Raw genomic sequence first — 288358 nt, forward strand, 5'->3', positions numbered from 1 at the left:
GGGGTAGGGTTAGGGTTAGACCACTAGGAGGCGCCTTCTGGCCCATATATATCTGCGTCTCATATTGATGCTAAAGGGTGCCATGTGCGTTGGATTTAGACGAAATGTCAAAAGCGTCAGTTTATGACGCCTTGGGATGAGAACGGGCTCAGCGTTCGTGTTACATGTGTGTCCTGTGTTTCCCCCTGCATTGTGTTTTGGTTCAGTCCTGTATCTCAGTTTTCCCGCTCCTCGTTTGTGTTCAGTTCCTTCACCTGTTTCTAGTTAATTTGCCCCAGCTGTGTCTTGTTCCCATGATCCGTTCTCTGTGTATGTAAACCCTGTGTTCTCCCTCACTCCTGGTCGGTTCTCGTTTATGTAAGATGTGTGTATCCTCTGTCTGTTTTCCTGCCTGTACCAGTTTGATTTATTAGTAAAGTATATTGTTTTTGGAAATCCTGATCTCCTCGTGCTTCCTGCCTACACACACCGTAACAGAAGAACCGACCCAAAGACAAGCGTGATGGCTGAAGACAGACTCTTCAACTTGCAGCAGAATGGCCGTTCGTTGGAGAGGTATGTAGAGGAGTTCCTGGAGGTTTCCCATCTAGTGAACTGGGGTGATTCCACTATTAACGGCTGCTTCCGGTTGGGACTGGACGATGATAATTTATTCCATTTCATCTCCGTGGAGAATTGTTATAAATCCGTCCCGGACTTTATTAAATTATGTCCTAGAATTTCATGGTTCTGATTTCCTCGTTGACTATGCAGAGGATAGTCAAAATCATCGTCCAGTCCCCATCCGGAAGTATGTAGACGCCCCAGTTCACCTCGATCCGGAACCCGCTGCATACCTCTCCAAGAACTCCGTGTCCCTTGCTGCACCCGAGATGCCCGAGCCAGAGCTTCCGCCGCTGGTCCCGTCCAGCACCGATCCCGAGCCTTCACTGCTGGTCCAGCCTGAGTCTCGTCCCGCCGAGACCGTTCAGCCTGAGTCTCGTCCCGCCGAGACCGTCCAGCCTGAGTCTCGTCCCGCCGAGACCGTTCAGCCTGAGTCTCGTCCCGCCGAGACCGTCCAGCCTGAGTCTCGTCCCGCCGAGACCGTCCAGCCTGAGTCTCGTCTCGCCGAGACCATCCAGCCTGAGACCGTCCAATCTGAGTCTCATCCTCCCGAGCCCTTTTCGTCGCTGGTTCCGACCAGCTCAAAGTCCTCTTCGCTGCTGGTCCTGTCCAGCTCAGAGCCGTCTTCGCCGCTGGTCCTGTCCAGCTCAGAGCCCTCTTCGCCGCTGGTCCTGTCCAGCTCAAAGCCCTCTTCGCCGCTGGTCCTGTCCAGCCCAGAGCCGTCTTCGCCGCTGGTCCTGTCCACCCCAGAGCAGCCTGCACCACTGGTTCTGTCCAGCCCAGCCAAGCCTGCACCGCAGCTTCACGTCGCCTGCCCGCCAGAGCCTGAGCCCGTCGCCTGCCCGCCAGAGCCTGAGCCCGTCGCCTGCCCGCCAGAGCCTGAGCCCGTCACCTGCCCGCCAGAGCCTGAGCCCGTCGCCTGCCCGCCAGAGCCCGAGCCCGTCGCCTGCCCGTTAGAGACTGAGCACACCGTACGTGAGTACATCCAAGAGGACACTGCGCTGATTGTAATGTCTGCGGCGATCTTGTATGTGTGGGCTACACGAACATCAGCTACAGCCCATGAACTCAGCCCCGAGTTTCCCAAACCACTGGTTCCGTCCAGCCCAGCCAAGCCCTCACTGCTGGTTCAGTCCAGCCCAGCCGAACCTTCTCCGCTGGTCCCGTCCAGCACTGCCGATCCTGAGCTTCCCTGCAGCCCTGCCGAGCCTGAGCTTCCCTGCACGCCTGCCGAGCCTGAGCTTCCCTGCACGCCTGCCGAGCCTGAGCTTCCCTGCACGCCTGCCGAGCCTGGGCTTACCTGCACGCCTGCCGAGCCTGGGCTTACCTGCTCGCCTGCCAAGCCAGAGTTTCGCGTCACGCCTGCCGGGCCGGAGCTTCGCGTCACGCCGGCCGAGCCAGAGCCTTCTCCGCTGGTCCCGTCCAGCCCTTCAGAGCCTTCTCCGCTGGTCCCGTCCAGCCCTTCAGAGCCTTCTCCGCTGGTCCCGTCCAGCCCTTCTGAGCCTTCACCGCTGGTTCCATCCAGCATAGCCGGGCCTTCACTGCTAGCCCAGCCAGAGACTTTCCACGTCCCGTCTGCCCACCCAGAGACTGTCCACGTCCCAGAGCCTGTCCCAGAGCCTGTGATTCCCCCCAAGAAAGTTTTGGGGGGGGGATATAGGCCACCTGAAGGTGCGTCTCCGCCATGGCCGCCCGAAGGTGCGTCTCCGCCATGGCCGCCCGAAGGTGCGTCTCCGCCATGGCCACCCGAAGGTGCGTCTCCGCCATGGCTGCCCGAAGGTGCGTCTCCGCCATGGCCGCCCGAAGGTGCGTCTCCGCCATGGCCGCCCGAAGGGGATTCTCCGCCATGGCCCCCCGAAGGGGATTCTCCGCCATGGCCGCCCGAAGGGGATTCTCCGCCATGGCCGCCCGAAGGGGATTCTCCGCCAGGACCGCCCGAGGGGTGGTCACCTACTCCGCCATGGCCCCCTGACCAGCCTGCTCCGCCCTGGAGGCTTCCTGCTCAGGGTAGGCCACGCCCTCGTCAGCCTCCAGGGCGCCCGCCCCCCCACCCCTATTGAAGTTATACGGCACGAGGACGCGCCTTTTTGGAGGGGGCGTTATGTTACATGTGTTTCCTGTGTTTCCCCCTGCATTGTGTTTTGGTTCAGTCCTGTATCTCAGTTTTCCCGCTCCTCGTTTGTGTTCAGTTCCTTCACCTGTTTCTAGTTAATTTGCCCCAGCTGTGTCTTGTTCCCATGATCCGTTCTCTGTATATGTAAACCCTGTGTTCTCCCTCACTCCTGGTCGGTTCTCGTTTATGTAAGATGTGTGTATCCTCTGTCTGTTTTCCTGCCTGTACCAGTTTGATTTATTAGTAAAGTATATTGTTTTTGGAAATCCTGATCTCCTCGTGCTTCCTGCCTACACACACCGTAACAGTTCGGGTGTCTGTCAAACTCAAGTCCTAATATAAGCGCTCAGAGTCTTGTAGAGGCAGGTGAAGTGGCACGGTGGTTTAAGCAAATGCATTTTACCGCACATTTCCTTCTGTTAACACTATCGGTCAGGTTTAGTGCAGGTGGTGTGTTATATTTAAATGCAATAGATCATCACTGATCTTTTAGCGCTACTCGCTGGATATTTCATTTCTGAACTGACATGTTTAAGTCATTCATATAAGATAAACGCAGTCCCGCAGACTAGTCGACTTCTTTTTTTGATGTCAAAATGAATAGTTTGACACAGCATAAGCTAGCGGTTTCAACTAATCTAAAAGGCAATGAAGAAATGTTGAATTTACCAATTGAATTTAGCCTTTTTCCCCTCAGGAGGTGCTCCATCATGGCATTCACTCACATGAGTGTTTGTTTCTGAGCAGCTGTTTGGGGTTATTGATGACCACATTACAATTCTGCCTGAAGCACACGCTGTGCAACGGCTAAACTTGCCCATATGCAACAGCACTAACCGTCACCCGACCCAGTCCAACACCTCTCCTGCCAGACACAGTCTCAGCTGCAAACTGATTCTACAGGGAAAGAGATGGAGGAGTTAGCAAGGGTCAGCTGTCCCACAATCCTTAAACAGAGGCTTCCCGGTGTGTGTGTGCTAAACGTTTAATTACCTTTCCCAGACACTCTTTCACTTACACACTGCCAAATAAATCCTCTTGTTTGAGGACCTCCTGACACAGAGCGGTTTTAACTGAGGATGTTAATTGCACCCGATATGTTCACTCATATTACAGAAATTGTTTTATTTACTGTATAAAGATATTTCCACATTATCTCCAGGGCATGGAATTTAAAGACAGTATGAAATCAAAATCGATTTTTGTTGTTCCTCACTGATAAAATTTATTTTGTGGTGAAGTAAATACTGCAGAAAAAAACCCAATGTAATTTACATGAAAAAAGTTAGTTCAGGCAATCATTTAAAAAAATAAGTAAATTATATAGTAGTACTCAATTCAATCGTGTAGAAATGAAAGCGTAAATATCAACATTATAAACTTAATTACTCAACTTTTCTGATACTGGTGTTCCCATCATGCACTGGGCCATGAATAATTAATGAGGTATATTTTTCACTGTTTCCAAATGTATTTACACTATTTTATCATTGCTTTTGTTGTTAGGATTAGTAACCTGCCATTTTGTGACATTTGGAGTTCATTTTCTACTTAAAATGACACATTCAAACACAAAAATGATCCATCAAATGTAACCGTCATTGTGTATTGTCTACCAAGTATTGAGGTCTGCGTTCACACATTAAACTTTAGAAATGAAGATATGGTGACACACACTATATGTATTGATTACTTAAACATTTCTAAGTAAATCATATACTTAAAAGGTGTAGTCTAATTCAATATTATATTGTTTGAGTGAAATGTTGTACAAAGAAACATTTTATTAAATAGATATTACTTAACCTTTAATTAGCTAAATATATATTACTTAATTTCTTATGTTACTTTCACTTAACTTAGTTAAGTATAGTTTACTTAATTCTATGTGTGAAATTTACTCAAAAAATATCAGTGCAAAAACTTAAGTAAATTTTACTCATTGTTTTTTACAGTGATGATTGATATTAATAAAATGTTAAAGGGTTAGTTCACCCAAAAATGAAAATGATGTCATTAATGACTCCCCCTCATGTCGCTCCAAGCCCGTAAGACCTTCGTTCATCTTCAGGACACAGTTTAAGATATTTTAGATTTAGTCCGAGAGCTTTCTGTCCCTCCATTGTAAATGTATGTACGGTATACTGTCCTTGTCCAGAAATGAAATAAAGACATCATCAAAGTAGTCCATGCAGCGCCGCCGCTCCCACCACGCGCATCACGCGCTGTGCGTAGGGCACCAAGTGCTGAGGGGGCACCAACAATAGCCTAATGAAAAACCAATCATCAAACTTCTTGTTATAATCAGATTCAGCGCGTTCTTCCTCTTCAATCCGCAGCGGCGCCGAGCAGAGACAGAGAGCACGTCAGAAACAGAGGACAGGGTGTGTGTGTGTGTGTGTGTGTGTGTGCGTGTGTGGGTTCATCTGAGCCTCATTGGTCTGTCATTGCTCGTCAATGTCAGAATATTTGAGATGACCAATCAAATCAAAGTAGGCGGGCTTTATGTTCACAGACGCTGAGCGCGAATTTTACGACGCTTCAGTGTACGGTCAAGTGCGAGAGTAATGCCGCGTTCCAGGCAACCTGTAACCCGTGTTTTTTCAACTCGTAACTGGGAGTACATCGATCTAGTACGAATTCACGGGTGGGAAGTCACGGGTTTGACTGCCGTTCCAGTGCACTTTCACGGGTATAAGGTTGGGAAAACACGGGTTACAGGTTGCCTGGAACGGTGTTCTCCCAGTTACGAGTTGGAAAAACACGGGTTACAGGTTGCCTGGAACGCGGCATAAGTAGCTAAACTTAACTTTATTTGACAGTTTTTTTTAGGTCATAAATGTTAAACGAATGACAAAAAATAATTAGGCAAACTAATATAGTTTTGTCTAATTTCGCTATTTTGAACTGAAAATAGGCCTATGTAACATGTAGCCTAGTGTAATAGTTTAGGCTACTGTCGTGAGGGGACAAGAAACATGAACAAAGCCGTTTTCATCATGTTAGGCACAGGATTAATAATGAATGTGTAGCCTACATATTGAGAATAAAGTACAAATGGTAACCTTTAGTAAATTAAAAAAGCCAACTTTAGGAGGGGAAGAGACAGGGCAAGATAAAAACAAAGAGAAAAAGAGTGTGATGCTGATGAGGAGAGAAAAATAATCAGCTGCCCACTGACATGGTTTTAAAGCTGTTGTTATCGAATTTTTTATTTATTTTTTTTGCCTTCACAACATCTTAAAATGCACATCTCTAGTTCAGAAAAATCCAATATTTCCCCCGAACACCCCTAACTAACCTGCCTCAAATTCGGGACCCCAGTGATTATAAAACCATGCCATTGCATGGTAATGAAACTAGTTAATAGTAAGCATTAGACCCTAAAGTGTTACTTTTGAATTTTTGCATTTTTTTTATAAATCATACCCTCATTGGGGGCTTAGCCCCCCTAAATGAAAATCCTAAATGAAAATGTTTTTTTTTTTTTTTTGGGGGGGGGGGGGGGGGGGCATCATAAAGGAATTATGCTTAGGGCACCAAAATGGCTAGCAGCGGCACTGAGTCCATGTGACATCAGTGGGTTAGTTAGAGTGTGTTGAAGCATCAAAAATACATTTTGGTCCAAAAATAACACAAACTAGGACTTTATTCAGCATTGTATTGTCTTCCGGTTCTGTTGTGGATCCGCGTTCAGTGCCGCCGCTGACGTAAGACGCTGCTGACGTGTGTCTGGTGTGTGTGTGTGTGTGTATTCTGGTTCTGTTGTGGATCCGCGTTCAGTGCCGCTGCTGACGTAAGACTTACGGGTCTGACGGGCTTGGGACGACATGAGGGGGAGTCATTAATGACATCATTTTCATTTTTGGGTGAACTAACCCTTTAAGTTTGACTTTTTTTTCTTTCTTTTTTTCTGTGAATTTTTTAATCCATAATATAGTGCTAAAAAGAACAGTATACTTATGTTTTGTTATTGTATGATCAAGCGAACAAAACTTTTGTTCACAAGCAACTATTTAGTGTCAGAAAAAAAGAGTTGTTTATTGTTGTAGTGTATCCATTACATGCCATGCTATTTATGTTTCTGAACTGTAAAGTTACTTTAATACAAACATAAAACAAAAGAAACATGATCACAGTAGTGCTAAATGAAGACATATAAAAAAATAGTTACAAACAAGCCAGATTTCATCGCCTCATTGTAATATAAGCTTTATAAGTTGTGCATGTATAATGAAATCAAATAAATGTGGTGTCTATCGTGTTTATGGCGTCATCTGTTTTTTGATGGATTCCCACGTTAGGATGCCATATGGAGAATATAAATTATACAGCTAGCTATTTCTTACAGAAGACAAGGTATATGGGTTGATCATTACTTTTTAATTGGCGACAGTAAAACAGTTCGGCGGTGATAATGACAGCAGTGCACTTTTCATTGGACATTTATAGGCCTTGACATAAAACACTGAAATTTGAATACCACTGACACGTTCATAATATGAGTTGACGTCTATATTAGCCGAATCGCAACCGGTCCTATAATCAAGTATAACTGCATCTTTTTGGTGTGTGAGCCTGATAAAACTGGAAAAACAATCCAATTTTGCAAGCAATCTTTCAGGGGATGCTTTTATCTAAAGTGACTTCCAGTACACTTGTTATAGGGTCAGTCCGTCTGGAGTTACCTAGGGTTAAGTGTCTTTCTCAAATTAAAGGGCACGTGGATAATAGCTAATGGCTCACTTCTTAAAGAGAACAAACCTGCAAGCTTCTGGGTTTCCAGCCCTGAGCTTTATGCGCGACGCCACAACATTATTAGTTTTTGTCACTTTTTTGACATCATTTGACAAAGATAAATATGAATGTTTTGTAAGAGGTGTTTAAAGATGTATCCTCATTGAGCTTCCTATAATAGACATTATTGTAAGACATCCTGTAGGATTAGGCAACACAATTATACTTTCTTGAAGGATAAATAATGTTTGACAGTTTTTAAGTCAGCACTGCATACATCTCAAAATGCTTTGCATTTACACATTTATTACACCTTTATTACAACAAGCACGCTAAAACAAAATCCATTCAAGATGTAAGACGAGTTAAAAAATGTTGATTGTAAAGTAATTCCTGACTAGTTTAATCAGTATTTTGTCTAGAACTGAGCAATGTTAATGTCAGACTTACATTTCACTGCTTGTTGTATCACCTATAACTGGTATGTGACAAATAAACTTTGAATTGAATTGAGTTGAATTGAATTGAATTGAATGTCAAACCATTTTGGAATCAACAGTGTGTCTCTCATGCACTTCTCACGAGGAGCGCTAAGATCTTGTCTATCATGAATGTTTCAAATCCGTCACTAATGAGGTTAATTTAGGTTAGTATGCAGCCTTAAACCGGTTCACACTGTAAGATTTATAATAGTCCTTTACGACTGTTGCTTGTCAGACTGTACAAACATGATCCGCGCTGTAAGCCGTGTAGGATCGCAGGCGTCATTTATACGAGTTAAAAATGGACACACGCAAGAAGACTCATCCGTAGTTTGACATCATCAATCCGTGGCACATTCGGTGACTGTGAGTTGCATTACATGTGGGATAGAAATGGTGGCTAGCAGACAAAAACAATCTCTAGCGTTAATTTTGATCACGGCTTTTGTTGAAAAGACAACGATGATGTGCCAGAATTTCATTGGAGGGAAAAATTTGATCACAATGGTCATTAATCAACTGTCAAAGAACATGTCAAACTAGCAATCAAAAACTTCAGATTTTGGCCTATAGGTTCAGAGGAATCTTTTAGGATTCACACAATTTGTCTCAGACGGACCAATCGTGGGTAAAATCTAGGGGTTGAACAGACTAGTCGACTTTAATTCTCTGCCATGACACTTTAAGCTTGACGTCGAGTCGCTGATCATTCATGTCCTATAGAGGGCGCAACAGGATAATACATCTTTGAAGTCCACTTTTACACTCCGATTCAGTTAAAATGACAAATAAATACAATGTTTGTCATTTTAAATGCAAAAGATATGCAAAAGATATATGTTTGATTATACCCCGTGTTGTGTGTAACGCGTTACAGTAACGTAACTACTTTTTCGGGTAAAAAGTAGTGTAACGCGCTACTACTGAAAATTTGGTAACGAAACGTAGTTCCTTTTTCAATTCGGCGCAACGTTACTTTCCCCAGGGACAGATTATCTGTCCCTGGGATTTGACAGCGATCTCCGTCATTTGATAGATTTGACCGCGATCGCCATCTCCGTAGTGAACGCCCCAGAGAGAAATGGAGTAGCCTATTTCTTTTCGTTTTGAATTGTTTCGTTTAAAGACATTTCAAGCTTAAATTCTATACGTTGAGTTTCGGTGAATTTATGATGAGATGCTCCAGTTCACGTGCAATGCAAGTGACCACGCCGGCGCTTCCATGATTATATTGTCTCCTATATTTGCTTCTTACTTGCAGGCATTTGGTTGATAAAAAATTTATTAAAATTAAGATACAATTTATACAAAACGAAATTCGCTTTAAAGAAAGGCTTTCTTCAAAACAAAACTTAAAGGGTCACTCCACCCATTTCAACATTAATCTTTATTGAAAGTGGGTTATATATGTAGTCGAAATGTAAAAGAAATTTTGAATTTGGTGCCCTCTTGACCGAGAAAAGACACAAAATAACTTTAGGGCACATTTGTATGTAAGACAACAACTCCCACAATGCACCACATTGCACAGCTCCGCAAGCCACTCCCACTAATCCAGAACAGCGCAAACAGAGAAATCACTCTCTGTTTGAAAATCCGAAACTAGAAATCCATCTACAAGGCTAGCTGCCAAAAGAGTTTGAAATTCATTTCACACAAAATGTCTAGTTAGTTGGCTGTGGCGAGCAGGACGAGGGCAAGGGACGTGAGAGGACGGCGCGAGTGATAATGAATGACACCTGTGAGACGCAGCGGTCTCATATCGCTCACGGAGGAGCGGAAGCACAAAAGGAACAGGCCTGATTTTATGTTGTGTTTCTGTTGTGTGTGGCCAGCTGGCTTATACTTTTGTTTTGTATTTGTTTATTTTACTATTAAAATGTTTAAATGTTCGCCGGTTCCCGCCTCCTTCTTCCCACAACAACGAACCCCGTTACATTGGCAAACTCATTAGCGAATTATTCCTCGTTTGTATTCCTTTCTATATGGTGAATTATTGCATGATACCTGGTTCAGTCAGAACATATGCGGTGCGAAACTAGGATGGTTCACATCCCAACACAAACGTCCGTGTGCTCGTCTGATTCAGAGATTTCGTCCAGGAGAAATTGCCATCGTTGATATTCTCTGCAGCAGACGGACTCTATCTGTGTCCGTAGCGCACAGCGAGAGCACAGGCACCAGCAGTCCGCCCAGCTCGAGCCAGTCCGGGCTCCTCGTCCGCCTCCTGTTCCTCCATCAGCCTCAGCTGCTCTTCACTATATTGCGGCTCGTAAAGATAGCCACGAACAGCGGATTCGAGCAGCAGAATTTCAAAATCCTCTTCTTCCATATCATGTTTAGTTTCTTCCGTCATTGTCGTAACTTCCTATCTCCACAGCGCTTGTTAGCTTAGCTTATAAACAAGATGGCTGATATTGATTTCAGTATCTACAAGTGAAGTCCCACCCACTGATCTGTAATAGCTCTGTTAGCGCATCAGGTCCAACCCCCTATAGGCGGGTTTGAAAGGGTGGGATCTAGTGCTTGTAGTCTTTACAGAAATCCCCCCCTCTTACACTTCCTCCTACAATGACGTAAAATGACGTTTTTTGCGTCATTGTAGGAGGAAGTGAAAAAGGTAAATAGCACATTTCTCTCGTCTCAGGGGAAAATGAGAGAGTGTTGCACGACCATTCAATAGTATGACTGGGTTTCTTACAATGGAAAGCTTAATGCAAATGGGTGGAGTGTCCCTTTAATGAAGTGGTCAAAATCATGTCTGATTGACTCAATGTCTCCCGATATATTGCGCATCCATCTTACTCGCGCTGTTCACTTTTCATAATCAGCATAGATGGAAAAAAAATAACATTATAATATTTTAACAAATATGAAACTAAATGCGCTTATTTAATGGCTACAACACGTAAGCTATAGTAGGCCTACAGACTCTCTATTTGTATATTGCTGCACATTTATTTAATTCTGAATTTTGCACACATAAGTTGAAAGGCATTCGTTTACGTGCATAGTAAAACATATCTGCAACATTTATCAAGTTCACGGATAATTGTGCGTGCATTTATTAATCATTATGATACTAAAATCATAATAAAGTCTATACTATGTACAAAAAATCAGATGAGCCCAGAATATGAACGCAACGTGTTTACTTACACGTTAAGCATTTTCCTCCCATAGAAAACCATTATAAGAACGCTTAATTTGGCTTAATGCAGATTAGAATGTCCCCTTATTATGTCTAAATAACAAGATAAGTTTAATTTTTTTTCTTCACCATGCGGTTCAGGACTTCCATAGAATACAGCCTGAATATAATTACTTCCAGAAATGATTTTTGGGGGTGCTAACGGGGTGCTTTGGTCTTTCTTGGGGGCTTTCTTTCTAGCCCCTCCCTAGCGCTGCCCATGCATATGCCTATCCATTAACCGGCATTTCTTCATAAATATATAAAAAAAATAATAATAAATGCATTATGCATTTATGGCATTATGCATAGTAGAACTTTATGTAGGCCTACACATTTAGGAACAGATATTGGGTTCTGCCGAAAGTCAAGCAACATAAAAGTAACGTAAAAGTAACGAGTAACGTAAAAAGTTACTTTCTATATGGGGTAACTAAGTAAAGTAACGGATTACTTTTTAAAAGTAACTTCCCCAACACTGATTATACCATATAAATGCTCAAAATTGATCGAGTGAATGCACGTTTTAGATAGCTTTTTGTACAGGTCAGTAAATCATCGTTCTAAGAGCTGCTGCATTGTAACGCACACACACACACTGTCTCATGTCACTCATATCACGTGAAGATCACGCGCACACAGAATCATTCAGTAGTGCAGAAATGTATTGTAAACTGTTCTGTGATTTATCAATAAAATAGCTTAGACACTGAACATTTCTAGCATATATTTCTTTGTAACTAAAACCCACAGCTTCACTAGAGAGGAGCTACCAGGTGCAATTCACACGCAATCACTCTCACTTATGCATATTAAAGTCATCTTTACTGTGCTACTTTATCTATATCTGATTTAGAACGAGCAGAAATATAACGACCCACAGACAAAAGTACTGATAAAAATAAGCTGTTATATAGAAGCGTTGTGTCATATGCCATAGCTGTAAACGCAATGTGTTCGAGTCTCAGCTCGAGGTTCAGGCTTATTTGTTCATCAATGACGTCATAAGTGACTAGTCGACACAATCATACAGTGTGAACCCGGCTTTGGAAGGCGGCTTCTTATGACAGTAAACAGCAAGACCGGCTTTTTTAGCAGAGCTTTACAATCTGACTGTCAGGTTGAGTGAAGGTAGTGAGGACTCAAGTGCAGGAAACAATAATGGGCTTTATTTAATAAAAACAAGAACAAAAAACAAACAAAAACTACTTCGAGGGGGAAAACAAGAGACTTGACTTGGCTTTAACTTGACTTGGCTTTAACTTGACTTGGCTTTAACTTGACTTTAAGGCCCTGTTTACACGAGAACGATTCCGGGTGAAAACGTACAAATATTTTATCGGATGTGCCTTTCGTTTACACGGCGACGGCGTTTTGGGGACTTAAAAAACGCAAAAAAGTGAAACCACCCTCCAGAGTGGAAATCTTAAAAACGCTCCACCGCCACGTTCCCGTCTAAACGGTAAAAACGCAAATCTGCTCACGGCGGCTCTCGTCGCGTCCGCGTTTACGTCACATGCATGCACCAGTACAGGAAAATAACAACCAACATGTCAGATTATTTCCATACGTCAGACCTTTAAGTTGCCCTAGCAGCTCTGAAAAACGTACAAGAGTCTTTTCAGCAGTTGTACAAAATATTCTCAGATATTGGTGTTGTTGTGTGGCAGTGCTTCACATCGCCACCTAGCCGCCTGGAGTGCACACTACATCGAATTTCACACACTTTAGCGTCACCATATGCACGCGGATTCCCCAACCATAACGCTCGTCTAAACGCAGAATAAAAAGTGATAACGCAACGCCACTTTTGCGTTTTCTCTTCAGATCGTTTCCGTGTAAACATAGCCTTACTTGACTTGGCACGACACACAAGATAAATTCAACATGAATCCAGCACTGGGGTGCGTTTCCCGAAAGCATCGTTAGCCAACTATGGTCGCAAGTTCCGTCGTTACCAATAGAGTTCAATGGGATTTGCGACCAACTTGCGACCATAGTTGGCCAACGATGCTTTCGGGAAACGCACCCCAGGACTGCAAACCCAGGGAGAATGAATAGGGAGAGCAAACAAGGCAGGTAACAAGGGAGGACAGGTGGGGAAAATTAATCAATAATAGGATGGGAAGGGCTAGACAATCAACAGGAGAGCACATGGCACAAGGAAACATGGATGACAAGCCATGTGCTCACACCAAACATGACTAGAACACGCAGCCAATGAGAACACTCATGAACCACGTGTTCACACAAAACATGACAACATGAAAGTACACAGCTAGTGAAAAACACAAGCTGCGTGCTAAACACTACAAGACGAAACATGACAAGAAAGCATGCGGCCGATGTAAACACGAACCGCATGCTACACAAAACAAAACACATGTGGACAGGGACGGACTGGGACTAAAAAACGGCCCTGGACTTTGACTAGGCCCGGCCCAAAGCAATCGGTGCGCGGAAACTCGACAACAACAACAATAACGCCTGCCATGAGTGTCACTTTAACTGTGGCTCATGATACTATACCATCCAAATGATAGCTAACAGCATATTATACAATCTATTCCATGCTGTCTTAAAATGAATTTATTACTTAATAATCTTAATTAGTTTATGCAGTAATTAATCTTAGCTACTGCACAAATAATAATACCACATCTAAATGAAAATACACCATTACATGTAACTTCTGTATTCAAAATCTTCAAAGTTTGTAAGCATTAACTGTAACATTACCAACATATTTAAAAGTAAAAGCACAACATATTTCTTAATATTAGCAACTGCATGTGGCATTTTACAGCTAAAATGTTGAAGTTTAGCTGTTTTAACTACTGTAATCATTAAAAATGTAGCAAGCTGAATATCACTTCCTGACATCATCCCTAGCAAGTAACTTGCAAAGTAATTTCTGATTAATTCGGTTCGGGAGTAGTAGAGATAAAAGCCCGCCCGCACTGACAATTGATTGGTTGGGTCCTTACATGCGCTTCGTGAGGCACACGCGCACACTAGCACACACGCGCACACACGCAATCTCTCGCTCCCTCTCTCTCTGCCGTGCACGCGCTACGCATGCGCGCTCTTGCTCGCTCTAGATTCCGGAAGATTTTAACTAATTTGCGGACATCAGGGAGCCGCTATCAATATGCGGGAGACTTGGGATGTGTGTGGCGGCTGGTGGGCCGGCCCGCCGGCCGTCCTGGAGTACCGGGCGTTCTGTGATTCTCCAGATCACACAGATGGCCAGTCCGCCCCTGCATGTGGACAGAAGAGCGTACGGCCCGAGCAAACTTGAAACCGCAAGCTCACACACAGACAAGACTATACAGTAGTGTCAGGGCTCTGTCACAAAACCAAGAAATAAACTAGAGCGAAGTGACAGAACCCTGACACTGACATGCCCTCAAAACACTCTCTATAAGTGAAGAGGATAAAACTAAAGCTTTTCATGAGGCAAATTGATTACATATACAATTAAGGAAGACCTGAAAAATCATTCCTTTTTGTTCATAGTAAATCTCTAATCAAACACTGTCAGGAAATTGCTCTTACAACATGAAACCACCTTGAAATCACTTTAATTCCAGTACCTTTTAAAGTTAACTTACTTTTTGGGACGTTGAAGTAAAATGTTTTGACATATTCAGCAACATGTACAGGCAGAGAACATTGCTCCCAAACGGTGGTTTGAAGGCAGAACTAATTGATCTAAACTACTACAGTCTTGGTGAGATAGCAGCCATCACCTTCCGACTGTCACTTCCTTATTGAATATTTATGAGGGCTTCACACGACAAAACATTAGCCTTGTTGTATTTGCCATTTCAGAATGCTTTGTCACACTCTTTCCGGTTTGTAAGTGTGACATTTTTTATTTTCAAGGAGCTTGTAGGAAGTGATGGAAAACTTGAGTCAGCAGATAAGAGCTGTGTTTTGTACAGCTCAAATTGGCCTTCACACCTTATAAAGTCTCTTCGTATACTACAAGTCCTTCTGAAAAGTAGCGAGGACTGTAACATCCCCATTTTTTTGTGAGGGGAGGGATTCAGTTGTTGGTGCTGTTCTAGCTGGTTGACCAGTATGGTCAAGTGGTCAAGTTTGGCGAATGAGCAAAGCCTTGTGAAGTGGAAACGTAGTGAAGCTGGTGGACCTAAGACAAGGGTTTCAAATCCAGCTCCTGATGGGCCACCATCCTGCTAAATTTAGTCCCAACCTAATTAAACACACCTGATCCAGCTAGTTAAGGTCTTCCAGGTTTATGTGTTAGGGATTGGACACCCCTGACCAAGGACATTTGTAAAGTCTACATGAAATAGTTTTCACAACCCATTTTATTATTTGTAATTGAATGCATTGCAGAACATGATATTCAAGAAGCCAAAATGTAGGCAGGGAGTTGATTTTATCCACCGGGAACTGATAGGAAAGGTTATGAGTTTTTTTAATGATGGACCTAAGACAAGAGTGTCCAATCCAGCAAGATTAAGGCCACATTTACACATAGCCGGTTATTTAGAGAAACGAATACCCCCCCATGAGTCATTCATGAGTGATTCATGCAAGCCAATCAGAATCCTCAGAATGTGACGTTTGAGAACCTAAAACCCTGTTTCTCCCAGTCGACACGGCAACACATAACCAGCATTATCAGAAATCTCTACTTTGGCCTGAGTTTTTAGAAATAATCGTTTTCTGTGATGATAACTCTGTTTTCGTGTAAATGAGAGGCCAAACCGCAGGGAAATATCTGCGTCTTCCCTTCGTTTAAACGAGGCTTTAGTCCCCAACCCTAATTGAACACACTTGAACTAGCTAATTAAGGTCTAACAAACTACAACTACTTCTAGGCAGGTCTATTGGGGCAGGTTGGAGTTAAATTGTGGAAAACGTGGTCCTCGAGGAGCAGGATTTACATTTGTAAAGTCAACATAAAATAGTTTTCACAACCCATTTTATTTTTGTAATTGGATGCATTACAGAACATGATATTCAAGGAGCCAAAATCTAAGCAGGGGCTTGATTTTATCTATCGGAAAAGTTATGAGGTTTGTTATGGGTTTGGAATGAAAGAAGGGGGAGTACAGCAATTGATAAAATAATTCTAATTTTTGGGTGAAGCAAACCTTTAAGCCACTTAAGAAGTCTTTATGTGAAACCAGCATTCAAAACAACATCCAATGATGACCAGCAGATCTGATGTTTCAGAGTGAAACCACTGATCAAAAATGCTGGTTCTTGTATGAAGCTGCCATTACCATGCAAAAAACAGTTACACTAGTACCAAAACAAATATGCATAGACATAAACGAATCAGCAGCGACCATGATGTTTGAAAAGAGCTGAAGGGTTATTTAATAACACATATATGAGTGTTTTAAAAATCAATTTGGATTGTCAATGAGGTTTTGGTAGGTTGAAAGCAGACTGGTCCCTCGGGTCCATCGCTGGAGTATTTATACAGTGGCCATTGGCATAGTTCATCACATTAAATATGGACATATTTCAGAAATTCATTCATGTTTGTCAGCCACATACATTTTCACAATACATTTTATCTTCATTTTTCAGCACTATTTCTATTTCTTTCTATTTTTTCTATTTCTTATCATTTAAAACCCAACAAATTCTATTTTTGAGAAATATTATGATCGAAGAGTGTGCATTTGCTGTACTCGTTTAAATTAAATGCCATTTGGTTTGATATTTTAACCCAGGAATTGGCATTGACACATTTTGAAGTATGACTCAAGTGTCCAGGTGTCCAAATTGTTTTTTAAAGTTCATATTAGATTGAATTACAAAAGTCAAATTGGCTTTCTTACCTAAAATGACTTCTTCCAGGTTTCTTGGACATCAAAAGACTAGCTGTAGGCATTCAGTAACCTTGGAAAAGAGACACAAGCACATTTTCTCCTCTAAAGAAGGAAGGAGGGAGGGAGATTTCAGTTTGCATTTGATGAAGAGCATCTTCATAAACCGGCAGCTTGTCATCTGACATAAACCTCTGTGAATCAAGGCTGGATCTGTTTTTAAATAAGCATAGACGGATGTGTTGTTATACTGTTTTGGTTCCAATTCCATAACTTTGAGCTGCAGTAAAGAAATATAACTTTTCCTCATGATTTTTAAAACACTGCAGATAAAACTGTTTGGAAAGAGGCTGCGTTAAATCTCATCATAAGGTGCTGCATGTTCTGCGGTTTGACTCAGACCTCCACTGATTTGAAGATGCTACACGCTCATGATCTGGAAGTGTATAAATAAAATCCACAACGAATTAACAGCATTCCTGCTGACTGATGGATAATGTTCCTAATGGTCTCAAAAATGAATCAAATAAATTAATGGTCTCAAGAAGCGCATGCTTTGCATTACTTACCCATCGCTCAAATCTGAATTTACAGTCATAAAATCTGACCTCATGATTTATTTTGCACAGATTGGGTAGGATTGAGTATTCAGTGGAATAAGAAAACGGACTGAAACTCAAAATAAAATATAAGCAATCCAAATTGTATGAGTGGTAGGATAGCCAGAAACTGACCATATATGGACTTGTTATTCAAAGTATCGTATTCCTATTTGATGTAATGTATGCATCTTATTGGTTAACCCGGTGTAACTCCCCTCATATTCCTGCTATATCTTCGGTCTCCCTCAGCGCTGATTCATTGTTCATTCAAACTGCTAATTCTGAAGGACTGGAATGAGGCACGTGACATGGGACCGCTAATCTAACTAGCAAACAACTGTTTATCCCATTAGATTAAAACAAAAATCTGCAAAGAATGTACTAGGATTCTCCAGGAATCAGCCTTCTTCAAAAATTTGGCCCTGGAAATCAGGATGCAGTTTCATGCAATTTGCCAACAGGCTTTTTCATACAGACATGACACATACTGCGTGGAAATGGAAACGTGTAACACGTGTGATCATCCTTTGTAAATTTTGGATAATCAGGAGCCATGCACCAAATGTGCAAACACACCAACTCTATAAAGCCTCTTTATGGAGTCAAATTCATGCCACATTTATTTGCAGAACAAAGTATTGCAAATGAAAATAAGCAGAGGCATGCCGGCAGATCGTTTCCTTTTATTCACTATCCTTAAAACATGCACATTTGCTTAAAGGGTATCTCTTGCCAAAATTGAATCTAGGCTCTTTTTTGTTAATCTACCCGAGTCAAACTTTCGTGTAAAAGCATAATTAGAATGGAAATGCCACATTTAAGATTGACCTTATTTTCGTTTTAGGTCAAATAGCCTTTTGAATGGGAGTGCATGGGGCACTTCTATGATAGCATCAAAATCGGCCACCGACATTTTGTCAGTTAAAAATAGTCGATCTGTATCACTGAATGATTTCATTATTATATGACGATCTTTTTCCAAATACAAGGTCAATATTGATTTTCACTAACGACAACACAACAAATGATCTGTGAATTTATATGGAACTAAGCTTTAGAAGCTTTCCATCTTTACTCTCCTCCCTATTTTTTTTGCAGTCGGAGATCGACTATTTTTGACTGACAAAATTCCGGCGGCCGGAAACACTAACTGATAAAGTGAGTCGTACAAAACCTTTCTTTTTAGTAAACTTTGTGTACACAAACAAGTCTCACTTGTGGACTTTCTGCACGAGCGCACCCTCCGGCTTCTAGTATGAGTGAAACAGACCTTACATGAAAGTGTTTAGTGCTCCATATTGCTCACATCGCCTCATTTCAGTAAAAATGGAATAAATAGTTCTCCTCTTTATAGAAATTTGAAGTAAATGTATGAGCATCAATCAAAATGTGTACACTTTTGAACTAAAAGCCCTAAGGGATGTTGTTTAGTCAAGTGCTTTCATGACAACTGTTGTTACAATATGTTCGGCTCCTGAAATATTTGGTTCCAATGGGTGCTGCTAATATGAATATTCATGAGTATAGCCTATCATGGGCAACTACTACAGGCGAATTGAACAAATGAAAAGCCGGACCGCCTCAGGTTATTTCTAAAAGGTAATAAAGTCGAACAAAGTTAAACTTAAACTAACTACTCTCGCTCACATTTTGTAAATAATTCTTTGTTTGTGTAACGTGTTTCTGATTAGTCTGCATTTATACCGAGAATGTACAGTGGCCCAGTAGTGCACAACACAAAGAAATTCAAAAAGCAAACAAGTTCACAACACAAAGAAATAAAGCCACAACCCAACAAAATTAAGCCATAACACAACGGAAATAAGCCACAACACAACGGAAATGCTCCTGACCACTAGAGGGCTCTCGGAGCACGGTCAAGTTAATTGTGTTGTGGCTTATTTCCGTTGTGTTATGGTTTAATTTTGTTGGGTTGTGGCTTTATTTCTTTGTGTTGTGAACTTGTTTGCTTTTTGAATTTCTTTGTGTTGTGCACTACTGGGCCACAGTACTGCCGTGCAAAGGCAAAAGACCGTAACTTCGTGTTTGGTCGAAAATTTGTTTTTTATATTTTTGGCACATTCAAGACCCCCTTTATCATGTGGATAAGTATCTTGACTCAATTCCGTCGTTTTTTCGAGAAAATAATGGGTTGTCTTAACAGTAACTTCCAAAAGCCCGTGAGAAACCAAGGCAGAACACCGTAACACCAGTTACCGCTCTTTGGCTTTGTTTTGGAACGCTCATTTTGAGTTACGGTACTCAGCCTTTGTTTAGCCGCGCGTCAATATGAAGTTACGGTGCTGGCGTTCTATCAAATAATGCTACCTTTCAGATTGTACGGTGTTCTGCCTTTGTTTTGCTCTCCATTAAAATTGAAATTACGATGTAGCCTGTGTACTTTGTACAGCTGCCATCAGTCCCTGTAACTTCTGATGTCCTCAGAGCTTTGTCCAGCACAAATGCGGTCAGAACATTTAGTATGGTCTGAACCCGCTCCATATGCAAAACGTGCGATAGGCTATCCATCGCGAATGATATATGCAGAGTTGACAGAAAAAATGTTACACACGCCGTAGCAGGTGAATACAACAAAGAACTAAAGCCCCGCCTCACCCAGATCGGGTACCGGACCTGGTTGAAACAATCATGCATCTAGCTGGCAGAGTGCCAAAACTTCGCCGGCGCCTTCAGCTCCGCCCTGAACACAGTCGGGCCGACGCGGGACTAATATGCCACAGGGAGTGATAATAATGAAGCAACAACGGTATATTGGTGCATACAACATAATGCAGCAAGAATTGCTGGTGCATACAACATCAGACAAGCTGTTACAAGCGGGTTGTACCTACAATCACACTGTCCGGAATAAATCCGCGGGACGAGCGAAGTGCACTGCACAATAATAGGGCAGACAGCTGAAACCACCGCTACTGAAAAGACGCAGAACACAGAAGGTTGTGCTATAAATGCATTAGTCGTCTAGGTAGTCCAGAGCGCGCTCCCCACCGAGTCTCAAGATTGAAAGCACTGCGTTCGTACTTCGTACTTTTCGTGAACGTACGAGGAGCATGACACCTTCGAACACGAATATACTATAAACGAGTCCCCTGGTCGAATGTGTGCGAGGACCTGTTTTATCGTGATCATTTTGAACGCGCGTTTATCAAGTCTTATGCCACTCGGTACCAATTGAAGATCTTACCGCTATGGAGGTATTTTGCCATGTCTCATGTATTAATAATGCCACCAGAATGCAACCAAAGCACAGGGTAGCAATAAGTAGATATCTATAAGTCTAAATCATACAAAATAAATGCCATGATCACTAGATTTTATACAGGTGTTACTATAATGATTTTGTTAATGGTGATCAGCAACCAAATATTGATAATGTGGAAGTTACTGCCTTTTGCCTTGGCATAACTTCTCACTTTTTGCTGACAATGCAAAGGCAGAGTGTACAGTAACTTTAAAATAGTGGTCAAAAGTCAAGTTTGAGCTCAAGATTTTTTATGTAGATACTTTTCATTACTAAAACATCTAATTGCCAGATTTGCAGTGTCCTACCTATAATTAATTTGGAGGGACAACTGAAAATCTTTAAAGTCATTTTTCTCAGTTCCACACTCCAGCGAGTTAAGGTCTTTCTCATAATTTTTTTATTTTGTAATATTTTGTAACTATTGATGTAATATTAACCCTTACTAGACAGAACTTACTAAATGTTATTTTAAGGCTATCGTTGTTATCATAGAAATGTTTGTATAGAGTGATAAAAGCCAAAATGGTCAATAAATTAGAAGTTAAGGTATTTTGCCTTTGTATGACCCATTATTGTTTTGCAGCTAATGCAAAGGCAGAAAAAAAGTAACTTCCGAATAAGGGTCAAAGGTCAAGTTTGAGCTAAAAAAAATTTAATGTAGATAAATATATTCATTGTGACAACTACTTGGCAAATTTTCATTGTCCTACCTATCATACAGTTGGCTGGACAACAAAAAAACTTTAAAGTCATTTTTCTCAGTTTCACACTCTGGTGAGTTAAGGTCTTTTGCCTTTGTAGGGCAGAGTACATTCTCGGTATAAATGCAGACTAATCAGAAACACGTTGCACGGTCAAGTTAGTTTTCCTTACCACTGTTCTATAGAGACGGCAATCTTACAAAGATATCAATACCACGATTACCAATGGGAGGAAGCCATCTCACGCCAAACAGAATCAGTTTTAAGCTCCCGTACACGGTGGCCTCACTAGAGATTTCTCTATGAAATGAAGCCAACCTGTACACCACTGGGTGACCAAGATTGGCACCACCTACTACATAAACCTGACAACTCTAACACAAGAGGAGGCCTATGACAAGGTATGCAAGCCTACCTATATAAAAGGGAACTTCAGGGCCCTAATTCCTATTTTTACCTAACTTTCTATCAAACAGATCCCTCTTCTTCCTTGAGTCGCGCCTCCTCTGCAAGAGGCGACACTGAACCTCTGGCCCTGTCTCTGATCCTCAAACCGGGATGGGCCAGGACCCCCTGGCTGTCTGGGCGTGGTTTCGGACCGCAGTGGAATGCATGATTTAAATGCGGCCGAGAGCGCCTTCGCCTCTCTGAAATTTTCCACCACCGTCTCAAAGGAGGCGCCGAAAAGTTCAGATGGCAAAACCGGGGCATCGAGGAGAAAACCCTTTTCTTTCTCTCCGAGATTTAACACAGACATCGTGTGTAAAGCAGCCCCAGCCTGAACTGCTGCGTATGCCCTGCCACTCAAGACATATTCTTGAATGGCTTGGAAGGCAGGGCCGGAGCTTTCAGTGCGCATGCCTCTCCAGCGGCGAGATAGTTCGCAAAACGTCTCGCCGATTGGGGGCATCGACACGTATCCATGTTCAAACATCCCCTCAACATCGGCATAGTTTGCTCGCTGTTGGCGATGGATGCGTGCAGAATATGGGTACTTCCATGCCTTCTTGATATCAGTATGCAGATCCGGACTGGAAGGCTCACGGGAGCTGGGGAATTATGGCCAGAAAGGAACCGTTCATCCAGCCTGCCGCGAGCGGCTCCTTCCTTCACGAGCTCCCACGGCAGCTGAAGCCTCGCTGAAGCGCGCTCCAAAACACCGAACAGCTCATCATACGTGGGGCAGGGAGGCTGTGAGGGTTCAGGTTGTACCTCTTCTTCACCCTCATCAGCCATCTCCTGCTCTCTTGGGCTAGGTGCCAGCAGAGCACTTGCTGCTCGATCAGAGGACGTAAGAGATAACACATTCTCGTCCAGCAGCTCACCCTCGCGAGCTTCTGACGGGCGTGAGAGAGAAAAACCTCTCTCAAACTCATCAGCGAGCTCCATTTGGGAACCCCATGATCCGAGTCTCTCCTGTGCCTCAGCACGAGCGGGACCCGAACCACTGAGCCCAGATGCTTGTCCCTCTTCCCTCGAGTGCAATGGGGAATGTGGAGGGCGTTCCCCATAGCGTCATCGACGCAGTGCGAGTTCCCGTTCGAAAGGGAAATTGTATGCTTTTTAAATTTCGTTGTGTTGTGCACTACTGGGCCACCGTGAGAATGACTGAAATTAAGCTTTTTAAATGTGTATGATTGCTTGTTTAAATAAATATTTACAATTATATTATTGAATTGTTTTTCTGTATCTTCCCAAGTCATCTGCATATTATGAAAATAGCCTTTAAATTATAGGCAAATGGCTCAAGACAACAAAAGAATTTAGAGTTGCATGTGATTTGAATGTTGTTTTGTTCTTCCAAATGAAAATCATTTTGATACACAACCCACCTTTGTTATCAAAGGTTGTCATAAATGTTATTTAAGATCAGTTTGCATCAACAGTTGTTTTATATAGCAATGCTTTAGAATGTTGGTCAAATTAAGTGATCATTATGACAATTGTATTAATGTCTAACCGTTAATCATTAAAATTACATCTACAGTAATTAGTTTAGCAATGTGATCCTTATATCTAATCTTTTTATAATTGCTGGGTAAACAAGTGAACACAAAAACACATGGGTGTACAAGACACATATGCACAAAAATGAAGGGAAGGTATAGTTATAAATACATATTTGAATAATATAATATAGTACATATTTATTATTAGGGTTTCTTGCTGTAATAATTTTCTCCTTGATCCCATGTTTTTCTCTTGTCTAACATTCTAATTTTTACAGATGAATATGAATAAAATGTGTACTTTTAAGACATTTGACCTTACTGTTAATGTAATTTCCAGTTAATGAATAAATGTTTTTTTACCCAGAAATATGAGGGTGATGCTTTTTCTTATCAAGTTTAAACAGTCTAGGTAGTATTAAGATTTTTGTTTTATTATCTGTCCTTGACCCACCACACCTGGAGATTTGCATTTCTATTCAATTTGGTTTTGTACACAGCTCTGGACAATAAATAATTGTTCATACAATTTGTGAAACATTCAACATCCAGTGAGCTGGTCATGTGTTAAATGAATAAGTCTCTTGGCCCCAAATCCATATAAATAAACATACACATCTTTTTAAACTTGTTATTATGGCTGTCAATATGGATACAGAAATGTTCAAAACATTGCATCACTTGAAAGAAATCTGGACAGGTTCCTCATGGTCCCTCATCAAAAAATGAAAAATGTGTCCTTAGAAGGGCAAAGAATTCACAATCAAAGGTGAGTTAAGTCACATTCAGTGATTTCTCTGATAGTCTCTTTAACCTGTTAAGCTTCAAGCCCACTTTTGAAAAATCCCCAGAAATCACATACCCAAACTGAAACAGATACAGTTCATGAACCCTTTGCACTAAAAGCACAAGTATGATCTCATTTGAAAGCTGACACCTGGTTGTTTATTGTAAATGTAGAATGAATTATTGTCATAATGAAAAAAACAATTTTAAATAGCTTCAAAGTTTTGTAAAGTTATTAGAAATTTATTTTTATGAAACATCTTTATGAAAATAAAATGGAAGTTGGCCCTGGAGCAATCTAGAAATGCACTGCAGCTAAAGCCACATGTCTGACCATTTTATATTTAAAATCTGAAAATGATAAGTATAAAACTCTGTATTTAGTTAAATGTTTTTCAAGATCATGTCAAATTACTTTATTTTGATTAGACTCTATTAGCAAACTGATGTTTAGTCATCCTCTGAGTCATCTATTCAGTCTATTGTCTCTATTGTTTTGTGGTGCCCCATTCAGTGTCAGTCTCCCCTGTACACATTCACACCTCTCCAGACTGGTTATTATGGATCTAAATATGCATTTCTTTTGTCTGCATTATAGCTACTAACGACTGGCTATTCACAGGCTATTCATAGGGTTTCAAACCCTAATTTCTTTTATCAAAATTCTCACTAAATATTTGAAACTGGTATCAAATGCACTGAAACATTTCAGTAAGCATTCCTATTTAGAAAAAAATCATAAAACAATAACTGCTCGTGGCAGGTGCGCCTGGGCTCGCTAGCATGTTAGCTTAGCACACCATCAATACACGACCATTTATGAGATTAAAATTATGTTTGTGCTCCAAACTTACTATATAACGCAAGTCTAGTGTTTTAAATAATCTTCTGTGATCTAACTTGGCTTCATATTAAAAAAAAATCCGACAGAAAATGTATTATTTAGTGTTCTGAACGATGATGAAATCTATATCGATTAGCATTACATTATAAATATAATCTATTATTATGAAATACCTGGCATGGCTTGAAGAACACAGGTAACTCAAATATCATTGCAATCATGTTTATTGTTTTCAAAACATCTTTATCTGCATGTTACAGCGATCTCTGTCAGCTACTTTCTGTATCACTCAGTGACGTCCTGGAATGTCACATGACTATGGGTCTTCTTCTTCATGATCCATATATGGACTTTTATTGGACACATATAGCGCCCCCATGCCATTGGTATGAATGGAAAACACAGCACATCTCAGTAAGAAGCGATCATAACTTACATCGACGCATTTGGGTATAAATTCAATAAATATTATTCCTGTCTATAGAAATATGATGTGAATCTATGAGAATATATCAATATTTCTCCACATCTGCACATTGTTGAGCTAAAAGCCCTCAGGGACGTTGTTTTGTGAATCGCTGTCATGACGACAGCACGGAGTGTTTTTTATGAATGGACCAGCTGACGCTCATAATTCATATTAAAGGTATCGACTCATTGTTTTCATTTCATAACTCCTGACACAAATTAAGACATAACTGTCACTATAAGTTTCTCAGAATACAATAGTGGTCAAATACTGAATCTTGAGGCTTATATCTTTTTAATGATGTATAGTTTGTCAAGGTATAACATTAAATCTGATAGTATATTTGAACTAAATAAAAAAAAAAACGCTTCAGTGCGCCGACGCTCTGGAGACGGTTAAGAGGTTAATGACCACAACATATTACTTTTAGATGGTTTATAAGACGAAGAGGAGAGGGTGTATCAACAGAGGAGGCCAAATAGTTGTTTGATGTGTTCCACAGCAGTCCAGTTAGTGCACACTGTGGCATTCAGAAAACAACTGATGCCATTAGTAAACGGTTTTATTGGCCTGCCATGATTGTGGATATTACAGCCTGGCTGAGTGCAATTAAATGAGATCTAATTCATGTCTTAACACTTACCTAGCATTATCAAACATAAATTAAACTACAAAATGTTTTAGGTTATGCACTGTGCAGCATGCCAGAAAAAATCAAGTCAAAATTAAGGCCAAAGCAGAAAGCTCACACCAAGAGGGCCACGTTTGTGTAATTATAGACTATATCACAAAGTGGTGTGAAGCTTTCCCACTAAAACTAAGAGTTCAGATGAGGTAACAGCCTTCATTGTGAAGCTGTTCTACACATTTGGTGCATCAAAATGGCTGATCAAGGCACATAAAGACAAATCCGGAAAGACAATCCAGAAAGACAATCCAGCGCTCTGGGCAAAATAGGAATATGCCGCCCCCTATGTTTTTAAGAGAAAAAAATGTGACCCCTACTGTTGACTTAAGACAGGTGTAATGAATTAATACAGTTGACTCACCATTTAAAAGAGGACATTTCTTGCTTTGGCTTCTGCGAACTCTTCAATTATCTTGGAATAATCCAATTTGCGACAGATTTGGTGATCAATTGAAATTTTGGCCAATCCATTCAAACGATCTTGTGACACTGGCTATGTTTGCCTTTTGGTTTCAATCGGACTGAATTCATTCCGATTGATGATTGATGAATCTGAATGTAGTGTTTACATTAGTAACACTTTCCATAAAGTGACCGGGTTGATGTGCGCCTTTTATGTCACAAGCTTCAAATCGGAAATTGATTTTTTGGGGGGTTTATGACCTGTACTGGGACAAGCCACCTGGGGGCGATTGGGGGCCACCATTTTTCAGGACTTGTTCGGCACGCTTGATCACAGATAGCTCTTCACAAGTTTGAGATGCTCATGTTTGTCATAGTCCGGCGCCCTCTAGTGTCTGGAATCCTGGGCAATCGTCCAGTGCTTCCGCCGGCCCTTTGTGTGTCTGCCGACTATGCATGTGCCCTATACCATCCGCAGACCAATGGACTGGTTGAACGAATAAATGGCACAATTCAGACCTTTCAACTATGATAACAATATAAGTGCATAAATGGCAAATGAAGGATGCCTCTTCTCTTGTCTGTTGTACATTGTATAATAACTAATTTAGCAGGTATTTAATTGAAAGTCTCACACATATTGTTTCACTATAAGCGATTAACCATAAGACTTCTTTTTCAGGTCTTTGAGCAAGCTGGTGGGAAAAAGGCCAGAGATACGGGCAGATTATTTGGAGGCTAAAATTTTTGGTCTCTGAACTAAAGAACAAGTAACCACCAAATGCTCTCCCTAGTTTTTTATGTTTGGCCGTGAGGCAAGGTTTCCAAGTGAGGTACCAGACAATTCAGCCCGTTCTCATCCCAAGGCGTCATATACTGACGCTTTTGACATTTCGTCTACATCCAACGCACATGGCACCCTTTAGCGTCAATATGAGACACAGATATATATGCCAGAAGGCGCCTCCAAGCGGTCTAACCCTAACCCTACCCCAGACCTAACCCTACCCCAGACCTAAACCTACCCATATCTATCTGCGTCTCATATTGACGCTAAAGGGTGCCATGTGCGTTGGATGTAGACGAAATGTCAAAATATGTCAAATATGACGCCCTAGGATGAGAATGCGTTGGACAATTATAAGGTAAGCACAATACATTTAACTGTTATTTGCAATTTTTTTGTGCAATTGCCAATAAAATCTAATTACTTTATATAGAACAATGAAAGTGTGGAGGACATAGTGACAGAGGAGTGCATTGTGGAATGCATCAGAAGGTAGGACAGTATTTTTAAAACCGTGCAGAATAACATGAGCAATGTGCAAGGTAAAGTTAAAAAAGCACATTGGAGAAAGGAATGGCCATTGACATTCAGGTTAGAGACAGAGTCCTGCGGCAGAATGGCAGAAGCAGGGGGGCAAACTGGACCCGGATTATTTGGGTGCATATACAGTTATAAAAGTGGAGGGAAAATTCATTGATGTGGTGGATGACAAATAAACATAGATCATTTAAAGCCACACTAAAGTGCCTTGAAACACATAGCTTTATTTGATGCGTTGACGTAATTTCCACTGAAACAGGAAGCTAAGGCGGGACATATTTAATGGCTCCTCCCCCTTTTTCAAATAGCCAATAGCGTTTAGTTTACCTCACAGACTGCAATCGTACTTGACAGCACCATGGAAGCGAATCCGAGCGCTGATGATATGCTGGATTCAATAGTAGATGTGTGAATAAATTCTAGCCATTTCATTCTTAACCAACGTACAGTTGGAGACGGGAATAAAACTAAAGCGTTTGAGCAACCGAACACACATCTCCAACACATATTGCTCTATGACGTGTCAACGCAACGGTCCCTTTGGCCAGGTGGTATTCATAGCATAGGAGCGGAGCTTTAGATTCACATTTGATTGTACAGAAGATGTGATGAGAAGCTGAAGTCCGCGGTGATGTCATAAAAAAGTGAGAGACTGTAAGTTTTGAATACATATATCTCCTAAATGCGAATTTTGTCCAAGCACCCTGTTTTGCAGAGATGTGTTGTATGTAAGGAATTTATATCTCCTACATGAAAATAACTTTTTGTTTGAAGTTTCAATAAATGAAACCAAGTGTTGTTTATCTATCTCTCTGAAGTGTTGCGAGACATATGGGCAAGGAAAATGGGTGGGAGACTTTGCAGTAAAAAGTCGGCCCATACAGGATCTTTACATGGGATTTGGAAAGCCTCAAATCTGGGGAGAAACTTGAAAGTGAGTTTCGTGATGCAGTTAATATGCATGTTCATGTTCAAGATTTCCTATAACATTGGCATGTTTTTGCTTTTAGAATTTTATACTGTCTATATTCTGTTCAATATTCTGTAGGCATACAGTTCTACCTTGCAAGTAGGGATGGCTGACGCGAAATGGACGTTCCGAAGCTTTTCGAGATCCCGAAGCGCAGATGTTTCGAAACACTGATCCGAAGCGTGATTCAAAACACCCATGTCACGTGACTACGGCTAAATGAAGCTTCGAAGTGTTTCACAAGTGTTTCGACAGGTGGCATGGTCCGCCGAATCAGCGTTTGATTGACAGGGTCGGGAACAGACCACACAATCGCACATCTGTATAAAAGTGAAGTCAACGCATCTTGACCCCGTGGGTTTTTTGTGAGAGGATTTTTGGTGATATAGTGACATTTATAGTGCGATTTGTTTAGTTATATTTAGGCTTACATTTAAATTTACACATTGACTGATAGGCTAGAGAGACAGACAGAGTTTACATATAGTGACACATTAGATGGATAGACATATAGACATATAGACAGATAGATAGATAGATAGATAGATAGATAGATAGATAGATAGATAGATAGATAGATAGATAGATAGATAGATAGATAGATAGATAGATAGATAGATAGATAGATAGATAAAAATGGAGGCTCCACAGAAGAGATGCCGTACATCTGTGGTGTGGGAGCATTTCCATTTGGAAACCCCAAATAAAGTGAGATATTGTGATTGGCAGCTAGCCACTGCAACAATACATCATCCATGATGCGCCATTTGAGGAGCACTCATACTGCCATTTTGCAGGGTGCGGAGGATGGTGGCATCCCCCCTGTTCCTAGGCCTGCTACTGACACAACTGGGCCATCTAAGCAAGGTGCATTGTTTGAAATATAATTATAATTGAAATATAATAACAAACTGTTGGGACACTGTTTAGAAAGTCCATAGGCCTGTGTCAACCTAAGCCCTACAACCTAACGTCCCAATCATAACTGCCAATCATGTTAAAAACAATCATGTTAAAAACATTCACTGTGAATATAATATAATATGTTGTCAATATAATATAATATTTTGTGAATATACATTTTCTAGGTCAACATATGAGTACCCAATCTACAGCCAAGACATCATTTTGGTTTTCCTAATAGATTTATGGTTCAAAAATATCTTTTCATGCCAGCAACAAGTGTCCCCTGTGAGAGGATTTTTTCAAAGGCTGGAGAAATTATCTGTAAAAAAGAAGTAGGCTAAATCCTTCGACAACAGAGAAATTAATATTTTTGAATAAAAATCTATACAAAAAGTGAGACATTGTGGCTTGATTTATTTTATTAATATTAACTTTTCATGACCAAAATAACATTATGCACAGTGAGGAGCCTACAGGTTACAAGCTTCACATATTGGAAAAATACAATAATAAAAAAACAACACATTTTTTAATGGCTCGTTGTCAAGGTTGTTTCAGATCAACACCTGCAAGTGACCACTAGGTGTCACCGTGGAGACGGGTGTCGGATTGTTTCGAAGCCTCGACACAATATGGCACATTTGCTTCAACTGCTTCATTGTTTCACGAAGCCTCGATCTGCCCACCACTACTTGCAAGTATGTAATCGTTCTTTTTGACCACATCATGTACACATTAATGACCTGTGGTCAAAAAGAATAATTTCTGCCTTGTCAGAAATTATGCTAGCAGGGCGTTTGTCCTGGATTCATATTAAAGGGCACCTATTATGCAAAATTCACTTTTAGGGCATACATATGTGTTGGCAGTGTGTGTACACAATCACGCTATAATGATAAAAATCCATCAAGTGCTTTTTTTTTTTAAATCCCCATAAATCATAAGCACTGTCATAGAACAAGCCATTCGCAGATTCTCAGCAAAGTAACGTCACTTTGCCCAGGCCCCGCCCACGACTGTTGACTGACACTGCCGTATTAGCATAGACCCGCCCTGAGTGAGCTGTACACAGTCCGCCATTGTTTCGACGCCGGAGCAGCTGTAGACAAGAATGTCTCCTACAAAACATTGCTTTCTTTTGATCTCATTCTTTTCTATTTATCAAGGACATTTTTGCCACTTTATAGGTACAATGGCATCGTCGCTGGGGTGGTACCCCTAACGAGAACAAATTGGTACCATCTAATGGGGTACCTTTTTGTACCAGTGGATTAAGGTACAAATGTATTGCTAAGGTACCAAATTGTCTCTCAAAGGTACAGTATAAAAGGGCACAACTCTGTACCTATGGTAAGGGTACCATTTCTGTACCTCGGGGGTACCACCCCAGCGACGAGCCATTTGTACCCTTGAAGGAACATATTTGTACCTAAAAGGCACAAACTGTAGTGGTACTTCTTTGTACCCATTAATATGGTACAAGTTTGTTCCCCTTGGGGGTACTGCCCCAGCGACGAGCATTTGTACCTTTTTTTTTACTTTTCTGTACCTTTATTTCTGAGAGTGTAAGCGATTGAGGTGTTTTGTTGTTGGATGTAAGAATGAACATGGCAGTCTTTATTTACTCCCGACATTAGAGCCGCTGAAGACGCAGTGGATTACTTATATTTTTGAAGGAAATGCGCCCCCATATACCTAAATGCGTTTATGGTTACGTGAATCATTTTACACCAGATTGCTTTGTGAACGAGGGTCAATACAAAGGGACAATACAAAACAGGTTTTGCTACAAAGTTGTTACTCAAGGATGGATCTGTACAAAATGTTTGTGATCCAGCTTACAGTCTCGGTAATGAAAGGAAGAGTGCGCACTTTTTCACAGGTCATCGGAGTTGTTTTACGTATATAAAGGTTACCAGTTTATTAAGCACCCCCCAAAAGGCATAAAGTCTCTATATACAGTAGTTGTTTACTGTTATATATTACTGTTAGTTGTAATGAGTGTTTTTGTGTAATTCACTGTGTATGTTGATGATAATGAAAGGGAGAGCGAGAGCTTAATGCGCACTTCTTATACTGTGTTACTTCAGCTCTTACTGTGATTTTCTGGAGTGAAAACGGACGCCTCATCTTTTGTGTGAAGTACAATAAACTTCATAAAACTAATCAGTAAATTTTTGGCCATTATTCGGACGGGGTCCGCTACAGCAGGCTTGTACTAATAGTGGATAAAAGCAAGATGAAAACATAAGTTATAACCATAATTAAGCTAAACTATCTCCATGCAGCACATATTCTCTGGCTCTGTGGGCATTATTTTCCAACTCCGGTTCGAACTGAACCCCGCTGACATTTCAGTGCATGAGATTGTCCTGTTTGTTTGTTGCATGAGCTCTTGAAGTTCTGCCCTCTTCTTGAAATGTGACCGGGAGCACCAGCTCATTTGCATTTAAAGACACACACACACAAATTGTGTGTTTATGATCACCCCCCAAAAGTGGCATTTTTAAAGGACAAGTCCAGGATTTTACACTTAAAGCCCTGTTTTAAGATCGTTTCTGATGAAATAGAACGGTTAAGATTGAAATTTGGACACATGCTGCTGGCCTGAGAATTTTCGGTTTCTGTGGTTGCACATACAAACTCTGGGGAAATCAGAGACTTATTTTACATATTGTAAAAAGGGGCATAATAGGTGCCCTTTATACGCTATAAACATTTGGAACAGTTCAATGAAAAATGTAAAAGAAAATACAAATCCTGATGCCACAATGTCATTTAAGTCAATTTCATGTTCTCAGATAATTTGGTAATCTTTTATTGGAATACCATATTTATATCCCTGCATGCTGTAGATGGATACAGAGACACATGATGTGCTGATGAGGTCAGTTAAAGAGACTGACCACTGGACACTCCTTTTTTCATCCTCCTCTGTAAACTACAAAGGCTTAAATCAAGACCCTCATTAATTCATGATCCTATCTTGAAAGATGATATATCCCAAGGAAAGATGAATTGTGTATTTGAACTCCCTGGGTGAAAGCAAAAATGAACTGCTTCACTGCAGAAAGGTTGTAAGGTGAGGAAAAATGTATAAAGACTTTTAGAAAGTTACTTTTATAAAAAAAAAAAGTATGGTCAACCAACTGCCAAGTGGCAATGTGACAATTTCTACTAGTAAATAAAATGTGGATTCATGCATTGTCAATGCTCTTTGTAGTTTGCGGAATCGGTTCTAAATGGGGGAAGTTTGAAATTCCAATTGTTGTGAGGTTTGTGACACGTGTAAAACGTCACAATCAGTCTTGATTCTTCAGTGATGAGATTCTTTCCAGTTGCCATCCAGACTCCAAATGCACTTAAGGCAAAGTATGTCAATGTGAAATATCATCACGTGAATTCTGTATATACTTGTAAAATTGTAAGTGTCTTATTTATTGTTGGTGGTTATATGTTTGTCTTGTAAACGCGAGTCAGGAGTAGTGTTCCTAATTTCATTGTATGCAAATAAAGGCTTTCAATTCAATGAGTGGCCAATGAGCTATTGCTCCGCTACAGTATATAACCCTGTTGTTTATGCCTCTTGAGCCCCTTTCAGACAACGCATTGATCTCGGGAAATTGCCTGAACGCCTTCTGTGTGAACACAAACACGACCCGGGATTGATGCCGGGTTGGGGACCTAGTAACATTTCCGGGATCAGTCCCGGAACGAGCGCTGTGTGAACAAAAGCCGTAATCAATGCCGTGTCGTAATGATGACGCTGAAGCCGGGATCGTTCGCCAGCTAGTGAAACGGTAGGCCTACGTAATGCGCTAGTTTATGATCGCATCAGAAAAAAAAATGCGCAAGAGAGAGAAATCGCAACTCATAAGCTAACTTAAGTCGCTGCTGCACATCAATGTCACGTGTCTTTACGGGATTTTTACGGGTTGTGTGTGAACGCACTCTCTGATTCCGGAAAACCACTGGCAGTGTGAATGAACAAAAATCAAACGAACCTGGGTCAAATCTTGGGTCACTTTATCCGTGTATTTTCCGGAATATCTGTGTGAAAGGGGCTTTGGAGTGCATCATGGTGGAAAGCCCATCCCTTCCATTCATGGCTTCGTACTATGGAGGTATGTGTTTTTAGCGTTTAACTTAACTGTTTGATCTCAGTGTTATTTAGTGACATTATACGATTTTACTTGTTTAGTGTGGCGTTGGGCTACCAAGGCTGGCGGTGTGTGATGTGCTGTTTGGTCTCGGTGTGTCTTCAGGGTCTCCATCTGTGTGACTTAGCCAGGTCGGAGCACCAGCTGTTGTGTTATAGCCACTAAAGAACCTACTATATTATCTCTGTATGTGCCGTCATGAGTATTACGTCATTGGATCACGGTAGGTAAATTGTTTGTGAGCACTAAATAACCTCATATGCCTTTTAACGTGATATTTTAATAGATGTTTGTTGTGTTTTAAGGTCCTCTGTGCATGCGTTAAGGCAGGCTGAGTGAGAGCGGTCACCTTAACACACCTTAAGGTCATCTTAACCCTAACCTAACCCTTGCTTTTTGAGCCCCGCTGCTGCTTTGGGTCCAGTCACATTCTGGTGTAATGCCCAAGTGGGCTTGAAGATTCTTTTTGGTTGTGTTTGTATTATTTCTTGTTTATTTGTTTAATATTACTGCCACCAACCTCAGTCTCGTGACTCGTACTGTTTCGCAACAGTCTCCAATTGTATCGATTACCGCCATGCAGTAGTAGTGGTTTCGGCCATTTTGCAGTATTATGACTAGGGGTGGTTAATCTGTCTGATTTTCCCGATTCGATTCGATTACGATTATTGAAGTCCCGATTCGATTATAGTCGATTTTCGATTATTAACGATTCTCGATTAGCGATTATTGATTTTCCATTTCACAACAGTAAACGAAAATACACTACAAAGTGTTTGCAGTATTAAAAAAAGTCAGCTGCTGAATTACTTAACTCTTTTATTGAGTAACAACAACTCAAAGCACTTTCTGTGTCGTGTAGTTATAACTTCAGAATTATTTGTATGTAGCTTATGTTCTGTAGAACACAGAAATGAATACATCACATTGTGTTGTGACTCATCAAGTTGAACTAAACAATAACAAATAAATGAAAGGCTTATTTCCTTTAGGAAGTGGATCAGAACCAACATACTGTAGAAATTGGACAATTTTCTTCTAGAAAGACAAGGTGTTGTAGCAAGCAACGCTCATTAGGCCGGAGACACACTGGCTGCGTGGCGTGAGCGTGGCGTTTCTGTTGCGTGTCAGCTGCGTCGCGTTTTCTGTGTCTTTGCACACCAGAAACGTGTCTGACGTGGCGCCGCTGCTGCTAGGTGACATAGAGGGACAGTCTACATTTGGGTTAGCGGTGTGTTAATCCTTACTACAACAATTTCAACTCTTACCTCTTGCCTTTACGACAACAATTTCAACTGTTATCACACATCTTCCAAAATCCGAAAAATAGGGAAGTGGGCTGTCTGTTTATTTCAATAACATTTACAAATTTTGTGTAGCTTTAAAGAGCCTATATTTAGCCTGATGGTGGACCGTCACTCAGAAGACACACTATGTTGTTATTGTAGCTTATTATCATTATATCCTCCTGAGGCCCAGAACGTTTTTTTCAAAAGTTTTTTTTCTTCTTCATGTAATCACATTGTTAAGAGCATAAGAAACAAATGAAAAAAAAAGAGATATTTTATTCATATGTTATGCTATGACCTCTGTAGTGAACACCAGGACTCGATTGTTTAAAAAATAAAAATGACATAAATTTGTATATAGGCAAAAATAATGGCAATATTTGAAAATCGATCATTATTATTATTATTTGTTTAAATTACATTGATATCTGAATTTATATCAAAACCTAGACTTTCAAACATCAAAATGTAATTTATTAATATGTATTCGTGTACAAAATGACATATAAACATTGTTTCCTATTCTATTTTGCCTGGAAACGCTTCCAACACGCTTGCGTGTCGCGTGAAAAATAGGCGTCGGTTCTATTTCTAGCATGCACGCGTTTTCCGCGCGGCTCATGCATGCAGTGTGCAAGCTCTAACCTGTTAACATGGGAGCCGAAATAAAAACGGACACACCACGCAGCTGAGACGCCGCCACGCAGCCAGTGTGTCTCCGGCACACCTGCTCTCACTCGCTCTGGCTGCCGTTACACGCGCTTGCTAACTGGAACTGGGCGCGTTCGTGACGTTCAACTTCCGGTATAACATTTTTTACAAAATAAAATAATGCAATTTTTTTTTTTTTTTTTTTTTTATATATTAAAAAAAATAGATTTTTGAAAATGTAATAATCGATTCATACTCGTCCATAACATACTCGCGATTAATCAATAATCGATTTTTTTCACCACCCCTAATTATGACCTGTAATTAGCTCTGAGTTTGATGTGATCTTTATACTTTTGTGAAAGTATAATTCTTTGTTTTTGTCTTTAAAGTGTATGGTTCTGTATTATTTTGTTTATTTTGATTATATTGTAATTTGTGTTCTTGGTTTTTGTTTTGTTATATTTGATTTCTTTTCTTTCTAATGTGACTTCTCTTTGTTTCTTCTATTTGTGTAGGAGCTGAGTGCTTCCTGAAGTGGGCTGGTTCTTTGCTGCACAGGCTTTACTTCAGCGAGGGTTGTCATTATTGTTGTGTCACTATTTGCAGTGAACTTTGTGTGTGTGAATCTGATTGGCCTTTTGTGTACCTGATACTGCCGAACTCGCCCGCTCTCACATCAGTCTCTGCAACGATTGTTCATTTTTTTCCGTTTCATTCGACCAATGACTGATTTGATTGTTCACTTCCCGTTTTAAATGATTGTTGGCCAACAATTTTAGCTTTAATAAAAGATTATTACATAATATTGGTGATATGCATTACACTAATACCTTGATGCCTTTGTTTCCACAGAAGAGCTGTTAGAGTTATGCTTTTCGCCTTCTAATTCACATTTTCGTAATTTTCTCAATGTCTCTTTCAGAATGAATGTGAAAGCTGCGATGGCTGGTACCACTGGGAATGCGTGAACCGGTCAAATATGAAAGCGGTTTACATTTGCCATGAGTGCCAAGGCCTTGTTTCATTTATTATTATTATTATTTATAATTATTTTTATTATTTGGAACTCCCATGTACACTATTCTTTAAGTAAATTCACTGTCAGAAATTTGACTGTCTTAAAACACTCTTGAAAACAGACTCAGCATGTAGTTTTGTTTTTATTTGGCACACAATTTAGTGCACTTATCTTTAAATTAAGGACATTCAATTAAGTTCCTATATTTGGGAAAATATTTAAAGCTCAGTTTGAATTGTATAACTTGCAGAGTTACATTTATGGAGCAACTCCATTCTTTTAATTTAGTAACTATTGTGTCACCAAATTTGGCTGCTACCAATGAGGTAAAAAATCACTATAGCAGAAATTTCACATACTAAACTACTATTTAAACTACGTATTGTACATGGTGTATTTTTGAGTTCACTTAACGAGAATGACAACTGAGCTTTAATTTATGTTGAGGTTAGACATAAATCGCCTACATTTGTCATAATGATCACTTAATTTGACAAACATTCTGAAGCATTTATACAGAAAACAACTGTTAAATAAATCTTAAATAACATTAATGATAACCTTTAATAAAGAAAGGATCAAGTGTGCCGGCGTCCTCTTGCGGGTTAACAGAATTTAACATATATTTAGTTAAGAAAACAAAACCATTCATATTTGAATGGTATAGAAGAGTGTACATTAAGAGAAATAAACACCAGATGCTGCCTATTTCAGATGGTTCATGTTAGGAGTAGCCAACAGCTAATAATAAACACCACTTTAAATGATCACTAATTTCTTCAACTTAAGCAAACGTGCATGTTTTAATGCTAGTGAATAAAAGGAAACGACCCACCACCGCATGCCTCTCAGACATGGTGCCTTGATCTGTGGTGATCTTCGTCTCCTGCTGATGATGTCACGCCGAGAGAGGCGTGGCCAGGCCCATTGTACACACCCCAGTCCCTTGACTCCGCCCCCATGTCAAAACAATGCCATAAAGTGAAACACAGAGAAGGGAGAACAGTAACGCGAGCTTACACTCGACTGAAATGTTGCAAATGAATTGGTAAGTTTATGGCCATGGAAAATGTGTTGCAAAATCATTGCTGCTAAAATCTGCTGCAGAGATCAAATAGGACTAAAGTTCTTGAGCTTCTTTTACGGCTGTCATTGATTTTTGCAATTAATTATTTCTTAATTTCTGCTCTTTATTTAATTTGCAAAATAAAAAAATGTTTTGCTCAAAACTTAATTTTTCTTTTGAACACCTTTTTCTTTAGCAATAGTTTATTGTTATGCAAATAAATATGGCATGAATTTGACCGGTGTGTTAAAATGTGAAATTTGAGGCACCGATTGAAGGCGGTCTGAACAGTCATAGAGCCAGCTTTGTGTCTTTTATCAAGACACTTTACCACCACCAGTTACAATATTCTGTGGAACACACACACACACAAATATTTATATATATATATATATTTTTTTTCATTGATACAATGAAAATAAATGGTATAAAAAAAAAATCCTTTTTTTTTTTTTTTTTGTCCCCCATTGACTTTTATTTTATGTACAAAAACATTTTCACATTCCGTTTTGTGTTTTGCAGAAAAATGACATAAATTGCAGGTTCTTTAACTGCTGATTGCAGATGTATGAAACTTTACTTCTGGACTTTTGCCGCATTTTATTATTTGAGGACACCATATAATTGACAAGAAATGATAGGTCGAAGAAGGGGGACGGGATCTGGAAATGACTCAAAAGGTGATGAAGTGTGAAGGCTAACACTCACTAACATACATTTTACAGTGAGAAAAAACTGCACTATTGGGTCCAGAAGAGTTATTGTTGCCGGCTCTGAGGAGGCTTACAGTGAGGATAGCATCTGCAGTCCTGCTGGGAACAATATCTTGGGTTCAGTCACCTCCTGCGCCAAGGTGAACACCTCTATCAGAGCACAGCTCCTGCTCCGCTTCAGTGCAACGCTACCTTTCACCCACGATCCCTCAGAGATGCAGAGAGCGCTGGATTTGCCTCATAACCGGTCAGTGATGCATGACTGCATCGTTCTGCAGAGACACGGCCAGACCAAGGTCACGCGCATGTTAAGGTCGTGTGGAGAAACTGCTGGTCTTTCTTAAAATATGATACGCTTCCCAGAAACGTCCTGTTCGTATAGATGTAGATCAAATTATTAGGGGATTTAGAAAAATAATAGCTTCAACCTTTAATTGAATAGATTTAAAGGCACACTATGAAAGATATTTGGATCAAAATATAACCACTAGAACAATGTTATATATTTACTTACATTATCCCAAATGTTTCTACGAATGTTTCAATCCAGAGAAATAAGCAGTTTTAACCAGGACAGGGACCTATCAATGACATCATACCCGCGTTACTCTCGATTTCTGTTTTTACTCTGTAGAAACTATGGAAATTATGTGTTTTATTAGACAGGCGAGCAACTGTTTGGATACATTCATCGACAGAAAACGAATCATAGTTATACAGCTCAACACAGTTAGTCTTTTTGTTTAAATCTAATTTTCTTGATTTACCGCGAATACCACGTTTTACCACGTCTAATATCGATCCAGCTCCCTTCAGTGTGCAACAAGTGTCTCATTTAGTCGCCGCCGAGCGAACGCACAGCATTGTGACAACTTTCAACACACTCAAATGTGTCTGATATGATAAAACAGCGCTGTGTTTACTCCACATACTCATGACCGGAAGAAGCAGAAGAATAAAAGCTCAACTGTTCTCGATCTGTGTCTCGCGCTCGTCTCTCATTAGCAATCACTCCAGCGGCTCGTTACCCTCCAGCGGCTTTCGGAACGTTAATTAATCTTTAATGCATTACCGGTCATCCATGAATATGGTTTCTGTCATATTCTCCACCGGCTGTAAAGGTGAAGACGACAACTTCCATTATTCAGCGAAATCAAGCCGTCATCAAAGCTACGCCTTCGTTTTGAATAAACGACCTCTAGTGGCGGAAAATTACATAGTGTGCCTTTAATGTGAATTATAGAGGTATAGTTGCATCAAAATTATCTATCTATCTATCTATCTATCTATCTATCTATCTATCTATCTATCTATCTATCTATCTATCTATCTATCTATCTATCTCTATCATCTATCTGTCTGTCATTCTCTTTCTCTCTCTCTCTCTCTCTCTCTCTCTCTCTCTCTCTCTCTCTCTCTCTCTCTCTCTCTCTCTCTCTCTCTCTCTCTCTCTCTCTCTCCTCTTGTGGTCTTTTCTTCCCCTCAGGGATTAATTGATGGTGAGAGTTCATAAATCTTGCCATTATGAGGGAGTTTCTCTTCACTCATTATTCACTCACAGACCCGGCGCTGCAAGTCCCCGAGCTCCTTGGAATGTTTGGAGAGACGTCTGAAACCTCCTCACTGTCAAGGTTAAATTCACTCCAACTGTCTATCGGATGCCCCGTTTTATTACTGGCTACTTGAAGGTAATTTAACATGGGTAAATCTTCATCCGTGCTCATGTAAGACAGAACAGCCTTCATGCCAGGATTACTGACGCATGCAGAACGGCAGGCTACGGTACGGTGTATAAGAGGATTAAAGGGATACTTCAACCAAAAATTACAATTCTGTTATCATGTACTAACTTGAACTTGTTGTTCCAAACCTGTATGACATTTTCTTCCATGGAAAATATAGTAGTTTTGCCACAGAGAAACCGTGTTTCAGTTCTGTCTGTATAGCGCTATTCGAAAGTTAAGATTAGGGTTTTGTTTCAGCATTGTAAAGGCAATCTTTGAAGGCTTGTTTCCACCACAGAATAAGAAATAAAAAAGGTAATTCTGACTTTTTGCCGCACAATTGCGAGTTTACATCTTGCAATTCTGACTTTATAACACACAATTTCAACTTTATATCACGCGATTCTGACTTTTTTCTTCACAATTGTGTGATATAAAGTCACAATTGTGAAATAAAAAGTCGGAATTATCTTTTAAAATGGTTTATTCTGTAGCAGGAACAAGCTTCCATAGCAATCACCACATGGGTTGAAATGACCAATGAAATCTTCCATAGCAATCAGCGCAGGGATTGAAATGACCAATGAAACCTTTAGTCTGTGTTCACACTTGGCATGTTTGGTTGGATTAAAACGAACCCTGATGCGATTGCTCTGTTAGTGTGGTTCATGTGAATAAGTGTGAACGCTGCAATCTGAACCGAACAAGCGGACCGAGACGCTGAAAAGATGCTCTCAATCCGCTTCCAAACGAACTCGACTGAAGTATGAACAGAACATGGACCAAAGACATCTAAACCAACCTAAAAACAGGACATGATGTCTTGAGATGGGACGCTGTAAATGCTCAAACACACCTGCTTCTTCTCGTCACAGTCTTGATGTTTCCATCACAGTTCAGTACAGGCATCAGATCCGCGTCTCCAAATCTTCATTTGTGTGTGACGGAGGGATTCCTGCCACTGTTTTTACTCCTTTACTCATTTTATAAGCCCTTCACGAGTTCTCAGCAGATAAAAATACCATCATATGAACACACATACTACAAACTCAGCATTGTTTTGGAAGTCCGGTAAGTTCAGTCTCAAAATATGCATTATAAAAGTCGGTTTGTTTCTATAGGTTCGGTGTGAGTGCTAAGCGAACAAGGACTAAATGTATAATTTTCTGGTTTGGTCCGGACCAAAAGAACCAAACTACAAGTGTGAACACCCTAGAAGTGGCTGCGGGGAAACTGGTTGTGGGAAAAAAACATGCTTTAGAGCTCAATAGTGGCATGTTTGATTTCATTAAATGGAAAAGACATAGCCTGGGAAAACCCAGACAACTTCCGGCAAATTTAGATTTGCTCTGAAAGTTAGTCTGGCAAAGAGCTCATTCAAGCCCATTTCCAATCCGCCGAAATCGAGGCACCAATCAGAAGCGTTGGGGCGGGCTTTACACGATGACGACAGCGCTGGGATTTTGAAGCAGATTTTGTAGCCTACATTACAAAGATGGATGCCGGCGTCGAACATCACTCGTTCCAATCAGCTATCGCATCTGTTTTAAGCCATTTGAACGTTTCCTTTTTGTTAAAAACCGAGCAAAGAACAACACCGCTCTGCATACGTCATCTCCTTCATCGCTCTGATTGGGTTTAGGTCTATCCGAGACTCCGTTGGTGACGCCCCTCTGGAAATGATTTGTCTATGACGCTTTGCCAGACCATAACTCAGTTACAACTGAGAATGGTCTGGTTTTAACCAGGCTAGAAAAGACAATTATTGCATTGCTCATTTCAAGTTGCTTTGGATAAAAGCATGTGCTGATGCATAAATGTAGAAGAGAAACCAGTGTATTTCAGAGGACAAAGTCATACCGATTTGGCACATTTTGGTGAGTAAATAATGCTAAAATCTGCATTTTTGAGTGAAACATATAACTAAATATTCTTGTGGTCATAAATATATGCATGCGATCTTCCTTTTTCACATTTTCATACGAAGCCCAAGAACACGGTGTCTTTCCTGGAACACTGTAAACGTGGGCTTTAGCTGATCTGTTGTTCTTTGAAGTGAGAATGCAATGCTCTCCTAGCATGAGTCTCTTTATCTGAGAGCTGCTGAGCTCAGGTGGACGCTCACTTCAAAGAGCGCTTCTGCTACAGGCAAACGAAAACACGCCGCACAAGCCAATGTTCTGCAGGACACACTGCGCTCGCTAAAACACAGCACACTGACCTCAGCATTCGACTGGAAGCAGAGGCGAATACATGGACGGATGTCAGTAAACATGATGCACCAAAGGCAAACAAAACACAAGATTTGTAAAAGTTGATTTCATTTTATTTTATTTTTGTCTCATACAATTTTGTAAAACAGCAATGTTCACATTGTTTCTTCATTCTTTTTATAAAATAGATGTTTATGCTCCGTAAATAGGATTGATTGATCCAATAGCCAAAGTAAATGTCCAATGTGATGCATTTCATACAGAAATGAATACGTCATGGTTTTTCTTCAGTTTGATATGAAGGCATGTGTGATAAATATGGTCTTCACTCAGGAAACGATACTAAGTCATTAGTTACAATTAATGCGTCACAGTGTAAATTGAATGATTAATCCGATTCAATATTAATTTCGCAGTCTATCACGTATTTTCCAACACCCTCAAAGTGCTACACAAGGTGACGTCGCCTGAAAGTATAGGAGTAGTTCACCCAGAAATGAATATTCTGTCATTATTTAATAACCATATAATGGTTTGAAAAGTCCATATACAACAAAAGCTTCCAATGACCAAAATCCCAAAAGAACAAAATGTTTCATAAGTAGTCCAGAGGCCAGTTACACAACGGTGTAGTAGAACAATAATTTCAGTGTGACTCTTCAGTGAACATTCAGTCACATGACACACGGAGAGAAGAAGATGAAGAGATCGTTATGAAATATATATAAAAAAAATGACACAGGCAGGAAGAAACGCTGCTGTTGTTGAGAAAGCAGCTGAAAGATGATATCAACGCTATATGAATATATTAAAATCAATCAACTGAATTTATGTTAATAATTTAAATGCATTCACAAAAAAATGTCAAATAAAACATGCAAGCATGGTAATTTTATATTAACACTAAAGGTTTTAACTTGTAAATAATTTATCTTCATTAATTGTTAATTAAATATTTTACATGACAAGTGTTATATTCAATGTGCAATGCATTAAGGATATAATAAAAATAATATATAATTCATATAAAATAAATAGCAGCAAAATCCAGGCATCAACATCGTTAAAACGGCTTTAATTTGGAGCAAGAGATGTTTGATTGCATCAGATATCTCACTTTTCTCATCGCCTTCTTTTGTCCTTTTAGCCTTCTTGACACCAAAAAAACTACAAAACAAAAGAAAAAAACTGAGTTTGCTCAAACTTACCAGTGTGGGGTTGGTGCAACAGGCCTCAAATGACTCTATGTACAAATATATGTCAAGTCTAACAATAATGTATTCATGTATAAGTTCAAATGACATGTGTGCGATGTTCCAAGTGCTCTGAAGTCTTATGATAAATGTGTATGAGGGCTGAAACTTGAGCCGTTATTGTGCCCACGTTGCAAGAACGTTGTGGGGAAAAGCAGAGTAAACATTTTGTGTTCCACCAAAAACAAGAGGATGAGTAAATAATGACACGTTTCATTTGTGGTGAACTATCCTTTTCACTTTTCAACATTTGATTTGATTCCTTTTTCCTCTAGGGGTCTGTTTTGTCACATTTGTATTTAGACAACTTGTAAAAGGAAACATGATATATACTGTATGCATTGAAGAGTAAGCAAGTGATTAGACATAGATTTGCCAATGTAGAAATCCTACAGAATCTATCAAGCCGTTTGAACGTAGTGGGAGGAATAAAGGAAAAATAAATAAGCTAAATATCCATGATGAGTGTTCATGGAAAGCGACAGAAATGACACCATATTCTTCTCTGTTATACGTCTTATTTATATACATCTGATATGAGTACATTATGTTGCAGAATATCTGGAGGATCTCACACACATCACTCAGTTTTACTATCGACTCCTTCCATCAATGGAACAGAATGTGCTGGAATTCGGGCCTGGGATTTTAAATGATCGTTCCATTTTAATTGTTTCTTGAGAGTAGATTCTATATTACAATATGCATGTATCACACTCGATACAGCATCGCACAAATTATCAAGAAGAGAAGAGCTGAGGAAAAAAATACAGGTAAAAATCATCGGTATTTAGCAAAATACAGTAATTTTCTCTTCATCTAATATATACCCTACTTTGCAAGAGAGTGTTAAAATTACACAGAATTTGAATAACACATATACAATGAGCTTTCACCAAAGAAACATCGAGTCACATGAAGTTATTCTGGTCGATACATAATTCACCATAAAAACACAAAAATGCTTCTTTTTTTTTTTTCTCTTGTTTTTGCTTTTGTTTTCGACACTGTTAGGTTGACCTCACGGAGGCCTGTGATTGGTCGAGCTGCCGCGGGGGGGTTGGGCAGCGGGTGAAGACTTTTAGCACCTACACCTCATCATGGGAACGTTTATAGGGTTTCCCACATGGAAAACCGTCACGGATGTATCTCAACTGCCTGTGAACTGTCAGTAAATGCCACGTTCAGAGATGAGAGGGTCCAGTACCGCACATCTGTATTGCAGTTTTGATGTTTAACATGCTTGTATTGCAATTTACTGTAGCCGTCTTTGTTGACTCTCTTTATTGGATGAAGACTTAAATATGCACATGTGAAAGTCTCCTGCTCATCTGGGATCGTAACGTCAAGTTCAGATACATAAAGAGAAAGGTGAATATGAGCATGTTTTGAAATGAAGGTGTTGAAATATTACCCACATTATCAGTTGAATCACTTTCAGCTTCTGACGATCACGTGGATCACAAGATTTCTGCATGATACTATGGGTAAAAAAAAAATATATATTCAAAATATTCAAACATTAACTTTCCATTCGGTCGATTCGACCACAAATGAACATTTGGTAACACTTTATTTTGATGGTCCATTACATGTCAACTTATTCTATTTACCTGAACCCTATCAGGCTACTAATACTCTAATGGCTGCTAGTTCACATGTAGTTGCAAAGTTACTAGACTTTCTAAAGTGGACTAGCAAAATAAAGTGTAACCGAACATTTTGTCAGCGCTTACTAACCCTCATGTTGTTCCAAACTGGTATAATTATAATTTTCTTTCTTCTGTGAAAAAAACCTAAATAACATTTTAGCCAGAATAGCTGAGCTACTCTTTTCCATGCAACAAAAGCGGGTGGAGATTTATATTTCCAAACACAGATTTTTTTCAAATAAAGGCACTATAAAAGTAGTCCATATGACTAGTACATTATACTGAGTTGTCTGAATCTACACGATAGCTACAGTATCTGTGAGACAAGGTTTTGACATCTAATCTTGGACTACTTTTATGGTGCTTTTTATCCTTTTTTTTTTAATAAAGCTCTCATCAGCTTTCATCATATGGAAAACAAAGTGCAGCTTGGACATTCTGCCTAACATCGGATTTTGTGTGTCAGGGAAGACAAAATATCACAGGTTTTGAAACTATATGTGGGTGATTTTCAGTTTGGGTAAATAAACCTGACAACAACAAGAGTGGAAGATGAAATGATAATAATAAATAAATAAAACACAGAGATGTTTTCTGATTTAATGTTTTGACGAAGGCCACACCATCTAAACTCTGTACTTCCACAAGTTGACATAGCAGATGCTGATGGCAAAAGCCAATATAGTCGTAGCTGAATAGATACACGGCGAGAGACATTCTCACTCATGTATGTCTTAAAACGGTTTCCTTCATAAGCTCTTCATATATGGTAAGCTGTGCATTTAGTGTTGAATCCTCTGTACGTATCATGTGAAGTGAGTATTCTTGATACGAAGGCTGTGGTTCTCAGGAATAACTCATTTAACAAATGTGTCACTCGCTCTCTTGTCTGTAGGGCAAGCTGCGTTTCAAGTGTCGAAATCCATTTGGACGACAGATCTTTGGCAACTCTTGTGTTTATCCGTCATTACCATTAGATCTCGCTGTGTAAAAAAAGACAAAAAAACATCTGCCGGCAATGAATGAAGCACAAATAAATCAAAATGGCCACAAGTCTTGCTCAAAACTGCCGTGCAGTTGTTACTCATTTGTCAATTCGTTTCGGTGACTTGAATGAAATCAACCCTGTTTGTTTATGCATTTCCGTGAGCAAAGGATGTTCGTCTGCACTCTCTAAACTCGCAGTCTAAGGGTTTCTACTAGTCTAGCAGGTCACATGACTGCTGCGGTATTAAACTAAACCGGTCCTACAGTCTGACGCATACCTGTATTGTACATCGCATTCACAGAGACGTTTGTTTTGCACCCCCACAGAAACTCTTTGAAATTAACTTGATGTGCTATAAATGATACTCTACGAAAACGACTCCCATTCGCGTCTGTTCGTTTATTGCCATGCTCAAAAAAAGCCTCGTTTCCACATTTTCACTCGTTTCCAGGTTTTCACTCGTTTCCACGTTTTCACTCGTTTCCACGTTTTCGTTTGATCGGGGGAGGGTGGGGGGAGGGGGGCTTCTCCTTCGGGTCCTTCGAGTGCCGTTTGTAAACATCAGACTCGGTTAGTTTGGCTAGACGTGGTTCGTTCTCACAGGAAGGATACGGATCGGCCTCCCTCTCGCAATGGCATTGTGGGATACATTGGTTTGAGGATGTGGTCACTAACTGGTTTGCTGCTACTGCCACCGTTCTGACTGGCCATGTGGTGTCGGATGTCTCTGCGGTTGATGGTGAATGCCGTGATCATCTCGGAGCCGTAGTCCCTGCTCTCCGGCACGGCTCCGGGGACGTGCCTCAGTTGGCCGTCGCCCAGGCAAGTCATGGAAACACGGGCGTCGTTGCGGTGCTGCGGCTCATGTTGTCCTGTCCTGGCAGGCGACGGGCGTTGAAGGAGTGCATGTTGATCACCGCGTCTGTCTTCAGCGAGGCTGGTGGCGGGTGCTGGCGGGGGGGCTTGAGTTTCACCCGTCTCTCGCACGTGAACGACAGTCTGATCTCGTCCGTCACCGCACTGCAGAAAGACCTCTTGATCAAAAAAAAGGGACATGGTGGGGTGGGAGGGATAACAAGAAAAGAGGAAGTAAGTACTTTCACGTTCATTAGCTGAGGAAGACATTTTGGTGCTAACTGTAGGGACGGAAGCTAGGAGTGTGTCAGCAAATTAAAAATATTCAAAGTCTCACGCCACCAAGGTTTCACCAAGGCTGCGTTTTCCCCCAGAAATACAGTATAAACTGGAATATTCTGAACTATTATTACAATTTAAAGGGGTCCTATAATGCCCTTTTCACAAGATGTAAAATACGTCTCTGATGTCCCCAGAGTGTGTAAGTGAAGGTTTAGCTGAAAATACCTCACAGATATATATTTTTATAGCATGTTAAAATTGTCACTTTTTGAGGGTGAGCGAAAATGCTCTGTTTTTGTGTGTGTCCCTTTAAATGCAAATGAGCTGCTGCTCCCAGCACAGAGAGCGGAGCATAAAGAGCTTGTGTGTGTGTTGAAAGTTTTAGAAATGTTCAGTGCGCGTGTGTGTGTGTGTGTGTGTGTGTGTGTGGTGATCAGACACACACACACACACACACGCACGCACTGAAAATTTCTACAACTTGTAGCCTTTTATGTTCAAACCCGAGTCGGACAAAGATGGAGAGACTCAAGAAGAAGTGACAACGTAGAATAGAACAGGACATTTCTGAAAGGTTAGTTGATGAATTGATGTAGCTGATGTGGAGTTAACGATCTTCAAGTCATTGATTAGCATATTGTGCCATGATAATCTATAAATCATAGATTACCCCGAGGGTATGTAAATTTTAGGGTTTGTGATGTCACTAACCCGTGAAGAAGCTCATTGTAGTTCCTACCAGCCGTTTGTTGTAGTCCTTAAAAAGCGGTTTCTGTAAAAGCAAATATCTCCCTTTGCTTTGAGCGTCATAACTGTGCAGATGTTGTTTATGCTCAAACAGCAACATTACACACTGATTATGATTTCACTTTATTTCACTCTAGTTAACCACCCCTTTAAATGAACTGTTTTCTATGTGAATATATTTTAAAATGTTATTTATTCCTGTGATGAAAGCTGAATTTTCGGCATCATTACTACCATCTTCAGTGTCACGTGATCCATCAGAAATATAGGTTTTTTTCCCCCCCAAAAAAAAGCCCCGCAAACTTTACAACTGTAGTGTATATGCAATAAAACAGATCTTAGCAAAGCAATAGTTTGATATTGTTGCCTTTTTACGTCTTTCAGTGTTCAATGTGTTTTCTTTTTTTGACAAGCAAAATTATATGATAGCTACTTCTAAACGAGACCAAAAACAATCCTTAAAATAACTTCCAACATGTGTGGAAAAATAACACATTGTTCCAGTTCAGTAAGGAACATAATGCATTTTGAGGTGGGATGTGATAAAAATATTCTCATTTTAGAGCGTGCTTTTACACTCAAATACATGATCAAAGTGGTTTAAATGTCAACCTCCAGCACTGGCATCTTATCAGCGAGATGTGTCTACATAAAAAGGAAGTGATTTGCGATTTGCTTGCTATGCTTTTTGATGTTCGATCGGTTATTCATCTCTTCTCTCATTTAGCAGATCCATTCTGTGATGTTATCAGGTGTGAATGAACGCTCAGCTTTAGTCAGCGTGCTGAACGTCTTCATCTCAGCATGTCTAAAATCTGTTACTCTGTACGTGTAACGGTACAAGGCCTCGCTAGGCATTCGCTAGGGTCTTCTGGGTGATTGCTCTGGCGTTTTAGCAGTTGCTGGGCTAATGTGGGAGGTTTTATAGGACATCGCATGATGTTCAGTCCTGCGTGATTGATAGAGCATTGCAGTTTCAAGTCTGATGTCTTAACCCTCTCATCGCATTCGGGTCTGTTTTGACGGTAGTGAATGCCGGTAGTGAAAAGGTAGACAAAAAATAAATAAAAAATCCATAGTTTATATTGGTAATTCTCAAATTATATGTTCTTATAACTATTCAGATAAAATGTCTCATAAATATTTATAAAACATATATATATATTTGTCTTGCATCACTCTTGTAATTTTTTTTTAATTTAAAGAAATTCTACATTTTTAATAATAAAAAGTTAGTAAATTTAATAATAGCATTATAAAAACACAGTAACATTCTCAACTTTAAAAATTTCCAAAGAAAATTCACATTCATTCATTAATGAAAAGATTTGATCAGATACAATGTGGTTTATTTGAAAAATATATGGGCTGGCCCTGACTAAAGATTATTCTGGTCAACTAGTAGTCGTTTATTTAAGCCATTATTCGACTAATCGCAAGTTTAAAATATAGCTGCGAGCAGCGATTACGGGCCCAAGCCGGTGGCACCGCAATATGTGTTCAAACCCCGTTCCAGGGGGGCGCTGTCGAGCCCCCCTGCCACGCCCGGGTACCAGCTTCAGCTCGGCCCTGATATAATGATATAAATAAATATAAATATAAATCATTTAATGGCCCAGGACCCAAATACATTGCAGATATGCTCACTGAATATAAACCTAACAGATCACTCAGATCATTAGGATCACATCAGCTAGAAATACCAAGGGTTCGCTCTAAGCAAGGAGAGTCTGCTTTTAGCTATTATGCCAGCCGCAGCTGGAACCAGCTTCCAGAAGAGATCAGATGTGCTCCTACAGTAGTCACTTTCAAATCCAGACTCAAAACACATCTGTTTAGCTATGCATTTACTGAATGAACACTGTGCCACTGTTCGTCCGACTGTTTGTACTGTATTATATATAGTTTTTTTTTTATTTTATTTTTTTTTATTATTCTTATTTCTTTTGATTATTTTAATTTCTTTTTTCTAAACTGTTTTAATTATTGTTATTTCTTTTGATTTTTTAATTTCTTCTATGTAAAGCACTTGTGTATGAAATGTGCTATATAAATAAACTTGCCTTGCCTTGCCTTGCCTTACTAAAGGCCCGAATTTGTAGCGATCATTTTAGATCAGACGACTTTGTACAAAGTGATTGAAACGATAACAAGTCACTGAGTTGGAATGCAGTTCCAGCCGTCTTTCCGGATTCACCAACAGCTACAGATGAACAGGTAATAACTTTTGTTAGGCTACTCTAACGTTAGCTAGCTAATGAAGGTACTCGTTCATAACTGATAGATCGACACCGTGTATTCCGGCTCATACATGTATGGTTAGTTGAATAACACATATTCCTCATCTTCATCGTCTTCAAAGTCCGAAACATTGTCATGGCTTTCAAACGTGGCCATAATCATATGTCTTGTTGCTTTATTCTTGAAATAAACTCTGTTTCTGTAGTGATGACATGTGTCAGCGGCAGGTAAATACACTTGCGAGATTGTCATGTGGACCGGCTCTCTCGGTTGCCTAGGTAACTTAATATCACTCCGCCGCTGCTGTAGACTATGCTGATAAATACAGGGAACAGAGTATAACTATTGCAATGCGATGAACGGGTAGTTTGATTTCTAACATTATTCTCTCAACAGACATTTACATTGATAGTCTGGCATTATAATTGATGTGCTTTTGGTGAACTGTGGAGTGGGTAAAACTGTTTTAATGGTAGGCTAACCGATACCATTGACTCGCGCTAGCCTAGCACCGGCGAACTATGCAACTGGAAGGACTGGGTGAACATTTTCGAAAACTGTCTCCACTGATAAATAACACACAAGCTAACTTGTAAATGAGGCCCGATGTCCAAAATTCCGAACCACCCCTTTAAGGAAAACAATAGGGCCTTCGCCTTTTCAAGGCTTGGGCCCTAATTAATCTAGTTACTTAAATATATAGTATGTGTGTAATAGAGCCTATTCCGCACTCGAGCGCACGTATAAAGCTTGCCTCAAATCACTGGCAAAAGTTATGAATTTGTTGAAAAAATATATTTTTAATATTTTTAATATGTATTAATAAACTAGTGTTTTCTGAGTCAGTGTTGGCTGCAAAGATGAAGTTGACGATGCTGACTCGGCATCTCCACAGTATAGTGAAATATTATGTCATGACTGTTTTAAAAGCTTACGTTCCACCAGGTTCAAACGGACCCAGGAATACAAAAAGTATATACGTTACAAGGGTCATCCTAAAAATTCATCACGCACAAAAACCTTGCACACTGAGTCTGATGCGTATTAATTAATCTGTTGCAACCCCCCCCCCCCCCCCTCAAATCAATGCAAAATGGAGTCTTCAAGCAGTGAGGATGATTTAGTTGTCCTCTCTCTCTTCTTAAAAAGAGAAAAAGAAAGAGGAAATATTGGGTACTGATATTGGGTAGAGAGGAAGGAGAGTTCCCGAGAGAGATTCAAAGTTTACTTCAGGATGTCAGCGGCTCAGTTTGATGCTTTGCTAGCGATACTGGAGCCACATATTAAAAACAAGACCAGCAATTTCTATGAACCAGTTGATCCTGAACAGTTCTGGATTTTGGCGTTCGCTTGTACGGTGGCTCTGAAATGTCAAAACACCTCCTAAAATGCTTGATACGGATAAGAAAATTGATGCAGAAAATTGAACCCGATCCCCCAAAAAAATTAAGACGGACAAAAGTTTCGGAGGCAGTGTGTCAACATAATTGGCACGACGCAAGGTCGTATTTATTTATTAACGTGCGAAGATTTCGGACTCAGCGTGCAAGGACCTTTAGTGTTCAATTTCTTTTCCCCTTTATTAGTCAATGACATTACAGTTTCCACTTCCAGTCCATCTCACCTGTTCGCGCTCTGTAGTTTTCCTCAGTTTGTAGATGAACTCTCCTATCGCCACGAACACGGACAGCACCAGCCCAGATGCCAGCACGATGAAGATGCCGCCCAGGTTCTGGATGCCCATGGGACCGGTCTCATAGCGCTCGTCCTCCAGACAGTTGCTGTCGCTCCACCACTTCTCCTTCAGCATGTGCAGACGCCCATCTTCCAGGATACCCAGGATAGCGATCGTGATTTTATCCCTGTACGGCGAGCCTGGAATAAAGTCATTCATGAACCAATCTCTTCATTGGAATATCAAGTACTGAGAAAACTGCAATTAAACAAGAATGCTTTAACATTCTGACACCAACTCCATGCTTGAAAGGAGAGGCGTTTCAACAATGCGTTTAACACACACACACACACTGTGTAATCTACTCTATTTCACGCTCAGTTTTTTATGAATTCTGTACAGTTCCTGTCACACTAGGCTTTAGCCATATAACATTACTTCAACACTGCAAACTATGCAGCTTTTAAGTCTTATGAATTCAGCTAAGAGGTCAGTATAGGATATTTACATCATCTATTGATCAAATGTCGTGCTTTGCATATTCACAGGTCAGATCCACCAAACTTCAACATTCACATGCATATCAATGAAGGTGGATAGAACTTCACTTAAACAATGTGAAAGACATGGAAACTATCCAGTCATTTATAACAAACTTGAATGAAGTTCAATCCTGAAATGAAATGTCATTAGGTTCAGAAACATAAGGATGTCCCTTAGAGGTTCTGTCATATTAAGCTCACTTCTGGGTTCAAATTTGTCCCCAAAATATGTCTATATATAGGTATATTTCTCCTTACATATAAATCAAACTACAGACAATAATTCTTCCACCAAGAGATATATTCCTAATCGTGTAGGCTAGAAAGTAGAGGTCAGCATGCATTAGCATATTACAACTGTTTATCTTGTGGCTCGTCCGCGTCCAGGATCAGAACAGTTGGTGCATTAACGGTGGTTCTACCTTTCGGGGTGCCGATGCCGTAACCTTTGCTGTCGATGATGCCGCCGACCTGCGTGAGGTTGCAGTTTCTGCGCGTCACGTACTCAATGGTGGTCGACTCCATAAGCAGAGCGTAGTCGGACTTTAACACTCTCTGAATCCCGTCTTCAATGGACTTGACGAACGATGTGCTCTGTCTGCTGCTCATGAAAGCCCACATCTTCTCAAATGTAGACACTCTGGATTTCTGAAAGAGAGAAGCAGCATTTTTTCAGTAATCTGAAGTAGCATTTTTGGAAATCACTCTGGTTTGCTGGTCCGTACAATATACTGTATATACACACAACACTATTGTCTTCAATAGTGATGCTTATAGCTGAATTACACAACTTTAGACAGTTATTAAACTGAACTGAATCAACACTGAACTGAATTGAGCTGAATAAAGACACTATTGAGCTGCTTTAGAGCAAGCAGGGGTAACACTTTACTTGAAGGGGTGTGCATAAGACTAACATGACACCTTCATAATCATGACATGACACATGTTATGAATATGAAGGAAGTTTTATGCATGTTTATGACAACTGTCATTAAGTGTCATTCGCTCAATTATGACATTTTTAATGCAAATATGACATTGTTTGAGATGTCTTTGTTATGACACCTTGACATAAACCAATACATCATAACCTGTCAGTGTCTTTGTCATGACAACTTGACATTACTACAACACAACCTGTCATAAACATGACATAGCAGATTAATTATCAAACTTAAGAAACCACTTAGCTTTATTGGTTAACATTACATTAAATGTCATGTGGTTGGTTTTGACATTGGCTGTCATGAGGCCATTATAACTGTTGAATGACAAATTCAATTTGTACCACTGTAGTTGAGGTCACGAAAAATATTCATGACACAGTTATAATGGCCTTATGACAGCCAATGTCAAAACCAACCACATGACAGTTTAACTTAATTTAATGTCAAGTTGTCATGACAAAGACACTGACAGGTTATGATGTTATGGTTTATGTCAAGGTGTCATAACAAAGACATCTTAAACAATGTCATATTTGCATTCAAAATGTCATAATTGAGCGAAAGACACTTAATGACAGTTGTCATAAACATGCATAAACCCTATTTCATATTCATGACATATGTCATGTCATGGTTATGAAGGTGTCATGTCAGTCTTATGTACACCCCTTCAAGTAAAGTGTTACCCAAACATTTAATTATTTGATGACGTTTGTACTGATTTGTCACTGTGAAGCTGCTTTGAATCAAATCTGTTTTGTTTAAAGCATTGTATTTTCCCCTTGGGAAGCTTGTTGTTGCCACAGAATTTAAACATATTAAAAGATTAATTTCACAATTACGAGTTATAAAGTCAACTCACAATTCGGACTTTTATTCTCGCAATTCTGACTTTATAACACAATTCACAGTTTCACCGTTTAATTTTTTCATTCTGTGGTGAAAGCAAGAATGAACCCCACCTAAACCTAACCAATTATGTTAACAAAAGCAAACATGATAATAATACATTTGCTGAAGCAACCATGTCATTTAAGTCTTTTAATCGTTTTATCGAGTGTCGTGACTCCCTTTGCATCACGAGTGCACTGCTCTATCATGTGAGCGACTGAGCAAGTTAACTACATCAGAAAAGCCACACATATGAGCTGATTATGAGATGCAAACATCAAAGTGTATTAGTTTACAAATCATGTACTATGGTAAAAGTGTTTTGAGGTCAGAACATAATATTGTGCAAAAAAAAGTATTTCATTATTGATAATTTGCTAGTTAATCGAATACAATTTGCTATTTGTTTACTGTCACAAGTGTTTATTTCAGCTGTAAACTGCTGATAATTGAATGTATAAGTATGTATTTGGAGTTGATGTTGATGAATAGTGTGGTGTGACAGCAGTTTAAGATCCAGGCTAATATCTGAAAGGATGACGCTACACAACGAGATAGATTCACAAGCTTCATGCCCTTGATCAAGACATTTAACCTCAGGATACTCCAGGACTGAACTTTCAATACATGTACTACGTGTTGCTTCGGATAAAAATGCTCACTGATCAAGCAGAAACAATTGTCCCTGTGCTTATTTTGTGCAAAATAACCTTTGCAAAACTGAATCTGCGTGCTAATTTGAATCCAAAAATGTATACAATCGCATACTATGTCATTTCATAAGACTAACTGAAATGTTTTTATTCAACCTCCCTACTTCTTTTGAACAAAATGACAAATTTACACAAATGTGTTTTGCTGTAACCGCATTAGTAGAGCAGAAACTGCTGTAGGTCCAGTTGACAGCAACACTAGACATCCCGGAGATTTTGCTCGTCTCCATTACAGTGACACTCTCCAGCGTCACACTACGGTGTGCTGGCGCTGGCGCTCTTCTCTTAACCTTGAGCACCTGTTATTGTTCCTCCCCCTTCAAACGCTATTTTCCCTGGTGTCTCTCAATATAATTGAAAGTGGCTGGGAATTGGCTTCAACGTTGGACTGCACAAGAATGAATAAGCGACTGGAGTGATACAGCTGACACTTCCTAGATTAAACAGTCACTGTGTACACTGGATTATGGCAGTTATTATCCTGCTTTCTCCACAGCTGTGCTCGTTTTACTGTACGTGAACGCTAGCCTACTTCCTGCTGGATACTTTTCAGTACAAACTGACAATTATATCTTTGTATGTTTTCAGTGGTGTGTAAAGACCTTACATAATGAACCGTTATGTTTGTATTAGCTTAGAATGAGGCATTTCTACGGTGGCCCTAAACGGACAAACGCGCTTCGTCACTATGTTGAAGCTGCTAAAGTCAGCGAATAAAACACTGACACACTGATGAACAAGTAATAATAATATTTGCATATCATTTTACTTAATAATTAAGTAAATATAATTTCTTAATTTATCCTTGTAAAGAAACCTCATTGCTTAACTTGCTACTCTCTACAGTCTCAGACGACGACATCATTTCCTGTCGGCCACCGTAACTTTTGTTGGTTGCAATTCGTAACCTCACCACTAGAAATGAACCAGACACATTTTTTTCAACACATTTTCTAGACTCATTATTTAAAGGTGCAGTGTGTAATGTACATTACACACTGCACCTTTACATAATAAGTCTAGAAAATGTGTTGAAAAAAATGTGTCTGGTTCATTTCTTTACACGGGTCAAGTTGAGCACATTGCATTGTGGGATACGAGGTTGCAAAAGAGGCTCTTTGGAGATATGTGACTCTGCCTACATTTCTGCAAAACCTAAAATACGTTGTTCCAGGCACATTTCACTGCACTCTTCATGTGGCATGTGCACTAGAGGAGTTATAAATAGCTGCGTTTCCATTACAGACGTCCACAAAACTTTTGCGCTATTTTCTTAATGACGGTAAAAAACTATCGTGAAATGGTGGCGTTCCCGTTAACCGATGTTATGTGAGTAAAACATCATTTTTTCCTCCAAAAGTCCAAAACTCATGGTGAGATTAAGATGAGCGACTGAGCAAGTTTACTACACTAGAAAAGTCAAATATATGAAGCTGATTATGTGATACAAATGTCAGAATGTATTATTTTATAAATCATGCACTATGATAAAAGTGTAAATTAGTATTGTGCAAAAATAAAAAAGTGTTTTATTCGGTCTTGATTATTTGCCCCTGTATTCATAATTTGAAACAGAACAGTAGTGTTCATTTCAGCTGAAACCTCACCTGAAATATGTATAGCTATATTTGTGCAGTTTGGCAGAAATGTAGGCAAAGCCATGTATTTCAAATGAGCCTGGGTTGGGTTTCCTCCGTAGAAACTCGCGAAGCACACTACAAATTTCTGTAGGTCATTATTCTACTGATACAGACATATCTGCACAGTTTACTATATCTGCAGAAATTACAGTAAAGAAATATATTCTGATTTAGAAGTGGAACCAATTGTGTGTGTGTGTGTGCGTGTGTGTGTATGTGTATGTCAGGGTTCTCAAGTTTTATCAAAAGCTTGGAGTGAGATCACATGCGGTTAGGGGAGGAGCCCTAATGGAGCCCCGCCCCCGCCCATCCCTGCCCCCCAATTTTACCCATTGTTCATAATTAACCAGCACAAATTGAAATTATAACAATTGGTAAATCTGATAAATGACAGAGCAATTCATCACATCAAATATAGCCTGCTCTTTAATGTTATATTTCAAAATTACAAAAATTACAAAAATATAACAAATTGCTCCAAACAGTTTGGAAAAACAAATCTTTTTGCATTTTGAATGTGTCTAGTTGAAATGGTAAAATGATTTATTGTGTGGGACATTGTGAACAAATGGACATATTAGAGTAGTAAGGTGTGTGTGTGCGTCTATCGCGTCTAATTAGACGCTTGAACATTCGCTCGAGTTCAAATTTTTCAACTTGCGCGGAAGACATTCGCGGCAAACGCGTCGCACAATACGCGTCATTCGCAACGCCCGGCGCGAATGATGCGTCTATTCGCGTCTTTGCATTGACTTTGTAATCTACTCGCGCAAATAATAAAATTCGTGTTCGGTGTGAACACACCATAACGAACGCAATCTGGCCGAGAGATACGTGCTGGCGGCAGGAAACTTAACTTTGTGTGCCTGCGCCTCGTATACAGTGGTGGAATGTAACGAAGTACAAATACTTTGTTACTTTACTTAAGTACATTTTTCAGGTATCTTTACTTTACTTAAGTAGAATCAATAGTGCATACTTATTACTTTTACTTCGTTACATTTTGCAGCAATAATTGTACTTTCTACTCCACTACATTTCTACAACGTTCTGTTACATTTTCGTTACATTTTCTGATCAGTTTTCCCTGCCAAAACGTCATCCTGACCGTCCGTTCGTCGCACGTTTGTCTCACCAGTGAAGTTTGGTTGCCATATCAACCCGGTCACACTAAATGCGTCTTTATAGCACGCAGTGTGTTTATCGTGCAATTTATACGCGGAAATTTGTTTTTACGTGTATAGGATACGCAGGGGTAGGTTAGGGTAGGTTTAGTAGTGATGTGGGGTGCGTGTGTATTCTACGATTGGTTAGGATTAGTATGGCAAGCCAAGAGGTTCAGAATTACGCCATAAATGAATCGCGTTTACAGCCAAACCAGGTCACATTAAGCTTGATGTGATGTATATTGCCTAATTGCAAGCTTGTTCAGAAATGGTGACAGAAATCATATTGAACATCATAATAGGAGTATTAGGTTGAATGAGTTAGGATTAACTGTTTTATTATTCATTAGAATATAGACATTAAGAGAATAAATTGTTATGCAAGTACTTTTACTTTTAATACTTAAAGTACATTTAAAATCAGGTACTTTTTACTTAAGTAGGGTTGTCATTGTGGTACTTCTACTTTCACTAAAGTAAATATGTCTCTGGTTATATGTACTTTTACTTAAGTACTGAGATTCAGTACTTCCTCCACCACTGCTCGTATAGCTACAACGTTATATATAAAGCTGGCAGGACAACTTGGTTGGCATTGCCTTTTCAGCGTGAGAAATACACGGTGTGGCGTGTGAGCGTGTGAACTGGTTGAATTGCGTGTGTCTCACGGCCAATGCGTGAGACTTGAGAACCCTGGTGTATGTGTATGTGTGTGTGTGTGTGTGTGTGTGTGTGTGTGAGTGTAGTTAGCAGTCTCAAGATAATGAAACTTTAACATCACGATTAGCACTCGGTTTAAATGGCATTTCATGGTTTTTTAAAGGAGGTCACGTAAGAAACCGTAGCTAATCACGGATAATTGTTGGCTCAATTCCATGAAACATTTAAAGTGACCCAAGAAAATGACCAAGTGTGTGCGCTCTTGATCACATGTTAAATGAAGATTTGTGGCTCCAGGTCCACAGCTGAAGTCTCAGAAAACAAGCAGAGCTGAAGGTGTTCAGCGACAGCTTGCTATTGTAATTGCAAACACCTGTTTATGTAATCTTCATTCTAATGCTGAAATCATATCCTTCAGGAGACAAAAAGGACATAATCAAAGGAACTGTGCACACTAAATGTCAAAGCAAGGCTTTGGAAGTGTAAAAATAGTAGCTACTGATAGACATTTGAGATAGAGATTTTGAACTCAAACATAAATCAAAACAAAAAATGCTAATGTATGTTTTGGAACACGGTTATTTATAGAAATCGAAGATATTACGACATCAGCAGAAACCACGAAAGCAGCCTATATTTTGAAAGAAGATATGAATATGCAATCACTGGTTTAAAGACAGCTTGATTTCGTGTCGCTCAGAAACCTGGTGTATTTTCTGTGCTCGGCACGGCAGCGTCTCAGAGCCAAAACTCAAAGCTGTGAAGAAGCAAAACCCTGCAGGCAAAAGTTGAAACTTTTGGAATAATAATACAATATAAAAAAAAATCATTATGAAGGAACACTTCAAACATGGTAGAGAAGTGACAGCACAGGAGAATTTGCTTTTACAGTGGGAATTAAGATCTAACTGGAAGAGCTTAAAAAATGCTTTTGTGAATTTGTATTGATTTTCTCTCTCTCTCTCTCTCTCTCTCTCTCTCTCTCTCTCTCTCTCTCTCTCTCTCTCTCTCTCTCTCTCTCTCTCTCTCTCTCTCTTGCTCAAGAATAGAAAAGTTCTTCCTTTTTTTGAAAAGTTCTTTCAAACACATCTTCTGTTAACATTCAGCAGTGGTTCTCAACGAAGAATAAACAGCATGTCTTGTGATTGCTAAACAATGATGGTTTCGGGGGGGTTACCTTGAAGAAGGACATGGTGGCTCCATCTTTGACGACGCCGAACTCTATTTTGGTCTGTTTGGCCAGATCATCGGCCGAGTCCACGGGCGAGTCCATCCGCTCCACGGTGAGGAACGCTGCCAGGTTTGCTGTGTAGGAGGAGATGATGATGAGGGTGAAGAACCACCAGATTCCTCCGATGATTCGAGTCGAGAGAGCTTTAGGCATCAGTTCTGAACCTGCACACAGAGTAAATGCAGCATCCACTGACTACATACAAACACAGCAAGAGTTTGTGCTTACATTTTATGCTAATATGTGTTTATAAGAATTGGGAATGTGGAGCCAATGCGTCAAAGGTCCTGCACATACTGTCCATTCCATGTGGTCTCTCAATTAATCAGGTGATAAAGCCTTTTTTTCAGAGAAATTAATACCTTGCAATGACGCACTAAATTAATCAAAAGTTAAAGTAAAGACTTTTGCACTGTTGCAAACAACAACTACAAAATAAATCAAATAAATGCTGTTCTGATGAATTTATATTTAAAGGATTAGTTCACTTTTAAAAAAACTTTTGCTGATAATTTACTCACCCCCATGTCATCCAAGATGTCCATGTCTTTCTTTCTTCAGTCGAAAAGAAATTAAGGTTTTTGATGAAAACATTCCAGGATTTTTCTCCATATAATGCACTTTGCTGGGCAGCAAACGGTTCAAGGTCCAAAAGACAGTTTCAGTGCAAACTGCAAACTGTTCAAATGGCTTTAAACGATTCCAGACGATGAATAAGGGTCTTATCAAGCGAAACGATCGCTCATTTAAAAAAGAAATAACAAAGTTTAAGTTTTATAAGCTCAATTGCTCTGTTCTGTGTAACTCTCCTGTTCGAACTCGTTCATCAAAATTAACGAATCTTTTTCCGAGTCAATTCGTTCGTTAAATGAACCAAATGACTCGAAAAAAGATTTGTTCATTTTGATAATAATAATAACTTTATTTTGTATAGCGCTTTTAAAGTTAATTCTCAGAGCGCTTTACATAAGCGGAAATAAGAAAACACATAAAAAAAATACATGGTCGCAAAATACAAACAAGTATTTCGCACAAAATTACAAACCTAAAAACAAATTTAAAAATAAATGAACGAGTTCGAATAGGAGAGTCACACAGAACAGAGAAAGGCGAGCATTTGAGCTTATAAAACTTAAACTTTGTTATTTCTTTTTTAAATGAGCGATCGTTTCGCTTGATAAGACCCTTATTCATCGACTGGTGTCGTTTAAAGCCCTTTGAACAGTTTGCAGTTTGCACTGAAACTGTCTTTTGGACCTTGAACCGTTTGGTGCCCAGCAAAGTGCATTATATGGAGAAAAATCCTGGAATGTTTTCATCAAAAACCTTAATTTCTTTTCGACTGAAGAAAGAAAGACATGGACATTTTGGATGACATGGGGGTGAGTAAATTATCAGCAAAAGTTTTTTTTTAAAGTGAACTAATCCTTTAACCTTAAAATATATATATATATATATATAACTGTTTCAAATCCTCATATTAGAGTGATTTCTGAAGGATCATGTGACACTGAAGACTGGAGTAATGATGCTGAAAACTCAGCTTTGATCACAGGAATAAATTACACTTTACTATAGATTCACATAGAAAACAGTTATTTTAAATTGTAATAATTTTCACAATATTAATTTTTTATCAGCTTTGGTGAGCATAAGAGGATTATTTAAAAGTAAAAGAATCGTATCAACCCCAAAATGTGGAACAGTAGTAAGTAATTAAATACATTGTTTCTATTAAAACAAAGATATATTATAAAGATTTAGAAAAATACTGTTCAAAATGGTACAACAATATACTATTTCTTTTATTTTCTTGGACAAACCTTTATTCCTCTAAACTATCAGTTCATCCTGTAACTCATCTCAAATACACAGAGACTCAAACCAAACAAACACAGAAATGATGGACAAACAGAGAGTTCCTTCAGGATGGGAGCCAGTGAACAGTGCAACGAGAAGCTGGAAAACTGCACACACACACACACACTCAATCACACGTACAAACGCTCAATCACACGTACGCACGCACGAGAGAACACACACACTCTTGTACTTCTATGTTTCTGAGGAGTGGACAAAATGTCCTCACTTTACTCTCTTTGCCTCTACTCTGATGGTCTAAAACTCAAACCGGTCCTCATAAAGATAGTTGTACAAGTACACACACACACACACACACACACACAGGTCACCTTCACTAAGCTCTGTATTGGCTAAAATACAAATTTAGTTGACAAGCTTTTTTTTATTATTATTTAAATAAAATCATTTTTCCACGACACACAGACTCAAACCGGCTCTAGCGGGTCTTTGCTTTGTGGCCTTGCTTTTTCAGATGTTCCTTTATCATGTTTCAGTGTGAAGCTATTAAAGAAATGCTGATGTCCCGGCAAACAACCAGCCGACAGATTCCCAGCATTACGCTGAAGCTCAACATCTGCTTATCGCCGTGTAAAAGTAGCGAAGGCAAAGTGTGTTGGTCTGTGGGCTATTCTCCGCGGGTTTGCTTCAGAGTCACATTAATTACGGTGACCTGCTTTTCCCTGTCCTGCTATTTCCTTCACAAGCACTGAAACACACCGGCCCGGTCGAACTCAAAGCGGCTCCCGATGAGAATAATTATCTGCACTTAACATTCCCACCTCCTCCTGGAGAAGAGCAGAAGAGGAGAGTCACGAGCGGCGCAGCGCCAGCGGCGAGTGCTCAGTATTCAGCCTCATACTCTTCGCTGAAGCAATAATGTTTTAAACAATCGCATGGAGAAGAAATAAAGATGTGTGCGAGATTAGGACTGAGCAAAACTGATAAAGCACAGCGGTCTCCAAATGAACATGTGTGCAGTCAGTCAGAGGTAAAGAGAGAAGCCTGTGTTTAGCTGGTCGTCCGTAACTAGCCGAACGCTCAGGACTCGCACAAACAGAACATTTTTCATGTAATAATCTGCATTTTGCACAATGAAACATCCGCTTTTGTTGAGCGGGCCATGTGTAACCTGAATCAGTCTTGGACAGACATGAAAAATGTGCTTTTCTGCTGAGCGCGAGCGTGAAGGAGCTTCCCGTCGTCTGAACTGATGTTTGACAGAAAATGACAACGGAGAAGAGAATTAAGACAAACACTGTCTGGTATTTTCTGACATGTGGAAACATTTATTTTGTACGCATGCCAATTGTTTAGTGTCTGGTTTTATTAGTTCTCATGTATTATCTGTTGTCTTACTCTAGATACAATAATATTGGATTTCCTTTTTGGATTATCCTTCCCAGATGAATATTTTATTGATGTTACTGTGCGTTTCATTATGAATCTCAAATGTTTTTTCCTAAACAAACTTTAGGATAGACCACTGACAGACCATATGGATAAGAAAACCACCTTAGGACAGTTTCAGATGTCTTGAGTTTAATTCAGTCTCTGTTTTCTTTTCATGTAATCTCATTGCTGTCTAGAAAAAAGTTATAAGAAAATAAAATAAAAATTTGGATAAATGTTAGGAAGTAAACTCTCACATGTGAAATATTAGGCTATGTTTACACGGAAACGATCTGAAGAGAAAACGCAAAAGTGGCGTTGCGTTATCACTTTTTATTCTGCGTTTAGACGAGCGTTATGGTTGGGGAATCCGCGTGCATATGGTGACGCTAAAGTGTGTGAAATTCGATGTAGTGTGCACTCCAGGCGGCTAGGTGGCGATGTGAAGCACTGCCACACAACAACACCAATATCTGAGAATATTTTGTACAACTGCTGAAAAGACTCTTGTACGTTTTTCAGAGCTGCTAGGGCAACTTAAAGGTCTGACGTATATGGAAATAATCTGACATGTTGGTTGTTATTTTCCTGTACTGGTGCATGCATGTGACGTAAACGCGGACGCGACGAGAGCCGCCGTGAGCAGATTTGCGTTTTTACCGTTTAGACGGGAGCGTTTTTAAGATTTCCACTCTGGAGGGTGGTTTCACTTTTTTGCGTTTTAAGCCCCCAAAACGCCGTTGCCGTGTAAACGAAAGGCACATCCGATAAAATATTTTTACGCTTTCACCCGGAATCGTTCTCGTGTAAACGGGGCCTTAAATACTGATTTCGTAGATTGTCTTTACTGATCAGTTTTATTTTGTCCCTAGTGAAAAAAAACCTACACCAAAATGTATTTAAAATACATTTATTTCATACTAAGCATTCTACAAATCCATTATATTTACTAGAATATTGCTTGAGACTTAAATATTATAATTACACTTTATTTGGAGTACTTCTTTGTTGCACAATGCACATTTATTAATATTAAGCCTAAATGTGTTTTAATATCACTATTAGTAAGACTATTATGATCTTTGTATAATATCAGTCTTTAAATGCAAGCTATTTAAGTATACCTGCAATAGTTCCACTTTAGTACAATCAAATATAATTGAGTATATCTTTAGTTAAGCCTCAGCACTATTTCTGGACAACTAAAGTGCATTATGTACAAAATGTGTTGTTCTAAGACTTTAATTATATCAGTTTAGCACAACTGTACAGTATTTACATCAAGTACATACATATCTGGTAACACTTTATTTTAAGGTGCTTGTAATAAGCAGTAATTAACAGTTAATAAGACACTTATAAGACCTTATAAGATGCATATAAGCATTAACTAATGATAATAAATAAATTAAATTAAATAATACATTTCTCAAGTATCAATACATTGCACTTTTAGAACAGCCGAACAAACATAAATGGTAACACAAACTCCCAGTCCCTTAAAAATTGACCTTCCCAAGAGGGAGTAGTTTCCCTGATCTCTTCAGGGCCTGGACCTTTAATTAACCCTTATATGAAGTAGTTAATGCTTATATGCATCTTATATGCATCTTATAAGGTCTTATTAACTGTTAATTACTGCTTATTACAAGCACCTTAAAATAAAGTGTTACCACACATTAGTTTAGGGTCCAATCACACTAAGAAGTTGTTCATTATCATGCATATTTTTGGCTGTTTTTTAGTACTTATAAAGCCCATATTAATGCCTTATTCAGTATGAACATATTCTACATCCCTTAATCCTATAATACCTAAACTTAACAACTACCTTACTGACTATTAATAAGCAGTAATTAGGAGTTTATTGAGGCACAATTATTAGTTTATAGTTAGTTAATGAGAATTGTGATCTTGTGTTTCACTAGCTGTGCCTGCTGTCTTAGTTGGCTGCAATAAAACTGAATTTCTATCTTCGGCAATAAAGTTTTATCTTATTTGTAACACCATTTTTAAAAAACAGTTTTTAGACTCTAAATTGCAGCTAAAGTGTAAATCCTCAATCATTCATGCAACCCTAGTGAGTAAACAAACACACATGGTACGTCACATGACTTAGAGAGAACTTCTATTGGCTCCGGACACCAATACATGAAGTGTGTGTTTGAAACCGACAGGTATCGCATGCCTATCATCTCAGTGGAGATTGCATGCGTAATGAAAAGTGCAGCAGATTTGCACTCCCCGTGAGTAAAGAACCGCCGTGGGCACAGGACGAGTCTTTTCTATTCGTCTCCTTACATGAGGTAAAACATTTCATTGCTCCCTGGCATGCTTTATTATGCCGTTTGGTTTTGAGGGTATCATTTGCTAATGTGTGCCTGTGAGGGGTGTGAAAACAGCTTCAACCCCTGCGTGTCTTTAATAGCTTCCTCCATCTAATTCTGTGAGGTGGCGCTCAGCACAGAGCCAAAGACAATATTTAAAATGGCATTAAGGAGAGAGAGAGAGAGAGAGAGAGAGAGAGAGAGAGAGTCATTCCCGTTGGTGTTGTGTTGAGATATAAAATCTCAGATTACTTCTTATTCAAAAGTTGACCATTAAAAGACTAAAATACTGGAACCACATGATTTTGGTTTTGTTGGCAATTCTTGAAAGTTTTCCGTCTCAATGTATATCCAACAGCGAACTGAAATACTTTGAGTGAATTTCAGTCTTAACTGAACGTGATGAGACAGAAAAACTCAAAGTAAATGCAATTAAGACCATAAAAAGATGCAGTTGGATTATGCTTGCGTCCAATAAATAGAAGAAATGAGACAGAAAACAATAAGAAAATAAATCATTGTTGTATATTAAGTTTGCTTTCTTAATGTAGGTACTGTGGCTGGCATACTGAAATACTTTCTGAATTTCAGTCTTAACCGAACGTGATGAGAGAGAAAAAGTAGATGCAGTTGGCTTATGCGGTAACACTTTATAATAACTACACGCTAATAATCATCAGTTAAGCATGAGTAAACAGTTAATTCATCATTCATAAAGCATTAATAGACATTAATAAGCAGTTTATAAATACAGCCATAAATGCTTTCTTCTTGATTTACAAGCATATCTATAATTTTTTTAATAATTGTATTTTCATCCTTTATTAATGATCAATTTATTATTTCTAAATGATTAATTGCATTTTTTATAAACCAGTTATTTAAGAGTTTTCAGTGGTTCACAAGATTACTTAGAACGTGTAAGTAAATGATTAATAAACTATTTAAATGTACATTCATACATCTTATTATTCAGACATATAGTGACGGTTACTTAGTGTGTTAATAAATGCTTTATCAACATGTATTTATGCTGTAATTCAGGGTTAATTCAGGTAGTTATAAAGCATTTAGTAGTGGTCAGTTAACTATGTTTGTGAGCTCATCTAAAGTGAGGACTATTCATGCCTTGTAAAGCATTTATAAAGGAGATTTAAAGGCTGTTAAATATTTCTATGTTCTGTATCACTGTGTTGTGTTTGTTACATTTTACTGTTTACAAGATTGATGCGCCTTTAAATCTCCTTTATAAATCCTTTACAAGGCATGAATAGTCCTCACTTTAGATTAGCTCACAAAATAGTTGACCACTACTAAATGCTTTATTACTACCTGTATTTACTACATTTACTTACACTTTCTAAGTGATCTTATGAATGACTGACAACTCTTAAATAACTGGTTTATATATAATGCTATACTTCATTTAGAAATTATTAATTGATCATTAACAAAGTATGAAAATACAATTATTAAACGCATTATAGATATGCTTATAAATCAAGAAAAAAAGTGTTTATAGCTGTATTTATAAACTGCTTATTAATGTCTATTAATGCTTTATAAATGATGAATTAACTGTTTACTCATGCTTAACAAATGATTAATAGCATGCAGTTATTATAAAGTGTTACCGATTATGCTTGTGTCAAAGAAATAACACATAAATAGAAGAAATAAGCAAGAGAAACATGAGAAGATAAATCTCTTAAATACCCTTGATAATAAATATGTACAGTTATTTTCATCTTCATCATTAGTGTCCAAAAGAGATGTCACAAGGGCATATTTGTTATTAGTGACCCTACAAGTATGATTAAACCATCAAAATATGAGGATAATATTAAAATGTTTAAAACATGAGGGAAGAACATAATAGTAAACTTGGTTTAGGTATTTATCTGACAATTTGGCTAAAAAAAAGAAGGCAAATCACAGTTACAGTTTTATTTTACTAAGCAAAAAATGCATAAAAACAAAAAGCTGAAAAAGCAAACATTGACTACAACGTAATTATTCATTCATATTTCGTTCTCTCTTGTTTTTGCATGCTTTCATAATTTCTTTGTATGATAGCCTGGACAAAAATTATGTCACACAATTTGTTTGGATTTTTATCACAAATAAAACAATCGACTCCAAGCACAACTACACAATATGCCTACACAATCTTTAACACAAGTGTATTCATATTTGAATAAAGTGAAGATGTAAATTTTTCCTAGATCAGACTTTTGGCCAATACTGTATCATACAGTCTGTTTGTGACCCAATGGCTTAAACATGGTCAACACATCTATTCAGTTCCCCAGTATCAAGTATCCTGGTTATTTACTCGCTCTTTTTCAAGTACAGAAAGACTGTAAGTCTGTGATTGTAATTAAAAATATGGTTATTCATCTTCTTTTATGGACACTGTTGAACTACATAAAGCCCCAACTCCTGGAAAATGTAAACCTGTATAATGTTTCAGGCTGTTAAAACAGATGAGACCCGAACGCTGGTGGAAAGAAGGCCTGATGTTACACACTTACTGGCACAGGAGCGCTGAGGTGTGTGTGAGGTGTGTGACTGTAGTTCGGCTGGTTGCAAACAACAACGAATCATAGATTGCGAACAAATACGAATGATTCTTTAGACTCGGTAAAACTTTACTTAAAGCCTTTATGTATAATGCATTATAAAAGTATTTAATTGGGCCTTGTAATGCATCTTATAATGCATTGTATGGTCTCATAAATATAATTGTAACCACAGTTATGGTCTATTATAATTCACCTTTAGAAAGTATGATGCATTAAAACTCGACAAACAACCAGTTTCAGTTGTAACAAGGAATCTGTGAATATTATAATGCATTTTAACTTTGGTTACAATTATTTATGAACATATATAATGCATTATGATGTACATTATGAATACCTTGATAATGCATTATAGATAAAGGCTTTAAGGAAAGTGTTACTGTCGATTCTATTAATGAATCAGGTTCAATCGAGTTTGAATCAGTCTAAAGATTCACTGAATCTGCTGATCGGTACAACGCGTCCAACAGAAAATAATCAGAGAACTGTTACCGTCTTCTATTAACATTACCCTCGTTTTGTTTTAATTTGATTTATTTTAGAGTTTGCTGTAGTCGATTGCCGTTCCACTGTGAGAAGTGGATGTTGTCCAATTCAACGTCTCTTTTCTTCCTCTTCCCCTGACAGTAACGGCCTACTCTCGTCTACGTTCAAGGCAAAGTCATTGGCATCTCAAAAAAGCCTATATTAATTTCCCAATGATTCTGGTGTCCCTCTGAAGCTGCACGTCAGCCCCGGTGAACGACTGAAACAGGCAATAAACAAGAACCAGACGAACCACAGAGACGTCCCACTGTGCCTGTGCAACCGTTGAAACAGTCTTCTGTCGACTGTCATCCCGACCTCAAACTCACACTCCTGAAGGTCTCTGAGTGTCAGCAAACAAACGCTGCTGTTATCCCTCTAACCTGCCAGTGTGTGTGACAGATGTTTGACACCCCTCATCCCCGCCTCGCTGACAAGCAAGACGAATACTCCCTCCTCCTGTCAGAAGAGACTGAACTCCGTGGTTTTGACAGGTAAAGGGGTGGAAGACAGTCATATCACTCTGTTGTCAGGTTTTCTGGCTTGTTTGGAAAGTGTGTTGAGTTTGCAGTAGAAGCGTACCTTGCTGCATGAGGGAGCCCACGCCAAACCAGAAGCTGTTGAGGAGCGTGAAGTTGTTCTCCACCACGTCGGAGCCTGGGTTACACGGATGGGCGTCATACCACTCGTACGGGCTGAACCTGAAGCAAGAGCCAGAGAGAGTCACAAACATGACACATTTAAAGTGTCTATGTGGTGTTTCTAATATGCTTTAAGACAAACCATGTGCAAATTCATAAGTCGACAGCATTGCTGAGTATTTTCTGCTTGAAACTGCGGTGAACCAAAGACAGTCTCTTTGTTTTATCTTAAATACGTCATGTTGCTGATCAAAGATGAGTTTTAAGGGATACAATTATTGACTTTAAGAAATTCAACTGTAAAATCTTCAAATAATTTGCACTACAAACCATTGTGTTTATAATTATGATAATAAATGCAATTATTTTGATATAACAGTCTGCAATATCAAGCAGCATAACAGACCGTTAAAGTCCCCCTATGGTGAAAATCAAGCGTTTCATGTTGTTTATGTGTCTGTGTGGTGTTTTTAATATGCTTTAAGACAAACCATGTGCAAATTCATAAGTCGACAGCATTGCTGAGTATTTTCTGCTTAAAACTGCAAGTGAACCAAAGACAGTCTCAAAAACACGGTTTGAAATCGCTGGTGTTTCTGACGTCACAAACGATCTTGTAACCAATCAGATCAACGTGTGATCGTCAACCAGTGGATCTCTGAGCTGAGTGAGTGAGTGGAGGCGGGGCTCATTTGAATATTCATAGAACCGCAAATACTAAATGAGGCGAGGGTGTCGAGTTACATTCAAGATATTTTAAGACATGAAGATTGTTTTTCAAGGGAAAAAAAACATTTAAATATGTCATTTTGGTGATCAAAGATGAGTGTTAAGGAATAAAATTGAGAACAGGGTGACTTTAAAACTGTAGTTCTGGACCACAAATGACACCAAATTGATCTGTAATCAAAGTGATTTCCCAAACTGTGAAACTTTGTGACATTGTGAAAATTACTGGAGCAAGAGCCAGATTTGCATGAGCAAACACCACTTACCGGTATATTTCTGTAATATAGTCATTAATGTTTCATATAGTGAGATCTGCTAATTTACTCTCTCATGTTACTTGCACAAAGTGCACGGTGTCCTTTAAAGCAGACGGGTTAGACTGTATAAATGACTTTTGATTTCTAATCATGAACTCTTAGTATGAGAGTAGCACTTTACTTTCAACTTTAAACTAGACTTACAATCGTTCCAAAGGCGTTTATAACCCCAGGGAAATGTATCACAGATTGGCCACTTCAGGTGGTCATTTTGTTCAAATCATGGCAAGTATCTCACTTTCTGTGACAAGAGTGCAGTGTCTCAGCTCTTCTCAACAGCTCGTTAAACTATAACATAATTAAATCTGGACACTCCCAGCAACTGCAGATGTGTGTAATTTCCCTTTTAACACCTGTCCTTTATCATCGTCAGTCTGGAAGCAGATGCTTGAGAAGATGAGAGACGCAGGTATCGTCAGGGGACTTGTTAGCAGAGCTCAAGCATCGTTGCAGGATTACACTGGTCTGTGTGCATGTTTTCACTCATTACCAGGGGGGAAAAAGAATAGGAAAAGTCTGCATGTCTGGTAATACATCACTGTGTATTACTTTTTCACTGTCTTACGTTAAAGATGATATGTTATGTAATTGTTTTCTAATATTCTTATTATACAGAGACATCAATAAATATGCATTTCTCGGGCTGATTTCCCTGAAGAGTGCAAAAAATATGCTTGAAAACATTGCTCTGTTTGTTTTAACATCCCGACCAGCTGATATAGCAACACTGGCTCGACCAATGGCGTGAGTTTGGGGCTGGGCCATCTGTTTATTCGACCAATGGCAGACAGGGAGTGTTTGGAAACATGTTTGACATTTTATTTTATTTTTTTAATTCAGTTTGGATATGCTTGCGTCACAGAAAATACACGTTTCGCTTTTAAATAGAAGAAATAAGCAAGTAAAAAAATATAAATAAATCATGTAAAATGCCCTTGATAATAAATACATACTGTACATACGGTAGTTTCCCTCTTCTATGTGGAACAAGCACATTTCTTAAGCTAAAGTTTTCCGAAAAAAACTGTCAGTATGGTCATATTGTCTGATTTAAGGACATCCTCAAACCCCAGTAATTTATTAAAACAGCACCTCAGACTAAAATGCTCCAGGTTTCATGAAAAACAATGTCAGTTTTCAGGTCCCAGGTCTCATACAATGAAGCATTGGACGGAACAACTAAGACATAAAGGCTTCAGACAAAGGGCTTCTAGACATAGTACATTATTATCACAAAAAGCACCTTCAAAAATCCATGTGTCCCTTAGTAATACAATGCACAGTTTCATGAGCTGCCTGTGCCAATTGACAAAAGTTCAAAGTGCATCTAATTATGGCAATATAATATATACTGTACGTTGCAGTTTGGTCGGATGCCTTTATGCCTGAAGCTGTTTCGCCTGATGGCTAATTGTACGAGACCTGAGAGCTGAAACCTGGTGTGTTTTTAATGAGACCTGAAGCCTTTTAGTCTCAGGCATGAAGCAGCTTCACCGAATGGCCAAGGATCTCCTACATGTACTGACTTCTGTAACGCCTCAAGTGTCTGAACTCTTCATTAATGGTCACTCTGAAAGGCCCTTCAGTGAGAGCTGCTAAACACTTCTGGTGCTCCTCGCCACTCAAAGGACCCTCAAACGGGGTGTTAAAAACCTGTTTGGAAAGCAGTCTTTGTATGATTGACTGGACTGCAAATTGTGTGATATGAACTTTTAATAGCAGTTTGATCTGTGGCAGATTGTATGCCAAGCCGTCCTCACACTCGCAATACAGACTCCAGACGTCTCCTACCAACTGCTTTCAATGAGGAACCATTGGTGTAAACAGACTGACGTGAACGGGTAAGGGACTTCACCATGATGAATTATATGATATGATATATGTATACTGACATAATTTGACATTAATAGGCAAAGAAAAGCACAGTCACAACACGCTCTGTATAAGTCCTCCAAACTGCACCATTCCAAGTCTTCAGAGGCCGAAGATGTCTTTGTTACAAACCTAAAATGTGTTCAATGTTCCCATCTGCTATAACGCTCAAATTCAATTCAAAAATTGCCGCCTGCCATTGGCTTCCGTGGGTCTCATGAACGATTGAGACATGCTCGAGTTCAGAGGGGAAAATGTAGACATTCTATTAACTATGAGTAACTTTGCAACTAATGTCAACTAACTCTCAGTAGAGTATTAGTAGACTTTCTGCTTTATATCTGCTAACTCTTTATTTTGATGCTCCTCAACAGACATTCACTGACTATAAGCAGCTTTGCAAATTCATTTCAACTTATTCTAGCAACCCTAACCCTAACCTATAAGTCTACCAATACTGTAATGAGAGTTAGTTGACATGTAGTTGCAAAGTTACTTGTAGTCAGGGAATGTCATCAAAATTAAGAGTAACCACATTCTCAGTTTCACTCTCTCACACTTTGACAGGTCTTAGTATTCAGCAGGAATACTTCTATAGAGCGTTTTTGTCATTTTGTGAAGAAAATAATTTTGACTGTACTTTCATCTGCCTGTTACATGTTTAATATTGTTAAAAAGTTGGTAGGTTTAAAGCATCTGTCTTCAAAGATATCTACACTGTAAATAAAAATATAATCTTTCTTACCCAAAAATATCAGAATGTTTTAAGAAACTTCATGATGGTAAAAAATTGACAGCAATGTTACTCATTAAAAGCAATGGGCTTTGCGGGTATGTCAGTAAACAGACGTCTTTGCTGTCGTTATAACACACATGTAACTCTTGGACAAGCGGCAGTATCCGAGTGAGAATGGGTTACAACCAGGGCTTGACATTAACTTTTTTGCTCACCAGCCACTGTGGCTAGTGGTTTTTCAAAGTTACTAGCCACTCAGCATTTTCACTGGCCACAATTTGGACACTGATACCATAGGGAATAACTACCATATAGATATTTCTAATAGCATCTCATAATTTGGCAGCCGGTATATTAGGCTACTGTCACTTTAAGACCCATTATACTGTTTTATATAGCCAATATACTTTATGTGCAGGCACTTTGGGTGTGAGCAGAAAATCTGCGGGAATAAGTAAAATTGTGGTCAATACGCGCAATCCCTCGCCAGAATTCAGCCCTGTACCACCAACAACATTCATCCGGAGCAAATAAAACGAGTGAGTCGACTCGCTGTCGGAGAGATTAGAGAGCGAGAGCTGGTATCTTTTGTATCTATTCTGCGGAAGAGTTTCAGATATTTCAGTATCAATATGTATCGAAAAATCAATATTACTGCCAACATTGCACTTAGTTTATTATTTCAGATGCCTTTTTAAAAGACTACAATTGAAAAATGTATATTATATAAAATTCAACCCGCCAAAGTGGCTAGTAGGAGCGACTGCGTTACACGCCAACGCTGAAATCCACACGCATAGGGTGTTAATGTCAAGCCCTGGTTACAAAATACAGTATTCCTGTAGCTCTAACAATAAAGCATGGTACTAACAATGCCAAGTTCATGGGTTTGATTCTCAGGGAATGCATACAGTACATTGATTAAATACCTGAAATTAAATGTAAATTGCCAAAACGCCAAATGTATGAATATCTATAAGTAAAGTCAACATTTGTCTGTGTATAGTGGCCCTTAAAAGCATTTGGACAAGCTACACATAAAGTGCATTTCAAATCAAGAGTCATCTGGAAGCAATTGATGCTACAGCTTTTGTCAGGTTCAAATAAATGTATCTAAGCCCTTTTTTTTGCAAGATGACAAAATGGAATATGGGCTATTTGAAAATATGATTTAAAAAAAAAAAAAATCTGATGTTGCTATGCAGGTGTTACACTCTTCTGAATATTTTCCATTTGCATGTAGCACTTAAGTACAGTTGCTAGGCAGTTGTCAAGCAGGTTTTTAATGTCCACAGAAGCAATCCCACCAGCAAACCTCTTTGATATTCTAATCCCCAGGTAAGGTTTGGTCTCTTAGCCTTCGCAAACACCACTAATAATGCATAACTGCTTGCCCTTTGATGCTTTACGGAGTGAATTCAAAGCAAATATCTCAAGGTGCCATGAAGGTTAATAGTCACAGTGTGTTGTCGCTCACCTGGCGATGACGAAGAGTACACAGCTGACTCCCAGGTAGGCCAACAGAATGTAGACCCAGATGTCAGGGGTCATGGGGTTCAGGAACGAGAAGAAGCCGGAGTTGGTGTTGTTGGGTCTACGGTACAGGATACTGATGCCGGTGTTCAGGAAAGGCTTGGAGAAGTCGATAGCTTTCTCCCGCATAAAGGTGATTGTGAGAGGAGCCACGGCAAGGTCAGCCCTCTAGGGGACAAACAAACAAATCCAAATGAATCGAAGACGTGTTTGGAAACAAACAACATAGACTTGACAGTCTAGTCAATGCTATTCTTTGAAATGCAACATGAAACCAAACCCTAACGTGACACATTTCCAAATGAAACAGGATATCTTGAACTTGACTATACATCACGAATGAACTGTATCATGAAAAGTGCAACATATTTTCTGAAAAATGATACTAGTTTGCTTCTTGCTTGTTTCACTGCACTTTCAAAATGAAATGCGTTCAGTTTGATCCAAAACAGAATCTGGCAACAAACAAAAAAAACATATTGCAGCAGTTTGGAAATGAAATGTCCAGTGAGTGGCTTTAAAGGCGTTTGAAAATAACGTAGCATCTACACTAAACTCTACACTACACCTAACCGATAGTGTTAACTAGAGCTACATGGTTCTGGATAAAATGAGAATCATGTTTTTTTTTGTTTCAAATATAAATCATGATTCCCCAACGATTCTGAACAGACAACTGTACATTACTAGAGGTTCTGACAAAATATTAATTGTTGCAGTCTATTTAATTTAATACAAATTTTAATTATTTAAAATTATTTTATTAAACGGTTGAGTGAATGATTCAATGACTCACTCATAAAGACTTCACTTGTTTTATTACTGGATGAACAAGTATTTTTGAACAAATCTCGATTCAAGGACAAATATACATTTTTAACAGTTACTTGTAATCGATGTAATCGATGCAATTGTTATTTGAAGCACCAAGTTACTTTCAAAAGGTGATTTGCTCTATTCTGATCACTATTGTAGACATCAGTGTTTATATCTGGACTTATATATATCAACTTTTATCCCAGTACTTTTGTGATAATCTGAATTATTGTAGGACAGAAATACGATACTGTGTGTTTGAAAAGACTGTTTGTGAAGCTGTTTAATACCTAAACATGACGACTGCTCTCTCTGGTCAGCAGCGCAAACGATTTTGTCAATGGTTTAATAGACAGAGTTGAATTGTTGTCATTTAGGAATAAGATCTGTGGGTGTTTGAATCGAGATAGCAATCTTTTAACAAATAATCATGCAAGCCTTTGCAGTCATTTCTACAAGATTAGGGTAACACTTTACAATAAGGTGCATTAGTTAACATTGGTTAACTACCTTATAGTTAGCATTGAAAAATACTTCAGCATGTATTAATCATATTAATTTCAACGTTTACTAATACGTTACTAAAATCAAAGGTTGTATTTGTAAACATTAGTTAATGGACTGTGAACTAACATGAACAAACAATGAACAGCTGTATTTTTATAAACTAACATTAATAAAGATTAATAAATACTGTAACGAATGAATCGCTCATTGTTAGTTCTTGTTGGTTACTGTAATACATTAACTAATGTTAACTAATGAACCTTATTGTAGAGTGTTACCAAGATTATTCCTTTCCTAAAATACAACAAAGATTACAAACGTTTTGTTTTGTTTCCTAATAATGTGCACAGATGAAACCACTCACAATAACACTCGGGATGTGTATTAAGAAAGTAAATAGAGGCCATTTTGATTTCATGATTTTCTGAAGAAAACAAAAGAACTATTACAATTGATGAAGTCCTTTGTTTGAAAAACAATTGTTCATTTTTAATGAAAGTATCTATAGGCTCTGTACTGATGTTGATGCAATTACAGGCTGTATGACAAAACAGAGCAATATATACTTGTTACCAGACCAGAAATGATGTGAAAAGGTCTTTCTTGTGAGACACATAGATATGACAGCACACAAACCATCATATCACACTCCGAAACACGGGCGAATTCACACCCCAGAGGCTCAAAGTCAGGATTGCCAAGGTGACTCGACTGTTGAAACAAGTGGCCTAGTTTCCTCGCTGTCTGCTGTTGCCTTCCCTCCCTCTCGATGAAGCGCGAGAGCAGGCAGGCGTTCGCTCGCTGATATCTGGATGCATATTTAGAAGGTCACCATTTACATCGCCTTACCCTGCTTCCTTCTCTCCAGGGTTGGACAGGAGGTTAATGAAACCAGCTGCTCGGTGCACGCTTCACTGACTCCTTCCCCAGAACATGATGAAACTCGCAAAGGGGTTCAGACTGGTTTTACAAAATACTGCAATCCAACCACCATGAACTGAAGCATTTTCATCACAACGTGATGTCCTTGCTTTCTTCTACCACACTTTCTGTGACATTTCATTGCTGTGACCCGTCCTGGTTGAATTGTATTGCCTTTCTTTGTATTGTTCTGTCTTTCCTGCAGGCTTTGGTCTCTTTCTTCTGGACAGTGGTTGTGAAAAGAGCCTGATTGACAGACCTGAGTGCCTAAAAATATAGTGCTGTGTGTGGCTAACAAGGAGAAAGGAAGAAAACCAAGAGAAAGGAAACCTCCAGTGTGTCCACTGTCTGCAATCTCATTAAATATTTAGATTTTAACAAACCCACGTTTTTTTTCTTTTGTCCTCTCGCAGTGACCATTCAAGACACGGACTCTCACGGAGGACAAGGACATCCCTGCAGAAAACAGTTTCAGATGATGGTGCCTCAGTCAACCTTCTTAACTAGTTTAACCAGCAAGACGGTCTTGGTTGCAAGCTGGAAGTTGAAAAACATGCCGCTGACCCATTGTGGTAACATTAATTTTACACTATTAGATAATGCTATATGTTGCTAAGGAATTAATAAATGATGACACATTTAATTAATTGCAGTTCATATATTACTTAATCTATAAATCAGATGGACTCTTTATTCGTTGCTGATGCAGTAATCATTAATGAATGGTTTAGTTCTTCACGAGTCATTCATTAACTCATGATTATCTGTGCATTAGTTAAAGGCACACTATGTAATTTTCCGCCACTAGAGGTCGTTTATTCAAAACGAAGGCGTAGCTTTGATGACGGCTTGATTTCGCTGAATCGTGGAAGTTGTCGTCTTCACCTCTACAGCCGGTGGAGAATATGACAGAAACCATTTTCCTGGATGACCGGTAATGCATTAAAGATTTATTAACATTACGAAAGCCTTTAGCAATTAGCAAATGCGAATGAGAGACGAGCACGACACACTCAACACACAGTTGCTCATTATAATTTAAAGAGACATGCACTGAAACGGGTCGCTGAGGACAGAGCTGTTTTTGAGGAGGTAAAAAGGGTGTTGTTTTATACGGAGCCCGGGAAGTCGCCTGTGGGGGGGAAAAAAACAATCCGTGGCGACGGTTTTGCAATCCGTCCCCTCAGTTTATAAACTGTACTCACGAATTCTTAAACTGTTCCCTCGGTTTAACAATTCGTACCCATGGATTAATAAACCATACCCACGAGTTCCTAATCCGTGCTCTCAGATTTGTAAACCGTGCCTTCAGTTTTTGCAATCTGTACCCACAAATTCATAACCGTGCCCACGCTTTCGCAATCCGTACTCACGGGTTTGTAATCCGTACTCGCGGGTTTGTGGCCCCTCCCCCAGTCTGTGCCGCATGATTCAACCAGGCCTCCTGTTTAGGTGCGGGACGCGGGATGCATTACATTGTTTAAACCTCATTTTTAAAAATGGATAATTTCTTAGATTTTCTTAAAAAAACTACATTTAGGCTACTTGTATCTTTAAAGTCCATTTTTGGGAGGAAAAATCTCAGTATAGAATAAGCAAAAAAAGACTTCACATGTGAAAAAAGAAACAGGCCTATTACACAAACACATTTCCAAAACTGTAAAAGGTTAGGTTATATAAAAATAAAACATTCATAAATGATTTTATGATAAACATATTACTGTCTTTAGTGAACTCATTTATAGTAATAAACGCAAATAATAATAATTATCATTACATTTAGGCTACATAGGCCTATTTAGAAGACGCTTTTATCCCCCCCCAAAAAAATGAACAAAGCAATTCGTCAAATGTCAGTCATAATACAAGTTAGATAATAATAAAACAGGGCTAAGATGATCACAAATAAACAAGTTTTTGATGCATCCAAGTGTTTGTGCGGAAAGCCCACTGCATGGCAGGGAGGCGCGGGCGCAAACACTTGCATTTCCCTATCAACAGTGGAAACAACTTAAAATAATTGATCATTTCTGGTCATACAGAAAATAATAATACATTATTCGCAACTACTTTTATTTGTGTAAACTCACAATAACAAGAAAACGTTGTGCTTTTGTAAAATAAAATAAAACAATCAGGCGCGCTTTCATGATCTCCGGAGCGTGTCTCGTAAATGAACTGAAACAAAAGCCTATCTAAAGCTTGAAATGTCCACTTTTAAACGAACAAATTCGAATCGAAAGCAAACACCGTCTGATTATATAATACGAAAGGTGCATTTCTCGGTGCATCCGCTTTACAGCAGAGATGGAGATATGTTTAGCCGCCACTAATTTAGAAAATAGTTTATTTAAACAATAAAAATCGTTTAAATAAACTCGTTATTTTTCAGACACTTTTATTATGATTAGCCTATAAATCACCTATAAATCATCTCTCTGTATGGTTCCAGAGACATGGCTCTGGAAAAATATCATTTCCAGGTTCTAATTTGATCTTAGAAACTAAAATCGATTATTTTTCCATATTAATTTGCGAATATTTTAAATGTTTAATAAAGGGGCAAAAAGTCATAAACAAAAATCTGAAAATACGTCAATGTTATTATTATTATTTTTTTCGCACAAACACTTGGATATGCGTCAAAATCTTGTGTTTATTTGTGATCATCTTAGCCCTGTATTATTATTGTCTAACCTGTATTATGACTGATCCTTTTTTGGATAAAAGCGTCTGATATGGAGATCTAAATATGTAGCCTAAATGTAATAATAATAATGATTATTATTATTATTTGCGTTTATAACTATAAATGAGTTCACTTAAGACAGTAATATGTTAATCATAAAATAATTTAGGAATCTTTTATTTTATAGTCCTAACCTAACCTTGTGTTTGTGTTATATTTCTTTTTTATATGTGAAGTATTTTTTTGCTTATTCCATACTGAGCTTTTTCCTCCCAAAAATGGACTTTAAATATACAAGTAGCCTAAATGTAGTTTTTTTTAAGAAAATCCAAGAAATTATCCATTTTAAAAAATGAGGTTTAAACACAATGCAATGCATCCCGCGTCCCGCACCTAAACAGGAGGCCTGGTTGAATCATGCGGCACAGACTGGGGGAGGGGCCACAAACCCGCGAGTACGGATTACAAACCCGTGAGTACGGATTGCGTAAGCGTGGGCACGGTTATGAATTTGTGGGTACAGATTGCAAAAACTGAAGGCACGGTTTACAAATCTGAGAGCACGGATTAGGAACTCGTGGGTACGGTTTATTAATCCGTGGGTACGAAGAGTTAAACCGAGGGAACAGTTTAAGAATTCGTGAGTACAGTTTATAAACTGAGGGGACGGATTGCAAAACCGTCGCCACGGATTGTTTTTTTTTTCCCCCACAGGTGACTTCCCGGGCTCCGTAGTTTTACACAACCATTGAGGAATTTTAATCAAAGTATGTTACAAACTTTACATGAAGACCCTAAAGAATCATCCCGACTTGTGGAAAATGGGCATCCGATGACCCCTTTAATAATGTTGATTATTTAGAAGCGTGACTTGCCTTTAAATGATCAACATGATCAAAGCTTTGCTGATTTGCGAATCAAATACAGTACGCTTTATAGGGTTAACGTCATGGATATAATCCCCCATCATGGTAACTCATGCTGTATTAGAGTAGGTAAACCGCTTTAGCTAATATCATACAGCAATGGTCTCCTTTAACAAGGAGGTTACCACATTTTATAGCGGGACTGTCATTTTATAAAAAACAAATGCATTTGGATAGGAGAGAGATAATTACGCCAAAGCCACAGCCAGGTTTGAGACACAATATCAATATTCGCTCATGGACAATGGACATGTCAATATCTTCTGTGATAATCCTTTAAGGACTCTGTCTTTGCTTGTCAGGTCGTAACGAGAATGATTTCGCTTGGCAAAGTGCTCAGGACTGTGAAATGTATTAAAAGGTCCTACATAGTCCAAGTCAAAGTTAGTACAGCGAGACAATGAGCCAGCGCTGGTACATAACCTTCCGGCTTATCCACCGGAGCAAAGATTAATTACTATAACAGGAAGAAATGACATGCTAAGGCAGCCATTAATACTGGTGTGACACCCTGAATGTATTGTCACAGGAATAATTATATTTTTTCTGTATGTATTTTATTTTATTTTATTGTGTTTATGATATTGTTTCAGTTACTTTTGCTTCAATTATTATGGTGAATTTGTGATGAGTGATACTCACAGTGGACAGTAGGTGGAGACAGTGTGCTGATCGGGGACTATGTGAGTAACTGAGTCGCGGGGAAGAAGCCGCCATTACAGAGCGACTCAGACTGCAGATAACAGCACAACTTTGTCTGTCTCCTTGTTTTATTAAACAGGTGGGTGAAATCAATCACCAAGGACATAAAAAAACATGATGTAATATGTTGAGACCGTGTATTCATTGTTTTGAGAGGGTTATATATTTCCTGGGTAAAGATAAGATGTTAATTAGAGACCGTGTTTTGTTTATGAAAGTTAAGTTTCACTCGCGGCCGTCCCGCGTTAGGCCTGGTATTAATATTGTCTAATATAAATGGTTAAAGGCTCCAGCACACTGAAAACCCAAACTAATGGGATGTTTATGTTGTTTAGAGCATTAAAAGAGATGTGTAAAGAAATCGCCAAGGGTTATAAGACAGAAGTATGTATTTGTAGATACATATATTTGTAATATTAACTGTTGAATGTTATATATCTTTGCATACTATATTATAGGGTTTACTGTTGATATTTGAATGTTTAATGATCTTTCAATTTAGTTTATCTGCTGTACTCTACTGTAATTCAGTACTGTAATTCAGTTTAAATGTTTTGCTCATCTATCTTAGTTACACAGTATTTAGTAGGACATATTTGCACAGACAACAGAGACTGTAACATGGTGTTGTATGTTTTAAGGGAGAGAGTATTGAGTTATTGGGGGAAAATTACTATTTGAGTATAAAAAGAAAGACACTACAAGTGTGATGCAACCTGTTTATTGGTATATTGTTTGATATAGTCACATGTAAGGTGACAAGACATTGTGACATATATATTTGTACAAGATTTAGACATTACTTTGTCATTATTGTAATAAAGCGATTACAGAGCGACTCAGACTGCAGATAACAGCACAACTTTGTCTGTCTCCTTGTTTTATTAAACAGAAATAATTTACTGCAGCAACGCCAGTCGGACGACGGGCGTGCTACAGATTTTGGGGGCTCGTCCGGGATCTAGCGCCACCTGCTGGTATGCGGATCCAATTCAAATGAACCAGAGAAGGGCTGAGTGACGGGTGATCAGCGTGAGGACCACAAAGGGCAGCTCAACGGCGGCAGGAGAACCAAAGCACGGTGGTGAAAGGCTTTCCTGGCTGAGGAGTAGTGCAGTGTGGTACAAGTCAAGCGTGAACCCATCAGCAGCTGGATCGTCGACAAGATGACTTCGAGCGAGAGAAAAGCAACAGTTTGGGAAATCAAGAAAAGACTGCATCAACTCACCCATGATGAACTGATCAGCCTGATGGATTGTCTGGAGCCAACTGCAGCACCAGGAAAGCACAGGTTGGATATAACTGATGAGGAGTGTTGCTTTGAGTATATTGTTGAGTACATGAACAGTGATTGTCTGCTGGAATTAGAAGATGGAGGGTTGTCTCAGTTGTTACTGTTAAAAGACAATGTTGATGTGATAATTCAGAAACAGAATGTAAAACCAGTTTTGCATGACACTGTCCCACTTACACCACTACAACAACTTACACCCCCCACTGACACGCAGGCACAGCCGATGGAGTATAACCGGTTGGTAGACTGCTATGAAGAATTAGGGCGAAAATTAGCACAGTACAAGATTGAAGCTAATCCAAGTAAAGCAGAATCTCTTAAAAGTAGCGGTAGCTTACCTGTGAATGTAGCTGGTGAGCCCACCAGTGGAAAAAGGGAAAGTATGATCTCCCTCCGTGACCTTCAGTTACTGCCATTTCAGCACAGAGAGTTCAAAGTTCAGGGGGGGCAGATTGGTGACAGTACTTCTGATATAAGCTATACAAGTGTAACCAAGCAAATAGATGAGGGACTTGCGGCTAACCACAGTGAAAATGACATCATCAGAGGGGTCTTGAGAGTCATTAAGCCAGGAAACTTTAAGGACATGTTAGTAAACAAGGAGGGACTAACAATCCTAGAGTTAAAGAGTTTCCTCCAGTCGCATCTGAATGAGAGAAGTAGCTCTGAGCTCTTCCAGGAGTTAATGTGCGGTAAACAGAATGACAATGAAACTCCTCAACAATTCCTGTATAGACTGATTGGACTGAAACAGAAACTAATTTTCCTGTCCAAACAAGCTGTCACAGACCTGGAGTATGATGAACAAACAATACAAAATGTATTTCTGAGGACGATTTATCAGGGCATGGGTGCAAAGTACAACCAATTACGCACTGAATTGAAACCTCTGCTTACGAATCGCCTGGTGACAGATGAGGCACTCCTGCGCCAAGTAACCCAGATAGCCAGTGACGAAAGTGAAAGACAACGTCGGTTGGGACAAGCTGCACGGCAGAGAGCGTCGAATGCTCTCAGCGCCCAGTGGGAGTCCAGCCGAGGTAAAGACTCAGATTGCAGTAGACAAAACGACCAAACCGAGACGATTCGCCGATTAAGTGCACAAATTGAAGCCCTTACCAAGACCGTTGAATCACTTGCAAAGGCGAGAACGACAGAAGGTCAGTGCAAAGTCATCGACTCCCAGCTGCAGCGAAGGCAACGTCGACGAATGTGTCCCAAATGTAGTAGCAAGGATGCTACCTCTTGCAGTCATTGCTTTGTGTGTGGTGAGGAAGGACATCGTGCGGTGGGCTGTCTAAGAAGGGAAAAGGGGTCGGGAAACGACCAGCGGCCACTGATGAGGGGCGAACAGTGACCGAGCAACCACAGCTCCAGCCTAAGGAAAGAGAAGCTTGGATGGGTAGGACACTTGATTCGCCAAATCAAAGACAAAGTTCCTGTGACCGAGTAGCCCAGCTCATTGGAAAGAAAGCCACCCTCAAGTGCCACATTCATGGATTTGCAGTGACTGCTCTACTGGACACAGGAGCGCAAGTTAGTATAATCGACTGCAACTGGAAGAGTAAATACTTACCAGATCAAGCTCTACGACCACTGTCAGAAATAGTCGATGGGGGCGACTTCAGTGTCTCAGCTGTTAATGGAGAACCATTGCCATTCGAGGGATGGGTAGAATTGACAGTGAACCTGCCCGGGAATGATGATCCAAGTTTGGCTATTCAAGTGCCTTTCCTCGTGGGGAAGATGCCATTAGAACGGCCATTGCTGGGTTTTAATGTGGTCGAGGAGATAATAAGAGGAAAAAAGAACACAGAGCAGGGTCTATGTGCTTTTGCCGAACTCCTAACGATGGCCCTGGACATCAAAGGTGAACAAGCCAACGCGATAGTGAGCTTCATTCAGGAACAACCCAATGTGAACCGCGGGGCTATTGTCACAGTCGGCCCTAGAGATGTGGTCGTACCACCCGGTCAGGTGACCCATATTAAGTGTGAAGTTTCAGTTAGCTTGGAATGCTCTGAGCCAGTAGTACTGTTTGAGTCCAGTGAGGGGGGTACATTGTTAACTGAACTAGACGTTGGAGAAGGTCTAATGGAGTTAGAGGGAACAGACCGGCGGCCCTATGTTAGGATACCCCTGGGAAACCCTACTGCTTGTGAAGTCACTATCAGACGGCATACACCTCTAGGAAGTATTCAGCCAATATCAAGCATCATTGAAACGGAGCAGCAAGACCTGGTAAACAGAGGTGACTTACCAGTGAGCCGTGTAGAGGAAACAGGTTCCCAAGAACATGAGGACGTCCACAGGGCAGACAGCTTGTGGCATCCACCGGTCGATGTAAGCCATCTCGAAGAAGAACAGCAAAAATTAGTCAAAGACATGCTTTACCAAGAATCCAATGTGTTTGCTCGTGGAGATGATGATATTGGGTGCATCCCAAGCTTACAGATGACGATTAACCTGAAGGACGACATCCCTGTTCAGCGAGCTTATGCCTCCATCCCTAAACCTCTATATAAGGAGGTGAAGGAATACGTTCAGGACTTACTAGCTCGTGGTTGGGTGGTCAAGTCGAAGTCTCCATATGCAGCCCCGGTGGTGTGCGTTCGGAAGAAAGATGGCACGCTGAGACTGTGCATAGACTACAGATTGTTAAACCAGAAGACAGTCCCAGACCGACATCCACTTCCTCGGATCCAGGACCTCATTGACACCCTGGGAGGCTACCGATGGTTTTCAATCCTGGATCAGGGAAAGGCCTACCATCAGGGATTCATGGCGGAGGGATATCGGCACCTTACGGCATTCACAACCCCTTGGGGGTTATATGAGTGGGTGCGCATACCCTTCGGATTGGCTAATGCACCAGCGGCATTCCAGAGGAGTATGGAGGGGATGCTGGACTCGCTGAGAGACGAATTATGTATCCCGTATCTCGACGACATCCTTTGCTATGGAAAAACGTTCAGTGACCATGTTCAGGGGCTAAGGAGAGTTCTCAGAGTGCTGCGGCATCATGGAGTAAAGTTGAGGCCGGCAAAATGCGAGCTCTTCAAGAGAGAAGTCAGGTATGTGGGGAGACTAGTTTCGGAGGATGGTGTCCGCATCGACCCAAAAGATCTAGAAGCTGTCCTCTCCCTGAAGGATCAGAAGCCCACTACTGTCGGGGAGTTGCGGCGATTGTTGGGGTTCCTTAGTTACTACCGCACCTTCATCCAGGACTTTTCACGTATCGCCAAGCCACTGTACGAACTCCTCCAGTCTCAGGGATCAGTAGAATCTGAGGGGCAGAATAAGTCTGGTAAAACCGAGAAAAGAGGAAACCAGTTACCATCCCGTGCGAAAGTAGAGTGGTTGAGTGTGCACCAAGGTGTGTTGGAGAGACTCATTGGGGCTCTAACAACCCCCCCTGTACTTGCTTATCCGAACTTTGAACTCCCGTTTGTGCTCCATACAGACGCGTCCGAACAGGGACTCGGGGCTGTGCTGTACCAGCAGCAAGAGGGCAGACTCAGAGTTATTGGCTATGGCTCCAGAACGCTGACTCCTGCAGAGAGAGGTTATAGACTCCACTCCGGAAAGCTTGAGTTCCTGGCACTTAAATGGGCTATCTGTGAGAAGTTCCGCGATTATTTGTTCTATGCGCCCTACTTTACGGTCTTCACAGACAACAACCCGTTGACGTATGTCCTCAGAACGGCCAAGCTCAACGCTGTTGGACATAGGTGGGTTGGAGAATTAGCGGACTTCAGATTTGACATTCACTACAGACCAGGCAAAATGAATGCGGATGCAGACATGCTCTCTCGTTGTCCCCTCGATATCAATGAGTTTATGACCGCCTGTACCGAAGTTCTCGCAGAGGAGGTGGTCCGGGCTACATGGGAAGGAAGTCGGGCTGACCAAGAGAATGAAGTTGCCTGGGTTGCGGCCCTCAATGCACGTCAAGAGGATGCAGAGTGTCAGTTTGGAGAGAATCTCACTACACTTGACCGCTCCGAGTTGAAAGCTGCCCAGAGGGAAGATCCTGTTGTTGGGAAGGTGATAGAGTTAAAGGAGAGTGGTGGAGAACTGACATCTGAAATGACGAAAACTGCAAAAGGAGGCCTGAAGAGACTGCTGTATGAGTGGAGAAAACTGGATCTTGAAGAGGACCTGCTCTATCGTAAGACCAATCACAGATCTCAGCTTGTTCTTCCTTCTAAGTTTAAGCAGTCGGCCTTGAAACAGTTACACAACGACATGGGTCATGTAGGGACGGAGCGAGTTCTAGACTTGGCAAGGAGTAGATTTTACTGGCCTTTTATGAAAAAGGAGATCGAGCACTATGTCACCCAGCAGTGCCGATGTGTGAAGCAGAAAAAACCTGTGGTGAAGATCAGAGCACCCATGGGAAGTCTTACCTCAAGTTGTCCACTGGATTTGGTGTCCATCGATTATCTGCACCTGGAGCGGAGTCGGGGCGGATATGAATATATTCTGGTGGTGGTGGACCATTTCACCAGATTTGCCCAGGCGTATCCAACAAGAGACAAGTCTGGAAGGACGGCGGCTGAGAGGATATTTAATGATTATATCCCAAGATTTGGCTATCCTTGCCGGCTCCATCACGACCAAGGTCGTGAATTCGAGAACCATCTCTTTGCGACCTTGCAGCGGTTAACAGGTGTCAGTAACTCCAGAACGACACCTTATCACCCCCAAGCAAACCCAGCGGAACGTTTCAATCGTACTTTGTTACAAATGTTGAGGACGCTGGAAGAGAAGGAAAAGGATAGATGGAAAGACCACCTCCCGAAGGTAGTGCACGCTTATAATTGCACTAAGCATGAAGCGACGGGGTTCTCTCCATTCTTCCTCCTGTATGGACGTCATCCTCGCTTGCCCGTTGACTTGTTGTTTGGTCTAAGATCGGAGGATGACCAATACTCACCACGAGATTATGCAGAGAAGTGGGCACAACGGATGGCTGATGCATATAAAGTAGCTTCAGACAACAGTAAACAAGCGAGCGCACGGAACAAGAAATACTATGACCAGCACCTTCGGGGTGTCGTGCTGCAACCAGGAGATCGGGTTCTGGTTCGTAACCTAAGTGAACGGGGCGGGCCTGGAAAGTTAAGATCATACTGGGAGAGAACAGTGCACGTGGTCAAAGAAAGAATAGGGGACGGACCGGTCTATCAAGTGTACCCGGAGTCCAGTGGAGGCCAAAATCCAGCCATGACACGTACCTTGCATCGGAACCTGCTTCACCTGGTTAATGACCTACCAGTAGAGCCGCCACCTCCAGGAGCTGATGAGTCAGGTAGACCTAAGGGAAGGAAACCAAGGTTGTCAAAATCAGCAAGAGAGCCTGAAGAAGCTAATTCGAGTGATTCATGTTCGGATGACAGTGATGCACCGAGAGCTTACTACTGGTTGCGCTCCTCTGAGCAGCAGAGATCTAAGCAGGGAAGGACTGTCCCTGACACTCACGAAAGGAGAGATTGGAGACGGAGAAATAGTGAGGATGGACCTGCGAGGCATGGAGAGATTACTCTAGGAGTAGAGGAAGAATACTTACCTGAAACAGTGGTAACTCACTTATTGACTGACTTAACTGCTGCACCAGAATTTGAGAGGATGAATCCTGAGCTGGGAGAGATAATACCTGTGGAGAAAGAAAGACAAAGGGTTAGTCCAATGGGAAAAGACGCAGGAGATGGATATGTGAGGAGATCAAGCAGAGAGAGAAAACCCACACGGGTCTTTACTTACCCCTCATTGGGTCAGCCCAATTATGAACTGCCTACGGAGATAGGGGCTGCACAGTTAATCCAGACACAGCAGTTACCGTATTACTCTGGGGTACAGGGGCCAGTATGTGCGACTTGTGCTCAGGTCCCACCTACATTTGCTTATCAGATAGGATCCTATCCTACCTTATTACCTTATGCTGCCTTTAGTGGATACTAGATAATTAGTACTTAAAAGAAAACAGGGTTAAGATTCACACACATGAATGTAAACAATGAACACATATATACTACACAATCTTGAAACTGGTTACAATGTTAGAAGGTTTGTGTTATAGAGTTAACGGTTTATAAGAGTGAAAGGGTCAGTGTTGTTTGGAGCCATTTCTTTTGTCGGGGAGAGTGTGACACCCTGAATGTATTGTCACAGGAATAATTATATTTTTTCTGTATGTATTTTATTTTATTTTATTGTGTTTATGATATTGTTTCAGTTACTTTTGCTTCAATTATTATGGTGAATTTGTGATGAGTGATACTCACAGTGGACAGTAGGTGGAGACAGTGTGCTGATCGGGGACTATGTGAGTAACTGAGTCGCGGGGAAGAAGCCGCCATTACAGAGCGACTCAGACTGCAGATAACAGCACAACTTTGTCTGTCTCCTTGTTTTATTAAACAGGTGGGTGAAATCAATCACCAAGGACATAAAAAAACATGATGTAATATGTTGAGACCGTGTATTCATTGTTTTGAGAGGGTTATATATTTCCTGGGTAAAGATAAGATGTTAATTAGAGACCGTGTTTTGTTTATGAAAGTTAAGTTTCACTCGCGGCCGTCCCGCGTTAGGCCTGGTATTAATATTGTCTAATATAAATGGTTAAAGGCTCCAGCACACTGAAAACCCAAACTAATGGGATGTTTATGTTGTTTAGAGCATTAAAAGAGATGTGTAAAGAAATCGCCAAGGGTTATAAGACAGAAGTATGTATTTGTAGATACATATATTTGTAATATTAACTGTTGAATGTTATATATCTTTGCATACTATATTATAGGGTTTACTGTTGATATTTGAATGTTTAATGATCTTTCAATTTAGTTTATCTGCTGTACTCTACTGTAATTCAGTACTGTAATTCAGTTTAAATGTTTTGCTCATCTATCTTAGTTACACAGTATTTAGTAGGACATATTTGCACAGACAACAGAGACTGTAACATGGTGTTGTATGTTTTAAGGGAGAGAGTATTGAGTTATTGGGGGAAAATTACTATTTGAGTATAAAAAGAAAGACACTACAAGTGTGATGCAACCTGTTTATTGGTATATTGTTTGATATAGTCACATGTAAGGTGACAAGACATTGTGACATATATATTTGTACAAGATTTAGACATTACTTTGTCATTATTGTAATAAAGCGATTACAGAGCGACTCAGACTGCAGATAACAGCACAACTTTGTCTGTCTCCTTGTTTTATTAAACAGAAATAATTTACTGCAGCAACGCCAGTCGGACGACGGGCGTGCTACACTGGCATGGCCGGATGATTAATGAGATCATCAATTATAACTAAATCAAGTATAATAAGCCTGTTGCATCATTTTGCGCTTCCCCACCGTGACCTTTAGCTCTGGAGTGGGAATGGTGGCCACTTTTAGAAAAAAGAGAAAAATAAACTGTGATGTCCTACTTGACACAGCAGTCCTTATGACTTTAATTAATATCCAGTTGAGTATTTAAGCAGCACTCGTTGTCTTTGGCATTACAGCTATCGGATGCTGCTCTCCACTATAAAATAAACACAACGTAAATATTTAAAGCACTTGTCTTTATTTGGACATTATATATTCCTGGAGTCTCCTGGAAAGCGTCTCCTATCTAACTCCCGCGAGTGATCCATAATCTCCCAGAAATCTGTACCTGTCACTGCAGCAGTCATAACTGTCACAGTCATCGTCTGCACCATTCTGTCTTCGTCTTCACTACACTTCCCAGAATCCTCCTTGTCTCCACACCTGAACTCACTCCCTCAATCACCCACCTGTTCTTCGTCATCATCATCTGTGTCACCTGTCCTCACCTCGTTAGTGTTCATTTGTATCTGTATTTAGTCTCCTTCTGTTCAGTTAGTCTTTGTTGGTTCTCGTCTATGTTATGTAGTGTTTTTGTTACCTAGGTGTGTTTGTTGTTTTGTTTATAAGTAAAATTTATTGAATTGGAAATCTGGACTCTTGTCTTCATCTATCTTCACCACACCCGTGACAATAACACTTTCTCCATTTTCGTGTAACAAGAAAAGAGAATATGTATTGTAAATCTATTATTGATTACTGTTGATAAATGTATTGCTGATTATTATATAGATTATTATGATATATCCTGTGTGGCGAGCAGGACGAGGCAGAGGGCCGTGAGAGAATGGCGCGAGGCCGGTGTCGTAATTAATAATGAGTGACTCCTGCGCGACGCACCGGTCTCGTATCTCTCACGGAGGAGCGACATCGGATAAGAGCGAGAGAGGAACAGGCCTAGACTAGATCTAACTACGTTACATCCTGGTTGAAAAAAATGGTCGCATTCACCAAGCAATAGCCGTACATACACAATAAGTGTGGAATGTGCAGACTAATGTTTTCATGAACAAATCAGGATTCATCAGTAATGTTCATACTAATATTTATTTCAAATTTACCAAAACCAATCAAATTATGAAAAAATGTATTAACAACTAAAACGTGTGAAGTATTATATATAGAGAGTGTATTGTGTTTACTGAGAGTAACAAAGGCTGCCAATGCCCTTTTATGGATATAGATGGGCGTGTTTTATGCGAATGACTAACCCTGTGCATTCGTTTTCATTCTTGATTTTGTTTTTGGGCTCTTGTAGAGCAGGTATTAATTCTTGAATGTTCAAAAACACATTATTTCCCCATATTCTCCATTGTTGCGGCTCCTCTCTTCCCAGTCTGTCAGTAACGCTCTGTTTAGTTCCTGTCTCTATGAAGCCCCTCCTTCTGGAAAGCACACTGTGCTCTGATTGGTCGGCTGGATCAGTGTGTTGTGATTGGTCGAGCGCTTCGAGTGTGTTTGGGAAATGTCCCGCCCCTTACCATAACCACCAGTTTAACACACTACTAACTAGTGTTGCACGGTGCACCGATACTTCAAAAGTATCGCGATACTCGGAAATTAAAAACTTCACGATACCTAAATTTATTAGTATCGATACTTCTAAGAATGACCGCGTTCCAGATTTGTAAGAGAGTATTGCATGTTGGTGTGTGCAACGCACGCTTCCAGTACCTCCCTATGGACGTCTGTGTTTTTCTCCTCATGCGCGTGTGACAGGGCGCGTGAACTGAACGAGCGCAGAGAGAGAGAGAGAGAGAGAGAGCGAGAGAGCCCCGTAAAATACGTTGCCTTATCTTCTCTGAAAAGCGTTCCGCACATTCAGCTGACATAAACCACACTTTAAATAAACGAAAAAAACTATCCAGTCATGAAATGTTTTCTGTGATGACACAAATCTTGTGGGATGTCCTAACCGCCGGGATAATCACACAACGCGCACACGTCCGATAATGACACATCCAATTCGCGAACTAATGACTCAATTGAACCGATTCGTTTTAATGAATGGTTAAAACAACTGATCTGTCTGAATCGGTGTATAACTAATCGCTAACACTTTGTAATAAGGTTTCATAAATTACATAAAAAGTAGGCTACAGTTTGCTTACTCAAGTGTAAGTTTTTAAAACAAATAACCCCCCCATTGGCATTGATATTGATAAAATCTTATGTTTCTTATGATAACTGAGATAATGCTGCTATATTTATTTATTTTTTTACCTTGAATGTCATTGCTCTAATTTATTTTTTATATTTTTCATATTTCATATTTTGTTCAAATGGTTAATATATATATGCTGTGCATATGTTCATTTATTAGTGTGTTATATGATTAGAATGTTGTCCCAGTTTTAAAATAAAGCACAGCAATGATATTTGAGTGTTTCTCCCTTTTCAGGAAAAGTATCGAAAAAGTATCGAAATCGCAATTCTTGACTTGGTATTGGTATCGAAACAATAATTTTGGTATCGTGACAACGATTATCCTTTATTCTGCGTATGAATTATGTAAATGAGGAATATTGTGACGTGTTCGTTCCCGGAAGAAACTCAAGACTACAATGGAGGCGTTTCAGGAGTTCAGAAACACTGACACTGATATAGAGAATAACTGGGATTTTTCGGAGCTTTTGCTGCTCAAACAGCAACATTACACACTAAAGACTGATGGACATGGGAAAAGCTGATAGTGATTTAGTCATGTGTACGTGAAATTTGTTTTTGATGAGATGATCTCCTGTGCGTATAAGAATGAATACTCAATTATTGGTGAATGTGACCCAGTTGGACGCCTCTCTCTGACATTTTGTTTTTTGATTTTGTTTTCATTTCTACCGCATTTCTGTTTATCCTTCATTATACGGTGCTTGTTGACCTACAAAGACGAATGAAGACGTCTGACTTATTTTGATAAACCTACAAGAGCACCGTGCCGTTAAATAGATGTACTAGGGCAAAGGCGTTTGGTAATTCAGTTATGAAACCATGATTTATGAGAACACGCAGGGTGACAGCTAAAATGTATCACCCTATGATTTAATGGCACTTTATCAGCCGAAAACAACCCCGTACTAATCCGTTGTTGCTTGTTGTCTTCTTAAAATCTACGAGCCCTCGATGGATGACCCTACACACGCATGTCACGGGCAGCAATAACACACACTCATCGTGTAAAGAACAATACCGAAGTAATGAAAATTCTGTAAGAGCTAATAAAAATACTGATGAAAATAAATTGAGCTGATAAATAACTTTGACAGGAGCCATTAATAACAGCCTCTCAGTTCCCCGTTCTCTCTCAACACGGCCTCTCGAGCAACCGAGTCCTTGTCTATAACTGAACATAGTCCGTGTTTCATGCAGCTTATTTTGACATAGGCAATCAGAAGTTCATCGAAATAGCTTCGGAAAGCTCATTCCATTAAAAATTTTTCCTTCTGCGCTCAGGTCTTAAATTGTTTCCATGAAAGGCTCAAGCTGCAACATTTGGTGAGAATCGGTTGAGAAATCACCGAGTCCATAAATCCGTCTTCAGAGATAAGGCTTTGAGTTTACTCACATGAAAACACTCTATCTAGCTCAGCCTCGTGTGGCAGGCCGAGGTCAGGTCCCAGAGCTTGTTTCTTAGTTTGCTTTTCAGGTCTGCTGATTCCAGATCAGCTTATCTATATAGACAGCAGCAAGAAGGGCACTCATCCGCAAAATGAGTGCTCCTAAAAATACACACGCACCTTCGATACGGCGCAGGCCATCTGATAAGGCTCAAGTATACTACACACCCATTGAGCCTGAGGCTTAAAACATGCGATGGGAAACTAAAACTGGCCGAATTGTCTAGAGGGATATTTATAGAAAAGCAATGATTAAAAACGCCATGAGATCACAGGCAGGCGAAGCTGAGAGTTGGAGTTTGGCTGTGGTAACTATTGCAAGTGAGCTTGTTTATTCATTTTGACACGTTCATAAGCGACCGCCAAGCCCATTCATATTCACTGGTTTAGTGTGTGACCTGTCATCAGTAAATGAAGATCCAGCAGCCCCGGTGCCAAAACAAATTCGGCGTATCTGGTATTACCTCTGATTGTGGGCGATGAGATCCTCGTTCACACGGATCTGCGGAAACGAGTAAAAACGCTGTATTCTGCTTCCATGCCAGTAGATGGCGATGTCACTTTGTAAAGAAACACCACGTATACAGATGAACACGTAACACGCATGTGCATGACGTCACCGTTTTCACAGATTCACGTTTTTGTATCGTTTTGAAACCCCCTCTCAAAAATTTTCAGGCCCCAAAATGCAGTTTTTGCATCGCTTTGAAACCCATTTTTAAAATGTTTAATTTTCAGGCTCCAAAATGCAGTTTTCGTGTAAATTAACGAGCAAAACGCATACAAAGTTTTCCATTTTTTGTTGAAAACGGTGTCGCTTAAACAGCGCCATATCGTCTTGTTTGTCTCTTCTTAAATTAGACTATACCTTAAAGTATCTCACATAATATTGAGCTACTCTAGATTCTGTTTAGTTATACTGGAAGAATTATTACCATATTATTATTATTATTATCATTATTAATCCAGCTAAACAAAGGTTACTCCTTCAACTACAGACTCATTGGTAACACCTCACAATAAAGTCCCATTAGTTAACATTAATTAATGCATTAATTAACAATAAGCAATACATTTGTTGCGGTTACATTTGTTACAAGGCCATAATATTAACAGATCTTTATTTGAATTATGTATTACTAAATGTTGCAATTAACATTAGATTAATACATGCTTTAGAAGTATTTTTCATTTTTAGTTCATGTTATCCAATGTAGTTAATGTTAACTAATAGAGCCGTATTGTAAACTGTTGCCGATTTATTTGCTCTTAGCGATAGTTTTCTTTAACCATGTCATTTTTATAAAACGAAAACTCTATATCAAAACTGTAAACACTATTGTTTGTTTCACTCAAGCTGCAAATCTATTAATAACCCTTTGAAACCCGTAGGATGTGCTCATGTAGAATATAACACTAGCATTGGAAACCCCTCAGGATGTCATCACACCCAGTTATCACCACAACACAGTTAACACGGTTATCACTATCCCAACTCTACTATGAAAAACAGTTCACACACTAGTCAGAACCTCACAATGTATAACAACACAACAGACGGGTCCATTGGCTTCCAAAAAGGGCTTAAATTAGGGAAAAGGTGCATAAGCGTGGAAGTAAGGAGAATATTTATCTGTGGTGAGTCTTATGCTACTGTAGTTAATCGTGTCCTTTCTAGGGCCCTAGGACTTCCGGGAAATGTGGACGGAATCACAGAATCCAGTCATAAAAATGGAATTTACAGTGTTATGCGGAATTTGTAAATCCATGAAAGTTAAAACACTTAATCAAATCACGATTTGAACGAGTATGCATGTGAAAATTAAAGTGCATATATATATATACACTCACCTAAAGGATTATTAGGAACACCATACTAATACTGTGTTTGACCCCCTTTCGCCTTCAGAACTGCCTTAATTCTACGTGGCATTGATTCAACAAGGTGCTGAAAGCATTCTTTAGAAATGTTGGCCCACATTGATAGGATAGCATCTTGCAGTTGATGGAGATTTGTGGGATGCACATCCAGGGCACGAAGCTCCCGTTCCACCACATCCCAAAGATGCTCTATTGGGTTGAGATCTGGTGACTGTGGGGGCCATTTTAGTACAGTGAACTCATTGCCATGTTCAAGAAACCAATTTGAAATAATTCGAGCTTTGTGACATGGTGCATTATCCTGCTGGAAGTAGCCATCAGAGGATGGGTACATGGTGGCCATAAAGGGATGGACATGGTCAGAAACAATGCTCAGGTAGGCCGTGGCATTTAAATGATGCCCAATTGGCACTAAGGGGCCTAAAGTGTGCCAAGAAAACATCCCCCACACCATTACACCACCACCACCAGCCTGCACAGTGGTAACAAGGCATGATGGATCCATGTTCTCATTCTGTTTACGCCAAATTCTGACTCTACCATCTGAATGTCTCAACAGAAATCGAGACTCATCAGACCAGGCAAAATTTTTCCAGTCTTCAACTGTCCAATTTTGGTGAGCTCTTGCAAATTGTAGCCTCTTTTTCCTATTTGTAGTGGAGATGAGTGGTACCCGGTGGGGTCTTCTGCTGTTGTAGCCCATCCGCCTCAAGGTTGTGCGTGTTGTGGCTTCACAAATGCGTTGCTGCATACCTCGGTTGTAACGAGTGGTTATTTCAGTCAAAGTTGCTCTTCTATCAGCTTGAATCAGTCGGCCCATTCTCCTCTGACCTCTAGCATCAACAAGGCATTTTCGCCCACAGGACTGCCACATACTGGATGTTTTTCCCTTTTCACACCATTCTTTGTAAACCCTAGAAATGGTTGTGCGGGAAAATCCCAGTAACTGAGCAGATTGTGAAATACTCAGACCAGCCCTTCTGGCACCAACAACCATGCCACGCTCAAAATTGCTTAAATCACCTTTCTTTCCCATTCTGACATTCAGTTTGGAGTTCAGGAGATTGTCTTGACCAGGACCACACACCTAAATGCATTGAAGCAACTGCCATGTGATTGGTTGATTAGATAATTGCATTAATGAGAAATTGAACAGGTGTTCCTAATAATCCTTTAGGTGAGTGTATATAGGCCTACCGTATTTTCTGGACTATAAGTCGCTCCGGAGTATAAGTCACATCAGTCAAAAAAATGCGTCATGAAGAGGAAAAAACATATATAAGTCGCATTTATTTAGAAATTTATTTCAAAAAATCCAAGACCAAGAACAGACATTTAATCTGGAAAGGCAAGTTATTCAGCTCCACAACAGCACGCAGAACAACAGGCTGAATAGGTGTCCGGGGTGTGTTAACGTAACACATTGACAGTTATTCAGCTACACGATAGCATAAAGCACACCTGGGAGGCTGAATAGGCTAAATTAACATAAACCAGCGAGTCCAACAAGCAAGTTACCGGTGAGCAAGTTCACCAAGCTCTCGATCTCATTCCACGTCACTGAATCCTTTGAGTTCTTCATCCTCGGTGTCGCTTCTGAACAACTCCGTCAACTAGAGCGCCCTCTCGCGGCTGCAGACGCTAATGCTTTCTCTTGCTTCATCTCAGTCTGAATTCATTTTCATTTATAAGTCGCCCCTGACTATAAGTCGCAGGACCAGCCAAACTATGAAAAAAAGTGTGACTTACAGTCCGGAAAATACGGTATATATAATTTTATTTAATTTTTTTTAAAGGTTGTGAATTTCACATCTGATTTTGTTCGTCGACCATCCGCCGAATCCGCCATTTCGACCAACAAAGCAGTCAGGAGCGTTAGTAGATTAACATCGGTGGATCTGAACTTGAAAAGCGGTGTGTACTGCCGTCTGTCCGCGGTTAAAACAACATTCCTTCTGATGTTCATTCATGTTTATTGGATGGTATAAATGAACTAGAAGGAAGAGATGATCGGTTCACGAGCAGCTTTAACTGAGGCTCTACAGCGATCAGTCACGACACATTAAAGAGCCACAAAACGCTATTTAAAGGCACACTATGCAAGAATTGTACCTTAATATAACAGCAAAGTCATTTCGGTGGTAAACAAACTCATAGTAGGGCGAATCATCCTGGTAGTAAAGCTTGGGGGGGACGCCGCTGGAAAAACCAGCAATGCAAGTTTGAGAGGAGCGCCCCCGACAAATCTCGCGAGAATCACGACATGCTTTACGGCAACGACGTCACACACATCAACAACGACGTCACACACATCAACAACGACGTCACACACATCAACAACGACGTCACACACACCAACAACAACATTTGAAGCACGAAGACACTTGCGCGCATTTCAGACGTGATACTCGACGATGGAAAAAGTAAAGAAAAGGCTGTCGGAAGAGACTAGGAAAAGGAAAAGAGAATCTGACCGCGTGAGGAACCGGACAAGAGTCCCACTCGGTCGGGCTTTCACTCGTTGGCGCTAGCTAAAAAGCAGCACTGGATGCAACAGCGATGCTGACCTGGCGATCTTGTTGATGGACTAGTAAATCTCTTATTTCTAAACTTGTTTTGCGTTCTATGTTGTATGTTGTTGCGCTTGCTTGTAGTATGTCATTTTTTTACGATGCTGTTTATTCATCCATTGTTGATAATTAGACCAGTCCAATAATTTCCACATATGTTCAGCTAGCTATTTAGGACAGTGCAAGTATTCCACAGCGACTATAGGGGTCGCTGTTTGACAAAAACACAATTTCTACATAGTGTGCCTTTAATGTTTAAATTTCTTTTAAAAATGTGACTTAGTTTCATATCAAAAGTCGCCTGCTCTCCGCTGTCTGTCAGCGTGTTGTCAGTGTCCTCTCTGCTTCGCGATGTATTTTTCACTGCGTGAGAACATGGTGTGTGTGAGAGAGGCGTGGCGTGTCGGTCATAGCAACAGTAACTAAAGGGGGCGGGTCTTTGCAAACGGTCAATTTAGGAAAAACTGTGCTTTCTTCAAGCCACATGTGCATCTCCTTTCCTTTCTGCTCAGTCAGACGTTTACATGTATCTATCGCCAGTGTTTGTTTAGTTTAGCTGACTCTGCTGAACTCAGACGATTCACTGTTGCCACATGTTTTTCTCAGTGCAATTCTCTGCTGTGCTTTTTTTTGATGAAAAACACTGGATGTCCATATTGTCTCACTGCTCGCTCTACACTCATTAGTTGGCTCTGTCTGCCCGTGTCAGTGTGTCGGCAGCTCTCCTCTCGAATCATGCGGGGGTGAACACACGTTATTGCTGTGAGGGAGTGAAGGGTTCGAGACTACAGTCCTGAAGCACAGGCCCTGTTTGGACTGAATCATTGCCTCATGTATACGACACTGGCTCAGTAAGATGTCCCTCCAATCCCTGCAGTGTGCAGGTATACACCAAATCATAGATCATTTGACATACAATTGTATTTGGATATTTTAAACAAGATTTACAGTAAGGTTAATAGACAAACTACCATTCAAAAGTGTGGGGTCGGTAAGATAATAAGTTTTAATGAAAGATACGTTCAATTTCAATGTTTTTGAATTAAATCACTTATGCTCACCAAGGCTGCCTTAAACAGTAAATACAGCAATATTGTGAAATATTATAACTATTATGTAAATATATTTTAAAATGTAATTTATTCATGTGATCCAAGCTGAATTTTCAGCATCGTTCCTCCAGTCATCAGTGTCACATGATCATTCAGATTTGCTGTAATATTTCTTAGGATTATCCCAGATGTGCTGCTTCATAATTTTTCCTTGATGAACTAAAAGTTCAAAATCAACATATTTTTTGTTCAATTTAAGGTATCCTTGCAGAAAACAAATATACTCTTCAAAAAAAAAAAAAAAAAAAGTAGTGCATGTCATTAGTACATCAGTGGATTATATGGTGAAAAGCATTATTTTCCCAGTCACCCTAATCGTGTAACACGGTCGGTGATATATTGTACTGACATTTGAAAACACTGAAATATGCTTTTAAGCCTAATAGCACCTGGCACCCCATGTGTTGACTTCATTTGCAGGGTTTAAGCCTGGGATTGCCTTAACTCTCCATTAACTCAACTTAACTCAACCTTACAGTATCTCATATGGAAGCTTGTTTCTCCCACAGAATAAAACATAAAAAGGTATTGTGAGTTTTTATCTCGCAATTCTGACTTTTTATCTCAGAATTTGGTGATATAAAGTCGTAATTGAGAGTTATAAAGTCAGAATTGCGTGATATAAAGTTGCAATGGTGTGTTATAAAGTCAGAATTGTGTGATATAAACTCGCAATCGCGTGTTATAAAGTCAGAGTTGGGAGATATCAACTTTTTTTCTCATAATTGCATGTTGATATCTCTCATTTCTGACTTTGTAAGACGCATTTGTGAGATATAAAGTCAGAATTGCATGATATAAAGTCCCAATTGTGTTGTATAAGTCAGAATTGGACATTATAACCTGAGAGTTTATATCTCACAATTCTGAGAAAAGATGTCAGAATTATGAGTTTAAATCATTATTTTATACAATTTCATCATACTTTTTCACCTTCAGCAATACACGCATACACACACCCATCTCCATTTTTGACTCCTCCGGCTATAATCCGTTTGTTCCCCTGAAGGTGACTGCAGTCGGGCCGGATCTGGCCGAAGCACTGGGAAGATTAAGTGGCGCTGCAGTAAGTCACCTCTCCCAACCCTTCCAGCACCTCACCATTGACTCCCACCATCTGACTTCCTCCACTAAATGCCACTTAAGCTATTACAGCTCTGCAGCCGCGGGCTTCTGGTGACCTGAGAGGGTGAGGACAGCGAAAGGGCGATGGGATGAGAAGCCCGCTCCTGAGACAGGAGCCTGACAGCACTGAGACTGGAGAGAATGGGCTCGGGAACATCGAGGGGAATCAGCTTTCAGAATTGTCTAGTTCTGCTGACTCGGTAGAGGCGTTTAAACGTGTATTCGCTGTGGCAGCACTTGCCGCTGTGTCTTCGCGGCACGTCAATGTGATCCAGGTGTGTTCTGTCACCTTCGCAGTGTTTTGTGAGCAGAAGCAGTATTGGAGCGAACAACACGTTTAGTTAATTGCATTATTGTGTCATCTTGGCATTTTGTTTAGACATCAGAAAACAAGAAGAAAGGCTTTATTAAAGTGAAAGGCAAAATTAGGGATGCAGGTACTAGTGAGTCTGAATCAGCAGAAAGAGCATATTCGTTATTTAAAATGCTCTTCAGGCATTTTTGGCCCAAAAAAATTTGCGTTTGTTTTTTTTGGAATTTTTTACTACATTGGAATGGTACGAAACTTGGTAAAGGTTTTGGCACTTGCTATGTGAACACATACACACACACACACACACACAAAAACCATGGACATGATTTGAAAAGGTTAAATGGTCCTGTAAAAAATGGTCCCACTTGTGCTCCTCGCGGTAAAAAATGAGCGCATTGAAAATTAATGGGAGACGAATTTGATCTAGTGGAAGCATTGGGTACAGCGGAGATATCGAGATCAAATTTGGAACACAACTTGTTTAGATCTATGGCTTCTTTTTTTCAGTTTTAGTGTAAAGAGAGATTTTGAAAATATATATTTCATATACAAACTGAAAATAGTAATTTTCAAAACAATACATTACTTTTTTTTTAGTTCACTTTTTTTAACATTTTTGCACTCCAGCAATAATCTGCCAAGTGTCGTCTTTGGAAAGAGATCAAATTTAAGACTGTTTCTCTAAAGCATTCAAGATTTATGATTGGAAATGAGATTTTCAGGTCTATGCTCAAATGTGAATAAATGGATTATAAATACAGCGTAAATAACAAGTATTATAAAAAAATACCCTAAAAATAGATAATCTTAAATATCAAATTAAAATATAGTACATTCATTTCATTAAAAAAAATATATAATTCATTCAACATTTTTGACCTACACGTGAAGAGCACCACAGAGGGTTACTGCTATGATGCTGAATACTTACGTGTTCCATGAGTTCCTTAATCATCCCATTCCACTGGCCTTTATCATCTTGAAACCCATACTTCCCATCCTGCACCAGGTGGATCTCGTAGGAGAAACCCAAAATGCTGGCCAACTCCTTAAGCAGGTCAATACAGAAGCCCTCAAAGCGGTCATTGCCGACGAGTGCCTTGTCAGACTTCTTAAGCATGACATATGGCTCCTCCTGTACAAATACAAAATATCGAATGAGAAGCAGCTTCAGTGTTGAGATTTCTCACACTATTCACAACACACACACACCTAATCGGGTATATACAAGTGAATACCTCTGACAGCTGGCTCTGTGGGTAAAATGAGATGTTCTTGACATTATTCATACCACAAAATGTAATGCTTTTACAAAGTTCATGTTAAAATTGAAGTGAGCAATTTCTATGCCACTAGTGGCACCAAAAAAAAAAAAAAATGCAATTTGTTTGTGAATAGTCTGAATAGTCTGAGAAAGCAACATTGACTCACCAAATTATGTGCTTGTGGGGCTGGACCACCTCAAACCAGTTTGAAGCTGGTTTGAAAACAGTCATTATTTTTGCAAACCCCAAGTGGCAATGAATTTATAGCTTAAATTACAGTGTAAAGTAGTTTTATGATCCCAAAATTACCCTACTAATATGTACTCTTTAGGTACTAATCTGCACCCTTTATGGGTAAATAAGGTACAAAGATGTAGCTTTTGAGAGGGTTCCGCCCAAGTGACAACATTTGTACTTTTTTTATCTGAGAGTGTATAAGAATATCAGGTTTCACTTTATTTGGATGGTCCCTTTAACACGTTCTGTTGACTATATGTAACGTTGCACCTACATATCTACTATCTCTCATTAGAGTGTTAGTAGAGTATTCGTAGACTGCTAGGGTTAAGGGTAGAATAAGTTGACATGTAGTTGCAAAGTTACCATTATATATTTCTAATAAATTATCGGCATTTTAAGTCATGATTTGTTGCGAAATTCGCTTTTTTTATGTTATTTTTCCGAAAACCTAGACATCATTTTACTCCGATGGCCCCTGACAATTTGTATAGGTAATTATTTTGTCCTGCCTCCTGCATTGCCTCACAGTGAAGAAAGCTCTGTTATACATGAAAGACCCCGAGATGTTGCTGGGATTGGCTCATGCAGGAGAGCTGGCATAAGGTACTCAAATGTTGGCGAGAGAGAGAGAGAGAGAGAGAGAGAGAGAGAGAGAGAGAGAGAGAGAGAGAGAGAGAGAGAGCACAGCCACGAGCATAGAGACATTGGTCCTGAGGGGCTCTCAAAACTGAAGCACTGTCCTGTTCTGCTGAGCCACAGAGATAAGCCCTTTCTACCCTGGGATGTTTACGAATAAAACATGTGGGCTGGTGATGTGATGTACATAGAAACACCTTCCATGAGCCAGACATTCCAAACATCCCGAATCCACCATGTAAGGCTTGATGGGAAGGCAGTTCCAGGAAGAGCGGAAACATTGGCCAAACCAGTTTTCACCATCACCAGCACTACTCACAAGAGCCATTCCCATCATCTCTATCCATGGATATCTTTGCTAAATCCTGGCTGTAATAATCCCAATGGCAGAAGGTTACGGAAGTGCATACTTGTACAAGATCTGTCTGTCTCCTTGCAGTTGGGCCTGGACCGGATTCGGCAACATCTGCAATGATGTTAAGCGCAATTCCTCACTGCAGAGATCCCTACCGAGTCCTCTTATACAACATGTGATTGAGATGCCCTTCAAGAGAATTGGAAAAGCATCTGATGGGGACGCTGCCAAAATCGTCCAGAATATATCTTTTAAATTGCTAATTATACCACCTAATCTATGGAGGCGTTCCCATTATAACACTGAAATACTGTTATTATGGAAACCCAGCATGTGCAAGTTGCTGTACTTCAGTTTCATCTGTACTTTCAGCAGTTTAATCAGACATAACAACTAAGGCAAGCAGAGTCTTAAAGTGGGTACAACTGGGATTCTTCTGCAATATTATTTATGTACCTTGACATTGAAGAGTTACCCAAGCCAACAAAGGGCTTTGTATCTATCGAATAACTCTTTGGATACCAGCCTTGCAACTGTCAAGACATTCCCAAGGAGCGATGGGACAAGGTAGGACTTTGTCATTTTATATTCAGTCAAGAAGGAGCAGAAGGACTGAATAATGTTGCTGATTGACATATGATAAATATTGAGCGTGGCAAGCAGCACACATCATCAAACTGTTCATTTTTGGTTTCTTGCTATCGTCCATACACATTTTCTGAGAGTTGGGACTCATAAACTACTGTATCTACCAATCAGGGGTGTGTTTCCCAAAAGCATCGTTAGTCAACTATGGTCGCAAGTTCTGTCGTTATCAGCATAGTTCAAAGTTGTGTGTTTAGCACGACAGCTCTCGACCTGCGGTTAGAAGCAGAGTTTCTTGTTTGCATGGCATTTGGACTCAATAAATCCTTAATTTTTGCCAAATAAGCAAGCTGGCGTTCAGTACAATCTATATCATTTATTTAGAATACATACACATGCCATTTATGTCTTTTAGTTAGTGCTTAGAGTGCTTTAGTTAGTCATGCTCTAGTATGTAAGATCGAGCCTATGATTGAATCTGGAAATAAAGCAAAATAACTGCGAAAAATGAGAATTAGTCCTCAGATGCCATATAGATGTAATTTATAGAAAAAACATGTAGCATTTATTCGAGCTCGAACATATTCATTAAAAGAAGTTATTACATCATTAACCAACTTGGTTGAACGACCAATTTGCGACACTATGGTTTCGGGAAACAGTCGTGTCTAGCTAGTTGATTTTTTAAACGAAGAAGTTAAGCAGCGAGTTATGTTGTTATACGGGAAATGAAAGTGGAACAAGAGGAACCAGCAATGTTCTGAGATGACATTCATTTGGACACACAACTTTGTTTTTAGCAACAAAAAAGACGAACGTAAAATTGTGATATGTCCCACCACAAGTTTCATTCTGTGTTGAGAATGGTTCTGCTTAATGTTGACGGGTTACTGAGAAGGAAATTTGTCCTTGAAGAATCAGATACATTGACCTTTGCCGTTTTCCGTAATGGATACAGATAAAGATGTTTTAATGAGGCATTATGTCAGTTATTTCAGGATTGCTCTATTTATTGCTTGCAGTGTTTCTGATCAAACTCACTCAAGGTGACCTTCACTCTCTGGGTTTCATCAAACATAATGTGACACCTTTCTAGCCCTGCCATCATTTTTCATTTTAGTCAGAAAAGACAGAACAAATGACACTATACAGACAGGACAGAAAATGCAAGGTATTCGGCTGGCAGCAGAAAAGAGGACGAAAACTCCTGCACGTTCATCCTCGGATTGAATTTGAGAATCGGTTTCATTGTAATTCTCTGCCCTGCCCAGACTCCTTGATGATAACAGATGCTTTACAGTGTTGTGAACAATCTTTCAAGTGGGATTTTGTCCAGACCTGGGATGTGTGGATTTTGAACAGACATGGGTTTTTCCATGCCAATACATTTGAGACCAGTTCTAGTTGTCACACTGGAAAGTTTTCCGAAGTACTATTTCAGAACTCTCAGAAACTAAGTAGGAACATTTTGATTGAGTCAGTCACAGAAATAGTCCAATTACACAAATTCTTGCAATAGCTGGCATTCATTCAGACACGGTTCATCTATATAATGACGGTACAATTTAAACAAAAACTGAACTGTGTTCTTGGGACAAGAATATTTGGACAAAACATCAGGTTGTTACACATGACATACTGCAAGTTGTCATGTTTTGTAATCTAAATTATAAGTTGTTTCTAAAGTTCACTGATGAGCCAAAAAATGATGACCAGTCACAGATATATTGTTGATCATCTCCTAATAAGGCCACATATTAAGGTCTGAGTAGATTAAAGGGTAAGAAAACGATCAGTTCTCGTAATCAACGTGTTGAATAAAGGAGAAATGGGCAGGAATAAAGATCTGAGCAACTTTGACAAGAGCCAAATTGTTATGGCAAGGCCACTGGGTCAGAGTATCTCTGAAACGCCAAGGCTTGACCAATCCGAGTGCCTATGAAGACCCCTGTCCACTATCAAAAGTGCCTACAATTGCCATGCGAGCGTCCGAACTGGACCTTGGAGCATCGGAAGAAGGTCGCCTGGTACGATGAGTCCCATATTCTTTAACATCACTTGGATGGCCGTGTGCGCCATTTACCTGGAAAAGATGGCACCAGGATTACTGTGGGACGAAGACAAGCCGGTGGAGGGAGTGAGAAGCTCTGAACAATGTTCTGCTGGGAAACCCTGGGAATGTGAATGTCAATATGAATCGTTAACTTCGTCCTAAAGACTGTTGCAGACCAGGCATCCCCCTTCATGACACTGGTGTTCCCTGGTAGAAGTGGCCTCTCTCAGCAGGATAATTAACCCTGTCACACTGCACACATTGACCGGGAATGGTTTTAGGAACATGATGAAGAGTTCAGGGAGTTTCCACGGGCTCTAAATTCCCCAGATCTCAATCCAATTGGGCATCTGTGGGATTTGCTGGACCAGCAAGTTCGATCCATGGATAACTCCTCCTCGCAACTAACAGGACTTGAAGGATCTCCTGCTAATGTCTTGGTGCCAGAGACCCAGTGTTGTGCCTGAACGTGTTCATTGAACGATAGTTCATGAACTCGTTCATATTTTGGGCGAACGTGAACTGAACGTACTGAATTACTGCCTGATGAACGTTACTGTGAACGCGTTCATTCTGGTGTCTGTGAACGCACGCTCTCTAAGTTTAACTGTGCTCAATAGGGTGCCAGATTTCTATAGAGCCTTCCAGGCTAAAACCCGGCTAAAACACACGTAAACAGGCCTTAATATGTAGCTAAAAAAACACCCAATCTGGCAACACCAGCCACCAGTGTCGCACCGCGGCCGCCGCATGCGTCATTAAGACAAGAAGCAGCATGTAGTCGACAAAGCATCGAGGAGGCGTCGCATCGTATGATCAGTTTTAAGACAAGGTCGGTGAGGATGGGAAAAATCTTACATTTCTGTGCAAACTTTGCCCGCCGATAAAATAATTGCTGTAGTGGTTGTATATGGGTTGTGGCAATAATTAAAAAAAAAAATAGCTCGCAGCAACATATGGAAAAAAATAACTATGAACTAGTTTATTTTTTGGAACCGTGAACTTAGTTCAAAATTGTGAAGTATGAGCTATGAACTGAACTAGTTCATTTTAAAATTTGTGAACTGAACTTTGAACTAGTTCATGTAGAAAGTGAACTTTCCCAACACTGCAGAGACCACAGGACACATTCAGGGCTCTTTTTTAGTCCAGGCCTCGGCTGGTCGGCGCTGTTTTGGCAGCACGCAACAACAAACTGTCACCCTAAAACAAACAGAGGTACTATGTGGTACCCCAGGGTGTTCTTTTCAAAAGAGTAAGGGTGTTACCCTAGCATCCTGGCCAAATTTTCCCATTGACCCCTCCTAATCATCCCTATGTATATATATATATGTGTGTGTGTGTGTGGCTTCATCACTCTGTCTCCTCTCCACCAGTAAGCTGGTGTGTGGTGGGCGTTCTGACGCAATATGGCTGCCGTCGCATCATCCAGGTGGTGCTGCACATTGGTGGTGGTTGAGGAGATTCCCCCCACTTTGAGTGCTTAGAAAAGCACTACATAATTGTAACAAATTATTATTATTAGGCAGGTGGTCATAATGTTTTGGCTCGTCTGTGTATATGCTTATACTTTGGACCATTGCTTTTTTCTATCTTTACGAATGATCTCTCACTGGTCTGTAAAAGAGCTTCTGTGTCTAAGTATGCGGATGATGTAACACTTTATATGCCTGCACCAGCTTTAGAAAACATTACTGAAGCTCTCAATAATGAGTTGCAGATGGTATTTAATTGGGTCACTGATAATAAACTTGTCTTAAATATAGCCAAGACTAAAAGTATTTTATTTGGAACTAAATGTTCATTAAAAACAAGGCCAATGTTGGATTTAGTACTAAATAATGTTGCTGTCGAGCAGGTAAATGAAACAAAGCTTCTTGGGGTAACCTTAGACTGTACTTTGTCGTGGTCAAGACATATAGAAGAAGTGGTGAAAAAGATGGGGAGAAATATATCTGTAGTTAAAAGGTGTTATTCGTTTTTAACTCCATATTTAACTAAACATGTTTTGCAGACCCTAGTGTTATCACACTTAGATTATTGCTCTGTGGTTTGGTCAGGAACTACAAAGAAGAATTTAGGGAAACTACAGAGGGTTCAGAATAGAGCTGCTCGTTTAGCCCTTTGCTGTACAATAAGGGCTAATGTTAACAAAATGCATGGCAAACTCTTCTGGTTACCGGTTGATAGGAGGTTAAAGGCATCCCTTCTTGGCTTTATAAACAAAATTAATGTATGGAAAACTCCTGACTGTCTGTATAGGCAACTTACTCTGAGTTCTAATGTTCATACATATCTCACGAGGCATGCCGTCATTGGTAAATATATTATTCCAAAATCCAGAACAAACTCAAAACAACGTACAGTGCTGTATAGAGCTATGGTTGAATGGAACTCTCTTCCAGGTCATATTTTTAAAACTCAAAATAATATTGGTTTTAAAAAACAAGTTAAGGAATTTTTTATGTTAGCTTATAGTAGTGGATAAAGCATAGTGTGTGTGTGTGTGTGTGTGTGTGTGTGTGTGTGTGTGTGTATATGTGTGTGTGTGTGTATATGTGTGTGTGTGTATATATGAGTGTGTGTACGTATTTACATATATATATATATGTCTATATATATGTATATTTGTATTCCACGAGAATTTGTTTTAGTGTATGATTGTGCATTGGTTGTGTACATTTTGTAATATGTTAATATTGTATTGATTGTGTAGTGCATTTTATTCGTGTTATGTATTTTTGTGTGGACCCCAGGAAGAGTAGCGGATGCATCTTGTTGCATCAGCTAATGGGGATCCTAATAAATAAATAAATAAATACAGAAACTCCGTTTTTAAACTATATTACACTGGAGATAAAAGTGTGACAACTAGCCCCAGTTTCTCCTATTAATACAATATAAGAAAATATAAAGCTACATTTTGTTTGTTGACATGAGATCTCATTTAAAGGATATTTATAATTAAATTTTAATATAATACTGTATATAATTTAATATGAAAAATATATGACTTTTTTATGATAGAAATGAAGGTATTTTAGGTGTCAGTGTGCTTTAAATAAAACCATGGATAATGGGTTGAAATGATACAGAATGAAACAGAAAGCAAAACTTTGTAGAAGCTGTCCAATTATCTTGATCAAAAATAAATAAATAATAATAATACATAAAATAAAAACAAAAAAACTATAACAGTTGTTACCATCTGTTTTAAGCCCCCAGTCTGTAATATTCCCTGAGGTTTTGTAGCAAATCCAATGTCTTTAATAATCTCTCCCTTTTTTTCTACATGAGCAGTAAGAGACAGGAATCAGTTACATGGAGTAAGTATGAAACTGAAGAAGTTTAATAAAAGCATGGAAATGTTAAATGATTCCTTCATCATTTTAGCAATGACAACAGACAACAGTCTACAAGTTTCTGGATGTTTATTTGCAAATTATATTTTCACCAGGTCCAGAATATTAGATTAGGGTGAAGGTCAAGCTTTGGCTATCTCAGCACCTGTTTGTGATATTTCTGAAGGACGTTTTGGGATGTTGACACACTATAATTTATATCTGTCATGATTGTTATGTGTCCTAGGTTATTATTCATTCGTATTCATAGTTTGTTTTTTGTTTTTTTCACTTTTGGCTGACCATTATTCAATACCCTTGTTTAATGCTTAAAAAGGGAGAGAAAAGAATCTTAATATAACAAAACCCATCGCCCACTAGAAACCCACTAGAAAATCACTGATTATATCCTATCAAGACCTTAACTCATAATGATAGCCTTGCAGCTCAATCCACATTTAATAACAGTGTTTATCCCTGTTGATAACTCATATGCTTGTCCAAAATAAGTCCACAGAGGCTGTTGTCAGTACCAAAAATAATCCCAAAACAATTCTGCAACATACATAAATACAGCACTCGGGACATCTGTGAGAATGCTGTGTTGAATGTAACACACATTTATTTTAAGATTTGTCATGTGTGCTATTATCTGGCAAATGACACATTGGGCAAAGCAGAATTTCACCCAGCATGCATCTGCATGTAACAGCAATAAATTAAGGCTACATGTCTATGAGAAATCTCTGAAAATATCTTATGGAGGGAGACCTAATTGGAATGGGTCAGTGGCATTATCCAATACTTGAGTTGATGGAATTACTTAAGGTAACTGCACAAGGGTCAGTCGTACAAGATTATTACTTATTTTTAGGGCTGTCAATAAATCACAATTTTTAATCGAATGAATTGCATCATTGGCATATTAAATAATCAGCTGAACTGCAGTTAGCTATGGAAGCTTGTTTCCGCCACTGAATAAAAAAATAAATAATAATAATTGCGACTTTTTATCTCACAATTGCGAGATATGAAGTCAGAATTGTGAGAAATATAGTCACAATTGCGAGATATAAAGTCGCAATTCTGAGAAATAAAGTCGCAATTGCGAGATATAAAGTCGCAATTCTGAGAAATAAAGTCGCAATTGCGAGATATAAAGTCGCAATTCTGAGAAATAAAGGCGCAATTGTGAGATATAAAGTCGCAATTATGAGAAATAAAGTCGCAATTGCGAGATATAAAGTCGCAATTATGAGAAATAAAGTCGCAATTGCGAGATATAAAGTCACAATTATGAGAAATAAAGTCGCAATTGCGAGAAAAAAAAGACAGAATTGCGACTTTTTATCTCACAATTGCGAGTTTATATCTCGAAATTCTGACATCTTTTCTCAGAGTTGTGAGATATAAACTCGCAATTGTGAGTTATCAGGCCAATTCTAAGGGGGAAAAAAGACTAACTTTTTTCCCCTCAGAATAGTTTATATCTCACAATTCTGACTTTATATCAATCAATTCTGACTTTACAACACGCAATTTCGACTTTATATCACGCAATTCTGACTTTATATCAATCAATTCTGACTTTACAACACGCAATTGCGACTTTATATCAATCAATTCTGACTTTATATCTCGCAATTCTGAGAAATAAAGTCAGAATTGCGAGATGTAAACTCGCAATTGTGAGAAAAAAAGTCAGAATTGTGAGATAAAAAGTCGCAATTACCTTTTTTATTTTTCATTCTGTGGCGGAAACAAGCTTCCATAGTTAGCCTATAATCAATATTTGCTGAGAAAAAAATTACTGTGTTAAACTAAAACAATTGTTTGCTGCAGACAAAAAAAAACTTTGATCGACAATATTCATTACAAAAAGTGTCTTTAGAAGTCAATGTTTGTTTGTTTTTTGAACATAAGCCTAGTCAGTTGCTGTCAAAGTCCACAGCAACTATATTTTACAAATGAGTTCAGTATGCACTACTTTTTGTCTATTTACACCACCTTGTTGGCAGAGGCTATTTACACTAACTCTACCATTGTCTTTTTAAGCCAGACACAATTACAAACGAAACACAGAAGTTACAAAAGGCGGGTGGCATCAACTGTTGACGAGTTTGAATCCACCTTTTTCCATACTTATTCTTGTCCTCTTCCCCATTGTATATCAGCTCGGACAGGCGTTTTTTAAATAAAAATTAAAATAGTGGACAAATTAAAATAGTTTCCACTAATATAGTGGAAATAAAGCAGCTAACGGGTATTTAATAGTAGGAATAAAGTGTTTATCGGGTAGGGTTAGCAGTACAAGTAAGGTGGCATCCATTTATGATTTTAATAAATATAATCATATACAGTGAATATCTTGTTATTACTGCATACTGTTTTATAATGTACTATAATACACTGAGGTGCAAGTAGTATCGGCCACTATTTGCACTTAGTATGAAGAACTATTTACACTATAGTGCAAAGAAAACACTGCTATTTCACTTGGTGTAAATAGAATTTAACACAATTTGTACTTAATGCTAATAGCCCGTGCCATGTTGAACGTATAGCCATGATTAATTGATAGCCTACACACACACACACTTATTTTTTCTTGCACCATAAGACTTGGTGTGAAGTTAAATACAGCTTAACTCTGGAAAAACACATCTCGAGACTCAATCTGAGTGGCCTGCTTTTATAAGTGTGGTTTGCAGACTTGCAAAAATGTGTTGCGGTCCCATAGTAGAGAAAAACATTTATTTTATTATTATTATTTTACTATTATTTTATTAAAATTAATTGTACCAAATTTCATTCCCAAATTCAAATGGCAGAGCGAGTTGAGAACTAGTACTAGCTTCAATTCAGAATTATCCTTAGTAAAACAGTCAGGCGAGATGGCTGAGGCTCAAACTTTGTTTCAAACAGGGGAAGACATCTTGTTTAGTTGATTCAGCCAGGTCAATTTATTTCAAGGACTGAGACACTGAAAGGGACCGAGCTATTTGGCATTTCTGTGAGAGGAAAGGATAATCTGGAGCATGTGCGTTTTATTACTTGAAAAGCAGCCCATGTGCTGACCTGAAAAGAGGTAAAGAACACTAGAGAGGAAAGTGAAATTTGGAGAAAGAGCTCTCTCCTTCACACACAGCATCTGGATGACCTTACCAGGATGGTGGTGATGACCAGCGAGCGGTTGGAAAGTGAGTCAGTGATGTTCATGCCGTTCTGTCGCGGGACCTCAGTGATGTTGAGTCCTCCAGATGCACTCCACTTCCCCACCTAGAAAAGAGGAGATTTATGCAGTCAGAGCGTGTTTCTCGTACCTGTGTGACCCATCCACATGGCAATAGCCCATCTGACTGCATTAGCAGCCTGTGCTGAGCTCATCCTGAAGCATTAGCTGATTGCCAATAGGGCAGTGCACGAGCTAGGCCCTTGCATACACTCTGAATACATTAACATAGAGGAAGGGCAATTCCACCAAAGGGGATTGCTTCTCAATTCAATTTTGCAACGAACAAAAGTAAAAGCGGAACTTACGGCATGAATTACTATCTAATAACACTGTGGCGTTATTAAAGGTGTTACACTTTCCCGGTGTTCAAATACTCATATCGCATCTTAATATGCAGGATCAACTATAAACGAGCCATTGGTTGGTTCATTTCTCAGCTGAAAAACTGGAAAGTCTGAGGAATATTTCTCAGAGAAAAACAAAATATGTCTTGTTGTCCATTAAAATGACTAAACATCCTTACATCTACTTGACAACCAAACTTCCATAGGATCATTTCCAGTGAATAGGTCAGCGCACATCCTTGTGTTCAGTTATGAATCGCATGCAAACAACATGTGATGTCAATCTGGCTAGAAGATAATAACCGAATGCAAGTACGCCCACACACAAGTGCTCGTGTTTGCACACTTGCGGAAAGTATGCATCTGGACTTTAAAAATTAATCATATTTATCATTTTATGTATTTTCTGGGAAATCAACTATAGTTCATACTAAACCAGTATGGGAAGACACAAAAAAGTGTCTAAGTGGGTTACAATGTAGTGTTGTTGTATTTTAAAAGAACTAGAGATACAATTATATATATATATTCTATATACCTATATATCAAGAGATATGACTCAATATTAGTGTGCAGGCTGTTTGTTTAACTCTGCATTGGGACCAATCCAGCTGATTATCAATCAATGAATCTATTTCAGCCGGAGTGCTCTATCTGCCTCCAGGGATATTAGAGACATTAAAATGCTTGCTGTTAATTAAGGTACACACACACACACACACACACACACTAACCCGACCCTTAAACCTGCCAATCACACAAAACACAAAAAAATGAGGATGTCCCTAATGGGGTTTTTTTGGAGATTTTGTCAGGTTTTGGTCACTTCTGGGTACAAATTTGTACACACAAAGTACACACACACACACACACACACGCAGTAAGAAGCAGTCAGTAGAGGGAGTTGAAATAGGTGTACTGTGAATAATCCCTCTAATATCAGCACATAGCGAATCTGAGCAAATTTTCCCCTGCAGTGAGAGAAAGAAAGTCCGGCATACGGACGGTTATGAGGAGGTTTACAGTAATAATCTGAACACCTCTCTCTATCTCTGTCCTGCTCTCATATTCATAAAGCCCAAGAGCGGCAGATCTCAGAGATACGCAGGTGTAATAAACCCCCATAACACGCTAGCGGACGCATACGACTGATTCAGAGAGATGCACATTTCACATGATATGCTACGCCACTTTATAAGGTGATGTTTCATTATTGCAAATTGACTGCAATTAACTCAATTCATTAAACGTGATTATCAGAGGAAGGAGAAATATTCATGTTGCCGAGAGGAGACTTTCTTGGGCTCCTCAAAATGAATACAGAGTTGTTGTTTTTTTTTACCTGCTTATTCCAATCTAAAATGCTAAATATTAAAAAAGTTAATATACATGTTTGTTTTTTTTCTGAACATCTACAGTTAAATGTTAAATGTGTGGCTGTTACTGGGAATTGCACTGCTTCCCCACAGAATTATGGCTTTTACTATTCTGTGTGCATGTGCTGCTGAATAAGAGCATTTTTATATAATCATACAGATTTTGTGGAGGTGTTTGGTGCTGTTTACTTCATTTTTTGGCGTCTCTGAAAGTGTGTGCACAAACACACATTGCCACAGTGTGATAGTCAAACTTATAAATGAAAATTCAATGACTAATAAAAAATAAAAAATAGTGTTTGTCTTGCATTACTTGCACTTCTTTTCACAAAAGCTACTATATTTACGTCGCTCATTACTGCACAAAAGCGTGTGTAACTTCAGCTGGTCATTAACAGAGGCTTGTAATTAACAGTACTTTGTACACTAATCCAATTTGCTTTATGATCCACTAACTTCTGCTTCTGTTTAAACACCTCATTTGCTTCCTTGTTAGGAGGTAAATTAAACGTAAGACACAAATTGCTCTTTATTTGCCCAGGAACGGTGACCATACGAGACGCGGTACAGGAGGGTCCAGTGCGCTAGACTGCGAGAACAGAAGGTTATTTGAAGGGAGTAACAATCCTTTTTCAATGACGCATTTTTGTTCTTTGGCAGCATGAAAGTTTCTGGTATAATCGACTATGCAAATGAAAAGTGACTTATTACACACTGCTTAACAGCCGAGCATTAGCAGAAGAAACCCGCTTTTAATCATTTTATCCCTCCTACTGTGCAAAAAAAGCATAAAGACTTAGCAAGCGCGTTGTTATTATATACGGTATGTGCTTTGTTTGTTGAGTTATGTTGTGTGTGTGTGTGTGTGTGTGTGTGTGTGTGTGTGTGTGTGTGTGTGTGTGTGTGTGTGTGTGTGTGTGTGTGTGTGTGTGTGTGTGTGTGTGTGTGTGTGTGTGTGCGTGTGTGTGTGTGTGTGTGTTTGTGTGGTGGTTTACCTTTTGAAGGCCGTCCTCTTTAAGACTCACGATGTCCAGATCAAAGTCGGTGCGCAGACCTGTAGTTCTGTTGAAGCACAGCCGTCCCGTCAGGCCGTCCCAGTGAGACTTCAAAACACACACACATTTCAACAATTAAAACACACCAACATTTAGATTTATATGCCATTTCAATCCCAATTTGAATTAAATTGAAATCAACAAAAGGATGCAGATTTGTAGTACCAATTACATTTAAAAAAAGTATAATTTAATGGAACTTCAGTTTCTCAATATGCATGAACATGCACTGTAAAAAATATTTTAGCAATTTAGTTATTTCAACTTATTTTTTTGTGTAGAGATAACTAGATTGTCCAGACAACAAGAAATTTTAAGTTTTCTTGTCCTCAACTTATCGAAATAAGTTAGTTAAACTAAAAAAAAAACCCAGGCAAAAAGATAACACAAAATAATGAGTTAAGTTTTTTTTACAGTGTGTTGTGTTAGAGTTTATGGGACATTTCAAGAAATATTATAATCTAAAAATCAACACTGAAATGCTACTTACAATTTCCATCAATTAAACATTGATGTGCACCATTCAGAAACATTTCAATCCCAATTCAATTCTCCAGTTTTATTTTTAATGTTATGTTGCATTATGTTGTGTTATGTTATGTTATGTTATGTTATGTTATGTTGTGTTATGTTGTGTTATGTTATGTTGTGTTACGTTGTTATGTCGTCATGTCGTGTCATGTGAGTTTATGTGAAAAAAGAAGAAGAATTTTGGGATTTTCAGTTTCATAATATAAACTACACATTAAAATGTTATGGGACATTTCCAGAAACATTATTACAAGACATTTAATATAAGAAAGTCAATACTTATTGCTATTTTTTTAAGTGAGGTAACACTTTACTTAAAGCATTATGAAAGAATAAGGTCACTCTTTAGTTTGGGGTCCAATTCTCACTATTAACTAACTAATAACTACAGCTTTTGCCTCAATAAACTCCTAATTACTGCTTATTAATAGTCAGTAAGGTAGTTGTTAAGTTTAGGTATTGTAGGATTAAGGGATGTAGAATATGTTCATGCTGAATAAGGCATTAATATGTGCTTTATAAGTACTAAAAAACAGCCAATATACTAATATGCATGATTATAAGATACTAGAAAATAGTGTGAATTGGACCTTAAACTAAAGAATTGTAATGCATTAATATTGCATCTTATAATGCACTGTATAGTCTCATGAATAATTGTAATCAGTTATATAATACATTATAAACACTCATATATTTATTAAACATACCTTTAGAATAATGTACATGACAAACAACGAAATTCAGCTGTAACAAGGAATCAATGCATTTTAACTGTGGTTGCAATTTTATGAAAAGATATCATGCATTATAACATACATTATGAACGGCTTTATGATGCATTATACATAAAGGCTTAAAGTGTTACTGAATGGGATTGATATTTTGTGATATTGTGGCGTGTTAAATGTGTTGACGACACTGAATTTGCTTTAGAGAAATATGTCTAAACCAACTGATGAAAATGTATTATTCATATTAGGGAGAAAATAGGAAAAATTTATCAAAATGAACGATGTAGCCTAATTTATGTTTTGTTGGACTAATGAAAAGCGTCTGTTGTGTGACTGTTGAATTGCAATTCAGTAAATTCCTCTTCCTGCCATTTTAATTCATATTCCATTTCAACATCCGGCTGTGTGTGTCCAAATCCATTCAAATTCTCACTCGTGAATTGAAAAGAAGCCAGTTTTTGTCCAAACACATACTTATGAGTGCACACACACACACACACACACAGAGAGAGCTTCTATTTCCTTTTTAATTACATTTTACATCCCAGCGCCTCAGACACATCTTCCCCCAAGACCTCGTCCTAATTAACGACCATCTCACTTTCAACAATCTCTAGAGACGCAGAAAAAAATTACATCGCAACTCCTCCTCTCCATTCCTCCCTCGTTCCTAAAGCATAGAGCTCCGCCCCCAAACACACACACACCGATCTACAGCCCTCTCCATAACCTCTTCCAAATGAAACACCTCCGCTCTCGTCCATGAGCGAGGACCTTTCACTGCAAGCTTGTTCTTCTCCACATCCCTCGCTTCTCTCTCCTCTCGTCCACAGAGCTGTGTTCAACTACTCTAATCTGCCTCTTACGAGTCCCAATCAAAGTCTCTCTTGTGAGCTGAAATAAGAGCTGATTACCACGAGCGAAGCACACGGTGATGAGAAAGTGGGACACTGTGAGTTTAGTAGAACAGAACCAACTCAAACTCGCTGCAATCAGCGTCTCACTGCACTTAAATGAGGCAATTAAAATGTGCGGTGAATGAGGGTTGTTTATCAGGTAAGATCCACTGTTAAAGCCTCTGAATAATGATGCCGTGTTTATCAGTAGTGCAGAGATAATTAGTGAAGGTGTTTGGACACAACTAATGTATAGGAATGTCTCTGGTAAATATACATCAGAATCAGCATCATGTATTTATTTCTTTTACAGAAAGATTCCATAGGTGCACTTTTCAGTAACACTTTACCATAATTATACAGTAATAAAGTACAAACTATTAGTTTACAGTTAATTCATATATTATATATTATATTATATAGTATATACTATATATATCAATAGGCTATATGCAAATAGTGAGTTCTTCATCCATTGTCACTGTAATTAACACAATTATTAGTGTTTATATAGCTCATATACAGTATAAAGAGCTAGATAATGCTTTAATTGTTAACAACTTATTAAACATATGTACACTGTTTTAAACCATTAGGAGTTGTTAATGGTTATTGGGAGTAAATAATTCAACATTAAACAATGATACATTAAACACACACAATCACTTAACCCCAAAGCTAAACATAACCACTCAAGTATGTGTGTTTGTGTCTATTCAAATGTATGCGTTGTAGAAAAAGAAACATGCAAAAATTCTCGTGAGATTACGTTAAAATACATCAGTCAGAGTTAGGATTAGGATACAAAGCTTAAAAAACCATTACATTAACTCTTTACATAAAAAAAACAATTTCTAAATTACAGTGACAATGAATGAAGAACTCACTATTTGTACATAGGCTATTAATATACTTACAATGTAGAGACTACAATATATTAACTATAAAAACTAGTTTGCAAATTGTCTGTGAGTACTTTATTACTGTAACGTCGAGGCAGAGATGAAGCGCAGAGAGAATCCACACGCAAGCACTAATTAATGAGAAATACAAACACAGATGGTGCAATCCGAGCACAAGAGTATATAATCCACACGGATGAGTCAGGAACATAATCCACAAACAAACACAGCGAAACTATCCAAACCACGACTGAGTCCAAATCACAGGCAAACAGGGAAATCCAGCAATCCAGGCAGATGATCGAAACCACAACACGGGAAACCAAAGAGAGGAAGCTCAGAATTACAGTGTGACACAAACAAGACTTTGCAAAGAATGACAGGGCTTATAAAGGCAGAGTTAACAAGGTAATGAGACACAGTTGAAAGTAATGCCATATAATGAGTCCAGGCAATGGATTATGGGAAATGCAGTTTGTGATGAGATAGCAGTGGACGAGGGTGGAGAAACAGAGATCATGTAGATCGTCTCCATCAAAGCCTCACAGTCATTTCCTCTTCATGAGCCGACAGTTCATTCGGTAACGTTAGGCAGTTGTGATTTATATGCTGTTGAATGTTGATGATCTTGTTAGCTTACATGGGCATTTTATGAAACCTAACCAGGAATATGTAATAAATATTCCATAAGCCCAGTGAAGCTGTCCTTTAGAGTGTTTTAGCCGAACAGCAAGCCCTTCTAAAATCACAGTAAACCATGGCTTCACTTATTGCTTGAATCATTGCTTGTATATGGTGGCCATCGCTTTCTGGGGCCACCATATACAATGAATGCATAAAAAAAAAAAAAAAAAATCATACCCACTTAAAATGAGCTTAAACAGGCTTCAGTGACATGCAGAGAAACTAATACCATGTCATTTAAACAATATCTTCTATATCTTGTCTCGTCTCTGGAGAGCAGAAGTGTTTGTGACAGCAGTGCCATGAGCGATTGTCATTACCTCTTTAATGAAACTCATGAAGCGTCCTCCGAACCTCCAGGGTTTGTGCCGATGACACTGCAGTGAGTTGACAGTCATCTGTGGCGCGTGCTGGTAGGAGACCGACACGATGTGGACCGCGTCGTACGTCAGAGCAGCATCTGTCTGGAATAAATAGGGGGGCGATATGTCAGCTGAAAGGATCTGACAAGCGGGAGGAGTGCAAGACCTGACCAGTTGACAACCTTGTCAAACAGCAAACTGGGCCACTGCTCAGGACCATTAGCACACTTGAATCCAAATGTAAGAAGACCTTTGATTCAAGTCTGATGCTTGGAGACACTGTGAGTGAGTAAAATGTTGTTGGTTTTGCACGTTCAAGAAATAGGCAATGTTTTAATGTTGTTGTCGTGGGCCCAAATTTCCATGTTTAAAACTTTTAGTTTTGATAGTGCAGAAGTTTGTTTCCACCACAGAATAAAAAAATAAAAAAAAAGGTAATTGTGACTTTTTATATCACAATTTTGACTTTTTTTCTCAGAATTGCGTGATATAAAGTCACAATTGTGTGTTATAAAGTCAGAATTGCGTGATATAAAGTCGCAATTGCGAGAAAAAGTCAGAATTGTGACTTTATATCACGCAATTCTGTCAATATATATCGCAATTCTGAGAAATTAACTCAGAATTGCGAGATGTAAACTCGCAATTGTAAGATAAAAAGTCGTAATTATCTTTTAAAATGTTTTATTCTGTGGCTGAAACAAGCTTTCATAGGTGTGCAAACATGGTAACAAGTTAGAAAAAAAAAAAAAAAAAAATTTATGAATAAATACAAATTAGATGTTTGCACAGTCATTGCAAACAAGGCATTTTAGTAAGTGCATCATTGTGCATGCATTCATTGTTCTAAGCTGATAGCTAGTACTGAAGTACAAACATCTAATATTTTAAGAAGAACCATAAGTGTTTGACAACTCATTGTTTCTACTTTGTGCTGTGAAATATCATATATTTTTGATTGCTAACATTGTATAAATAAAATCTGACCCCTCACTTGTTTTGCTGTGTTTGATTACACATGGGTGAGACAATATAGTGTTAAGTGCTAAATGGTCACATTTTGCGACCATTCTTCATGGTAATGTGACTAAGTTTTGTTAGCTTCAAAGTAGCCCAACTCTCTTTTATTATGCACTGCTATTTATGTTGAGTATAAGAAACATCAAACTGAAAACTCTCCAAAAGCTAATAGGTTTTGTTATGGCAGGAGTGTATTACAGGCAGGAGTGTTTGATTATAGATGGAGATAAATTATGCAGGACAGTTGTCTAAGTTAGCAAACTATCTGCAAAAATCTTCCAAAAAAGTTCACAGTGTATTCCCCTACATGGCTGTTTTATTTCCTACTTTGAAAGATGGATAAGATTAATCTCCACCAACTCCAGGAGAAATGCTGGGCGCAGAATAAAACTTTGTACCTCACCAATCTGACCAAGGTTTTTGATCCCCCAAGCTCAGCTCATCAAAAAACTTCAACATCTACTGTGCCTTGAGGCAAAACTATATCTGCTCTCCAACCCTCTTCAAGCTGTTTCTGTTCATACTCTAACATTCCCTCTGCATTAGGGATGAGAAACTTTGGTCCTAGAGGGCTACTGTCCTGCAGAGTTTCACTCCAACCCTGATCTAACACACCTGAACAAGCTAGTCAAGAACTTCAGAATTACTATAAAGCTACAGACAGGTGAATTTGCATCAGGGTTGGAGCTAAACTCCTCAGGACAGTGACTGAGGTTGCCCATCCCTGCTCTACATGTACCACGGGTGTCCAATTCTACTCTTGGAAGGTTATTGTCCTACAGTGTTTATCTCCAACCCCAATTAAAACTCGCCTGAACCGGGTAATGCAGGCCTTAAGGCCAGTTCACACCAAGGACGATGACGATACAGATATCGATAAAGATATACTAGTTCTAAAAATCGTTTTCAATATTAAAGAATAGCTGTTGAACAATAAAACACTGACAGCCAATCAGAAACCATTCTAATTTAAAATGGCAGACGACATTGCAGAGAAGCTAATCATGGAGGTCCAGAAAAAATCCACCACTGTTTGACAAGTCAAGCCTCCTTTTCAAGAAAATGGATATGGAAAACAATCGTTCATACCCTCTGAATCAATGGTGAGAAGTATTACCTCATTTCGATAACATTGTCTTGCTTCCTTTCAAGTTGCGGTGAAAAAGACTAACGTTAGGTGTTGTTTTTATTCCACTATGTTGACTACGTCAGCTAAAATTCACTGTTATATTATTAGCTCGATTACACTGGCTTCACTCAAAACACAGCATGCTGAGGACATGTGCTGGTTAAAGCAGTGTAAATGCAACAAGAACAGCAAAAACATGTTCAATGACGTTGTACACACCTTGAAACCGCAGCGCGCGAGCTTAGAATAAACAGACCATTATCGTTCGTTGGTGTGGACGCAAATATAGTAATAGTTAACATTAATATTGGTGTGAATGGCCCTTTAAGGATTGCTAGAAACTTCCAGGCAGGTGTGTTGGGGCAAGTTGGAGGTAAACTCTGCAGGACGTTTTCCCCTTCAGGAGCAGGATTGGACACCCCTGACATATACCTTCTGGAAATCGATACGCACAAGAATAACACAATACTGTTTGTCTACTGCCTCTGGTGACCCATGAAAGAACCAAAACACTCAATATATTCAACAATATTATATTTCCAACTCTGCTACTGTCACCAGCCACAAAGCAACTCATTTTTCCAGCAAAGACTCCGGACAATGAATGACAAGCAAGTAAATAAATGGTATACCATCCACTTGCTCGGTCTCTAACACATCCTATTGTAACACTCTCCTGGAGGGATGAGGGCTTGAAGTGTGTCCATTGTTCAGGCAATGTGAGCTGCTCTAGATCGAGCATGTCTGCAGGAAGGATGGGCATTCATTCAGATGTCCTTTATATCGACCTCGCCATTGGCTTCGGGTAACTAGGCAAAAAGTTGTTGTGATATGACAGCTGTGGGTATTAAGTGAGTGTTGGGAACATGAGACCAGATGGAGAAGTATTTGCAGTCGATAGCTGGACTGGCTAAACCATGGACACATTTATTGGACTGTATTTAAACATTCAACACGGAGATGGATGTGGGCAGGATATACTGTATATGCCTCACATCAGTCTTTTTAGATGTTCCAGATGCAAAAACCCCACCTAAGGTGCATATTCCAGGGTTTTCAACCTTGCACAAAAGAAATATCTTGATAGACAGTCTATACAGTGTTTCCCATACATTGATTTATCCATGGCGGCCCACCACAAATAGATTTCAGTGCTTCCCATTCATTAACTAGATTGTGAATATAGAATAGAAACTTCTCATAATAACATAAAGCTCTTTAATTTCGTGTTTTGCACCATTGCTGTCAAACAAACTAAAATCGAAAGCTCGATAAGACTTTGTGTCTAAATTGTTTGCGCTGTGCAAAGTGATAAGCTCCGCGTCTCAGTTCACAGTGAATGAATGCAGTGAATTGCATTTGTGCATGTGCCGAGTTTAGCATGCATTATTTTCACATTTGCATAGTTGACGATTACAGCATTTCACTAGATTTGTAATGAGACATGTTTGTAAACTTGTTTTCCGTCCAAATAAAAGCTTGACTACAATTTCTGTCAAAATAAAAGCTCACAGGTGTATCTCTTGCATGTACAGAAATGAGGACAAAATTAATTATGAAAGTTCCATTTTTTTCAGTGCATTTGTTTTACAATATATGGCTATTATTGTCATAGGAATAATGTATTATTAGTAGTAGTAGTATGTAGTATGTAGTGTAATGTAGACTGAGACACATATCACAACTAAAAAGATGTTGTGATATGTTCCCCTTTAAAGTTTGGGTACAAGTCGATGCACTGACTTTTTCTTTGTTCAATTTGCACACTGAATATGGGTTGGAGCTCTTAAATTTGAACTCTCAAAAGTGCACCAGATTTATAAATTACAGAGGTCCACCCACCAGTTTCACAAAATCCTGTGGGAAACACTGATGTATATATGAAGCACAAATCCATTTTGTGGAAGCAAGGAAATGGTGGCACTGAAAGCATTTTTTCCTATAATAACAGTACTCCTCTACATCAAAATAATCAGAGATTCTACTGCATGGTGTGGGAGTATTTGAACTACTGTGAAATAGATTAATAGATAATCACAGAAGCCATATGGTTGAAACTAGTCTTTATGATATTATGGTATTCAACAATGGCAGCGTATGGAATGATTAAATCTGAACTGGTGCAATCTAAAGGATTCTATTACCTAGCCAAAAAGTAGATACTGTATTCGATTATCAACATATTGCTTTCGACCATGGTACTTATTTTTATTACAGACACCTAATCCATCTGAAACATTTCAGTCGTGGAATACATTAAGGAAGAAATAGCTCCTATAAAGGTTATTTTTAAGACTTTGGATTAACTGAATAACTGTGGCTATGGATTTGATTGGATACAGTGGAAGTGGAACCTATTCCAAGCTTTTGTGTCATTGTTTAATTTGGCATTCAATTTGTGGTTAGCTGGCAGTGGCATTCAGGGAGAAAATGGAAGCATACCGTCATGATCCCTTCCAGAAGACCGGAGTCTGGTTTGGGGGGAATCTGCTTCTCAAGGGACCACTTCTCCACAATAGTGGCAACCTGAGGATTTTCCACGTTTAGGATGCGGAAGCCGGTCATATTGACGCCACAGAAGCGGTACGGCTCCAGGTTTATGGCCATGAGATCCTAGAGGAAGAGAAAGAGAGAGAAAAGATATCATTTAACCGTCCTGAATCGAGCTTCATTGTTGCTGGGCGAGAGGCTTCTTGTCTCTTTGTCCCTTAATAAAAGCAGGAGATAGAGAGGGGGGGTTGAAAAGAAGATAGACAGAGCAAAAATAAAAGAGATTAAGGATAATACCATGCTTTTCCAGGCCGCCTGGGTACATCCAGATGAAGCATAGTAGGACGTACACCTCTTTGCCAGCGTGTGTGATATCATAGACAGTGAGCCAGGAGTCATCCGCACAATAGCTGATTGAAACAGTTATTTCCTCTGTAATCCTGTCTTCATTGCTCCCATCCAGCGAATTGAACCGTAAACACTTCACACCGCTCTCAATGCCGACCTGACACTGAAATGCATTACTGTGTCTGGGCATTCAATGATTTTTAACAGTGTGGATTCTTCAAAAAAGAACCCGAATTTCACATTCTCAAAGCAATGACGTTGGATGAAACAGTCTGACAATTAAACCGCTGGGGTGGAAAATAGCATTAAGATTAAGTGTAAATTAATCTAAGTCTTTTCGTCTGAGGTCAAAGTGATTGCAAGAAGGCACGGCCATCTAACACAGGGTTCTGTAAAGCTGAGAATGAATGGCGAAATGAGCAAGACCATGTTCATTGAAAGGACGTCCCGTAATGTGCTGAGGCTAATTAACGCTCTAGAACAATGCTAACACACACCCACACTGTACGCATGCTAGTGTCTGGAGTGTTATTCTGAGAACAGTCACTCCGTTTCTTGTACCATCCTACATATTGCCAAACATGTTGTGAAGGTGGGGGTGGAGACGAGATGTAGTAGAACATAATAGAGTATTTCATTAACACCCTGTGGGGCTGGAGCTGCTGGAAGAGGAGCGGGAAAAGCACATGCAGAAAAAGCCTTGCCCCAAGAAACAACACTTTTTGAGCTACAACACAAAATATTTCTGCTTAAATGGAATGGAAGTCTGTTTTAATGGATTCTATCTTAATGTTTTACTGTATCAATGCGGCATTGGTGTATAAGCCACGATTGATGCTCAAATGCTTCGACTGTAGCCGAATTCTAATTGGAATATTTAAAAAAATATATATCATTATGTGAATAGCCGCATTGTTCGTTTTATTATGCCTCAGGTGATGGGGTCTTAGCAAACATCATTGTTCGGCAAAACCAAAACACACTGGGCAACTCCCCTTATATTAAACACATAAACACGTTTGATTGATTGAACTAGAGAAATATTCAATAATATGACAAGTATGTCAGGTTCCTGTCAGCGCCGATAGCCTCGAGGTTAGCGCCGACATATAGCGCAACTGTGCCTACAACAAGCCGAGTTCCATTCCCAGTTTGGCGTCCTTTGCCGATCCCGTTCCCCATGCTTTCTTGCCAAAATCTCTACTGTCCTATCCAATAAAGGCCCAAAAAATGTTTTTGTTAGGCTCTTCAGCTGTTCATTGTGTTGTGAGGGCATAAGAGGTGCAATAAAAGAAAACAACATATGCATCGGGAGGCTTTTATGCTTTCAGTGTGGACAGAAGGATATCGCATCGAGCATCACATCTGGTTAAAGGATTAGTTCACTTCAGAATTTAAATTTCCTGATAATTTACTCACCCCCACGTCATCCAAGGTGTTCATATCTTTCTTTCTTCAGTCAAAAAGAAATGAAGGTCTTTGAGGAAAACATTCCAGGGTTTTTCTCCATATAGTGACTTCAATGGGGTCCAACGGGTCGAAGGTCCAAATTTGAGTTTCAGTGCAGCTTCAAAGTCTCGACACGATCCAGCCGAGGAATAAGAGTCTGATCTAGACAAACCATCTGCCTTTTTATAAAAAAAAAATATATATATATATATTTTTTTTTTTTAACCTAGCTGTGCCACACATTACATAGTCACGTTGAAAGGTCATGCGTGTTCTGGCTCAAAAATGAAGGGTAGGGCGAAAAACTCCAACTCTTTTTCTCCTCCAACTTCAAAATCATCCGACATCATTGTTTTACCTTTTATTTTTTATTTGTAAATGGCGTTTGACTTAGTCTTTGCTCGTTTGCTTTGTAAACACTAATTCGGTTCTTCCGCCTACGTCACGCACGTGTGTGTCGCATCCAGTGTTGGGGGTAACTCATTACAAGTAACTTGAGTTACGTAATCAGATTACTTTTTCAAGTAACTAGTAAAGTAACGCATTACTTTTAAAATTTACAACAAAATATCTGAGTTACTTTTTCTAATAAGTAACACAAGTTACTTTGTTTTCCCCTTTATTGACTGACTGAGACAAATCGAAGTGCAGAGGCGTTGTGTGTAATCATGATGGTTATTATAGTTCTAGATTAAATGTAAGTGTGGATTTACTCATCTCACTTGCACAAAAAAGATTCAATATTCCTCAAAATGAATAAAATCAGTGAAATGCAGAATCAGAACACTATGCAAACCTCCAATACCTAAATATGTTAAATAAAACACACATTTTTATGCATTTAATCTTTATTGACCAAAGTACTTGCTTCTGACCTCCGATTTTTCAGTTAAACCATAAGCAAAAATGACTTTAGATTTTTTTTATATTTTTTTATAGGTAAAGTAAGTGTTAAATTTGTTTCTCCTGCATCCTCTTCTTCTGTTATCCAGAACAGCAGCAGCTGAAAGGTTTGTTTGAGCGGCGCCCTCTACTGACCACTACTGTACAGGAGTAAATCTGCATTTCCTTCAGTCTGAGGCTTATTATTTCACTTTTGGTGTGAAAGGGTCTTTACATTTGCACAAAAATATATCTTTTTTTTGGTATAAAAAACAAGCCCAGCCCAGGTGGAAAAAAAGTAACGCAAAAGTAACGTAACACATTAGTGTACGTTAAGTAACTAAGTAACGCAATAAGTTACTTTTTAAGGGAGTAAAACAATATTGTAACGCATTACTTTTCAAAGTAACTTTCCCCAACACTGGTCGCATCACAGCTCGTGCAAGACCAGCATAAGTGGTTAAAAGTATATAAATGTTTATTTTTTTATAAAATGGCCGCTGGTTTGTCTAGATCAGACTCTTATTCCTCGGCTGGATCGTGTCGAGACTTTGAAGCTGCACTGAAACTCACATTTGGACCTTCGACCCGTTGGACCCCATTGAAGTCACTATATGGAGAAAAACCCTGGAATGTGTTCCTCAAAAACCTTCATTTCTTTTTGACTGAAAAAAGAAAGACATGAACATCTTGGATGACGTGCGGGAGAGTAAATTATCAGGAAATTTTAATTCTGAAGTGAACTAATCCTAAAGTGAACTAATGACATAAATACATCAATGTCGACTTTTCTTGATTTACTAGATCATCTGAATCAGAATTAATAATATTACCAGGAATGATAAAATAGCAACAAGTTTTCATTTCCACAGGATAGTGTTGTTCGCCTAGAAAGACACAGCATGAACACAGAAAAAACCTGGGATCAAATCCAGACTCAATATCACACCAGGAAGAGTGTCATGACCATAGTGTGATTATTGTGGTCACACAAACATGTAAAGAGGTAAAGAAAATCCAAGTACTGTCCCAAAAACCCTCATGTGTGAATTGTTGAGTTACTTTCTTACACCAGGGATTCAGAAAAAAGATCTTCCATCGCTAGTTCAACATGTGTCCAAGCCTCCGTTACTAATTAGAAAACATGATGTTAAAAATATGTAAAAAAAAAAAAAAAACTTTTTAATTGTGATTTCTGCTACAGCATCAAATATGTTTTACCAACAATTTATGTGCAAATTATTATCAAAAATACAAATATTTATTTATTTATTTGTTTGTTTGTTGAAGTTGCGTATAAAATCTACTTGGCTCAAAAATTGGGCACCATTAGATCTGATTGCATAATTTGATTGGGTATTTTCAGCAACAACAACAACAACAACAAAAGGCACATGTGGCACTGATTTGCTTTTTGACCATTTGATTTATGTTTTTGGCAGCAGATCTGTATGCTAAGAGTAAATATAAAAGGCAGTGTCTATTTACAGTAAGTGCACATAGGCAACCTTGTTGCCAAAAGCCATTTACACTAACTGTGCTTACTATTGCTCAAATATTTTACCTTTAGTACACACATATTAGGCAATGAATATGTATTATGTAGTGTACATTTTACTTCTACTTACGCTTTGAATAACTTCTATGACCATTTGCATTTTGTGTGAACAAGATCTGTTAATACTTGCTGCAAACACTTCTACCACTATTTTGAACCACTATTTCTGCTTAATGTAAAGAAATGCTACCCAAATATATGAACAAATTCATAGCTTTTGAAATGAAAAATAAAAAAATCCTATGATTCCATTATAAAAATTATTATTTAATAAATATACAGTATTTATATAGTTACATATACACATTCATTTGCATCTTCCAGTGATCAATTCATTAGATTTGTGATTAGATTTATAATTATTATATAATTATAAATTATTTAGATTATTTTATAATTATAATTACACAAAATAGATTAGATTTCAATTATTTTTCATTATTGTAATAATCTAATGAAAAACACACAGTTGATTAGTTTTCATAGTGTTAATGTTCATTAAAATTAATTAGTTATATAGATTTTTTTATTTGTTTTATCTTAAAATGAAGGTTGAAGATATAAAAATGAAAGCAAATTAAAATTAAATTACTATATAAACCAAAAAAAAACACTAAGATAACACTCATTCTCATTTCTGAATATGTGATTTCTGAGGTTCAGTGCTGCCGTTGTGAAGCGGCTCACTATGTTTTAACAAACTGTGCCGAAACATGTTCACGAGAAGTTGTGTTGGCATTTCCAGAAGGATTTCTCTGAAAACAGTTTGTGATTTTTTTAATATAAACGCCATGAGCGTCAGAATCCAGAGGCAGCGCACAATTGTCATTCACTTTGTTGCCTTTGTAGAGGCTTTTCAAAGACGTTCTGTTGATTTGAGCTTGAGGGAAGGGCTAATGTTTACACCGGGGTGGAGGAAACTCCATTAAGGCTGTTTTGTCAAGTGAAATTGATATTGCAGACTGGATCCAAAGCTCATCTGCAATTAAAAGCCATTCATCAAAAAATAAAGTGGGAGCAACACAGGAACAAATGACATTCAATTTGCTGTTTGTACATTACCAGAGTGGTGAAGATGTAGTGATAGTACTCAGTCATCATCCCCATCATCTGGGCCTGGAGGAAGAGGAGGGGTGCGGGAGGAAAAGAGAAAGAAAAAGGTCAGTATGTCATGTCAGAGTAATCTGCAATCATTGTGCCAGCCAACACAAACAATGTACAACCAATGAGACTATAACTATAAAGAACTACTCGACTCTGTTGATGTATCGACGTCTCTCAGCCTGTGTCTCTATTATACGGCACAACAGCTACAGCTTATAGTGCTGAGGGCCTGGGGGAAAGTTGCTGCCTTATTTTTTTTAAGTAGAATCAACTTATACAAGTTGTTTCAATTACATTAAACTGGCTTAAAAAAAGTAAGTTGAATTATAAAAAACTTTAAAAACTTTAAAAAGTTGAGAATTGCTTAACTTATTTTGAGTTGAAGCAATGTAAAAAAAAACATATGTTGTCATTACTTATTGATCATTTCATTTTTTTTTTTACAGTGAAGGTAAGGTATACTTGCCCTCAAAATGCCCAAAAGATCACCAGAAAAATGATCTTTCTTTCTTCTGGTAAACACAAAAGATGTAGAATATTTATCTTCTGCATACAATAAAAGTGGATGAGGACATTCGATGGAAATATCGCATGGAGTTTAGAAACGACATAAAGATGATAATTATTATTTTTCTCCTGCAGGGCCCGATGAAATCCATTTGATGTTTTCAGTTTAAAATTTTCTGGATTCCATTTTAATGGTTTAATTGAATTGTAATAGTAAAAATATATATATATATATATACTATATACAGTACCGTTCAAAAGTTTGGGGTCAGTGAGAATTTTATTTTTATTTTTTGGAGGAAAGAAATCAATACTTAATTTGATCGAAAGTGACAGTAAAGACATTTATAATGTTACAAAAGATTCTATTTCAAACAAATGCTGTTCTTTTGAACTTCCTATTCATCAAAGAATCCAAAAAAAAAAAAAAAAAAAAACTGTACAACTGACAGACCAACAACTGTTTCAACATTGATAATAATAATAAATGTTTCTTGAGCATCAAATCCTCATATTATACTGATTTGTGAAGGATCATTTGACACTGAAGACACTGACACTGGTGATGCTGAAAATTCAGCTTTGATCACAGGAATAAATTACACTTTACTATATATTCACACCGAAAACAGCTGATTTACACTGGAATAATATTTAATACTATAACTGATTTTTGTTGTATTTTTAATCAAATAAGCGCAGCCATGGTTAGCAGAAGAGAATTCTTTTAAAAGTATTTAAAATCGTACCGACCCCAAACTTTTGAACGGTAGTGTATATACAGTATATATATATATATATATATGTGTGTGTGTGTGTGTGTAATGATTTGAATTCATAAAACTTTAAAAATTTAATAATCTATTAAAATGTTTTAAATAACACTGCCATATGATGGATGAACATTTGAGTGATATTGTGTGATATCCTTAAAAAACATATTTGAATTATCTTTGCAAAGTGCATTCTACTTTACAATAGTAATGCATTTCTGTCATAACTTCTTCAAGTCAAACCAAACTTATGTTCCGGTGGTTTGAGCGAAGCCCTTTGAGTTTCTCAGTGCATCTGATGACAGTTTTATCAAATGAAATGATGAAACGCTCGCGAGCTCTGAAGATGAACTTCACGTCTTCACCGGCAGACGCTGGAAACACCACGAGTGTCCCGCGGGATTGGGAATGTGTAGATGAATACACAGACTCGAGACTCGATTTCAATAGCAGTCTTTTTGCAGAGACACTAGTCCATGTCACCGTTTGAGTAAATGCACAGCCCCTCTTTTTATGCATTCATCCAAATGTGTCCAAACTATATTGTACAATAAATTCCAGTTTTATGACTGGAGTTCTCCGCATCGTGGACATCATAGGGCCCTTATGAGTGTGTTATATAGGCCTATATTGGCCACAGCTACTCTCAATACATGTTCATACAAATGCTCACTTTCCCCTTGGTGTTCATATGTCTGCTTTAATTATGCATTATCCATGAGGAACAGCCAAGGTTATGCCGAACTCTTTCCCTCGTCTAAACCGGAATCACTCAAGTTTGTGGAAAAGTCAGAAACTGTTTCATTTCCTATAATGGGCTGCAGAAATAAACCCCTCGTATGTCTGGGCCTGTACTTTCTATATTTCCCAGTCCCTCACACACACACACCGGCTTTTAAAGACTCCTGGGATTTAGCCCAGACGTCTCAGACAGACTGTGTGTCCACTTTCTCTCTGGCCTGAGGGGGAGAACATGCGCGACAGAAGTTCAGGAGAAGCTGACAGAGAAGAGCGAGCCTCAGACGGGTCTCACACAGGTGACCGCGCCAATAAGCTGATTAACAGGACTGAATCACACAACTTTTTCATATGACCAAATGCGAAATAATACAGCCTACAGTTAAACCTGGAAGAAATATGCAGAGGCGTCAAAGCTGAATGAAACGAAGCGCAACATACCATCTAAACAGATATAAACAGAAACGCATATCCAGTCCCCGTTTGACCCGAGGCGGACGTTCTCCAGCCAGCATTTCAGACTAGCTTTTATTGTGTTGCAAGGACAACTTTGTGAACGCACCTCCTAAAATCTGCATACTGTATAAAAACACTGATTTCTTTCAATAACTGCTTAAGTTTCTTACTTGACATCCTGGGGTTTGCTTAATGTATTTATATTTCAGGCTGATAAGAATAGTGTTTATATGACGGCCTCACACACTTACATTGCCTGATTTTTCTAACCACGCATACTCAGTATAAGCCCATTTCTGCAACATAAGTAAAAAATCATGCTTTGGTAAATCATAATTATGACATAAAAAGTTTAAATTATGAGATGCTAAGTCATAATTATGACAAATTGTCAACATGTATGACAAATGAAGTAATAATTATGAGATTAGTTGAAATTATGAGATACTGTCCATTTTTTTTAAATTGTAACATTTATGACATACTAAGTAATAATCATGAGACAAAATGCTTAAGTTATGAGATACTGTCATAATTATGAGAAAAACATACAATTATGACATTCTAAGTTTTAATTATGAGACAAAAAAGTTAAAATTATGAGATGCTGTGCATTTTTTTTTAAATTTCAACATTTATGACATACTAAGTAATAATTATGGTTATACTAATTAATATACTAAGACAAAATGCTCAAGTTATGAGATACTGTCATAATTATGAGAAAAACATACAATTATGACATTCTAAGTTTTAATTATGAGACAAAAAAGTTAAAATTATGAGATGCTGTTCATTCTTTTTTAAATTTAAACATTTATGACATACTAAGTAATAATTATGGTTATACTAATTAATATACTAAGACAAAATGCTTAAGTTATGAGATACTGTCATAATTATGAAAAAACATACAATTATGACATTCTAAGTTTTAATTATGAGACAAAAAAGTTAAAATTATGAGATGCTGTGCATTTTTTTTAAAATTTCAACATTTATGACATACTAAGTAATAATTATGGTTATACTAATTAATATACTAAGACAAAATGCTTAAGTTATGAGATACTGTCATAATTATGAGAAAAACATACAATTATGACATTCTAAGTTTTAATTATGAGACAAAAAAGTTAAAATTATGAGATGCTGTGCATTCTTTTTTAAATTTAAACATTTATGACATACTAAGTAATAATTATGGTTATACTAATTAATATACTAAGACAAAATGCTTAAGTTATGAGATACTGTCATAATTATGAAAAAACATACAATTATGACATTCTAAGTTTTAATTATGAGACAAAAAAGTTAAAATTATGAGATGCTGTGCATTTTTTTTTAAATTTCAACATTTATGACATACTAAGTAATAATTGTGGTTATACTAATTAATATACTAAGACAAAATGCTTAAGTTATGAGATACTGTCATAATTATGAAAAAACATACAATTATGACATTCTAAGTTTTAATTATGAGACAAAAAAGTTAAAATGATGAGATGCTGTGCATTTTTTTTTAAATTTCAACATTTATGACATACTAAGTAATAATTATGGTTATACTAATTAATATACTAAGACAAAATGCTTAAGTTACGAGATACTGTCATAATTATGAGAAAAACATACAATTATGACATTCTAAGTTTTAATTATGAGACAAAAAAAGTTAAAATTATGAGATACTAAGTCATAATTTTGAGAAAAGGTCACCATTTATGATCATAATTCTAAGTAATAAATAAAGTTAAAAAGCTGAAATGATGTGTTACCAAGTTATAATTATGTGACAAGGTCAACATTTACGACAGTAATAATTATGAGATAAAAAGCTGAAATTATGTGTTACTTAGTCATAATTATGTGACAAGGTCAACATTTACAACACTTAGTAATAATTATGAGATAAAAAGTCAAAATTCTGACAAAAGCAACGATTATGAGTTAAAACTCAAAATTATTACATAAAAAGTACTGAATACCATCATTTGATATAAGTATGACTGTTTGTCAATTATTATCTCATAATGATTATGTAGAATGTCATAATTTTTACTTTTTCACATAATTCTGATCATTTCAGTTATCATCTCATTATTATGACTTAGTATGCCATAATTTTAACTTAGTATCTCATAACTGTGACTTTCGTTTATGTATTTATGTCACAATTTTGTCTTTATCTCATAATTCTAACTTGCACAATTGTATATTTACAACTCATAATTATGACTTCTATATCATCCTTTTTTTACTTTTGATCTCATTATGACTTACTATCTAACAATTTTGACTTCAAAGACATTATAGACTTGGTAAAATTTGAAAGGATACGGTTTTGTCTGTACACGTACACCATGCATTTGTGTTACTGAAGTGTACTTTGGGCTTTCACAACATTTGACCATCGGGAGCATTGTGCTGCTATAGACTTCATGTATGCAAAACTAAGAAACACTTTAGTTGCCTTACAATCCTTTGATGTTTTGTCTCTCTAAGAAACCTGAGAGCAACCGGCGTCTTTAAACACATGATGCTCGAGCTACAGCGGCGTACAACACGTCACTGCACACTTACTGTACTCTTCATTATCAACAGCATATCTATCGTTTTATCCTAATTTCAAACGACAGCTTGTGGTCTCTTTCTTTTTACAAATGTCACTTAAAAAAATACTATGGGTGCTCTGGAAGAAAACAGAAAAATACCAGTGGATGTTTCCCTGTAAATGAAATCCTCCAGCACGCGTTCTTAAGGGCGCCAAACAATAGACAAATGACCTAAATGCTTAAAAATGCCACTTAGTTTAATATTCTGTTTCTGCAATAACACTTGTAAGGGAATAGTTCATCAGGTCCACTGTAGATGTGAGTTTAATCTCCATTCTGCCTCCAGCAAAAGCATATAGCGTATTTAATTTAAAACGCCAGGTCCCGAATCCAACGCCGCTTCTCTGGAGCCGGACTGAAGCTTCAAACAGGCTTGAGTTGTGAGAGACAGCATTGCATCGTGGGATACGAGTGTGGACTCACTTGCTTGAGGATCTGGGCAGCCATGACGTGGCTGCAGTCGAAGATAATGCGAAACTCTCTGCTTCTCTTCATCTCTTTGAGCAGAGGTCTGGTGTCGGCGGTGTCCAGCGGGAGCTGCCGGATCTTCAGTCGGATGTTGTACCGGGACGGAGCCATGATTAACTCCTGGAGTCTGATCAAACCTGCACAACAACAGTCGAGGCCATTACTGGATATGTACACTCTAAAAAATGTTGGGTTGTTTCAACCCAAATTTGGGTCAAATATGGACAAACCCAAATGTTGGGTTAAACATGTACTTAAAAAAATGACATTTTAAGGTGAAAATTGAAGTTGGGTTAAAATGTTAAATTACATGTTTAACCCAACATTTGGGTTTGTCCATATTTGACCCAAATATGGGTTAAAACAACCCAGCGTTGTTTAGAGTGTAGCAGCTCAAACCAGCTCTGGGTGGTCAAGCAGATTTACAAACATGATAGCTGGAACAAAATGGTCTATCACACTGAAATCACCAACATTTGGTCATTTGCAGATGATTTGGATTGTTTGACTTATTGAGCTGTGTCTGCTTGGCCTTCTGAATGCATACAACACTTTTATAATAAATAAGGTCTCATTAGTTAACATTAGTTAATGCATAGGCCTTTATCGCATCACGATAGAACGCCGGAAGTAGCCGTCAAAAATAGCTGAAGCAGTGTACTGCGTCTTCCGGTTATTGCGTTCGAAATGGCTGCCTGTAATCGCTGGACAACTTCGCTCTCGCATCTCCCAAAAGTTGGCCAAGACGATGTGGTGCGAATCATCCAAGTTGGAGAAGGGATACAAGTTCTTCTACGAGAATTTTGTCTTCAATTATAGAGGTAAGTAGCTTGAATTCTGTTCTGTTGGCGAGTTATCGCTAGCTTGTTATGTTTAGTAAGCTATTCGTCAGCTTGTTACTAGCTAGATAGGTTCACTTCAAATACAGCGTATCCTATTTGAATAATTCGAACAATGTGACTTTTTTGCTTTCACTTGATGGATTTCATCAGATTTACAGTTTGGATCCAGACAGTGCTACAGTAACGTTACCAAATTACCCCAAACTTGTAATGTGTAGTGAATAGAGCATGGTTTCAGACCTACAAAGGTTCAGGTGCATTTGTTCAGTATGTTTTTGTTTCTTCTGCTGTTGCGGATGCTCTTTTTTGTTGTTCCATATAGCCTATCTGCTGTTGCAGATCTGTACCTTTTTTTTTTTCGGCTGTTGCCTTGATTTTGTTCAACCTAGTTTTACAATAATGTTCCTAGTGTCAAACAAATGCTAATTACTGTAGGCTAAACATCCAAACTTTCCCTCAAGTATATGTTCTCCATTTCTAGATTGTGCTGCATGCCGTTAGACCTGTGGAGTTAAATGGATGCTCCTGCTCGTGTGCTGCTGGAATGGCTTTATGCAACCATGTGGTTGGACTCCTGTTTCAAACGGCTCACTACAGCACCATGGGGCTGAAAACTGTGCCAACCCCACTGTCCTGCACCGGTGTGCTTCAATCATGGCACCGTCCAAGGACACAGGTAAGTTTGTCTGATGCAAGTTGTGTCTTTAAAGTTTGTAAGTGCACACTGTTGGAATACTGATTCTGGTGTAGATGTTTCTACACAGTGTATACATATCCTACACCTCATCCATATGAATTGTTCACTTCACATGGTAATATAAGATTTGTCTGGGTCCCTCAGATATAGCCATACATGCAATTCTAGAATTACTCACACATCACATTTCAGTATACATTTGTTTCCTTCTATTTTGCAGAGCAGCGGTTGCCTGCATAGGATGTACACCTACAATATGACTTGTGTGCTGAATTAAACTGATACTCTCTCAGACTTGCAACTGAATTTAATTTCTTTTTGTGTTGATGCAGGGGATTCGTCCCGAACCCACGGATGAACTCGTGGTACGAAAGCCAAAGGCGCTAGGACGCAGTAGTGTCAAATCTACTCTGTATCGCGCTTACGCTGGTAAGTTTTAATTACGGTAATTTACTTATAGACTTTTATCACGGCAGAATTGATTACTGGAAGTGCTCGTCGAAGCAGTGTATCGATTCTTCCGGTTATGTATTTTCAATGTGCTTTTGTTAACATCTAGTTGAATAAACGCCTCTGAAAATTTGTAAATCATCCTGCGGGTGTTCATTTTAAGAGACAGGAGAAGAGATTTTTTGATGATTACTGTGTACATGATTTTTCAAACTCAAAGGAACTTGTAGGTTTTTAATCTAACATAAGCCATGGCTCTTAAACATGCGTGAAAATTTCACCCCACGTCAGTGCTCGTCTAAATAGTGACCACAACGCTGCAGTGTGTGAGCACTGATGAATTAGGGGTTGAACGACTTCAGATTTTTTTAAGTCGACTGTTATGACATCAAAGTCGAGTCGACGTCGACTAGTCGATGACGTCATTCATAAAAACAAGAGATGGGACTGCTTTGCAACATGCCACAATTTGCAATTAATTAACAGAAAATTATACAGATGCTGACAGACAGCTCATAATGGGGCCGTTTACACCTGGTCACTTCATGTTTTTTTTACTGATCTGATTTATCAAAACGATGCTATTTAGCCTACACCTGGTCACATAAATATGTTTTCGCAAAACAGATATAAATCCGATCTTCAAACAACGCGCTATCGATTTAACGTCACGTCAGTTCACGTCACCGAAAGCAACAATAATGAGCTGCATTTTATTGATCATCAGCTAATTTCAAAATCAAAGACCGCAATAAGAGAGACAGCACTGGTAAGATCATTTCTGTTTCTTTACTTTTAATGAAGATGATTGTGTGTTAAGCGCACTGATCTATATAGAATGACATTATATAGATCAGTGGTTAAGCGTCTGTGACCTACTTTCACTTTGATTTGCGATAGTTTGCACGTTGTTGGCTTGATGAATAGATGCTCGAGCTGCTCATCTGCGGCGATGCGTGTTGCCATAGCTTCATCACTATAATACGCTCTCACACGTTTATTTTTAGCATTGTTGGGAGAAGTCCAATTTACAAATGTGGTTTCAACAACCAGATGCATTTACACTTGTCCACTTTCGTCTGTTAAGCGGCCCAGACCTCCTCCTGAAGCGGTTTGAGCGATCGGATTTAAATCCGTCTCGAGTGCGTTTCGGAGGGCATTTACACCTGGTCTTTTCACGATCGGATATAGCTATCAGATCACAGAAACACATGAAGTGCCCTGGTGTAAACAGCCCGCAGTTACATCATCATTTAGGATGAAAAGAAAAGGAAAAAAGCTATAAATTCACATCTGTGCCTTAGTGATGCGCAGATCCAAGTAATACAAAATAATATTCCAACTAACTGCGGGTGAATTAGCTACATCATTAATATGTTTAAATAAATAAATGAATTTTTTTTTTTTTTTAATGATTTTAATAAAGATACTGGACTCTCATTTCCGGTAGTGAGCGTGCGTCATGCTTTTACTTTCGTTTTCAACAATATCTAGTGTTAGGTTAGTAAAGTATTTACACACATTTGATGTACCAATGCTGCTTTCTTGCTGCAATGAAATTCAAAGTTTAGGATTGTAAATTCAGTATGAAATATCAGTAAGAAAAAAACGCTGTTAATGAGAAGGCGAGCACTGGACTTCGTCCGGTTAGTTTGGAAATAAATGTATGTATTAATCAGAATGCGCATTTGAAAGGGAAATATATTTACAGGAGGAACATTTCAACTAGTTGAAGATATAACGTAAACATCCTTAGCGCCGCGTCTAGGACAACTCGAGGTATCACACACCAGATGTGTACTTTCTCAGTTTATGGCCAGCAATATTGTTGTTTAAGCACATTATGGAATTAAGATAATGTCTGTACTATGTTATGATTAAACCTGAATCCGATTATTCATTATTATTACTATTGCTGAAAGTCCGATAACATCAGCAATTTTTAAATGAAAACATACAGTTAGTTCTTTATATCAGATTAGCTACACTGTCGCTTGTAAATCATTGGCAGTTATTAACTGATGAATGGTTTCTGTTACTTGTGTTTTTAGGACCCCTTCCTGACCCGACGGTGTTGTCAGTTGGAGCCCAACTACGCAACCATCAGCCACAACCTGGCATTTGCAAATTCTTATACGGCCTCTCTGAACTGACTTTAGTGGACTCTAAATTTCTACTAGTCCCTCGAGGTTCAGTTCTTTCTTATCAGTGCACAGTGCACACCAGTAATACCTCGAGAAATCATTAAGCATCCAGAAGCTCCCTCATTCCCACAACTTCCATTAATTAGTGGCTTAACATTAGAACGGCATCTACATTTTGTCCCCAATTGTCATCAGTTTTATCACATACAGAGTTTAGAACTAACCCGTGAATGTGCAAGTATCATCGAAGAGAATACAAGGGGGCAGTCGGAGAATCCTTTGTGGAAGGAAGTCCGACAGCCCCGCCTAACTTCCAGTAGATTCGGCGAAGTTTGTAGCGTTAGAGGGGAGTCATCTAGTCAGGCTCTGGCAGCCAGGATCATAAAGGGGGTAAGGCAAACACCTGCCATGAAAAGGGGTATTGACCTTGAGCCAGAAGTTTTACAACAGTACAGTGACCGTTTCAATGTCAGTGTCGCTCCTTCTGGATTCGTTGTGAATCCTGATGCGCCTTACCTCGGTGCTAGCCCTGATGCCAAAGTGTATGATCCCACTGCAAATCCACCCTTTGGGTTAGCTGAAGTGAAATGCCCAGATGTTAACAGTATAACAGGTTACACATGTGAAGTTTATTGGTGGTCAGGCCAAACTAAAAAAAAATCACAAGTATTTCTGGCAAGTGCAAGGCCAGTTAGCCATAACTGGTTTAAAATGGTGTGATTTCATTACATCCACACAAAGTGACCTCACAGTAGAGCGAATTTGGCTCGACGAGTCGCTGATCAGTGAAATGAAAGGTAAACTTGATATATTTTATTTTGCCACATATATGGAAACGTACCTGAAACTAAAGTAACTCCATACATCCCCCCCACCACACACACACACACAAATGGGATCTCTTTCTGATTTTATTTATGGAACGGACATACCTACTCTCTAATCATCACCACCACCACATGCATGTGCGCACGTACGCACACACAAACATACACACACGCAAATGTTCCCACACACTTGTACTTAATCGATTAATTAATTGTTTTAATTGTAAATTAAATGTATATAAATGTAATATGAGTGTCTGATTTTTTTTAGTGTATAAATGTTATGTTATTGTATTAATTTTCACATAATTTGTTTTATTTTTTATAATAGATGTATATATGTCATGCTATATATATATATAAAATATATATATATATATATATATATATAAATAAATAAATAATAAATGCTGTGTCATGTTTTAATGCAATAAAATGAAACCAAACAAATCTGAATCATTCATCTTATGCCTATAGCAGAGTCGCTATTCTGAAACTCTTCAACTAACGTTACTTCAAAACGCGCATTAACCCGATCGAAAACTGACTGGCGAAGCCACACGAGTCTCCCCCCAGCTGTTCCACGAAAATCGGCTTGGTGTAGTACCGGATTTTAGTCTCTTCCCCCCACTTTTCGAGACGTAAATGCTTTCCTTGTCAAAGTGCAAGCTGCAGTGCACACAAACGTACTACCCCGACTTCTCTGAAACGAAGGACCTTCGTCCCTCCTTATCAATCTCACCCAAGCCTTGCGGAGGTGTTCGTCTTTTGGGAAGTCATGGAAGCTAAGGTATGGCTGTTATGTCTTTGTTTTGATGTTGAACAACCCGGTACACTGCAATAGCACCGGCGAGAGGAGGCAGCCATAGTTTATCTGTTAACCACCGGAAGTGCGAGTACACTGCTTGGCGATTTCGAACGTTCCAAACCAGGAAATGCGATAAAGGCCTATTGACTAGCATTAGCTAACAATGAAACATACATTTGTTACAGTTTGTTAACTTGGTTCCACTTTATTTCGATGGTTCACTTTAGATATTCTACTAATTATAAGTAACTTTGCAACTACATGTCAACTAACTATCATTAGAGTATTAGTAGACTGTTAGGTTATGGTTAGGTGTTAGGGTTCGGGTTAGGAGAATGAGTTGACTTGTAGTTGCCAAGTTATTTATAGTCAGTGAATGTCTGTTGGGGGACCAACAAAATAAAGTGTTAGCAAATATTAAGAAGAGAGTCTACTAATACTCTAATGAGAGTTAGTTGACATGTAGTGGCAAAGTTACTTAATGTCTAAAGTTGACCATCGGAATAAAGTAACCGTTAACATTAGTCAACACAAATATAGGAAACACTATAAGAACGTTCAGTTATTCTATTCATTCAGTTATAGTTAAGTAATTTATAAGTTATTATGATTAACTAATAATTTACAAAACATGACTATACATTCATAAATGATCAAAAAGTGATATGCTAATGATTTACAAATGTGTTGTAAGATAGTTAATAAGTAATTAGATGTTCTATTATTAATCACTTATAAATCATTAAAATATGGATGTTGTATAAAATTGCCATATCCGTGTTTTGTAAGTGATTAGTTGATCCTTAACTAATAACTTATAACTGGCTTATTATTATTATTATTATAAAGTGTTACCGAAGCATTTAATGTTAACAAATGGAACCTTACTGTAAAATTGTACCTTTTTTTTTCAGTTTTGAAATTATTGAGTGAATTGTAAATATTACAACACTATCCAGTGTAAATATTAAGTCAAAATAAATGTTTCAGTAATTTTGTGTAGCCTATATCTTATTTACTCACGAATTAAAGTATTATTGGTATTATATTGTCCACCCTGCTCTGGTCAACTAGAGGCAAGTCTTAAAATAAAATATTAACATCATCTTAACTAATATGCAAAATCAAATAAATGAATAAATATGTAACATAGTAAGAAAGAAAAAAACGTAGAGTTGTTAAAAGTACTGGACATTTTCTGCTAAGTTCACAGATATTTCCTTTAAACCTAAAACACAACACAGTGCAATGTGTAAATAAAAAAAAAAAAACTTTATAATATAATTAATCAAATAAAATAAAATATTCTTAGAAGCCAAACTTCTACCGTCGTTGGCACAGCTCTGAGGAAATATACTATAAATGCAGATTGTTAATTTAACATAGTTATCCTGGGTGTATTTTTTAAATATGTTAGTGCTGGGCATTAATCGCATCCAAAATAAAAGTTTGTTTTTACATAATATATGTGTGTGTTCCGTGTATAATTACTTTGTATATATACACACACATGCATGTAGGCTATATATTTAAGAAAAAAGTGTTATTTATATCAAAAATATTTATATCTATATACACTCACCTAAAGGATTATTAGGAACACCTGTTCAATTTCTCATTAATGCAATTATCTAATCAACCAATCATATGGCAGTTGCTTCAATGCATTTAGGTGTGTGGTCCTGGTCAAGACAATCTCCTGAACTCTAAACTGAATGTCAGAATGGGAAAGAAAGGTGATTTAAGCAATTTTGAGCGTGGCATGGTTGTTGGTGCCAGACGGGCCGGTCTGAGTATTTCACAATCTGCTCAGTTACTGGGATTTTCACGCACAACCATTTCTAGGGTTTACAAAGAATGGTGTGAAAAGGGAAAAACATCCTGTATGCGGCAGTCCTGTGGACGAAAATGCCTTGTTGATGCTAGAGGTCAGAGGAGAATGGGCCGACTGATTCAAGCTGATAGAAGAGCAACTTTGACTGAAATAACCACTCGTTACAACCGAGGTATGCAGCAAAGCATTTGTGAAGCCACAACACGCACAACCTTGAGGCGGATGGGCTACAACAGCAGAAGACCCCACCAGGTACCACTCATCTCCACTACAAATAGGAAAAAGAGGCTAAAATTAGCAAGAGCTCACCAAAATTGGACAGTTGAAGACTGGAAAAATGTTGCCTGGTCTCGATTTCTGTTGAGACATTCAGATGGTAGAGTCAGAATTTAGCGTAAACAGAATGAGAACATGGATCCATCATGCCTTGTTACCACTGTGCAGGCTGGTGGTGGTGGTGTAATGGTGTGGGGGATGTTTTCTTGGCACACTTTAGGCCCCTTAGTGCCAATTGGGCATCGTTTAAATGCCACGGCCTACCTGAGCATTGTTTCTGACCATGTCCATCCCTTTATGGCCACCATGTACCCATCCTCTGATGGCTACTTCCAGCAGGATAATGCACCATGTCACAAAGCTCCAATCATTTCAAATTGGTTTCTTGAACATGACAATGAGTTCACTGTACTAAAATGGCCTCCACAGTCACCAGATCTCAACCCAATAGAGCATCTTTGGGATGTGGTGGAACGAGAGCTTCGTGCCCTGGATGTGCATCCCACAAATCTCCATCAACTGCAAGATGCTATCCTATCAATATGGGCCAACATTTCTAAAGAATGCTTTCAGCACCTTGTTGAATCAATGCCACGTAAAATTAAGGCAGTTCTGAAGGCGAAAGGGGGTCAAACACAGTATTAGTATGGTGTTCCTAATAATCCTTTAGGTGAGTGTATAATATAAATTATATATAAATAAATACAGTTTATATATGCAAATATTTCTTCAATATATACAAGCATGTGTGTGTATTTATAAATACAAAATAATTATACACAATACACACACATATATTATGTAAAAACAAACTTTTATTTTGGATGCGATTAATGCCCAGCACTAACATATATATATATGTTTATATCACATATGTAGCATCTCAGATGAATTTCGATCCATTCCCCGTTCCTGGATTGCTCGATCACTTTTATTCAAACTGCTTGTATGCTATCAGACACAATCTGACAGCAACAGGAACATTATGAGAGTCTCCGGCTTCTTATCACTGAAGTACAGTCTCTACTCTGAGGACTTCACAGATCCTCGACATGTTAACTCTCACCCGTGCTGTCGTCGTAAACCACCGTGGCCGTCTTCCACTTGAGGAACTGCACCAGGTCTAAGATAGCGTAGCTCAGGGAAGAGTAATCCGGGTACAGGTTGGCGTAAAACGAGTCCCTGTTGTCCATCGGGTGGTGTTTCCATCGCACCTGAACGTGTGGCACCTCCAGGGCGTTGCAGATGGACTGAACAGCGTTGGATGAGGAGCTGTGGGACGGCCCGAAGATGGCAACCACACCTAAAGACAACTGGTCACACGCTGCCGACGGGAGAAAGACACGTCACTGCATGCACAATAAGTCAAGTCAGCTTCATTTATACAGCGCTTTGAACAATATAGACTGTTTCACAGCAGCTTCACAGTGATAATAGGAGATTACAGGAACAGAGACGGTTTGGGCAGCTCTAGAATAAAGTTATTGTCCAGCTAAAGTTAGTTTTAATAATAACACTTTACAAAGCTGTGGACAGTGTTTAATCGGTATAGACAGACTATTAACATGCATCAAAGATAGAAGACATTTCATTAGTTTAGAAGTAGTAGTTGATAATAACTGAGACCCAACACTTCTTTAAGACCCCATGAAATGGTTTGATGAACAGTCGTTCTTCCTATTAAAATATGAAGTTGGGCATGTAGAAAGGTTTTATATTGTGTGGAACAATGCATTATGCAATTTGCAGAAGTACACTTATTTATGTACATATCTTTGTTTATTTATCTGATTACGCTTTATTTAGATCAGTGGTCGCCAACCCGTTAATTGCGCTAAAAGTTTTTTTGAACGAATGAATTGATAAAAGCTACAGTTTTTAAAGGCCAGTTTGGACTGTTGTAGAGCAAATTAACGACAAATAAATTTGCTTAGAAAAAAATGGCAAATTAAATTTTTTTTTAATATAATTTCATTATTTAATAGTATGAATCTGTATTATTATTATTATTATTATTATTTATTATTATTCATAATCAGTTGTATTATCAAACACTCATATGTCATGTTTAGTTGTACTTTATTGTAAAGCGACCTTGAGTATTCTGAAAGGCGCTATTTAAAATAAACATATTATTATTATCTTATGGAGTTTTAAATGCATGCGTTTGAATGCATACTATAGATAGCATGTGTGAGGATCACATGTCGGACAGGGAGGGAGCTGGGAGGATCTAACATGTCCCACTGATAATGATACATCAAATGTGTACAGTTGGCATATTCTTTACAAGGAAAGGCATGTTTTTCAACTGATGCAATGTCCACAAATGTACACACCGAAGGGAAGTTTCTTAATATGGAAAGTGGATTGTGCCATGTCTATACATAAGGTATAATTTCGATTTTTTAAGCTTAAGCAACATGTTTTTCTACCTTACTGTTGTAATGTTTGTCTGTGTTCCCCCTGTCTTTGTGCTTTTGGTTCAGTCCTGTTCAGTTTTCCCGCTCCTCGTTTGTGTTCATGTATACCACGCCCCCTTGTTATCTTGTTTAGCTTGTCTGGCCTTGTATTTAAGCCCTGTGTTTCAGTCCAGTCTTTGTGAGTTCTTGATGTTGTAACATTGATGTTGGTTGTTCTGTTCCTGAGTCGTGTGCCCTTATGTAGTTTGAGTTTATTGAATAAAGTGTGCTGCAATTGGATCCAGCTTCCTCCTTGCTTCCACCTCATCATAACACTTACAAGGAATTGTAAAGTCCCTCAGTGGTGTGCAGGGGCGTCACTAGGATTTTCATTTTAGGGGGGCTAAGCCCCCAATATGATTTAAAAAAAGTTTATAAAAAAAAATGTAACACTTTAGTTTAGGATCTAAAGCTCACTATTAACCATTTTCATTACGATGCAAAGGCATGATTTTATAAAAACCGTGGTCCCAAATGTGAGGTAGGGTAAATAGGGGGGTTCTAGGTCTCCCCGAGAAAATTTTGGTTTCTCTGATCTACATATGTGCATTTTAGGATGTTCTAAAGGCCAAAAAACTTGGATAGTGGGCAGCTGATTATTTTTCTCTCCTCATCAGCATCACACTCTTTTTCTCTTTGTTTTTCTCTTGCCCAGCTGAGCTTTGACTGATATAGGCTTTTCATTTTTGTCTGTCAGTGAAGAAAGTAAACATAGGGTCAACTGATAGGTTGATTTTGCCTATGAATCATTTTCTCAGATGCGTTTATTTACTGAAAGCTGCTAAAGGTAATTAAGTTTATTAAATTCATTCACAATATGTAGGCTATTTATTATTGATCTTATGCCTAATACAGGGCCGTAGACAGGGCTTTATAATCAGAGGTCTTAAATTTGAGGTTGGTAGGGGGTTCAAATTTTTTATTTCTCTGATATGTGCATTTCAAGACGTTTGAAGACCAAAAAAAAGGATAAGAAATAGCTTTAAACCATGTCAGTGGGCAGTAGATTATTTGTCAATACCTGCTCTCTCCTCATCTCCATCACTCTTTCTTTTTTTCTCAGTCTCTTCATCCCTTTCTCTTCCCCTCCTAAAGCTGAGCTTTTTTAATTTACTAAAGGCTACAATTTGTATTATATTCTCAATATTTACACATTCATTATTAATCTTGTGCCTAACATGATGAAAACGGCTTTGTTTTAATGTTTCTTGTAAACTAATTACATTACATGACTCACGTTACATAGGCCTATTTTCATTTCAAAATGGCGAAATTAGACAAAACTATATTAGTTTGCCTGATTATTTTTCGTCATTCGTTTAACATTTATGACATAAAAAAAAGTAAAATATGAAATGTTAAGTTTAGCTACTTACATCTTATCTCGCACTTGACCGTACGCGTCGAGTCGCACTGTTAAAATTCGCGCTCAGCGTCTGTGAACATAAAGCCCGCCTACTTTGATTTGATTGGTCATCTCAAATATTCTGACATTGACGAGCAGTGACAGACCAATGAGGCTCAGATGAACACACACACCCTGTCCTCTGTTTCTGACGTGCTCTCTGCTCGGCGCCGCTGTGGATTGAAGATGAAGAACGCGCTGAATCTGATTTTAACAAGACTGAAGCGAACACGAATTTGTGTAGCCTACATTAATCACACATTTTTAGGGGGGCTAGGCAGAAGTTTAGGGGGGCTGAAGCCCCCCCTAAAAAGGGCCTAGCGATGCCCCTGGTGGTGTGTATAAGCTAAATCCTTTCTGTACTATGGCAGAGAAACACGGAAAAGCATAGACCTTGCATGAATACAACATCTTCTCAAGTTTCTCTCCTGATATATATGAATTAAGATTTTTCTTGGCAAGATAACTGGTGTCCGGTCCTGTGAATCAAATAATAACGGGAAAAATGCTTAATTCCGAGTCTACACCTGGGATCGAAATTGGCCAATTTGCTAGTAAAAAACAAAAAACGGAATCGGCCATATAAAAAACCTATAGGTAGATCTAGCCTTTCATCAAGGCCGAGGTCAGGGGTCTTGGGCTTAAAAAGGTCGGTGACCACTGATTTACATATTCTACTGAATATAAGTAACTTTGCGACTACATGTTTCACTATCGCATGCCTTTTTTGTCTTTAAAATGGGTTTTGGTCTAAAAGTGTCAAAGAATTAATCCTACCAAGTGTGTACACACCCATAGTTAACATTTTCTCAACCTTGCTTGTGGTCTAAACACAGACACAAACCTTTATATTCTCACACCACTCACCTTTCCTGGAGGCCTCAAAGCTATCATAGATATTAATCCTCTGAATGTCGTACGTTAACGTTGTGTTGGGCAATAACGTCCTGTTTCTGTTGATATTATTGACAGCGAATTTAAAGGCCAGTTCCTCTGAGCTGACGAGTGCCACCGGTCCATCCATCTGTTCAAAAATCCCCCCTAAAACACACAAAAACAAGAGAAAACGCTGTCAGATGAACCAAAGCTGAACCCAGAGAAGAAGCTTGCATCGCACCCAAACCTCTGGAGGTGTTTTGCATTTAGAGCTGTCGGCGAGCTCGGTTGTGTACTTAAGGATCCTCTATCCGATCTCAGCAGAAAGAAAGAGTCTCTGACAGGCTTTTAAAGTTCAAGGCCATAATGGAGATGAGGAGAGAGAAAGAGAAAAGTAAATGGCCTCATCAAAGCTACCTTGTCTCCTTAAGGCCTGCAGGTCACCTTTCATTCCCTGATAAAATAGAAAGTAGATTCACACACAGGCCTATAGCTTGTGGATAGGAGTTTTGCACAGAAGTTTGAAAGTTTAAAGCCGTTTCATAACAGTCTGCTGAGATTTTCAGAAATGCATTTTATGGCCAAGAAACTCCACCAATAGAAGAGCCGGAGAAGTAAACTCTGTGTTTATTGACTTTAGTGTGTAATAGAAGCCTATAAAAAACAATAAAATGATAACATCTGGAGCACGCTGAGCAATCTTCAGCCCTTGAGGATTAATACTGTTAGACCTGCTTCACCTTCCCACGGTATATCAGCGATATATGACGGTCTGGAAGACTTATGAGCTCAGAGAAATATTGGGAGACCAAAGTTTGTTCAGTTGTACACAATTCAATTTCACATATTATCACTTCATGCTATTTGGGATTTAAAATATGTTTAGCACTTTCCACAAATAAGGTGCATAATAGCGTCTTAAACTCAAACTGGAAACTTTTTTCTTTTATACTTTTTCAGCAAATAGCCAGGGAAAGGCAGTGCATACTCTTCAGAAAATACTGATCGGCCAAATATATACATAAATTTGAGACCAAATATTGGTTCATATTTATAAATGTATTTGTCCGACGAATGTAAGAATAAAAATTTGTAAGTCATTTTTTCTTACAACACCTTGATAAAAGAGTTAAAAATCTTGAGCATGACAAATAGTGTCAACACTTTTGATGCCATGCATTATTCATTCATTCATTCATTCATTCGCATGGAGTTTATAAATGCTTTAAAGCTGCCGTCGGCAACATTTTTTTGATCATATTCAGTGAAATCGACACTATAATCCGACAGAACAACATGAATAAAGTGGTTTTAGAAAAAAAAACCGAGCTTCTAACTCCACCTGGAGCGTGTTATTTGTTTTGCAAAAATCCACGGCTCCCGGATCATCAGGTCCAATCAGCGCAGAGGGGTGTGAGATCTGACTGCCAATCACAGGTCGGGCACACCCCAGCCCTCGCGCACGTTACAATCACATGCACACGCACTGACGAACACGAACTCGGTGGGAGGGTATCCGTTGATAGTGGGGGCAGTGTTGGGGAAAGTTCCCTTTCAAGGCGGTCACTTCGACATTACGTCATACTGACGTATATGGGAACTCCTCCCTTCTCCATTTTCACTGAAATCTTATAGGATAACGCCAGCTGGAGACAGCTGGCCAATTGACGCAAAACATGCAAATGCTGACCGGTCCGCGGGCAGTATAAAATAGCATGGGCGCGACAATTACGTCAGAATCTCTTTCTTCACGCTAGAAGTCTTATCTGAAGTCATCGTGGAAGTTGCAATAGAGGTTACTCACCATGTTTCCTCCCCGCATCCGATGGCTGCTACATGCCAGATATGTGTGTATCGACTCGCTCTACCCAAACAAGGATCTACCGAGGCCGCACTCACGGACGACTGGCATACGTGCTGGTCTACCAGTGCGCGCCCTCATAAACTCCGGGCATCAGCAGGGATGAGGCCCACTGCCGCCAGCGGCTGCTGGTGGGCCCTCTCACGCCCAAAGAAGAGTTGACAGTCGTTGTCCCCTGTGGCCCAGTGGCGGAACTTGAAGCTTTCGCGCGAGAGACCCGTGTTCGATTCCGGCTCTCGCAGCAGATACATTTTAAACCTGCCCGTCGCCTCTCCGGTCCTTTTCGCGGGCTCGCTAGACGGACTCGACGCGATAGGCTTCGTCGGAAAGGATACTTTTATTATTTTACTTAGCCCGGTATCTAACAGCCAGGCTACTTCAAGAAAGATTCCGTCTTCACGAGGTCCTATGGTAAGTCATGCGAAGACGCATCCAGAGAGACGAGGCAAGGCGATGGCTCTGTGTCTGAAGGCGCGAAAGTGGGTGTTCCCCCTGTGGCTCAGTGGCGAACCCCAAAGCCGTCGCACGGGAGACCCGTGTTCGATCCCAGCTCTTACAGTAGAAAAAATTTAGTCGCGCCGCGGCCAGACATTAAACCGAACTTTTGATCTATACGTCCAGCCTTCCTCGATGTCTCTCTTCGTCGGCACCTCGTCCCGCCTAATTCGGCTACAGCCGCCAAAACGGTTCGAACCCGTAACGAACCGGATCTTCACCGTTGGCAGAGGGCGGGACCGGGAATGTGGCGACACAGGCCACGGAGAGCGCCGCGTCAGGACGCCCCGCTCTGGTAATGGAGGTGCACAGCTTACAGCTTATGTCGTCAGGCTGCCCTGTATCCTTCAGTGCAACTGGCCATTCTGATTTAACCACGTATCCACAGTTGTTGTCGCTACGCCACTGACGCTGTGTTTATGTTCAGACTACACACTGATATGTGCTATGATTTGTGCCGTCATATTTTGCCCTGTTTCTTTCAGTGCGAATGGCTATTCTGATTACCACGTATCCACAGTTGTTGTCGCTACGCCACTGACGCTGTGTTTATGTACACACTGCACACTGATATGTGCTATGATTTAACTGTTATATCCTTATATATTGCCCTGTATCCCTCAGTGCAACTGGCTATTCTATTAACCACGTAATCACAGTTGTTGTCGCCACGCCACTGACGCTGTGTTTATGTACACACTGCACACTGATATGTGCCATGATTTAACTGTTATGCCCTTATATTTTGCCCTGTATCCCTCAGTGCAACTGGCCATTCTGATTTAACCACGTAATCACAGTTGTTGTCGCCACGCCACTGACGCTGTGTTTGTTCACACTGCACACTTATATGTGCTAAGATTTGCGCCGTTATATGCTGCCCTGTTCTTCAGTGCAAATGGCTATTCTATTACCACGTATTCACAGTTGTTGTGCGATGAAATGACGCTGTGTTTACGTGCACTCTACACACTGATATGTGTTCATGATTCATGCTGCTATAAATTGCCCTGTATCCTTCAGTGCAACTGGCTATTCTGATTCACAGTTGCGCGATGCCACTGACGCTGTGTTTATGTACACTGATATGTGTGTGTTATGCTTATGCCACGATATTGCCCTGTACCCTTCAGTGCAACTGGCTATTCTGATTACTACGTATTCACAGTTGTTGCGTTGCAACGGACGCTGTGTTAAGTACACACTACGCACTGTTATGTGTATGATTTACGCCATTATATATTGCCCTGTTCCTTATCCTTCAGTGCAAATGGCTATTCCGATTACTACGTATTCACAGTCTTGCGATGCAACTGACGCTGTGTTACGTACACACCGTACACTGCGTTATGAATTTTGCCGTTGTTGCCCTGTATCCTTCAGTGCAAATGGCTATTCTGATTACTACGTATTCACAGTTGTTGTGCGATGCAACTGACGCTGTGTTACGTACACACTACACAGCGTTATGTGTGGGGATTTATGCCATTATATGTTGCCCTGTAATTTTCAGTGCAAATGGCTATTCTGATTACTATGCAGTACGTATTCAACAGTTGTTGTGCGATGCAACTGATGCTGTGTTTATGTACAGACTACACACTATGTGTTATGAATTTTGCCTTTGTATTTTGCCCTGTATCCTTCAGTGCAAATAACTATTCTGATTAATACGTATTCACTGTGTGGTGCGATGCAACTGACACTGTGTTACGTACATACAACTCACTGTTATGTGTATGATTTATGCCATTATATATTGCCCTGTTTCTTTCAGTGCAATTGGCTATTCTGATTACTACGCAGTGCATATTCACAGTTGTCGTGTGATGCAACTGACGCCGTGTCTATGTACACTCTACACACTCCGTGTCTATGTACACTCTACACACTGTATGTGTTATGATTTATGCCGTTGTACATTGCCCTGTATCCGTCAGTGCAAATGGCTATTCTGATTACGTACACAGTCGTTGTGCGGTGCAACTGACGCTGTGTACACGCTACGCACTGATGTGCTATGTTTGCGCCGCTAAATATTGCCCTGTATCATCAGTGCAACCGGCTATTCTGACTTACTATGTATTCACAGTCGATGTCGCGATGCCTCTGACGCTGTGTTTTTGTACACACTAATGTGACTATGCTATCGCGTTGCCCTGTATCCTTCAGTGCACCTAGCTATCCTATCTAACTGTGCTTAGTCACAGTTTGTCGCTACGGCGACTTGCGCTGCATCTGTGTCCACACTGAAGCGTTATGCAGTTATGTTGCTAACGTAACTGACCATTATGTGAACTGTGCATATTCATGCAGTCTCGGTCGCTTCATCGACTTGCACCGCATTATACACTCAGATGTTTGATATGTGCACACTGATGGGTAATGCTGTTATGTTGCCCTCTATCCTTCAGTGTAACATCCAGCTATCCTATCTAACTGCATATTCAGTTCTGTCGCTATGGCGACTACACGGCACGTACAAGGACGTGTTTTTGCTATTTTGTTGCCCTGTTTCCTTCAGTGCAAAACTAGCTATCCTAATCTAACCGTGCATATTCACAGTTCTGGATGTATGTACGTAAACGGATGTGTTATGCTGTAATGCTGCCCTGTTTCCTTCAGTGCTGCTAGCCATCCTAATCTAACTATGCATCTTAGTTCTGAAAAATGCTGTACGTGCATGTGCTACGCTGTTATATTGCCCCGTTCCTATCAGGGCAACTGGTTATTCTGTGCAAACTCATATATTCACAGTTGTAGCTACAGTTATGACTGTTTGTTTGCTTACTGAGGTGCTATGCTATTATGGGGCTATTTTCTAACTGCGTATATTCACAGTTGTTGTCGCTACGGCCACTGGCACTGTGTTTATGTACATTCAGTTATGTGTTGATTTGCACTTCTGTACATTGGCTATAGAACATCGGCTATGTTCTACAAGGTGGCACCCCAGCCCCAAGCTGTGGAACCTTCTTGTGTGTCCGCTGCTGGGTCCTTAGTTGAGCAAGACACTTCACACTGACAAGTGCTGAGACGGAGCTCTCCCTAAGATGGCCTTGCCACCGGCTCTCGCCCCAGCGAAGCACTTGGAGACTTACGCTCATTCTAGTGAATGTTGTCGCATTGTCTCGGACCTGATGACTGCAGCGTCACTCCCAGTCCGATACCAAGCTACGTTCCGAAGTCGCTTACACCGTTCAGAGCACAGGTTGATCCCTGCCCGCCTATCTGCTGAGTTTCAGCCTCGCATGATGCCGATGCTCAGAGTGATGTTGGCCCTGTAAGGGATTTGTGGATGTACGTGGATCACTTGGCAGCAGTCTACCAGCTGTTTGTGTGCTTGGTGGATGGTACTAGGGACGTGCTGTTTTATACAGAGACTTCTCTCTGAATTCGATGCTTTAAATGGTTGCTTAATGCCTACGGGGTTTAGGTATGCTGGCTGTCTTCTCAGAACACATTCGCCAGGGTTCCAAGTTTGATGCACCACCTTAGCGTCGTGGGTTCGGTGAGTTTTATTAATGTACTCATGAAACTCTTACCACCAGCTGTGCAGTAGTATGTATTGCAGAGTTACCATTGCTGCTAACTCTGTGTTATGACTATGAGGTTACATAGCTGTTTCCACATTACGCAGTAGTTCCAACGTACTGTTAACTCTGTGTGTGGCTTAAGGTTATGCAGCTGTCACCGCTATGCCGTCGACACTGTGTTAGCTCTTGTGCTCGAGTGCTTATTGTATTCTGCTGCCCTGTCCAGTGCAGCCTTCGCCTCATTGCAGTGGATGCGCAACTTGGTAAGCCGGAGCAGACGTTGGTCTAGTTTCGCCTATCAGTTTTGAGTGCTCCTAGCGGCGCTGCTGGCTTAGAACTGTTTTCCTGTGGGAGTGTAGCTTGACCCCGTTCAGGGCTTATCTTCACTGCGCTCACGGCGGGATTCTATACAGTTCCCATATACGTCAGTATGACGTAATGTCGAAGTGACCGCCTTGAAAGGGAACGTCTCCGGTTACTATCGTAACCTCGGTTCCCTGAGAGGCGGGAACGAGACATTACGTCAACCGCCGTGCTCGCCGTTTGATCAGCTGTGCTAGCGTTCAGTCTTGATTCTGACGTAATTGTCGCGCCCATGCTATTTTATACTGCCCGCGGACCGGTCAGCATTTGCATGTTTTGCGTCAATTGGCCAGCTGTCTCCAGCTGGCGTTATCCTATAAGATTTCAGTGAAAATGGAGAAGGGAGGAGTTCCCATATACGTCAGTATGACGTAATGTCTCGTTCCCGCCTCTCAGGGAACCGAGGTTACGATAGTAACCGGAGACGTTACTTTGAAAAGTAATGCGTTACAATATTGCGTTACTCCCTTAAAAAGTGACTTATTGCGTTACTTAGTTACTTAACGTACACTAATGTGTTACGTTACTTTTGCGTTACTTTTTTTCCACCTGGGCTGGGCTTGTATTTTTATACCAACAAAAAGATATATTTTTGTGCAAATGTAAAGACCCTTTCACACCAAAAGTGAAATAATAAGCCTCAGACTGAAGGAAATGCAGATTTACTCCTGTACAGTAGTGGTCAGTAGAGGGCGCCGCTCAAACAAACCTTTCAGCTGCTGCTGTTCTGGATAACAGAAGAAGAGGATGCAGGAGAAACAAATTTAGCACTTACTTTACCAATAAAAACATATAAAAAAATCTAAAGTCATTTTTGCTTATGGTTTAACTGAAAAATCGGAGGTCAGAAGCAAGTACTTTGGTCAATAAAGATTAAATGCATAAAAATGTGTGTTTTATTTAACATATTTAGGTATTGGAGGTTTGCATAGTGTTCTGATTCTGCATTTCACTGATTTTATTCATTTTGAGGAATAGTGAATCTTTTTTGTGCAAGTGAGATGAGTAAATCCACACTTACATTTAATCTAGAACTATAATAACCATCATGTTTACACACAACGCCTCTGCACTTCGATTTGTCTCAGTCAGTCAATAAAGGGGAAAACAAAGTAACTTGTGTTACTTATTAGAAAAAGTAACTCAGATATTTTGTTGTAAATTTTAAAAGTAATGCGTTACTTTACTAGTTACTTGAAAAAGTAATCTGATTACGTAACTCAAGTTACTTGTAATGAGTTACCCCCAACACTGAGTGGGGGAGGGGCATGAGAGTTGTAAACATTAAAAATGTTGCCTAGGTCCACTCAATCTGCCAGACTTGCCGACTGCAGCTTTAATTGGATTGCTCAGACAATGGATTTGTTAAAGTGCCCCTATTATGCAATGTTGAAGAATCCTCATAAGGTTTTCGTGCATCCAAAGAACTTTAATTTTCTCATAATCTCCACTGCAGCATCAGCTCTTTCTCACATAGTCAGAAACGGTTCATCAAGGATTCGGTCTCTCTAAACCCCGCCTCTCCGTGAACTGCTCTGCTCTGATTGGTCAGATGGCCCAGTCTGTTGTGATTGGTCAAGCACAAACACTCATTATCATACCTGCAGCTCAGCTCTTGATACACAGTCATACGAACAGTAACGGTGGCGTCGGTTTTACCGTATCACGAGTCTCATCCTTTGGAAGTGCATCAAAGTGTGTTTGCTTTCTCAGCTCGGAAAACTATCCCAGTCTCATCTACATCTACAGTGTTTGAGGGCGGAGCAAAGAGACGCTCTTCAGCCAATCAAGATCACAGGCTGGAAATATGCAAATTAGTTACAAACCTGCATGGGTTCAGCAGAAGTGAGACTGGAATAACTGACGACTCGTTTCAAGGAGTTAAGATTCACTTCTTTTATTTTAGGAGACAAAAACTCTTTAAAACTTTCCAGACCTTTTACATTCACAAACAGGGGTGTGTTTCTTAAAAGCATCATTAGCCAACTATGTTGGCAAGTTCTGTCGTTATCAGCAGTTCAACGAGTCTGTGTTTCCCGAAACCAACGAACATTCGCAAACAGCATCGCAGAGGTGTGTGTGTGAGCGACAGATCTCGACCTGCGGTTAGAAGCAGTTTCTAGATTGTATGACATGTGGACTCAACAAATCCTGATCTTGAGCAACAGAAGCAAGCTGACATTCAGTGCAACCTGTGTCTTTATTTAGAATACATACAAATGTCATTTACGTCTTTGAGTTTGTCAAGAGATTTAAAGCACTGTTTTTGAAGAGTGCGCATGTGTGAACGAGCTCTACTTAACACAGTCTCATCCCAAGACGTCATATGACTGACGCTTTTGACCATACGTCAACATCCGACGTTTTAGGGTACCCTTTAACGTCAGTTAGATGACGCGGGTAGGTTTAGGTCTGGGGTAGGGTTAGGATTAGATAGCGTCATCTAACTGACGCTAAAGGGTACCCTTAAACGTCGGATGTTGACGTATGGTCAAAAGCGTCAGTCATATGACGTCTTGGGATGAGACTGGGCTGCTCTCTATGATTGAATCTGGAAATAAAGCGAAATAACTGAGAAAAATTAGAAATATTCCTCAGATGCCGCATGTCCGTAATTTATATCAAACCATCTAGCATTAATTCGATCTCAAACAGTTTCATTCAAATAAGTTATTACTCCACACGTGCGTGACATCATAAACCAACTTGGTTGAACGACCACTTTGCGGCAATATGGTTTTGGGGAAACAGTCGTGACGAGCTAGATGATTTCTTCAGTAGTTACGCAACGAGTTACATCGTTGTACTTTAAACTTTAAAATCTCCTGAATTGTCATGCTATGTTAATCTTATATATAATATCTAACACATCAAACAGTTTTCCCTACAAAAAATTGTAATGGCACACCAACCCTGCTGAATTGGAGACAAGACGAACGCTATGCCAAACACCGAATAACCCTTGGGCTTTTTTTTAACATTCCTTTTTAATATTTCCAATCCTGCCTTTAGAGTCCGTAGCATGTAGATCCATAAACACATGAATATTTAAGAGTTTTTGAGTCAGACCTCGGCACAGGTCAAGAGCAACCCTGAACATGGAGACAAGTTTAAGAGCGAGATCAGCATCCATCGAGACACACACACACACACACACACTATTTATGACTCCGCCGCTGCTTGACTTCTGAAGGGACATGATGCATAAACTCCCTGGAAAGAGCCCGACGCATTAAAATAAATGAATCCTGCCGGTTTGTGGGGAAATCTCATTAGAGTACATTAAGTAATTGCTGGAGTATATACTAATTTGACTATTAAGAGGATAAAATGTGCATTGCTCGGAAGCACTAAAATAGATTTAATAAAAAGGGGAGATCAGCTGCTGCGAGGAGAAAAACGCCCCGTGTGTAGCTCTGCAATAAATGCCTTTATTTCCAGATATACAAGCCATAAAGCAAAACGCTCGCGACCTCTCCGTCAAACGCTGTTTCCGATCAGGGGAATGTCTCCGGATAAAGAGACGGGACACTTTAATGGTGCGGGATATTTACGGCTCTGGGCTCTAAAGGGCCCTATGTAAATTGAGCTGTAACTTTTGATCTGAGATTTCCTGCACATCTTTCTGAAACATCAGTCAGTTTAAGTTGCGATTAACTTGTTTGCAGTTTTGAAACAGCTTTACAAAGGCGGGCTAATTAATCTCTAGGGTTTTTTCCTGATAGAGAAACATGTGCTCATCACAGCTGCTATCTTCACTAACACTGATGCCAGGACACCGCTTTACAATACACTGCTTCTTAAAGGAACAACACAATCATTAATGAGTCACTGGGCACTTTTGTTCATCTTCGAAACACAGATTAGGATATTTGTAATATTTCTGTCCATCCATTGGAAGCTAAACTTCCACCTAAACTTTGACGCTTCAAGATATTGTAAAAGTTATCCATGTGATTTGAGCGGTGTAACCAATTTAATCCATTTAATATTAAAGGAAAGCTAAAGTGTGCGTTGATATGTGAATGAAAGCCTAAATTAAATCTATTTCTCATATAAAGCGATCATGTCTTTTCAGAAGACATTAAACCGCTTGATTATTGGGTAACACACTACTTAAAGCTTTTAATGCATTATAAAAGCATTCATAAAATACTTTACAATGCATTATATATTTTCATAAATGATTGTAACCAAAGTTAAAATGCACTACAATGTTTACAGATTCCTTTTTACCGCTGACATTGTTTGTTTGGCTTTCTACAGGTGAATAGATAAGTGTTATTATATATTATAAATGTGGTAGCAATTATTCATGAGACTATACAATGCATCATAAGGTGCATTTCAAGGCAAAATGAATGCATTTAAAATACTTTTTATAATGCGTGACATATGAAGGCTTTATGTACAGTGTTACCGATTATTGTTATGATGTCTTTTTGAAGTGTCTATGGAGACAGAAATATCTCAGGGTTTGTTAAAAATAAAGATAAGTCTTAGTTTAGCATACTTTTAAAAACAGCACTTATTACAGAAATAATATACTTTAAACGAATAAACATGAATGTAATGTTTTCAGACATTTAATTGCAAGGTAATTACAATTCATTGAAAATGTATTTTGGTTTAAATGCAATCAGTCGAACTCGAGAGTGCTTTTTGATCCACTTAAGTATCTTTATTTGAAAATTCTGAATTATTTATATTATCTTTGAAATAAGATTAACCTCTTAACCTTGCCATTGCATGTTTAAAACAATAATATCTTAGTAAAAACCTAAAGTAATATTGCAGTAATATAGTAAGTAATATATAGTTTTCATATTTGGTGGCTTTTATCTAAAATAAATTACAGAGGAGCAGTAATTTATCAATTTGCAACAAGAATATTTCATATTCATTAGGAGTATTTAGGCCTTTATTTTGAAATAACAATAAACACGAAAAATCATGAAAGATTGGTAGAAACCTCAGTTTGTTTTCATGCCATGAGTTCAAAAGATAACACCAATTCCATTTTATGAGAAAAAAAGGTCTGAAAATGTTTTAAAATATAAAGAAAAATGTATGGATTCCCGATTTCTGATTGGCTGCGAGCTATAACGCTATACTGCCCTACAAAGCCATAAGGCAGTAACTGCATTTTTGGTCAAAAATGAGTTAATGTCATTTTTGGGATATTAAAGACCTCCTTTATCATGTGGATAAATATCTATACTCAATTTGACTGTTTTTTCGAAAAAAAATAGAGGGTTGTGTTCACAGTAACTCCCAAAACCATACAAGCAACCATGGCAGAAAGCGGTAACTGCAGTTACCATTCTTTGGCTTTGATCTTCGACGCAAAAGTCCAGTTACGTACTCTGCCTTTGTTAAGCCATTCATAAAAGAGATGTTACGGTGCCACCTTGCAGTTACGATGATCTGCCTTTGTTTTACTGTCCATAAAAATTTGCCACGCTTCAGTTACTGTCCATAATTGTCACTAAATCACTTACTTCTACACAAATATCCAAATAAAAAACGAGCTGTCAAATGTGTTGAGTGGTTGTTTTATCAAGTGTTGAACTACTGTAAGAATGGCAAATTGCTCTCGAGGGAGAATGATGGTGGAGTTGGCATTGAAAAGAAGACATGAAGACCAAGGTAAGAAATTATCTTATAAAATAATGCATTAGATGAAGTATGAAAGTGCCATATACTTAACGTTAATTTAGAATTGCTAGGACAAGCAACTGCATATCAGGCTGATGCTGAGAGGACCTGGCCAGAGGACACATCTGTGAGAAGTGTGGACCTCCAAAAGGTTATAATGTTGCCCCGCATGCCTGGTGTCAAAACGGCAGTCTTCACCAGACGAATTGTGGCGTTTCACGAGACCTTTGCCTCTGTGGGCTAAAAAAAGAATAAAAAAAACAACATCTCTGTGGTCTGGCATGAGGGCGTGGCGGGTCACTGCTGGAGAGATTGCTTCAGCCTATGTTGTGGCAGTTGAGAAGGAGAGAGACCTTCTCCACAGTGTGTTTTGGGTGGACAACTGCTCTGCCCAAAATAAAAATTGGTGCCTTCTGTCCACACTGGTCAGCCTTGTGAACGGGTCTACCAACTCAAGGGAGGACATCACCTTGAAATTTTTTGAGAAGGGCCACACTTTTATGAGTGCCGATAGTGTGCATCATGTTGTTGAGCAAGAAATGAGGAAACGTCCTGGAGGCTATGTCTTTGACTTTGAAGACTTTGCCAGTGTGGTGGCAAGCTCAAATTCAAATAAGATGGAGGTGATTGAGATGGAAAATGCAAATGTGTTGAAATGGAAAGATGGCCATTCCGCTGCAAAGACGAAGAAGGCACCGAAGTTGAGCCAGATGGCTGAAATTCAGCTACGGCAAGGGTCCAGGAGCCTCTTCTTTAAGCACAGCCACAGAGACTGTGACTTCACTGAACTGGACTTCCTCCTGGCCAAGTTTGATCTCAAGATGCCCCCTCCCCTGAGGCCACATGACCGGGGCATTGAGGAGACAAAGAAAGAAGACATTTTAAAAAAACTGTCCTCTTATGCCCCCCAACAGAAGGGCTTTCTGGCTCTCACTTCTTGTGGAGGAGTGATGTTTATGGAGGAGGTAGTTATGCAGGTTGTTGCCCACCGTTGTTTTTATCTCTATACATGAATTTCAAACCATCCATTAATAAATTGATATATTTGCGTTCTCTTTCAAATAAACGATTGTTTTTAATTATCAGAGATAGTTGTTGTATTTATTCACACTGTACACTCTTGTGTCACCTATCTGTTGGTTTTGCTGCACACAAAATTGAAGTTTTTTAGTTTACGCATTGACTCCAACTGAATGCACTCCCAGCACTGGATAGCAACAACGACATGTCTAAGTATTTGTGTGTCATCTAAAACAAATGCCATGATCATTAGACTTTAATGAAGGTGATCAGTTAATTATCTTGTAAATGGTGGTAAGCAAATATTGATTATATGTCAGTTACTGCCTTTTGCCTTTGCACGACTCCTTATTTTTTAGTAAATAATACAAAGGCAGAGTACAGTATCTGACAAATAAGGGTCAAAGGTCAACTTTGAGCACAATATTTTTTATATACACACATTTCTTCATCTGGGCAACAAGTCACCAGATTTTCATTGCTCTACCTATAATACATTTGTGTGGACAAAACAAAAAACTTTAAAGTCATTTTTCTCAGTTTGACACTCTGGTCAGTTACTGCCTTTGGCCTTTGTAGGGCAGTATAACGTAGTCTTTTTATGCATTTATTAGAGGTTGAATTCAAATCAAATACTGCCAAACCACCCATACTACTTCTGAATAGGATGTCTACTTCATAAATTGTATGAAAATTATGGAAATACATGGTTCAGATCACTCAAAACATATGAAAATGGAGGCGCCCTTATATGGGCAGTAATGGAGTCTAGTGTAAAAGTTGGGTACTGCGCCCAAATAAAATCTTACTGAAAGCTAATTTTTTTTAGATATCAACCTAAAATTTGGAATACAACTTGTTCAGATTTTTGTCTTTAATTTTCTTGCAGTTTTAGAGTAAAATATATGTTGTAATATATATATTTTATATAAAATATTAATAATTATATTTTTACATTACACAATTTCATGAACTCAAACTTATATAACTTTTTTTCTGTTTCATTTTTTATCATTTCTAGACTTCTACAATAATCTGGAAAATGTCTTCTTTAAAACAAGACCAGCCAGGTCTATATTCCAAAGCATTCCTGAATTACAACCATTTAAGTTTGGATAGTGATTTTTATGTCTATGCAAAAAAAAAAAAGGGTGGTGACAGTTAACAGATTAAAGCTACTGCTGAATGTACTGACAAGCATGATATATCAATATATAAGTGTTAAAATATCAATATGAACATGTCATGTAATTTCTATTGAAACTTGCATGTCTTGTTGCAATTTAAAAAAAAAAAACTTTAAAACTAAAATTGAGTCTCCCACTAAGGTTAGGATTATGTAAGCAATAAGGTACGAGAGGCTGTGCTGTATCGTGAATAAGTAACGGCTGGAGGGCGTTGTTAGGCACGACGCGAAGCGGAGTGCCTGCAACCCCTTCAGCCGTTACTTATTCACGATACAGCACTTGCCTCGAGTACCTTATTGCTTTTATAAAACGGTTGCCACACAATAAAAATATTAAAGCCGAAAAATATGTATCTATGCAACTTTCATGAAGTAAAATCACTAAAAGCCTGCCTTCCGCTGGAAAAAATAGTCCCGGAACGTGAACAGCAACAGAAGTTACATATATTATTTCGCCAATAGATGGCGGCAAAGACTGTCTTTATGAGTGAGTGAGTGAGTGAGTCTGTAGAGAAGGCTTTTGAAAGGACTCGAACTTGTGATCACGGAGAAGACAGACGCAACTGACAGATGACTAACGTTATGCACGGAAAACCCCATGACTGTTAAAAGGACAAAATATGCAGCGGACATTCAAACGCATTTTTTTATTATGAATATAGGACTGACCTGAAGGAAAATGCTACGTCTACTGTAAATGCAGGTACACTCGCTTACTCGATCTCTCACAATGCTCTGCTCTAGCTTTAAATGAACAATATCAATGAGATGAAACATCTGTTTAAGTTGCTAAGAGTGGTTGCTAGGGGTGTTGTGTAGTGATACATAGAACCGTTGGGTGAAGCGGTCATAGCCGTGTTTTATCGTGAATAAAGCACAGCTATTGACCAATCAGAATCAAGGATTGGAACTAACCGTTTTATAAAATTATATAAAATTATACACAAATTTTCAAGCACTTTACATGTACTTAATATGCTAGTGAACACATCCAAATAAGTGTCCTTTTTAAAGCATTACAGATTAAAACATAATGACTTGAAACTTTTAATTTGACATTATAACAAAGCTACTTAAGTGGCATTTTATTTAATTAATATTATCTGCAATTAGTTACTAAGACTCCAGCCTTTGGCTGCAAAACAACAACAACAACAATCACAAAAAAAAAAAAAACATTAACACACAAGGCAACTTTACAGCGGCGGGTCAACCGGTGCCTTGTACCCAAATATACTGTCCCAGTCTGAAGGCTTGCATGCACAGCCCACACAGCCAAGCAGAGCTCAGCCAAAAGCCCAACAATGAGACAATATCATTATGTAGTGGATGAATGTCTGAGCTGTTCTAGAGGGAGCCCAGCTCTCCTGGTCCGTTTCCCAGCATGCCTGTGAATAACACTCGCACTGACACACAATACAGCAGACAATGGCCCGCAATAAACAATTACGGCAAGCAACCAGCATTGTGCACAACACTGACCAATTAAGGGACGCTGTATTGCCCTGTTATCCCATTCCATCCGTCTATTCCCCATGGAAAACTAGAGGAGGGCTCGCTGTGTGTCTCCAGCGAACGAGTGGACAAGTGTGGAGACACAGCCCTGATCTACAGTACAGGATCTCAGGATGGAGAGTATACCACACACTGACTAATGCATGGCCTATATTTACTTACAAATACAATAAAAAGCTCTGGAAGAAAAGAATGAGAGAACGACTGTGTATTAGTGTTGGTAGACTCTCGTTTTATCAATGCTTTTCTCTTCTGGGCTTTGGTTGGGATTTTATACTCTAGTAGCAAACTAACAATTATCTTAAATAAAATGTAATCTTAGCTTTCTTTCTACCCATTTTCCTTTCATATCATTTCACACCTTCATCCTCGCCAGACATTTGAAATGAAACAGTTTCTGACTTGATTTATTAATGACTTTTCCACTCAAATTTGTTCCGCTTGTGTTTGAATAAAGCCTCATTTTTTTTAATTGCATCTTGCATGTGTGTTTTTGGAGAACATGCAATAAAAAAAACTAAAAAATTAAATGGCAAGATTGAAATTATCATCTTAACAAAATTAAATATCAAACATACATGCATGAGAAGAAGTGGACTGTGAGTTCCTCTATACCGTATTCCTTGAAAATAAATGTACATTGATTAGGCTAAATAAATTAATTACATGATATGCTTATTAAATAATCCCAATTAATTGCATATATCAATGCCCTGTGAATTAATATTGTACTACCTCTGCTATTTTTTAATTGCATTTTTATAATCATTGGTCATACTTGATGAGCCTTGTTTTCAAGATAGAGTGTAAAACTGGTTTAAATGCATAAACCAAAGAGTTTAAAAATTGCATCTCTGTGTTGAAATGGCAGCTGAGGCTGAACATAATTAATTAATAAATAAATATAAAAAGTCACTTTATTAATGATCGAATTGAAATATCTCACATAACCAACAAAAAAGCCCGTTTTTAGAGCATTTCAAAGCTTCATATGAAGAACATTTCATGGGTGTTTTTAAAGTATGTTACAGAGCATTTCAAATTAGCATATAAATGCCAGCAGCCAATCAAGCTCCAGTGTGAGTCTTCAGTGATAAAGAGGATGAATTAAGATTCGTTCCCTCGTTCACCATCGAAACCCCCAACCTCTCATTTACTCTGTATGATTAGCAATATTCATATACGTTCCAATGTGGCCATATCTTCTCTGTCAAATAACTGCCAGGTAACAACACATTTGTAAAATCTAATTTTATGCTCAAGTGACTCGTTTTCCTGCTTCTGCAATTTATCACGGCGTTCGCTCTGTTCCTCTCTCTCACACACACTGCTTTTGTGTTTCACTCCAGCCTTTCACATCTCGGGCATTGCTGAGGTTTTTCTGAAACATTGCACTACATTATACATTATACATCTGACAGGATGACAAACACAAGGACATGTAATGTTCAGCCCCCGATGTTTTCTCTAACATTGGCTGTGTATGTTTGTTTGAAACCTGTCATTTATATTAAGGTCATTTTGATGAATTTTAAAATGTTTGATGTTAGAAATCAGGTGAACGTCATAAAACCACAAGACAAGTGTCAACAAACTGTCCACATTATATAGCCAACAGGTTAAACTGTGTTTTTATATGCTATAGGGTCAAGTTATTATATTTATATCAGTGAAAGTATGTTTTATCTTGTAGCATTGTTTCTTGTTCAAATGATATACAGTATAAGAAAGATAACATGCAGCACATTCTTTCTTTCAGTGTATAATATATGCTTCATTTCATACACTACCTATCCAAAGCTTGGGGTTGTTAATATTTTATTTATTTTAAATTATACTTGTATTCATCAGGGATCAATTAAATTGATCACACGTGACAGTAAAGACATTTAAAATGTTACAAATTTAAAATAAATGCATTTTTTTAAAGCTTTATAGAATTTTTTTATGATGGTTTCCATAAAATTTTGAAGCAGTACAACTGTTTCCAATATTGATAATAATCATAAATGTTTCACATAGAAAACAGCTGTTTTACATAATATTTCACAACTTTACTACATTTTTGATCCGATAAATGCAGCCTTGGTGAGAACATAATTGAACATTTGAACATTACATGAAAAATCAAATGAATTTTGTTTTTAATAATGTGATTAAATACTTTTTTTATTTCAAAGACTATTTCATTTGTTTTAAGCGTTATTCATAAATCATTGTAATAAACTGCAGATTTTTTTTTGTGAGGCGTTATTTTTGTGAGGTTATGCCAAGTTCAGTGTAAAAAAAAAATCACACTGGGGCAGATTGTCACAAAAGGTCACTGAAAAGGATCTCTTTTTTTCATAGACAATACCAGTGGAAATGTTCGACTGTTTTTCAAAAAGACTCTAAAGGGGTCATGAACTGAGAACTCACATTTTCCTTGAGCTTTTGACATATAAGAGGTCGTCATACTATAAGAACCGAAAACTTCCTTGTTAGTCCAAAAACAACTTTTATAGTAACCAAGCCCAGCGAACGCCTCGTTGTGGAATGTGCCTATAGATATGTGAAAGACCAAGATCTACACACACTTCATCATCGCAACTTTGGCCCCGCCCACTGGTGTGTAGGAGAGAACAGCCATACAGGATCACTGGCATAAAATAAATACCATTACCTTATAAAGGATCCTAATGTTAGGAATGTGGTCATTTATTTTCAACTGTGTGTCTAAGCTGAGCGTTATTTATTTGTATGAGGAACATTTCACTGTAGATTATTTGGTAAATCAGTCACAATTTCGGCGCATGATTTGCAAACAGACTTTTACGATATGGACTCGACAGTAAGGCCGCAACATGCAAGTAACTGATCTGTGAACAGTGATTTCTGATTTAATGATTCATGTACAGTCAGATGTTCTTTGTCTATGTGTCAGTAAATCAAACCAGTGACTAAAGAGTCAACTTCACATTGTTGCTCTTAGTAGGATGAAAATAATCGGTTATTTAAACTGTGATTAAATTATATAGAGAAAGCGATCCTCCCTTTACGATCGCTGGAGCTGTCAATCAAACAGCGCGTGTTTATCAGTGACTAAGTTCTGGACTCTCGCCAATACTCCCGTTATAATCAACAAATCTCTTATTTACATTGTGTTTGCCTTGTTATGATGAAAGCATTCATTAGTGTGTAGAAATCGAGTTGCAAAGACGAGATTCATGCAGTGATGATTTCATAAATATGATTCATGATTTCATAAATAAAATACTATAATCAACACTTTACATGATTAGTTAACCTTGAGAACTGTAATAGTAAAAACGTGCTTAAAATTTTCGAGAGAGTTCCACAGAGTAATACTAGCTATTGCATATGCAAAGATGTCAGCCAATCACAGCAGTGGGTGTTTACATTGAAGTCTCACAGCAGCCAATCACAGCAGTGGGCTTTTACACTGAAGTCTCACAGCAGCCAATCACAGCAGTAAGTGTTTACTATGAAGTCTCACAGCAGCCAATCACAGCAGTAGGTGTTTACATTGAAGTCTCACAGCAGCCAATCACAGCAGTAGGTGTTTACATTGAAGTCTCACAGCAGCCAATCACAGCAGTGGGTGTTTACATTGAAGTCTCACAGCAGCCAATCACAGCAGTGGGCTTTTACACTGAAGTCTCACAGCAGCCAATCACAGCAGTAGGTGTTTACATTGACGTCTCACAGTAGCCAATCACAGCAGTGGGTGTTTACACTGAAGTCTCACAGCAGCCAATCACAGCAGTGGGCGTTTACATTGACGTCTCACAGTAGCAAATCACAGCAGTGGGTGTTTACACTGAAGTCTCACAGTAGCCAATCACAGCAGTGGGTGTTTACACTGAAGTCTCACAGCAGCCAATCACAGCAGTGGGTGTTTACACTGAAGTCTCACAGTAGCCAATCACAGCAGTGGGTGTTTACACTGAAGTCTCACAGCAGCCAATCACAGCAGTGGGCGTTTACACTGAAGTCTCACAGCAGCCAATCACAGCAGTGGGTGTTTACATTGACGTCTCACAGTAGCCAATCACAGCAGTGGGTGTTTACACTGAAGTCTCACAGCAGCCAATCACAGCAGTGGGCGTTTACACTGAAGTCTCACAGCAGCCAATCACAGCAGTGATTGTTTACATTGAAGTCTCACAGCAGCCAATCACAGCAGTGGGTGTTTACATTGAAGTCTCACAGCAGCAAATCACAGCAGTGGGTGTTTACACTGAAGTCTCACAGCAGCCAATCACAGCAGTGGGTGTTTACATTGAAGTCTCACAGCAGCCAATCACAGCAGTGGGTGTTTACATTGAAGTCTAACAGCAGCCAATCACAGCAGTGAGTGTTTAGACTGAAGTCTCACAGCAGCCAATCACAGGAGTGGGTGTTTAGACTGAAGTCTCACCGCAGCCAATCACAGCAGTAGGTGTTTAGACTGAAGTCTCACCGCAGCCAATCACAGCAGTAAGTGTTTAGACTGAAGTATAACAGCAGCCAATCACAGCAGTGGGCATTTACACTGAAGTCTCACCGCAGCCAATCACAGCAGTGAGTGTTTAGACTGAAGTCTCACCGCAGCCAATCACAGCAGTGAGTGTTTAGACTGAAGTCTCACCGCAGCCAATCACAGCAGTGAGTGTTTAGACTGAAGTCTCACCGCAGCCAATCACAGCAGTGAGTGTTTAGACTGAAGTCTCACTGCAGCCAATCACAGCAGTGAGTGTTTACATTGAAGTCTCACAGCAGCCAATCACAGCAGTGGGTGTTTACATTGAAGTCTCACAGCAGCCAATCACAGCAGTGGGTGTTTACATTGAAGTCTCACAGCAGCCAATCACAGCAGTGGGTGTTTACATTGAAGTCTCACAGCAGCCAATCACAGCAGTGGGTGTTTACACTGAAGTCTCACAGCAGCCAATCACAGCAGTGAGTGTTTAGACTGAAGTCTCACTGCAGCCAATCACAGCAGTGGGTGTTTACATTGAAGTCTCACAGCAGCCAATCACAGCAGTGGGTGTTTACATTGAAGTCTCACAGCAGCAAATCACAGCAGTGGGTGTTTACACTGAAGTCTCACAGCAGCCAATCACAGCAGTGGGTGTTTACATTGAAGTCTCACAGCAGCAAATCACAGCAGTGGGTGTTTACACTGAAGTCTCACAGCAGCCAATCACAGCAGTGAGTGTTTAGACTGAAGTCTCACTGCAGCCAATTACAGCAGTGAGTCTTTAGACTGAAGTCTCACTGCAGCCAATCACAGCAGTGAGTGTTTAGACTGAAGCCTAACAGCAGCCAATCACAGCAGTGAGTGTTTAGACTGAAGTCTCAACGCAGCCAATCACAGCAGTGAGTGTTTAGACTGAAGTCTCACTGCAGCCAATCACAGCAGTGAGTGTTTACATTGAAGTCTCACAGCAGCCAATCACAGCAGTGGGTGTTTACATTGAAGTCTCACAGCAGCCAATCACAGCAGTGGGTGTTTACATTGAAGTCTCACAGCAGCCAATCACAGCAGTGGGTGTTTACATTGAAGTCTCACAGCAGCCAATCACAGCAGTGGGTGTTTACACTGAAGTCTCACAGCAGCCAATCACAGCAGTGAGTGTTTAGACTGAAGTCTCACTGCAGCCAATCACAGCAGTGGGTGTTTACATTGAAGTCTCACAGCAGCCAATCACAGCAGTGAGTGTTTAGACTGAAGTCTCACAGCAGCCAATCACAGCAGTGGGTGTTTACATTGAAGTCTCACAGCAGCAAATCACAGCAGTGGGTGTTTACACTGAAGTCTCACAGCAGCCAATCACAGCAGTGAGTGTTTAGACTGAAGCCTAACAGCAGCCAATCACAGCAGTGAGTGTTTAGACTGAAGCCTAACAGCAGCCAATCACAGCAGTGAGTGTTTAGACTGAAGTCTCACTGCAGCCAATTACAGCAGTGAGTGTTTAGACTGAAGCCTAACAGCAGCCAATCACAGCAGTGAGTGTTTAGACTGAAGCCTAACAGCAGCCAATCACAGCAGTGAGTGTTTAGACTGAAGCCTAACAGCAGCCAATCACAGCAGTGAGTGTTTAGACTGAAGTCTCAACGCAGCCAATCACAGCAGTGAGTGTTTAGACTGAAGTCGCCTAAACGCCAGACATTTAATTGACTAAATAAGAAAAGTATTTTTGCAGTATTTTTTAATTTGACCCAGGACTAAGACTATATTAATATCCAACACATTCTCATCCTTTGGCGTCATATAGGTGACGCTATATGACATTTCGTCGAAATCTTACGCACATGGCATCCTTTAGCGTCAATATAACACGCACTGTTATGGGTAGGTTTAGGTCTGGGGTAGGGTTACGGTTATGACGCCTTGGGATGAGAACGGGCTGGACTATCAGAGGTGGACTCGCTTCTGCGCTGATATAACAGACACATATCTTTCTAGACTCATATTTGCTCTTTCATGTTTGAAAGTAGAGTTCATTTTTGGGGCTTTTTCTTTAAACAGCACCTTCAGTATCAGGAGAATAACACTATTGTTGAATGCAGGTGGTTCTCTCCGGTGCCAGACGCCCTGGTCACACAGTGCCAGCGAACCTCTGCCAAACTCTGCAGAACAATGAAGGACGCAGGCCAAAAAGATAATGGACCCAAAACACACACACACACACAGCGAGAGAGAGAGAGAGAGAGAGAGAGAGAGAGAGAGAGAGAGAGAGAGAGAGAGAGAGAGAGAGAGAGAGAGAGAGAGAGAGAGAGAGAGAGAGAGAGAGAGAGAGAGAGAGAGAGAGAGAGAGAGAGAGAGAGAGAGAGAGAGAGAGAGAGAGAGAGAGAGAGAGAACCGCGAGCAGAGTCGGGACCCTGGCATACATATGCATCCGGTGACAAAGGGAAGGTAGAGCCCAGCACCACAAAAGCCAGACTTATTCATTAGCTGACACTTTAAGCACATCCCCATGTTCCTGAGCTCAACACTCGCGCCACGAAACCGGAAATACATTCCCCATCATACACCCACACTAACTGGTCATGTTAAAATATATAATATACTAACAATAAATGCCTGTTCATCTAGTAAACTGTGTGCAACAGAAGCCAATATTAACCTGAGTTTAAATGACAGGGACTATATCTTCCAGAGCAAGAACATTTGCTTATTATAACAACATTTTGGTAACACTTTACAATAAGGTTCATTAGTTAACATATATTAACTAACATGAACTAACAATGAGCAATACATTTATTAATCTTTGTTAATGTTAGTTAATAAAAATACAGCTGTTCATTGTTTGTTCATGTTAGTTCACAGTGCATTAACTAATGTTTACAAATACAACCTTTGATTTTAATAATGTATTAGTAAATGTTGAAATTAATATTAACTAAGATTACTAAATGCTGTAGAAGTATTGTTCATTCTTAGTAAATGTTAACTAAGGTAGTTAACTAATGAACCTTATTGTAAAGTGTTACCAACATTTTAATAAAAATGTGTGTGCCTACATTTTTTATTATGATGTAACCATGTTATAAAGCCAATACGCGTCTGAAGTTGTGATCTGCTATGCGTGTGCTGTTACTATATTCACAATAAAGCAGAAACACTGTATTGCATCACACTGTGCATTCGAGAAGGAAAGTCCAGATTCATGTCTATGAAAGCTGAAAAAGTTTATTGATGTGCAACAAGAAGGTCTATAATCCCTGGGGAGATCTCCATTAGCATTCATTCATCTCAATGTCAGTTCCTCGGTCATTATCTATACCTGCGTATTACACTTACCACATACATAAATACATGTACATATCATCCGCTTGTTTTATATCTTGTCAGATATATCAGCCCGATCTCACGGCAATTCGTACGAATTTTACGAGGTGGCTAATTCGTACTAATTCATATGACCTCACTCGTACAAATTTGTACGATTTTTGCTAATTCGTACATATTTTACGAGTTACCAAATTCGTATGAATTCGTACGAATGACCTACCCCTGACCCCGCCCCTAAACCTACCCATCGCGTGGGTTTAGACAAATCGTACGAATTCGTACAAGTGAGGTCGTATGAATTAGTACGAATTAGTCACTCGTACGAATTCGTACGAATTGTTCGTGAGATAGCGTTGGATCTATAGGAAACAGACTTCCCAGATCAATGGTCATTATCAATGTAGATGCAAGGAAGAACTAACACACACAACCACCTAAAACAAAGAGGACACCGCTTACACACACAGGACAGTAATCAAGGTCAAACAGAACGGGAACTGATTAACCAGGAACACTAATAATGACAACATGACTTTGCGTAAACATACACGCCACTTTCAAGTCAAGTGGCGTGTTATCTATACGCATTTTGAGCTATCCGCGTTTATGTCCACGCCGAAACGAACCGTCATCTTTTGCGTGTATGTCTACGCCGTTAAACGTCCGAGTGATTCCGCGTGTATGTACACGCCGTTAAATGTCCGAGCGAAATGAAGCAAAATGTAGATCTACATCTGTGGAGCGATATTTTTTTTCCCTGGATGGTAGGGGAAGACTCATAAATGGTATTAACCCCAGTGACGGGTAGGTTTAGGGACGGGGTTGGAGTAGGTCATATATTTATTTATACAGTAATGTAACGTTAAGTCAACGGCGTTGATAAACACGCTGAAAAGCGATTATGCGTGTTGATAGCACGCCAAAAATGGAAATACGAATTGGCGTGTCATACATACGCCATTTCATGAGCACAAGGAAACTAAACAGACGTAGAACTACACGCAATATTACTGATCTGACTGCACAGGCGCTGGATGATGACATATTTTGCAGAACTGCTACATGGATGAAATAAACTAGATTAATAATTGATGATCTTTACATCTGAACTGACTTCAGCTGAGCATCAGTCGAAATGCATTATTTTCCTGTTATCTCTAAGTATATAATTAAAGCTGACTTGACTTTGCACATATTACAGCAAAATCATCTGTTGATTATATATTGTTTGGAAAACATTCCATCAAAAGTCTATTTAAAATGTAATCTTGCAAAAAATGTAATGACATTAAGGAGAAATTTGTTCAAATTAAGGTGTGAGTTTGTCCTAGGAGTGACAGGGGACAAATAGGATATCACTGCCAAAAATGGCAATATTTTTCCAAAAAATTTTAATTACACCGCAAGACAAATGATTTTAAAATCAGGAGAGACATAAATCACACGTATAAAATGCGAGGACACAGTGTTCTGTGTCTCTGCTCTCATTTTTGGTAACACTTTACTTGAAGGGGTGTACATAAGACTGACATGACACCTTCATAACCATGACATGACATATGTCATGAATATGAAATAGGGTTTATGCATGTTTATGACAACTGTCATTAAGTGTCTTTCGCTCAATAATGACATTTTGAATGCAAATATGACATTGTTTAAGATGTCTTTGTTATGACACCTTGACATAAACCAATACATCATAACGTCTTTGTCATGACAACTTGACATTAAATTGAGTTAAACTGTCATGTGGTTGGTTTTGACATTGGCTGTCATAAGGCCATTATAACTGTGTCATGAATATTTTTCGTGACCTCAACTACAGTGGTACAAATTGAATTTGTCATTAAACAGTTATAATGGCTTCATGACAGCCAATGTCAAAACCAACCACATGACATTTAATGTAATGTTAACCAATAAAGCTAAGTGGTTTCTTCAGTTTGATAATTAATCTGCTATGTCATGTTTATGACAGGTTGTGTTGTCTTAGTAATGTCAAGTTGTCATGACAAAGACACTGACAGGTTATGATGTATTGGTTTATGTCAAGGTGTCATAACAAAGACATCTTAAACAATGTCATATTTGCATTCAAAATGTCATTATTGAGCGAATGACACTTAATGACAGTTGTCATAAACATGCATAAACCCTACTTCATATTCATGACATATGTCATGTCATGGTTATGAAGGTGTCATGTCAGTCTTATGCACACCCCTTCAAGTAAAGTGTTACCTCATTTTTTTAAAGACATACTTTGGCCACAAATGCCAATATTTCTGTCGTCATTTGCTCACTTCATAACTTTATTATGAAGCATGAGTACTCATGCTGCTCTCATGCAATTATGGTACATAACAACCATGTCTGTCAAGCGCCAAATAAGACAAAAACACAATATAAAATCACCAGAATGAAAGATTAAAAATTGGTAACACTTTATTTTGAAAGTCCCTTTTGAACATTCGACTAACTATAAGTAACTTTGCAACTACATGTCAACTTATTCTAACTCTAACCCTACCAGTCTACTAATACTCTACTAACACTTTAATGAGAGATAGTAGACATGAAGGTGCAACGTTACTTATAGTCAACAGAACGTGTTAAAGGGACCATCGAAATAAAGTGAAACCAAACAGTTGATATTGTCAAGGTTATGTCTTGTGTCATTGAGTTTTTCTTCATGAGTATGAAGGGTTGTTGCATAAAGCTAGTTGAATAAACACAGTGAACGTGGTTTAGATCTGATTCAGCGCACGTATGAACGTTCAGCTCAGGGTTTTATCCAGGGTTTGTAAATAGGATCTTTGAACAACAGCTGCTGATTCAAAAAGATATATCCAGCTGCAGATCCGCAGCACCACCAGTTTCAGAACCCCAGCTCCAGAACCCCAGCGCTGCACCAGAACCCCAGTGCTGCGCCAGAACCCCAGCGCAAGAACCCCAGTGCTGAGCCAGAACCCCAGTGCTGCGCCAGAACCCCAGCGCCAGAACCCCAGCGCTGAACCAGAACCCCAGTGCTGCGCCAGAACCCCAGCGCAAGAACCCCAGTGCTGAGCCAGAACCCCAGTGCTGCGCCAGAACCCCAGCGCCAGAACCCCAGCGCCAGAACCCCAGTGCTGAGCCAGAACCCCAGCGCCAGAACCCCAGCACCAGAACCCCAGCACCAGAACCCCAGCACCAGAACCCCAGCACCAGAACCCCAGCTGCACCAGAACCCCAGCACCAGAACCCCAGCTGCGCCAGAACCCCAGCGCCAGAACCCCAGCACCAGAACCCCAGCTGCACCAGAACCCCAGTGCTGTGCCAGAACCCCAGCGCCAGAACCCCAGCTGCACCAGAACCCCAGTGCTGCGCCAGAACCCCAGCACCAGAACCCCAGCTGCACCAGAACCCCAGCGCTGCGCCAGAACCCCAGCGCCAGAACCCCAGCACCAGAACCCCAGCTGCACCAGAACCCCAGCACCAGAACCCCAGCTGCGCCAGAACCCCAGCGCCAGAACCCCAGCACCAGAACCCCAGTGCTGTGCCAGAACCCCAGCGCCAGAACCCCAGTGCTGCGCCAGAACCCCAGCGCCAGAACCCCAGCAGAAACCCCAGGTTCAGCAGAACCCCAGCTGCGCCAGAACCCCAGCGCTGCACCAGAACCCCAGCACCAGAACCCCAGCTGCACCAGAACCCCAGCTGCACCAGAACCCCAGCACCAGAACCCCAGTGCTGCGCCAGAACCCCAGCGCCAGAACCCCAGCACCAGTACCCCAGCTGCACCAGAACCCCAGCACCAGAACCCCAGCTGCGCCAGAACCCCAGCACCAGAACCCCAGTGCTGTGCCAGAACCCCAGCGCCAGAACCCCAGCTGCGCCAGAACCCCAGCACCAGAACCCCAGTGCCAGAATCCCAGCGCCAGAACCCCAGCACTGCGCCAGAACCCCAGCGCCAAAACCAGAACCCCAGCGCCAGAACCCCAGCGCCAAAACCCCAGCGCCAGAACCCCAGTGCTGCGCCAGAACCCCAGCACCAGAACCCCAGCACCAGAACCCCAGTGCTGCGCCAGAACCCCAGTGCTGCACCAGAACCCCAGTGCTGCACCAGAACCCCAGCGCCAGAACCCCAGCTGCGCCAAAACCCCAGCGCCAGGACCCCAGCGCTGCGCCAGAACCCCAGCACCCCAGCACCAGAACCCCAGCGCCCCAGCACCAGAACCCCAGCCCCAGAACCCCAGCGCCAGAACCCCAGCGCCAGAACCCCAGTGCTGCGCCAGAACCCCAGCTGCGCCAGAACCCCAGCTGCGCCAAAACCCCAGCGCCAGAACCCCAGCGCCCCAGCATCAGCACCCCAGCACCAGAACCCCAGCGCCCCAGCACCAGAACCCCAGCGCCAGAACCCCAGCGCCAGAACCCCAGCGCCAGAATCCCAGTGCTGCGCCAGAACCCCAGTCCTACACCAGAACCCCAGCGCCAGAACCCCAGCGCTGCGCCAGAACCCCAGCGTGAACCCAGCTTTAGCCTGCATGCGAAATCGTATAGCTACTTCTACACTATTTAGTAGGAGAAAAACAGTATTTGACAAATGAAGTAGCACCAGAACCAGCAGCCATATCACCCTGTAGCCCAAGACTGGTTGCCCACTGAAGCTAAGCAGGGCTGCGCCTGGTCAGTACCTGGATGGGAGACCTCCTGAGAAAACCAGGTTGCTGCTGGAAGAGGTGTTAGAGAGGCCAGCAGGGGGCGGTCACCCTGTGGTCTGTGTGGGTCCTAACGCCCCAGTATAGTGACGGGGACACTATACTGTCAAAGAGCACCGTCCTTCGGATGAGACGTTAAACCGAGGCCCTGACTCTCTGTGGTCATTAAAAATCCCATGGCACTTCTCGTAAAGAGTAGGGGTGTAACCCCGGTGTCCTGGCCACATTCCACCCATTGGCCCCTGCCAATCATGGCCTCCTAATAATCCCCATCCACTGAATTGGCTCTATCACTCTCTCTCCTCTCCAACTATAGCTGGTGTGTGGTGAGCGCACTGGCGCCGTTGTACTGTGGCTGCCGTCGCATCATCCAAGTGGATGCTGCACACTGGTGCTGGTTGAGGAGAGAACCCCTGATATGATTGTAAAGCGCTTTGGGTGTACAGTAGTACATATGAGAGCGCTATATAAATGCCTCATTCATTCATTCATTCAAGTATGTCCGAATTCACAGTAGTCATTAAAGAGTAGACAAAAAGTACCCGGATGTCCTACTTCTTCCGGAGAGATTCTGAAGTGTGCAAAAGATGGTCACTTTACTATCCCATGAGGCCACGGGAGAGGATTTGTGGATGACAGTGAAGCGACACAACTGAGGCTGGTAGATCACATGACAATGACAACATGGTGAATGTACATAGTATATCCAGATTACATTCATACTACACACACTCATACTATATAGAACATAATTAGCGACCATGAAGTAAATATTTATTAAAAATAAGTACCTACTCAAGAGAATATGCGATTTCGGACCCAGCCCTATAGTCTCCTTTGTGCCCTAGTAAGTTTCCTTAGTTACTGATTGTGTTCACCTGTTCCTCGTTTAGTTTCCTCGTTGACTCGCGTGTGTGTGTGTGTGTATATAAACTCCCCAACTGTTCTTTTGTCAGTTCTCACTGTTTGTAAATGTGGTTAGTGTATGTATCCTCCATTTTTATTCCTGATTCTACTCTCAAATATCATTTTAAAATTTGGCACATCAAGACACCATGGAAGCTTGTTTCTGCCACGGAATAATACAAATTTTAAAAACTAATTGTGACTTTTTATTTCACAATTCTCACTTTTTTCCTCACTATTGCAAGTTTATAACTCACAATTCTGACTTGTGGGATACAAACTTGCGATTGCGAGAAAAAAGTCATAATTGTGAGATATAAACTGTTTTTGGTTACACATTATTTTAAGGTGTATGTGTTACAGTGTAATTCTGCATTTAAGTACTGTGTAATAGTAAATGTACTTACTATAGGGTTAGGGTTTGGTTTGGGGTAAGTTGCATGTAATTATGCATGTTACAGTTATTAGTACAGTAACATGTGTAACACTGTAAAATAAAGTATTACCCCTTCTTTTATTCCGTTATTCCGATGGTACACTGCAAGATTTTAGTGAATAACAACCTCAATTTTTCATTAGAGCTTGCTCACTACTGTTTATAATTGTGTTGTGTGTCAAAGAACAGCATGAATAATCTCCTTTTGAGTTCCATGGAAGAAAGAAAGTCTTGGATTGACGTGACAGTGAGTAAACGATGAGAGAATATTCAGTGTATTGTATTTATTTAACTGCGAGTTAATTAACCGTAAAACAAGGACAGAGACGTAAATCAAAGGTGTAAAGTGAGAGGACGCGGTGTTCTGCGGTGATGCAGATCATTTTTACAAGTCCTTTTAAGTGTCTTACAGTTTGTCATTCTATTCAGTCGAGTATTGACAAAACCACTCGAGACACAAGCCACTGTTTAGCTTCACAGGATAGAAAAGGCTTAAAGGTTTAAAACTGAAAACAGCGTGTGTGTGTGTGTGTGTGTGTGTGTGAAAGACAGTGGCAAGGGGAAAGACAAAGAGAGAGAAGGAGAAACTAAACATTGTGTGTGCGTGTGTGTGTGTGTGTGCAGGGATTTATTGTCACAGGCCCGTCCATCGCTTAGGGGCATCATTTTCATTACGGCGACATGAAGAGGTCTTTTAATTCCCAAGTCCCGAACCAGCGGAAGGCCTAGACATTACCTGAGGGTCAAACACTCCCGCGATGAAAATGGATCTCCAAATCAGAGATCACAAGGTTAGATAAGCACTAAGCACTACCAATACTCCAGCTAGTGTAATTGCCATTGATTTTACACTTAGGGAAGCAATTAATATTTAGCCAGAGTTTGGCCAGTGAATAACAATTCCTATTTTACAAGCAGACGGGTGACATTGTTTACCTATTCCACTTGATTAGCGAGTCATGCGTTTGCGTTTATTGTGTAAGACGTGACTCCCATAAACATTGCTCTTCATAAATGTTAATGAAACCGTAAGGGTCTTAATGACAAATCCTGTTCACTTTAACTGTTGTGTGAAATGTGAAGGTGAAAATGTCTATAAATCTTTGCCCACCACCACCACAAAAGCCCACACGTTCACAGTGATAAATGAAATGTTAAATGCACAGAGTGTTACTGCAGAAAGCGTGCCATCATCACTGAGTTTAAAGAATAGATTCAGTATTGAAAATCAATGAAGAGTCAGCACAGATACGTGAAAGAAGCGTTGCGGTGGCACAAAGGACTTTATTATTGAACTAACACAAATGGCCTGTCAGCCGCAGAAACTGAGGCTTGTATCTTTGGAAAAGACGACGTGCGTGCCGTCACACAGCAGCTGATGGATGGCTAGTGGATAAAGCAAGGCTATTTACTAGTGTACCGCTCATGCACAATACCGTACCATCTACTGGCTGCTATTTACTCTGAAACAGTGTGCAGCAAAAACGTATGAATGTTTCAATCTGAAGTGATATGACCCCGCGAGGATGCATTTTAGTGATTAATTATCATCCAGTTATCATCTCAGAAACATATCTGGTGATTCGGGCAATGACTTCTAATCCACCTTTTCTGTGAATATTTTTAGTTTAGGGTTCAATTCACACTATGAACTAGTTGTTTATTATCATGCATATTACATGCATATTTATTAGTACTTATAAAGCACATATTAATGCCTTATTCTGCATGAACATATTCTACATCCCTTAATCCTATAATACCTACAACTTACTGACTATTAATAATTATGAGTTTATTGAGGAAAAAGGTACATTTAATAGTTAGTTAATAGTGAGAATTGGACCCTAAACATTAATTAAAATTGATAAATAAAGTAAAAAAAAAAAATGTTAGGGTAATTGAACTGTCCAGGTATTATTCATATTTTTATTATTATTATACATTTTAGTCATTACATTTTCTTGATTATGGTATAAAGGTTTTCCAAAATTAAATGAAACAAACATGAATACATTCCAAAGAACTTGTTTTAAACCAGATTTGAAAAAAATAATCTTTATTCTTCATTGACCCTGTTGCTTTATAACATATTTTAACCCTTAAACGCATACCATGGGTCTTTATCGGCCCGGGACGTCATTCGCTACCCTAGTATTCCTCAATCTATTCATTACAAAGAATATAACAAAAAAATATAAAAAAGAATGCCTGTTTTCTAATTGATTTTTTGTAAGAACTGTAATAGGGACGCTAGCGACCCGAGATATGTAGTGTAAGTATTTTTTTTATGTGCAAATGTGCAATTCACCTTTATTTCTCAAGGTGGCGATGTCTGATACACAATGATGACGTGATGTTTGACTTAACAACTAACAACAATCGATTAAAATATTACTGTCACTGGCGGTGGATCTGGTGACGAAGCTGTCAGAGATCAGATCATTGACTCTGAAGACGTTGTAAACGATAGTTTTGAGAATATGTTTGAGACAGTGAATATAAGCCACATGTTGGATGTATTGGGGAAATGAACTCTGATGAAAGCAGTGATGATGGTATAAAACATCTGATCAAATGTAACCCTTCCAAGTTCCAAAAGTTAACGAAATGTGCTTTATTTTATTCTTTTGTAATTGTTATTAAAATATCAGGAGAGTTTTATACTATTGCAGCAGTGAGAGATCAATCTGTGTGAGATATAGATCCGGGTCGCTAAAGATATGTAACAATGATTGGCAGAACATTCACGCATTTAAGAGAATTTTTTTTATTTTTTTTATACCATGGTAAATATGTATAAATGCATGGTACTTTTTTTCGACATTGCACTATGATGTTAAACATAATGATAAAATTGTGGTGGATATTACTTCTGGTTAATTTGTCACACTAGAAATAGAAGGTCAGATTGAATACATTGCATTAAGTGATGCATTAGTCCACACAGTGTACTTCATACATTCCATGCATACATAAAATGTTCATACTATTTTCTTTCAAAACAGCAGGTGATATGGCATGTCAAGCATACTCCAACTACCAAAACCGAAGCGAATCCTCCTGAACACAACACAGGGACTGAGCCGGCGACATTAACCCAGGTGAGAGAACAGGTTACTCCGCTTTCAAGGTGCAAGAGGACGGGACTAAATATAAAACCTGGCCTACTTATTACTAAGAGCTCATTCCCATGCAAACGTAATGCAGACAAATGGACAGAGGTTCCAGTGCATGTCATCTGGGACACCCCTGGCTAATTTCTAGGACAGGAGCTACTGAAATGTAAATCGAGCATGCCTTAGTTTGATGGCTCGCCGGCCCTGGAACGAACGCAGTAATGAGTCGATGACTTTGGGTCCACCTTCCGTTCCACTCGCTCGATACTCACAAATAGCACAACCACTAACATTTGTACAGAGTACTCACGTTAAAATGACTCTGAATCTGGTGAACTGGATGTTTTTAGCATGTTATTGCAGATTGAAACAGGTCAACTCCACATATGACACTTTTGAAACTCGACAATCAATAGAGCTATAGCGCAGTGAAGCACATGGGGTTTAAGAGTACAGTCATCATTTACATATATACTTTGGACCAACTAAAAAAAAATATATATATATATATACAGTATATATATTAGGGCTGTCAGTTAAACGCGTTATTAACGGCGTTAACGCAAACCCATTTTAACGGCGTCAATTTTTTTATCGCGCGATTAACACGTTTGGCCTAGCAAACTTTGTAGTTTTTTTCACATGCTTTTGCAACAGGACGCGGCATGCAAGGACGTTTTGTTGCTTCGTCGACCAAAGCGCAAGCGGATCTAGCTAGACCGGAAACAAAACAACAGGCACGACGCCGCACACACTTGTTTGGGCTTGCGAGCCGGCCAAATAGTAGGTTAACATTACGTTTTGAGTGGATGACGAGCGCGAGACGCCGAAATGGACGCCAATAAGATTCTGAATGGAAAGTTTACTTTTAAAAAGTTGCCAAATGGTTCCATTGACGAGACCAAAGTGATCTGTGTGTTTTGTCGTTGTGAACTGAGCTATCATCATCGCAGCACGTCCAGTCTGAAACACCACTTGATGATGGCCAAGCACACACACACACACACACACACAGCTGATGCGAATTCTCCGCCCCCTCGTCAGTATTTCTTTCACCCTTTTATTGATGGACAGTGTTACACTGTGTGAGAGATTATTTGCTCCAAGTGAGAATGTTAGTGTGAAATTGAACACAGTATTGTCAATGTTGTTTTCAATAAAAAAACATTTGCACAAAGCAAGCCGATCCACTTTTCCATGTTAATAAGAGCATTAAAATGAGAAAAAATAATGGGACAAAAAGAAATCAAGAGACATTTAGAATAGATAAAAATGTGCGATTAATTGCGATTAATCGCGAGTTAACTATGACATTAATGTGATTAATCGCGATTAAATATATATACTCTAATTCTTATAATTTTTATATATATATATATATATATATATATATTATAAGATACTAGCAGTGTTATTTGAGTTTTAATTTAATTTTAATTGTATTAATATTTTCAATTAGCTTTTATTTTCATATTTTTAGGTTTCTTACTTTTGGTTTAATTTCTGGTCTTTTTTGTCAATTTTTTAATTGCTTTTGTCATTTTATTATTGTTTAATTATTAATATTATTTATTATTAATTTTAAATATTGCTGTTTAGGTTTAATTTGTTGTTATTTCAGTTTTAGTTTTTTATTTATTTCAAGTTATTGATTTTATTGCTTTCATTTAAACTTATTTCAGTTTATTGCCAAGGCAACCTTTTTCTAGGTTTCCTTTAGTTTAAGCTTTTACAACTATAATATTTATATGTTATTTTATTCCAGCTTTATTTCAATTAACAGAATTTTTTTTATTAGTTTTAGCAAATGATAATAACCCTGTAGCTAACAAACTGGTGAGCAATAGAATTGTAGTATTATAGTCTATATTATATTATAGATTATAGTCTGCTCCTTAAATAAAGCAGCAAAATCATTTCCCTCAAGTATCGTCCTCAGTCTAAGCAAAAGTTTGATCTTCACCATTGGCTACCCAGTGTAACTGAAAAGGAAATTGAAATCATAATTGAACATTGAACACTATAAAGTCTCCACCTTTTCTCATTGTAAATGCTGCCATTATATTGTTGATATAATGTGTTTATCTTTCTATATTAGCTTTCATAATTAAAATTTAATTGTGTTTGTTATTTATACATTATTTATTTTAATATAAGTTGCAGTACCTTTATTTTGAAGGATTGGTTCAAGTTTATGCGCAAATGCGGATTTCACGTCAGATTCATGCGGTTCAACTTCAGAGGTTCATGCAAGCAAGCGGCAAGCACATACTTTATGTATTCTCAGATAAAGCTTTATTATTGTTACAAAGGACGTTTGTAAGGAAGATTCAAAGACTATTTCCCTTTCTCGGAGCATGCAGCCAACGAGGTATTTTGTTTTATTTGTCTGTATTTTGTCATTGAAATGTCATTACATCTGTTGCACGCGCTATTCTGCATAGCTTTCGCTTTGTGTCAAGCTGATGTCATTTCTGTATTTTTTCTGTTTATACCGTTAAGTTTTCACAGTGGATTTGGAGAAAAGTCTTCAATTAAACCATTAGCGAGATAACCACTTGTGTCTGCGTATGCTTTGGAGGGAGTTAAACTCATGTTGCCTAAAAACAGAAAATATAATTTCTAACATTTTTCCTCTCCACATTATGTCCCCTGCAAAGCATGCTGGGAACTACATTTCAAGTTACATCGACATTTTTGAGTACTTAATTGGTTCACATTCACCCTACATAATTTAATCTAGCAGATTGCACATTTTAGAGAATCACATTAAATGAAAGTAAAGAATCAAATTTTAGAAGAGAGACAATTTTGTTGAGATGAATACAAGTGATATGACTGAGTAAATCTGTGTAAATCTGCCTTACTTGATATAATTTTCTGTTGACACACAGTACAGTAACGTGTGTAGATGGGTCAATGTCTTGAATAAGTGCTTTGTTAACCCGATATCACAACAAATTAACTTGTTTGCCCATGCTAAATTAATTTCATGTTATTCCAAACCAATCTATAGACTGTTGTCATATGTTGAAGTACCGTCTCAAATACAAATATGCTTTCACGGTTTTTCTCAGGCATCTTTTCTGCAAATTCGACAACGTCTTTTCAAAGCGGATCAACTTAGGCATGCACAATGAATTTTAATATAACTTGACGTGATTTAATATTAACTTTCACTGGGATTCACACATGAGCAATTGAGGCGAGTCCTCAGAGACACGTTTCATTACCTGTTCAGGTCAATTTAAACAAGTGTATTACTGATCTGAGCTCAACACTCTTCTGCTGCACAGGTGAGGGAAATGAAGGAAACATTATTGAGATAACACAGAGACGTCTGTACCTCCAGTAATACTAATACACCCTCACCTGAGAGCATTACACCACATTAATACTAATACACCCTCACCTGAGAGCATTATACCAAAGTAATACTAATACACCCTCACCTGAGAGCATTATACCACAGTAATACTAATACACCCTCACCTGAGAGCATTATACCACAGTAATACTAATACACCCTCACCTGAGAGCATTATACCACAGTAATACTAATACACCCTCACCTGAGAGCATTATACCACAGTAATACTAATACACCCTCACCTGAGAGCATTATACCACAGTAATACTAATACACCCTCACCTGAGAGCATTATACCACAGTAATACTAATGCACCCTCACCTGAGAGCATTATACCACAGTAATACTAATACACCCTCACCTGAGAGCATTATACCACAGTAATACTAATACACCCCCACCTGAGAGCATTATACCACAGTAATACTAATACACCCTCACCTGAGAGCATTATACCACAGTAATACTAATACACCCTCACCTGAGAGCATTATACCACAGTAATACTAATACACCCTCACCTGAGAGCATTATACCACAATAATACTAATACACCCTCACCTGAGATCATTATACCACAGTAATACTAATACACCCTCACCTGAGAGCATTATACCACAATAATACTAATACACCCTCACCTGAGAGCATTATACCACAGTAATACTAATACACCCTCACCTGAGATCATTATACCACAGTAATACTAATACACCCTCACCTGAGAGCATTATACCACAGTAATACTAATACACCCTCACCTGAGAGCATTATACCACAGTAATACTAAAACACCCTCACCTGAGAGCATTATACCACAGTAATACTAATACACCCTCACCTGAGAGCATTATACCACAGTAATACTAATACACCCTCACCTGAGATCATTATACCACAGTAATACTAATACACCCTCACCTGAGAGCATTATACCACAGTAATACTAATACACCCTCACCTGAGAGCATTATACCACAGTAATACTAATACACCCTCACCTGAGAGCATTATACCACAGTAATACTAATACACCCTCACCTGAGAACATTATACCACAGTAATACTAATACACCCTCACCTGAGAGCATTATACCACAGTAATACTAATACACCCTCACCTGAGAGCATTATACCACAGTAATACTAATACACCCTCACCTGAGAGCATTATACCACAGTAATACTAATACACCCTCACCTGAGAGCATTATACCACAGTAATACTAATACACCCTCACCTGAGAGCATTATACCACAGTAATACTAATACACCCTCACATGAGAGCATTATACCACAATAATACTAATACACCCTCACCTGAGAACATTATACCACAGTAATACTAATACACCCTCACCTGAGAGCATTATACCACAGTAATACTAATACACCCTCACCTGAGAACATTATACCACAGTAATACTAATACACCCTCACCTGAGAGCATTATACCACAGTAATACTAATACACCCTCACCTGAGAGCATTATACCACAGTAATACTAATACACCCTCACCTGAGAGCATTATACCACAGTAATACTAATACACCCTCACCTGAGAGCATTATACCACAGTAATACTAATACACCCTCACATGAGAGCATTATACCACAATAATACTAATACACCCTCACCTGAGAACATTATACCACAGTAATACTAATACACCCTCACCTGAGAGCATTATACCACAGTAATACTAATACACCCTCACCTGAGAACATTATACCACAGTAATACTAATACACCCTCACCTGAGAGCATTATACCACAGTAATACTAATACACCCTCACCTGAGAGCATTATACCACAGTAATACTAATACACCCTCACCTGAGAGCATTATACCACAGTAATACTAATACACCCTCACCTGAGAGCATTATACCACAGTAATACTAATACACCCTCACCTGAGAGCATTATACCACAGTAATACTAATGCACCCTCACCTGAGAGCATTATACCACAGTAATACTAATACACCCTCACCTGAGAGCATTATACCACAATAATACTAATACACCCTCACCTGAGAGCATTATACCACAGTAATACTAATACACCCTCACCTGAGAGCATTATACCACAATAATACTAATACACCCTCACCTGAGAACATTATACCACAGTAATACTAATACACCCTCACCTGAGAACATTATACCACAGTAATACTAATACACCCTCACCTGAGAACATTATACCACAATAATACTAATACACCCTCACCTGAGAACATTATACCACAGTAATACTAATACACCCTCACCTGAGAACATTATACCACAGTAATACTAATACACCCTCACCTGAGAGCATTATACCACAGTAATACTAATACACCCTCACCTGAGAGCATTATACCACAGTAATACTAATACACCCTCACCTGAGAGCATTATACCACAGTAATACTAATACACCCTCACCTGAGATCATTATACCACAGTAATACTAATACACCCTCACCTGAGAGCATTATACCACAGTACTACTAATACACCCTCACCTGAGAGCATTATACCACAGTAATACTAATACACCCTCACATGAGAGCATTATACCACAGTAATACTAATACACCCTCACCTGAGAGCATTATACCACAGTAATACTAATACACCCTCACCTGAGAGCATTATACCACAGTAATACTAATACACCCTCACCTGAGAACATTATACCACAGTAATACTAATACACCCTCACCTGAGAGCATTATACCACAGTAATACTAATACACCCTCACCTGAGAGCATTATACCACAGTAATACTAATACACCCTCACCTGAGAGCATTATACCACAGTAATACTAATACACCCTCACCTGAGATCATTATACCACAGTAATACTAATACACCCTCACCTGAGAGCATTATACCACAGTAATACTAATACACCCTCACCTGAGATCATTATACCACAGTAATACTAATACACCCTCACCTGAGAGCATTATACCACAGTAATACTAATACACCCTCACCTGAGATCATTATACCACAGTAATACTAATGCACCCTCACCTGAGAGCATTATACCACAGTAATACTAATACACCCTCACCTGAGAGCATTATACCACAGTAATACTAATACACCCAAATACACCCAAACATACAAAATATATAGTCCAAAATTAATGTTGAAATTATTTTGTATGCCTCAGTGAACATATTTTGGACGACAACCAGAAACACCATTAGGCCACTTAGAGGAGAAAAATCCATTAACTTGGAATTTTATTTTAAAACCTGCCCATAAAATCCTCCCTTTTTACACTTGGATTAAAGAAATATATGCAACAAAAATATTAGACGTTATAATCGTCATCACAAATATTACAAAACAATCAGTGACAAAATAAATCATGAAATGGATATATCTAGTATCTATCTATCTATCTATCTATCTATCTATCTATCTATCTATCTATCTATCTATCTATCTGTCTATCTGTCTATCTGTCTATCTGTCTATCTGTCTATCTGTCTATCTGTCTATCATCTGTCTGTCTGTCTGTCTGCCTATCTATCTTTAATCAAAACTTTGTCATTTAAATTTTATTTTAACAACAGTTCAAATAGATAAAAATGACAGCTATATGAATTAATTTGATTTTTAAATCCGTTTATTTCTACTTCTTTACACTTGAGACTATAAATTAGTTTAATTCAATTTTAATGTTTTGATGTTGCTTGGCAACCTGCCATTGCATGGTAATCCTTATTATCAAGTAATCAAATAAAAGTTCCACCTGCTAAACATCAGAACCGAATTAGAGTCTGATCTGATCTATAGTGAATGTGTCAATGTCATAATCTATGAACTATATCAGCAGATCCTTTGCCGTACAGTCCAGTTTTCTCATTGCACGGCGCAAACTGTTGATCAAAGTCAAAGAGTCTCGGCTCAGCCCACATGCAACCTTGTATCGCTGGGAACGAAACGAAACACATCTGTTCAGTAGTTCTTCTGCATATTTTAGTTAGTTCCTTATAGGCTATATGGGGTAATAATGAAGTTAATCGCTACTGTAACCATGGTGAATCTAATGAAAGACGCCGTTTGAAAAACTGAACACATCTGCGCCTGAAACCATCACAGCCTGAGATCTTCACTCGGCACAGATGAGCTCTGGAAGAAGGCATGAAGATTACCACAAATCACTTGTTTTTTTATTATTATTTGATTGTTACAGACTGGTTAAACACTTTACAAAGCATCAGCTCATATGTAGCCATGCTTGTTTTGAATGAATGCAATGTCGCTGCAAAATATCAGGACCAACTCAAAGATAAACAACACAAAAAAACAATATTGTAAATCAAGAGCAACCCTGCAACAATAATGTCCCCTGTAACATTTATCTGGAGCTTTAACATTTGAGGTAATTCACAGCGGTGCTGCAAACAGCAAACATTATTTGTTTTAAACAAGGGCCAATAAAATACCTGGGGTCTAGTGGGAGTAAGCAGAAAACAGGAATTGCTGGAAAACAAGAGGCCTGGTGTGGCATTTGAGAAATCGGCTGAGGGAATGGATGGCGAACACAACGCTGAATTGAATAATAACAACCACATCAGGCTCAGAAGTCTACAGGCACAAGCTGACAAGTTCATTACCACTGGAAGTCGCCGGGCGCCGGGATTTTTGATGGAACGCTATTGCTGCGTTTTTATCCTCGGAAATTGCTCTGTGTGTAACCACACACACACACACACACACAGGCCACCGACGCCGTGGAGACATGCAGAAAGATCTCATTTTTCAAAATCGCAACGTAGTCGAGAACAAATATCACAATCTGGTAATGTGATGAACAAGCCGGCAAAACTTTTTGTTTTTCAGTTAAATAACTTCAAACTATTGATCTGATAAATATTCAAACGTGTTTTCTGGTTGTGTCTTTATTAAAGAGCTTCAGAGTGAAGCGCGGCTCTGTGTTCATTTCAGCCCGATCTCATGAAAGTGCGTATCTATAGCACAAATTTGATTTCTCGTGCCATTTATACGGCACAAATAGTTTTTGCATGCATATGATACGCAGTTTTCACGTGCACGCGCGCTCCACACCCCTAATTCTACCCAAGGGGTTTAGTGCGTATCATATACACACAAAAACTATTTTTGGCGTATAAATGACACGAGAAATAACATTTGTGCTATAGATACGCACTTTCACGAGATGGTGTTGGATCATTTACATGCGTGCAGATCAAGATCCGACGTATTTTCAGTCTCAAGTTCACGGAAATCTCTGGCATTTTCATCTCTGTGTGTCGCTTAGAACATGCATTTACTTTATTTTCTCATTCACAAAATTTGCAATTCATACATTTTCAGCATTTCATTAGATTTGTAATGAGAGGTGTTTATAACCCTGTTGTCAAATAAACAAACTTAAATCACCATGAAATCACAATGGACGAAATCCTTATTATATATTTTTTTATTTTAAAGAATAATTTTGTCTTCATTACATCAACACAGTATTATTATTATATAAATATAGTTGACTTGGTTCCTATGTCTGTCACAATATGAGGTAAATCCAACACATATCTTTTGTCCTTCTGAGATAATATTTTTATATTATTTGGCATACATTTTTATATGCCAGATGAATGTCAGACCATTTTAATATTATGCATTGTAATTTTCATTAATGAAATTAACTTTTATAAGACTCATAGTTCTTCTCATATGGTGCATGAGCTTCGCCTCACGTGTCCAGCCTGTTCTCATCCCATTCCTCGTCTTTGTCCCCAAATTATTTCCTCTCGTTAATCACTAAAAGCCAATTTAGATACTGAAAAAACTGGTTCCAAAGCTTCTCATCAGTGGTTAATAGCTCTATATTCATATTCAATTCAGTTTCCTTTTAAGAGCACTGAACCTCAGCTCAATGATGGAGTGAGAAACTGTGCTTTATTGTAAATATAGTCACGGTTAACGCTTGTTGTTAGGCACAACATGCAGCAGACTGACTATATTAGAAATATAGCATAGCTTTGTACATCATAATGCTTCCATACAAGAATTATAATTAAAGTCAACAGGGAATCAACATTGACCTTGTATGGAATATTGCAGTGTTTATTATAAATGATTTATTGGTGCACATCATTATTGTGTTAAATTCATGTTCCTGGTAATCTTGAATCAGAATAACAGCGACATATCTTCTCTGATGACGAGGGCGGGGCTATAACCTGTCACTCACATGAGATCAGCCAATAGCAAACCACCACCATCCAATCAGTTCCCCACAGACACAATCAAGCCCCGCCCACATGTGTTCTTGTTCCAGAAGCCTTTCACTCGCATATACGACACAATAGAGAAGAAAAAACGAGCTCAACTTCCTTTTCATACCAACTATTTTCAATATAACATTATCTGTTATATCCAACAAATGGCATCCTTTCACTATAAGATGAGTAAAGCATTGTGTAGACATCACAAAAAGAGGCTTTAGAGACCAGTTCAATTGTGTTGCATCATCCAACTATTTATTTTAAAAAAAGAAAACACCATCTGAAGTGTCAACACATATTTTCCATCCTCGTATCTCCTTCCACCGAAAGCCCTAATTGTGCACCCAGCCGATTTCACCGCGGTAAATAACAGGAGTACAGCAGGGAAGCAGCTTCGACATCCACAGAGCCCATTTCGAGGATGCTCCTCGGATCCTGAGACACAGGGCCGGCCCGAGGCATAAGCGAACTAAGCAGCTGCTTGGGGCCCCTTGGCCACCAGGGGGCCCCCCAATCGAGTCGAAAAATCGAAAAATATATTTTTTAGATAACTTAAACAAGTGACATAAATGAATGAATTAATATGAATGAATGAATAATTAAAGACAAAAAAATTCTGATTTCATGATCAATATAGCCTACCTCCCTACAACTGCTGCTGCGTCTGCCAGCGTTTAAGTCATGCGCATAATCTAACGTTAGACACCTCGCGCGTCCATAGACAATTCGTGCGCAACTGCGCATAGTCGCGGACTCGCGGTAATGTTAAGGCATGTCACAAAAAAGGACGTATCCCTCTGGTGCCGAAAATAGAACGAAGAAAATGACAGGAGGAGAAAAAAAGAGCAAGATAAAAGTATGTTTGCATGATTACTAACGGTATGTTTTGTGCAGCAATTGACCCATTCCTATCTACGGCAAGCCCCGAGGGGAAAAATACATTGCATACACATATACGAGCGCCAGTACATCATTACCGGTATTATAGTAACAGACTTTGTTGGATTCTGTCATGTACAATCTAACAAAGTCTGTGACAATAAAAAAAAAATAAAAAAAAAGATTTTGTGGACAGTTACATTGTATTGAGACAGTTGAGAAATAATAATATTTTTACAGTTTTCAACAATAATTGTCATTGTTGAACCCTTGCTCTTATTATGTTTTTGATTTCTCAGTTTTCTCAAGAGTTAGTAAAAGAGTAAAGTAAAAGTTAAAAAATATATTTTAGTAGGCTATCTTTTTTTTATTAAGTATTTATTTTGTATTTATACATAACCTCACTGTATTAATTTATAATGTATCATTATTGCGTGACATTTGTGTCAATAATCGTCAAGCACAGGTGACTCCGTGTAGTGGGAGGGGCCCCCAAATCAAATTCTGCTTAGGGCCCCCAAAAGGCTCGTGCCGGCTCTGCTGAGACACGTGAAGATCTAGTCCAGAGAAAGATGAGCATCAGGCTTGTCAAGCTCCACCAACCGGCCTTGATAAACCGCTGATGTACAGCCGTACAAACTAAGGCATTCAACAAGAAAAAGACAAGAAAAACACCTCGACAAAGCCTGCTATTATGCTCAACAATCAGAGCTCTTTGTTGGCTTGTGCCAGCACAGGTTGAAATACACATTGTTGAAATGAATCGCACAAAAGCATCAGAAATCTCTGTTGGAATCAGGGAAGATTAGGGTGCGCCTTGCAATTGAAATTATGAGCCATTTGGATGCCTACAATTTTCCGGCTGAATGGAAGGCGAAGTGGCGCGTCGCTCGGCTCTTTGTTCCTGCTCTAGATTCGTGCTTTACCTCGTCTCAAACACACGTGTCATCACTGACATTCGGCATTACCCTTTTCCAATTGATGTCGGGCGATATTCATATTCCTGCCGTACACATATTCCTGAGAAGCCCATCATTTGACATGCTGTGTGTGTGTGTGTGTGTGTGTTTGAGATGGTATAGCTGAGCAGATCTGGGTTTGAGTCTTCACACACACACACATCTGGTGGCTCATCTCAACCGGTTTGTCATGTTTTCCCTTCCCGGATTCATTAACAGCACAACTTGTGCTCTGGTGCAAATGTTCGACGCGCTTCATGTTGATGCTATGTAGTGTTTTCACAGCGGTGTTCACAACCAGCAGTCCACCATAAACATATCTGCATGAGACTGTTCAATAATTCATATCTCAATCTTGACATGCATAGGAATCTCTACTGTCACAGCAAAAATGTATGGATGTTAGGTCATTTAAGTATTATTTTGACATTGTCTGAAGAAAGTGGTGTGCTTGTTCTTGCCAACCTCATCGTCGCTATTCTAGGGTGTTGCGGGTGGTTGCCAGGGCAGAGTAATGTGGTTACTAGGGTGTTGCGGGGGTTACTAGGGTGTTGCGGGTGGTTGCCAGGGTAGAGTAATGTGGTTACTAGGGTGTTGCGGGGGTTACTAGGGTGTTACAGGTGGTTGCCAGGGTAGAGTAATGTGGTTACTAGGGTGTTGCGGGTGGTTGCCAGGGCAGAGTAATGTGGTTACTAGGGTGTTGCGGGTGGTTGCCAGGGTAGAGTAATGTGGTTACTAGGGTGTTGTGGGTGGTTGCCAGGGCAGAGTAATGTGGTTACTAGGGTGTTGCGGGTGGTTGCCAGGGTAGAGTAATGTGGTTACTAGGGTGTTGTGGGTGGTTGCCAGGGCAGAGTAATGTGGTTACTAGGGTGTTGCGGGTGGTTGCCAGGGTAGAGTAATGTGGTTACTAGGGTGTTGCGGGTGGTTGCCAAGGTAGAGTAATGTGGTTACTAGGGTGTTGCGGGCGGTTGCCAGGGTAGAGTAATGTGGTTACTAGGGTGTTGCGGGTGGTTGCCAGGGTAGAGTAATGTGGTTACTAGGGTATTGCGGGTGGTTGTCAGGGCAGAGTAATGTGGTTACTAGGGTGTTGCGGGTGGTTGTCAGGGCAGAGTAATGTGGTTACTAGGGTGTTGCGGGTGGTTGCCAGGGCAGAGTAATGTGCTTACTAGGCTGTTTTAGGTGGTTATTTACTAGGACAAAATAAAAAAGAGCCATGATATCCATGATATTCTTGCATATTTTACAAGTAAGTCCCTTCACATGTTTTTTCGTCCACTATGCAGTAGAAAAAAAGGTGCAATACGATTTTACAGTAACATTTCTACAGTCCCCCTGTAGTCGGTCATTTTATCCCTTAAAACTCATCATTAATCACCAAAGTGACATATTTAAGCTTTTTTTCCTTGAAAATAATTTATTCATGCCTTAAAATATCTTGAATGTAACTCGACACCCTTGCCTCATTTAGTATTCGCAGTTCTATGAATATGCAAATGAGCCCCCCCCCCGAAAGTTGATTCGTTGTGATATGGGGAGCCAGTGCAGTTGAATCAGCAGGGGTGTGACATGATCGATAGATTTGGTACGGGTAATGATGCGTGCAGCTGAGTTTTGGAGAAGTTGACAAATTAATTGTTCATTCACCTTTGATTTTAAAATTGTATAAGTAAATGTTGAAGTAAGCATTAACTAAGATTAAAAATGCGGTACAAATACAAGCGCTCGCGCACACACACGCACACATGCATGCACGTACACCCCCCCCCCACACACACACATGCATGCACGCACACATACACACAAATGTCACATTCTTGGCCCAAACAGGAAAATTCTCTCATTTTGCCCTTTGCCGTTTACTTTTTTACTCCACGCATCAGTGATTGTTGTATTTTGTGGTCAACCGCTCAATATGCAATGAAAGAGGGTCATGAATCGTCTGACCTTTAATCCTGTTCTGCTACTTACTGGGATTAGATTTGCTCAGTTGTTTGATCGCTAGGGCTACATATCCCAGCATAACCTGGGATATTTTATCCTGATGTATCACTATTATTTTTAGGACAAATATACAATTTTGTCTGTCTGGGAGCTGGCAGTGTTACTTCAGGTTATTGACTAATTACATTTTATGTTCAATAAATCAAAACATCAAACTCTTCATGTTTAAAATGGAATACTAGAATGCTTACTGGATATTGTGACTCAAACACTGAATACAGACAACATTAATGTGGAATAATATATATGTACATAACTGAAAAATGAAAATGAAAAACCATCAAATATCAGCTGTCACAGAACATGTTAGCATGACTTGTTCTTTTGTCACTTCTAAAAAAAATGTGAATTTAACAGTATTTTACTGTCAAACTACATGAAATGTATCATTAGATCGATTACAGTTTTTTTTTATGGGAACTTAATCAATTAACAGGTTTTTACTCTAGAATTGTATAGTCTTTTAAAGTTAAAATTATTTATGATTATTTTTCACAGCATCAATAGTAAAATTCCACAACTGTGAAAATAGCTGTAAAATAAGTGTTTGATGTTTAATATCACAAGGTTTCAACCTCGAGAACTTGTTCTGTTTTGTCAAAATAATGTCAAGCTCATTTACACATGTTTGCTGTCTGCCGCTACTAGTCAAGAATAGATTAAACAGAATAAAAAAATATATATAATACAGCAGTTATTTTGAAAAGATGAGTAGCTGGTAAACATGGCATCATTTAAAATGTTTTCAAAAAAATTTTTTTTTTTTTTTGTGATGTTTTCATCAGAGCAATATATAGGTCATGTCGTTTTGAAGAGAACTGGTTCACAAAATACAGAATTAATAAGCCATTCTCATTCTGAATATGCTTTTATCAAAGCTGAAGCACATTTCATTGTATATGCAAACAGCATCTAACTTCACTGTCTTAAAAACACACAAAAAACATACGATTTGATCCCATAAGCGAAATGTTGGCTGCCGTTGTGAATCTGCTATAGCGTAGAGATAATGCCATGCATGTTCATCGCTCGATTTGTTTCTCAGGCTTTTCTGCTGAGAAGGAACTAAACAAACTGAAGCTGGCCATCTGTCTGAGCGTCAGGCTCCTGAAGCTCGGAAAACAACATACGCTCTTCTCTTCCACGGGTGACAAGCGCTGGGTTTGTAAGGGACGTTTTAAGGATGGACATCATCCATTATTGGCTTCTCCTGAGAGACGTCGAGTGACAGCGGCTGATGAAATACCGTCCACACATGGCCGCCCGGTTATTGTTTGTGTGTCGTGTAATAATTCTCAAAACTCCAGCACTGTATTACAAAGAGGACAGTGAAAAAAGACATGTTGGAAGATGATGCAACACAATTAATGCAACTCTAAAGTTCTGCGTGCAGAAGCCAACGTTATGACTTTTAGTCCATTTTAAACGTCCTGACCACAGGAAAATGAGGAATGACTACAGTCAAACCAAGATTTATTCAGACACCTTCAACATTTCTCACATTATCACAGTTTATAGTTTAGGAAATGGTGATAAACATGAGCAGAACTCAGAGTTCTTAGATCAGTGGATATTTGACTGGTTTTGTCCGTCCTTCTGTTAGACTCTCACACATGAATTATGTTGAATATCTGTCAGCTGTTAAATTTAACTACACAATTAGATAATACCAGTTTAGCTCAACCAGTGACCAAGCAATGCTTCATGTTGTTCAGTCTGTGTGTAAAAAGAGCATTAGCAATTACAGTAAACACACTGAAGAAAAAAACATGATCAGCTCAAAGTGGAGGAATCATTTCTGCTCCCGAATTTTGATACATTTTACTGGTAGTCACTGAATGAAAATTGGGTATAATATGTCACAATTTACTTTATGTTGCTCTCCTCACTTACATAAATTAACTATAGTGTCCTAGTAAAAAATATAAAAAAAAAAATGATATCTGGTGTCTGAATAATTTTTGTTTTGACTGTATACAGTGTGTCTGCAGCCGCTTGTTCATGTTTCCTTCTGAATGAACTCCAATCCAATAAAGCATCATTATAGCACAGAAAATGACAATGTATGGGCTGTCTAAGCGCATTAAAATTGTCATTTTGCAACATGAACATGCTTTCTTTTCATATCCCTGCTGATTTCTGGTCAGTGGTTTCACACACACATTCGTATTTCCCCTCCTCGTGCGATCTGTCACTCGACTGCGTTAAAGACTCCAGTGTTAACTGTGTTTTCTGCTGTCAGACTCTCCTCCATTTTGTGAAAAACACCAAAACCCAAATCTGAAAAAGCCCAATGTTCTCGCCTCATGCAGTTTTAGTAAGAACAGAGCAGGCACTATTTCTTTTCTAGTTTTTCAGTGCTCACAGACGCAGTCAAATCGAATAGAAGATGTTTATTTAAGGTCACTTCACCCAAAAACAAATCAGCCATTTACTCTTGTATACGGAGCCGAAAAAACAAGATATCGTAATCACACATTTGTCCTCCTAACTTAATTTATTTTAAATTAAAACGAGGGAATGAATTAGTACAACATGGTCATAACTAAGATGAGTGAACAAATTAAAACAAGGCCACAAATTAGTAAGTCGTGGGAATGAATTGTTAATTATCTTCTTTGGCTCATGAATTACAAAAGCAGAAGTTAGGCAGAAAAGTGGATAGTAATTTATACTGGGAAGCCTCAAAAAGAACAATTACAAAAAGAGTATTGCATTTATACACACACACACACACACACACACACACACACACAAACACATTTGGATTTGTGTTGAATGAGAGCGGTACATAAACACACACACACACATTTGGATTTGTGTTGAATGAGAGAGGTACATAAACACACACACACACAAAATCTTTTACACTTACTCACACAAACACACACGTTTGGATTTGTGTTTAACGAGGTACACACACACACACACACACACAAATTTGGATTTGTGCTGAATAAGAGAGGTACATAAACAAGCAAACACACACACGCCGGCCACTTATTAGGTGCACCTGTTCAGCTGTAATATCTAATCAGCCAATCACACGGCAGCAACTCAGTGCATTTAGGCATGAAGACGATCAAGACGATCTGATGAAGTTCAAACTGAGAATCAGCATGGGGAAGAAAGCTGATTTAAGCGACTTTGAACGTGTCATGGTTGTTGGTCTGAGTATTTCAGGAACTGCTGATCTACTGGGATCTCTAGGTTTATAGAGAATGGTCAGAAAAAGAGGGTGAACATCTGTAGGTTAAATGCTTTGTTGATGCCAGAGGTCAGAGGAGAATGTCCAGACTGGTTCAGCTGATAGAAAGGCAACAGTAACTCAAATAAGCTCTTGAATGAGGTCTGCAGAAGAGCATCTGAACACACAACACACACAACCTTGAAGCAGAAGCGCTCCAGACAAACACACCGGTGACACTCCCGTCAGATAATAACAGCAAACTGAAGCTACAATTCACACGGACTCACTAAACCTGGACAATAGAGGATTGGAATCTCGATTTCTGCCTGAACATTCAGATGGTAGAGTCAGAATGTGGCAACAACCACATGAAAGCATGAATCATCTTGATTCTCATCAGGAGTGTGTGTATGATGTCTTAAACGCTTCCTCCGTTGAAATAGAGCGCAGTGTTGTTTTCAGCAGTGAGGAGGTCAGTGTGAATTTATTGCTCTCCTCTTTGACCTGAGGTGGTTCTGTTTGCTCATGTCTATGTCACCGCTCTTGGACTGAGTTAATCGGTTTTCTCCATCAGCGGGTCCAAACCAGTCCGCTCTCTTTTTCATTAAGAGCCTGACAGAGTCCGAAGTGCTGGCAGACAACTCAAGATGTCCATCTCACAGTTCAAACACACAGAACACAAAGGCCTGGTTTCAGGGCTGAGATTAAGCCAGGATAAGGCCTTTGTTCATTTAAGGAATGTAAGTAGTTTTTATAAACGTGCCTTAGAAAAAAAAAAATCATTACTGGTGCATCTTGGGACAAAACAATGGCACTGAAATATTTTAAAATATATAATAACAGTTTCCATAGAGTTGGTATGTGCAATGCGTCATAAAAAAAATATTCATTATAATGCATTCATGTTTTATAATAAACCTTAGACAGTAAGTAATTGTAAAAATGTAACCACGGTTTTAAAAAAATTTAATTACAGATTTAAAGGAAATAATACATTGAAATGCTTTCTAATACTTATACTATACTCTTATACATATTATATTCCAAATGTGTGTGTGTATATATATATACAGTATATAAATATAACAGTATATATATATAGAAAATTATATATAAATCAAGTATATACACTATATTGGCAACATTTTTGGGACGTTTGCCTTTACATGCACATGAACTTTAATGGCATCCCATTCTGAAATCCGTGGGGTTTAATGTGGATTTGGCCATAAAAGCTTCAACTCTTCGGGAAGGCTTTCCACAAGGTTTAGGAGTGTGTTTATGGGAATGTTTGACCATTCTTCTAGAAGCGCATCAGTGAGGTCAGGCACTGAAGTTGGACGAGAAGGCCTGGCTCGCAGTCTCCGCTCTCATTCATCCTAAACGAGTTCTATCGGGTTGAGGTCAGGACTCTGTGCAGCCAGTCAAGTTCCTCCACATCAAACTCCCTTATCCGTGTCTTTATGGACCTTGCTTTGCACAGTCATGCTGGAACAGGAACATCCCCAATCTGTTCCCATAAAGCATGAAATTGTCCAAAATGTCTTGGTATGCATTAGGAGTTCCTTTCAATGGAACTAAGAGGCCAACCCCTGAAAAACAACCCCACGCCATAATCCCCCCTCCACCAAACAACCCCACACCATAATCCCCCCTCCACCGAACAATCCCGCACCATAATCCCCCCTCCACCGAACAATCCCGCACCATAATCCCCCCTCCACCGAACAACCCCGCACCATAATCCCCCCTCCACCAAACAATCCCGCACCATAATCCCCCCTCCACCTGACAACCCCGCACCATAATCCCCCCTCCACCTGACAACCCCGCACCATAATCCCCCCTCCACCAAACAACCCCGCACCATAATCCCCCCTCCACCTAAAAACCCCACACCATAATCCCCCCTCCACCAAACAATCCCGCACCATAATCCCCCCTCCACCAAACAATCCCGCACCATAATCCCCCCTCCACCAAACAATCCCGCACCATAATCCCCCCTCCACCTGACAATCCCGCACCATAATACCCCCTCCACCTGACAACCCCGCACCATAATCCCCCCTCCACCTAACAACCCCACACCATAATCCCCCCTCCACCGAACAACCCCACACCATAATCCCCCCTCCACCAAACAACCCCACGCCATAATCCCCCCTCCACCAAACAACCCCACGCCATAATCCCCCCTCCACCAAACAACCCCATGCCATAATCCCACCTCCACCAAACAACCCCGCACCATAATCCCCCCTCCACCAAACAACCCCGCACCATAATCCCCCCTCCACCAAACAACCCCATGCCATAATCCCCCATCCACCAAACAACCCCATGCCATAATCCCCTCTCCACCAAACAACACTGCACCACAATCCCCCCTCCACCAAACAACCCCGCACCACAATCCCCCCTCCACCGAACAACCCCGCACCATAATCCCCCCTCCACCGAACAACCCCGCACCATAATCCCCCCTCCACCGAACAACCCCGCACCATAATCCCCCCTCCACCGAACAATCCCGCACCATAATCCCCCCTCCACCGAACAACCCCGCACCATAATCCCCCCTCCACCGAACAATCCCGCACCATAATCCCCCTCCACCGAACAACCCCGCACCATAATCCCCCTCCACCGAACAACCCCACACCATAATCCCCCCTCCACCAAACAACCCCATGCCATAATCCCCCTCCACCGAACAACCCCGCACCATAATCCCCCCTCCACCGAACAATCCCGCACCATAATCCCCCCTCCACCTAACAACCCCGCACCATAATCCCCCTCCACCAAACAACCCCACGCCATAATCCCCCCTCCACCGAACAACCCCGCACCATAATCCCCCTCCACCAAACAACCCCGCACCATAATCCCCCCTCCACCGAACAATCCCGCACCATAATCCCCCCTCCACCAAACTTTACACTTGGCACAATTCAGTCAGGAACGTACTGTTCTCCTGGCAACTGCCAAACCCAGACTCGTCCATCGGATTGCCAGACAGAGAAGCGTGATTGGTCACCTCCACTGCTCTAGAGTCCAGTGTGCATGCATAGGTGCTTGATTTTATAAAAGTTTTATAAAACTTTGGCCATTGAAGTGAAATATATATATATATATATATATATATATATATATATATATATATATATATATATATATATATATACACTCACCGGCCACTTTATTAGGTACACCTGTCCAACTGCTCGTTAACACTTAATTTCTAAGCAGCCAATCACATGGCGGCAACTCAGTGCATTTAGGCATGTAGACATGGTCAAGACAATCTCCTGCAGTTCAAACCGAGCATCAGTATGGGGAAGAAAGTTGATTTGAGTGACTTTGAACGTGGCATGATTGTTGGTGCCAGAAGGGCTGGTCTGAGTATTTCAGAAACTGCTAATCTACTGGGATTTTCACGCACAACCATCTCTAGGGTTTACAGAGAATGGTCCGAAAAAGAAAAAAACATCCAGTGAGCGGCAGTTCTGTGGGCGGAAATGACTTGTTGATGCCAGAGGTCAGAGGAGAATGGCCAGACTGGTTCGAGCTGATAGAAGGGCAACAGTGACTGAAATAACCACTCGTTACAACCGAGGTATGCAGCAAAGCATTTGTGAAGCCACAACACGCACAACCTTGAGGCGGATGGGCTACAACAGCAGAAGACTCCACCGGGTACCACTCATCTCCACTACAAATAGGAAAAAGAGGCTACAATTTGCAAGAGCTCACCAAAATTGAACAGTTGAAGACTGGAAAAATGTTGCCTGGTCTGATGAGTCTCGATTTCTGTTGAGACATTCAGATGTTAGAGTCAGAATTTGGCGTAAACAGAATGAGAACATGGAACCATCATGCCTTGTTACCACTGTGCAGGCTGGTGGTGGTGGTGTAATGGTGTGGGGGATGTTTTCCTGGCACACTTTAGGCCCCTTAGTGCCAATTGGGCATCGTTTAAATGCCACGGCCTACCTGAGCATTGTTTCTGACCATATCCATCCCTTTATGGCCACCATGTACCCATCCTCTGATGGCTACTTCCACCATGTCACAAAGCTCTAATCATTTCAAATTGGTTTCTTGAACATGACAATGAGTTCACTGTACTAAAATGGCCTCCACAGTCACCAGATCTCAACCCAATAGAGCATCTTTGGGATGTGGTGGAACGGGAGATTCGCATCATGGATGTGCAGCCGACAAATCTGCGGCAACTGTGTGATGCCATCATGTCAATATGGACCAAACTCCCTGAGGAATGCTTCCAGCACCTTGTTGAATCTATGCCACGAAGAATTGAGGCAGTTCTGAAGGCAAAAGGGGGTCCAACCCGTTACTAGCATGGGGTACCTAATAAAGTGGCCGGTGAGTGTATATATATGTGTGTGTGTGTGTGTGTGTGTGTATGTATACATAATTTATATGTAATTGTATATATATACACTATTTATATATATATATATATATATATATATATATATATATATATATATATATATATATATATATATATACTATATATATATATATATATATATATATATAAAATGATAATTGTGGTTACAATTACTGATGAACAGATGTATAATAATTGAAAGAACAAACTTTCTTTATTTTTGTTTTATTATACTTTATTGCAATCTTATTATTTTGAGTTTCTTTTCTATAGCTGTCTGTGACAACACTGACATTTCCATCAACATGCAACACACACACACACACACACACACACACACACACACACACACACACACACACACACACACACACACACACACACACACACACACACACACACACACACACACACACACACACACACACACACACACACACACACACACACATGCTGAAGATGAAAGGCCTGCACAGATCCATATATGAACCTCCCAAGCAAACAGCTCCACTATATCATTTCAATCAATACTCTTGTGAATCTTTTCATCCTGTATGAACAAACCCCCTCTGAACTCGCAGGCCTCCCGCAGAACCACACGAGCACAGGAGACGCGTGCTGTGGAAACACCCCTCATTTAGCTGAAAGAAAGACAGACAAAGCGAGAGAGGGAGGGATGGGTCTCCTCCATCTGTCTACGCAATCTTCCGGGGGCTAATTATCCTAATCCCCGGAATCCAGGGTGTGGGTTGGTGGCATGCGCCACGTCCCAGGACACCAGCGTTTTGCCTCCCAGTTAAATGTGAAAATTAATTACTGCCGAGGGGAGAGCGAGCATGACAGAAACTCACACTCATCACAGGCACTGTGGGTTTGGGTTCATGTGGTCAGTGCATGTCAGACCTAATAAACATCCAACAGTAGCAGAGCACAAACACTCTTTCAGGATTCAAACTGATGCAGACGAATGACTGTAATCAGAATCACAGACTTTATTTTCAAACTGATTTATTAATCATGTTTGCTTGCTAAATCACTATTATTATTGTTCAAATCCTTTGCCGTATAACCGTACTTGTACTGCAGACATGAAAGGTATCATGAATTGCGAGGCTTGTTGAGGAGAGTGCTATTACTTTTCAAAGCAATTGGATTTACAATTTTCACCTGGCGGACAGTAAAATGGGTGAAAAAAATCCAAAAGATTTACATTGAAGAAAGACCAGAGCCATATGCAGACATCAAAGTTATATTATATTGCTTTTTGCACTTTTTCAGAATACTTTAAAAGTGAAATATCCAGTGTGTGGTGCTAAAAGCATGTTTGGTACATTATGTTCTACGTACCCACTGATCAGTGGTGTTAAAAGGTTAATGCTTAATCACTTTTGAAAATAATGTTCCAGCTACACTAAACCTAACCAATAGTCTTAGAAAAACCAAATGTGAGATAAAAATGCATTTGCTGACGCAACCATGTGTTCGAGCTGCTTCTATAAGTGGTGTTTCACGGGCCTCGTACTCGAGCGCTTCACGCCGAGTGCACTGCTGTATCAGGCGAGAGACTGAGCAAGTTTACTACATCAGAGAACACACGCGTATGGAGATGAGTATGTGATGCAAACGTCAAAATGTGTACGTTTAACAAATCTTGCACTATGTTTTGAAGTCATAATTGTGCAAGGAACCACGCAAAATGAAGTCTTTATTAATCAATAATCTGCCCCTGCAATCATTATTTGAGTCACTGCCTCTAGTGTGATGGAAATCACAGTGAATTTTATATATGGGTACGTTTTTGAAGTCTTACAAAATGGCAGGAACACCCCTTAAGCTTGTTCAGTTTTATTTAGAAAATTTCTCCTTTGCAATTTAGTCAATCATGCCTCTAGTACTGTTTCAGATTCCTCAAATGATTACAGAATGAGCAATAAACTGTATTTCTGTCAACTCTGCATTAGCAACAGTTCAGGCCCAAGATGAAGGTCTTGGGCCTTCAACTCTAAAATCATGTTGTTAAAACGAGTAACGTGACAATTAAATAATTTCTTCTTGTTTTGAGTCCCGCGACTTCCCTCTGTGCTGAGTTATGATGCATCTTGTCCACAAAGGAAATCGAAAAAATATCTAATGAGCTCTTGCTTAATGCTCACGAAATCAGAGATTTAAGTTGGCCAAACACGCGATGGATGAGCATGAACAAACACCCACTGCTGTTTCCTTGCAAGTCTTGTATCCCTTCCCTCAGTTCTTTCCACTTCTACTTCTCTATCAATCAAGCAAACAACGCTGCGACTGTTTTAGTCTCTAGCCGATAATCACGCGATCAAACAGGAATGGTCCTCAAACCCCAATGCTTCACAGCCTTTTCTCACTTTAATAACAGCTTAGTAAGTCAAAGTGGATACAAATGTGAAATTGCCTCCAAACGGAGGAGTGTTCCCTGTCAGCTCGACTTATTTTCAGCTCCTGCTCTCAGTGGCCTTCTTCTCCTCCAGACATCGCTCTCTTTCCCTGTCACCAGCCACCCGATCAACTGTGCACCGAATCAAAGAAGGCATTTTTCCCCAGTGGTGCAATTAACCCCTAGCTGTGGGTCCGTCGCCCCCTTTGGCAGGTCTGTCCTGAAACACAGCGGCATGTTCCTAAAGAGGAAACCCCTAATATCACGCTACGCCCTCCATCTAGCCTTCAGCGAGTCCCAGCCTCACATCTGTGTGTCATGTCACATCGAGAGAGATGCGCCTGATGGCTGAGCGCGAGGCTCGCAGAAACACAGGCCCTGCTTTTTTGTTTTGAACGTGGGTTTTACTTAACCGCTTTGTAAAATGTAATGTCCTCTGAGTAATGGAGAGCTGTAGGGTTGTCTGTTTTGAAGAAGAGCAGGTGTTGAATAAGGTCGGCTGTCAGCAGGGTCACTCTTAGCCGATCGAACAGCCAGAGACAGCGTGTGATAATGTCAGTCTGGGTCAATGTCTACATGGAGTGACCATCCAGTGTCCGACAGCCTTTCCAATGCAATAACACACTGACTCTGCTTATGAAGAAAAGTCACATTTCACCCCAAAGAGTAAAAGAAACGATATTTCACTTCAAATGAAATTGTATTTTAGTTCCCCTCACTCCACAATAAATCCTTTAAATTCAAGAGTATTTAGAACCAAACAGGAATGTAAAATATTAAACAATCATACATTATAGAGGCATTTATTATAATCACCAAGCCTAAACAAATGTATTGAAAGTGAACTGAAACCACAGGCATGTGTGAAACGCGCTATACAAATAAACCTGGACTCGTGTACATCTCTCATTCAGCACAAATGCAAACGTGTGCACTTTGCCACACGTTTTGTGACGTTAATTGCATTATATAAGTTGCTTTGGAAAATAAGTTGCAGAACGTTTCAGATTATTAAAAACCGTGACTTATTTTCTGGAAAATACGCTATGTAACCAAGTTCATGCGGATGGAGAAAAATAATATTGACCAATAATATCATCCACTATCCAATCATATTATATACAGTGTTCCTGCAGCTCGTGGCATTAGCAACAGCGAGGTTGTGGTTTGATTCAAATGAATATCTTGAATGCAGTGTAAGACAAAGTGTCTGCCAAACGCATGCATATAAAATGTAATTCACAATGGATAAAAACAAGCTCCACTACTTTATTATTTCGAGCCAAATATTCACTTTAAAGGTGAAATATAAGATTTCTGTGACACTAGTGGCATCTAGCTGTATTAAGCAGTACATAAAGGATTGAATGAAAAAATGTCTCTGAAAAGTCTGTGTACTTGACAAATATTGCATTTATTCACTTTAGCTGAGATAAAGTATGCAAACACAGCGCGGGAAGCAGAAAGTGTCCGACTCATGTCTCAGTTTTTCAGCTCCTTAAAATGATATCTTGATTTATTCATCCTTTGGTAGAGAACTTTGCTGATTATTAGTGATTAAAAATGTATAACATATAAAGTATATCGCAAGTTGTACAGACTCCATTTTTAATACCTTTATGGTCCATTCTATACATTTTTGGAGCTCGACAACCCGTTAAAGGAAAAGCGTCAGATGGGTTCGGAACGACGCAGAATTAAGGTAAATTATGACAGCATACTTTTTATACGAACTAACCAATGAATTGCTTTTAGGAGGATGTTTCATGTTTGCTTCCACACACACACACACACTGCCTCAGTGCTACCACTCCGAACTAACTATCATCTGGGTTTATTAAGGCTTAATTGTTTGACAGAAAACCACGAGCTACTATCGCACCTTGAGGTTGATTAAGGTAACAGGTGGTGACGACCTTGGTCGACTGCGAGGACTTTACACCAAAATGAAATTAGCATTCTCCATAAGCGTGCACACACTGAGCTGGACAGATAGAGGTGAGATCCCACCCTTAAATAGACCCATTAGGTTTTTTCCCTCTGATCATTAGCTGTGTAAGTGCCTTAATTGAAGCTCATCCCACAGACAGATGACTTTCTGATTAGCAAATGCCATCTTCTGCTTGCCAGGGGAACAGTGATCTATTTGTCCCGTGCGAGTCTCGAAGGTGTCATTGCCAGGTAGCGGTCAGGTCGGGTCCTGCTTATATGACACCGTGTCCAGTCGAAGAGAAGCTTTATTCCTCTGAGCCTGTGGCCGGATCAGTTCGAGAGGTTCAAAACTGAACCTGCTCTGTCCATTTAGCTGCTATCGCTCAGGCTCGCTTCACACTGAGCTCTGTTATAATCTTCTTATCAACTAGAGTCTGCACAAACATGTGGCCACGCCCCAAACTCACGCCATTGGCTGAGCCAGTGTTGCTGTGTCTGGCTGGTTTCCCAAAAGCATCGTTAGCCAACAACTATAGTCACAAGTTCAGTCAGCATCACTAACATTAATTCAGTGATTTGGCATTTCACGAAAACATAGTTCCAGCGAACATTCACAAATTGCATCACAAAATTGTGTGGTTGGAACTAGCCTGTGGTTAGAAGTTTAGTTTCTTGGTAATATAATATGACATGGACTTAAATTGATCATGCTCTTGTTCACAATAAGCAAGATAACCTGCAGTATATTCTATATAATTCATCTTCATCAATTTCATATTTCATCATCCCATTTAAATATGTACATTGTGCATTGTGCATAAATGCGTAAATGACGTGAGAGGGAACCTGCAATGAATCAAATCATCACATAAAGCAACATAACAGGGACCAAAAACATTGCAATAGTCAGTCAGATGTCATGTTCGTCACAGCGGTCTCTTGCAGAGATTGGGCAAAAGCTGCTGACTGAAGGAAACACGTGTAAACGGGAGTGAAGCGTGCGGCAATTACATAATGCGTAACATGATTTAAAAAATGCAAATAACTGAAACAAACTGTTTGGAAAATACTTTTTATATTCGCTGACTTTGTACAAATGCAACACAGTGAATGAACAGCATCTGTAGTCTCCCGGTGTTTTACAGCACATCACAGGTAGTTTAGCATTACGTCATTAACTGACAACATGCATTTATATCCGAAATAATTTGTTTTCTTGCATTTCCAAATGAAAATGGGTGAGCTCAGTGCCAAGTCATTTTCAGCCAAGTTTTTTCGTGAATATGAATATGTGCAAAGGATTGTGGGTGATTGGAGGACACAAAGGATACACTTGATGCATCTTTCAAAACACGGCAAAATGACGCAAAATGAAGACTAGCTTCTAAGGACCCTTCAGAATCAGAACGCCTTTGACAGAACTTGATGACAGGGAGCCGAGATCAAACCGTCCGACTGAGAAACACCCATTATATAAGCTCTCATGGCAGGTAAATTGTCTCCTCATTACAAAACAAAATGAGAAAAAAAGGGCCATATTTACTAAAAAGGGCAAATTAACGTGAGAGTACAATCCCATAAAAGCTCAGATGGGAGAGGAAAGTTCTGTTGATCTACTGACGACACGCGAATTAAAGATCACAGACACAGCCGGATCATTTCCATTATGACCGACACAATCTACCAAGAGCAAATTAGCGTCTGGCTTTTTTGGGCGGTTAATAATGGTGGAAATACCAGTAAATTACTAGAGCAAACCTTAGTAAATCACCTTGCGTGATTCTTTTAAACACTCTCCTCCCATAAATGTTGCGTCTGAAAGGGAAACTCCTACAAATGCAATAAGGTCAGACGCAAAAATAACCGCTCACGCCTTTTCAGCGCTAATGTTTCATTGTGTGTCTTTAGTAAATCCTGTTTTTGACACCAAAAAAGGGTTTGCGCTGTTGCAATCTGGCCCCAAAGGCCTAAAAATGGACGGACATATCAAGTCAAGTCACCTTTATTTATATAGCGCTTTTTACAATACAGATTGTTTCAAAGCAGCTTTACAGAGATAACAGGAAAATAATGCAACAAAGTTTGTTTCTGCAGATCTAGAAGAAAATAGTGTCATAATCCAGCTTAAGTAAGTTCAGTGATGGTTCATTATTGTTGTAAAATAGTTATTAATTTAGTTCATATCCTAATGTAAAAACATCTAATTCCACAAGCTAATTGAAATATTACTGCTAGCTTGAGACAAACACACTACAGGAGTTAAACTGCTGTTTCATCGATCCTTAAAGCAAGAGAGCTATCCGTGCTCAGCAACATACGCTCGTCCCCCATGTTTGCACTCGGGCATTCAAAATTACATTAATTACCATCTGGAGAGACAATCTCTACAACAAAAAGAGCACAACAACATCTGACTGCCAGGTACACCGCAAGGCATATAACACGCTAATGTATCCCATTACACCCCATTTGGCAGAATGGGTATTCTCTTTGTTGAATCCCAACACCGCTCCCAGATTTCGCATGGACTCGGCGTAATGGTTCTGGGCTTTATTCTCTTTCTTTATGAGAGATACGCGGGTAACCCTGCTGAGAGTCATTAGGAGAGAGCATTTACGCTGGGCCTTTTTACCCTTTTTACCCACAGACATTTGCAGTCTTGTTACCGAGGCGCTTTGAAGAGTCCTCAGAGATGCTCCGCCTGTAAAACGAGGCCTCGAGACACTCGAACAACACACCAAAAGACCATCCAGCCCCTGCCTGGATACCCTGCTCATATTTTAAAAGACGATATGGACTTTGTAATACCCCTTAAAGTAGATAGGTTTCGGAAGAAATCCCTGGCAGCCGAGGGTTGGACATGAAAAAGCGGTCGTTTGGCCTGCTTTTGCGGAGCGTGAAACCTGAATTAGCACGCTGTGACTCTAGCGGTGTTGGGGAAAATCACAGCTCTCTCTCTCTTGGCTTCTCCTCTCTGGCCTCCACATTACCATTCTGTCCTAAAATTGAATCTGCAACTGATTTGAATTCCACCACTGTATAACCTCTTATTTATTCATTGCTTTTCTCCCCCTACATACCATTAAATCTAATAATTCGTTTTCAATACTGCAACAGCACGGTCGGCCAACTCCACATCCTCGGGCTTGGGCTCCAGCCATGAAGAGTGAAAAGAAAACCAATGAGAACACGATCAATAATGTTTTAAATATCATATTCCGTCATTGCTTCGATAGCTAATGTCACGACGGCTCGCGTGAACCCTGAGAAGTCGTAGGTTCGGACATTTATTTCGACAGCCCACAGATAATTCATTATTGTGAACAGAACACACACACATTTTCTTAAACACCTGCTTCCTTGGGAAACCAACTGCATATTTACGCTGATAACTGTGAAAAACAAAAAATCACCCAAGAATACCGAGACCACAGCTTATGCTGGTAAAAATTCAAAATTACTGAATATGTGTGTATTAATGCTATTATTACTCCTCCTAAGACAGACTCAAAATGTCAGGTTGACAATGCAAGTTCTCATCTTCTTCAAGAGGTTCAAATAGAGAAACGGTGGATCCAAATTTAATGCATTTACAAAATAAACAGATGATCACACAGCACAGTGAGCAAGACATGTTATTGATGTAAAAATATCTTCTGTTTGGAGATTCACTCACACTATGGATAAAAAAAAACAAGATTGATCAGCATTTTCATTATAAAAATGCATCTCAAGGAGGTTCTAAATAATAAAAAGAGGAATATGATTTTCTGCACACATCTGACCTATGATGATGTCAGATAACAGATATGTCAGATCAGACTGACATTTCAGGGACAGTTATTATAACTATGAATTATTTGTCAAAAAAACGACAAAGCCGAACGAAATATACAAGCTCCCTCATTTAAAAAATCTGCCTGCATGAGAAAATAAATGCAACAGACGAACAATCCACACGCACTGTAGCAAAGTGCACAATATATATATATATATATATATATATTTTTTAAATCAAGACAAATGCATTGATGGGTAAACATGTCATATGAGACTTATTCTTCAATTATTCGGCATAAGGCAGCGCTCTTGCAGTCGTCCTGCCCATGGACATTACTCATGCTAAACGCTCATTGGTAAATTCACAATCGAATGATACAAACTAAAAGCAGCTTTACTGTGCTCATTATTATCTGATGTATAAAAGATAATCTAACAATTGAAGATAGTGGTACAAAGACCAAATTACAAAACAAACAAATGCTAATCGAGCATCATTACAGAACCGTTGAAAGAATGAAAGGACTGTTTTATGCACAAAACCATAATGTAATTCAAATGGCAAAATCTCCAAAGAGGCGCACGTGCAATTACACTGAAGCGTGTTTCGAACATTTAAATCAGATGTAACACCTGTGATCATCTATTGAAATACTAAACGAGATTATTCCCATGAAGCAACGACCACAGCGAATCATCTGAGTGGGAAGCTCCATGTTTGCTCCAATGTTATATGATTTACGTGGGAATCTACTTATTGTTTTTTTAGGCACGAGGGACTGCAGATCACACTTATTATAACATGGAGAATGGGTAAAACCTATTTTAACCATCTCTGTGATATGGCTTATTGCTTTCATACAATGATATTTTTAAACAAGGCTTAATTTACAGTCAGAGCTTTATCTGTTTAATGCAAGACAATACATGTGAAAAGGGGTAAAAATAAAATGTTGATAGATATCATTACGCTTCCTCACAGTACATGAAGGCATTTTGTTTATTTTTTCATTCTTACTCCCAACTCGTCACATGGATGCTTGGTCAGGACCCCAATTTTTGACAAATTTGTATATCAATTTCTATATTATTCATGTTCAATGAGTTTTTAGCATACTTATCTGCCATCTCATTTCTTTCTACTCCAACATGCGCTGGAACCCAAGTAAATGAAATTGCAATGCCCTGATTATTAATTCTGTATATGCACTGCATTATTTCAAGAATAAGACCATGTGTGCAGCTAGACTGGCCAAACTGATCGCTCTTAATGCTGCCAATGAATCTGAGCATATTGAATTACTGCTTTCTTTAAACGTTCTTCCTCTTCCCGCTGGTCGGACATGACAAATCTGCTGTAAATACAACAATCTGGAGTTCTTCTTTTAATAACTTTCATGTTGCGGTATAACTACTGCTACTGCCGTTTTCTTAGATTCTGGATCCATCTGTAAGTAACTGTGTCATATCTCATTCTCATTCAGATGAAGATGAAGATGCCCGACTCTTTGGCATGACGCAGTCGGTCACGAGACACACGAGAGCCAATGCATTTCACAATCAAAGCTGGCATAAGGCCTCTTCGCCCTGCGAGCTGTGAGCGTGAGCACAGGATCTACAGCAGATGGAGACGGTGATCAATCAATTCACACAAATGCATTGTTTGGCCTCGGAAAACTGTTCGTATTGAATAAACTGTGACTTTAGTGGTATCTGCCTGTTATATTGTGTGTTTTACATTATATATCACACAAATGGGTCGGTTTAGGGGTTAGGGGATTTATATAACACTTTATTAGGCCCTACTTAAAATATGGTGTGTTTTTTTTGTTTGTTTTTTGGCTGTTATTGTAGCCTGGTTAAAAACAGACCATTCTCAGTTGTAACTGAGTTATGGTCTGGCAAAGCGTCATAGACAAATCATTTCCAGAGGGGCGTCACGAACGGACGTCGCGGATAGACCTAAACCCAATCAGAGCGATGAAGGAGATGACGTATGCAGAGCGGCAGAGAAACATCTCCGAGTGTTGTTCTTTGCTCGGTTTTTAACAAAAAGGAAACGTTTAAATCGCTTAAAACAGACGCGATAGCTGATTGGAACGAGTGATGTTCGACGGCGGCATCCATCTTTGTAATGTAGGCTACAAAATCTGCTTCAAAATCCCAGCGCTGTCGTCATCGTGTAAAGCCCGCCCCGACGTTTCTGATTGGTGCCGCGATTTCGACGGATTGGAAATGGGCTTAAATGAGCTCTTTGCCAGATTAACTCTCAGAGCAAATCTAAATTTGCCGGAAGTTGTCTGGGTTTTCCCAGGCTGGCTGTTGACAGTAATTTTTTATTAAAAAAAGAGACAAATCCCAAATCCCCTCTGGAAAAACCTTTAACTCTAATGTCAATGTCAAATGCTCGCCTTGCTCTGTTCTGTGATGCACGTTCGTGACTCTCCTGTTCGAACTCGTTCATCAAAATGAACAAATCTTTTTTCGAGTCATTTGGTTCATTTAACGAACGAAATGAACGAATTGACTCGGAAAAAGATTCGTTCATTTTGATGAACGAGTTCGAACAGGAGAGTCACACAGAACAGAGCAAGGCGAGCATTTGAGCTTATAAAACTTAACCTTTGTTATTTCTTTTTTAAATGAGCGATCGTTTCGCTTGATAAGACCCTTATTCATCGTCTGGTGTCGTTTAAAGCCATTTGAACAGTTTGCAGTTTGCACTGAAACTGTCTTTTGGACCTTGAACCGTTTGCTGCCCAGTAAAGTGCATTATATGGAGAAAAATCCTGGAATGTTTTCATCAAAAACCTTAATTTCTTTTCGACTGAAGAAAGAAAGACATGGACATCTTGGATGACATGGGGGTGAGTAAATTATCAGCAAAAGTTTTTTTAAAAGTGAACTAATCCTTTAAATGTGTAATTTGGATGTTTTCTTTCTACTAGTCTGACAAAAGACAACTTATGGAATCAAAATGGGCCAAAATCTCAAAACTGACCCGTGCTTGAAACAACAATGGATAAAAACGATCATTTTTCCCAGCCATGCAAGTCCACGCAGGTCAACTGTCCAAACGCATTTCTCTTCAGCAACGTCTCCAATCCAGCCGAGTGCAAAGGCCTAACCCGGTTTGTCTTCAGTCAAGGATTTCTTGAGATTGCGATGGGTCTTTTTTGTTGAGAATGCAAACAAACCTCACGTTCACCATCTTAAACACATCAGACAAATCGCACTCATCTGTTTCTTCTGCTCAACATGCCCTTCACGAATCTCCATCCGTTTTAAAGGCCCTCGCCCGGTCTTCACTGAGCAAACATGCGACGCCACTGCAAACTGTTCTTCTGCAACTGACTTCCACTTCTTATGTAAATGCAGTTTAGAGAGCAATCAGGATTTATTTTCCTCTCTCGCAGCGGCTCAGGTCTATCATCAACACAGACACGTAGTCCTCCGCACTAGCACGTTTAATTATACAAATTCGGTATTGTCACATTGTAATCTTCTCTGAGGGGACAATAGAAAGGAAATTTTCACAGGCCAAGACAGGAAAACCAGAAAAAAACGACTTGCATGCAAATGCACGAACAATGTAGGAACTCGATAATTGTAGAGGAAGGCTGCAGGAAAAGAGAGCTCATCTCGTCCTCTTGAATGGAAAGAGAGAATGTGTGAAGAGATGCCGCTGACAAAAACATTAGGGCACAGATCCAGCTAGACACAATTCTAGCTTTCACCCGAAGGGCTGCGGAGTAAAGGCTGAGAGTTTGGGGACGCAGGACTCCATTTTAACTGAACATGAACTTGCCTGTGGCTACAGTCACCACTTCATTTAGAGGAAGATTAGATAATACATGGCAGCCGGTGAAATGCAATTGCACACATCAAGGGGAAGCCAGTAACTTTAAATAAATAGATCAATTATGCACTTTTACAAGATTTAGAGATTATCCTACAAAACAAGAAGCTTATGCTTCCATTCGAAAGCTAAACGGATAAAGAACACCTACCAAAATGAGTTGCCGTGCATCGTGACAATATACAACAAAACACATGTTAAATTTAACCAGAAACGATCATTATAAATGAAGGGGGATATGGGATGCTTGAAACGCGTTTTTATTCTGTAACTCGTGTAACTCAGCAGGATATTTATCTTCAACTTTGATATAATGTTCCCACTGCATGTTCTCTCAAAACACAAACTGTGTTTTGAAGTCTAAAACTGAAAACTAAACTATTTAAATGAATGTTAAGGCCAACGAGTGTGGTTGGGCTGAGTTTTAACAGAAGGTTTGGTGGACTGAGTGTGTGTGTGTGTGTTTTACTATTAATAAGGGTACTATTTAAATGTTTACACTTACACTTTATAAATGATCTTATAACTCCTAAATAATTGGTTTGTAAATAATGCAATACTTCATTTAGAAATGATAAATTGATCATTAATAAAGAATGAAAATACAATTATTAAACACATTATAGATATGCTTATAAGTTAAGAATAAATAATGTATAGCTGCTTATTAATGTCTAATGCTTTACAACTGATGAATACTAATGCTAAACTAATGATTAATAGCGTGCAGTTATTATAAATAATAATAATATAATTTATATATTATATATAATAATAATCCAAATGTCCAAAAGGATAGTAATACCAGACCTTGTGGGGACATTTCTCATGAGGAAAACAGCTTAGAAATCAAGTTGAATGATGTTTTTTGAAAATGTTAAACTGTAGAAAGTTGTGTGTGATTGGTAGGGTTTGGGTTATGGGACAGAATATACAGTTTGTACAGTATAAAAACCATTATGTCTATGGAGAGTCCCCATAAAACACGGAAACCCAACATTACAACCCTCCCCGTCTGCTCAGCCGTTCAGGGTAAATGTTCACCCGTGTCGCCTATAAAGAAAAACCTGTGCTTTACTGTATGTGTTCATTTCTATCATGTGCTGGTTTGTTCACCTTTTTTAGTTTTTCCAAAATCTATGACAAACAATTTAAACACACATAGATGTATACTGTATGGAAGCTTGTTCCCACCACAGAAAACAATATAAAAAGGTAATTACGACTTTTTATCTCACAACTTTATAATTCACTTTATAATTGAGTGTATAATTGTGCATAAAATGCGATTTTATATCTAATTAAAGCTGCAAGCAGCATTTAGCGGTGTTCAAGCAGTTAAGGCCTTTAAGGCCGTTAAGCACAAAAGCATCAAAAGACATTAAGTTTTATTTAGCATACATTTAACCACTGACATAATAGATGGAAAAGACCATTTACAGCCAATACAGCCAACTTACCATAGGAAATACATGGTTTTAAAGCTTTTCAACAGTTTGTATTTTGCCAACAGTTGTAGTCTGTTTATAGGCTTTAGACTGTAAAGCCTATTTGACTGTATTTTGCCACGCCCCTTTTCAAAATTTCAACATTTTTTACCATGTTATGACACACATGCTCATCAATTTTTGTGAAGTTCTGAGTTTTTATTTATGATTTATAGGCTTTTAACTGTATTTTGCCACGCCCCTTTTCTGAATGACCCTGTTACAGCCACCCAATTGCAAAATTTAAACTTTTTTCGATAATTATTGATCTAGAGAGTCCAGAGAATAGGCCTAGACTGGTCTGGTTCCGATCGGGCGAAAAACCAGGGACTAGTTCGCAAAAGTAGGTTTTGGACATAATTCGACATAGCGGAAAATTTTTCTTGCCTAAATCGAAATTGATATACATTTTGTCCGTCTTGAGCCAAGGATCACAGTGGTGTAAAAAGCTTGAGGCTAGGACCAACGGTCTAGGAGATATGAGCAATTTAGTACTTTTGGTTGCTGTAGCGCCACCTATGGGCCAATCGGGGTCATACTCTGATAGGTTCTCCTCAAAAGTGTGGCCTACCATCTGGCCAAGTTTCAAGTCTCTAGGCCTTACGGTTTGGGCTGCACGATGCGTTTTAGGTTTTTTTTTTTTTTCAAATAGCAATTACAATAGGTTTTCAGCACTTCGTGCTTGAACACCTAATAATTCTGACTCTATTTATTTATATTTTGCAATTCAGACTTTATAAGTTGCAATTGCATGCTTATATCATTATTCTGAGGGGGAAAACAGTCAGAATTGCGAGATAAATAGTCTTTTTAATTTGTTTTATTCCATATATGTCATATTGGTGTATAACACTGACCTCTATCACCAGTTACATAGTGGATTGGCAAGGAAAGGTCAATCTAAGTTCAGCTGGAACTGCAAACTGTAAACCATAAGTCCGGCAGCTATTTGCTATCATTAAAGTCAATAATGTGATTTTGTCTTCAAGGTTTGTAAACGATGTGCTGTCCTGTATTTAGTTTTCCCTTGCAGTTGCTTTTTTGCACATGTTTTTCCTCTATTTGTCTGATTAATGTCTTGAACGCTCTGACGGATTGCCTAAGATTCAAGGCAAAAGTACACATCACAATGAAAAGAAACTTGCTCTGTCCCACGAGAATAATACACTAAAGAAAAGAACATTGAGTCCTTCATATAGATTAACAAAAGAGAAAATGGCTTTTTCCTCCTTTCATTTCCAGATTCTCTTACTTTCAATCATGTCTCCAAATGAAATTATTGTGAATGCTATTAGAGATGTTCTATTAAAATTGCCTTGCTAAAAAAGTCATTAGAGCGCCTCCATTTTGTGTGGACGGCCCATGTGATAGTTGAGAAAAGCTGGTTTCCATGTCATTCATTGCTCAAAACCTGACAGCCAGATAACAACTAGCACTTATCTCTTCTGGCCGCGCATTCCCACAATGCTCTGCGCTGATATTAACGCATGTCTGGCTGATGTCAGAGCAGAACACTGAGATTTCATCAACTGACCCTAACAAAGTACAGTACACATGCATTCAAAGTTAATGTGCCATTGAGTGCTCGCTCTAAATTAGGGATGCACAAAGGACAGCGTCGCTTATTCACTGGAATTATGCAAATCGGGTAGTGATGCCCTCAGAATCTGTGTATTATGAAATGCACATCAATGTAATTCATGCAATGAAGTAATGTAATGAATGCAATGTTGTCACTGCAATCTGACATTCTTTACTAGTAGTTTATTAGTTGTTCATTTTCTGCAAACATATATTAGGCAATCGCTCTAATTTCAGCATGAGATCTGTAAACAGTCTCAATTTTGAAATCCATGCATAAACTTGCTAAATATGTAAAATAAATAGAAATACGTGGAAATAAAAATGTTCTAAATAATACAATATACCAAAAATACATTTGTCTCGCAATGTTCGATCATTCAAGATATATTACATTGTTGTGTTTCTCTCAACAGAAATGCATGATAATAGATATTATTGAATTGCAAATGCGGTGCATTTGCAAATTGTCACGTTAATAAAATCTATAAAAAGTTAGTTTATATATAAGGCAATGTTTTAATTCTGACCGACTCATTGATGTTGATCTTTCATTAGACTCTTAATTGCTGAATTTACTTTTTACTTCAATTCAAGTTTATTATAATTTAACATATTTATGGTGACGAAAAAGTCATCACTTTCGTCCTGAATTCAATTTTGTTTGTTATTTTTTTTTAACATTATCATGAAAATGTACCATTGTTAGTATCCAGAATTTAAAGGCATTACTAAGATCATAGTAGTCACATGTATAATAATAACTTTTTTTTTATGTATGTAAAAAAATACATGTATGAAATTTGTAATGGAAAAAAATATTCTAAATGTGTAAAAACAATAAAAACAACCTTGAATAAATGACTTATAATAAGTGTTGTTTATTAGGGGAATGCAAGTTAAGGGAATTTAAGAAATAACAATACTATTTACAATAGAGTCAATAATAAATAAATAAATAAATAATCTGCCAAAACACCATATTTCTACAGTGTCAGTAACTGCAATCCGGTTTCGGTAAGTGTCATCAGTCAGTCTTCTCTCACATCACAGGGAATTCCAATTCTTTAACTTTATCACTTGATTAAGATCAAACCAAACTTGGGTCTTCAGCCGACAGTTTAAATCACATCTGGCTAGCGCTCTTCTCATAATGTTTCCTCATCAGGTCAGTAGACGGAGAGTCCACATGAGCGTCTACACTACGAGAGCAATCCAGTCGAATGCGTTATCAATACCTCTGGAAGTGGTCGAAAGTGGACAAGCTCCAAACATTTTAGACCGTTTTATACCTATTTAGCGTCGTCCACTTGTGATCCGATTGACCAAAAGGCATCTTAATACCAGGAGTAAACAGGGCCAAAGTCACGCTATTGAAATTCAAGCTACAGTATTACTCCGCCACTGTCATCCAAGCACCTGAATCGGCTCTATAAAATGCTGCAAGTGCATTCGTCTACATCTGGATATATGCCTAAAATGCTCTTCTACATCATTTAATGAATAAGTGCTGCCATGATCAATAGAAATTGTACACAAACATCTCTTTTAAATGAAAATCAGTTTACTGCTTGTGCGGTGACTATAGCAAATTGTATTTATGACAGAAAAATAGAGCTTTGTGAATAAGGCACAATATATAATGAGACTAATTTACAAAGAAATTAGGCACGTTTGCGCTGAAAACAATGAGAATTACTTTATTTACATATGGTGCAGTGCATTTTCAGTGCATTTAGCACCTGGTTAAACTGGATTGCTGGTAGGTTTTGCAATGAAATGCAGTGGGCAAAAATGGTACAACTCTTCAGTGAATTCACTCCTTTTTTTTACAAAAAATGTTGCTTGATTTGCTATAAAAATATGCGACGCAATAAAAGCTGTATTGCAGAACGAAAACCAAAGCGAAAAGTTGATGGTCTGACCACTGTGTGCATGGAACATTTATGTCCTGTTATTCAGTTACCAAATCATCTCTTCATCATCCCAAATATTGTCAGGAATCCACCGGGTGAAACATCCATCACCTTTTGATAATCCACCATGGATGCAACATTTGCGAACTGGGGCAAATTCACACAAGATAACTGATATACTTCAGGCTCGGCAGGACAGAGAAAGTCTTCCAATCACGAGGGCTTTGTCAGGTGTACCGGCGTTACACAGCTAACATGTCAGCCAGCACTGTGAGGGCCAAGAAGCCAATCAGTCCCCAGAGGAGCGTGTTCCTTCTGAGGGGAGAGCACTCTGACTTGCCATCAAGGCCTGGGGAAGGCAATCAGTGCTTATCCCCTCTAGCTGAGACAAATCAAGCCACTCAGATTACTGGAAAATCACAGAAAAGGTACTTTGAGCCTGACAGTGTCAGGAACTGATGTCACAGATCAGAGATGCTAAGATTGACTGACTGGTGAGTTGGTTAGTTGACTGACTGATTGGTTTGTTGGATGTTAGGGTGATTGATTGACTGACTGACTGACTGGTTACTACAGGAATTTGGGTGGTAGGTGAGTTTGTTAGTTGACTGACTGATTGATCAACACATTCTCATCCTTTGGCGTCATATAGGTGACGCCATATGACATTTCGTCGAAATCTTACGCACATGGCATCCTTTAGCGTCAATATAACACGCACTGTTATGGGTAGGTTTAGGTCTGGGGTCGGGTTACGGTTATGACGCCTTGGGATCTGCGTCTCATATTGACGCTAAAGGATGCCCTGTGCGTAAGATTTCGACGAAATGTCAAAAGCGTCACATGTATGACGCCTTGGGATGAGAACGGGCTGGATTGATTGGTTGGTACAGTAGTTTGGTGGTTGATGAGTTGGTTAGTTGACTGACTGATTGGTTTGTTGGATGTTAGGGTGATTGATTGATTGACTGACAGACTGATTGACTGACTGACTGACTGACTGGTTACTACAGGAATTTGGGTGGTCGGTGAGTTGGTTAGTTGACTGACTGATTGATTGGTTGGTACAGTAGTTTGGTGGTTGATGAGTTGGTTAGTTGACTGACTGATTGGTTTGTTGGATGTTAGGGCGATTGATTGATTGACTGACAGACTGATTGACTGACTGGTTGGTACTGGAGTTTAGGTGGTTGGTGATTTGTACTACGTCCCAATTCACCTACTTATACTATGCTCTAAAAGTATGTACTATTTTTGTGAAGAAAAAGTACATACTTTTGAGTGTGTAGCAAAAGAGTAGACAAGCTTTGTGACATACTATAACGTCAACTGCCCAGTCAATCATCTTGTCACAGTTAAAATCCTCCACATTTAATTTAATTTAATTTCCTACCATATTAGAGAGAAATGCAGTAGCACATTGATCTGCAGTCATGGGTCTATCATGCGGAAAACTCTCCGCATATTAATGGTTAATTATGCATTTAAATGTTAATGGCCAAACGGATGTTTATAAAGTCCACATTGTTATTGCATTTGAAATATAACACGGATAACATTAAATAAATATTTTTATCAGGTTAAACTTTGATTATTAGTCATTCAAACCTTTCTCTAAACCTCTCACTGTCGTTTGTGCATATCTTCCATGTTTTGTAGTTTTTTTAACACTTTTTACATGTGTTTGCACTTCTGAACCAAATCCTCATCCAAAGCGCAATGGGTTGTGGGCAATATTAGACTTTATAGTGAGCACGGATCCACACTCAGAATATCTACCAGAAATCGTAGACCATCTAGGGATTTTTGACATACTTATTCTATTCTCACATACTTTTAAAAATGTTAGCTGGGGCATTATGCTGCAACTTTCTGTTATAGTGGCTCTACGAAACGAGTTAAAAGTAAATTACAGACTGCGCAGAACAAGTTGTGTAGAATTATTCTGAGGCTTCATCCACGATTGCAATTGAATAATAATCATTTTAGGGAAATAGGGTTTTTAAAAGTGGACAAAAGGGTAATTTTTCTTAAGTTGATGATGGTGTACAAAATACTACAGAGAAATGTTCCAAAATACTTGTATGACTACTATGTTTTCGTAAGAGATGTTCATGGTTTTTCTACAAGGGCAAGGATACATAATATATACTTGTGTCGGTTTAAGAGTTTAATTTTTTTTGTATTCTAGCGCTGTAGTTTGTAATGAATTGCCTGATTGCTTAAAACAAATTCAAGAAGAAGGTCCTTTTAGAAGAGAAGTTAAGAAATGGCTTTTTTAACTATGTTTCTAGAAGTTATTATGTGATCTGTTGATGTGTGTTGTGTTGTTTTGATTTCATTCCCATTATGAACTGCTCGTCCATTTTTGAATACAGAGGACAACAATGGAAATAAGCCTGTGGCTTTTTTGTGTATCTTATCCTCGACAGTTTTTTTTTTTTTAAATGTGTATGAATTGGTCTTTTGGGCTTTATTGTACTTGTTTTAACTTTTATTGTCAAAAAAAAAAAAAAAAAAAAAAAAGGTTTGGTTAGTTGACTGACTGATTGGCACATTGAATGATCGGGCAATTGATTGACACACTGGTTGATTGAAATCATTAATATCACAGAGGAGAATAACTGGGATTGACTGACTGGTTGGTAATGTAGTTTGGGTGGTTGCTTAGTTGGTTAGTTGACTAATTGATTGACTGACTGACTCATTGGATGGTTGGACGATTGATTAATTGATTGACTGACTGACCAACTTCACTGGTTGATTAATTGGACCACTGATGTCACAGACCACGGATTGACTGACTGGTTGGCTATGTGGTTGATTTATTGGTTGGTTAGTTGATTGAGGGGATGATAATCGTTTTCATGTTTCATCTGCTGATTAAATCCTTAAAAATGCACTTGAGCGCAGACCCACATGGAAATAGGGCCATTATATAAAGATGTGTAATTGGCAATCATTACTCAAATAGAAACATTATAATCCAGCCAGATGAGGCAGGGGTTGGATGAGTAGTGAACAGACCATTGTGTCCCAGTGGGGATTACAACCATTTGCACATGCTGGATAGGATTAAATTTGCAATTTGACAGTCTACTTCGCAGTTGAGTCCCCCACAAAAACACTTTCCGTTTCAGAGAACGTGGGGTGTTTTTTCTCAGGACTTTGAAACGCTCAGCCCTGCATCGCTGATCTTTAAGGGAAAGAGATGAGAGGGCTGAGGAGGACGAGGATGTGGAGATCGAGGGATGAAGGAATGAGGAAAGAAAGCCATTCTATATCATCGTGAGACCTCTGAAATACAAGTTGACGTGTCAAGAGTATGAAAGGGCTCAGCCTTCCCAGTTACACTTGATCAAACTGGTCAGGAAGCCCCATAATTGGAGGTAATATCTTCTCAAGTCTTTCTTTTCAAGTCTGTCAGCAGCTCTAACAGATCTCGGTCTCTAATAGGCCCCATCCCGCAGACGCTCGCTGTGTGGATTCTGTCATCTTTGTAGAGTTGCAGCCACACCGGATTCTGCCCGAGCACTAATGCCTATTTCTATGCACGAGGCGTTCCAGATGTCATTACCGGCTGGGAAAACGGCACAAAGACCCACTGATTGTCCCCTGGCCTAGACGTGCCTCTTTCTTTTCAATCACTGCTTCGTTTCATGTTGTTCAATCACAGGGTTTCATTCATCCTTTTTAAGACCCACAACCTGGAGTGAACTAATGTCAAACATAACCGATGATTTATCACTGAAACTTTAACGTGTTCATGTGTGGATAATGACTTTTACCACTATGGACAAGTGCGCAAATGCAGACATATATACTGGGTGACTTTTTTATAACTCAAGGCACATAACCTCAAAACCACCAGCTAAATAAATGCCCGATACAACAAAGATGAATCTGAATTTGAAAAACGTCATATTTATAACAACATCTGAGTTTGCTTGTGTGTGATTTCCTGCCTTGACTGTCCATGACATTTAAAAGCAAATCGATTTACGCATTCAAAAAACATTGCCGTTTCTGAGCTTTATAGTGGTCCAATCTTAATGCGGTACCTTTCAAAGTCTGGACGTCGCATTATTGTCAAGGGCGACTGCAAAAGCCCTTGTTTTCTTGTGTTTATTGGTAATCTTTTAGCTCCCCAGATCAGAGTTCACCTTGCTGCTCTCATCTCCTGCCTGAATGACTCTACACTACCCCTGACATTTCCCGTACTAGCTGTTGGCTTACGGTTCAGTAATAGCTTTGTGTTAGTGCCTTACAAGCTAGTGCATATTGTATAGACATGCCAAGATTAAATGTGTATCTCTCAAATAATAATAATAATAATTCATTACATTTATATAGCGCTTTTCTCTGCACTCAAAGCGCTAGGGGGGAATCTGCTCAACCACCACCAATGTGCAGCATCCACCTGGATGATGTGACAGCAGCCATATTGCGCCAGAACGCCCACCACACACCAGCTTACTGGTGGAGAGGAGACAAAGTGATTAAGCCAATGAGTATGGGATGATTAGGAGGCCATGATGGACAGAGGCCACTGGGCAAATTTGGCCAGGATGCCGGGGTTACTTGATTACTAGTTGACAGGATTTTTTGTGACCACAGAGAGACAGGGCCTCGGTTTAACATCTCATCCGAAGGACGGTGCTCTTTGACAGTATAGTGTCCCCATTACTATACTGGGGCGTTAGGACCCACACAGACCACAGGGTGAGCACCCCCTGCTGGCCTCTCTAACACCTCTTCCAGCAGCAACCTGGTTTTCTCAGAAGGTCTCCCATTCAGGTACTAACCAGGCTCAGCCCTGCTTAGCTTCAGTGGGCGACCAGTCTTGGGCTACAGGGTGATATGGCTGCTGGTAAATATATAAATAATCAACGCAATAAATAATTTCAGTATACAGTTTTCATGAGGTGCATCAGCAGTCTTAAATGTTACTTACAGAACTCAACTGTAGAGTGTTTTGGCAAACCATTTATCATGATGAATAAACCAGTGCAACCACAACAATGCATGGCAAATCAACCCCATTTGTTTCATTGCGAAATTCTTTTCTTTTCGGAACTGGAGTAGAATGAATATTTATTTATCTTACTCTTTAAAGCTAAATAATACCCATTGATTTCCAACTCTGTGTATTCATGCAAATTTCACGACCTCAAGTTCACATCTGATGTCGATCAATGAACAGTGTGGTAATTAAATCAGCTAATTATTCTGTTTCACCATCATTCTGTATTCAAACTTATTGTTCAACACAATCCATTTCCATGCAGGGACTTATTTTTATTGGATCTCTACAGTGCTGGTGATATTTTAATCTGCAGTTCATTATTTATTTCCTACAGGCAAGAACATAAAAACTGCCTAAGTCGCAAAATGAACAACCTCATGCCAGAAAGTGAGACTCCAAGCAAAGTTCTTATTGTTTTTTTACCAAACATGTCCAACACTGTTGGATGTACTCATCAATGACCATTACAAGACTGGACACTGTATATTGCTTATATAACATCTCACCCTCTTTTCACTTGCAAAGTGCTGTTTCTTTGGAGCATCCATTTGAGATGCTCTGGGACTCGTGGGTCTTTTGACCTCCACCACCACTATATCTGAGGTCAACACTCTCCACTCCCACTCCAATCTCTCCTGCTACACAGAAGTATAGAGAGAAAAACTGGATGGATCCATAAAAAAAGCTTTGTTGCTCTTTAAAAAATGGCCATTTTATTAATGGTTGTTCAAGCAAACCTACAATTATCTAACTGCACTTCATTTATGAAAGTTGCAGTCCGTCTGTCTATGCTGATCTTTTCAAATAATTATCTTACGGGGAATGGAACAATTCTGATGCAAAGGCCTTTTATTGCAGGAATGCTGAAACAAACAATAGTTAAGTGCATGCTTCCCAAACCGGAAACTTTCTACAGCACTTGTAGATTCTCAGAAGGACAACGGAGACGTGGGAGAAAAGAACTGTTACTCAATAGAAATTCAAAGGCAGTTCTCATTCAGCTAAGCTGTGGTTGACCTCCGCAGACCTCTTTGAGTGCCAATGAACTGAGGATCACAATAACTCATGTCTTGCCTGTAGATCACGGGCTAGCGGTTGTAACGGGAGCCTATTAGGAAAGCAAGTCGAGTTAAGTTCCAGGTACTTCAGAATGACTACCGGATATCTGTTAGCATTCCTTCCATGAACCTCATTAGTGGCCATTTAACCCGAGCTGTCGGCTGTTTTCAGACAAAACAAAACATTTTCTTATTATGAGATTGTGTTCCTTGAGCCAATCTTTTATTTCTGGCCTTAGAGCATGTCCAAGAGGAACGTTTTATGCCTCAGCTCTTTCATGCCTCAAGGTTGTCTCAAATGCTTCTCCAAAACTGACATAAAAGATTGAAAAGTTGACAAAAGGTGAGAGACAGGACTAAAAAAAAATGGATAGAACAGCTCAGATAAATTGGTCATATAAAATGTAATATTTGATTGCAAAATTGGCACATGAGTACAGTTTGAGATCGTTTCTGAAGTGATGTTTCTTAAGACCGTTTACTTTCTGCTTCCCCAAATGAAACTGCAAAAACAAATGACTTCCTGAACTGTCTGGCACAGTTGCACAAACAAGCAGATAGTGACGCCCCAAACTGACACCACTGGGTCAAAATCAAACAAGCAGAGAACTGTTTCTGAGGCGTTTAGGGTAATCAGCCTACAAAGGACTTACTTAAATCTGTCTGCATTTAGCTGGAAGACGAGACGGTATTTTAGAAAAACAATCCTCTCTCTCTCTCAAAAAAAAAAGTTTTTGGCTGTTTGTTAAATTTACTTAATTAAAAATAAGCTAAACCATGTTGTCACTTAATTTCATTTTGTGTAATCCACTTACATTTGTAAAGTGCAAGTTATCTGAACCCTTTAATGTTTGTGGTATCATTTTTGTTGGCTTTAACTGGACAGTGGATTTCTGATTAGATTAATGTGATTAGATCACGGGAGTGAATGTTGGAATCAAAGTTGTCATGAAAGGGAAGTTGCGCTTGTCTTTTTTTCCCTATAGTAAGGTATATCCGAGTGAAACGCTTCTGGAACAAGAACAAATGTAGGCGGGGCTTGATTGTGTCTGTAGGGAATTGATTGGCTGGTTGGATGGTGGTGGTTTGCTATTGGCTGATCTCATGTGAGTGACAGGTTGCCCCGCCCTCGTCATCAGAGAAGAGAAGAGATGCTGCAAGAGGGAGGGAAGTTGTTCTGATTCACTTGTTAGTGTTTATTGTTCTGTTTATTTTTATGTTTTTTTTAATTGTGCTTCATTGTGGTGACTACAATGATACGGCTTAACTCGACAAGAAATAACTGAGCTAATTTCAATGCAGAACTTGCTTTTTCCGCCCATACATTGTAGTAAAAGGGCTTTTTTTTAAAAAAAATTCTGCATTTAATTATAATTGCATCAGCAAAAGTAAATTATTTCCGAGTGATAATCAAATAGGTCAAATGAAATTGAAGTGACCTAACTGAATTAAGTTGAGCAGCTCAACTCTCACAGGTGAATCTATTCAACTCTGTGGAAATGTGTGTCATAATTTTATTAAGTTAGACTAACTATTTTTTTAGTGCATCTAATATTTCACATATTTGTACACTTAACCTTTAGCAATTCAAGAACAATTCTCCATTTGTTCTCAATATAATCTCATTAGAACCATAATAATAATAAAAGATAATAAAGGAATCTCCTTTGTGAATTTTCATTCCAACCTGGTGGGAAATGTCATAGTTTTATTAAGTTAGGCAAACATGTTTTTTTTAGTCTATAAAATATTTCACACGTCAAATAAATTGGAGACATCTGTGAAGGTTAAGTCTGCACTTGCTCTCAATTGAATCTCACTGCCTAGTAGAACTAATTGAGATAATAAAGGAATGTCTTTTGTGCATTTTCACTTTCACCTCCTCACATGTACATTTAAATCAATATACCGTAATGTCATCAATGCTCAGTGAAGCCGAAGGGAACGCGATCCGTACGTATGTTTCTGCAGGCTGTCGACACACAGAAAAGGCAGCTCGCATCAAACGGAGGGAGTGTGTGGAGCGGGAGTGTGTGGAGGGGGAGTGTGTGGAGGGGGAGTGTGTGGAGGGGAGTGTGTGGAGGGGAGTGTGTGGAGGGGGAGTGTGTGGAGCGGGAGTGTGTGGAGCGGGAGTGTGTGGAGGGGAGTGTGTGGAGGGGGAGTGTGTGGAGCGGGAGTGTGTGGAGGGGGAGTGTGTGCAGGGGAGTGTGTGGAGCGGGAGTGTGTGGAGGGGGAGTGTGTGGAGGGGGAGTGTGTGGAGCGGGAGTGTGTGGAGCGGGAGTGTGTGGAGGGGAGTGTGTGGAGGGGGAGTGTGTGGAGGGGGAGTGTGTGGAGCGGGAGTGTGTGGAGCGGGAGTGTGTGGAGGGGAGTGTGTGGAGGGGGAGTGTGTGGAGGGGGAGTGTGTGGAGGGGGAGTGTGTGGAGGGGGAGTGTGTGGAGCGGGAGTGTGTGGAGGGGAGTGTGTGGAGGGGGAGTGTGTGGAGCGGGAGTGTGTGGAGCGGGAGTGTGTGGAGGGGAGGACTTGAATGCCACACTATTTGAAAAGCAAAGGGGGAAAATGGGCTCTGTTTTATTTCGCTCGGGGCAATGCACAAAAGAGGCGAGCGCAGCAACGTGGCAGGTTTTTAAATTGGGATCAAAAGGTTTGAGCTAATTAACAAACTAAATAAGAGTCTCCCAAGCTTCGCCAGGCTTTCACTGCTTCTCACAGCAGAGATCCAGCGGTCGCTCTTCTGGCCACTCGCGCCACTGAGAAACGGCCGCCGCCGCTGTTTATTCTGCGAGCCGCTGTGACCCGAGACCGGGTTTTCCCGTTTGCACGGTTTAATTCTGTTTGACTTTCCCAGCAGGGGCCGGTTGCTGGGAGCGAGTGGGAATCGGATGCGTTGGACAGGGGCTCGTAATAAAGACAAATGGGTGGACGTGACATTTGATTCTGTCTGCTGGTGTTGCACCTCCCACAACTAAAATAAGAGTAACGCAGAGCAAGAGTGAAATTGAAGGAGCGAGACGGAGAAAACAACTACATTGACAAGCTATGTATTTTTCCGAGCGCTGTCATATTCGGAAGGTCACACACATCCAGGGACAACGGCCCAGCGTTTGTGTGGATGAGATCAGAGAGAGCTGCCGTCTTATCCTCCGAGGAGAGGAATGGGTGTATCGGAGTGAGATTAGTCAGCTTATTATGTATTATAAAGAGCATATGTTGCTGAAAGACCTAGCACACACACTTTGCAGTGTGATATGAAAACACCATCTGTTGGGAACACTAGAGGGCTCTTGGTGAAAGGGAAGACCTCGCGTGTCAGTGAATTAGTTCACTCTCCTGCCACTGTTGTAATGTTATGTCTCTTTACTGCTGTCCGTCTGGCTATGACCGTTATCTACAGAAAGAAGGAGGCGAGTTTACATGTGTAGCTCAACCCTTACAAAAAGAGCTTTATTCAAGTGTGCTATAGTATAGGAGTGAGTGGGGCAGAACCTGACGCTTTTAGACTTTCTCAGTTTGTGTAAGCCTACTTAAGGTTCAGAGTATGTATTGTTTACCGCATTAATTTCACATGTCTAGTACAATTATGTTTTATTAATACAGTGCATACTTTTTTCTTGATTTACCCCGAAAGAATAGAAGTGAAATGTGACAACATGCCCCATAGTACATTGTAACATGACCATATAGATTAAAATGTTTTCTGATCTAATAAAAAAATACACAAGACAAACTAAAATATGTTGTCAATAAAATACAATTATTAACTTTTTTATATAACATAATGGCATTTTTTAATAATTAAAAATAAACACTTTTTTTTGACAACAAGTACACGGCAAAACAGAGCTATACAGCATAGCTTAAAACATTATAATAATTAATAATTTCTGAACATTGGCTCTCAGTGTTTATTCACATTTTTCTCATGGTTTCTCAATAGAATTCATAAAAGTATAGAATAGAATAGTTCTAATAGAGGCTCATTGTAAACGCAGTGTGACAACATGCCCCACCCGGCGAGTGTGTTCTGCTGGTTAGATCAGCATTAAACAACCATCTGAACGGTTAAATAACACATTAGAGATTAAAATAATATCAGATTTGTCTAATTTTAAATAAACAACAAACAGAGATGAAAATGTATCATAAGAAATGTACTTTTGCTATGGTTGAATAAATATTCAGTGATATCTTCCAAAGATTTCTGAATTTTGGCACAATTTCTTCTCTATTGTTGATATGGCAAGTAAACACACTCAGTTTCGTTAAGTATTTAAAACAAGTGTGTTACAACTAGCCCGCGTTAGTTTGTGCAAGTATACTTACACTGACAGAAATTTCTAAGTATAATTGGCCTACACTTGCACGGAGTCTTTTGATTAAGATATACTAAAAAATATATAAGTATTCTAAGTATACTTGACTTGTAGTTGTGTTTACTCTTTTGATTGAGAAAATATTGATTTGTAAAGACAACTGTTATGTTCTTAGTTCTGAGTATGTGGTTTATGTGTAGTCTACTGTAAGTATGATGATAGGTTCACTTAAAGAAAACTTACAAGTATGATTGCAGTATAAAACTACTAGTTTACCATTCGATTCGTAAGCAGACAGCAACATCGGCTCAATGGCGTGAGTTTGGGGTGAGACTGCGTATTTGTCAACTGCAGGAATCTGTTTGAAAAAGTCAAACCTGTTGAATGCAATTACGATGCTGGTAGTGCACAGATTACACACTTCACCTTATTATTGCTATGATTTTAAAAAGACTGCATTACCTATGACATTAGCATAAAATAATAGCTATTTGCCCATTTCTGATATAACCAAAAGCCTGCACGGACTAAGTGACAGTCTAAAAGGAAAGTCATTTCAGAGGTTGACATTTATTCGATTTTTTGACTTTAAATAAAAGTGTGATAAGAAAGCTTGTAAGGATCAATCCATGTGCTTTTCAAAATGCTTGATTATCAACGCTTCGGGTGTGTCAAAGTCATACCCTCAAACCCTTGCAATTATGCTCTACATAATGCATACATTTTCAGATTCAGTTTTAAACTCATGTAATGGAGATTTTCTGCTGCATTAACATAATCAGATCATGCCACATGATGTGTGTCACTATATGCACCATTTGGTTCCTTTTCGTTTCAAATCTTTTGTGTAGCTACATATTGAATTTATGTGAAAACGTGTGTGTGTGTCTAGTCGGTCTTTAAGTAGATCTCAGCTTCAGAATATAATAACAGAGTGACACTGATTTGAGAGAAGAGAGTACGGAGCATTTGATTCAGGGTTTCATGCGAACAAACCCGACATCTGCTCGCTCTCATTACCGGCACTGGAGCTAATCGGCAGGCCATAAGTGTGCTGACTCCGTGAATGTACAACAGCTTCGCTGAAACCACACAGCTGTGTGCGTGTGTACAAACCGCATGCAGTTCGGTATGTGTGTGAGCGCTACACTGCTCGTGCACGCTCCGCGATTCACGCGCGCGCACATCGACCTCTGGTCTCTGCTGGGAGAGTTCTAGCTCGCCCACGACTGCTTATAGATTAAATTTGCACAAAAATTAAAAATTCATTTTCGCTATGCAACTGATGGCCATCTTAAACCGATGACACAATTCTTCTTGTCAGCTTCTTTAGAAATTTATCTCTTCCTCCTGCTCTTTTGTCATGCGGGAATTCATCGCACGTGAAACACGTTTAGGGGACACACGCCTCACAAACTATCATGTGCTTTTAATGTGAAGAGCATTTTAATTTTAAAAAAGGAGAAAAGTGCAGAGATACTGTTATATGAAGCATCATTAGGCCTATGTGTGTGTGTGTGTGTGTGTCAAACACTGTACTCTGAACACACATGATGTGGATTTTCAGCCCATTTCAACGCATTCTCACCCCAAGGCGTCACTAAAATGACAATTTTGACCATGCTTCAATATTCGACGCTTTAGGCACCCTTGTCAGTTACATGACGCGATCCTAGGGCGTCATCTTACTGACGCTTTACCTAAGCGTCAGCTAGATGACGCGGGTAGGTTTAGGTCTGGGGTAGGGTTAGGATTAGATAGCGTCATCTAACTGACGTTAAAGGTAAAGCGTCAGCAAGATGACGCCCTAGGATCGCGTCATGTAACTGACGCTAAAGGGTGCCTAAAGCGTCGAATATTGAAGCATGGTCAAAATGATTCCCAAGGCGTCAGGTTCATGACACCATTTGTGTTTTAAATGCAAGAGTCTAGTATGAACAGCCAATAATGGCTTTTAGTATTTGTTTTTCAATTAAAAAAATATATATAAAAAAGGTAACCTAAAGCTGTGATTCATAAATTTGGTAACAGCTATATGAATTTGAAACAGTCTCTCTAGGAGGAAACAGGCAAAAAATAAAAGTGACACATAACTGTGTGTGAGATTGATTAACTGGTCATAATGAAGCACTGTAACTCTTAGGTAGATAAAGCCATTGATTTTTCAATAAATCTTTCTTTGGCGCTGATTCTCTCGTTTAAAGGCATTACATTTATTCCATTAATCGTATTCTTGAACAACAGATGGGACAGCTTAAATGCACAAGCAAAAACCCAAAAGACCACATTTCTGAAGGCGATGCGTGTAAACGTATACCAAAATGTTCGCAAAAATCTCATTTAAATTGGCCCTTTCTAAAGGTCACACTATACAAGACAAATTCTTTAAAATTGGGATTCAAAAAAAGCCCAAATCTCCTGAGAGTTCATCATTATTTTTCAAGACATATGCACTACTCTGCAGTGACATTTGGATGCGATCCAGAGCGTCCGCTGCCAGAACTGGAGTGGATTCTGATAGGCTGCAGCTGCCCTGAACGATATTGAAAGGATTGAGTGACAGCACTGAATCCAAACTACACTAAAAAGTCAAGCTGGGTATCGGAAAGCCATTGAGTTTGACCTCGAAGGCTGTTTGTGGATCTGCAGTGATTGGACGACTGTCATGTGACATAATGAAGGATAACGTGTGGCCCTACTGAGGTCATTCCAGACCTTAAAGCACACGTGTGTCAATGAACAGTATATTGGATGCTACATTCACCAGTTTGCAATTCTTCTACATTATACATGTTTTACTGCAGGCTTCTCAGTTTATCTCAACAGGATCACAGTTTCTGCCATGCCAAACAAACCACGCCGATCGCTAAATCACTTCCGAACAACATAGATCCTAAAGAGTTCACTAAATCCCACGGCTCCACCACAAACAAACGTTGTAATACTGTAACGAGACACTGCATTGTCCTTTTCCAAAGCGGATCCCGTTCCCGTTTCATATGCAGGAGGGCAAAACGGCTAATAACACACAGGCACAGCAGAAACGCTCTTCCCCTCGACATTTACAGTCTTGCGGAGTGGGTTTGATCGACCATCTGGCCTCGGAGAAGTGCGTTGTAAAAACAGTGAGATCAATGGAGGCATGTGTGCTGTGGATGCCCACCATTACACAACCCGTGTTAAACTAGCACACGGATCTGCCTCCCTTCAGACACAAGAGATTTCATTTCCATGCGTACCACGGGCCAAACTAGCAGAAAGCCCTCTGCTGGATCCAGGGTGGACACCAACGCCTCTACACATTTACCCAGCAAGCAATTCTGCGTTTAATAGACGTCTAATAGCGTCCAAACACGGCCCAGACGTCTAGGCTAAAACAAGGCACAATTTGTGCTTTTGGGCTAGACGTCTATATCCCAAGACTATAGTCATCAATTAGATCACAAAGAAATGAAATGAGTGAAGAAATGAAACCAAACAGCTTGGGATCATTGGTGACTTTGCTTACATGAAGGAATATCACACATCTCGCAAGTTATTCTGGCAAAAACGACATGGAACCAAATTGAAGGTTATTTTGGCTAAAAGTGTTACTCATAGCCGGACTATATCGGGTCTATAGTTAATAGACGGTGAAATGACGGCTATTGCTTGTTTGGTAGTTTATTTTTATCACGCTGGGAGAAAACTGCACATATATGCACTCCCACAAAGACATGCACACTGATCACTACTTTATCTGTTTGCTTGAGGATATTAGTGCATTTCTCAAAGCAGATTTGACTCAATGCATACACCTGCCACATTATTTTTCATTTCAAATGCGCCGTTGAAATTTTAAAGCAGCTGTTGAGAAAACATTTCCGTTTACACTGCCGTGAAAAAAAAAAGAGAGATCTGAGCTGTCAAAAATCACAAATCTCCAGCACAATGTCATTGAAGTCACCGCCAGAGTCATCAATCACATCCGTAGAGAGAGAACCAGAACATGCCAAGGAAACAGTCCTCTGAATGTTCCCAAATAACGGGCTCTTATTAAAAAGAATTCAAATCGACAGGGATTTTAACATCGCAGTGATTCCTTCAGAAGAGAAAAAAAAAAAAAACTGAATAGTTCACTTACATTTAGTGCCAAAGAACTATAATGAAATTAAATGTAAAATGCAACTGAAAAGAACAAACTAAAGCCATTAAATGCTCTATTTTAACTGCATTAATGTGCCACTTATGTGTTGGGGAAGTTGGAGGCTGTGCTTGGGCATGTTAATGTCTCATAATGACATTTAGAGCCATTTTTCTGCATTGCATCGAACCACTTGTCAAAAGTGATCTGCCTTCAGACAAACCTGTATTGATCTTCATTGGGCTCCTGTCTCCACGCGCCACACATATTTCAGCTTCTCAGACGGAGAAAAATCTCTCGTTGTCAGGTTGCATGAGTGCACTCTTTTTCACTGTATTAGCGAGGACCTTCAGCCTGGCGACAAGGTGCGTAAAGCTGAGGTTTCCAGGCAAACTTCAGCGCAATGTTTCCTAGCTCACCTGTTAAGACTGTGAACTTATGAATTTACAAGAAATACCGCAATGCCACTGTTCTCGCCAGATGACACTAATTCCACGTGCTATATTTCCCACAGTTAACATTTTCTCTCTGCAAATGTCTGTGAAATCACGAAATCTGTTCCGAAGACGCACGGCACGCGCATCTCCATTTCTAGCGCTTAAACAGTCCGTGCGAGACATTTATTTCACTTTATTGAATACGAAAGGCAAACTAACACCAGATCGACCCAACCAAGCACTTTAAACACTCATGAAAACATTCGATCAGTCAGATAAAGAGTCCGTGTCCGTTACGCATTCTCTTACCTATCCGTATGACATGGGGCATCCCGAAAGAGCTGTGAATCCAGAAGAGACCCACTATAATCGCGCTCCAGTATTCCACATATTCCCTCCTGTTCTTCATGACTGGAAAACACTGGGATCAATCCAAGGAGCTCTCCAAAAACTGCTCATCAAATTTTAAATGGCTGGGAGTCATATGAGGATTGGACTGACTGCGACAGATTTGCTCTCATTGTAGTTGGTTTGAACACGAGCTCGCTGTATTAATGATTTTATTCATTAATTTGAGTGCGTGAGTGCGCGCGCGCCCGGGTCTCAGACGGAGCTCGGGATCCACCTGCGAGTCTGAGCTGCTGAAATCTGCCTGCAGGAGTCCCTGTATCCCTCTGAATCCCTGTATCCCTGTATCTCCTCCTACCGCTGATGCCGCAACAACCGGGCTGGAGTCCCGCGTCAGTGTGGATGGGGACTAACGCTAACGCTGCGCGTTACACCGGCCGCGTCGCGCTGTTCGCGTATTGCGTGCTGGCAGAACTGCGCAGAAAGACATCGACCGAGGTCTAATATTTGGACTTGTTGGGTTCAACAGTGTATAGGGTCACATTGAAAACATGCGATTTTTTTTTTATTTAGACTTGGATGCAAAGTTTTAGGATTTCTAAAATGTTAAACAAAATGTGCAGATACATGATGTAAAAGGTGAAATAATTGAGATCCAGCACTAGTTCTAGGGCACTAACCAAATGGAAGCATGTGTGTGATACTGTCCGTGTTGACTCCTCAGATTTCCATTCATTGCTTCATTGAAGCATAAAATCCTATTTGGAAAATTCTCACATCATGCTGGATAATGGGGATCACTGGCATCATTGACATCTAAATACATTTTTTTTTTTTTTTAATTGAGCTGGCTTTTCTGACTTTTGTTAAATAAAAAAAATGGCATAATTTTTAAGGGTATAGTGGTCATAACCTTTGAACTCTAAATAATAAATTCACTGCTTTCAAAGATGGAAATCGTATTAATTGTATTTCATCATAATATCACAATGAAGTGAACATGGGTTGAATTTTGAGTAATTTCGAGTTTCAGCCATTTTTTACCATGTACTATATCTAAAATGAAAAATTGGCAATTTTTTAGAAATATTTCAAGTGCTTCTTTATTTTTCCTGTTCCTAAAATGAATAAATAAATAAATAAAAATCTTACGGTTTGTTTATTGTACTTTTCCTAATAGAAATGATTCAAACATTGTTTGTGGATATAGTTGTAATTGACAATCAATGTGTTCCTCTCCTCACATTTCATCTGCTTGACTTCATCCACCTTATTTTTCAGGCAAGTGCGGCCATTTTAATGTGTCTGGCTTCCGGTGTCATTCGCTGCCAGTTATTTGGATCTGTACAAAACAGCTTGTTATAGCAAACTAGTGTTTCATACTGTCTCAATTATAAACACAAACAGTTTTTCAGTTTACTGCACTTTGATATATTCTTCTCATCATGTCCCATAGCGGCTGATAAATCTGAAGTCTTGCGCATTCACAGAAAACACCATGTTGGAAAATAAGGTGGATAGTATCCCTTTAACTGACAGAAGCAAGTTAATGACATCATCCTACAGGAAGTGACTCTTTTTTTTTGGGAGGGAAACAAGAGCAGAAACCTTCAGTCTTATCAGCTATGGATTTGATGGATGTTGTGATATTAGTTGGTTTGTCTCATTCCAAAAAAATTTATCCGATTTAATGAGAATGAAGTGAATAATACCAAAATCCTGTTCATTTCACAGTCACAGTGCTCCAAATGCCCTGCAGAAAAGGAATGAGTCTACCATAAACAATTGTGCTTTAAGTGCTTGTTGTGCATTAGTGTTATAATTGCACTGTACCATGAGCGTTGTGATGTAAAGCGTGGCTCTCGAGGGTTTTCTTGACCGTGTGAGCGGGGCGGATGATAATCCTCATTTACTGCACTGATCCATGAGTTTCCTCAAGTGCAGGGCACGCGTCAAACCAATATTTGCATGTCTCTGTCTTCACCTCTGAGCGCAAGAGGTCTTGGCATTTGAAAAACACCTCTTTTAACACTATTTGCTGTGTCAACTTCATTTTGGTAGAGCTTCATAAAGACTTGATTAAATGAAGGTCTTCATAATGGCCTCTGGTGTTCACACTTAGCATGAAGCGTTTAGCAGTGATAACATCGGTCGTGCGTCACCTGAGGCTAGAGCGTTTTTATCACACAAATGATCCATCTTTAACATGCACTGAAATACCTCTTTAATATATATTAGTATCTTTCATATATGCCTTAACTAAAAAAATGAGATTTAATATTGTGACTTCTCCCGGTCTATCTAAATGACTTTTAAATTGCTTAACAGTGAAAAAAATATGTAATTATAATAGGACACGATTAAGCATGCATCAACATAAAGTACTATTTGAGTGACGAATGCAAATGACTAAAACGAAACACAATAAGCAAGAGCTAAATGATATAAAGCAACCTAAAGCAATTCAATTTAAAAATAACTTGAACAGAAATAAACTAAAAGCCGTCACATGGCAGCACACGCAAGGCCTTCTGGGAAAGCCACCGTCTATATACAGTATTATAAACAGAATACAAAACGATTATTGAAAATACACAAACACACTGTGAGCAATTAACTAGTTTTGTATGAAACTGTTTGTGATTAGACTGTCTATATTAATTTTGGCTAAATTAATGTAATTAATTAATTTTCTTAAATTATAAATATATTACTTTCAGGCATAAGAGTGCTTTTAATATATTTGATGGCTAAAATATATCAATAGTACTTAGCCCTGAGTTTTGGTCGTTTAACGATAAAACCGAACCGGTTTGGGTGAAACTATAGTTCTGGTCCAGACCTGCTCATGCTCATTAAAGGGATACGTCACCTCTGGGAAGATGAATGTGTATTTAATATTGGTCATTTATATAGTAGAAATGTGAAATTATTTTTGAAATTGAAGCATTCTAGACTTAACCTGGCCCTAGCCAGATGAATTTCGCTCCGCCTAGCTTCACTCATCCATCTGGAACCGATCCATTGAAATGGTGTTTCAGAAGGCTGGGCCTTATCAAAAATCCTTGCATATGATTGGATAAGCCACTTGTCTGTCATCTTTATCGACGTGCTATTTCAACCACTCACACTACCAGAGGAGCCATTTGGTAGATCAAGCTCTTGCCAAATCCGGTCGGGAGAAGGGCGAAAACATCGTTTCCACCAACAAAAGCCTTAAGAGCCGTTCTCTGATGTTCTTTTAATGAAACAATATTAGGTAGATTGGACAACACGGATGAAATAGCAGCATCAATGTTAACGCTTGCTTCCTCGATGCGAGCCTCCATCGTTGTCTGAATCAAAACAGTCTCACGGTCGCTTCTCCACTACGTCACATCTTTGAAACTCCCGCCCTGCGTCCTGATTGGCTAAACCATAAAGTTGGTTGGAGAAATCACTCTCAATGGAAGAGGTTCCAGATGGATGTGAGTGAAGCTAGGCGGAGCGAAATTTATCTGGCTAGGGCCAGGTTATTCTAGACTGAGAAAAGGCAGAACATTTATTTTTGTACTCATGTGGCTGAAAGACAACAACTCCCAGAATGCACTTGCTTTGCTGCCCTTACGAGGCCACTCCCAAACCACGCCCACCGGTTACAGGCGGCAGAATCCGAAAAATGGATACCACTTGGCTTGCTTTGATACATCGTGAGTTATTTGATAAATTTCCATCGAAAGGGTGCTAAATTGCGTTGTACCGGGATGTACTAGCCTAATGTGTATAACACAACTTACACTTTCACATTAAAAATATGATGCAAGGCCGGACCATGTCAACAGAGTAGCTTAGTAGCTCTGCATAAGAACTGTTTTCCTCCCATTGAAATCACTATTTCTCTAAGCTAATACATTATCTAGGCTAATCCATACTCTAGTAACACTAAAGGTTTATAAAAATAACCACAACCAATGTGAGTTATAACTTTTAATTAAAAAAATAATTAATATTAACACGTATACACTCAAAGCTCTGCGGATTCAGCGATCTCGACCAGAAGAAAATGGCATCGCTGAGATTGGCGACAGCAATAGGACTCTTTATCTGTTTCCATCGGCGCACAGCGAGAGCACTGACACCGCCAGTCCGCCCCAGCTGGAGTCTGGCCCGGCTCAGGTCTCGCTCCGGACGCCTCTTGTTCCTCCATCTCCCGCAACTGTTCATCGCTGTATTGCGGCTCGCCGCAACATCAGATTCTCGCAACAGATCTTCGAAATCCCCTTCTGCCATTTCAACTTCAAAACTACCTTCCGCCATCGTGTTTAGCCTACTATACAAACTTTCTACACAGACCAAGAGGCAAGAGCCTGTTAGCTTAGCTTCTACAGAAAGATGGCTGACACTCTCTTTACATTCTGTGAGTGAGATCCCGCCCCATATGGACGTGGTGAAAACATGCGGGACACTGGCTGTAGTCTTTAGCCTCTGGCACAAAAATCCTCCGATGACGCAAAATGACGATTTTTGCATCATCGGAGGATTTTTTCCAGATTAAAAATGAATTTTTCTCTCATATCAGGGGGATATGGGTGGGGGGGGTGGGGGGGGGGGGGGGGGGGGGGTTAGCACGGTAATTCGAAAATACTACTGGTTTTCTATTGCTACAAAGCTTAATGCTAAATCCTGATGTATCTCTTTAACTCTTTTCCGCCATTTTCCAGCTTTCCTTGTTTTCACTGTTATACTGTAGGGGGCGCTATTACACATCTCCTGAAAGAGTACAGCATCTCCAGATAAAAACACAGGAGAAGAAGAAGCAGAAACAAGCGATATCATATGTAAGCAGATGCACATGTAAAATAACACAATCATCAACATTAAACAGCATATAAATCAAAACTGCCCAATGTTACTGAATGAAAAGTCGACCCAGGACGAGCTACAGGACTGTGAAGCTTTAGGGTGTTGATGAACTCGATCTACTCCATCTGTGTTTTCATCATCGTTCTGAATCCGATCCGGACGCAGTCTTTGACAAAATATGATTTTTCAGCTTTTTGCTCAAAATATTGCTTTTTTGTTCAACTTTCCCACATTCAAGTGTTGATGAAAACAATGCATGAAGCTAGAATAAAACAGGGTTGTTGTTTGTTTGTTTTAAAGCAGAGGCTGTTCTTTCTTTTGACATATTGCATGTTCGGATATTTATACAACTAAATATTCTGGTGGCCATGAAACTTGTGAAAATGATCAAAAATGCTGGAGCTGGATGGCAATGTTTTTCAAAAACGCTGGCGGGGAAAGAGTTAAAAAACACTGCGTTAATTGTGGTAAGATTTCTGGTGTTATGATCAGTATTTCTGCTTTACTCACTGTCACTATGCATACGGTTTATGGATTTGGAGAATAGAGAAGGAGATTGACTTTGCTCATTCACACACACGGTAAAGCCACATCTGTGAGCTTTTGAGCACTTTTGATGATTTAAAAGTCAAATACGGTTGTCACTCCTAATCACAGGCTGTGTGAACGTAACCTATGAGCTTCGAAACAAAGGTTTTACACATCTTTAAGCTAATCAGCTTGTTCTCAGAGACAAAGATTAATTCTAGGTGACTGCCCAGTGGAATGAAGAAATACGGCAAACCATTAAAATGATGGAGAACGATAGCAGGGCTACAAGGGAAGAAGCTGTTGACAGAGAACGGCACTTACGCTCTTTATTTGCGCCACTTGATCTGTGTCAGTGAGTACATTAGGCCCACATAACTGCTCATTGTGCTTATCTGTCTTTCCATTCCTCATGTTTTATGTGATGCCGTCAGCCGCGCGCCACAGGTGAATCATGATGGTTTCAGGGCTGGATACCTACAATACCCGTGAGTAGTAAAACTAAATAAGTGTGTTTCTTCCCATCTGTGACATGAGCAGTTCATTATTGACGTGAAGCATTTCTAATAGTGTGTGTTCAGTGTTTTATAGTGCAGAGTGCATTGATGTGGCCATCTGTGGTGAGAAACCAGACTGATCATAACAACAGAGCGTCTCCCCACATACAGTCCCAGATGAGCGTGTTATCGCTCGAGGGTTGCTCTTTCATAGCTCCAGAGATTTCATGTCAAGTATCAACTTTGTCTCATTTGTTTTCGCTAAAATTATTTAGGAAAAAGAAGACAAAGAAGAGAATGACACAAATGGGACAACTGGTGACCCTTAAAGGGATACTCCACTTTTTTTGGAAATATGCTCATTTTACAACTCCCCCAGAGTTAAACTGATGATTTTTACCGTTTTTGAATCCATTCAGCCGATCTCCGGTTCCAGCTGATCAAGAAACTTCACTGCCGTACCATGAGAGCAGCAGGCGTAATGATATGACGCAGCGCCTGAAAATAGTTCCGTTGTGTTGACGGAAGGTGGCCTATTTTCAGGCGCTGCGTCATATCATTACACCTGCTGCTCTCATGGTACGGCAGTAAAGTTTCTTGATTATTACGCAGGAATGAGAGTATAGTTCCTAGCCATATCAGCCTAGAAAATCGCAACTTTACATTTTCCGTCGGTCTTAGTGCACGATGTAACTACAGAAGAGTCAGGTTTTAAATAGGAAAAATATCGAAACTCTTTGGTCATTTTTTTTTTTGAAATGCTAATGGTCTTGTCCACTTCAATGATGTATGCTAAGCTATGCTAAAAGTGGTACCGCCAGAACCGGAGATCGGCTGAATGGATTCAAAAACGGCAAAACTCAACAGTTTAACTCTGGGGGAGTTGTAAAATGAGCCTATTTCCAAAAAAAGTGGAGTATCCCTTTAACAAGAATGTATATACAGTAACATAGCTTGCATGATTTGAGCCAACAGTTGCATTTCTGGCTTATGGTCTAATAGGCCATTATGGGCCAGATTTACTAAACAAGGCAAATTAGCGTGAGAGCGCAATCCTATAAAAGCACCGATGGGAGAGGAAAGTTCTGCGCGTGATCTATTGACGACACACAAACTGAAGATCACAGACGCAGCCGGATCATTTCCACAATGACCGACACAATCTACCAAGAGCAAATTAGCGTCTGGTTTAAGACGTGCTTTTTTGGGCGGTTAATAATGGTGGAAATACCAGTAAATTAACTAGAGCAAACCTTAGTAAATCACCTTGCGTGATTCTTTTAAATACTCTCCTCCCATAAATGTTGCGTCTGAAAGGGAAACTCCTACAAATGCAATAAGGTCAGACGCAAAAATAACCGCTCACGCCTTTTCAGCGCTAATGTTTCATTGCGTGTCTTTAGTAAATCCTTACTTAACACCAAAAGAGGGTTTGCGCTGTTGCAAGCTGTTAGTAAATCTGGCCCTAATTAGTTATTTATACAAGATGCACACTAGTCGGTTTTCTTTTTTTGATAACACTTTATTTCCATTGTCCATTTTAGGCATTCTACCACAAGTAACTTTGAAACTACATGTCAAGTAGCAGTCATAAGAGTATTAGTAGACTGTCTGACCAACGCTATCTCACGACCAATTCGTACGAATTTGTACGAGTGATTAAAAGGTGGCTAATTCGTACAAATTCATACGACCTCACTCGTACGGATTCGTACGATTTGTCTAAACCCACGTGACGGTTAGGTTTAGGGGCGTTGTCAGGGGTAGGTCATTCATATGAATTCATACGAATTTGGCAACTCGTAAAATACGTACGATTTAGCAAAAATCGTACAAATTTGAACGAGTGAGGTTGTATGAATTGTTACGAATTAGCCACCTCGTAAAATTAGTACGAATTGCCGTGAGATCGGGCTGGTCTGACTGCTTAATATCTGTTAACTATTTTGATGCTCCCCGACCAACAGTATAAGTAACTTTGTAACTACATGTCAACTTATTCTAACCTTAACCCTTGTTGACATGTTGCTACGAAGTTACTTAAAGTTAGTACTATCAAAAGAAAGTGCTAACTTTTTTTACAGTGATATTGAAAAGAGCAGCTCCGACATTACCTTTGTGTTCCCCTGGAAAAAATTGTAAGGACATATAGATGACAGATTTTTTAGTGATCACAAACCAATGGGACAAAACAACTTAGGAAGTGCTACTCGACCAAATTTGAAGATGTGAATGCATGAATTTGGCACACCAATTTAGACAAACATGATGAATGAGCAATACACTGCTGCAAGGCACATCTGAATTGAATGGGAAATTAAAAGTCCATTTACTATAATTAGTGCTTTTAACTTTGTAGATATCTTGCATGACCTCAAGCGTGTGTTTTTTTAAGTTGCCGTCAAACTGCTTGTATCACTGAAACCATCTACTGCCACTGCACTGGAGTTGACTGTCAATGCATATTCATGTCTCCAGATTTATAACTGCCTGGCACAATATAAGGGCTATCAATGTGAGTTATGCACCCAATGCTCGCACATTATCAAGATTCATTGACTGCCACTTTCAGAAATACAGAACGTACACTGCTTTGGCAAACAAAATGTTGTGCGAAGGAGCCTGGTCCCTCTGTCTCAGGACTGTCCATTAGCCTGAGCGATAAATGGAGCTGATCAATGATTCTGATCAGTGATTTTGGCAGGCTGACGCCAGACTTCACAAGAGGGAGGGACAAGAGGAGAAATGTGCCATTATCATCATTTAGCTCTCCTCGATGGATGGGATTTCTTTCTTGCATGAGAGAGCAGATAATAATGTTCTGTCATATTTGTGACTACAGTGAAGCAGAAATGATCATTTATAGCGCTTATACCCATTTAATAGTCTATGGTGCATTATTTTGGCCCTAGTTGTGATAACGTCCTTTAACAAGAACTTCTGCCATTTATCAGTGATGGAGAGCCGAGAACATTTCCCTAACACACTATATTACTGAGCTGGTTTAAAAGGGTCATATCACAAAATCAAGGCCCTTGCACACTGAGTCCGAAATTCGCGTCCAAAATTTTCGCACGTTAAAAAATAAATACCCACCTCACGTTATGTCAATCACGCTTGCACACTGCCTCCGAAACTTTCGTCCGTCATAAAAAAATCGTATCGGGTTCGATTTTCTGCGTTTTTCGCATCCGTAGCAAGCAGTTTGAATGGTGTTTGAATGGTGTTTTAACAATTCAGAGCCACTGAATCACGAATACTAAAAAAATGCATACGAAAATTTTGGATTCAGTGTGCAAGGGCCTTCAGTTCGTTTTCCTGGCAAAAACCCCCAAAAAAACGTAATAATTCAACGCTATCTCATGATCAATTCGTACGAATTCGTACGAGTGATTAAAAGGTGGCTAATTCGTACTAATTCATACGACCTCACTCGTACGAATTTGTACGATTTGTCTAAACCCACGTGATGGGAAGGTTTAGGGGCGGGGTCAGGGGTAGGTCATTCGTACGAATTCATTCGAATTTGGCAACTCGTAAAATATGTACGAATTAGCAAAAATTGTACAAATTTGTACGAGTGAGGTTGTATAAATTAGTACGAATTAGCCACCTCGTAAAATTCGTACGAATTAGCCACCTCGTAAAATTCGTACGAATTGCCGTTAGATCGGGCTGGATAATTTATTTAATGCCCTCTATCTATCCCTTAACATTCAATAGTTTGTTGTTTTCTGGTGCTGTGCCTTTAAGATTTCTATGTAACGCCCCTTATTGCGTGTGAAATGATATACAACACTCCAGGCTGCGTGTTTGTTGTCGTGTCCAATGTATTTGGAAAAGCACAACGTTTGTTGAACGTTGTCCATATGTTACTCTTGTGTAATTTTATAACAACTGGAATAATATTAACTTATTTTGGGGTTTGGGATATCCTACTTCATTATTATAGTCACGGGCCAGAGTGTGTCACCGGTTCACCTCTGTTGTTGTGTAATGGTCCTGTCATTTTTGGCAGCCTGTGATTTGAGCAATTTGCGTTGCTTTGTAGCGCTGTGCGCACAATCACGAGCTGATCTCCACACTCGTCACTCGTCACTCTTTCCCTTTACTCTATATATTCCCAGCTGTGTCTACCTCTTGTTGTCAGTTGATAAATATTCATGCCGCATGGATGTTTAATGTTCTGTGCTACCATTAAGTGTTTTGTTTCTGTGACTTACCTGCTTGTAATATTGTGCTCAGGACCCAAAGACGAGGAGTTTGTAGCAAGGCTGGACTCTCGTTATCAGTTGGTCATCCTGCTTTCGTTTCCTCCCCCGGTTTGTGTGTCCGCTGATGTGTGTGGGGAGAACACGGGAAATACCTTACAAAGTCTCTTCAATTTCACGTTGTCACATTGACTGTTCAAGTTGTTCTGAAGGTTTTTGAATAAACTTTATCACGTTTGTTCACTGCAATTGAGTCCTTCATTTATCCATAGCTTGACAGAATCCACTGACCACGATGAACTAAAAATGGACCCCCTATGCCCTCCAACCAGTGCCGCCACTCCTCCAGGGCCAACTTAAAGCTGCTGTAGGTAACTTTTGAAAAAATGTATTTGCTAAAACTGTCATTATGTCCTGACAGTAGAATATGAGACAGATAATCTGTGTAAAAATCGAGCTCCTCCCAGTGGTCCTCTTGCCATTTGCAAGAAATACACGCTCCTGGTCAGAAACAAGCAATCAGAGCCAGGAGGAATGTCTTAGCAGTGCCAAGCAGTGCTGTGCTTATGACGGAGAAACTACCTAAACTGCCAATTCTCGAGTGACACCTGCTCATTAAACAAAGAGGTAAAAGGAAAAAGACTGATGACGATAAACAAGCGAAAAAGAAAGAATTACACAGAGCCCATTGACTCGGTGTCAAAACTCTAGCCGCATAACATGTAGATAAAATGTCACGCACTCTGCTAAGCAACAATTGAAACCTGCTAATTCACTGGCTTGTCATGTTGCTGAAATAATGTACTAGCACACCTTATCTAGCATTATATATCGCTAGAATAATTACTTACATACTGCAACGTTAGTTACCGTTATATTAACGTTATCTTACTAGCTATTTATAACTTATAGAAAGAGTGCAACGTTATAAAGTTACATGTAGGCTATTGCAAAATACATAATGATTTGAGGACCAAGTTTGTAGTCAAAGTATGGGCAGGCCATAGTCAATGTAAAGCATATTATTGACGTTTAGTCCCTATTAGTGAATGTGCCATATAACTTTTTATCCGCTGTTATCGGTGGCCCTGTTTACTAGCCTGCGCGTTCACGACGGGCTCCGCTGTGGAGGACGAGCTGTGGAGGGAGGGCTGTAGCGCAGCAGAGAGCAAGGGGGCGGGACCTGTAAGTTGTGCTTGTTCAAATTTTCAACGTTTCAAGTCAACGTTTTCTCAAAACTCCCTACTGGAGCTTTAAAGGGAAAGTTCACTTTGAAATTCATTTTTGGTATGTTTTAGTTTACCTCAAACCGCCGGCGCTTCGATCTGCGCAAGCGCCGGAAAGCGCCAGAAGTGATCTCTCGCGCGTGTACGTCACTCATTGCTACACAGAGATTTCGGAAGTGTTACCTTTCACTGTGAAGATCTAAACATATTTAGATATACAGGAAAGCGCAATGGAAGACGATTTCGATATATCAACAGACAACGTTGAGTTTTTTTCGCAACCGCCGCGAGAGATCACTTCCGGCGCTTGCGCAGACCGAAGCGCCCGCGCCCTCAGATCACTTGGACGTGGCTGTGGTTACAAGAGGTAAAAACGATATAAATACTGTTCGTTCTCTCACACAAACCGCTCGTTTCATGTCTTAGGCCATCAATGTGTACTTACATTTATGAGTCATTAAATCATGTTTAATTTGGACTTCTCTGGTCATGCTCTTTGAGGTGGTGACCATAGACCTGCATTATATGACTGACAGACAAGAACGGTTTGACCTAAAAATATCAAAATTGAAACTACTGCGGAAACAAAGACACCTACATCTTGGATGCCCTTGAGGTAAGCTAAAACATATCAAAAATTAATTTCAAAGTGAACTATCCCTTTAAGTTGGCCCTGGAGGAGTGGTGGCACTGGTTGGAGGGCACAGGGGGTCCATTTTTAGTTTGGACTGGCCATAAGAACTTAGAACATATTTGTTCCGCTAAAAGGCTAAATTCTCGGGAGGCTCGCTGGGCACTGTTCTTCGGCCGGTTCAACTTTTAACATCTCGTATCGCCCGGGTAGTAAGAACGGTAAACCCGGGGTGATCCCAAGGTGTTTTTCTTCATTCTGTCACTGATGGAGTTTTGGTTCCTCGCCACTGTTGCCTTGTTTAGTTGGGGACATTTAATATTCAACAATATTATTGATCCACCTTACTTCACGATGGATGATGATGCAATTTTCTTCTAGAAACAAACTTTGTTGTATTATTTCCATGTTATCACTGTGAAGCTGCTTTGATACAATCTGTATTGTAAAACGCGCTATATAAATAAAGGTGACTTGTCTTGACTTGTTTGAACTGTATTTTTGATCACACCAAAATTCAGTCTTGGTGAGCAGAAAAGACTTTCAAAAACATCTTGAAAAGATTAAAACAAAATCTTACCAGACTTTTGAAGTATTTTTGGTGGAATAGTATTAAATGCCTTCTTACATAATTGTGCTGGCATTTTATTTTTGATTACTACTATGAACTTCAACACTTTTTGACATGGCAAAGCAATTACATACATTTTAAATGATTGTTTAAAAGACTGTCAGATAAATAGCTAAACTCATGCCATAATGCATGTTCGGTGTGTGTGTGTGTGTGTGTGTGTTTGTGTGTGTGGTTCCGGTCTGTGCGGTTGGTGATAATCACAGTACCTTCTAGTTAATAGTTCACACAGCTCTCAACTCTCTGAGACACTGACAAGTTCCACTTAGTTGACCGGATTGATCAGCGGGCATCTTTTCGTTCTCCAACGATTGCAGCCGAACAGAGAAGCGATCAATTCTAAATATGAGTCCTGAAGTTTCTGCATGAACTCCTGCCCTGTCATCGGCTAGCGGGAGATTTGCCTGCAAACTTGTGAGTTTGTTCATAATTGTTTGGAGAAACGGTGAAACTCGTATTGAGGATACAAAAAGAGTCTAGTGAAACATTTTTCTCATTGATTTTCATTTGCTTCTTTAGAAAATATAAAAGACTTCTCCACCCAACTGAAGATAATGTCAGAATAGAATGCCTCACTACAAGAAAAGACTAAAATGAGCCAGTCTCGTATGTTTAATGTGGCTGTGAATAGAGTGTCATTCCCTGTCCTGCTTTTGAAAGAATAATTGCTTTACTGCACTGAGCTTTTTGTGTTTCCCCCATCTTTTAAATAATAGAGACTACTTTCAGTCAACTCTAACTTGAAATAATATCTGAAAAACAAAGTAGAAAAAGCACAAAAAGTTTTTGTCACGCAATTTGTAATATATGCATTTAAGCTATCAGAAGCACAATCTCAGTTGCATCTATGTGGAATGCATTGCTTAACTGGCTGTCTCAGACGACGGCATCTTTTCCTGTCGGCCACCGTAACTTCTGTTGCTTGCAATTCGCAACCTCGCCACTAGATGGCGCTAAAAATTACACAGTGCACCTTTAAGTTTGGGAAGATGGTTGCCTCACCTCATAGCGCAACCTCGCCACTAGATGCCGCTAAAAATTACACAGTGCACCTTTAAGTTTGGGAAGATGGTTCCCTCACCTCATAGCGCAACCTCGCCACTAGATGCCGCTAAAAATTACACAGTGCATCTTTAAGTTTGGGAAGATGGTTCCCTCACCTCATAGCGCAACCTCGCCACTAGATGCCGCTAAAAACTACACAGTGCATCTTTAAGTTTGAGAAGATGGTTGCCTCACCTCATAGCGCAACCTCACCACTAGATACCGCTAAAAATTACACAGTGCACCTTTAAGTTTGGGAAGATGGTTGCCTCACCTCATAGCGCAACCTCGCCACTAGATACCGCTAAAAATTGCACAGTGCACCTTTAAGTTTGGGAAGATGGTTGCCTCACCTCATAGCGCAACCTCGCCACTAGATACCGCTAAAAATTACACAATGCACCTTTAAGTTTGGGAAGATGGTTCCCTCACTTCATAGCGCAACCTCGCTACTAGATACCGCAAAAAATTACACAGTGCACCTTTAAGTTTGGGAAGATGGTTGCCTCACCTCATAGCGCAACCTCGCCACTAGATGCCGCTAAAAATTGCACAGTGCACCTTTAAGTTTGGGAAGATGGTTGCCTCACCTCATAGCGCAACCTCGCCACTAGATACCGCTAAAAATTACACAGTGCATCTTTAAGTTTGGGAAGATGGTTGCCTCACCTCATAGCGCAACCTCGCCACTAGATACCGCTAAAAATTACACAGTGCATCTTTAAGTTTGGGAAGATGGTTGCCTCACCTCATAGCGCAACCTCACCACTAGATACCGCTAAAAATTACACAGTGCATCTTTAAGTTTGGGAAGATGGTTCCCTCACCTCATAGCGCAACCTCGCCACTAGATGCCGCTAAAAATTACACAGTGCATCTTTAAGTTTGGGAAGATGGTTGCCTCACCTCATAGCGCAACCTCGCCACTAGATGCCGCTAAAAATTACACAGTGCATCTTTAAGTTTGGGAAGATGGTTGCCTCACCTCATAGCGCAACCTCGCCACTAGATACCGCTAAAAATTACACAGTGCATCTTTAAGTTTGGGAAGATGGTTGCCTCACCTCATAGCGCAACCTCGCCACTAGATACCGCTAAAAATTACACAGTGCATCTTTAAGTTTGGGAAGATGGTTGCCTCACCTCATAGCGCAACCTCGCCACTAGATACCGCTAAAAAATAACACAGTGCATCTTTAAGTTTGGGAAGATAGTTGCCGCATGTCGCATTCCCAAATGCATGTTACAAGCGGCCTAAACTCAGAGCAGAAGCAGAGATGGAGCAGTATTTGCTCATGAGTTGCTCACAAGAACGCAGTGCTTTGCTTCACTCTGAAACATGCAGTGCATGTTTTTAATTAGATAGCAGCCTTTGCGATTTGATAATCGTACTGAGACATATCACGACTTTGATTTTATTTTGATTTATCGTGCAGCCCTAAATAGTTGCATGCCAATTTCACAGTGACTCTTCCCACACTCCACACTGTCTGAAATGGTGCAACGCTGTCTCGTTCACTGACTACACAATAAAACATTCAAGCTTCCCAACATCCTTGTTTCAAATGGACAACAAGCGACATTAAGCGAGAAACATGTGACGGTCTAAACAAGCTCAATGTGTAAACGAAGTTTCTACAACAAGAGAGATAAAAGACTACATTCCTTTTCTTAGAAGTGCATTCTTTCAAGATGCTTCCAACCTGTCTGCAAGCATCAGAATTTCCTGTTTTGGCATTTCATTGTGAGCCAGTGTCTGGCGGGGACACACTGAGAAGGGTTGTCTCTGATGATAATAACAATGCTCAGGGGGGTGGCAGTCCTTGTAGCACACGTTATCTTCAGTCTACCATGCACAAGAGTGTTGTTTTTTTCACATGCCTGGTAAAGCAGCCTTAGGCAAATGTCAAGACTGCCATTATCAGCCTCGCACATTTATTGTGTAGCATAGTAGTAAAGCAACCGCACATTTGCTCGGGTTCCCCCTAATCTTCTGCAGGAGTGTGGACCGGTGGACCAAGCTTTCGTGTTCTAGAGAACCATGTAATGCGGCATTATTGTTGTCTAGAATTGAGTTTAGAATGCTCTTTTTTTTTTCTTTATATATATATATATTTTTTTTTAAAGAAGTATATTATGCTCACCAAGGCTGCATTTATTTAATCACAAAAAAATAGTTTTTTTGTAAAAAAAAAAAAAAAAAAAAAGTATTATTTTGAAATATTACAATTAATAATTTATATTAAAATGTAATTTATTCCTGTGATCAAAGCTGAATTTTCAGCATCATTACTCCAGTCTTCAGTGTCACATGATCCTTCAGAAATTATCCTAATATTCTGATTTGCAGCTCAATTATTAATAACAAAATAAATGTAAAAAAAAAAAAACGTTTTTGCTGCTTCATATTTTTGCAGAAACCTTGATACCGAGCTTTCGAGGGTGTGTGTGTGGACAGACCGGATGATGGTGTCTGCCAATGGATCTACTCACAGGGAATAAGAAGGATTCGGTTGGCAAAGGTTCAGAAGCACCAGGCGAAAACCCATCCAACCTTTCAGAGATGGGAGTAAAGGTGCGAAGTAAGCATCTTATCGCAATCCTCAAGCACATTGTTGTGCTATTTCCCCTGTCTTGTGTCCGTCGCTGTGTGTGTGGAACATTTAGTTGACTTTCCAAGCATGTGCTGCATCCAGACGGCTCATACAGTTCTCATTAAAGTTTAACAAGAGAGGAAACACAGGAGAAAATACACACATTTTCTCAAGTTTCACTCCACAAGAGGTCTGTTCAATAATAAATGTGGTTTTCGTGGCATGAGGGAGGAGTCCAGGAGCACTGGGATTAAAGGGTGTGTGTGTTGGATTGTGTCTCACATACCGTATCACACGCCCAGCCAGCATTCCTGAGCGGACATTATTTGTAATTATTCATATACAATATTGACATATTAACAGCATGTTAAACACAAATAGTTGTATGCATAAACAGTTAAACCCCACAAAGTCAGTCCTTCTAAACGAAAGAGCCAGTAGTTGCTCTGCAGCAGATGTTGGGACTCTGGCGTCGAGATCCACTTTCCTGCAGAGATTCACTAATCACACCTGGACACGCTCATCAAGGTCAGGATTACTGGAAAGTCACCGGCAGGTGAGTTTGATCAAGGTTAAAACTAAAGTCTGCTGGAAAGTGGAAGCTCTGGTTCTCATAGAAACATGATGTTAGGGGTTAATATTGTGCCTGTGGATCCACAACCATGATGTTTTATTCTGTAGGACCCTAATATACATTGGCTGAACCATTTTTTTGAGATTTCAGTATTTCCCCAGTTGGTAGCAGTTGGTTTTTGCATGACCCAAGTAGCTTCCCGGAGGCATTGCCAATATGGCTTCCTAGTGATCGGACATTGACCGAGTACAGTTGTAATGAGGTACAGTTGTAACACTGATTTCCCCTTTCATGCAAGTTCGGACAGTCATCATCCACGTGCACATTCATGTTAGCATCTTCTCTGTGCACAGAAAAACTGAAGCACTGTCCAAATCCATGCTGAAATATTTGAAGGAAAAACAACCCTCATGTTTTATTGTGAATGGATTGTCGTTCCTGATCATGAAAACATTATCACATCAATTAAAACAGTAATTTTGGGACGTGCTACGATGTATATCTGCCAACACTGTGAACATCCAAGAAATATACTGAACGGATATATGGAACTCATTAAAAACACTTGAAAACAATCAGAGTATTCAATGTATCAGTACATTTCACTTAAATGTCCTGGGCACTCCTTGCCTTTAGATATTAACTGTGGAACATAGGAATAGTGTATGCATGTTTCTGACATTTATTTTGCTGGTAGACGGATATAGGCAAAATGTACCATGTTTATAGTCATTATTTTTGCAGTACAGCAAAAATGTTACAACTGTATTTGTTCTAATATTGTGTTTACATTATTTGTGTATACTGTGTTTGTATTGTAATGATTATTGGCCAGACATTAAAAATCACAGAGAACAAAAGGAAAACATTTAAATGTTACATTATGTAATTGTATAACTGTGTGAAATGTGACATCATTAAAGAAGTTAATTAATCTATTTGAATACATTTTTATTATGTTGACTAAAATTGAACTCAATGTTCTATGAACCGCAAGTGATATGTAAAATGTCGTCCTTTGTTGTTTATGCATAAAAGGGTTTATGTTGTAGATGCTATCAAAATACAAAAATAATTGTTCTAAATCCACGCTTATTTACTATGCATATAAATGAGATCATGTTGGATTATATAATAAAGAATATTTTAGTGAGATACATTTTTCCACTTTCCAGCAAATGGACATCAAACTGCAGAGCACAATAGCCAATACATACAGAAATAAAAGTGTACATCCACATAACTTTTGTGTATGAGGATGTTACAATACATGAACTCATTGTTTTGCTTTTAACCTACAACAATGCTTAAAAACTTAGAATCCTTAATTCTTCATAGCCAAAAAGACAATTGAACACAGAAATGAGGAACACTGAACTGAGTTCTCTTTCACATCTTCTTGCGCTTGAACGGAAAAATTCACACAAATGTATAAAAAAAAAATGGTATATATATTAAATCTGCGAGTATATGAATGGGTGAATGTAAGGCTATATGTAAAGCGCTTTGGTGGCCATTGGGTCTGTGAAAGCGCTATATAAATGCAGTCCATTTACTTAAGTGAACAAAAACAGTCGAGAAAGACCAGTATCAGTACATTGGATCTGTGCATTCGGTCTTAAAGTGACAGTAGCCTAATATTTCTGTTGCTATCTGTGTTTTTAATGTTAATCAAACAAACGACTAATAAAATATCTCTCACTGCTGTTGACTGAATAACTCTTGTAACTTTATTTAGGTTTAGTCTATATTTAATTTATACAGTGAAGACTATATACAGTGTAATTTTACATTTGAATACTTTATCCAATGTGTATACCTGAAAACGTACTCGGTTACTAACGTAACCTCTGTTCTCTCTAGAGAGGGAACGAGTACTGCGTAATATCTTACGCTATGGGGAAAACCTCTTTTCCACGAGATATTGAAGCCAAAAATTATCCTTAATTTTTAATCAATGTAAAACGCTTTGCGGCAGACATAGGCGAGGCAGCTCGCGCGCCTATTGGCTGCCCTGCGGCAAAAGCAGCAGCCTATCGAGAGCGGCTCTGCGTGACGCCATGTCCAATGGGGGCACTTCGCGCCCATTTCGTCACGTCCCGCCAGAAAGGGCGTGGCCTCGCCCTATAAAAGCAGGTCGATAGGCTGATACAAACTGGTTTTCATCGCCGAAGCGAACCAGAGTGTATATTAAGCACGGCAAGATACGCAGTACTCGTTCCCTCTCTAGAGAGAACAGAGGTTACGTTAGTAACCGAGTACGTTCTCTTACGAGAGTATCTCTCGTACTGCGTAATATCTTACGCTATGGGGAACACAGTGTAACACACAGTGCGTACAGGGATGCAACACCAAGTCCCAAGGGCGGAAGCCCGGGGCGCATGTAGTGCAAAATCACCATAGACTCACAGAGAGTGAAGGAAGAGGGGCTAGAAGCATCATTCCTTATAAAGTGGTATCCATAGGAGCTAATCATATTAATAGTATACCGCGCAGCCAGGATGAAAAGCATTCAGCCTAAACTGGGTTGCCGTACATGTTTCAACATTCATGGAGCTGTTGTATCGGTCAGTGAGCGATACACAGGCCAAACTCAGTATCTGGGCCGGCACAGCGGGGGAGATAGCACTGAATTCTAGACCGCCAAAAGCTTAGCTTGTAAGGCGGGAACCTCCAGGTTATAGTATTTTATAAATGTAGACGGCGAGGCCCAGCCCGCGGCCGTACAGATATCTTGCAGGGTAATCCCGCTAGACCATGCCCACGAAGAGGCCACGCCTCTCGTGGAGTGCGCTCTGACACCCAAGGGGCACTGCAGGCCCTTAGAGGTGTAAGCCAGCGCTATGGCATCGACTATCCATCTGGATAGGCTCTGTTTTGATGCGGCAAGTCCCTTAGAACGTCTGCCAAACAAAACGAAGAGCTGCTCAGTCTGTCTAAAACCAGACGAGCGGGACACATAAGCTCTTAGTGCCCTGACAGGGCAAAGGAGACTCGCGTCCTTCTCCTCATTGAGAACCGGAAGGGCGGACAGGGAAATCACCTGGGCCCTGAACGGTGTGTTGAGGGATTTTGGCACGTACCCGTGCCTAGGTTTGAGTATGACCTTTGAGTCATTAGGCCCAAACTCCATACATGACGCGCTTACCGAAAGCGCTTGAAAGTCCCCTATGCGCTTCACTGAAGCGAGAGACGTAAGAAACACCTTTTTGAAAGACAGATGTTTCATGTCTGACAAATGGATTGGCTCGAATGGGGCACCTTTCATGGCTTCAAAAACCGTAGAAAGGTCCCACACCGGGACTGAAGGGGGCCTGGGAGGGTTCAATCTCCAAGCTCCCCTGAGGAAACGCACGACTAAGTCGTTTTTCCCCAGTGACTGGCCATACACAGGTTTTGCAAACGTTGCTATGGCCGCCACATATACTTTGAGCGTGGATGGGGTTCTGCCCTTATCCAGCAGCTCTTGAAGGAAGGAAAGCACTTCCGTAACCCCGCAGTCTACGGTGAAAAGCCCTGAGCTTGACACCAAGCAGAGAACACGGACCATTTCGAGTAGTAGAGCCGTCTAGTAGACGGAGCTCTAGCCTGCGTGATCGTGTTTAACACTCCCTCCGGGAGGTTAGCGGGTACCCGTTGATGGGTCATGCGTGAAGGGACCACAGATCCGGGCGAGGATGCCAAATCGAGCCCTCTGCCTGAGAGAGGAGGTCTCTCCTCAGTGGTACAGGCCACGGGGCAGTGCTGGTCAGCTGCATCAGGACTGGGAACCAAGTCTGGTTTGTCCAGAGCGGAGCCACGAGCAGCACTGGGCATCCATTTTCCCTGATTTGTTCCAACACTTGAGGCAGGAGCGAGACAGGGGGAAAAGCATATAGGGGACAGCGGGGCAAGACGTGGGCCAGCGCGTCCTTGCATTTCGAGAAAAAGTTCGGACAATGAGCGTTTTTGTGGGACGCGAACAGGTCCACCTGTGCTCTGCCGAATGTTTCCCACAGCAGTTGGACCGTCTGTGGGTGCAGCGACCATTCTCCTGCTGGGACATTGTTTCTGGACAGTCTGTCTGGTCCCACATTCAGGCGACCAGGCACATGCGCTGCTCTCAGCGAGAGCAGGTTGTGCTGAGCCCAGACCAGGAGGGGTTCCGTCAGCCTGTAAAGGTTTCGGGACCTGATGCCGCCCTGGTGATTTATGTATGCCACCACTGACATGTTGTCCGACCGGACCAAGACGTGGTGACCTTTTATCTGGGGACAAAAGCGACATAGCGCGTTGTCGACTGCCATCATTTCCAAGCAGTTTATGTGAAGGAGCTTTTCCCGTTCTGACCACAGGCCAGCGAACGGTCTGCCCTCGAGCAGTGCTCCGCATTCTGAGGTGGAGGCGTCCGTTCGTGACTGATACCAGTCGGTTACTTTCCAAGGTTCCAGAGCTGAAACGCACTTTAGATCGACCCTGAGGCGAAACAGACCAGCGGTCCATGCCCGGGGCGGAACTCGCGCTTTTAGCCATATCTGCAGTGGGCGCATGCGAAGTAGGCCCAGCTGGAGTACAGAGGCTGCTGAGGCCATTAGGCCCAGCATTTTCTGAAACCTTTTGAGCGGTAGGATTTCGCGACGCGCTGAATGTCTAGTCCGCGCTCCGGTGACAGGCGTGCTGTCATGGATAGCGAGTCCAGCACTGTTCCCAGAAAAGAAATTTTCTGACTGGGAGACAGCAAACTTTTCGCCCAATTGACTGTGAGGTCCAGATTCTCGAGGTGCTCGAGTAATGTGGCCCTGTGTTCTATGAGCTCTGAGTGTGATCGAGCTAGAATCAGCCAATCGTCCAAGTAGTTCAAAACTCGCATGCCCCGAAGTCTCAGGGTTGCGAGAGCCGCGTCCATGCACTTCGTAAATGTACGGGGTGCTAGGGACAGGCCGAACGGCAGGACTGTGTATTGATATGCCTGGCCCTCGAAGGCGAATCTCAAGAATCGCCTGTGATGGGACGCTATTTGTATTTGGAAATAGGCGTCTTTCAGATCTATTGACATGAACCAGTCCTCCTGGCGAACTTGTGCGAGGATTTTCCTGGTTGTAAGCATTTTGAACTGGCGCTTCACAAGTGCTCTGTTCAGCTGTCGCAGATCTTTTTTTCGGTACCAGAAAATATCTGCTGTATAGGCCCCCTTAGCTCTGAGCCTGAGATAAAGGTTCTATAGCCCCTTTGCTCAGTAGTTTCGCTATCTCGGCTCGAAGTAGATGAGATACTTCGTTTTTCACCGTAGTTTCGACACGCGCCGTATAACGACGGGGACGTCGAGCGAATTGCAGCGAATAGCCTCTTTTTATAGTGTTCAGCACCCATTCTGATACCCCGGGGAGAATGAAGTCTGGGCTCTGGACGCGGCATAACCGCGGCTCGAGAGCTCCGGTGTGCTGAGAACTGACTGAATCAGACGACTGAATGTGTGTTGGTTTTGTTTTTACAGAAACCAAGGGACACGCATCGTGTAGTGCAAGTGGGAACTGTGTTGTGGGCACGTTCACTACATTTTTTGCACAATCGACATGAGTTGATTTTATTTGTGCTAACCCTGCACTGTGGCGGGCTGTGTCTGGGTGTGGGAATGGGCACTGGGACGTGGGCATTCGGTTACACTTTATTTTAAGGTGTCCTTGTTACAGTGTAATTATATATTTAAGTACAGAGTAATATTAAGTAACTACATGTACTTACTATAGGAATAGGGTATGATTAGGATTTGGTTGAGGGTTAGTTGCATGTAATTATGCATAATTTACTGTTATTACTACAGTAAGTACATGTAACATATGTAACAAGGACACCGTAAAATAAAGTGTTACCGGGCATTCTTACAACACTCATTACACCATCGGCCATGGCCGGAACACCAGAAAATGCACTTTATTGGATTTATCTGGGTAGCCGTAAAACGGCCTTTGTGTGCAGGCAAGCGGGCTGTGGAACCGGCTTGTTTACTGCGAAATCCACTGGAACAGTCACATTGCTTGGAACTGAACGAGCGAGAAGTTTTGGTGAAAATCTGGCCGCAGCGGGATTTGAACACCGTCGCTTTCCTAGAGAGGCTAGGAAGGCTTTGAGACCTCGGTCTTGATCTCAATCCTCAGCCGGGGCCCGCGCTGAGGGGGGCGGCGTCCAGCAGAGTGAGAGCGCGGTCTTTGGTCTCGGACCTGGCGGCGCTGTGAAGCGGCGGCGGCGGGTGGTGCAGGCTGCGGCTGAGAGCTTCGGGCAGACGGCTGTTTTGAGCGGCCTGTAGCGGAGCTAGAGCGCTTCGGCAGGAAGTGCTTCATAGCCTGCGATGTTTTCTGCACCTCAACGAATCTGTCTGCGAAATCTTTGACGGCAGATCCGAAAAGGCCCGCTGGGGAGATGGGCGCGTTGAGCAACACGGAGCGCTCTGCTTCCGTCATCTCAGATAGCGTTAGCCACAAGTGTCTCTCAGCCACGGTGAGAGAGGCCATATTCCGCCCAACGGCCTGTGCAGCGGCTTTTGCAGCGCGTAGAGCCAGGTCTGTAGCGCTTCTTAAGTCCGCCACGCAGATCGCCTCCGGTCCTTCCTCGTCCATTTTTCGGAGAAGGTCGGCTTGGAAGATCTGCAGGACAGCCATAGTGTGCAGCGCTGAAACTGCTTGCCCGGCGGCGGTGTAAGCGCGACCGTGCATGGCTGACGTCACTCGGCAGGCTTTAGATGGTAGCGCCGTCTGAGTGCGCCGTCCAGCGGAGGGCGGGCAAAGATGGGACGCTACAGCTGCTTCCACAGGAGGAAGAGAAAGGTACCCTCTATCTTTCACACCGTCCACAGTGGAGAATGCAGCAGAGACAGAGGTACGCAGCCTGGCGGAGAAGGGGCCGTTCCAAGACTTCGCGACTTCCTCGTGAAGCTCAGGAAGGAAGGGCGCGGGTCTCGACCGTGACGGGGCTTCGTCTTTTCTGAGGAAGCATCCGTCCAGCCTGTTGCGCGCGGGTTGCGTGGGTACCTCCCAGTCGAGGCCGATGTTATCCACGGCTTGAGAGAGCAGACGCATCAGCTCAGATTCAATGCCGGCTCGTCTCCCAGAGGGCTGGCGGGTAGCGGGGGGAGGTCCACAGAGCTCGCCCAATCCTCACTGTCCGATGCCAGGAGAGAACATGCCTCGGTAGGTTCGTCGAGCTCAGGGGCGGAAGCGGCGGCAGACGGCGGCCGTTGTCCATCTGTGAGCGACTCGAGCGATGCCGGCGAAGCTGGCGGGCGAACCGGCGGGCTTTGGCGGGCAGGAGAGAGCTCGGGTGCGCGCTGAGCACGGCGCTTCTTGCGGCGCGGTACCACAGCGGGCAGAAGTGCGGGCTCCGAGAAGAATGCCAGGCGAGTCCTCAGAGTCACCATAGGCATCAGCTCGCAATGAGGGCATCCGCCGTCAACGAGCGCGAGAGCCGCGTGATCTTCACCCAGGCAGGAAATGCAGATGACATGGCGGTCCCCGTCGCTGAGTTGGGCTCGGCACGAGCCACAGGAAGGCATCTTGAAAGAGACGCTAGCTCTTTTAGGAGTTTTTTAGAGAAGTGTGAGTTGCGACAGCGAACAAACACTCTCAGCAGAGTAAAGGATATAGGCGCCGGAAAGCGCAACAGGTACGGCGGCTGAAGGCGGCGAGGTGAAGGCCAGCGACTTCAGTCTCAAGGGCTCGTCCCGGTGAAGGCTTGCGTCGACGGCGCGGCTTCTCACTCTGGATCCAGCGATGCGAGAGCTTCACTCTGGATCCACCGATGCGAGAGCTTCGCTGAAGAGATGAAAATCAGTTTGTATCCGCCTATCGACCTGCTTTTATAGGGCGAGGCCACGCCCTTTCTGGCGGGACGTGACGAAATGGGCGCGAAGTGCCCCCATTGGACATGGCGTCACGCAGGGCCGCTCTCGATAGGCTGCTGCTTTTGCCGCAGGGCAGCCAATAGGCGCGCGAGCTGCCTCGCCTATGTCTGCATGCTGCCGCAAAGCGTTTTACATTGATTAAAAATTAAGGATAATTTTTGGCTTCAATATCTCGTGGAAAAGAGGTTTTCCCCATAGCGTAAGATATTACGCAGTACGAGAAATACTCTCGTAAGAGAACTACTGTTTATTTCATTTGTACCTTTGTTCTACTATATTTTTTGTGCTGTTGTTTGTAATTTGATTATTTGTTCATATGTTTTTACAAGGGCTGTCAGTTAAACGCGTTATTAACGACGTTAACACAAACCCATTTTAACGCGATTAATTTTTTTATCGTGCGATTAACGGTCTTTTTGGCCTAGCAAACTTTGTCGTTTTTTTCACATGCTTTTGCAACCGGACGTGGCATGCGCGGCGCTGCGCTATGAAACCCATTCATTTCAATGGCTTGCGCTGCGCGAGGACGTTTTGTTGCTTCGTCGACCAAAGCGCAAGAGTAGCGGCACGCACACCGCGGTCAAAATTCAAAATAGTTAAACTTTTGCCGTTGTGACGATTACCAGCGCATCCAAAAAGTTTTGAAAACTGGCGTAGCGCCGCGCATTCCGCGTCCTGTCTGAAAGCACCGGATCTAGCTAGACCGGAAACACACTTGTTGTGAGCCGGCCAAATAGTAGGTTAACGTTACATTTTGAGTGGATGACGAGCGCGAGACGCCGAAATGGATGCCAATAAGATTCTGAATGGAAAGTTTACTTTTAAAAAGTTGCCAAATGGTTCCATTGACAAGACTAAAATGATCTGTGTGTTTTGTCGTTGTGAATTGAGCTATCATCATCGCAGCATGTCCAGTCTGAAACACCACTCGATGGCCAAGCACACACACACACACACACACACACACACAGCTGATGCGAATTCACCGCCCCCTCGTCAATATCAGGACCTCGTCAGTATTTCTTTCACCGTTTTATTGATGGACAGTGTTACACTGTGTGAGAGATTATTTGCTTCAAGTGAGAATGTTAGTGTGAAATTGAACACAGTATTGCCAATGTTGTTTTCAATAAAAAACATTTGCACAAAGCAAGCCGATCCACTTTTCCATGTTGATAAGAGCATTAAAATTAGAAAAAATAATGGGACAAAAAGAAATCAAGAGACATTTAGAATAGATAAAAATGTGCGATTACTTGCGATTAAATATTTTAATCGTTTGACAGCACTAGTTTTTACTGTTTACTTGTCTTTAATAATGTTTTAAATGTATATTAGTTAGGCTAGTAGTTTTAGTAAATTGTGAATTTTCACTGTATCTAAATGTTGGTGCCTGTTTTTGCAAAAACAGTTTCATGGCTGTTAAAACATATTTATAAATGTTCTCAAGTCAGCAGCCATTGGCAGGTGCGGCAAAACCTTTTAGGCCCTGCATGTGTTAATGCAGTATGAAGAGGAAATTGAAAAATGTGCAAATATTAAGCTGTTAATTGGACAAATAATTGTAAATCTGAATTCTCAGTACATTCATCAGATTCAAAAATACCTTGCGTAAATGCATTCCTTTGCAAAATAAACAAACATTTTTGGAGTGCTTTTAGGAAAAAACATTAATTTGAAATGATGCAATACTTGGCACAGGAACCTAACTCATATAAAGCAGTAGCAACACACATCAGTAAGCGCTTGGCTTCCACTGTATTTTCTACGGGAGCCATGTTTGTTTCATTAAATCACATAATCTAATAATGCCATGTCGTTTTGTTTCTAGTCCAAATCCATGAGCTCTCTCTCGCCCCAGCCTTTCCTCTTCCAGAGAAGTCTAGCTATTGACGGAGGAATGGGCAAATGGCCAATATGTTTACACCAGATAAAGTTTCAGGATGCTGCTTCTTTTGTGCAGAAAAGTTAGCGACATAAGACGACGGCTTTTCTTGGCATAACATTAGATGTGACAGAAAGCCAACCACGCCAATTACCCACTGGGGGTCCACTGAATTCCCTGACTTTAGTCAGCAGACTCGTGGCTCTCTCGGAGAGGACAGAAACTTCTCGCTGCTATGGTAACACTGACATGAATTAGCAATCTTCTCACTGCAGTAATGTTGTTCAGAATACACGAGATTCATGTGTAAATGTGTACTTTCGTCAGGTAGCAGAGTTTAGAGTATGTCAGCAGGTTATTTGAAAAATTGATTCAGATTCAAAAACGGTAAACATACATAGTTGCTGCGTCAATTCTCCCCTGCTCATAGATTTAACTTATTTGCCCAAGATAACTGATCATGATAACTGTTTGCTCTGTATCCATGGCAACCCACTGTAACTATGATCAGGAGGCCTGTGATGGAACAGCAAACAGATCTGGCAACGTACACACTGTAAAGTTTCAGGGGTGACAACCGGATTTAAACACTGTAGTGAGTCCCCTAAATTATCGTTCCACGTGTGAACTGAACACGACTCGCTTCAGAAATTGCGATTAATGACACCATGGTAACCATAGCAACGTTCTGACCACAGTAATATTAGAGTGACAAAACACTTGTTGTGTTCAGTCATTTTAACTAAAACATGGTTGACGCAGGTGTTGTTTTGTTTGTGCTTAAACGCTGCTTCACAGAGCGGCTCTTGCTGTGTTGCCAAGTCCACTTATTATAAGTGTTTTTGAGCTTGTTGCTTAAGCTTGGCTTGGTCCATGTATTTGTCCCGAACCGTCATGGTACGGACGTCACTGTTCGGTGCAAACAGTCAGATGTCAAATACAGTCAATCACAGGCGATCCACACTCCAATCCAGAAGGGGTTGCACACGGTAATGCGACGCTGTTTGCTAACAGGAAAAAGAGCAGAAGAAGAGACCGACCCAAAACAAGAGTTCAGACGGCACCAAGATCTTGCTCGTAGCCTAAACGCTGAGTTTCCATTCATTTTTGTGACGCGCTCCACAAACTTCATGGAAAGGAAACCGGGATGGCAGAAAGCAGCATTGTGTTTGTTTTCTGTATGTTACAAAACCACAATGTTTTGTTTTTATAGTGACACAAAAAAAAATAGACCCAGTTTCGCATCCGTTCGTCCATAAATGACGGGGTATTTTACGTTGTTTCCGCTGTTATAATGAGACACAATCATTTGGGATTGTGTCGATTAATGTCGTGTAAGACTCACTACAGTCCAGTGATGAAACATGTGAAGTCTCAGGTTCTGCTTCACTCGCTGTCTGCGCGTGGAAAGGTGAAGTATTCTCAGATGAAGATGACACTTTTACTTCTTGAAGAAGCGTAAGATTGTACTTTCTGCATCCGCCATTGTCACCGCATGTTAATGAACTCTCATGCGCAAAGAAAAAGACAGCGTAAGCTACGCACAACATGTTAATCAAACCAATAAGTTTGAAAACAGCCGCTGTGTTTTCAGCATTAGTCAATCTAAAGGAGCCTGTACTGTACCAATTACCTCACGGGACTAAACTCACTGTAATTTGTACTACTGTCTGTTCAAAATAAATGAAAAGAAACCCAGCATTGGGGATTTTTTGCTTTTTTTTATGTTGATATCGAACTGTGACCCCAAAACCGAGGTACGTACCGAGCCGTGACTTCTGTGTACCTTTACACCCCTTGTTTTGCGGGTCGCAATATTTCGGTCTAATTTTCAGCACAAAGTTTTTCTATTTATTTAAGTTTTTATGGGCTTCAAGTTTTGCCAAGTTTGGGCTATTTTTACACTGTTGCTGCGAGTTGTTTTTTAGCTCACGTGTTGAACGCAATTTTTAACCCCTCAGAATGAGATTTAAATGGCAACTGGGCTGGTTTTGTTACGCAAACCTGGCAACTCTGGCTCGTGCTCGCAAGATCTGGCAACACAAGTCAGGCTTGTAGCACGTCAGTCAAACGGCCGTCAGATTTTGAAAATAAACACCTCAAAAGGTCCTACCTTCTTTCCTCCAACGCTGGCCCTGACTCCACCCATTCGAAGAACATGGACGCGCAATCATGCATCTGCAAAACTCAGATGCGCGAGATTGCACTCTCTCTCTCTCTCTCTCTCTGTACCGGGGCGACTTGCACTTACTGTGACTGGGTCACGAGCTTTGAGTATGCGCAGGAAGGGGACACGCGCGGCGGGGGGGAGGGGCTATGGTACGACCGTTTGATTGACGCATTTTCTGTCCAATGATTCTAGGTGGTCTTGGAAATGATTGGCTGGAGTTTTTCGAGTCCTGCCCGTTCCACAGATTATTAAATTGCTTAATTTTCATTTCAGTGCTTCTAACTCAGTGGCTGTAAATGGGTTAGGAATAGGATTTCAAGTGATTTTGAAAGAAAATATTATATATATATATATATATATATTAATTTCAACATTTACTAATACATTATTAAAATCAAAGGTTGAATTTGTTAACATTAGTTAATGCACTGTGAACTAAGATGAACAAACAACGAAGAGCTGTATTTTTATTAACTAACATTAACAAAGATTAATAAATACTGTAACAAATGTATTGCTCATTGTAAGTTAATAATACATTAAGTAATGTTAACTAATGAACCTTATTGTAAATTGTTACCACAATAATATTTGCAATTTTCAGTGTCCAATATTCAGTCTACCCTTAAAAATACCTCTTATTGTGAAAGTAAGGGTGTGTGTACACGTGTAGTTCAGTTCTTTTTGTCTGGACTTTTAGCGGTCTCAGTCATAAGTATTTTTTTTACAATGTTTATTTTGTTCAGTCATTTTTATGTATTTATTGGAATAAACAAAGGTACAGCAAAATTGATAAATGTATACGTTCCTTTTTTCTTTTTCTTTTTTTACACAAGACTTTTTAATCCAACCAAATCTGCCAAGTAATAGGCTGTCAGTTTGAAACTTCCTTTCATGTAATGTCATGTAATACCAAATGTGCTATCTTTAGAAACACAAAGAGTGAGTGCCAGAGAGCTCTAATGATTTCATTTCACACTAATAGTTTTTGCCATAACTCCTAGTGTCAATGATGATGAATGCTGTTTTTGTTTACCCCAGTATTGCTTCGTAAATCAAGGGAGGGCTACAAACATCTGCATAGCTGTGTGAAACTCCAGGCCCGCGAGTCCAGGTTGAAACAGAGGCGTCCAAATGTCACATTGAGCCACATGCTAATTAGTGCCGGAGAGAGTAAGAAAGATTTCCTAATGACACTCCCCCGGGGGATTCAACCACCAAACTCACACAATTTCAGTGCGCTTCTGTCGGCTCTGACAGCGAGAGCAATGGGAACAGCTTTTACTGGGGGAAACAAAGCCTTCGCTGAGCTCCTGTGGGAGGCTTCATTTGAATCCTCTGTCTCTCGCAGTAGCGGTAGCGTCAGCTCCTTCCAAGCAGTTACACCAAACAGCTGCATAATTGTGCCTCAAGCTTCAGTGCGTGGAGAACTGACACAGAACATAGAAGGGATTGGAAAAACTTCACATGATTTCGGCAAACTTTGAGTATACTCCCAATACTGCTAAGAGGGACTCAGTTTTGCTCACTTCAGAAGCAGATGTTCCACAAAATGGGAAGGAAACTTGTGCATCCATTCGAGTGAGATTGTTCTCAGTGCATCCTGTTTTTAAAGAATATTACTTAGTATTTCTTTACATGCACATCTTAGGGATCAGGGTTTACTGGTTAGCATGAGGTGTTAGACCCTGCTGGTCGATGCTGTAACTACATCATTAAATAACCAAAAAGCATGGCGTAATTCAGAACATAATATTAAAATATGACCATTTCTACATTATAAACATGTGCTTTAAATCATGACGTATGCCCATGTGCTGTTGCAAATTCAGCCGGCACTTCTCCATTGATTATTAATCAAAAGTAAGTGTGTGTTCTGATGCAATAATGTTTTGTGCAGTAAAGGCCAAAGTATACTTTGGTTTTTATAGGTACTGTATTATACATGTGATCAGTACTGTACTCGTGCAGCTCGCACACACACCTTGATATTTTCTGCAAGAACTAGTGTGGCAAAACTGCTCTGGCCCATTGTTTCATAACCAAAGTAAAAATATATATGGAATATGGAATACGGGGAGTTGCTGGGAAATGGGTGAAAAGTTATCTGAGCGACAGAGTACAGTTTGTTCAAATGGGTGAGTTTTCTTCTGAATGTCTTGACATTGCTTGTGGTGTCCCGCAGGGGTCAGTATTGGGCCCCAAATTATTTAATTTTATATATTGATGATATTTTCAATGTTTCTCAATTGGTTAAATGTGTATTGTACGCTGATGATACAAATATTTTCTATAGTAACGATAGTTTGGAGCGACTGATTAGCGTTATAAACAAAGAACTAAGTAAATTTAAAAAATGGATGGAAAGTAATAAATTATCATTAAACCTAGATAAATCCAAAGTGATGTTTTTTGGAAAGTATCAAGCTGATTCGCAGAAAATGGTTGAGATAGATGGAGTACACATTGAAAGGAAATTAAATTTTTAGGTGTAACGATAGACAACAAGCTAAGTTGGAACGCCCACATCAGACATATAACAACTAAAGTCTCCAAAAGCCTTGCCATAATAAGTAGAGTTAAGCATATCCTTGATTATAATGCACTCCATACCCTGTATTGTGCTTTAATACAGCCATATCTAACCTACTGTGTAGAGGTATGGGGCAATAATTACAAAAATGTAATACAGTCACTTTTTTTGCTACAGAAAAGAGCTATACGAATTATACACAAGGCCGCCTATTTCGAACACACAAATCCTCTCTTTCTCAAATCTAAGCTATTAAAAATGAAGGATCTTGTAAAATTATATAATGCACAGTTCATGTTCAAAGCGTATCACTATTTATTACCTGTGAACATTCAAAATATGTTTTCTCATAAGGAGCAGTCGTACAGTTTGAGAGGATTTGGAAACTTTGTGGTCCCAATGGCGGGTTCCACCAGGAGGAGTTTTTCTGTGTCTGTTTGTGGGGTTACTTTGTGGAATAATCTGGGGCTTGAATTAAAGCAGTGTCAAGGCATTCACAATTTCAAACGTCTTTACAAACGAAAGGTCTGGTTCCATTACAATGACAATGAGGTTTGATTGTTTCATGTTGTGTGGATTGTTGGATTAGTTGTTATTTACTTACCCTTGTGGTATTCCGTCTACCATTGTTGGTATTTGATAATCATTGTTATGTACCCTTGTGTATTTCGTCTACCATTGTTGGTATTTGATAATCTTTGTTACCTGTGGATAATCATTGTTACCTGTGGAAATATCTGTATATTATTAATATGTAGGGTATGAATGTATGGTTTTGACTTGTGCAACCACTGTTTCTAAATGAGGTATTATTATTACTATTATTATTATTCTTTTTTTTTTATTATATTATTTTCTCTTTGAGATTATTGCTGAAGGAAGCAGCCTTTATTTGTTTGTATAAATTCTTTTATAGATTGGGGTGGGGTTTAATGAGTTTTACTTCTTCCCACTCCATTTTCAAGCATACGTGTATAATTTGTTATTATTGTGTATCTTTTCTGTTGTCACACTATTTTGCTTGAAATAAATAAATAAATAAATAAAATATATATATATTGAGGAGACAAATAAAACAGCAACAAACCACTGGAGACGGCACCAACTAGGGTTGTCAGGTAAATATTGTAAACATCTCACAGTACATTACCAGCTAAAGTATCATGATACCAGTATTGAGTTAGCTCATAATTCAAATCTACAAAATGAACCAAATTTTCATAAATACATAGATGTCAATGAAAACAGAGCCGATTTCCCTCTGAATACTTTACTAATGAGAATGAATAACTGGCTATTGTTACCAATCAAATTAAATCAATGTTAACAAAATCTATTTTAGCACTGCAAAAGTGGCACAGAATCTGAAGTTACATTTAGATGTATTTACATTGACAGTTTAATGCTGCTTAGAGGTGCTAGTATTTCCATTACAATTGCATAAATAATGATACATGATTAATATGTTTAATATAAAACTCTGGATATTGAAATATGGGTAACACTTTACTTGAAGGGGTGTGCATAAGACTGACATGAGAACATTATAATGACAAATTAAATGTGTACCACTGTAGTTGAGGTTAAGAAAAATATTCATGACACAGTTATAACGGCCTCATGACAGCCAATGTGAAAACCAACAGTTTAATGTAATGTTAACCCATAAAGCTAAGTGCTTTCTTAAGTTTGATAATGAATCTGCTATGTCATGTTTATGACATATTTATGATAATTTATGTTGTCTTAGTAATGTCAAGTTGTCATGACAAAGACACTGACAGGTTATGATGTATTGGTTTATGTCAAGGTGTCATAACAAAGACATCTCAAACAATGTCATATTTGCATTAAAAATGTCATAATTGAGCGAATGACACTTAACGACAGTTGTCACAAACATGCATAAAACATTCTTCATATTCATGTGTCATGTCATGATTATGAAGGTGTCATGTCAGTCTTATGCACACCCCTTCAAGTAAAGCGTTACCGAAATATGAAATATTGGGAAAAGTGAAAAAGAAATACATTTAAATTGGAAACTAAACCCGCCATTAAGTGGCAGCAAGTTTTAATGATTGAATAATTCATTCAACCGATTTGTTCAAAACTGCTGATTCATTCAGGAACTAAGACAGGGACTGTTTTTATGAATGGCTCAGTGAGTGATTGTTCAAAGACGCTGACTCATTCAGAAACTAAACCCCTGCTGTGTGTTGCTCAGAGAAGCGCAATAGTTCTGCTTTGTTTACAACTATTTTCATTGGCAAAATTATCAATGTTCAGAGCCAGAATCAAATATGGTATTGACAAAGCTGAAACCTTCTTCAAAAAGCTTTGTTTGTGTTCTGGAGAAAAAAGAAAAAATCAATTAAGTTTGCAATTTAATTTAATTACATTTTTTCAGGATTTTCATTTGTTTGGAGAACCATTCTTTGATTTTGGACTATTAAATATTTGTATTTTTACTTCACTAAAGGACACATTAATGAGGTCATTGTGCTCTCGTATTTCTCAAAACAGTATTCAAGGCTGTCCAGTGACCGTCATCATCATAATAATGTTGATAGTGGGGTGTTCAACACTTGGCTAGTGTCCTAAATTGTGAGTCCAAGTTTGAACAAATTACTTTAAACTCACTATTTCTCAAGCACCCTAAATATGAAATCTCAGCCCATTCTCCTGGATTGTAACGGCTCATGGCGAAGGGCATTTCTGACAGCTCTGCGAGGGTTGCTTAACCATCAGATCCTCAGGCTCAAGACTGTGTATCTGTGTTTAAAACAGACTGATGAAAGAAACCCTCAGGCTGAATCACTGAATCCAGCAAGCAGACCTCCAAACTATAACCCAGACAGAAGAACTGTGGCCTAGTGCTGTGAAGAAAGTGCGATGCTATCACCAGTGTGTCCTTGATCAAACGTTATAACCTCAGGATACACAGGGGTAATTGTTGCGTTGGATAAAGTGTGCCGTTAATGAGTACTCACATTTAACTTTATATTCCTAGAGGATTGAAGTACAATGCACCTTTAAGCGATGAGCAAAGGAAATCTAGTAGCCTATGTAACACAAACCAATAGTAGATACTCAGAGAATTGGTTTTATTGAGGTTGAGAGAAACACCTAAGACTAGTTCACAAAAGTAGGTTTTTTTTTTTTTTTACATAATTGTGAATATTTAATGAACGATTTGATTGACAGCAGTGGTTCTTAGGGCAAAGTTGTTCAGTAGCTGTTAACACTTTATTTTACAGTGTAACCTTGTTACGTTACATACACTAACTGTAGTAACAGTAAATTATAATTGCATGCAATTAACTCTAAACAAAACCCTACAGGAAGTACATGTTATTAATAAATATTACTCTGAATTTAAATGAATAATTACACTGTAACAACACGCCTTCAAATAAAGTGTCACCAACTATTACTTACAAAATCAGTGGCTTACACAAATTCACACGCTATTCACCTTATTTATAATTTTTTTTTTTGTATTGTTATTATTGAATGTCTGGCTTTTGCTTTTAGCCACTTCCAGTTAGTTTAGCTGTATAAAATCAGAGTGTTACACTGCTTGAAATTGCAAACTGGTATTTGTTATTATGTTATTTTATTTTATTATCGTTATTATAAATACACTGGTTTGTAGCACAACTATTTTTACCGTTTACTGTATTTTTTTATTCTTCAGTTATTGACATAATTCAGAGGTCTTGCACATTCACAGAACATAACGTATGTGTGTATTGCAAAATAAGGTAGATAGCAATTGATAGACTGGTGAGGTGTAAGTAATGTGATTAATTGAACTTTATTCGTCACATAATCAATGGGTTGGCAGCAAAATATTTGTCCTACAATCTCGGATTGTGAAAGATGAGGATCACTTTCCAAAAAAAACAATACATCTTAAAGATGTGTTATGTCATAATCTAAACATTTCTGGTGAGTCTGCTGGTGTAGAAACTTGAAAACATCAATTGCCACAAATAAATCATTGCCTTCTTAATCATCGTATTAGTAATGGAGTTTTAAATCTGAAAGTACCAAGTATGGTTTAGGGTTTCGATCTCAAACAAAAAATATACTTTTTAGTACATCTTTGTCATGTGAACGTACATGACAAAGATGTACTAAAAAGTATATTTTTGATTGAAATTGACAAAATGTGCTGAAGTTGTGTAGTCTGCCTCACTGGATATCACTGCTGGTTGTTTAAAATCTTGTGTTTCTCAGTATCTACGGGGTTTACGGCCCTGGATAAAATGATAAAACAGATTTTCCTGCTGTGGCCCTGAGGATCGCAACACGGAAGGATTGAAGAAGAAAACAAAACTGACAACACAACAACATTAACAGCATTTAATAGAAGTGAAACATTTGGAAAACTTCCTTTGCAGTCACTCAAGCTTCACAATCTTTATGCTTTGGCAACGCATATCGTTGCATACCAATAAAGCACTTTTTAATTGAACTGAAACCCAATTGTTTTTTTTTTTTCTAGGTAGGAAATTGTTTATTATGTAATTATATTAACTTGGAAGAAATCTGGCAGTAGTGTTAGCAGAGCTATGCTTATAGAGCTAAAGTTGGATAATAACTTGTTTTTCATGCAAATTTATTGGGGCAACAAATGTGCTTAGTGTTAGTGCTAACAAAATTAACAAAGTGGATATGTTTGTTTTTCAGAATCGTGTCTGTCAACTGAAGGTGTGATTAAGAAGAAAATGATTTTCTGCGACAAAGAAAGAAAGTGATTCGAGGTGACATGAGGGCAGCGACTGTGCATCTTAAAGGAGTAGGTCTTCTAAAAATAGAATTTCTGTCATCTTTCAATCACTCTTATGTAGCAAATCATATCTTGCTTTTTTTTTTTCTAGCTGAAATTTTTTATAATGACCGTTTTTTTTTGGCATGCAGTTACAGTGAATGGCCATAAAAGTAGTCCTGTGCACTGTCACCTCTTCTGAAGCCATAAGGTGTCTTTGTGTGATGGACTTGCCAAAATGTCTGCTATTCCCTGATAATGTTTAATTCTGTGACCAAAACGAGCTGAACTGAGCTTGTCTAGAATGTGTTTCCAAAAATCATCAGTTGTAACTATGATCACGTGTTTCATTCTTACCTTCATAGTTGAACGGTTTGGTGTTTCCCGAGATCATAATTCCAATTAACGTTCACAAACAACATCACAAGTTCTGTGGTTAGATTGGTTTTTGTTAGCATGACACGTGGATAATGCTTTTTGGGGAAGCTAACATGCAGTTCCTTCTGTTTTTGACGATTCTATGTTTTATTCCATATGCTATGAACATATTTACTTCTACATAAATGCATTGGTTTTGAAGACTGCGCATATGTTTGAGTGCTCAAATCTCAAATCGACTAATTCAAATTGGTTAGTCCAACACATGTGTGATGTTATTAACGTAGTTTCGTTGCTGAACAAACATTGTTCGATTGATGGATATGTGCAACAATGTTACGGTTTGGGGAAACAGCCGTGACTGTAGCATTAGTTCATTTATTGTACGATGCATATGGCGTATCGTTGAACTATGTTGGTAATTATGGAACTTGCACAAATAGTTGGCTGTTGATGCTTTTGGAAAACTCTGGATGATTCGCTCATGAATCAGCTGACCAATCACAACACTGAGCGTCTCGAAATCAGGCTTTAAAGAGACAGGAACGGAAATGGAGAGTTTCGGGTTGAAAAGAAATGCTGTAGCAAAGTACAGTACCGTATTTTCCGCACTATAAGGCGCACTTAAAAGCCTTTAATTTTTTTTTTAAAAAACAACAGTGCGCCTTATAATCCGCAGTGCCTTATATATGGATGGTGAAAACACGTTCACCAAGACGGGGAGACAGCGCCGGGCGATTTACGCCACTATCTGCCAATGGATCGTGGATGCCTGGGCTGATATATCAGTCTCAACTGTGATCCGAGCTTTCACGAAGGCAGGAATAATCTCTTTATTCAGCCGGCTCACATACCTGTATTTACTTCCTGTTTTCGGCCGAAGTCCACTGTAGTCGATTGTCGAGTTCGGCTGACAGTCTGAGTCTCCACTGTTGCTCAGTTACCAATGATCGCGGACGCGAACTCGACAATCGCCTACTGTGGACTTCGACCGAAAACAGGAAGTAAATACGGGTATGTGAGCTGGCTGAATAAACATCATTTTTATTCATATCTTTCACATTTACTGCAGTCAGATTCACCGTGTTCACTCACATGGCTATGCACTTGTAATGACACATTAAGGTTGTTAAGAGGCTAAAAGCAGGTTTAAAACTTTTCCCGTTTAAGTCAACAGGGTGCCAATTTTAAAAAGAGGATAACACGGTGTAGGCCACACCGGTTTTTGTCGTTGTTATCTGTATTAACAGCACTCCAAATTTACAAAAAAAATGAGCTCAATGTTAAAATTGACCGGAGTTTTCCTTTAACGTTTGAACAACGTTACCATGGTAGTGAACGGAGTTGTCAGAACACTTAATAAAGTTTGACTTTATCTGACTGTTTTGTTGACATTCCCTTTAGCACATCTAGTGGATGCATAACGCAAACCCAGTCAAACGTTTGACTGCAGTATCTCATGCGCCTTATAATCCGGTGCGCCTTATAGTGCGGAAAATACGGTATATGAGAAAAATAATGATTTTTGAACTTTTTATAGCAGACCCCAAAAATAGAATTATAAAACATGGGCCATTTAGAAGCCTGACAGACAGTCCTAACACCCATTCACTTTCATAACATCTAAATCATTATTGTATTAGTATTGTATTCCTTTAGGTCACGTGTCGATGAATTAGACTCTGACACATGCACCCACATAGCAAATGTTTTCTGGCCCAGCTCCGGGCCACACAATCACTTTTCCCTCGGCCCAAGTACCGCAAAGAATGACGGTACTGAAGTGGCCCAGAACTGGATTAAAGACAAGGGTCACACATGGGCCATAACCGGCCCGAATCTCAGCCAGTTAATCACCCTTAACTGGCCCTGAAGTGGCCCAGAACTGGATTAAAGACATGGGTCACACATGGGCCATAACCGGCCCGAATCTCAGCCAGTTAATCACCCTTAACTGGCCCTGAAGTGGCCCAGAACTGGATTAAAGACAAGGGTCACACATGGGCCATAACTGGCCCGAATCTCAGCCAGTTAACCCTTAACTGGCCCTGAAGTGGCCCAGAACTGGATTAAGGACAAGAGTCACACATGGGCCATAACTGGCCCTGAATAGGACCAAAAGAGGTTTTATTTTTGGTACCAAGTCTCAGCCATAAGTTAACCTTATCAACACCAGAAACCCCAAAACTGAGCCATAACCCAGCCTAATCTTACCAAACCATATGAACAAATCAGTCACAGGAAAATTCAATTCTGAAAATTGCTTTATTTAACAATAATGTACACGCCAAAAATACATTTTTAAATTACATCTAGAATTGTGTAACTGTGTGAAGGCTATTTTAGTACATTCAAAGCATAACATCTTATTAGCACCTCAAAAAATTGCATTTAATTTCAAAATGTTCTTGTCTGTCTTTAACAGTTACTTATTGTAGTAATGCACAAGCCAAAACATTTAATAATAATGAAAATTCACATCTAGAATTGTGTAACTGTGTGAAGGCTATTTTTTTTTTTTTGTACATTCAAAGCGCAACATCCTATTACCTCAAAGTGCATTTAATTTCAAAATGTTCTGGTCTGTCTTAAAGGAACACTCCACCGTTTTTTCATATTAAACTATGTTATTCCCTTAACTAAGACGAGTTGATACATACCTCTCTCGTCTCAGTGTGGCACTCAATCGCTCTGGCGCGCGGCAACACTTTGATAGCACTTAGCTTAGCCCAGTTCATTCATTAGGATCCAAACAGAGATGAAGTTAGAAGCGACCAAACACCTCCACGTTTTCCCTATTTAAATACAGTTACACGACCAAGTATGGTGAAACAAAATAAAACATGGCGCTTTTCTAAGCGGGTAAAATGGATAATAATGTATGGCGGAATAGCACTTGGACTCGGCGCAGTAATATAACTATATCATCGGGAGAGGATTATGAGTGATGATATTACTGCACCGAGTTGAAGTGCTATCAAGTGCTATTCTGCCATACATTATAGTTATCCATTATATGTTATAAGGCAATAACATAGTTTAATGGTCTGTTTAATATATTAATGGTCTGTTTAATAAAAAATAAAAAAAAGTTTAATATGAAAAAACGGTGGAGTGTTCCTTTAAACAGTAGCTTACTTATTGTAGTAATATTGTAGTAATACAGCTAGAGTTGTGTGAACACTATTTTAGTTGCCTGAACAGCCAAGTATACAACATTTTCCAATTCTAACTAAATTAATCTATGAATGAATCTAGCACTGAAATGTAACCATATTATAATGTAATTTTACTCTCAACAAACATAGAGCAAATTAAAACAATTACTTAAAACAAATTTACACATCAGAATTTTTGTATGTGTGAGGGAGAAAAAAATAGTTCTCAGGAAGTGAAGTACATCTCTGCAGCCCCTCTTTTCTCCTCAAGCGCTCTCTCCTTCCTCCATCTCTATCAGGAGCAAGCTGAAGCCATCTTGTATAGTTGCTTCTATCTCCTGATCGGGAGCATGTTGTGTCAGACGATTTTTTTCTCACAGCAGCTAAAAGACAAAATATTCAATTAATACAAAATTAATAAATACATATACAAACATTAATCCACCTGTAAATAAATGTAGGTAACAAAATAAAGTAAGGTTGCTTTGGTTACATTTTATACAGGAAATGGTTGCTTATAATGTGGCACTATTGAATGACTGTCAAAATACTGTTGTCAAACTCACAACAGTATGACAACAGTATTTTGACAAACAAAACCTTTTTAGCAAACAAAAACCTTAAAAATGTTTAGATATGAAAACTGTGGTGTAAACACATGCTTATCTGTGAATTAACTTTTAATTTATTAACTGTTAAAATAAAACGGCAATTATCCACTAAAGGAATAGTTCAACCAAAAATTTAAATTCTGTCAACATTTCCTCACCTCCACTTGTACGATGCCTGTATGAGTTTCTTCCTTCTGTTGAACACAGCAGAAATTAAAAAAATAAATGTTTAATCAGTAGAGAACCACTTTCCAATTTAATGTTACATTCCAGTTACCTGTCTGGTCACCAACATTCCTCAAAATGTGTTCTTTGTGTTCATCAAAAGAAACCAACTCATCCAATCTTAAGAGAAAATGATGAGTAAATTTTCAGTTTTGTTTGAACTTCCTTTAAAAAACAAGAACAGACATACACACACACACATAAAATAGCAGACATATCCTCCTGATTATCAAAGTCACAGATTAGATTTAGATATAATTAAATCTGATTATACAACCATTGAATCACTTTGAGCTTTAAAAGTCAATTACTGTTGTTTGTTGCTGATTTCGCTGTGATTTTTCCTATCATTTTAACAGCATTAACTTACATTACATCCCTCAGGCCGGTCTATCGCACCGGTCGCGTCAGTCTGTACTCGCATTCTCAAGGGGCAGTGGATCCGCCACCATATAAGCAAAAGTTCACTTCAATAAAGAACAAAGTGACATCCGAGTTTGAATTCTGGTATTTAAAAAAGCACAAAGAAAGAGAGCGACGAACTTCACTTACCTGAACAGCAGTTGTCTGACAGTCAGTGACAGACTTCTTCACCCTTCAGCGGGAGAAATTTCAAACGACGCATACATCACGTGAACCTCATTCACCAACCAGAAAAGCTGCTGTTACCGTGGAGATCGCGCCAAAATAAACATTTTTTAAATGATATTTTTTTTCAAACGTTTTTTAATAAACTGCTATATATATATATATATAGAGAGAGAGAGAGTACGTTTTTAACATGATTTTGTGGTGCTTAAACTAAAAAGTATGGAAAATGTTGACTATTTTGTATGTGAATTATTTTTTCTTTAAACTATAAATTTATTTAAAAAAAAAAAATCAATTATCATGTTAGGAAAATGTATATTTTGTTCAGGTCAAATGGATTTGGGAATTGTTTAATGATTATTGAATTTTGTGAACATTGCTGAAAACTAATAGGCCTAGCAGCCCTAAATACTTATAACTGTCCAGTACACAAAGGCCGATAATCGCTACACTGATCTGGGCCATAATCACTAAACTGATCTGGGCCACACACCTCCCATCCACAATCGGCCCAAATGTTGTCTGCCGTCATGCATGCAGTGCCATCATTGCCACGGATGGCCCAGAGTTGGCTGACATGATCTGGGCCACACACCTCCCATCCACAATCGGCCCAAATGTTGTTTGCCGTCATGCATGCAGTGCCATCATTGCCACGCATGGCCCAGAGTTGGCTGACATGATGCATGCCAGTGCCGGCAACACGCCAGCAGTGCCATTTTGAGGCCACATTTGGGCCAAGTCTGTTTGCTATGTGGGCAGGAGGGAAAGTGTTCACTGATGTCATTATGTTTGATTTACAAATCACAATGTCCATTTACTGGCTCAAATGTTATATAACCCTCCAGTCCAGGCTTCACCGTCTTGCGGCCTGTAACGCGTCTGTTGCTGGTGCTGTGGCCGGTGTTGTTGCAGTACGGCAGGTAACGGATGTTCTGGTCTCTCTTGTTGTCGTGCTGATGGCGCATGTTGTTGTGTTGTTTCTCCACCAGAGTCATTGGGATTTGCTCTAATGTACTGTTGTTCTACACAAACACATTCTCAATGAGGCTAACAGTGAATTTAAGATGAAAGAGTGTAACTTTAGCCCTATTCGGACAGTAATTGTAAAAATAAATCTGCATGGCAGCTCACTGGTAAAACTCATGCGTTCGGATGGCGATTTGTTGGCGGTGGAGAGCGAGTTTTGTGATCATGTGAACCCGTGAACGCGCTGCGCACGTGGTCATTCGCATGATTGCCTGCTGTAAATAAAATGTCATATGCTTGGAATAATAAGAATACATTTAAATTTAAATTAATAATAGGGAAATAATGTTCTATGTAATTATTTAAATATCCTGTTTAAAAATAAGAAGATATACGCACTATAGTTAACATAATTGTCTGTATTGTATTTTATCTTAAAATGATGGATGTCATTTTAAAAATGGAAAATTAGCGGAAATAAGTCAATACAGCCTCTTTACACGAGGTAAACACAAAGCTGCATGGTTTATTTTTTAATGATAATTGCTGCCACAATAACGGCCCATTTCAAATGTTTACACACTTTTCTTCTCTTTATCATTTGAGCGGTGATGAAATATTGTTCTTCTAAATACCTTCCAGCATTTCAGTAATACAGTAATTGCCAACCCGATCTCACGGCAATTTGTACGAATTTTACGAGTTACCAAATTCGTATGAATTCGTACGAATGACCTAGCCCTGACCCCGCCCCTAAACCTACCCATCACGTGGGTTTAGACAAATCGTACGTATTCGGACAAGTGAGGTCGTACGAATTAGCCACCTTTTAATCACTCGTACGAATTCGTACGAATTGGTCGTGAGATAGCGTTGTAATAGCCTACGCTAGATCTTTAAATTTGTTGCGCTCAGCGCTCGAACGGGATTTAAACAGTGAATTTTGAAGTGATCTCTTCTTGTAAACTCAGAGATGTGGATTCAGACGGCAACTAAATCACCACACGGTCTTGGTGTTCGTCTAAAAACAGTAGGTAATTCGGCCGGGGATTTTTACGCGGGTGGTGGGAGAAAAACACTGACATTCTGGATTCGGACGGCAATTAAATCACAGACTAGCCCCTGTAAATGACGAAAATACCTCACGACCCCACGAGAAACACTTACCGTCCGCATAGGGCTTATATATTGTGTTTTACAGCTGTGGATACTGTAATTCAACAGGTATCACAATGAAACTGTAAGGAGAGCCACTGATAGAGGTTTGGCAATGCGTCTGTCAAGGCTAGAAAACTACTTTAAAGATCCGCTTTCAAAGCGCAGGACTGCGTTTCCCAAAAGCATCGTAAGCCTAAGTTGATCGGAGAGACCATTGGTGGCAATTGTTCTACGATCAACTTAAGCTTACGATGCTTTTGGGAAACCCAACCCAGGACAGTTTGTTGATGCCTTAAGAGGAATGGCTGGTTGGTGCAGTTGCCAGTTATTCCCAATAATTTAGGTAAAAAAAAAAAGAAAAAAAAAACTACATTCTTGTCCTGCTGTGTGATGATTGCTTTGGACTCGGCGTCTGTGATGTTGTTGTCTAAGACACATGAAGTCAGCGCAGTGAGATTCTTCTCGAGATCAGTAGCGCTTCTGTCACACACAGATGTATTCTCTCTCGTATTGGCAACACTTCAGTCATATCAGCTGGGACTCAAGTGTTTTTACCTGACACACAACGCTAAAAGACTTTCTGTAGCAGCAGATGTCATTGGCATGTCTGCAGTCACAGCGGAAAACAGGAACGAAAGTACATCCCTTGTATTTTGTCTTATAGTTGTAATTTATTTACGAGGCTGAGGCGGATATCTTGTTTATTGAATCATATCCATCCATCTATTTATCCATCCTCCTCTCCAAAAACCTGAATTATTAATACAATTTCCAGATTCCAATGCTATTACTGAAATACACTATGCAAGTTTAATCACACTGGGGCTTTGGCTAATCTCAATAACATGTCATTTGCAAACACATGGACTTAAATCTATTAGATCTGGTATTACTTTAATCTGTTAGTTCAGGTTGCACTATAATCATTGCAGTTTGGTAATTAATTTAATCTATTAGTTCTAGTATTAATTTAAATCTGGATTAGGCTCATCATCTGGGGTATTACAGAAAAACCTACGATAAACTGGAAGCCTTTGCAGTAATTTTGGATAATTTTATTCTTTGTTATATCAGTGGTTGTCAATCCATAAATGGGTCACAGATGTGTTCTGATTAGGCGACGGGCAGATTGGAAACAGTTACCGTACAAACGTGCATCAATAGCAGAATAAATCTGAATAGCTTTTAAAAGAGAGGAAATGCTCCATTCATATATCTTTAGATGTTGACATCAAAAGTCCAATCAAACTCTACTTTATTTTGTTGCAATTACATCTGTCACGTATTGAGCCAAATTAGACAGATAACAAAAGCTATAAAATATAGATTAATTTGTAGCAAGGCATGCATTGCAGTCACTTGATCCTGAAAGCATGAAACCATAAAAAGTAAAAAAAAAAAAAAAAAAATGAATTTTTTTTCCACCAAAAGAAAGCAACATAATCACTGTGAATCATCAAAAAGTGTATATGCTTCACAGGAGCAGGAATTAATTGCGCAATTGCAGGTAAAGTTGCTCACCACATTTCAGTTTTCTTTTGTATGGTAAACGATCTTGACGCTGTGTTGGTCCATCACTCAATGTCCAATTACCAACATTGGCTCATTGGGAACATTTTCATTCTTACCAAACTCCAAAAATATTCCTAAAGAATCCTCTCCAGTTTGCAGCAATAAACAACAACAACTTTTATTCATTTTCACACACATTATGGGGTAGATTATTGATTAATAGCCACGTGCGATTCTTGCACAATACTATGTTATGACCTCAAAACACTTTTAACCATAGCGGATGATGTAAAGTAATACATTTTGACATTTGTATCTCACAATTAGCTCTATATGATTGTCTTTTCTAAGCGAGTAAACTTGTCCAGCAGAACAGAACAGATACGGTACAAATAAAGGTACAAATAAAATATCTCAAAGAGACTTCTCTCAGTGTATAGCTGCTACATTCATTTCAAACATGATAGAACATTTACGCACTTTAACGGGCATGTCCCTTTTAAAGTGTTGCGAAATGTGATGTTTTGCAGAAATGTCGCCACAGGCACAATGCCAATTCGCCTTTGGCTAAGCCCCGCCCCCTTAGTTACTGTTGCTACGTCCGACAAACAAACTTCATCTGGGCTCTGGGATCGACATGGCTTATGCTGTGGCAGCTCTTCCTGCTGAAATTTTATCAAACTTTTATAAAGCAGCAAATAAAGTGTCCGATAGAAGTAGGCAAAAGCGGCTGCAATATACGTTCGAAGGCTATATTCACGACATACAGGTGAAACGCAAGGAACAACAAGGCATCCAAATAGAGGCAAAAGCATACCGGTCACAGTCAACAAATGAACCACCGCATATCCTACTAATCGAGACGGAGCTGGGACTAATAATATCTGTTCATGCAAAGCTGAGTAGGTCTCTATTCACTTCTATAATCGTTATTACAAAGCAAACGGACTACGCGAGTATAACGTTGTATTTATTATATTAGCAGCGTGTGCTAGACGACACTTGTCAGGATTTGACTTCGGTTTGGGAAGGGAAAAAAACGGACACCCCCCTCCAACCTCTCTGGGAAACGCGCATCTGTGTTACAAATGCCCCAGGCACAACGTTTAACCATATTTTAGATAAAACTACGACGGTAATAGCCGGCCGAGACCAAAAATATGAGACGCATGTGTTAAAGTCAATGGAGCGCTGTGAAAAAGTGTCGGACCACTGTGGGAGCTCGTTCTTGGCTGCGCTGTGATTGGTCAATCTACATTCTAGGGTGTGGCTTACCCAAAGACGAATTACATATTTGTATGACAGTCTATATTCCATTTTGACAATCATAAGCATCATATAGTACAAAAGTCCCTGAAACAACAGAGGTGGCGGCGGACATGAATCTCCACATCATCAACGTCTGCTTTGACGTGTGAATTTTTCATGCTCTTGTATCATTAATGATTTGCATGGCCTGACAAATATGCAGGTATAAATCAAACCAGAGAGATTACATCCTAAAGTATTTAAGAGCCATTCTGAGCTCGCTAAGCTCCTGTGGAATAGATGTAATGTAATTAATTTGCCTTGTTTGTATTGGGTAGGGTCATTCAGGTTAATTGAGTCTTACTTCAAAACACTGGCAGAGAGCCACACTACAGTATATCATCTTTAATTAATATTAAAATAGACGGCAGCAGGTTATGTCAGCCAATGACAGGCAAACAGAGTCTAAACAAAAACAAAGTCAGTCTCACTGAAGCGCCTGACGGATATTAGGAGACGACGTGGATAATCAGATGGAGGATCTGCCAAACTTCTGACAATTGAACAAATGTTGCAGATTATCTGAATTAGCAAAATTGGTTTTAAATAACTCATAAGCCCTATTCGTACGGTAAGTGTTTCTCGTGGGGTCGTGAGGTATTTGCATCATTTACAGGGGCTAGTCTGTGATTTTACTGCCGTCTGAATCCATAATGTCAGTGTTTTTCTCCCACCACCGGCTTAAAAATCCCAGAATTACTACTGTTTTAAGACGAACACCAAGGTCGTGTGGTGATTTAGTTGCCGTCTGAATCCAAATCTCTGAGTTTACAAGAAGAGATCACTTCAAAATTCACCGTTTAAATCCTTTTTGACCACTGCCGAGCATCATACGTACGATAGCCGCTACGCTTAACTGTAATCTGCATGCATTATAAAGATGTAAACTTTTATTACTGAAATGCTGAAAGTATTTACAAGAACAATATTTCATCACCGCTTCACCTCGGCGAACAAAAAGGAGAAAGAGAAAAAAGCACGTAAACATTTGAAATGGGCCGTTATTGTGGCAGCAATATATGATACAATTTTAAAATATGAAGGCTATTATGCACAACATTAAAAATAAAAAACCAAGCAGCTTTATTTTTACCTCATGTAAATAAGAGGCTGCATTAACTTGTTTCCGCTAATTTCCGCTAAAATAATAAATAGAACATTATTTTCCAATTATTAAATTAAATATGAATTTATTCGTATTATTCCAAGCGTATGACATTTCATTTACAGCAGACAATCATGCGACTGACCACGTGACATACACATTTACCAATTACCGTCCGAGGGCTATAGTTTCATATGTTTGTGGAGGTCAAGATGTCACAGATGCGTGTATTTTACAGACATACATTTGGGTGCTTGTTTCAAACTGCAAGTTGTTACAGTTGTTTTATATATTGAGATAAAAAAAAAATTATAAGAATTTTTTTTATATGTATATATTATTTATAAATGTGTAATCATGATAAAAAGTGTAATCACAATAAAACTCTAGGACTTTAGGATTGCACGGTTCTAATCTAAGGGGTTTGGTGTGCTTTAACTCTGGAAAATTGTGATGCATGTGTGTAATTAGTTATTTTATTGGGAATATTGAACATCATGAGAAATAATTACACAGATGGAGCAGGTTATGACAGAGCTTAATATACAACGCAGAGGCTCTTACACACAACTGTTATCTCTTAATCCCACTGTATGAATGGATTTGATCATGTATTAGTCTAAGACTTATTTAACCACCTTAACTCTGTTACACATCTAAGCGTGGTTTATCCATGAGATCTTACACACTTTAACTCTGCCAGGATTTTCATCGGCGTGATTGAAAGTGGTTAGGAACTGTAGACAAAGGAATGTTTTTCCATTTACGCTTATTTCTGACAAACAGTTGTGGGTATTAAGGGGTTCATAACCTCATTTTAACCACAGTGCTTTTAGACTTCCTTTGTGAATTATTGTGTTGCTATTTTGAAAGCAGTCAGCTCTATTTTTATGACTGTAAAGCCTGAGAGGTTTTGAATCTCATGCTGTTGAACATCAGAAAGTAAACAGACTTGAAGGTGCATTGCTTCTTGATTAAATATCAAATTACAATCAAAACAAAATCACACATTTTTGACTGTATTGCATTAATATGCATTAAATACTCCCTAGATCGTCTCTTCTGAAGCATTTCCAGTCTGTTTGGCATTTAAATTTACCATGAACCCACATTGAAACCCATTTTACTTCTATAATGTAAAAAAAAAAAAAAAAGAAACAAAAAACAGCAAGTTTCATATCTTGCATTGCTTTCTCTTGTAGAAGACAAAAAAGAAGAAAATTATTTAGAAGAAAATGTTTTTTTATGAAAGAGTTAACAATTCACGGTAACACTTTACATTAAGGTTCCCTTTGTAAAGGGTTTATAAAGGTGTTCATTAATGACTAATTTCTCATTTACAATAATTGATAAATAGTTATAATTGCATGAAAAAAGGGGTGACTAACGTAAAACCTGCCAAATAGTGAATCATTTTAAACTCACATGTTATAAACGCTTCATAAATATATTTAGTCGCACTTATTTTACTCAAAACCAGATTCCTGATTTATTTAATGATGCAGCAAAATAGACTATCATAGTGAGACTGAAGGATATCTGTGGTTCCCTTTCGAGGGAACTCGCACTGCGTTGTTCGAAACGACTCTTTGGGGACGCTCCCTAATCGTACGTCTCTGATGTATGAACGAAACTATTCCAATCCTGATTGGTGTTGCGTCATGATGTAACATGTGACGGCATACCCGGAAGTACAAAATGACGCCGGCACACACACGCGTTAGCCTCGTCATGAAGTAAGTCGCTCCCAGGCATGAAGGGGCGTGGCAAGGCAATGCAGTGTCTCGTTCCCTTCCCAGGGAACAAGGGTTACCAACCCGATCTCACGACTAATTCGTACGAATTTGTACAAGTGGCTAATTCGTAACAATTCATACGACCTGACTCGTACGAATTTGTACGAATTTGTTGGATTTTTGCTAAATCGTACATATTTTACGAATTCCAAATTCGTATGAATTCATACGAATGACCTACCCCTGACCCCGCCCCTAAACCTACCCACCACGTGGGTTTAGACAAATCGTACGAATCCGTACGAGTGAGGTCTTATGAATTCGTACGAATTAGCCACCTTTTAATCATTCGTACGAATTGGTCGTGAGATAGCGTTGGGGTTACAGACGTAACCCGAGACGTTCCCTTTCGGGGGAACTCGCACTGTGTCGTTCGAAACAACCCTTTGGGGAACGAATGCCCACTAGCCTGGGTTTCCCCATGCTGCCTTTGTGCAGCGCGATTCTATTCACGCTGCTAGGTAGTCTGGATACCATGAACCAAATTTTCGCCTCAGCGAGGGGACAAATCACAGAACGGGGAGGGAGCAGCAAGACGATGACGACGTCTATGCGACACACCGAAGCAGTTTGTTTATACCTATGGATCCAACATGGCAGCAGACGCGTTTAGATTAGCGTTTGAATAGCGCGTGCTCTCCGTGGGCGTGTCACATTAGCGGAATAATGAGATGCGAGAACGATAATGAGAACGGCTGACACCTCTCTCTTTTTATATAGATTACATAAACAGAGAATATTTATTTTAGTTTTTTAAATTAGATCATTTAAAAGTACAAACTTAAATGATCATAAACATATATTCCTCATGTCTGGGTGAATAGTATTCGCTGAGTTTTGTTTAAGTTTAGAGACGTGCTCCAGAAAAAAAGTTCACGGACAAAGAGAAGCAGAACGCACACCCTGTTTATTTTCTTTATTTTACAAAAGCACAATATTTTATTTCGATTGTAGGTGGGCACATAAAAAGTAGACATTTAACAGTTTATTTTTTAATATGTCTTAACTCTGTATGACCAGAAATGATGGAGTAGTTTAAGTCTATTTTTCTGCTATGTGGAAAAAATCTGCCAAAACGCACCGGTGCGTTTTTGGTCCCCAGAGGGTTAAAGTGCCCCTGTGGTGAAAATCCAGCTTTTAAAGTTGTTTATATGTATATGTGTTGTTTTTAATAAGACAAACCAGTATTTTCTCCTTAAAACTGCAGTGAACCAAAGACAGTCTCAAAAACACAGTTTGAACTCGCTGGTGTTTCTGACGTCACAAACGACCTTGTAACCAATCAGATCAACGTGTGATCGTCAACCAGTGGATCTCTGAGCTGAGTGAGTGAGTGGAGGCAGGGCTATTTTGAATATTCATAGAACCGCGCATACTAAATGAGGCAAGGGTGTCGAGTTACATTCAAGATATTTTAAGGCATGAAGATTTTTTTTCAAGGAAAAAACGCTTAAATATGTCACTTTGGTGATTAATGATGAGTTTTAAGGGATACAATTATTGACTACAGGGGGACTTTAACAGAATCAACTTTCCAAGAACTACAACGAACGACTAATTTGGACTATTACACAACTGTTAAATTAGATAAAATATCAATATTTAGGTGCTTTTATTCCATTTTTTTTTATTTTTCCCCCTAGAAACATGGAAATAACCTCACTGTGAGTATACCGGGGGCTTAAAGAGTTTGGGATTTCTGCTTCTACTCAGGTTTCACAGCCACATGATGGAGTATAATCCCAGACTAATGTCCAAACATTGAGGAATCCATAGAAGTGTTGCTGGTGTATCCCATCATCCGGTGTCCGTCGAGTCAATGCCGTGGGCTCCTTCCTCTCACAGGGCTATTGATTTATTCTCTAGCACAACTGCACTTGTTCACATTACATCAGCCTCATTGATACGGTTTCATCCACCCAGTCACTGATAAACAGAGGCCAGTCTCTTAACAATCTTTCAGTGCTCTCATTGAATTCCTGAAGACAAGATGAATCTGAGCTCTCTTGATGTCGACTGGGAAGGGCCAGCGCTGAGGCTAACACTAAGATCAATGTGGAAATCAGGACGATTCCTCATGTGCTGGCCTGCAGACATCAGTTTGCCTTGAGTGCTGCGATACGAGGCCACAGTCCACGTCTAATCTGTCAGCATTGGGTAAAGTGGCGACGCTGCTCTCGTAAACCATAGGTGAGTAAATAGACACTTAATCATCTGTGTGTGTCTGCTAACGCTGCAAGGACATTAGAGCAACAGGAGAGAACTGCCACTCAGGGACAGCAGTGTAGTGCACTAAAGCAGACACAAACTGCTGAAAGGAGCAAATGTGTGTGTTTCTGGCAAAATACAAATAATGACCTCTTTCAAAGCACGGACAGGCCCGGGTCCAGGTGAGGGAATCACACAGATACATGTCCAGTTCATATTTTACTCTGGAATCAAGAAAAACAAACCAAAGCTATTTACAAAAAAAAAAAAAAAATTACGTTTTTTTTTTTAATAGTAATATTATTTGCATAATATTTACACTGTAAAAAAAAGGCAGCAGATGTGGTTGGCAGATCTTTTTAAGTTTTACAGATTGAAATGAAATTTACAGTAAAATAAAACAAAAAACAAACATACATTTCATTAACAGAGTAGAGAGCAGTCTGCGGTGAAGTGTGTCAAACTGAGCTGAGGCTTGACTGGAATTTCAGGAATATATTTTATTAAGCCGGACAGGACGGAGACCTGCTTTGAGACATCCAACCTGTACGAAAAAGAAGACTGTTGAAGTTGTCAGGAGTTTACGGATCTTCAGTATCGGCGTTTCTAAAGTCCACACAGCTTCTTCTACTACGTGAAGTTTTGTGAAGCGGTTAAACCAAGGAACCTGTAACCAAGGAATATGCCGCCTAAGAAAAATTCAATCCTACCCGATGAGGTGGAGGAGATCAAGAAATCTCTGGACTTCTTGTCGGCGGAGATTTCGACCTTATCAGCGCAACAGAAGAAAATTGTTGATCTGATGGGGGAAATCCAAATGCTAAAGAGGCAAAGCTTGGAAAAAGGACCGAAAGATCGCTATCCTGGAGACTCGTGTTGCGGACCTCGAGCAATACTCCAGAATCAACGATGTGACTATCAGCGGCCTGAGAACCAAACACCGGAACTATGCCAGGGTGGCGGCAGACGCTGGGCACACTGTTGCCGGAGTGAGTGAAGCTTCCGATGAAAGAGTCGCTGGAACAACAGGTTCACAGATTAGAGAGAGCGAACAACAGATTAGAGAGAGCAAATATCACTTAAGAGGAACATTTGTTTTAAAAAAGAAATTTATAAGAACAAATTCTAAATTTCACTGCATCACAACCAAAGGAGTGAATGTATGGAACAGCTGCAGTGAAGAGATTAAATCATGTTCAACAATGAGTAAATTTAAAGGTCTATTTAAACTGAAGATATTAAATGGATACGAAAAGGACTCGAGGTGATAGTATTGTATACAGGTTCCTTGGTCTACATATTTAGTTTAGTATGGAGATGTTATTATTTGATTTGCTATATAGATAGATGGAAATGAACGAGAAGCATCAATTTGTTTTGTATTTAATCAAAAGATAGAGATAGGGGGTAGGACTTGAAAAGTTTGTTATGAACTTCTTCCTACTTCTTTTTGAACATTCCTTTGAACATAATTTGAATTATTTACAATAATTTTGGAAGATTGTGCTGAGAAGTACACAATTTTATGTAACCGTTATTTTTTTAATTGTATATATGTATGCATGTCTGTATATATATATATATATATATATATATATATTATTTTATTTTTTATTTTTTTACATGTTCAAAAACAAAAACAAAACAAAAAACATAATACTTAACCTGTACATTAAAGGGATAGTTCACTTAGAAATTAATTTTTGGTATGTTTTAGCTTACCTCAAGGGCATCCAAGATGTAGATGTCTTTGTTTCCGCAATAGTTTCAATTTTGATATTTTTTGCCTAAGACATGAAACGAGCGGTTTGTGTGAGAAAACGAACAGTATTTATATCGTTTTTACCTCTTGTAACCACAGCCACGTCCAAGTGATCTGAGGGCGCGGGCGCTTCGGTCTGTGTGTTACAAGAGGTAAAAACGCTATACTGTAAATACTGTTCGTTTTCTCACACAAACCGCTCGTTTCGTGTCTTAGGCCATCAATGTGTACTTACATTTACGAGTCATTAAATCATGTTTAATTTGGACTTCTCTGTGCATGCTCTTTGAGGTGGTGACCATAGACCTGCGTTATATGACTGACAGACAAGAACGGTTTGACCTAAAAATATCAAAATTGAAAATACTGCGGAAACAAAGACACCTACATCTTGGATGCCCTTGAGGTAAGCTAAAACATACCAAAAATTAATTTCAAAGTGAACTATCCCTTTAATGCAAGATCCAAAACCCTAATGTACATAACTGATAAGAAGAAGAAGAAGAACAATAAAAAATCAATGGTGTACTGCTTGAAAATGACTTAATTAAGACTGCCATTTATTGTAACTTTACAGTTGTAATGTAAAATAAAATTACTATTATACTCGTTATTTTTATTGAATTTTAAATAGCAATTGCTATTTTTATCAGACAAATTGCAATTAGATTTCCCCCTCCCCAAACCGTGCAACCCTACTCTACTCCGTATAAGATGTAAACATCAGATCACGTGTTATTTTCAAAACTTGATGATGTTCTCATATCAGAGCGATGGGGAGTAGTAGATGTGGCTCATCTGCATTCAGTGCTGTGCTTTCATGGTAGTTAGCATAGATCAGTGCTACTCAACCTTGGTCAGGTCAGGAGCCCAGTGGACAAATTTCCTTTGTTAGCAAGTGGCACAGATTAATGGATGGCGTTCCCTTCAAGGAGAGATTATGGTCCTCTATATGGTAAATGGAAGATCAACAGTACTTGCTCAAACCTCATGGGTTTCGTGCTTTAAGCACACACAGTTGAGCTTATAGAATCAAACAAATAATTCCATGAATTCATTAGTTATAGACAGTGTTGGCGGTAACGCATAACAAGTAACTCGAGTTACGTAATAATTACTTTTTCAACTAGTAAAGAAACACATTTTTAAATTCACAACAACATATCTGAGTTACTCTCCTATGCCCATGTTGAGACAAGTCGTGAGTAAGTTGATGGTTATCGTAGGTCTAGAATACAGGGATGTTTACACGACTCTGTTTTCCACTAAAAACGTTTTAAAAAATCCATGAGTTTTGGCCATTCATGTCAGGTTTTTTGGGGGCCTGAAAAAGCAAACCAAAATTTGAAAACCGTTTTTGAAAACAATACTGTTATCGACTTTCGAATTTGTGAAAACAAATTCGAAAAATAGGCGCGTTGTGTTTCTTTACAAAGTGACACCGCCATCTACTGGCCTGGAATGAATAATCCACGTGAACGGTATCATTTTGACAATGGTGTCGTCTGTACGGGGAAAATGCAAAAAGGAAAACCTTTTTTGTTTTTAGTACATTGTTGTCATGAAGACGTACCCTTAATGCAAGCATTTACTCATCTCACATCCTCAAAATGAATAAAATTAGTGAAACGCAAATGCTGAATATTATCAAAATCTGCAAATATATTACATTACACAAATATACTTTGGCCCGGTTTCACAGACAGGGTTTAGATTAAGCCAGGATTAGGCCTTAATTCAACTAGGGCATTTAAGCAGCTTTCATAAACTTGTCTTAGAAAAAGAAAACCATTACTGATGTGCATATAGAGACAAAACAATAGCACTGACATATTTTAAGATATGTCACTACAAGTTGCTTTCAATTAAAACAGCTCAAACATGCATTTTAAGCTGGGATTAGACTTAAGCCTTTCCTGTGAAACCAGTGGTGCATATATTTAATCTCACTTTATTAAGCAATGTCTTTTGCTGCTGACCTTCAATTATCCAATTCAACCATACCAATAAGCAAAAATGACTTTTGATAAGCATCACATTTGTGTCCTGTTCTTCTGCAATCCAGGCACTGATGAAAGCTTTGTTTGAGCTGTGCCCTCTACTGTACAGGAGTGATTTACACTTCCTTCAGCCTGAGGCTCACTTCTACTCATAGATATATACACTAGATGTCGCCTTGGGGTTCTAAGCATGCGTCAAAACCGCCGCCATCTTGGAACAGGGGTCTTGTCATAGGAAGTAGCTAGGTAATGCTGCTATCTCCGCCTGTACTTCAAATTCATGGATTTTCGGACTTTTTTGCTGGGTATGGATTTTCACACGAA

General features: G+C 39.6%; 1 protein-coding gene across 1 annotated transcript; it reads right to left on the reverse strand.

Annotated features, from left to right (window-relative positions):
• Positions 1-47123: 47123 nt before the first annotated feature.
• On the reverse strand, positions 47124-233625 carry grik3 (glutamate ionotropic receptor kainate type subunit 3). The gene is made up of 16 exons (XM_056251631.1): positions 233199-233625; positions 147296-147469; positions 143628-143885; positions 134639-134820; positions 129079-129132; positions 123732-123902; positions 119099-119242; positions 114972-115079; positions 112187-112300; positions 101478-101681; positions 74635-74858; positions 69445-69563; positions 60120-60337; positions 53345-53570; positions 52330-52580; positions 47124-47612 (listed from the first exon to the last, which is right to left on the reverse strand). The coding sequence occupies exons 1-16, from the start codon at positions 233296-233298 to the stop codon at positions 47178-47180; spliced, it is 2982 nt and encodes a 993-aa protein (XP_056107606.1). The 5' UTR covers positions 233299-233625; the 3' UTR covers positions 47124-47177.
• Positions 233626-288358: the final 54733 nt, after the last annotated feature.

The sequence above is a fragment of the Rhinichthys klamathensis genome, unplaced genomic scaffold (assembly GCF_029890125.1).
Source record: "Rhinichthys klamathensis goyatoka isolate OS25496 unplaced genomic scaffold, OSU_Roscu_1.1 h1tg000087l_1, whole genome shotgun sequence".
NCBI classification, from domain to species: Eukaryota; Metazoa; Chordata; class Actinopteri; order Cypriniformes; family Leuciscidae; genus Rhinichthys; species Rhinichthys klamathensis.

Coding starts and splice junctions, on each gene's coding strand:
- grik3 (XM_056251631.1), bottom strand. CDS start 233,298: ATGAAGAACAGGAGGGAATATGTGGAATACTGGAGCGCGATTATAGTG. Junction 112,301..114,971: donor AAGAGGACGGCCTTCAAAAG/GTAAACCACCAC, acceptor CCTCTTTTCTAG/GTGGGGAAGTGGAGTGCATC. Junction 53,571..60,119: donor CCACCATGTCCTTCTTCAAG/GTAACCCCCCCG, acceptor TCTCTCTTTCAG/AAATCCAGAGTGTCTACATT.